This window comes from Mustela lutreola, chromosome 1 (assembly GCF_030435805.1).
Source record: "Mustela lutreola isolate mMusLut2 chromosome 1, mMusLut2.pri, whole genome shotgun sequence".
NCBI classification, from domain to species: Eukaryota; Metazoa; Chordata; class Mammalia; order Carnivora; family Mustelidae; genus Mustela; species Mustela lutreola.
The window spans coordinates 269,556,484-269,807,833 of record NC_081290.1 but is presented as its reverse complement, the minus strand read 5'-3'; the positions used below and the strand labels follow the sequence as shown (position 1 = coordinate 269,807,833).

At 42.1% G+C, this 251,350-nt stretch overlaps 3 protein-coding genes and 1 non-coding gene across 9 annotated transcripts; 1 reads left to right on the top strand and 3 right to left on the bottom strand.

Annotated features, from left to right (window-relative positions):
• Nucleotides 1-16,165: 16,165 nt before the first annotated feature.
• On the bottom strand, nt 16,166-23,442 carry C1H11orf96 (chromosome 1 C11orf96 homolog). The gene is made up of 2 exons (XM_059187042.1): nt 23,281-23,442; nt 16,166-17,729 (listed from the first exon to the last, which is right to left on the bottom strand). The coding sequence occupies exons 1-2, from the start codon at nt 23,440-23,442 to the stop codon at nt 16,749-16,751; spliced, it is 1,143 nt and encodes a 380-aa protein (XP_059043025.1). The 3' UTR covers nt 16,166-16,748.
• Nucleotides 23,443-37,100: 13,658 nt separating this feature from the next.
• ALKBH3 (alkB homolog 3, alpha-ketoglutarate dependent dioxygenase) lies at nt 37,101-73,867 on the bottom strand. 6 transcript variants are annotated; one of them, XM_059140318.1, is made up of 10 exons: nt 73,474-73,867; nt 72,664-72,735; nt 70,368-70,471; nt 69,294-69,328; nt 65,665-65,712; nt 63,335-63,438; nt 61,514-61,602; nt 55,850-56,059; nt 38,221-38,319; nt 37,101-37,458 (listed from the first exon to the last, which is right to left on the bottom strand). In XM_059140318.1, exons 2-10 carry the CDS (start codon nt 72,701-72,703, stop codon nt 37,366-37,368), a joined length of 822 nt encoding a protein of 273 aa, XP_058996301.1. In that variant the 5' UTR covers nt 72,704-72,735; nt 73,474-73,867; the 3' UTR covers nt 37,101-37,365. The 6 variants fall into 6 exon arrangements, 4 of the variants coding, with proteins under 4 accessions (XP_058996301.1, XP_058996308.1, XP_058996294.1 ...); XR_009346032.1 differs by lacking the exons at nt 72,664-72,735; nt 73,474-73,867 and adding exons at nt 43,522-43,662; nt 70,958-71,386 and having other exon boundaries at nt 37,440-37,458; XM_059140325.1 differs by lacking the exons at nt 72,664-72,735; nt 73,474-73,867 and adding an exon at nt 70,958-71,374 and having other exon boundaries at nt 37,101-37,480.
• An 11,092-nt stretch (nt 73,868-84,959) lies between these two features.
• Nucleotides 84,960-246,069, bottom strand: HSD17B12 (hydroxysteroid 17-beta dehydrogenase 12). The gene is made up of 11 exons (XM_059140306.1): nt 245,765-246,069; nt 189,002-189,048; nt 187,621-187,696; nt 144,649-144,756; nt 128,563-128,627; nt 127,676-127,720; nt 109,843-109,877; nt 102,181-102,262; nt 100,045-100,110; nt 86,714-86,863; nt 84,960-86,459 (listed from the first exon to the last, which is right to left on the bottom strand). Exons 1-11 carry the CDS (start codon nt 245,922-245,924, stop codon nt 86,355-86,357), a joined length of 939 nt encoding a protein of 312 aa, XP_058996289.1. The 5' UTR covers nt 245,925-246,069; the 3' UTR covers nt 84,960-86,354.
• LOC131822856 (U6 spliceosomal RNA) lies at nt 228,094-228,199 on the top strand. The gene has a single exon (XR_009350343.1). It is a non-coding gene; the product is annotated as a U6 spliceosomal RNA (small nuclear RNA).
• Nucleotides 246,070-251,350: the final 5,281 nt, after the last annotated feature.

The following is a 251,350-nucleotide window of genomic DNA, read 5'->3' as shown; positions in this document are numbered from 1 at the left end:
ATTACATAAATTTCAAAACCAAGTATTAGGAATATAAATAACTCCATTTTCCTGAGAACTAATTATTACCCAGAGTCCCTCTGCATGAGTTTCCAGAAGCCCAGAGCTACTTCCATGGGGCTGGGAATCTGGACACTGGGACATAAGTCACAAAGTTGCAGTGGGCCTGGGTTCCAGCTCTGCTCCTTGCCTGGTGTGGGCTTTGGGAAACAGGCCCTTTCTTTCTCGGGGCCGTCAAGGGTACCTTCCTTCTTTATAGCTGAGGAGGATCTCCTGCAGGACTTGGGGGACGGCAGGGAGAGAGGAGAGGAGAGGGTGAAGAATTGCAGTCATTCACACCTTCCACGCGTATTTACAGGGCGCCTCCTATCTGGCAGGTTGGCTGGGGAGGTATAATGACAACCAAAGGAGACATGATGTCTGTTTTCAGGGAGCTTAGAGTTCACCGGGGTAGGCAGACATGAACTGACTAGTCAAATAAATGACTGAAGCTGAGACAGGGGTCGGCGCTAAGAAGCAGAGGTCAGCGGTCAAAGCCACAGGCCCGCAGGCAGGGAGCTCACTGTCAAGGAACACCGAGAGGGCTATGACCCAGAGCTGCTTCCCCCGAACCACTGCCTGGCTCAGGGAAGGCGGCAGCAGCAGGACAGGTGGACGCAGGCGGAAGGGAGCCCGGAAGGGTGAAGCTGGAGGAGGGCAGCTCGGTTCAACGAGACGACGACCAGGGAGCCAGGTGGGAAGGGCTCCTTGGGGTGCGGACCTTCACACCTTGCGCCCTGCCGTGGGTGTGACAGCCCTCACGCGGTGCCCTCTGGATGTCGTTTCATCCCCCAACCCATTGTGTACTCGTCAGAGTATCGTCTCGCTGTCGTGGCAGGTGTACGCGGGCAATACGGCGCGGTGGTCAGAACACGGGCTGTGCAGCAGACAGACTCGGTGTTCCGCTCGGAGCCACCGCACACCGCTGGGCGACCTCGGGCAGGACGTGGCATCTCTCTCAGCCCGGAACCAGGAAACGCTACCACTTTCCTCACAAGACCGGTATAATGAACTAATATGTGTCGAAGTTTGTCGAACAGGACCTGACACATAGGAAGTGGGGGATAAATACGAGGTCTCCGCATTAATAGGGCTCTAAGCCCTTGGTATGTCATAGCTCGAGTCACTTCTTGCAAAAACCCTATGACAGTCACTATTCTTACTGATACTTTATAGATAAGAGTTTGATCATTCATTAAAAATATGTTCGGCTTAGAGAACAGATAGATGGTTATGGGGCAGAGGACGGGGGAACAGGGGAAGGTACGTAGAGTCCGCTTATCACGAGGAGCACGGAGTGATCTGCACAAAGGCGGAGTCACTGTATTGTACACCTAAAACGAAGATAACACCGTATGTTAATTGTACTTGAATTTAAAAAAAGAAAAATGAGAGAAAAAAAATACGTTTGGTGCTGTGCTAGGAGCTAGGATTGGCAATGAGCAGCAGAAACGCAGGCCCTTTCCTTCCATGCTGGAAGAGCAGTTAAAATGCCCCTGGGCCCCCACTGACCAAGCCTGGGACGATTGGAGCCTCCACATAGACAATGATGGTAAAAATGATAAGGCGTTGAATAAAACAGAAATGCATGAGTCCATTCTGATATAAGTAAGTGAACACACAGAGGTGTGGGGGAAGATTCTTTGTCCTGTTAGAATGCCAGTTAATGAATGCAGAGGAAATGGTGGAGTTTTTGAAAAATTGCCCATTGACAGACATCATAGTAGAAACTGATTCAGGCAAGAATTATCATGAAGACACCTGTGTGGCGCAGTCAGTCAAGTGGCCGACTCGTGATTTCCCCTAAGGTCGTGATTGAGATGGAGCCTTGCATCAGGCTCTGCGCTCAGAGTGGAATCTGCTTGAGTTTCTCTCTCTCTCACTCTGTTCCTTCCCACTGTGCTCTCTCTCTCTCTTCTAAATAAGTAAGTACATCTTTAAAAAAAGAAAAAAAAAAGGTATTGTTAGCGGATGCTAAAACCACAGAGTGAAGTTTGATGAGGAATAGGATATTTACCTGCTTAGCGGATGCTAAAACCACAGAGTGAAGTTTGATGAGGAATAGGATATTTACCTGCTTAGCGGATGCTAAAACCACAGAGTGAAGTTTGATGAGGAATAGGATATTTACCTGCTTAGCGGATGCTAAAACCACAGAGTGAAGTTTGATGAGGAATAGGATATTTACCTGCTCTCAAAATACTTCTTAACTCCAAGAGGAAAATCCTATCTTTTTTTTTTTCTAAGTTAACCGCAACTCTCTTTTTTAGAGCTTTAGTTTAAGTTCAGCACTTCCACACAGCACCCAGAGCTCACTATGACACGGGCACTCCTTAACCCCCATCACTGTATCACCCATCCCCGCCCTCACCTCCACTCTGGTAACCATCAGTTTGTTCTCTGTAGTTAAGAGCCTGTTTCTTCGTTTGCCTCTCTCTCTCTCTTTTTTTTCCTCCTTATGCTCAGTTATTTTAAAATCCTGACTCTATAGTAGAAAATCCTGGCAGACACCACCCTAACCGAGTGATGAAAGTGAACATCCCCACTGAGGGACAAACAGACTCCGTGCGCCTCCTGATCTGACGGGCTGTGGTATTCATGTCAAATATGCATGACCGTGAATTTAATCATGAAGAAATTGCAGACAAATGCAGATTTAGGGACTTTCTACAAAAGAACGGGTTTATAGTCTTCAAAAATGTTCAGATCATGAAAGACAAGGGCAGACTGGGAGTCAATTCCAGATAAGAAACTTGACAACCGGGGTGCCTGGGTGGCTCAGTGGGTTAAGCCGCTGCCTTCGGCTCAGGTCATGATCTCAGGGTCCTGGGATCGAGTCCCGCATCGGGCTCTCTGCTCTGCAGGGAGCCTGCTTCCTTCTCTCTCTCTCTCTCTGCCTGCCTGTCTGCCTGCTTGTGATCTCTGTCTGTCAAATAAATAAATAAAATCTTAAAAAAAAAAAAAAAGAAAGAAAGAAACTTGACAACCGAGTGTAACGTGTGATTTGGATCCGGGACAAGAAAAACAGGGCTTTTCTTTTTTGCTATAAAGGACATTACTGGGACACCTGGAAAAATATGAATGTCTGTAGATTACATCATAATATTACATTTATATTAATTTCCTGAATTTGAGAACAGCACTGTAGGTAGGAAAGATAATGTCCTTGTTTTTAGGAACACACACTCAGAGGTACCAAAAGATAAGGGAACTTCATATCTGCATCTCTCACATGGTTCAGGAAAAAAAAATAAATAATAATAATAATGTATGTGTATATATAGACCAATAAACCAATAGATAAAATGATAGAGCAAATGACATAAAATGTGAATGCTTGGGGAGTCTGGGTTAAGGACATACAAAAGTTCTTTCTACTATTTTTGCACCTTCTTTCCCTAAATATGAGATTATTAAAATTTAAAAGCTGTCAAAAAATCAAGGACACCTCACCCCTGCCCCCATGCCTCTTTGGGGGAGCCGTGCGGTGCAGAGGGGAGGAGAGGGAGCTGTGACCCCAGGGCTACAGACCGGGCAAACCTGCCCAGGTGGCTGAACCTCTCTGCAGACGGAGCCGTTTCCGGCGGGCTGGGGAAGGGTGCTGACAGCGAGAAACATTATTCCTGGCCCTTGGCCAGTGTGGGAGGAAACAGTGAGAGGAAACAGTGAAAGCTCCGTAGGGCTGAGATGCTGGCACCAGAAGCTGAGGCGTGGGCAGGACGTGGGGTCCCCCTGGGACATGTAGCCAGCAGGGCTTGCTGGGGACCAGGGATCTGCTGTCCAGGGGGGCTCTCTCCCACTGCAGGGAAAGGGGAAGGAGGGACCAGAAAAAAGAGAAAGGGAACGACTAATGTTCACGAGGCACCCCCCATCTGCCAAGCACCGTTCTGGTTGGTTTACGTTTATTACCTCACTAATCCTCACAGGAGGCTTGGAGACAATCTCTGCTATGACTCTCATTTTAGAAAGGAGGAAGTAGAGGCTCAGAGGGGTAAGGACAGAACCTCTGTGTGGGGGCAGGACGGTGGACCAGAGATGCTCACTGATTTGTATGCTGAAAGCCACAACAACAGAAAAGCCAGTTAAAATAAGAATTTAAAAAAAATTAATCAAGGATCTGGCATGAAAATATAAAACATTCTGAAGTCAAAATCCAGGTGAAATCAGGAGCCCAGAGAGGTGGGCAGGGCAAAGGGCTGCCTTTCACCTTGAGGGCATTTGTCAGATTATGTGACCTTGGCTTTGGTTCTGATGGACCAATAAAGATGAGAAACAAGGGTCAAGCCAAAGTGGGAAACTAACGGAAGACACTAGCCCTGCACAAAGCTGACCTCCATCAGATTAGGGAGGAACTAGAAGCACAACCCTCCACCACCACCACCACCTGCCCCACTCATCATCCCCACTAACCCCTACAAACAGATCTTAGCACTGAGTTGAGGAGGCAAGCATTTTCCCTGAGAATTCATAACCTCAAGTGCGCGGCCGGTGGTTTTGAAACCTGAATTCACATTCCCTGGTTCGACAAAAACATCTAAGCCGAAGTTGTAGACTGAAGTAACCCCGCAGAGATCTGGGTACGAGTGTCGAAGCAGGAAGAAACAAATTCCCTCTTCTTTCCTGGACGTTCAGAAAGTGAAAAGATAAATGGAAAAAAATAACACGGACTCCATTACATAAACTACAGATTCAAAAATATGTAAAGACTGGCGAAAACAAAGATTTCACACAAAAGCCATGAAGGTGGAGAGGTGAAGAGCAAGCCAGCCCAGGAGTGGCCAACTTCAAAGAACTCGGGCCAAAATACTTCACCTTTAACCAAGGGCCCACTGCAGAGATGAGTGCCTCAACCTCAGGCACGTAATTCATTGTTGTAGGGGCTGACCCACTGTAGGATGTTCAGCAACATCCCCGGGTTCTACCCGCCAGATGCTGGGAGCATCAATCTCCAGTCTGGACTGTGGCAACCAAAAATGTCTCCAGATGTTGCTAAATATCCCTTAAGGGGTAGACTGCCCCTGGTTGAGAACCACCAACCTAAACTGATGAACATAGATGATGATAATAATGAACACAGGCCACAGATCTGAGAAGCCAGAGTAGGGATGGGAAGGCTTATTGTAGGTGGTGGGAGGTAGCGTTATTGTAGGTGGTGGGAGGTAGCGTGAAGCAACTAAGGTCCAGAGAAAATAGTACAATGACCCACTGGCAGCAAATCTCAGAAAGAGCCTGCAAAGCTATACTCCCTGAAAGAACCTTCTACAAATATCCGGGGCATGAAAATCCAACTCATTTCATGGCACATAATTTTTTTCTAATCGACTTAGCACAAAATCAATACAAGGACGCTTTAAAAAAAAAAAAAAAAAGTGGGGTGGGAAAATCGGCAAAGCCTGCCACATAAAGAACAATGACCAGGAAAAAAATGTTCCCACAGAATAGATGAAAAAATCTGACTAAACATTGATCTGCGATGGAACAAATCTTACTAAAACAAGTGCCTCCGGGAGGGAAGCCCCCAAAGCAGAAATGGAACGACTCTGGGAAGAGACAGCAAGGCAATGGGAGGAGAAGAAGGGAGAACTGGAAGAACGGAGGGATAAGAAAATACAAAATAATTTCAGAAATGAGGATGCGCTTGGGTGGAGGACTCAGGCAAAACACAATAAAAATGGAGGACAGACACAGGAAAGTGACCAAATAAGACAAAATGGGGAAAAAAAGTTTTTTTTTAATTAGAGAGAAAATGATAGGTATCTCAAAAAGACAAGAGAGCCAACATATTCATAATTGGAGTCTCTAGATGTGAAACACAAAACGATGAAATACAATGAATACTTGAGAATAGCATTGAGGGAAACGTGCTTGAAATAAAATATGTGAATCTATGAAGAACATCACGTGTGCCAGAGATCGCAGGCCTACAACAGTCCTTTCCAAGTCTCTCCTAATAGAATTACCAGACTTCAGAGATACAGAAGATACCCTGTGAGCAGCCAGGCCAACCAAACAAACAAATAAACAAAAACCAAAAAGCAAATATGATCACTCGTACAGGGACAAAATTGAGCTGCCCCCAGCATTATTCAATGCCAAACAGTGGCACAACCCTCATAGGTTATGTAAGGATTTATGTGCCATCAAGTTGTTCCTCAAGCATAAAAGTTACAAACAAACATTCTTAGACTTGTGGGAACTCAGGGAGTATCGTGTGCGTGGACCTTCTTGAGCGAACTACCTGAGAACAAATTGAGACCACCAGGAGATGACCAGGGAAGCCATGGCAAAAGGAGGAGCTGGAGCAAGCACATATAAAAACAAGTTTTATATGTTTAAAAGTAGAATGAAGATAAAAGGAAGCCTGGGCATCTGCTTGTGTAAATGTATATGGGCTGCCATAATATAGGAATGACGTATCTAATGAGAAGTGAGAGGAGAAAGTAGAAAGAAGATGAGAATAGAGAACATTTCCTCATGGCCCAGTCTGTGATAGCTAGGAGTTAAAGAACACCATCAAGAATTGAGAAATCAAATAGTAGAAGCATATTTAATATGGCATATTAATAATACAAAGTTACAAATGTATAGAGATCGTTTTGCATTGCATTGAGGGAAGGGATAGGAGGAATGTGCCAATTTTTCATTGCTCATTCTAGGAGATTAATAGATACTGCCTGATATACAGGGAACAAAGGTTGCTCTACAGTATTATAATTATGAAGGCAAACACTAGGAAAAATACAAAGAAGCCTTCCTCAATAAGAATTTTCATAGCTCTGGCTAGGACCTCCAATGCGATGCTGAATGGCAGTGACAGGAGTGGGCACACTTACCTTGTTCCTGATCTCTGGGAAAGCTTTTGGTCCTTTACTGTTGGGTATGATGTTAGCTGTGGGTTCTTCATAAGTGTCTCATTTCATGTTGAGGAAGTTGCCTTTTCTTCCTAGTTGCTAAATGTTTTTATGATGGAAAATGATGGGTTTGTTGAACCATCCTTGCATTCCTGAGATAAATCCCATTTGGTCCTGGTGTACAATCCTTTTTAATATGCTGCTGGGTTCTGTCTGCTAGCATTTTGTTGAGGATTTTTGCATCTATATTCATAAGGGATATTGGCATGTAATTTTCTCATAACTTCTTTTCTTTTTTTTTTCCCCAAGAATTTATTTCTTTTAGAGGGGGGGAGAGAGAGAGAGAGAGAACCAGTGGGAGGGGCACATGGAAAGGGAGAGAGAGAATCTTAAGCAGACTCCAAGCTGAGCAGGGAGCCCATCGGGCTCAGTCTCACAACTAAGATCATAATCTGAGCCAAAACCAAGAGTCAGATGCTTAAGTGACTTTGCCACCCAGACAAAGAACATTTCCTTGTCTGGCTTTGGTAGCAAAGGAATACTGGCCTCATCAAATGAGCTGGGAAGTGTTCCTTTGTCTTCTGATTTTTGGAAGATTTTGAGAAGTATTGGTTTTAACTCTTTAAATATTTGGTAGAAATCACCCGTGAAGCCATCGGGCCCAAAAGTTTGTGAGAAGGTTTTTGATTAGCCATTCAACCTCTTTATTTGTTATAGGTCTGTATTTAACTAATTTTTAAAATATACTTTTTTTTCAGATTAAATCTCAAGATAAAATCCAACTCTCCACTGTACATAAGAGACACACCGAAGAGGTTGAAACTAAATGACAAACAAAGCCATACCAGGCAAAGAAAAAAAAAATAATGATTAGCAGACGTCATGATTTAAGTATCAAACAAAGTGCAGTTTGGTCCAAAGAGAATTAAGCACAATGGAAAGGATCGTGTATCAGCTGCCACTCAAATGCTGATACAACCGTGAACACCTGTGCAGCAGATGTCCCAGATTTTCCAGATTAACCACAGCAGTGCAAGGACACTCAGAGCATGTGAGCAGGGGACTGGAGCTCATCTCTCATTATCCAAGTAGTATGGTCACTAAGGCAGCCCTGCTATAACGTGAGGGGGTTACAGCACCATGCCAGCGAGAAGAAAGAACTTTATTTTTCTCTCCTGTGACAATCCAAGATGGCAGATGGCTCTGTTCATTCAGTGGGTCAGAGGTCTAAGTTCCTTTCAAGGTTGGGGCGCTGTCATCCCCTAAGACCATGCCATCCTTTGCTTGGTGGAAGCCAAATGACCACCATATGCCCACTTTGATCCCAGCAGGAGGGAGGTGAGATCACAGAGCTGGCAAGCCCACAATCGCAGACCTGGATTCACAAGTGGCAGATACAACCCACCCTCACATTTGATGAGAGAAAACTTGCCATTTGTCACTGGGTAAAACTAAATCCAAGGCGTGGGGTGAGCTGAGAGTGGCTGAGTCTCGTGCCTGGGATAAAGGACAGAACAGATCTTAGGGGATCACTACTGATCAGTAGCCACTAAACACCTGAGTGTGCTCATTCCCCCTTGAGTCAGACACACTCAACCCTCCTCCCCAAAAGACACCAAAGTTACCGTATTCCAGATTTTTGAGTGAGGCACAGACCCCTCTACCAGGTTCAGATGTGGTTGCTTGTGGTCTGAGGACCTGTAGGCTACAAGACAATTCATTTGTCCCACCCGCCTGACCAATGGGCAATGGTGAAGCCAAGAGAACAAGACTGTGATAGGTACTAATTACAGAAGACGAGCATGGGCAATGCCACCCAGTCCTGGGCAGGAACTGTGAGGACCCCTGACCAGGGTGGGGATGTTCAGTCCTCTGGAAGATCCTCCCTTGTCTTCTGTCCCTATCTGAAGGGGATGTCAGCAAATATGTCTTCCTTTAGGGCTGTTGTGGGGCCTAAACACTTATGGGCTTTTGTGGTTTCTTTAGAAAAACAATTCCCTGGGTGATTTATTAGGGATCACAGTTTGTTTGCTTCCTGTCCCGGTCCTGAGCCCCTGTCGTCCTCCCCCACTCCCGCTGCAGGAGCCCATTTGGGGTGGGAAACTGCTGCCCCCATACCAGTCAGGAGAATGGGACATTTTTCTGGTGTGGGAAAATCTGCTCTGGGTCAGAATGGTGGGGAACAGCGTCTGGCCCTGCTGCAGATGGAGGGGAAGGCCCGGCTGATGCGGAGAGATCCAGTGGGAATGCAACGGTTTGGGGGAGGACAGGAGCTCGTTTCAGCCAATGGCCCGTCTTGAGTCCCCATCCCACCTCCACAGGCAGCTCAGTGTCATGAGGTCCCCCAGGCCTCGCTTTCATGCTGGGTCAAAGGCAGACTGCAGGGAGGCCTACATTCTTCTGGGAAGAACAAGAGGGACATGCCCACGGTCTCAAAGCCTCAGCCCAGCATGGCTTGCCCTGCTTGCTTGCTTATTCCAGGAAACTCTGGCACGTGGCCATGCTCACGGCAAAGGGGGCTTGAGAGATTCGGTCTAGCCGCGTACAGAGAAAGATGCAGAAAATGGATTTCAGTGTTCATGAGCAGTCTCAACTGTGGTCTGTCCAACTGGCTACCGGAGACAGTTTATCAGGAAAAAGGAAGGCCTCTCTAGAGCCACATATAGCTCTTCCTGGCCCAGGAACGTGTAAACTTCAAGACAGCTCCTCCGTCCACACCATTCCACTCCCTCCCCAAAGACCCTCTCCCTGCACACCCAAATACATTGGTGGACAGGAATGGGGAAACCACAGATTCTCATGTGGAAAAGGAAAGAAGAGAAACAGTGAAAAGTCACCAGTGCATACATGCAAAGGTGTTCAACGTCACTTACCATCAGGGAGAGGCAAGTCAAAATCACAATGAGATACCACCTCACACCTGTCAGAACGGCTAAAATAAATAAACAAAAACAAAACAAACAAACAAAAAACACAAGAAACAAGTGTTGGCAAGGATGTGGGAAAAAAAGAACCCTCGTGCACTGTTGGGGCAATGCAAACTGGTGCAGCCACTGTGGAAGACAGTATGGAGGTTCCTCAAAAAGTTAAAAATAGAGCTGCCCTATGATCCAGTAATTGCGCTACTGGGTATTTACTCAAAAAACACAAAAACATTAATTCAAAGGGATACATGCGCCCCTGTTTATAACAGCATTATTTACAAGAGCCAAGATATGGAAGCAGCCCCTGTGCCCATAGACTGATGAATGGATAAAGAAGTGATAGATATATACAATGGAATATTACTCAGCCAGCAAAAAGAAATCTTGCCATTTGCAATGACATGAAAGGAGCTAGAGAATACCATGCTAAGTCAGCAGTCAGAGAAAGACAAATACAATTTGATTTCACTCATATGTGGAATTTAAGAGACAAAACAAATGAGCCAAGGGGGAAAAAGAAAGAGGGGGAAAAAAAACCAAACAAACAGACTCTGAACTATAGAGAACAAAACAATGGTTACCAGAGGGAAGGGGTCTGGGGATGGGTATATTTGGAGAGGGGTTAAATTTTTTTAGATTGCTAAATGACTGTATTGCACGAATAAAGCCAAGATAACTGTATGTGAACTATATTGGAATTAAAATTAAAAAAAAAAAAAAAGAAGTCACTGGTACATGACGAATTGTAGTAGCAACTGGTGAGGACTCGCTCTGGCATATGAGGCTAATCTGGCCAACCCAGTTCTGGAAAATTCTCCTTTCCCCATCATCCTCTGCGACCACTTCTGAAGTAGGTGTTAAAAGTTCTGACCTCCTTGGGGCTCACACAATTGTAATCACCGGTCAATTCCTACTTTTCTTGGCAATGCCTTCAAAAGGCTTCTGGTCTAGGTGCTTCTAGTTAGTTCCAGGTGCCAATAACCACACCCAAAGATGTTTTCTCAGCAGAGTTTGAGGCCTGTTTTATTACTTTGTTTCCTGCTCTGGCCCAGCTAACTTTGATTCGGGCTACTCGGGGGAATTCTATAACAATAAGTCTGAGTGGGAAGACAATACCCTTAACCTAACCTCGTTCTAGGGCTGGATCCTGTATGGGGCCTCCTGGGTGGTCTTCCAGAAAGGCTGAGCCTCAACAACGGATTTCCTTCTATGTGGATGACAAAGGGCTTTCACCTCTCGGGTACCATGTCTCTAGATACTCTCTATTCCTTTCCATCTCTCGTGTCTTTCTTTAATAATCTATTGAAAGTCATAAAGAACAGCAACCAGTATACACTTATATTCCAGCTCTTTCTAACCGCTTCTCCTAGAGCTGTGAGCTCAGCCAGTATATGACCAGCCTTCCCAAGTGTCATAAAAATGGTTTTATTGCTGTTTTTCCAAGGTATAACAAGATTAGCCAACTTCCCAGCCTGCAATGCCTGTACCCTTCCCACCTGCAACAAAACCACTAAGCCAATGCCTCATCTTATAGGGGTTTTGCTAAAACAGCAGTAATAAACTGCCAGTATACCTGTATTGTTCTTTGTTTATTTAGGGTCAGGGAAGGCGGCTATAAGAATGAGAGTCTATAATGATTTAGTGGCTCAACGAAGATGGAAACGTGTTTCACATGTAATAGTCTATGGTGACCATTCCAGATTGGCAGGCTGTTGGGTTCCACAAGGTCATCCAGGAGCCTGGGGGCCTTCCGTCCGGTCGCCCTGCCATCCTCTAGGCCATTGGCCTCGGCAGTTTGATCACTGCTGGGTTGCAGACGCATGCACGTTCCCACTTGTGGGAAGGGGAAAGAGGGCATGGGGGGTGGGGTGGTAGCAGGGTTTGATTTAAGGCTAAAGCCTGGGAGGAACCCAGTTCCCTTGCTAGTATACGCCACTGGCAAGAATGTAATCACATTGAGAGACCTACGTGCAGGAGGGACCTAGAGGCTGGCTGTGTGCCCTGGATGAAGCAGGAAATCAGTGTTGGTGGGCAACTGGCAGGCTGTTCCCTGCGGCTGGGAGTTGAATGGGCAGGTTGTCCTCATGGCTCACATGGCCTTGAGCATAAGTCGAGAGGAGGTTGGTCTCTGTGGGAGGCCCTGGCCCTCTCACCCCAGGCACGCACTTATTGCCCATTTAGAACGCTGGGCCAGCAGACCACAATGACACACGTTTGCTTGGCCAGCTTGGCCATATCCAGAATGTACTCTACGGCACCCTCTAAAATGATGCCCAGCCTGTACCGGTGGGTGCCTGAGAGAGACGCATGGCAGCCCCAGGAAGCTGCAGGGGGACAGAAGGGTGTGCTAGCCTCGAGTCTCCAAGAAGCAGAGGCCCAGAGAGGATTACGTGTGCAAGGATGTCATTAGGAGACATGCACGTGGGAAATGAACAAGAAGGAGCCAGTGAAGGTCTGAGGGAGTCAGCAGGGCAGGCCTCCATGCAAGAGCGACCCCGAGAGAAGGGGACAGGGAGAGAGGACTGTGGCAATCTAAGAAAGCTTCAACAGAGCCACTGGGAAATCCTCAAACCAAAGTCGACCAAGAAACAAATCGGTGTCTCCTAGAACGGTTCTGTCCTAGTGTCCCCAGCTGTGCACATGGTCATTGGTGGGAAGCAGCTCGTCGGGGGAGGGGAGGGGATGGATGTCAGAGCTAGGGCTACTCTGATCAATATCGCGCCTGTCCCAAGAAGTCTGCAAGGCCATTTCTCATGGCTGCCACGGGAGGTTATGGTTAGATCTGGGATTCATACTCTAGACAGAGCACAGGATTTTAAAATTCTGAAATTAAAAAAAAAAACAATTGCAATGGGTTGCCCCCCTGCTCACCACCGACAAGTTGTGTGGCATTGGATGAGAAATGGAACCTCTCTGATCCTTGTTAGTTTCCTCATATGTGAAATGCCGGAGAAATGTTATCAGGAGGAAAGTCGAGTTTCAGCAGGAGGTACCCACTAAACGGTGGCCTTTCTTTAACCCCTCGCCATTTTGCCAGAGCTCAGTGGGTCTAGAGGTACTCCACACGTGCTCCCTGAGGAAGGAATCCCAAGTCCACAGCAGACCCCAATTCCCTGGGACAGCAGATAGGCCTTCCCTCTCCGCCCTGCAGCAAGTGGGCCTCAGAGGCCGAGCTGGCTGGCAAACCAGTCCGAGAGGCACCCTGATAAATATCTCCCCCAGGGCCGAAGGGAAATATTTAGAAGAGACTGCCGGCCAGGCCTGGGACGGCCACTTGTTAGCTCCCCTGGGCTCCAGCTTGTTTGAAAACTCATCACCCAGGCTAGGACTGTGGGCTGAGGCCCAGGTGGGGAAGGGAAGGAAGGAGGCGGCTCCTTGGACGAGCCTGTAAATCCCGGCGGCAGACGGCAGACGGCTGGGCAGGCTTCCACCCACCCCAGGCACACGCCGGCTCTACAGCTCCTGAGAGGCGCTGTCTCTGGCTTCTCTCTCCCCCAGTGCCCGTTCTCCAGAGCACGTTTTCAGCCTCCTTCCCTCCCTCCTACTCTCTGGGGGCCCCTCCCCGCTCCCACCCTCCTTTCTTCTCTCTCTCCAATGGTCGCCCCGAATCTTCTCCATCTCTTGACACCTTCCGGTACTCCTGAGTCTTGAGTGTGTAGCTCTCTGCACTTCCCCATCTCTGGAGGTCCCCGAGTCTCCCCATCTCCCCGAGCAGCCTTATTCCTCCCTGCCTTGCTGGTTCTCATGCTCTCTTGCTCCCTCGGCCCATCTCTCTCCCTCTGGTTCCTCCTCTTCCACCATTTGACCTCCGAGCCCAGCTGCCTCCTTGGAGCTGTGTGCTGCCTTGGAACGCCTTCAAGCCACAAGGAGCAGCTGAGTCCTGCAAGTTCCATAGGGACCCTGGAGCAGCACCCCGATCCCCCATCTGCCCTCTTCCTCTGTGTGTGGTGGACATGCTCAGAACCAGAGGGCCCCAGCACCCCCGCCCCAGCCTGCTCGCTCTGATAATAGAGCATTCCAACCTCCTCTTCCTCCCCCAGGCCCTCTCGGGGTCACTGCCTCTTCTAAACATCTTTCTGTATCCAACCCTTAGAGCTCACTGCTAGTTACGGGTGATATGAAGAAACTGGGACAAATAGGACATCATTTTTATACCAAAGGGAGGGAAATTGGCTTAATTAAGTGTTCGGTATCTATTCAGGAGAATTTTATAAAAATTACGAAGTAGAGCCATACATATCGGTGTAAAACACAAACCCAGGTAAGTCAAACGCGGATTAAAAGTAGTATTTAGAGCATAAACCTGTCTTGTAAAAGAAAAGAAATATGCATAATGTCCAAAATCACACATTTATTTCAGGGTGGTGGGAGTATGAGGAACTTTTTATTGCGATGAACAAATAAAGCCCACCAGGACATAGCCAAGATAGGCATCAATCTTCTTTGCTGCCCCTTTATTGATTTTAACCCAACAAACATTTCGGAAGCCCCAACTGGGTGCTGGCCCCTGCCAGAGGCAAACAGGAACTAGAGTGATCAAATACGTGACAGATCCCATGACAATCCCCGGAGACTGGCCAGGGTGACCCAAGAAGACCCTTCAGGTAGGTCTTCAGCTGGGGCCAGTGCTGAAGGTGAACAGAAGAGGCTCTCAGGGGCAAAGGGGTAGGGGAGCGGCACCCAGAGGGGAGCCGCCCAGCCAGGATCTCGAACGTTAAGGGTGTGGAACCACCCTCCCAAGAAGGCTTGGGGCACCCACCACTTAAACAGCAGAAACAGGACTTACTGCTAAAGATGGAAGATAAGACAGGGGAGGAGGAGGAGGGACTAGAACAGGGTTGGGGTGCGGGTACAGTTCCAAGTCTCAGCCACACCCCTCTCCCCAAGGAGCTCAAACCAGCCTAGCCATGCTGCTGGAATCAAAGTCTGAACTCGTGGCTGCCTGGCCGGGCTGTGGCTGCTGAAGTTAAGGGCTTTCTGTCAGGAACCCCAAGCACAAAGAAGCTGTGGCCTGGGACTGCAGTGGCCAGTGTGTTCCCATGGGCTAGGCAGCGCCAAAGACCCCCAAGGCCCTGGGCTGGCCTCCTAGATGGGAGAACATTCTTTCAGGCCCTACGGGTTCTATTTTTGTTTCTTTGTTTCACTTCCTCGGCTCCCCTCTTCTGCAGAGTCCAGGGCTAGGAGAGGCCTGGTGTCAAGAGGCAGTACAGACGCCCTGCGGGCAGAGCTGAGCTCCAGCACCAGCACCAGCCCCACCACCAGAGGGCACCCGAGAACAGAAACTGTAATCTCCAGAGAAGGGGCAGGCGGAGTAGGGAAAGCTCCCAAACTCTGCACGGATCTCTGAATTCCTCCGTCCAGGGCCTGGCCACGGTGGGTCAGATCTGCAGCAATCCTGGAGGGCTTGGCTGGGTGGGGGCCCCAAGTGTGTGGACCTGCCCTCTTCCACCGGATGTTGTTTATTACATAGATCGCCACCTACTGCCAGGTGATAGTGTTACACTGCCAACTCAGGGTTTAGGGTGTAGGCAGGGGTGCGGGGCAGCTGCTGGAGACACTGGAAAGGGGCTGGCATGATGGAGAGAGCTCTGGACGCGAGTCAGGACAGCTGACTGCGCAGCCACTACTTTCTGTGTGACCTCTCCCTCTCCCCTAAGTTTGTTTTCTCATCTGTAAACAGAGGGGGTGGGAAGATTCAGTGGTACCCAAGCGCCCTGCAGGCTCTGACCAAAGACATGCCCCAGTCTCCTTGAACAGCCCTGAAGAGGGCCAAGGAGGCTGAAGAAAGGGGACGAAGAACCAAAACGGCCGCTGTCTGCTTGGGGGCAGTGCAGGGGCGCCCGGCACGGGGCTGAGTCAGCGCAGGGGACACGCAGCACTCTGTCGGATCCCACCACCCAAATATCCCCTCCCAGGTCTCCCACTGCTGACTGAGGCAGCGCCCCACCCGCCGCCTGGAAGGGGCGCCGAGGGAGTGGGGTGTTCTGCGGTGAAGGCGGGACGATGACCCTGACCCGGCCTCCCTGAGAAGTCAGCCTCACCAAGGAACGTTCTCTCCGTCCTCGCCGCGCCGACCTTCGCCTCGCGGGCGTCTCCCTCCATCCCGGACGCCGGCGATGGGGAACGGAGTAGGGAGGCAAGAGCGCTCGGAGCCGGGAATGGATCCACCTGGGGAGGCGAGTAACGGCCCCGGGGAACCCCGGGCGCGACCTCGTTCCGGTGATTGAAGTTTGTGGAGTTACCTCTACCCGGGGATCCCACCTCCCATTCCAACCACAACCTTTTCCCACCTCCCCCAGTCTCAGGAGCCTGAGCCCCGAAGGTTCAAGAAGTCAAGAGCCTGGAGAAATGCACTGTGCAAATATATTGACTTTATTTGTCTCCGTTCGGGAGCCTCACAGACATATCCAAGTAAAAAGATCGTTAAATAAACGCCGTCAGCCATCGCAATGAAAAAATAAATATCAGTCCTCCGGCCGCAGCAGCAGCTGCGCCCCAAGTCCCATCAGCCGCGCCTAACAATTATAAAAGTGTTCAGCGAGAGTGTGTTGGCGTGAGTGTGAACGGGTGAGCGCTGGGGAGGGGGGCACGGCGGAGCGGTGAGCGGAATCGGAGTTGCAGACCCTCAGACAAGGGCGTGGAGCGGCTCTCCGGGAAGCCCCGGCGACCCAGCGCCGACTCAGTGCGGGCGCGCCTCCCGCACACACTCACGGCAGAGTCCGTACTGGGAAAGAGTTAAAAAATAAACATTTACAAGGGCAAAGAAAGCGGCCCCCCTCCCCGGCAGCCCCGCGCGCTCCGGCCCGGGAGCAGCGCAGCGCGGGGCGCACCGAGCAGTTCGCAGCCCTGCGAGAGGTCCCCGTCCTCGCGGGCCTCCGGGGCGCGGGGCGCGGGCCCTCTGGGGCCGGGTTCGCGGGTCCCCGGGCAGCGCCCCTCACAGGGCCGAGTCGGAGTCGCTCGAGTCCAGGCTGTTCCTCAGTTTGCAGCTGCTGAGCTGCTCCCTCTGCAGCGACAGGCTCTGCGTGCTGCGGCGCAGGCACTCCAGGCTCTGCAGGAACGACTTCTTGGCCTTCTCCTCCTCCATGGGGGACACCCCTTCCTCCTCCACCTCCTGGATCTCGTCGAAGGTCACCGGCTGCGTCTTGAAGCGGGACTGGCGCGGCCGCCGCAGCCGGCCCTTGCCCTTGGACAGCTTGGCGGGCCGCACGGGCTGCGGGAACTCGTCGGCCAGGCACACGAAGTGCGGCATCACCGCCTGGTAGCTGGAGCAGATGCCCATCAGCTCGCCGGGCTTGGCGGCCGCCATGGCGCTGCCGGCGTCTTCGGGGCCGGGCGGCGGGGCGCCGGGGCTCTCGGGGGGCGGCCGCTGCGCCGGGGCCCCCCGGGAGGCAGCAGCCTGGGGCTCGCCGGGCGGGGGATCCAAATCTGCTGCGGGGTGGCGGCGGCCCTCGCGGGCCCGGGTCGGCGTTTTCTTGGGAGGGCGGGCGGGAGAGCCCGTCGGGGGGCGCGGGGCTCGGCGCGCGCTGCTGGGCTGCGCTCCCGGGCGCTCGCCGCCGCGGCAGTCACCGTCTGCCCCGCGGCGGCCCGGCCCGCCGCTTATATAGCCCGCTCCTGCCCACACGGCCGCGAGCTCGGATGACAGCGAATGCCATTTAAAGCGTGCGCGCCCCGCGCCCTTCCGCCTGACGTCGCCCCGCCGCTCTGGGAAAGTAACGGCCCTTTCCCCAGCGCCGCCCGCCCGCCCCCAGCCAACCCGGCTCCGGAAGGCAGGCCCCGCCCGCGGGGTTCCGGGAGCATCCGAGGCCCCGGGAGCACGCGGCGGGGCGGGGTGGCCGGAGACCCGGGGGATGGGGGGCGGGGGGCTCGGATCGGCGGACTCTGGGCTGCCGCTGTCCGTCCTGGGATCCCCAAGTTGCTACCGACCGTGGCGGCCGCGGCGGCGCAGTCCCCTTCCCCCTCCCAGATCCCAAATGCACACACTCAAGACGCTGGTGATTCCGCCGCGGGTTCTGCGTTGGGCGCGTGTTGGAGGCAGCTCCCAGCCCTCCTCGCAGCGGGGAGAGCCGGGCGCCGGTCAGCGGGGCGCCTAGCTCCCCAGAACTGAGTTCGGAAAAAAGGTTGGGTTTCTTCTCTGGATCCTCGTCACCCCTCCCCAGACAAACGCAAATACATAGACACACACAAACCTGCACAGAGCCGTGGACGAATAAAAACACAGCCCGATTATTCCATTCCGGTTCTCCCCTTCCCTAGCCATCTTCGCTCTGTCTCCCCACAACCCCGCCCCCGGGTCCCCCGCCACCAGCCCCCTATTCAAGCTCAGAAGAATGACACTTGGATAGGCACTAATAACAATGATAATAACTACAATCTGGAGAGCTTCACTCCAAACCACCCAGGGAGCTTCGTTTTACATATATTACCCTACTTAATCTTCATAACAGCCCTGTGAGGTAATTGGTCTCCCAAATTTACATACGACATAGTGGAGGCACCGAGAGGATAAGTAGTTAGTCCTTTAGTAATGGATGGAACCAGCCGGTGCTATTACTGCCTTGTGCTGAGGGCTGGTACCCACCAGTGCCCCTGGGGCTTCTGAGAGCAGGTCCCCTGGTTTCCCTGACTCCCAAGAAGGAACTGTGAGCATCCCCCACCCCAGACCACATGGGTCTCAAGGGTGGCAGGCACAGAGCCCAGCTCACCCTTTTCCCCCACTCCCTTCTTCCACAGGCACCCAGCCAGGCTCACAGGGCCACGGGGAAAGGAAGGAATCAGTGGGGTTTGGCCTCCATTCCTTCCACAGCCTTTCAACAGATTCATTAAGGACCTCCTGGGTCCCAGCTCAGGGGTTACATTCCAGTGCGCCGGGCAGACAATAAATCTCAAAACAAGACCCTGATCCTGGGTGATGTGGGAGAGATGCAGATGGAGAAATGTGCAGAAGGCGGGGCTAGGAAAAGCTTCTCAGAGTGGTTGATGTGAGGGACAATAATGTTACTGCTACGAGCTTACTACAGGCCATGCTCTAAGTACTTTTTATGTGTTAGCTCAACAGCTCTGGGAAACAAATACTTTTATTATTGTCCTTTACAGATAGAAAAACCAAGGCACAGAACAGGTAAGCAACCTACCCAAGGTCACACAGCTAGTAAGCAGCAGAGCTGACATTCAAACCCGGGTGACTCCTCTCCTGAGCCCTCACTCTTAACTTACACTGAAGCCCCTTGTCCTATGGAGTACAAAGAAGGAACCAGAGTGTGACCAAGTGAGAGCGTAAGGAGAGTGTTTCAAAGGGAATCCTAGGGCAAATGCACCAAGGAGGGGAAGAGCCAGTGAGAAAGAAAAGCCATGTGGCTAAAGCAGAGTGGGAAGGGGGTAACGAGAAGCAGAGACAGTCAAAGAAGGCCTTGACGGCCATGTTAAGGACATAGCATTTTATTCTAAGGGCAGTGGTAAGGCACTGGGGAGTCTGGGGCAGGCGACATGCTTCAATTCATGTTTTAAGAGCTCACTCCAGCTGCCATGGGAGGCACAGACTGGAGAGGGGTGGGGATGAAGAAAGATGGAGACCATCACCCAGATTCAAGACACTGAAGATGCAGACTGGGTGAAGAGAGGGCGGGAAAAGGCCATATTTGGGATGTGTCTGAAGATAGGAGAAGAGGACTTGCTGATAGGGTTGGGGGAGGAACCAAGGTTGACTTTTATGGATTTGGCCTGCGCAAGTGGTAGACGGGGAAGTGGTAGTGGGGGGTGAGAAGGTTGGAGATGGGTAGGCCATTGTGGAGTCTGCTGGCTAGCCATTAAAGTCCTCTACCTATGCAGGCAAGGCCTGGATACTCATATCAGAACTATGTTACGTGAGAGAAAAATTAGTTTATGGACATTGTATTTGGGATTTTCTTTTAACAGCGGCTTAGCAATACTCTGATACAGAAATTGGTACCAGGAATGCAAAGCTGCCACGTATAAAAACCTAAAATCTATGGCACTGGCTTTGGCAACAGGTGGTAAGGAGTACAGAAACCGGGAGTGGAGGATGGAAAGCTGGTGACCCTTGTTATGCTGTGACAAAACATTTATGAAAAACATTACCTGTGATAATTGAGAAGATGGGCCACATGCCCGCTGAGCCTGTAATTCCCAAAAAATAGCTGCAAAGAGCTAAAAACATTTGCACATGTTGGCTGCTCAATGATGCTTTTAGCCTGAGACTCCAGCAAAGAGACTGGCTGGTCTGCAAGCAGAGATGAGCAGAAGGGGAGCTAATACAGAGAAGAGCTATTGTCAGGGCTGCAAAGCCCAGCTGGTTTTGTCCAAAGAGCAGAAGATCAGACTGTCGTGGTTTGCAGCCTCTCTCCAAGCTTGTCTGTGACACCAGGCAGAGGGATCACTCCTGCAGCGAAGTATTGTATTAGCACTGTTGCCTTGTCATTCAAGTCCATTATTTTAGATGCCTTGAGGATAGCTTTCATTACAATGAAAGAGAGAGGAGTTGGGCAAGGCAGACAGACTTAATAACTCAGACAGGAAAGGAGCTCTGGGTGTAGCTGCTGGCACATGGATCTGACTAGAGGCAGACCAAGTTTCTGAAGGAATTATTATTATCAACAAAATTGCAAGGCTGGACTTCAAAAGCCCATGATCCTTCCAGTCCAAATATGTGCTAGAAGAAGACAGACCTTCAATATCCCATACGGCGGTAGTGGAGAGTAATAAGCAAGAAGGAATTTGCCAAGGGCAAAGTCAAGGGCCAGGGAGACAAACAAAGGGCAAGAACTTCCTCCACCACCAGGGCAGGGAAGTCCTCATGGTTCCAGAAGGGGGGCTGTGGCAGAGACTGCCAGCTGTCCATCAGCTGGGTCACCTTTCCCAGCTTCCCTTGCAGCTAAGGTTGGGCCGTGTGTCAAAAGAGTCATCTGTGCAATGTCAGCAGAAGTCAATGGTTCGAATTCTGTCCCACTTGCATGAGAGGAAAATCCCACCCTAAGCTCCCATATTTTCCCCCCATACCGACTGGAAGAGTGATTACCAGACAGACCCCAGATCCTTCCTGTTACTCTGGATCCCTACATGACCCTGTGGGGCAGAGCTATCTACCAACTTGAAACACTTCCCTTGGAGCTCTTACATGAGAAAACAGTCAACTGAATTTTTTTTTTAAAGATTTTATTTATTTATTTGTAAGAGAGGGAGAGAGAACAAGCGAGCACAGGCAGACAAAGAGGCAGGCAGAGGCAGAGGGAGAAGCAGGCTCCCCGCCGAGCAAGGAGCCCGATGTGGGACTCGATCCCAGGACCCTGGGATCATGACCTGAGCCGAAGGCAGCTGCTTAACCAACTGAGCCACCCAGGCGTCCCAGTCAACTGAATATTTTTAAACTACTCTAATTTCAGGTCTCTATTATATCAACTCATTGTCCTAACCAAGAGAGCCGTAGACATCCAAGGTCAAGCAGGACACTGGAAGAACTCCAGGAGAGGTGAAGGACAGAGTAGCAGTTTGGGAGTCTTCGGGGTGCAGAAGGGATAGTGAGTGAAAGGCCACCTTCCAGAGAAAGAAGGGGTGGGAGCAGCCAACACGGGGGTGGGGCTCAGATGAGCCAGTCCTCAGAGAAGCAATGTCCAACAGGGTTAAGACGGAAACCAGAAGAACATGTCAGAATGCAACAGAAGGATGTTTCTAAAAGGAGGATGATTAGAATGGCTGTCAAGAGACAGGTCCTAACCCAGCTCTACCTGAATTTCATGTGTGCCCTGGGGCAAGTCACTAATCTCTCTGCACCACTGAGGTCTCCGCTCAAATGCTTTCCTATCAGAGCAACCTTTCCTGGCCACCCTATTCTAAGTGGTCCCTCAGGCACTCTATACCACTAACCAAACAGCCTTCTCACATGTTTGTTCCCCTCGACAGTGTTGTCTACCTTCCCCACCGGCCTGCCAGCCTCCAGCTCCCCAGTACCCCAGCCAGTGCTGGCCACAGCAGGAGCTCCAGGTTCCTTGCAAGTGGACTGCCACCCTCTCCTCGTCTCCCCGTGACCTGTGCTTCCCATAGCTCCTGGTGACACCATCTCCACCGGGGCTTCCTTCCCAACATGCACAGCTCCTCCGGACCCCAAGTCCGCAGGCCAGGGACTGGGGTACCCTAGGTCACTCCTCTCGGCTTTCCTTGATAGAAGATTCCCCATCCTCAGCCCCAGGGAGGTGAAAGTAGGAAAAAAGAGGCCGTTGCTTCACATCAACGGGCCCAGGTTAGCAACCAGCCTGGCCCCTGTCACTTCTGCTCCGCAGCAAGTCTGGCTTTGCTCACAGGGGCCTTCTGGGAAGAGAAGGGAGTGTAGAGAGATGGTCTTTGCCTCAAGGGTGGCATCTGAACTCCCACATGACCTAGCTTCCTCTGTTCCACCACTGACCTCCCCCACCCCCATCCACAGCTCTACCTCTCAGGCTGCCTCCAGGACCAACCCTAGCCCTAGGTGACCCTTTTAAATGTGCTGTGCCCTCCAGATCCACAGAAATCAGTCAGGGACCACCGTCCGGTCAGGAGAACACGAAGCTAGAGTCCAACCCCACTCTGCCCTGAGCTCTTTCTGTGACCTTGAGCAGGTCCTACTCTCTGAGATTCCCTTTTGCCCCTCAGCACAGAAGTAATGCTGGGCGTCCACGATGAGTGTAGGGAAAGCACCTGGACGAGTGGCCGGCATGGCAGAAACATGAGAATCCAGTTCTTTTTCGTGTTCATTATCTCATGCTCAAACCTCCCCCGCCCCCCAGCATGGTTGAGGAGATGGACAGGGACCAAGAAGCTCCTGCTGGGAGGGAGGGCTGTTTAGGGTTTGGGTGACTTATCCTCTGCCTGACTCACAAGGTAGAGGAGGAAGCCAGACCCAGCAAGGTCAAGCTCTCAGAGCAACTAAGTAATGTCTTCATTGTCTGGCGTTACTACCAGTGCCCAAAGGTGGTCCTGGGGGGGCAGCACGGGATATTAGCCTTCTTGGACAGCACCCCCAGCCCCTATCTACCTTCCTCCAAAGATGTGGGATGGGGCATGGGGTGCGAGCCAGTGAGAGCTGCATGTGTCAAGGAGCGGTGGGCAGATCTGGGGGCTCTGGAGGGGTCTGCCCGGGGGTCAGGGCCTGGGCTCTGTTGCCCTCCGGGCATTGCTGAGTTTGCTGGGTCCATGTGGGCTTTGCCGGAACAGGTTAAGTTGCCTCCCGGGCCCAGTGGGGCAGAGGAGAGCCATTAAAGGGAGTGAAGAATGGTTCCTTTTCTTGCTAGGCCCGTAGCCCTGGGCTTACAGAGGAGGGACACAGAAATGTCATCTGTTGAAGACGCACTACGTGCCTGGCATTCTGCCAATGGTGCTTTGCTCGAACCTCCCCTAAAATCATCCTCACGGTGTCCTTTGAGGGGGAGCCTAGCCATCACCTCCATTCTGCCGATAGCCTCGGGTGCTTTGTAGCTCACCGGGGTAACTCTCAGTGCTCCGTGCAGCGCCAGGAGCCGGGTGAATGTGCCTGGCCCAGAAAGCCCTGCTCCTCGCCCGCACCACCCCGTCTCCCTGCCCCTCCGACGGGACGGGAACCGCACCGGCAGAGTCAGGCGCGCGCGATGCCCTATGTGCTCCATCGCCCGTGTACTCTGTGGCCTTGAACCCGTTGCTTCCCACCTCTGAGGCTCAGTTTCCCTATCTGTGACGTGAGGAGGCCAGACTCACGAAATGGGGCCCACCGGGCTCTAACATTTTCAAATCCTCAGGAGGATCAGGGATGAGGTGACCTGTTTGCAAGCAGGAGATGCTTCCTCTTGAGCCTGAGAGTGGCAAAGAGCCCAGGTTAAGGCTGCGGGGGGGGGGGGGGGGGGGGCTCGCTTCCACGGAGGAGGGAGCTGGGGGAGCAGATGGGGCAGGAAGGTGGAAGCAGCCCGGGGAGGGGCTTGTGCCACCACCTCCTCCACCGTCCCCACCCACACTTTGGCTTTTGGGCAGAGCCTAGGATTAAAAAAAGCAATCACCAGTTCTTCAGCTATTAACAGGGCTTTGTTTCCAAGGGAGCCTGCAGTACTCTAGCCCCGGTCGGATGGGAGCAGGGAGGCCAAGTCTGTCCTGGGAGGCAGAGAGGCAGTGAGCTGGGGAGGACACACAGTAAAGCAGAAAGAACTAGATTGGGACAGTTCTGCCCAGATGCTCCTCTGCTTCCTTGAGGGGGGCAGTGTGGGGGTGGGGGAGGCAGGAGGGTCAGGCCCCTTCCGGTGACTGCTTTGCCTTCCTGGCATATGGACCTTCCCAGGTCGGCTAGAAGCCTTAGTCAGCTGGCTTCCCCCCTACACTCACCCAGAAGTCTCCCCAGAGTCAATCTCATGCCTCCAAGGGCTGAATGAGGTGATGGTTATTCCAGAAGTTGCCGTTTGGGTCAGTCTGCACTATGGGTGTATTTGGTCTAGCCACTGTGTGTGTGTATATGTGTGTACGCACACGTGTGTGCATGTCTCTGGGTTTGTGGAGGTGGAATGCAAACGTGAATGTGGCATAAGGGGTGGGGAGGGGTCAGCCACAAACACACCTTCTGTGGCGGGGCCTTTCTTGCCTCCGGACCCCACCCTCACCTCCTGCTGGGGCCACTCTGCCCCCGCCAGCACCAGCGAGCCATCCGGACCAAGCCTGGGACTCCAGCATTTTACCAACTGCTTCTGCCTCACTCGGAATTAGCACTTCGTCTGGTACGAGTGTGAGCATAAAAGTGTTTTGATAATTTTGCTGGAGGGTTGCCATGACAATCCCCAGCAAGTTCCAAGAGGGGGTGTCGGTGTGCACGAGTGAGAGAGAGAGAGAGAGAGAGAGAGAGAGAGAGGAAGAGGGCCCGAGAGACACAAAGAGGGAGAGACAAAGAGAGGCAGGGAGAGGAGCCAGGGAGACCCCCACGATCTCCCCAAGTCAGACCTTCAGCCTGAATTCAGCACCCGCACCCCAGTGGCCCCATTCATGCAGCAGTGAGCTCCCTGTCTCACCAGGGTCTCACTGGAGACAGTGCGGTGGGACAGCAGCTACTGGCTGGCAGGCTCCCAGGGGTGGCAGGGCAGAGCTGGTCCCACTGGGGGAGGCACCTGCCACCCTCCCTCCACTCTCAGGATGAGCCCCAGGGAGTACCAGACTGGAGGGGAGGCAGGGAGATTTTCAGGAACTCAGACTGAGCCAGAACCCCAGGAAGACTCCTAAACATCATGTCCAGCCTCCAGGCCTGACTCTGCTAATGCGGCTGATGGCGGCGCATTTCCCTGCCAGGGGCCTGCTTCCTGGCATGGCTTGGGCTGTCCAGAGGCTGGGCTTCTGGTTTTCTTACATGCTTTCTTGCAGGTCTGAGTGTCCCTCTCCAGGGACCACTGGTGTGACAATCCCTATATGGATCAGGAGGAAACCCCACATCATCTGAGGCCCGTGAGCTTTGCAGAGTGGGTTCTCTCCCCTCTCTGGCCAAAGAGGGGATATCTCTGCCATCTTCTGAGATGAGGTCACAGAGGCCCAGAAAGGGGCGGGAAACAGAACGAGTTCCCACACCAAGTAGCAGTGCGGAGGCAGAGTTGGGATGGAACCCAGCCCTGGACCCTACCCCAGCCTCATTGTCCTCACGGAAGACAGGTTCTCTGGAATGGGTCCATCTGGCACTACCCACTTCACATATGGACAGGGAAACTGAGGCCCACAGACATTCCCCGGCTAATGAGCATAAAGCTAGAAGTTGTCACTGCCTTTACCGAGCCATCAGCCAGCCCCAGGTGGCCCCTTAAAGCAAGCTCAGGGACTTAAATTTCTGTTCCTGGGTTAAAGTGCCAGTCTTGGAAGGACGGTCTTCGGGTTATTGCCAAAACAGAGCAGAGGGCAGCTGGAGCCGGCCGGGGACCCAGAGGCAAGGAGATAAGCAGGTTGCTGGGGCGCTGCCGAGTCCCAGCTGCATAAGGACGTCTTGCTCGGGGCCTCCCAGCTTCTGCTGTGGGAGCCATGTGGCCCTGGGCTGTGGGAGCCCCTGTTTCTGCAGCTGTGGAGAGCCAGCGTGCCTGGGAGCCCTCCGAGGAACTACTTCCCAAGCTCTGGGCAACAGCTACCCTGGAACTGCAGTCTCAGAGGACAGAGGCAGCGTCACGCCTGTCTCCAGCTCGGCTTACATCTACCTTTCAATTATTCACCAGCATGGCAGGAGGGGGTGGGCACCAACAGGAAAGTGCTGTGGACTCTGGAGACAGCCTGCAGGGATGACTTTCCCGCAGCCGTAGTAAGAGGCAACAGCGCGAGAATAAGCAAACAGCAGCTCAAGACTGCCTGTTTGGATACACTGGTTCTGGTGTTTGCTAGAAAGTTCTTTTCACTACTCTGTGATTATGGAAGCCTCATGACTGCCCCATCCTTCTCCCGAACCAAACTAGCTGATTTATTAAAAACATACTGAGGCCAAACTAGCCCCGTAGGAGGGTGAATTTTTAAACAGATTCCAAGAAACCAGTGTCAAAATGATGCCCTTTCACGTAATGTGTTCTGAGCCTGGCCTTTAGACAGGGTACATTGTCAGTCTTGTGAATAGCTACTGGCCCACTTTGGGGGCCCAGAAAGTCTGTCCTCTTCAGGCCCCATCTTCCTCCTCAGACACGGCCTCGGGTTGCCTAGTGGACATGAGATGCTTGCTGTGCCCCAGTTTCTTTGCATGATATGGACATGGCAAGGGGCAGTCACTCCTGAGGTACCCAAAGTCAGGAAGCCTCTCTCTGACATTGCCCTGCCTGTCACTGGTCATGGAAGGCATCTCCTCGGTCTTTCTTCATGCTGGTCACAAACAAAGCATCCTGAACCTATCACTGCACCCTTAAGCTTAGCCTCTGAGATAGGTGTTACTATCTCCAAGCTTTAGTTAAAGCAACAGGCTCAGAGATGTTCGGGAACTTTCCCAAGGCCACACAGCCCAGCAGAGACAGAGCTGAGATTTGCTCCTAGGTCCTCTGGTTGCCAAAACTCTTCCCATCTGTCAGTCATCCCCATGACAGTGGCTCCTGAACCTGACCAGGGAGCGGTTCAGTGGGAGGAAGGACTAGATGAAGAGGGCTGGGTCCGGGGAAGAGTCTGGAACTCTAACTGGGAGCCAGGCTCCACTGCCCAACAGCTCTACCAGAAGGAAGACTGGTGTCCTGTGGGCCAAGTAGTAGAGCCTGTAGTACAGCAGTAGAGGGAGGGGAGTGTGGATGACATCCAAGCCCACTCGTTTCATGTGGAGGTGCAGGAGAAGGCCTGGGCGCCCCTCCCAACTCACGAAGCCCAGGGATGCAAGACAGAGTGGGTAGCGCGTGGCCAGACAGATGCGCCGGGGCCCCTCACCGTGAGCCTGGGCGGGAGGCCACTCAGAGCAGCGCACTCCAGCACCTTCGGGCCAAGAGTCTCCACACCTGAGACTGGAAACCACTGTTTGCAGATACTGAGAAGAAAAGCACAAAGGCTTGGCTGATAGAGGCCATGAGGCCGGAGTAAATGGAACAGAACAGCGAGCTGCCAGAAGAGAAAGGAATCTTCCAGATGAGCTGGGGCAGTGTTTTCAGACCAAGAGGCGTGATTCATTAGTGGGCTATACCAATGGATAGAGGGCCACGGCCAGCATTTTTTAATGATGCACAACAGTACAGAAAACAGGAGAGTAAACACATGTAATAAAGCTTTAGTTTTAAACAGTGTGTGTGTGTATGTGTGTAAACTTTTTTTTTTTTTTTTTTTTTAAACCATGGGTTCTGGTCCAAAAAGCTCCAAAAAACACTAAGTTGGTTCAACCCCTGTATTCTGCAGATGGAGATCTGGGGCCAAGGGCAGGACAAGGCTCGGCCCACAGTCCAGACACAGGACAAGAACCGTCTCCTGGCGCTTGGACACTACTTCCCCAGCGCCACAGGATGCTTTCAGAGACACTCTCAGCCTTGGCCACTCGTACCCTATGTTGTTCCCAGGCTAGAAGCAGGAAGAATTCGGGCCTTCGCATGGAGGTGTTTGTGACAGAATGTCCTTGGGCCCTTTCTTCTCTAGACTGGTCCTACTCAGGCTCTTTCCCTGCCTCCTTTCCTCCCCCGACTCCCTCTCTATGGGAACATCCCAGAACCAGGGTCCTTTCACACTCCCCCCTGCTGCCACGAATGCCTCTGTGCAGCCACTTCCCAGGTCCCTCCTGGCCATGCTGGGCCCTCTCTCTCCTGAGGCCTTGTCCTAGACCCCTCTACAAAGTGACTCCAGCTCCACCGGCTGTGAGATCTGCCTGAGGCCCTGTGTGAGCCTCACCCCACCCTGTTTCCAGGGCCCAGGACTTTCCTTCACATCTACACACTATCTGATAACAGCTGCCCCAGATACACACATCACGCTCAATTCTTACGGCAGCCCTGTTTTATAGGTGGAAACACTCAGGGGAAGGAACTTGCCAAAAAGACCAGGCAGCCGTCAGCGAAGCAACTCGCTCTAGAAGCAGCTCTACACGGCCCCCACGTGTATACCTGGGCACTGCCCTGCCGGGCTGATTCCTGGCACACCTTCCCCCAAAGCATCCTGGGCTGGGCGGGAGGACGACACCAAGGGGATGGGAGCGAGGATGTCTCACTTGACTCTGCAATGAGGAAACGACTGCCCCACTCTCAGGAGGGCAGAACGCCGGAAAGGCAGCACCCGCCCTTCTCCTGCACCCCTTCTTTCTCCAGGAGGGCAGCACAGACTTCCCCGAGAGGCAGGCTTGGGAGGAGGAACCGGGTTCGGGGAATCTCTCTCCTTGCAGGCTCAGGGGGGTTGGCAGCTGGTAGGGACAGGGCTTGCTGTGCTGGTTCCCGAACAGGGTGCCCCATGTGCCCCATGTGCCCCTAGACTCTGGGAAGGAGTAGCGAGAAGTCTGACTGTGATCGTGGCTATAAGCCAAGGTCTCCCATCCAGGGTTATCGGTAAGAACACGGGTGTTTTGATCTTGTAGCTGAGTCCTGGGTCTGTTTTACTCATGCTTCAGCATTTACGGCAAGAAAGGGTGTTATTAGCACCAAAAAACCCAACATCTTTTCTCCTCAGCTGTCCTGGGGATCCCCATCTCTCTGCGTGGGCTCCTGCCCCGTGGGTCCTCCCACCTGCAGCCCCTCCCCTCACCCCTCCTGAAAACTGTTCCCAGCCCCCCGTGGCCCCCAGGCCTGATCTGGGCCCCTCTCCCTCCCTCCCTGTCTGTGCTCCAGCTCACCGCCGCCCCCCACCCCCAGCCCCGCCGCCTCAACACAAACCACCTAGGACCCCCACCATCATTTCCCAGTCCTCCCCGTTCTCCCAGGTCCTCCTCCACCAGGCAGCCCCTCCTGACCACCACCCCAAATTATATCTCCTGCTCCTCCCAGCCCTGCAGCTCTCGCTGTGAGGGCCCCTTGCCTCCCAGTCACCTTGTCACGAAGGTGTTTCAAGTGTTTGAATTGTCTTGTTTTCTCAACAAACGACACAACATCTGACCTCAATGATACTACTCCCCAGGACGTCCCGAGTGCTTGCTTGCTTCTCCTTCCCCCTAGAGAAGCTCTGGAGAATGCTGAGTGCAGGGCCTGGCTTGTTGCTGGTTCTTAAAGCACAGCATGAATTTCCAGACACCACTGGGAGGAGAAGTTGGTGCCAACTTTTTGGAAAGCCATTTACATGATCAATTCAAGGCCTTAGAAATAGGCACAGCCTTCCAAATCCAGGCGAGGACCCCACTTTTAGGAATGTATTCTAAGAAAAAAATAATAGATGTGCATGAAGGTTTAGCCACAAGGACGGTCACGTTAAGTGACAGGATGGTGCTTCTGTTTCCTGAATAGTAACATGGGGCTAAAAATAGCTCCCAGTCCCTGGGCTGCTATGAGGGTTAATAAATCATGAGTTAATATACATAAAGCACTTAACACAGTGCCTGGCACCGGATCCAGGCTCTATGGAAACGTTACCTGTTCTTTTTATTAGAACTGAAGTCTGAATGAGGCCAAATCCTGGGCTCCTTGCTATGATACCACCCTGCCTCCCACCATCCCTTCTCCCGTGTTCCCAAACCAACAGAACAGTTACTAATAAGAGCAAACACCACCCCAGCGATGACAACAGCAAAGATCTAAACACACAGCACAATGGGAGTGGTTACCGACGCCACAACTACACACAATACTATGCAGCCATTCAGAGCCATGTTATAGGACAGGGGTTAATGTCGCCCACTCAGGTTCTTGATAAATGGGAAAAGGCTACAAAATGATGAGTTCAGTGTGAAGCTGCACCCCCCCCCCCTTTTTTAAGGATACAAATATGTAGAAAAAGTATACTACAAAATGTGAAGTACTGTTGCTTCTGGTTGTGAAGTTACAAGGGATTTTCCTTTTTATCTTTCTTTTTAATTTCTTGCAAAAAACACTCCTTTTGTAGTCCGGAATAAAAACTAATATTGAGAGTAAGTCAGTCCCCGCTGGCTTTCTCCTCTCTGCACTAGAAGGGGCTGTGTCCTCCTCTTACGTGTTCCCGCCACATCTGATACACAATCTGCGGGCATAAAAGCCCCAGTCTCAAACAGAATTCCAGTCTGACAGTCTGGTTAAATCTTCCAGGCCAAGGCGTTCTGTACAGAATCTAGAAACTGCCAGCAAGGACGAGAAAACAATGTGACCGGCAGGGGTGCGCCTGCGCCTGGTTGGTGGCCTGTTCCCCCAGGCTGGGGAGGCTTGAACACTGTCCCGAGGGGGCAGGGGCAGTGGAATGAGGCCAGGGACAAGGCATAGAGAGACCTGTCACCTGGGGAGCATGTGGCAGGGCTGCTGAGAGGGAGCCGAGCCTTGCCGCGAGGCCACTTTGGCATCTGGGGGCTCTCGTCAGCTTGGTCTGAACAACTTCCCAGGAGACACTTAAGTGCAGCCAGATCTTAATGTGATCAGCCTCGCTCAGGGACAATTTCGTTTTGTCCCTATCCGTGCCGCCGCCCCGCCCCTGCCAACCACCCCGCAAGCTTCTGGGCCTCCCCTCGCAGCCCCGCTGGCAACAGAGGTGTGGGCACCCCGGGGGGCTTGCCAAGAGGCAAGGTGGGGTCACAGGGCCATCGTCAGGGGTCAGCTGCGGAGGGATCACTCAGCCAGGGGGTGGATCTGGGCAGGGGTCAGTAGGGCACGTGGGACGCCCGCCTATGACAGACGTTAGCAAGCGCGCTACCATCAGGAGTGGTCCTTTTGCAATCTCGGCCCTCAAGAGAGCTCGGAGAGGTGGCTGCTTCTGCGTCCACTGCGCTGCTGAGGAAACAGGCTCGGGAGCTGTGTGGCCCGAGGGGCCTCGGCTGGAAAGGGCCGAGTGAGACTCTAGCCCCGGTCTGCCGGCCTCAAGTGGGGGCTTCTCCCACAAGGCCGTGGCAGATGTGGAGGCTGGGGCAGGTGTGGCGTGTCACGGCTGCTCCCTAATTCCCCCTGTGCCTGCGGCACTGGAAGAGGGGGGCTCGCCCCAGTCACAAGGCTGACTCAGGCCCGTCTTGCCCCAAACTGTCCAGCTCCCTGCCCTCCTCGGCTGCTGCGGGGCTTGGCCTGCACTATTTGTGGCGGGAGGCGGCCACCTCCAGCTGCAGCAGGGACTCTGGCCACGCATCGAGCCCCCTGACCGGTGCAGTGCAGACAGCCAAGACCTCTCCTTGGAGGGCGGCCCCGCAGGCAGTATGACCTTCCGGGCTGTCTGTGTCTGTGTTCCTGCTTGTCCCCAAGTGCTGCCTTTGGCCAGAAATCTCAAAGGAGGTCACAGATCTGAGTGGTGGAAAGAACAATGGCCTGGGCACTCGATACCGGTCTTTCTGCTGGTTCTGCCTTACAGGCCAGGTGCCCCCACAGGAGCACCTCTGGACCTCGGCTTCCTCATCTGTCCAATGGGGAGAGCTGTTCCTAACCTTCACCCTCACGGTACTTGGGGAGATAAAGGCACGCGTGAGAGTGCACTGCGCTCCTTTCGGGCCCACCTCCTCCCAGCACGAGGCAGGAGGCTGCTGGAGAAGGTAGACTGGGGGACAGGGGGACAGTGAGAGAGGAGCCAGACATTAAGACTCTCCCTGGATTTCTTACCTCTGGACGAGCTGTCTTCCCTTCCCCTTCACTGCAGGTGAGTGGAGACAAAAAGTTACTATGTGAGACAGCATGCTGGGAAGAAATGAGTAGCTAATCCCTTAGACATTTTCAGGGGAAGCATTCCAGAAAACTTTTCTCTAACCAACAAGGGCAGAGGAAGACACTTCTCCTGAGACCTGCCTGGGTGGTCTAAAGCCTGAACACACTTGGGCCAGAGTCTGGGAAGCGGCCCCAGGCCTGTGGCATCCTTATCCACCCATCCCACATTCTTCAGGCAGGGAGGATAGAGCCCTCAGACCAGCATTGTTTTGGGAGGTGTGGTTTCGGCTCCCGGAGAGCCTCACTCAGGCCTATTCTCCAAGTACAGACCGGGAAGGGCAGGGTGGGAGCCAGTGGCATAGGGACATCACAGCACCTGGAGAAGGGCCTGGAGGGTGGCTTCCTGCCCCAGCCTCTTGGACAGGGGAGGCAGCCCTTTGCAGCCACCGGAAACGTTTCAGCCACATCAAGCCAGGAGGGTGTATGTGTTCTGATGGGGCATCCAGGGGCATCTGGATTATCACGTGTGCTGCTCGGCAGGCCCTTCCTGCAGGAGGCCGCTCACTGTAACCCGATCACACGGCCCCTCCAGAGCCCACTTCTTTTTGGTTCCTGTCCCAGGGGAAAAGCTTGGTGTCTCTATGCTGCTTCTGGTGAAGGGACCAAGACTGCAGCTGTCCCCTCTGCCTGGGGCCAGGGCTGGGGAAAACCCAAAGACAACACAGAAGGCCTGCTGACAAGCAGCCCATGGGACTCTTCCAGCCCACCCCAGGACACCAGATCTCAGGATCTGATCGTCCTCAGGTACATGCTCCTCCAGCTGATTAAATAATGAGAAAATAACTTCATTAGGGTCACTTTTAGGAAGAATCCAGATTAGGGATGTTACAGGTCCAACACAGCTGTTTTTGTTTTGTTCAGAGAGAGAATGCTCACATGCATACCCAAGTGCAAGAGTGGGGGCAGGGGCAGAGGGAGAGGGAGAGGAACCCAAGCCAGCTCTGCACGGAGTGCCAAGCCCCATGCGGGGATTGATCTCATGACATGAGATCGTGACCTGAGCGGAAACCAAGAGTTGGATGTTTAACCAATGGAGCCACCCAGGCACACCAGACCCAACACAGTATACTCTGGAAACTCCCTTCTGGCTTTCATCTTTCTTTCCCCATCCAGAAACCTACAATTTGTGTCCAGAGTTAAAAGCTAGTGGGGTCAGAGGCCAGGATCTTGCCTGAACATGCCCACACTTCTGGAGGTCCCCTGAGAAAAGGGACTGTCCCTGGTGTTCGGGGAGTGTGGGTGGGGGTGCGTGTGTGACAGCACAGGTGTAACTGTAATGACAACATTGTCACATATACCTTGGTCAGCATGGCACTGGCTCACCTGAGAAGCAAATTTTTCTGTAACGCTGGATACAAGTGTCCTGCCTCGCTTACCCTGTCCTGTACTGCTCTCTGACACCATGCCCCTTGGCCAGCTTTAGCCCTAAAAGATAGTCCAGCCCAAGAAGGGGCTCTGTTCACAGGCTGGGAAAGGCACTTGTAAATCAGCGCAGCAGTACTAAGCCAGCGGGAAAAGGCACCGTCAGTCTGTGTTCCGCTCTAATAAACAAACATCAACGTCATTCCCTGTTGACCCTCAGACTCAGGAATCGCCATATCTGAGACTGGATTCCAGCAGCACAAAACTGACCGGGCTCTCCCACGACGGTTCCTTCCAAGGAGAAGATGGGGTGGTGGGAAGGGGACAGTTGTAGACCAGGTCCTTCTGAGGAGAGCGAATGGGTGGAACCACGCAGAAGTAAAGATTTAAACAAACAGAATGCACCGCTGTGGAAACATTCAGCTTTTTCAAAAGCATCGTTCAGAAAAATAAAGCAATCAAGACTTCAGATTCAACACTTTACAAGTGTTTATGACCAGAAAAGGCAAAGTGGGTCTTGGATATTCTGCAGCCAAGTAAAAGCTGCCAGAATTCAAGGAAGAAGTATTCCCAGCAGGGCAGGGACCCGTCACGTGTCGAGGATTTCTCTACAGTTCTCCGATGGGAGTGTTCTGCTCAGCACAGGACCCGCTTCCCTCTAGTGGGGCTGCCATGACACGATTCAGGAGACCTGGCCACTTGTGGTCCAGGTAGACCTACCAGGCACTAGGGCAAGGTCATTATCAGCCACAGAGGCCGCAGAGATGGAGTGCCACAGGCGATGTCAGGTTTATGAGCTTGCATAACTCCAAATTTAACATGAACTGTCCAAGCCACCAGAGTGAGTGGTTTAGTCAACAACGTGAATTGGGATTTCAGTATGGAGGATACAATCGGATACCGGCTGCGCATTGTCCTGAGGCAAGCCGCCTGTCGTCAAGACCCCTTTAGGGTACAAGCGGACCTGTGTTCTTTGGGCTGTGTGCTGACTGCAACAGTGCTGTCGTTAAGTGTCACGAAGAAGCTTGATGCTGAGTTTGGGTGTCACTCAGAGCCCCCAGAGGGACTCACAGATGAGCATCGAGAGGAAGGGATCGCGCAACCACCCTGAGAGTTAGCTGGGATACGATCAGAAACATTGTTCTGGGTCACAGGAAGGTTGGATGAGAATTTGTCTAACTTGCCTGAAACTGCATTCTCTCCCCACAAAATAAGCTTCCTTAGTTAAGTGGCTGACTAGGAGTCCAGTTGGCAGTCTGGTTTCTGACTAGGAGCTGCTAACGCTGATCGGGAAGAGAGGAGATGCAGATGCCTGAGGACAAAGAAAAGCCAGAGGACAAACAAGGTGGCCGGGTGGTCCGCTCTGCCAATGGGGTCCAGGGGTGAGCTGGGCAGGGACGCCCAGTCAACCATTCTGCCTAAATTCATCAAGGCAGAGGAAGAAGCACGCAGTTTAAGGATTCACCTGTGGTTTGAGTTCTGGTTCTGCTGCCTGGAAGTCCTATTAAATCATTCGGCCCTTCTTGTGGGGGCCTCAGCTGCCTGGTCTCTACAATGGGAAGAACACCTCTTTCCTGCCGAGCTTTGGGGAAGATAAGGGATTACATAGAAAAAGCTCCCAGGACAGTTCCTGGTAGGTTATTAAAGCTCAAAAAAAGCAAAAACTAAATCTGTTTTTCTTCATGCTACATTGTTATATTTGCTTCCTCTGCTTTACAAGTAATGTTGGCAAAGCAGCTCAGCCCCTAATTCCTAGGGAGGATCTAAGGCCAGTAAAACACAGCAACAGGTCAGTGCGGCCCCGGGGCATCCTTTGCTAGGTTCTGAAAATCCCTGTGCAGTCCTAAACCCTGTACTTTAACTCTATGACAAGTACCTACTAGTCATTTCAAAAGGGACATTATCTTCGTGGTTTAAAAAAAAAAAAGGTGTGTGTGTATAAGGGGTAGATCTAGCATTGGGCAGCAAGGAACAAAAGCCAAGACCGCTGCTCTCAGCTAAAGAAGCCCGGCATGGCTCAGGCTGTCGGCTGTCAAGTAGGAACTCATTTCCCCGACAGCCATGGCAGTGATGACTGAAGAGATCAAATGTGCAGCTGACACCAGGGGAGGCCGTGACCCTACATTAGGAGGGATGCCGGGACACTGGGAACCATCTGCCAGTTCTTTCGTCTATGGGAGCGGAAGAAGAATTTCCCAATGTCGTGCATCAAACTCACAACTGAAGCCGGCTGTACCACCCTGGCCAGGTTTTGTTTAACAGGAAAACAGCTAGGAATTAGAGGTTTTATTTGGCTTTTATGGTGATTTGCATTGCCCTCACTGAAAGGCTTGGTATGACGCTCAGATTTTTTTTTTTTTTTTTTTTAAAAGATTTATTTATTTATTTGACAGAGAGAGATCACAAGCAGGCAGAGAGGCAGGCAGAGAGAGAGAGGAGGAAGCAGGCTCCCCGCCGAGCAGAGAGCCCGATGCGGGACTCGATCCCAGGACCCCGAGATCATGACCCGAGCCGAAGGCAGCGGCTTAACCCACTGAGCCACCCAGGCGCCCTGACGCTCAGATTTTATAAAGCATTTCATATTTCTTACAGAAAGGAGCCATCCACATGTAAAACATTAAAAAAAAAAAAGTGGCAGGGGGAGGGGGGAACCCCAATGCAAAAAGCCAGGAAGTTTGTCAGAAAGCAGGGCCTTCCAGGCCTGGTGTTACATCTGACTTCCGGGGAAGAGCCTGGCCAGTTTTTGGCACTCTACCACCATCGCCAAAGCCAATCTGTCTTCCAGAACAGAATGGAAACAAGATCGGAAGCAAGAAGGCTCTGTAGGTTTTCCCAGCAGGCAGCTATGGAAACTCTAACTCTCTTGTCCTGTTTTCATCCATTTGATTCCATTTTCTTTCTCTCGAGTTTTCCCTATGTCGGTTTGGAATCAATCCAGCCCAGCACTCCTAAGTCAAGAGGTCAAGACGACACGTGATTTTTATGAGGCAAGAAAGGGCAGCCACTCTGTTCTGTTTTGGGAACCTTGGTGACATCATGGACTGCTGAATCTCAGGAGCTCATGTCTAAGAGAGCACTGAGTCAGAAGAAAGCTTTTGTCACACGGCTCCCGGAACTTAAGGTAAAGACAACTATTAGGTAACCGAGTCTAACCCCAGAGGGCTGCTCTCTCTTCTCACTGGCTTGGGTTTAAATGACTCAAGTCACTCTCTAGGGGAAACTCATCTATGTGGGACAGCTGTCACTAGCAGGGCATTTGCTGCTCTTCAGCCTAAATTTCTCATGACATCACTTGATTACTTCTGTCTCAGAGGGGACGGTTTCCTCTCGTATTACAAGTATCCAAACTGCTGCCTAAAGATGGCTGGGTTACAAGACACGGCTTCCACTCTTTGTTCAGAGGCCTGTAACCTGTCTGGGTCTGTCCCAGGAAGGAGACTCGGTTAAATAAAGTGCTCCTAGAATATGCAGCTTTCCATTACGAAAGCACTGAAGCCAAGATGTTGAGCAGTCAAGGCAGACTTCCACAAGGCTCTGTGAGGCCCCCTCTGTTTGGGTTTCGGCAGCTGTCTGCCTGCGGAGGCCTCCAGGGTCACTGACACATGTTTATATCCTACTTCACAAAGGCACAAGGAACAAACACGTGCGCCTTTACCACGGAGGCAAAGCCCATTCACAGTGCCTTAAATGAAGCAAGAGGGGCAGGAGAGAAACAGCTTACGGACAAACCTACTGAGAGTACAGCCACAGCAGTTTTTAATTTGCCTAAAGAAGCTCTGTGATTTTCAGATGTGATTAGGGGTACTGTTCCCACAGTAAACACAGTATAAATGTGACCCGCTGGCTCTCATTTAATAGGACTCCGAAGCCAGGAAGCAAATCCCACCCTTGTCTTCTGAACAGCCTCCCTGCGAGATCAGCTGGACCAGCCTCTGGAAGTTTCTTCACGGCGGAGGATTTGTTCGGTCTCAGCACAGTTTCTCTCTCAAAGCTCTCATATCACCAGTGCGCCCCTCCAGGGTCTGGATAAACTGTCCGAAAGGTCAGGTTTATTCTCGGTTCTCTAGAGTGGTACTCTTTGGGCACTCGATGCTAAACGGAAATATAAATAATTCTGACATAAACACATTTATGAGGACATGGGACATATTTTGACTTCATCCCCCCTGCACCCCCCACAAGCATCAGCAAGCTCTCTGAAGTCTTGTGGAGAAAGGTTTTCTTCTCTGAAGCAAATCCTCCCCCACCCCCATCACTCCAATAAGCCAGCGCCCTCACACTGAGGTATTGTTTTTATCTTTTCTAATTGCTGTTCTTCCTCGCAGCTTCCTGCCATGTTCCCAAATCTCGCAAGGCAACACATAAATTACTGAGACCAAAGACAGACATGCGATTCTGCTCCCAAGCTAAGTGTTCTTTCATGAACTTGCACACCTTAAAGATGACCCGGTTTTAAGAGAGCCCGGCCTAAGGTGAGAAGCTGTGCCGCCCGGTAGCCACCTACTGGCCACCCGAAGCTATTGTAATGAACTTAAATTATATTAAAAATTCAGTCCTTCGACACACTAGCCACATTTCAGAAGACCAATAATAGCTGTGTGTGTCCAGTGGCTACAACATGGAGCCTCAGAACATGCAGAATGTTTCCGCTATCACAGAAAGTTCTACTGGATGCCACTGCTGCAGAGGTCCATTTTGACTGTCAGAATCAAAACTCTTGGAAAATGGTGTCACTGTACCACCTCTTGCTCATGATAAAAGCAACTTACTTTTCACATTTACTAGAGAAATAAATAAACAGAAGCCGTCAGGGCACCGCCTCCACGTGAATCCAAGTTCCATACATGTTCTCACCTGCCAGTCAGCTTGTGTCGCTCCTTCCATGATTAACAAGGTCCCATGACCCAAGGGTATCTTCACTCTTTCCACATACGTGTAGTCTCCGTTCTCTTCCTAGAAAACAGCATTCATTGCACTATGTTTTTTGCTTGTGTGATCAAGATGCAATGGCACCTGGCAGTGGTCTAGAAGTGCAAACCTCTCCTCAGCAACATAGTCGGGGCTCATCTACTGGCTCCGTCCGCGGCAGCCATCTGGCAAGTTGTATCACCACTCTGTACCTTAGTTTGGGGATGGCAACAGGACCTGCCACACAGGGCTGCTGTGAGCCTCCACTGATGCAGTCTGCGTTGGTCACCTGGGGACCGGCGCACACTAAGTGCAGCGTTAAGTGCCAGATACTGTCATCCGCATCTAAACTGCAGAAGAGCTCATTCTGGCCTGTGAAGGAATTAAGTTATTTATACAAGAACTCTTCACACCTGCTTTATGCTGTGCTCTGTGTTTTGCCACGGTCTGTGTGGAAAAAACGGGCTTTTAAATAAGACACGGTGTAATGAGTTCTCATTGCCTTTTTACAATTTCTGCTAATTCACTAACCGGAGCCTATGTTAAAACTGGTTACAACTCTTCCTATAGCTCCTCTGGTGTCTAGGAGATATAACCTTGTTTCTTTCAGAACAGTCAACAGCAAGACTTTCTTGAAGAAGGAAGTTCTGGCTTGCCCAGAACAATGCTGGCTGAGACTGGCCATTGAAGCCTAGGAGCACAGACCACAACTCCTGACCACTTCACACAGAAATGCCTTGTATTTACATCACCCCCTCTTCCAGAGAGCTCCAAGTTCATTCATGTCCAGTGCTCTAAGGAAGCTTCAGGCCTGGCCTGCAAAACAGCCAGTACGTGAGGGTCGTTCCTCCTTTGCAGCCGACAAAGGGGTGAGTTCAAAGAGCCTGTCAAGAGTCGAGGCCCAAGCTTCCTGATCTTTCCACTTCCATTCTGGGCAGATCCACGCATCCGTCTACTTCACTTCTGATGCAAGGGACTGCATCTGGGTTACTGCAGGATTGATTTCCCTGCAATACTGTGTTTATATTTATTATTGTAGGGGTGCTTCTGAGAACATAATTATTTACAATTATTTCCCTCAGGAAAAACAAAATCAGCACAATAATGAACTTGCATAAACAGTTTAAGTTCCAGGTCCCAGCCCTTGGCAGGGACTTCGTGGAGCAGTCATAACTTTAACAGGCAGAAGATAAAAGCAATGTTTGAAACAACTTTTGGTTTCCTTGACTGATTTTTTTTTTTAAAAGATTTTATTTATTTGACAGACAGAGATCACAAGTAGGCAGAGAGGCAGGCAGAGAGAGGAGGAAGCAGGCTCCCTGCCAAGCAGAGAGCCTGATGCAGGGCTTGATCCCAGGACCCTGAGATCATGACCTGAGCGGAAGGCAGAGGCTTAACCCACTGAGCCACCCAGGCGCCCCTCCTTGACTGATTTCAATTGTGCCTGCCACCTTTTCTTTTCCAGTAGCAAGTAAGCACTGCAGCATTAACCAATGACCCCTCAGCCAACCAGAGAGTGGTGGGAAGCTGACCCTGTCCTTGGGTGGCCCTGCTGCATCCAGAGAAGCAAGAGGAGGCTCTATGAAAGAAAGGATTCCAACCAGAGGAGATGCACGTCCTACTGGAGAAAAGAGACAGAAGGGAGTGCATCGTCCATGAGACTTAGAGGGCTCAAGGGTCCCTGATTTAAGCTGTAAAGTCAGCTACCAGATCAAGGTTCAACATAGGGAGAAGCAGATGGTTCTCCTGCCCTCTGCACACTGCATACTCTGGGAGTGCAGTGGGACCTGCTCAAGCACAGACATGAGGGCAGGGACACCAAAGAAAGTAGAGAGGAAACGCGCTACCCAGACATGAAGCCAAGCCTGCGACGAAGATCTCTTTGAACAGTAAAAGCATTCCTGGGAAGGAGGGGGCGCCAACGCCAATGGAAGAGAAGGGGTAAGCACTGTAGTTCTGTCTGGAAACATGAAGCAGGAACGGAGCCAGCAAGTGAGAGAGAGTTCCACATGCAAAGGGGAAATACCAGCCCCAATGGAAAATGACGTTCCACAGCGCCATGCCCCACTTTACGTTCCTAAGATCTGCATTTTCCAATGACAGAAAGCCTCGGGTTGCTTTTATACATACTACATCCAGTATAACGTTTAGTTGTACCTAAAAGCAAAAGAGGGAGACCCTTCACTTGGGAGAGAGCTACTCCTGATCAGTCCCTGAAAGAGTCGCCGATGCCCAGGGCACCCACTGCACGAGGTGATGTCATCACTCTGCTGCTTGCTATCTGTCCCTTCCAACACCCTGGGCTCAGAGAGCACATTCTAATCTGCAGAAGGAGACAGAAAAGAGGGCAAGGGGTTCTACTGAGGCAACACAGAGCTCACAAATGCTTCCTTCTGGTCTTGAGGCCAGAGTGCCAACAGAGCCCAGAGCTACCCTTCAACTTAACCACGACACAGGGAGACTTTTTCCACTCAGGAAGCAGATAAAAGGCCGACAGAGCTCACGTGGCTGTGCATAAAGGCTCAAATTGATAAATGGATAAGCCACGCTGGAAGCAAGGGTCAGACTGTTTAGAGGAGTGCATTCACAGCCATTAAGCATGGTTAAGTTATCAAAACAGGGCTCTGTGACCCTTCTGATTTACTCAGGTCTTTCTTCAAAACAAAACAGAACACACCCCTAAAAAAAACATTGCTTGGGATAAAATTTTCCATCCATGATCCCAGTTAAGAGAGGCTTTTCAGGGGCGCCTGCCTGGCTCAGTCAGTAGAGTATGTGACTCTTTGTCTCAGAGCTATGAGTTCAAGCCCCACGCTGGGCATAGAGCTTACTTTAAAAAAACAAAAAAGGCTTTTCAGGATCACAGTCAGTCTGTAGGGTGGGTTTTGTTATTGATGATTTGGTGTTCCACACAAAATTTCACAAGCAGATGAAAAAATGCAAAAAATACATACTTTATATTAATGCTGACCAACACACTCTCCCCCCCTCCCCAAGCACAGCCAGTTCATTTGAACACACAATTATGATTCCCAAGCAGCTCTGGGCCTTCCTGAATTCTATACTCCCGCCTCAGCCTATTTGGTTTCCGTTAGGAAAATGGTATTTAGGGGAAAAGTCTGGGTGTATTTGTCGTCCTGTCATTACTAACCACTCAAAAGACAGGAAACCTAAACATGTTTCTTTTCACTGGAAAAGTAACTTAATGCTTCACAAGCTCTACGTAGGTTCTTCATGTAATTGCTCCTTTCCTGTCCCAAGAACGTGCCTTAGGAATTACAACCAACAATTGATACTTGAAAATCAGTAGCAGCAGAGTTTTTCTCTCTACAGAATAAAAGTGACACAACCTCACTAAAGTAAATGACACATGGAAATTACCGGCTTGCTGCCTGCCTTCCTCCTCTCTGATAAAAACTCCGTGAAGAGAGTGTTGTCTTACCCTTTCAAAACATGCTCAGCACCTATTACACATATCAGTATGTATGTGCTGAATGAGGAAGAGCATCGAGAAAATATAATCCTATCATCCAGAATTCATGCAATGCATGTAGAGGAAACGTTCTATATACACAATCATGTACTTTACATTTTGAACATTATATTGTGAGTATGTTTTTATGCCTCAAATGTATGGTATTTCAGAAATGGAGTTACATAATATTCCTTTATATATCTTTCCTTCTTTACACTCGCAAATATTTTTCGACCACTGTATATGTCAGTCACTGTGCTAATGTTAAGAATATGGCAACAAGGTACTCACTCTTGGACACTGAGATTTTAATACACCGGTACTGCCAAAAAAAAAAAAAAAAAAAAAGAAGAAGAAGAAAAGAAAGGAAGAGAGAGAAAGAAAGAAAGAAAGGCTACTGCAAGTAGATCCCAGGCAAAACATTTCTGAGTATTTTTCTAAGGATAAATTTTCAAAAATGGAATGATGGGATCCAAGGATATAAACTTTAAAGCAATCTGACTTACACTAGCAAACTGCTTTCCTAAGAAGGTTATAGCAATTTATTATTCCATCAGGAAAATACTACAGTACCTACCTTCTGGTCACATCACTGATACTGAACATTACCAACTAACAATGATGAAAAAAAAAAATTGAGGGAAAACTCACAATCCATTATTCAAACGGAGTTCTTTACTAACCCCATTCAACATTTTTTCACATGCCTATTTGCTATTTGCATTAATTCTGTTGTGAACTCTCTCTTCACATTCTTTGTCCATTGTTCTACAGGATGTTAGCATTTTTTCTTATTGACCTATAACCACAGACCCTAAGATACTTGCCCTTTGTCGTACTTTGTGCAAATACTTTTTTCTCATTTGCTATTTGTCCTTTAACTATGTTGATGTTTAATACAGAGAAGCCCAAAAACTTTGAGTCAACTCTAACCTTTCTTTGGTTCTCTTTCATGGTTTTTATGCTTAGCAAGTCTTTTCTCATCCTGGGGGAAGTTAAATATACAACTGCATTTCCAAATTTTTGGTTAACAAAAAAAAGTATACGCTTTTTTAGACTTAACTCTTTCATCTACCTGGTATTTGGCTTCCTCCTCACACCAAGGCTTCTTTTTGTAACATTTTCCAAATACTTAAACCAAGGCACCCTGCCAGACTTTTTGGACAGGATCAACTAATGTATGCTGCCCAGGTGCCAAGCATGTTAGGAACTACATGTACATCACCGCTAATGCTCACCACAACCCCGGAAGGGCAGTGCTATTTTCCATTTTATCACAAGCAAAGGGAGCTGCAGGGAAAGCATATCTCTAAGGCAGAAGGCTGGCAGGAGGAAGGCAGGGCTAGTATTTGGACTAGATCTATCTAGCACTAAAGCTTATATTCTTTCCAGTCCACTGTGCTCTCCAAGTGATCTCCATTCCTTCTGAAATCCCATCACATTTCCTGTCCAAATCCCATGGTACCCTGACTGATCCGTTAAGGGTCACAAACACCAGCAAGCAGCATAAATGAAGAGTGAGGGCAGGATTCAGTGCAGTAGGGAGTGAAGACCATGGGGAACCAGAGAGCATGGGGTGTGCAGACAGGTGTAGCTCTGGCTCATTGCTCCCTCAGGGCTGTCTGATTTTCAAGGTTTTCCAGGGAAGCTGATAAATGGGATTTTTATGTGAAATCTCCTGAGTTAATAAATTTTGCCAAATAATCAAATTTTGTTAAAAATGCTAAGCAGTATAAACAAGTCTGAGGACCAAATTCACAAGAGCTGCCCACCTGTGCTGCTGATGGACCCAGCATAGGACTCCTTGTATGCCCACATCTCGTCATCCTATCTGGCCTGGAAGCTCCCAGTCAAGGCCAGTTGTAATCTGCCTGGCTCCTCTGATCCTGCTTTGCCATTCCAAATAGTAGTGCCTGATAGAAAGTTCAGAAAAGCTCATGCAATTTCAAGTATATATTCTTAATCTCTGACCCAACTCAAGCAAAAAAGGCTGTTCGAAGCAAAATATACTTCCAAATTAATGATCTCAATTTACAGTGAGACATCTGATTCTCCAAGTCATCTCTGATCCTCTGAAAAGTAGATGAGCTACTTATTTTTAAAAATTCCATCATTTTACTAAGAAGATGTTGATGAAAACAAAACACAAATGAGCAGAAAGAACAAAGTAGGAGCATGCTATGTATTTCTCATTTTCTGAGCTCTCCAGAAGCACTTGACATGCAGTAACTGTGATTAGTTTCTGCACTGGAGGCATGAGGGAAGGCTTCAAGACTACAGTGAGTCCCTGAATCCTGGAGAGGACTTACGTGAACACGAAGGTGGCGAGCGAGCGGAAGGGAGAGGAGAGCAGAGATGATCTCATGGAATGGTGCAAGCACACAGGGAACAGCAAGACACTAAAGGAGGTTGGGCATAGATTATGTAAAGATTTGACAGTCTGACTAAGGAACTGACATTTTATTTTATCTTTTGTTCCAGGAGAAGCAAATAAAGGCTTCTGAGTTGGAAAACAAAGTGATGAAAGCAGTGAGCTCAATCTTGGCTCTCTGCTCCTCTTTAGCTCTTCTTTCTTTTAAAAAAGATTTTATTTATTTATTTATTTGTCAGAGAGAGAGAGAGAGAGAGAAACACAGGCAGAGGGAAAAGCAGGCTGCCTGCTGAGCAAAGAGCCCGACGTGGGGCTCGATCCCTGGAGCCTGGGATCATGACCTGAGCTGAAGGCAGATGCATGACTGACTGAGCCACGCAGGCGCCCCAAGCTACGCTCCTGCTCTGAGTGATGATGTGCGACCGCAGAGCTTCCCGTATCACCTCCATGATGAGTTCCAACTCGGCTCAGCGAGCAGTTACTGGGGACACGCTACCCAAGTGGTTTAACAGGGTGCTTCGGCCACCTCCTCTGTACAACAGGGGTAATGGCTGTACAGACGTTGCGGGATTACTGGAGGGCGGAACGTAATGCTCTCAGAACAGGGCCAGGCACAGAGTCCGCACATTTGTTATTTATCATCATCACTTTACTGTTGTTATTCTGACAATTCCCCAAATGATGTTTCTAGCACAAGCTGGTCATCTGACCCACAGACCTCAACAGCCAGCGGCCTACTTCCCCCACAGAAGTCTCCGGCATCTCCAATCTAGCATGTGGAAAGAACTCTTGATTCCATCTACAAATCCTCTGTAAACACGGCCACAGTTGAAAGCAAAAATCCCGGCTCCTCCCCCATATGAGTGAATAACACGTCTACCCAACCGCTACTCGGCCAGAAACCTGGGAGTCATTCTTGATTCTTACCCTTGTATCTAAGATGTTAGTGGCAACTTCTACGGCCGCACCCTCAAAAACACACCTCAAGTTCATCCACTTCTCTTCATCCCACTGCCACCACCTTAGTCCAAACCGGCAGCCCAGCACCGGCTCTCCCCCCTCTACTTAGTCTTCTGCTCTTGCCGCTCCTCAGACTATTCCCCACACAGCAGCCTGAGCGATCCTTCCAGATACAAACCAGATCATGTCATAACCTCATTTATTCCTGCTGGACTCAGAATAAAAGCCAAACTCAGAGCTCTAACTACAAGTTATAATTCTTTCTCTGTTCACTGGATTACTGTCTAGCTCCTAAGACCTCCATGCCGGTGGGCCCCCCGTTTGCCACTTTCACTGGTGTCTGCTCAGAGTTGAGCACAGCACCTGACATACAGTAAGTGGGCAGTTAGTATTTGCGGGACAGAGACAGAGAAGAGAGGAGAGGGAGAGAGATCTACCTCTTCCTGAAAATATCTGGCATCTGGGTCTCAGAGAGAAATGAGAGAGAAAAGATGGGAGTTAAAGACATGCTAGTATTTTAGACATGTGGCAAATAGAGCCTGGGATAAAGATGGTCACTAGTTGTGGGATGAATTCTTCAGCCATTTCAAGAACAAATTAAGAAGATTTGGAAATTGAAATAATTAAGAGAACAGGGAAGAACTAAAAAAAAACTTACATGTGCAGCACCTGGGTGGCTCAGTCAGCTGGATGTATGACTCTTGACTTTGGCTCAGGTCATTATCTCAGGGTCATGAAATCAAGTCCTGCACTGGGCTCTATGTTCGGCGGGGAGTCTGCCTGGACTTCCCTCTGCCCCTCCCCAACTGAAATAAATAAATAAATCTTAAATAATAATAATAATAATAAAATAACTTATGTGTGAACCTGACCAAGAACAGTGATATCATGAACATAAAAGGACTTACCAGCAGGTGGAATTGTGGAGTTTTTTGAGAGAACAATAATAAAGCTGATTTTATACTTTCAGGTCAGAAGTCACATGTGCTGTTATAAGTGGAAGTGTCCCCCTGCCACAAATAAATAAATAAGTGGAAATGTCCCCTGAACACATACGACTGATGACTTGAACTTGAGATAAAAGTTAAGGCTGGAGATAAGAGATTCAGAAGTCACTCCACCTTAAGAAGGAACAGCTGAAGCCATGGTTATTAACTTATTCAACCAAAATACACATACACACACACACACATAGTGCTAAATGATGGGGACACAGTAAGACAAAAATGGACCTTGCCCATATGGCACTTACAATCTATAGCCACTTTATAATCTCCTAAGAACTAATTTAAACAAAGATAACAGAATCAAAAGTAATCTTGAATATCCACGTTGTAGGGGTGAATGTAAAGGAAAAATCCTAAAAGGAGGGAGGGCAATAGCAGTGAGAAAAGTCTGAGAGTAGCTAAAGTAACACAGTATCCCAGCCAACAGGACAAAGAGAAGAAAGAGATGGTTGAGTTTCAAGCAGAGAGGAGATGGATACGGAGACCAATACTGGGGACCAATATTACAAGGAAGAACGGAATGATGATCAAGGAAAGGTTCTTCTATACAATGGCATCTGGATATTAGCAAAGCGGTGGGGATGGACCTACGGGGCAGGGGCTTCAAGAGTTCAGTTGTAAGGAAAGGGAAACTGCAGACAGAGAAAACTTACTCCAGAATTTGTGCCTCAAAAGCAAGCAAGCAAAGAAAAAAACACCCCAGATATTAGTAAGAGTCCAGGAAAAGATTTTCTCAAGATGGTAACAGATATAAAGGGATTTCCCTAGCTCTCCGGTCCAAGGACCAGATTCATGGTGGAGCGCTTGGCAAGTACAGTCATGGCTTTTTGCAGACTGAAATGATCACTGAAAATTGAATGTTAGCCCAGGGCACCACTACGTAACCTGCTGAGGGCCACCTGTCCCTCTAGTTGCCCTACCTTCCAACTTATGATTATGCCAATAATGTCTCCCTCTCTGCCTTTTTTTTTTTTTAAAGGATTTATTTGAGAGGGAGACAGCGAGAGAGCGCACATGCATGTGCATGGGGGGTGGGGATTGTGGGGGAGAAGCACAGAGAGAGAATCTTTAAGCAACCTCCCCAATAAGTGTGGAGCCTGACACAATGCTCAATCTCACAACCCTGAAATCAGGACCTGAGTCGATATCAAGTCAGACACTTAACGGAATGAGCCATCCAGGCGCCCCGCCCAACCTGCTTTTTTTTTTTTTTTTTAATTTTTTTCAGCTTGCTTTCACAATCAGAATGTGGGGTTCCCTTGCCCTTGAGAACTGGCTGGCTGGCTTCTGGAGGGCTTCATGGATCATGTATGCTTGTGGCTATATGTGGACTGCAACGTTGTTCCTACAGCACCAAGGAAGAGCACAGCTGGACTTACTCTTCATAGTGCTAACATGTTTTTTTTTTTTTTTAAATCTGACATAAACAAAATACATTACTTATGGAAATTACAAAAAGAGAATAAAGCTAGGACCCCACAATGTCATCTCTACTTATTATTCTGCTGACTCAATCCACACTTTAAATGACTGTATCCTCAATATCGATCTGAAATACATTACTTTAAAAAGAGAAGCAGCTGTTTCTGAAATGAGATCTGCTAAAGAAAAAGGCTGGCTGGAAAAATACAGATTTGAAATCACTGAGGTTATCTGTCCAAAACAGGTGTAAGCTCATTTGCCACAACAAATCTTTGCATTTTTATCCAACTCTTTCCTGATGTTTGGCATGGAAGGTTCTGGTGAGATGAGTGAGGACACTAAGGAGGCATGAGGACTGGCCCTGGTGATTGGTCATCCTATACCAGGGATGCCCGGTGACCTCCATAGTTCAGTAAGTCAGAACCTCACCAAGGTCTTGCCTGGGAGGTCTGGCAGTTGTTCAGTGCAACAGAGGCTCTCTCTGTAGGCAGCGAAAACTTGGCACTAGGGACCAGACTAGCATGAGAACTCCTGCCTTTCCTTCTGGATGGAAACACGTGGAAAGGCAAACAGAGCGAAATACTGCTGACAGTGTCTATTGTTCAGACTTGTTAACATAGTGCCAGGGGCAGTGTGGGAGTAAGAAGTTACTGAATTTCAGCAAAAATAAACATGGCTTTACCCTCACTGTTACAGTCCTTCTAGCAACATTGAATACACATTTGAAACCAGAAGGCTTCATGTAATAATGATTCCATTTTTGGCAATATATTTCTAAGAAATGCAACTTAAAGGAACTGCTATCTTGAAAGAGCTCGCCAGCAACACTGCAGCACCAGAAACAAAGGTCAGCCATGTCTGACATCCAGATGACCCCAGCCCCCAGCAGAAGTGCAGGGTTCTCCAGTCATCCATCAAACGCACAAAATTCATTCCCAAACTGTTCCCAGACGTGACCTGATCAGACCTGATCTCCCCTCCTATACCCTTCCTCTGTGTCCTCTGGAATTCCAATTCAGTGATGAGCGAGCACCCCTAGTTCCCCAACCTCATGTGCTCTGAAGGTTCCCTAGACTTGCATACCCTAATTGAAGCCTTGCTATCTCCAGGATTCCAAATGCCTAAAGCCCTCTCACATGGAAAGTGATCATGTCTCTCACATCCAGCCAGCCAGGAGATACTCCGTATTAACACTTTCAGACCATTATTCCCAGGCCTCTCTTACAAATCCCTGCTCCTCTGAGCTCATGTCATTGAATCTGTTCACCTCTGTCCTTCTTGGCCTTGGTACGCACGAGGTATAACAAGCTCTTAATTGGTCCCTTGGCTTCCGCTCTTGCTCCTCTCTAGTCCAGGTTCCACACGGCAGCAAATGACTTTGTAAAATTATCCATCAGATCATGTCACTCTTCTGCCTCACACATTTCAGTGCTTCTTATTGGGCTTAAAATCTGCTCCTTCCTGAGGCTCATGAAGCCTCTGCATGATCTGGCCCCTGCCCACTCTCCCCACCTCATCACCTGCTCTGGGGCTCCACTGCGCACTCTACTCTGGTGTGGGGTCTGCTTCTCCTTCCTCAAACTCACTTAGCCCTCTTCTGCCCCAGCCAAGCAGTCATCTACCATGAAAGCAGCGCTTGGGAAAGAGGAGACCATCACCACAAGGCTTAGGAATAGTTCTTATGGGTATGGCAAGGGGAGAAAAAATTTCTACCACTGGGATACAATTTTAAAAAGTCAAGTTTTACAGGCAGCAACCTCTTCGACCTCAGCCACAGCAACTTCTTCCTAGAAACATCGCCAAAGGCAAGGGAAGCAAGGGCAAAAATGAACTACTGCGACTCCATCAAGATCAAAAGCTTTTGCACAGCAAACAGTCAACAAAATCAAAAGACAACTGACAGACTGGGAGAAGATATTCACAAATGATGTATCAGATAAAGAGCTAGTATCCAAAATCCATAAAGAACTTATCAAACTCAACATCCAAAGAACAATCAAGAAATGGGCAGAGGACATGAACAGACATTCCTGCAAAGAAGACATCCAGGGGCGCCTGAGTGGCTCAGTGGCTTGGAGGCTCTGCCTTTGGCTCAGGTTGTGATCTCAGGGTCCTGGTATCGAGCCCCGCATCGGGCTCTCTGCTCAGTGGGGAGCCTGCTTCCCATTCCCACCCCAGCCTGCCTCTCTGCCTACTTGTGGTCTCTGTCAAATAAATGAATAGAAATCTTTCAAAAAAAAAAAGACATCCAACAGACACATGATAAAGTACTCAACATCACTCAACATCAGGGAAATACAAATCAAAACCACAGTGAGATACAACCTCACACCAGTCAGAATGGCTAAAATTAACAAGTCAGGAAACAACAGATGTTGGCGAGGATGCAGAGAAAGGGGAACCCTCCTACACTGTTGGTGGGAATGCAAGCTGGTGCAACCACTCTGGAAAACAGCATGGAGGTTCCTCAAAAAGTTGAAAGTAGAGCTACCATACAACCCAGCAATCACGCTACTGGGTATTTACCCTAAAGATACAAATATAGGGATCCGAAGGGGCACGTGCACCCAAATGTTTACAGCAGCCACCACATCCACAACAGCCAAACTATGGAAAGAACCTAGATGTCCATCAACAGATGAAGAGATAAAGATGAGGTATATACACACAATGGAATACTATGCAGCCATTAAAAGAAACAAAATCTAGCCATTTGCAACAACATGGATGGAACTAGAGGTTATTATGCTAAGCAAATTAAGTCAGAGAAAGACAATTATCATATGATCTCTCTGATGTGAGGAGTTTGAGAGGCAGGGTGGGGGGTCATGGGGGGCAGGAAGGGAAAAAATGAAACAAGATGGGATTGGGAGGGAGACAAAGCATAAGAGACTCTTTACCTCATGAAACAAACTGAGGGTTGCCGGGGGACGGCAGGGTAGGGAGACGGTGGTGGGGTTATGGACGTTGCAGGGGGCATGTACTGTGCAATGTGTAAGCATGATGATTCACAGATCTGTACCCCTGGGGCAAATAATACATTATATGTTTTTTTTTTTTTTAAAAAAAGTCAAGTTTGGAAGCCGACCCCATTCCTAATCACGGCATTCCCAATCACGGCACATGCAAATACGATGAATCACTTTGGAAAAGGTTGTTCTTCCAAGATTAGAAGGACTGCCAGAGCACTACAAAACTGGGCCATCCGTGGCAAAAATTAATTCTTCCCAGTGGCAGTCAGGGCATGGATTCCGGCTTAGACAAGGCCCCAAGGCAGCAAAGGATGATTCCAGCTCCCACAGGATTTCACGTCTGAGGATAATTCAAGTCCTCCCAGAACTACTCAGCTTTATGGGCTCAAACATGTGCATTTTCATTTACCCATCCACTGCCTCACGTTCTCCAAACCATTAAATGGCCCTAGAGATAGGAGCTCAAAGATTCCTGGTCCACAGGCCACGTGTCACCCTCCCCAAGTCTCCCTTCTACTCCCTCAATGAATGCCATTTCAGAGGCCAAAGGAATCTTGGGGTTTTGGCTTCACTGCCTTTCACGTCCTTTTCCAATTTCCAAATCTGAAAAGTCACTGTGGCATCTAGCATTTTTAACAGCTTAAAAATTCACGGATTATTCCAGTACCTCTGCTCTCATAAAGTAGCTACCAATTATTACCCCATGTACAAACAAAGAAGAAAATGTAAATGAGGTGGATAGGTGCTTTTTGCCAATATCAGTAACAGAAACAGGAAATGAAAATGATTTTCTAGACTTCATTTAGGGATGTATTAAAAATATGATGGTCATCAACAATTTTTTTCTGGTATTTCCTGTAACTTCTCAGAACAGATGCTGTAATCAGAAGCGGGGCTGATTAAGAGATTTGGATGACCAACCAGCAGCAGTGGGGTGCTGGCTGAGGCGGAGGGTCAGTCACTACTCCATGAAATATTGCCCCATGTAGCTTAACCAGCTTTCAAATTTAAGCTAGTCAGTATTACAGCATTTTGGATTCTGATACCCTCATTTCTTCTAAGTCCTGAAAAAATACCAGTATTTATGATCAAACTGACCTTTTCATACTCCACTCTTTCCAAAGCAGACAAAAAAACCAGTGAGCAAAAGAGGTACTAGGAACTCCAAGTCACTGGGAGCTCTCAGAGCTTCCACCATTGGAAGTGGTTTTACAACCACCTCTTCTGGTCCTATGAACAGCGTTCACGTTCTTCAGAAGGTGCTAGAGAGAGAAGCGGCTTGAGAAATGCTGAACTTGCCTCAACTCACTAGCCTGAGGTGGACAGAAGCCCTTCACATTTTCAGGATTCAGCTGATGATGAAGGACAGAGCTTATCCATGGGTAATGTGCTAGAAGAACAAGGCTTCTGGCATCTAAACCTCCAGCACATCACAAACTTCCTGCTATTATCTAATATCCCCCCAACTCAGCCATCACTGTTTCCATGGTAACCGACAGAGAAATAGCAGCCTGCCAAATGGCTTTTGTAGTTCCTTTTCCAGCTTGTTTTTCAGTATAGAATTAAAGCTAGCTGGGAAAAGAACCAGACTAATCTTTACAGCAGGGACACGACGCATTTTGGAAAGTACAACTGGGTCTGGGACAAGGAGTATAGACAAACTTTAATGAGCTCAGCTTGAAGGAATAAAAAAAGGGTCTTGGTTTCTAAAAAAGTGTCCACCGAAGTATATTTGGTAAGCTTTACTTTTGTCTTGAGAGAGTATATCCTGACACTGGCCAGTAGACAGATATGGTGCTATTCACTCCGTCTTTAACTGAATTAACAAAAGAAGGAACGGGGTGAACGGAACGGCAAGATCGGGCAAGTTTCCTCGGCCACCGAGTACCTTGTTATCATTAAAGGAAATGGTAATTTACTCTAAAATCAAAATGAATGGGCAGGAGTAGACTGGGTTGGACTAGAGGACACTGAAGCAAGATTCGCAGCTTGGAGGGGTGAAACGTTTACCCCAGGGACGAGGCCTGCACGAGGCCCACTGAGCCAACTGCATGAATCAGAGGGCACTTGGACTTCGGAAACAAAGACCTCCTTGCCCTCTCAGCGCAGGGAGAACAGTGAGGAATGCCGTGTGTATAACTGGGGCAGCTTTCAGAAGATCAGCAGCTACAGAGAGCAGCCGAAGGTGCCAGACGGCACAATAAACACCTGCTGCACACTGGAGGGGATGGCAGGAAGCAACAACAACAACAAAGTGGCCCCAAACAGATGCTTTTCGGTCTCAAAACTGCATACCTGAATAAAGTACACAGAAATCTCAGGACTCTTCTATGTCACTTTCAGATGAGAAACTTTGACTCAAGTCAAACAGGTATTTAGCTTCTCTTCTGATAGGTAAAAACGAACCAGATTTTGAAAGAGATTCCCTCCTACAACCTCTAACATACTCTGAATGTCTTGGTGACAGACATGAAAATTACAGCCTATGGTGGCATACTAAGTTCGGTTCCTAAGAGTTTCCTGACAGAAAGTCAGACTCCTACAAATTCTGCACAGAAGACTAACGTAATTTATACTTTTTAAATTTATGCTTTTACCTTGAGTTGTATGAATCATGAGTCATGTTCTCAGAGCCCTCACTGGAGTTTAGAAAGAAAAGTAGACACAGATTTGCAAAAACCACTTCCTTTCAATCCTTCAGAAAAGGGATCATTATAATAAGACAGAGCTGATGTACTCTTAACACACATGCCTAATGCTGTCAACTCTAAGAAAGGCTTCTGTGCTTCTGCTTTAGCTACATTTGTGCAGCCCTAGATTTTGGAATCTGTTAAAGAAACCTAAATGAATCCTTCCAAAAGTTTAAACTTGGGTCTTGTTTACCCAAGAATGGAATTACATTTTTAAACTGTATTCAGTAATGCATGATGATAATTTCCAATATATTAACCTTCAATTTTCCCATCTTAAACAAAACCCAGAACTGAAGAGATATACAATTATATCAAACTCAGTCATAGTTTAGATTATGCAGGAAGCCAAGACTTACTGGAGTCAATAGCCGGAGGTACAGTACTGACACCTTCATACTTCCTTCCAAATCTGGGTCCTCAGCCAACTTTGTTTCAAGATCTCAGGTGAATTTTCTTACTTAGGAGATCTGTATTTTTATTAAATCAGCCATCATAGGTATATTACAGATTCCCCGGCTACTGGCAGATAATTAAAGGGACAGTACCACATTTTTTAGTTTTTCATGGCCTGTGTGTTCACTATACTCATCAAAATAAACTATAAGAAGCCTTGAGAAGATAAAGCTTCAGTATGGGCAGTCTCCCTCTTAAACTGAGATTTTCCTCCAAATGGTTGCCTTCAAGGCTGTGTGGTAGTTGTATTATCCATCCACTTATTAACCTATAACAGACATCAGGTATAACCAAGAAAGAGCTCTTGGTCACCATGACTAATGTTTTTATATGAGAAAATGAAGACCTTCGGCTGCCTAGAGAGGAAATGGAATGGGGTGTATGCTGGGCATCAGAACACTGCTAATGCTTAATGGCTGGAAACTGCTTCTACAGCAAAACTAATTATCCAGAAAGCATGCTTTGGGAATCCTTAGGCTTCAAATCTATAAATAGGCCAAAATGTTTTTAAAAGGGGCGTGGTGGTGGTGAATGGATATGTGTAACGAAACAGTAACTGAGCACTTAAAATACCTGGCAACAAAGAAAAAAACACCAAGAACGAGAGGCTAGGATTACAGCAAACATTATACTGCATCTAGCACAGCTTACAGCAGAACTCCCATAGGAAGGCACAGCACGAGCATATGCTAGATCATAATAAGCTCCAGGAGGGAAAGGGGGACTTTATCTCACTCAATCGCTGCTACTGCCCTGGCTCCCAAGACCATGCCTGACAAAAAGTCGGTGTTCCTTAGGCCCGGCTTGAGAAGAGGACCTGAAGTTAAAATGAGACACACAGTGTTCCTCTGCTGTTCACACAACACGAATCTTCCCAAGGGCAGGATGAATTATTCACATAATTTAACTGGGTTTTAACTGAGTGGAAGGCTACATATAAAGCACAGCCATACCCGAAGAGAATATGGCAAAGGTAGGGTTGTCTGCTTCTCAAGTGGTACTCCTGGTTTGTGAGAAGGCTAATCACCCAAGGAACTGTGAAGTCTATTCCAAGCCCTGAGGAGCCAGTTCACCCTGTAACTCACTGGCAACTGTCGAGCCCCCTGCTGACTCAGACCAAAGGAAACCTAATCGATGGAAATTACACCAACAAAAGCTGCTTAATGGCGTAAATGCAAATAACACAATATGCTTCAAAATACCATGCTTGGAAACTGAAATACATGCCAGGAAAATAGCCCGGCCCATTAACTATGTTCTTAGAAGCAGCATATCTGATGAAGAACAGACATGAGCCCTGACACACTAACTACTTGGTCTGGATTAGGTCATATTCTAAACACAGCCTTATAAGCCCTTCTGCACGGACTGGGTCTGCTTTAATGTGATAAGCTAAATGATCGGGAAGTCTGGTAAGAAAAAGACACAAAGATAGTAAGATAATCTGGTAGAGGTAAGATAGTAAGATAATCTGGTAGAGGTTTGCTCTTTTGAGTTCCTACTATTCTTCTATCTATCTTAGTTCTAAGGTCCTATAATTTTTGGATTTAAGAAAAAATTAACGGTCTTCATGTCCCTCAAATGTCATGGTCATTAGGTAAAAGCGGGGACGGAAAACAAGTCATTACACAGTTTAGTCCCTGCTTCTCCAAACTTGGACAGACCACCACCTCTGATAATTTGGCTTGAGTATCTATTTTCTGAAAGAATTACAGGTTCATCTGTATGTTAGAAGATGGCTAAGGCGGCAAGGAGGATGCTTTCAATGTTCCCTCACAGAAAAGAGGCAACACGGCTATGCAGAGGACTTCCGTACGACAAGGTCCCGGGGGCATCTTCCTCACACCGTCTTCCTTTCCCGTCTCGCATCTACTAGCTTGAGCCTCCCCTTTATAAGCTCTCCTTCACAGCATTTATCATAATTCTAATTATTTCAATAATTATTTCAATATCCCCTATGTCCATGAGGACAGGGATTGTGTATGGTCCTTTCCACCCAGTGGAAACGGAACCCTGGCAAGCAGTTTCTGCTGGGTAAGATGACGAATGAATGAAGGGAGGGAGGGAGTCTAATGTTAACCATGGGGTAGGCGACCAGTTGAAAACATTTCAACAATGAAACACATACTCCCATTCTCTAAATCTGTACCCGGGAGCTTTACAGAGCGTTACGTTTTTCACAAAGTATTAGAAGGCAGGAAAAACCTAAAGCGAATACTCACTGGCGGGGGTTTCCTTCTCATCTCAAAAGTGCGTGTGGCGCCGAAGCTCAGTGAAGCGATGACGGGGCATCTCCCTAGCGAAGGTTCATCGTCACTGTGCCAGTCGACACTGTCCTTCTCGTTTCGGTACAGATTGCAGAGCAAGGAGTTGAAGGTGTGGCCAGTGTTTTCTTCGATTTGGTCCTTCAGTGTGCGCAGCACAGGATGCCACTGCAATCGGGAGGCCAAGAGAAAGGGCAGAGATGGCTCCCGTCAGACACAAGGTGGCAGCCCCAGGTAAAATGGAAGGCAGGGTAAAACTGGTCATGCTTCGAACAGGGGCATGGAGTAAGCAAAACGCAGGGAATGCGACATCCACAGGCAAGAGGAGTCGATTCCCGACTGTTATTTCTACTTCGATGCAAGCTGACCTCCACGATTTTATTAAGGTACTAAACTTGGTATAGTAACGTCATGAGGACCAACCCTCTCTTCCCATCTCATCCTTTCTGTCCATGCGAAATTCATGACCGTCACAAAGCAGCAACTGTCATCATGGTCAGTCAGTAAGGAGGTAAGTGGAGCGCGGAGCCCGACCTGCCGCTGCAGCCGACGGGCTGCCGGGATATTGGCAGATACAGACTGAAGTCTGAGGAGGGAAACAACTTTCCTGCTGGGTGGCCCTCTTCATTCGACTCCTATTTTATCACGAATGACAGAATTGCTTTTAAAAAAAGATATTCAGTATTTCCAGAGTGGCTAACTTCCTAAAAATAGAACCTAAGGGAAAAAAACATTCTACAGAATAGAATTATGACAGGGCCTTATAAACACCTGGGCCGTGAGCTATAGACAGTTTACACAGATGCCACAGCCCTGCCTCCTGAGCACCCAGGCCACTCGTGTGGTTTGTCTCTCAGACTCATGTCTTGCCACATGTACTACAGGAAACTATGACCCCCGACCTTAGGCTGTAGCTGGGAGCTACAATCAGCATAGCTTGTATTAATTCTTGTTAGAATTCTGTCTTCCTGCCACAAAGCCTCAAGTACTTTATAGAACTTGCTTTTTTTTTTTAAAAAAAAATAAAACTTCCTTTTACAACAGTTGTTCTCACACCCCTATCAAAAATTGAGGACCTCAAAGAACTTCTGTTCATATGAGTTACAGCTATGATGTTTATCACATTAAAAACTAAAACCTAAAAAAGTTAAACTATTGATTAATTCATTTAAAAAAACACAAACCCATGACATGTTAACATGAACGTTATATTACAAAAAATAACTCTATTTTCCAATACAAAAACTGGCACAAAGAGAGTGGCACTGTTTTGCAAATTTCTTTACTGTTTGGCTTCACCGAAGAGAGGTGATTCTCACATCTACTTCTGCATTCAGTCTGTTACAATATGTTGCTTTTGCTAAGTATGTGAAGAAAACTGGCTTCACATGAACATGTAACCAGAAAAGGGCAGAAGTATTTTCCAGCCTTTCCAAATAATTGTGGATATTCTTTGCTATTACACAAAAACTCAACATATACTGATTTCCTAAAGGTCAGCTGCAGTGTGGAACTGGAAACCACACCAACAATTACATTTAAATCTACTGGTCCAGCTTGCACTTCAAATGAGTCTTTTAATCTTTCATGATTCTATAACATCAAGCATTGGTCATGTGGAAAATAATGATCCAATGAGTAATACAGACAGACATTACTGTTGACACATTTCATTGTACAGTCTTAAAAAATCATATCCATTAATATCAGCACTGATCTCATCAGAAAAGACTAAGTAATAGAAAGAGGTCAGGATCAAAGTGGCGGTTATGACTTTTTCCAAAACTCTGATTCTCTTGAAAATTCAACTTTTATAAGTAACAAAACCTATCCATTGTTTTCCCTCAAGGGACACTCACTTCACTCATTTATGAGAAAATGGCAACCAAATACTCAAGCCGGAATAACTGCAGTTTATTAACTAGTCTGCTAGTTGCTCTTCCAAACAAAAATGGTCCACGATAGAAGTGGGCAGTTCAGCTATAGCGTGAAGAATCACACAAGTGTTCTGCGCCTAGACAGCCATCACACTTGGCTTGTAGCAGGACTGCTATATGCATACTTTCCATTTCATCAAACTATTAGAGAGACATGAACCCAAACACTGAGATTTAATAAAACTAATAATGTTTATTGCTTTGAGGAATGTTCCTAAATGAAACCAGCCTTTTTTTTTTAAAACCGGAAGTGAATGGTGGTGAAGAATACCATGATTACTAATAAAGTTTGATGACAAAGACCTGATCGATGCTCAAGCACCAGAAGTTTTACCCACGATTACTTTCGCATAATCAGTGAAAATTCAACAGAGTGAAAACGTCACCCTCACCAAGTATGATATAAATAGTTTTGACCTGTGCACTTCCCAAAACGACTTCATGGACCCCTCCAGGTATCCACTGATTCTATTTTAAAAACCCCACCTGACAGAACACCTTCAAAATCAGGTTCTATGTATGCTAGTGAAGGAATAGATGTTCAGCAAAGGAAAACATAATATTTTCAGTATATCCCACAGCTACTGTCAGGTAAAACTGCCAAGAAAGCATATGTGGGAATCACTCAGCTTTGCTGTGATGTAGCAATCGTGGTAAGCTGGGATTCCTTATTACGGATACTAGCATTACATTCTAAGCAGAGAATTTTTTAAAAATAAACAATGACAAAAACAAACCAAACTTAGATCAGTAAAACAGAAATGTTATTAAAGTAACCTATGTTCTAGAGAATAAATTTCAAAGGGAACTTTCCTAATAATGTTAGCAAGCTGTATTTCCTATTTATTTTATGGCTTTAAGCTTATCTTCATGGAGATAAAGATCAGATGCTAGAATTATACACTTAGCAAGAAAAACAAGAATGTAAAAGAGGAAGATAGCTTTTTTGCAATATGACTGAAAAACTAATTAGCACTTCCCTGACTTGCTTAAGGACTGAGTACTGTGATAACTCCAAGTTTGCTTTATGTTTCTAAGTGGGTATATATTTTTACTGGTTATTTTTGGTGGTGAAGTAAGGAGAAAAAAAGGGGATAATGAACTAGAGGATTAATTTAGACTCTCCAACCAATACTCTATATACAGATCCCTCAGAACTGAATGTCTAAATTAAAATTCAGCATCATCTCACTGTTCAGTGAAGACATTCTATCCTTAAAAGACATTTGAGGAAAAGAGTATGAGAAAATATGAATCACAAAAGTAAAAGGACCTATTCAGTGGATTTCAAAAAGTGTTTTGTAGAGTCTTAGGTACCACAAAGGTATCTCTGGAAATTCAGTAGGAGAAAGGAGTGGTCAAGCTGGTGGGACTCCCAGCCAGTCAAGGCACTTCTTTATTTTCATACACTGGGTTCATATAAGATTTAGTTCAAAAAAGACTAAAAGAAGTTTAATAACCTCTGACTGAATTTGCTCCTGTGCTTTGGGTTATTAAGCTTGAGGTAATAATATCAAAATTAAACAAGTTAAAATTAAGCAAGAACCCCAACACACATATATACCTTTAAAAAGTCTAAGAGGCATCTCTTTTGATTTTGTTCACAGTGCCATAAAAACAAACTAAATCTTTAACCGAGGAATACAAAGTTATGAGCCAGCCAAATTCAAATAAAAGAATTCTGACAACCTTCATATCCAACAAAAAAGCTTGTTTGAATAAATTATGCTCTGTACATACAGGTTATGGACTACTACACAGCTATTAGATATGATTTAAAAGAATACTTAATGATACTAAGACATGGTAATGATACAGTCAAATGAAATGTAGTATACATAATTGGTATTTTTATAGACAAGTTCTCTGTTTATTTCCTTAAAATGAAAAAAAGGGGGGGAAGGGAGGTGCGCCTGGCTGGATCAGTTGGTAGAGCATGTGACTCTGGATCTCAGAGTCATGAGTTCAAACCCCATGTAGGGCATGGAGTCTGCTTTAAAAAATAAAAAGACTAGGGGCACCTGGGTGGCTCAGTCGTTAAGCATCTGCCCTCAGCTCAGGTCATGATCCCAACGTTCTGGGATTGAGCCCCGCATAAGGCTCTCTGCTCAGTGGGAAGCCTGCTTCTCCCTCTCCCACTTCCCCTGCTTGTGCTCCCTCTCTCACTTTGTCTCTGTCAAATAAATAAAACCTTTAAAAAAATAAATAAATAAAAATAAAAAGACTAGACCCAAACATTAGGTGGAAGAATTACCCAAAATTTTAATATTCTTCAGGCTTATCTGTAGTTTCTAAAATTTTAAAAAATAAATTCATATTACATACATTATAAGAAAAAGATTGTCATTAAAAAATTCTATTGAAGAGTTGTCAATATGTCCTCAAAGCATAAGAGGCCCTACTACTCAGCATATCTGATGTGCCTTACATTTATTATAAAGCAGTGGTTTTTAGCCAAGGGCAGTTCTGCTCCCTAGCAAATGTCTGGCATCTATTGGGTACAAGTCATGGATACTGTTAAACATCCTAAAATATACAGGACAGACCCAACAACAAGGAATTGCCCAGCCCAAAAACCACTAATATCAAGGTTGAGAAATCCCGTTCTAAAAGATTAACTAAAATGATGGGAAAGAACTTCTTCCCTAGAGCCTGTTTAATCCTCAACTTCTCTGTTATGACTGTTGACAAGAAGGTAAATTAATTCTGACAGAAACATGGCCAGCCATCTGTTGGATTGGTCTAATTCAATTCTCTTCATGTTTCCAAATCAACCTCAGCTATAAAGGGTCTCAGCACTTCCCTGGGTCACATTCTAAACGCAGCCCAACAAACAAAAGCATGCAGCTATCTTTTCATGTGAAAAAGCCATGTCCCCATTCCCACTCCCATCAATGTTTTGGTCCTGAACATTTTAGTCAAGTGGGAGTTTATTATTACAAATTACTAGAAGCTCTAAAATGTGTCATACTTCTGTTTATCCCAATGTCATAAGCAAAACTCCATTTTCTTCAAAGCCTCGTTCAGTAAAGCATAAGATTATTTGCCAAAGGCAAGATTCCAGGAACTAAACAGGGAGCTATTTCTTGGATCTTAACTCTATCCTTTGGACAATCTTAATTTATATACTAGAATCTCCTTGTCTACTGTCATGGAAATTTTTAAAAACAAAAGAAACAGTAGAAATAAGCCAAACCCACGATAAGATTTCCAAAGTCTAAGAACTGCAGCCACAGAATGAATACAAAGTCAACAAGAAAAACACCAGCTTTTTTTCACAAGTGGCAAAAGAGCCTGAGAAATGGAAAGAGATGTTCTGACCTCACTGGCCAGTCCTAAGAATCTGGTTCCAGAGCAAACGTGTACCAGGGTGTACACAGAAGGTTATGGCCAGAAAAGCAGGCGAAAGGGGAAGATTTGAAGAAATGGCTCATTTTTCTGAAATCCTAAAGCCCAGTTCCTGTTTATTCTAGCTCCAATTTTTTTCTCATTGTCAGAGTAGATCTCTAGATCAAAAAACACAGGAAGAATGATAAGCACAAAGACGCAGTGTTTGAACCCAGAGGATTTTTGGTACTAGGAACCATCATGCAACTCTGCAAAATAATGTACTATTATTTTACAGTACTCTACATTTATAGCACATAGTCTATAAAACCATACCAACAGCAATATTCCAACATACGTGAGGATTTGGTTCCATAGTGATTCTTGAATAAGTGTAAGGAAGTTCTCCATACCATGCTGTAAGTCTTGGTTGCTTGTAAGTTACATCTAAGAAAGAAAATACAGGGCCTTTGAAATGGTTTAATGCTATTTAAGGTGTGCCTCCTGAGTGCCATGCAATGTGCAAGAAACTACGAGAAATACAAAGGCAGAGTAAAGATGAGCTGTGACTCAGGGTTCCACACATTTAGAAGACAGGAGAATTCAGGAGTAGAGAGACTCATGAGATCAAAGAAAGAAGACAAGAGAAGGTATGCTGGCACAAACCATAGCAGCAAAGCTCTGAGGTGAGAGTATACATGACTTGTTTGTGTCAGTGAGGACGCAAGTAAGAGTGGAGTCAGGGGCGCCTGGGTGGCTCAGCTGGTTAAGCAACAGCCTTTGGCCCAGGTCATGATCTGGGAGCCCCAGGATTGAGTTCCACATTGGGCTCCCTGCACAAGGAGTCTCCTTCTCCCTCTGACCCTCTCCCTTCTCATGATCTCTCTTTCTCTCGCTAATAAATAAAGAAAATTAAAAAAAAAAAAAAAAAGAGTGGAGTCACACTGCAGAACAATTCAGATTAGAGAGGGTCTAAAAAATGCAGGTTATGGAGTCTGAACCCTAGTAGGCAGGAATCTGTGGCACCAACATCCACACAAAACACGACATGTGCTACCTTTTGATTTTAAGAAAAAAGGGCTCTGACCAACCACAGCACAAAGCTGATAGTAGTCAGAAGTTTCTGATGTCTAATTTATTGAGAAGGGAATTATTCATAGATCTGCTGTTTTTCCCCACAAATGAAATCAACTGCTATAATAAGAACAATAATGATAAAGGTAGCTAACATTCACCAAAGGCTTACTATGTACCAGTCATTCTGCTAAGCACTTATCATGCTGTATCTCATTTAATTATCACACCACCCTTAACGAGATAGGTATTATTATTAGACCATTTTACAGATCAGAAAACTACTTAACTAGAACTTGCTTAAAATCAACAATTACTTTGCATGGCAAGGCCAGCAATCAACGCCAAGCTGGCCACCAAAGCCCTCCTGTGGAAACTCTGGGAGTCAGGAGAAAAAGTGGATTCCTATTCTGATGTCTGAGTCACAAAAATGAAGTCTGTATACTTTGCCTCTTTCTTTACAGAAAATTTGAATTCGTTCAATGTGCCAGAAAGGAAATTTTATGTTAGAGCACAGACGTCCTCCAGTGGCCACCTCTGGTACAGCAGATACTGTTGGCTTGTGGATGCATAAAGGAGCAGGTTCCAAGCCAGGCAATCTTTACAAACTCCCAGAGCACAAATGCTGAAACTAAAGGACACTGGACTCCTCTAATGAAATGAAAATGAGAATAAAAAGCCGGTAATAAGGATCATAAAAGAACATATGCCAAATGGAATTAGAAAAAGAGAAGCTCTGGAAGTTTCTATGAAGAAAGAGGAAAACTGTCACTATTTAAAGTAATAGAGGTAATGAACAAACTCAAAAAGAGAGATGTCAACCACGGTTCAGCCAAACCAAACATCCTTTGGTTGCTTGAATCCCACCTCCATGCCCCTGCCCTGTTCACTCTGATCTCTGAGCCTGCTGTCTGCTGTTTCTTCTGCCTAGAATACTCTTCCTTGTCCCTTTTGATTGACAAATCCCTACTCATCTTTAGGACCTCTGTTAGGTTTTAAATCTGTTTACGTAAGACTGGGAATAGTGAAAAAGGCAACGGCATCAGAAAACATTCTAGAAAGGGAGACCAGGCAGCAACAAGTACGATCTCAGACATCTACTTACCGTCTCTGATGCCAGTCCTCTGTTTCCAGGGAACGACCTCACAAAGCTGTTCCAATACCCAGTCAGCTTCTTTTAAGTTAATAAAGCCAGGATACAAACACACCCTTGATGCAGAAAGAACCATTATTAACTAAGTCATTATTATGACTAAATATAACTAAAATATAACTAAATACATATAAATATTTATATAAATATATAAATAATTACAATTGAATATAACTAAATAACTAAAGCATTATTAACTGAAGAATACAGAAAAGAGGGGAGCCTGGGTGCCTCAGTCAGTTAAGCATCCGATTCTTGATTTCGGCTCAGGTCATGACCTCGGGGTTCTGGGATCCAGCCCCTCCATCAGGGGCTCAGTGCTCAGTGTGGAGTCTGCCTGAGATTCCCTCTCACCCTCTGCTTCTCCCCCTGCTCATGCACACTCTCTCACTCAAAATAAATAAAAATCTTTTTTTTTTTTTTTAAATAAATAAAAACCTTAAAAAAAACACACAGAGAAGATGAGCTAGTCTCTAACCATTAGTGAAGGAAGTTAATCTGGATGTTTCCTCATGGGTAGGTGAAATCATCTTACATCTCTCATGGAAGAACCTAATTATCACCAGGTCATGATGTTCCAATTGTGAAATAAACGTTCACGTTAGGACAAATAAAAGAGGCAATAAAGGAAAAATAATGCATGAGGGCTTTTAGAGACATGATTCAAATACTGCTCTACCACCACCTGCTGTGAAACCTTGGGCAAATTACTTAACCTCTCTGAACTTTGGTTTCTCTTATCTGTAACACAAAAATGATATCCACCTCATAGGCTCACTCTGGAACGCAGAGTAATTAATAAAATGCCTGACCCTGTGTTATTTTAACACAGGGTTATTTGGTTGTCTTCTGAGACTAAGCCAAGTAGGGAAAAGGATCATTTATGACTCTATCAAAATAAACATTTCCAAATGAGGGTTCTTTCTCTCACTGAATATACACTTATTTCAATAATGCCAAGTCAGCTCAAAATCATTTTGGATATCCTTCTTAAGAAATGTTCTCGGGGTGCCTGAGTGGCTCAGTGGATTAAAGCCTATGCCTTCCACTCAGGTCATGATCCCAGAGTCCTGAGATCAAGCCCCGCATCGGGCTCTCTGCTCAGCAGGGAGCCTGCTTCCTCCTCTCTCTCTGCCTGCCTCTCTGCCTACTTGTGATCTCTGTCAAATAAATAAATAAAATCTTGAAAGAAAGAAAGAAAGAAAGAAAGAAAGAAAGATAGATAGATTGATTCTCAAAGCCCTTGGAACATTCTGCTGAACTTCACTCTCTGAGGGTGTGTCTGATTTTTTGAAAGAGCCAAAGCTCACCTGAAGCCACCTCTGGTTAACAATGAGATATGACCAAAATAATGCAACTGGGTTTCTCGTGTGACTGTTAAACTGGCTTTGAAACGGAGGTTCTGAAGCTCTTCCTAAGTAATGCATTCAGTGCTCGCTTCGGCAGCACATATACTAAGTAATGCATTCAGATATGCAAGTTCAGATACATTTATTTGAAATGCTTCATTATTTTATAGTGACAGTAAGTATATTCTTGAATTAAGGGAACGTTTAATAAAAAATTTTTTTAAGATTATATCTATTTATTTGAGAGAGACAAAGAGAGAGCATGTGCAAGCAGAGGAAAGAGCAGAGGGGGAGGGAGAAAAAAGCTCAAGCCGACTACATGCTGAACCTGACCCAGCAACCCTGAGATCACCATCTGAGCCAAAACCAAGAGGTGGACACTTAACCAACTGAGCCACCCAGGTACATCTCAAAATGCTTTTAATAATGATTAATGCCATCTATACCCTAAGTTGTATATGCTTTACCTTTACTGAAACTTATCTTAATGTAGACTGAAATACTGATCCACTCATGTAGATTAAGGGTTAACATAACCTAATATGTTGCATATAGATATATGCAGTACTATGATTAATACGATAATGAATGTAGTAATACATATAATGTAACATAATAAAATGTAGCACCCAGAGCACAGAAGTGAAGGCTAGATCAACGGGAGTTTTAAGTTACTATGTGGCACTAGGAAAAAGTCCTCAATTTCCTTGGCCTGCATTTCCTCATCTAAAAAGTTACAGAAGTAATAGTTACCATACCTGACAGACAGACTTTGAAAATGTTCTGAAGTTAGAAGTGCTATATAAAAAGAGATATTACACACCAAAGAATTTCAGAGGCAGAAGTTACCTATTTCAAGTCAGGGAACAGAATATTTTAAGAGACTATAACTCAACTGAAATTATAGTCACTTTCTAGGGAGAATGCACTTACCTAGATATGCCTGTGGGTGACATGCTGATTTCATACACACCCTCTTTGCTACAGAAATTAAGAAAACAGACTCGTTAGTACCAGGCAAATACTACACTCCTTCCAGTGGGAGAGCTGTGCTTTGCAGCTCTCCAAACTTGCAGTCACCTACACCACTTCAGAATGAACATGCACTGTGAGGGACGCACATCCCCACCTCCTCCACTACTGAGATGAAGGGCAAGACGGTGGCAGATTACCGATGTCACTGGGAACTGAATCCTGAGGGGATCAGGCCATGGAGACAAAGACAGGGATAAAATGAATCCCGATTCTACCCCTTTATATTTCACCCATAATTTAGGCTGCTAGGGTCCAGAGATCTATCATAAAGGGGTACCAAACAGAGCATCTCTTTGGAGACTCTGGAATAGGTGCATTTACATATGGCAAATACATCTCAGAGCTCTGAGCTTCTGCTGCTTTCAGATACATGCCTAATGAGGTTCCCGCTCTGATTAATTAACATCCTTCAAAGGCTCCCCACCAACTTTTCAGCATTGTATTCAAGGTCCCCATGATGTAGCTCCACTTCCTGACCGCTCCCACTCACTCATGATCCTCCACTGCTGTCTGCAATCTCCTGAATACACCACAGTATTGTTTTTAACTTTATTTTATTTTATTTTATTTATTCGAGAGCAAGCAAGCACTAGCAGGGGGAGGGACAAAGGGAGAAGCAGACTCCCTCTGAGCTGGGAGCCCAACGTGGGGCTTGATCCCAGGACTCCAGGATCATGACCTGAACCAAAGAAAGACACTTAACTGAATGAGCCCACCCTGACCCTCCACACCACAATATTTCTTTTTTCTTTTTTTTCAAGATTTTATTTATTTATTTGACAGAGAGAGAGATCACAAGTAGGCAGAGAGGCAGGCAGAGAGAGAGGAGCAAGCAAGCTCCCTGCTGAGCAGAGAGCCAGATGCGGGGCTTGATCCCAGGACCCTGGGACCATGACCTGAGCCGAAGACAGAGGCTTTAACCCACTGAGCCACCCCGGTGCCCCACCACGGTATTTCTAATCCTGCTTTCCTACAAGCTGAAATGCTTCCCTGCCATCCAGCACCCCCAATCCCACCCACCTGAGCTTTAGTCTGGGGGAAAATTCTAATTCATTCCTCAACATCGCAGTTCCGCCTTGCCTTCTGTAATGCTTTCCTGACCTCTAATCCACCCAAATAATGTTAACTATCTCATCCTCTGTGCTACCACTAGACCTTACTATAATTCTACTGTTTCTACAACATACATGACTGCAATTTCTTATTACATGTCTATTTCATTTACTAAACTGTGGGCTACTAAGGGGCAAGGAATAGGTTACTGTTGTGTTTCCCAGTGCCTTGCACATTGTAGATGGGAATTTAATCAAATGTGAAAAAGTACAAAACTGTTCCAGAAGTGCAGCATGGCCAGGTCCACAGTGAGAAAACTGATCCAGACTGCACAGGTTCCTGTACCAGGCTAACAGTCAGACCCTTCTTGGACAGAGCTCAGTTACAGAGAACATAAAGGGACAGTTTTCACATCACCCTCTGCCATGAGAGTTAGTAGTTTGTGATCTGTGAGCTGGGCTCTTGGGCAAATGTGAGAGTGCCTCCGAGCAAAAATGTGGGCAGTGTTATTGTCATATACATTTATCACATCTCTAGATGGTCTCCCCCAGAGTGTAAATTACAATGTTTAACTGCAACTGTAAATTATAATTACAATGTTTCAGTGTGATATGTTTGGGGCCATGTTTAGAAATTGGCTCACTTTAAACATGGGTGACATTTTTGGCTATTAAATAAAAATCTAAGGAGCTAACTTTAGATAACCAGAATTAACAAACCTTGGGGTCAAACCAGAAGTTCTATCATTTTGCTCTGACCTGAATATTCACAACTGCCCATTTTTTCAGCCTGAATGTCCCATCTGTACCTAGTAATAAGTTTCATGTTTTTTTAATTCTCTTTATCACCAATGGAGGTAATGTCACATGGTGTTCACAAACGAATTCAAGACTGTTAGAGCCACTAGACTCTACTTAAATGATCCTATAGTACAAACCTTTAATGTTACAGACAAAGAAACTAAAGTTCAGAGAGATGGCCTTAATGTACCTAAGGACTAATTACATAGCTAAATAGTGGCCAGGCCACAACTATATACCCTTTTTGAAAGTATGATGACACTCCTGGGGCACCTGGGTGGCTCAGTGGGTTAAAGCCTCTGCCTTCGGCTCAGGTCATGATCCCAGGGTCCTGGGATTGAGCCCCGCATTGGGCTCTCTGCTGAGCAGGGGAGCCTGCTTCCTCCTCTCTCTCTCTGCCTGCCTCTGCCTATTTGTGATCTCTGTCTGTCAAATAAATAAATTAAAAAATTAAAATAAAAATTAAAAAGTACGATGACATTCCTGTTTCAAATTTTTCCTGGGCTTACAAGTCAACCTGGAAACAGCCAAGCAGCCTAATAGACTATTCCTAGGCAGGAAGAAAGGGAGAAAATCTCGTAGGCTCCAACTCCCCACTGAGCACAGAGCCTGATGTGGGGCTCGATCTCACCACCCTAAGATCATGACCTGAGCGGAAATACAAAGTTGGCCACTTCACTGACTGAGCCACTCAGGCACCCCACAAAGCATCTTTCATTAATTTTGGAAAAGAGTATTATATATACAGATCAATGTAAGAGGAATTATAAATTAAAGATGACATTTTATATATAGATCAACATAAGAGGAAATGAAATTGCTCTGGAACAATTATATGAGAATTTAAGGCCCTCTAGATTTCCAGCAGCTTTCGTTAAGTGTTGCTAGTAAAACAGTACCTGATGAAAGTCCTCTCAAAAGGCCAGTTTCAGGGGCGCCTGAGTGGCTCAGTGGGTTAAGCTGCTGCCTTCAGCTCAGGTCATGATCTCAGAGTCCTGGGATCAAGCCCCGCAATCAGGCGCTCTGCTCAGCTGAGAGCTGCCTGCTTCCCCCTCTCTCTCTGCCTACTTGTGATCTCTATGTCAAATAAATAAATAAAATCTATTTTAAAAAAAAGGCCAGTTTCAGGGCACTAGGTGGCAAAGTCAGCTGAATATCTGACTCTTAGTTTTAGCTCAGATCATGAGCTCAGGGTCTTGAGATCAAGCTTGGTGTGGAACTCTAAGCTCAGTGAGGAGTCTGCTAAAGTTTCTCTCTCCTTCTCCCTCTGCCCCTCCCTGTGCATGCTCTCTAAAATAAATAAATAAATCTTAAAAAAACAAAAACAAAAAACGCCGTATTTCAATGACTCAGGAAAAATCCCACTCTGTCTTTACCTAGGAGATATTTTAGCTTACTGTCTGCAGATATTTTAATGATCAGGGTCAAGAAATCCACACCAGAATCACAGTTTAAGATACAAGTATCTTCTTGCATTTTCCACACCATCAGCAAATTGAGCAAGGCTTCCCAAAAGACCAAGTTTAAAGACATCTAAGAGACAACTATCCCAGCCTAAAATTAATACAGTAACTGGGCCCTTATCTCTTTCAGATGGAAAACCCCGTGAGGGAAAGATCTGGGCTCTCCATTTTCCTGTGGGCAACAAATACAGAAAGGCAACAAATTACTTACTCAATTACTCGTGGCTCTGGAGCTCTGCGTACTACCTGCAAGGAAACAGGCAGATTTTACTTCTGGTGTGATCCCTAATCCTCAGAAACGCTTATGTGGAGGACTACCACATCTTCTCATTTCTGATAAAAGTAAGTCAAGTTTAAAAACTATCCCTTTTTTTTTTACTTTAAGCTTTTACAATCCTACCAGTTACTAGCGGGCAAGAAAAAATAATAATAAAAAATAATAAAAGTGGAATTAATCCACTTTCAGAGCAGCCAGTAATTCTGGAAAAACCTTCTTTCCAGGCAACTATTTATTTATTTAATTATTTTTCCAGGAGACTTTTTAAAATAGAAGACATACTGGGGTGCCTAGGTGGCACAGTTGGTTGAGCATCAGACTCTTGGTTTTGGCTTAGGTCATGATCTCAGGGTTGTTAAGACTGAGCCCTGCTTGGGCTCCGTGCTCAGCACAGAGTCGGCCTCAAAGATTCTCCCTCTCCCTCTGCTGAGTCATGCACATGCATGCTCTCTCTCTCAAATTAATTAATTAAATTAAGCCTTTTAAAAAATAAAATACAAGATAAACTAAGAAGTAAGTTTTAATCATTATTTACACAATCACTATTACAGCAAGATGACTAATTTTTAGCTTTTTCCATGTTATTAACAACAGTGAATCTTCACTGTTTCTTACAATTTTTCCCCACGGGAGGAAAAAAAGGCTAAAATATCAGGCATTGTAGTAGCTGAAAATTTCAACCCAATCCGGAGACATCTGCTACACTAGCACTTAAGACAGCATGGTTTGTTAGAACCATGTTAGAAATCAGAAAGCGAATGCAAGTGCTAATCACGATATAACCTCCTTCCCCCCAAAATGGGAATTATACTTGCCCATCAGCTGGGAGCAGACTATAAAGAATCTTCAGACATACTAAGGAATTGATATGCCACATTCCATTATAAGTAAAGGCCTTTCACATTCCTTTTATTAGTGAATTTATTCAGTCACTATTGGAGTGTCTACTATGTGAATATAGCTCTTACAAGCAAATCTGTTAGTACTGTAGGAGAACTAAGAACTTACTTGCTGGGGTTCTTTGAACACAAACTGTCTGTCTGCAAGATGATGCTCCTTGTTCATCCATGTCTGACCAGGTCTCTGGTGGAGATGGCTCTTAGCAGCAGTGGCTGAAACGAGCAAGAAGAGACGTGAACCAGACTCAAAAAGTCTGCTCTAGGGAGCAAGGGCAATAAAATCTAGTTGAAGATAACCGATAAGACACCTAGAAATTAATTAGTAAAGTCTGTCGGAGATCCTGCTACACACACTGAAAGGTGTGAGAGCTGTGATAAAATACGAGGAACACTATACCTCAACCGCCAATAAAAGATGACCACCAGTGGGGCACCTGGGGCTCCTACAGTTAGCGTCTGCCTTTGGCCCAGGTCATGATCGAGCTGGGATCAACCTGGGATCAAGCCCTGCAGGGAGCCTGCTTCCCCCCACTCTGCCTGCCTCTGCCTACTGGTGATCTTTCTCTCTAATAAATAAATAAAATCTTAAAAAAAAAAGATGATCATCAAGAAAATCAAGGCATCAGCTACACTTTAAATAACTTCTTAACATCAACTGAAATGCAAGTACATTCACACAAGATCCCCACGAGTTCTTGCCTGGCTGAGCAGGGGCCTGGCTCTTAGGGGGACCAGCCCAGGCTCCCTGCACTCGGGCTCGGCGTCTTTTGTCCTCCATATTGACCAAAAACGCTTCTGTTCTTAGCTTTCAGATTTCATTCCTGATTAAAACCACACGAGGGTTATCTGTTTGGGGGGGAAAAAAAAAAGTGCTTTTAGTTAGGATTGTGAGTGTGAACCACCTAAGGAAGTCCTTATAATCCTTTCAAGCTCAATGCAATCGGAGATTCTATACAAAATTAATTTCTGTCATCACAACATCTCAATCAAGGAGCCTACTAAGTCACTTAGAACTGCAGGTTTTAACGTTCATTTTTGCAATCTTATAGAACTTTTTTTTTCCCCAAGAGAGAATGAGCGTGCATTGGCAGTGGGGTAGAAAAGAAATTCTTTTTTTTTCCTTCACCATAGCACATACCCTCCCCAATGTCCATCACCCAGCCACCCCATCCCTCACCCTCTGCCCCTCCAGCAGCCCTCAGTTTGTTTCCTGAGATTAAGTCTCTTAGGTTTGTCTCCTTCTCTGGTTTCATCATCATTCTTCCCACCCCTTCCCCTATGATCCTCTGTCTTGTTTCTCAAATTCTTCCTATCAGTGAGATCATATGATAACTGTCTTTCCCTGATTGACTTATTTTGCTTAGCATAATACCCTCTAGTTCCATCCACATTGTTGCAAATATTAAGATTCTGAGGGTTTTGATGGCTGCATAGTATTCCATTGTATATATATACACCACATCTTCTTTATCCATTCATCTCTTGATGGACATCTAGGTTCTTTCCATAGTTTGGTTATTGTGGACATTGCTGCTATAAACATTTGGGTGCCTGGGCCCTTTCAGATCACTACGCTTGTGTCTTTAGGGTAAATACCCAGTAGTGCGATTGCTGGATCAGACGGTAGTTCTATTTTCAACTTTTTGAGAAATTTCCATACTGTTTTCCTGAGTGGCTGCACCAGCTTGCCTTCCCACCAACAGTGTAGGAGGGTTTGCCGTGGAAAGAGAAAATCTTAAACAGATTTCACGCCTGGTGCAGAGCCCATGCAGGGCTCGATCTCACCACCCTGAGATCATGACCTGAGCCAAGATCGAGGGTCAGACTGAGTCACCCAGGCGTCCCAATGACCTAACAGGACATTTGCTTCTTTCCCAAGAAAGTACACGTTAAGAAACTCTAAGATCTATCATAAACGACATTAGTCTTAGTAGTGTCAAAGAAACCGTAATATTCTCTCACCTATACGGATACTGAGAAATAGCTCAGACTCCGTTTCCAAGGGCACTTCCATATTCTGTTGTAACCGGCTATATCAAACTTCCCTGGAAGCGTATTAAAAGATACCCATGGATGGGGCACCTGGGTGGCTCAGTGGGTTAAGCCTCTGCCTTTGGCTCAGGTCATGATCTCAGGGTCCTGGGATGGAGCCCCACATCCAGCTCTCTGCTCGGCAGGGAGCCTGCCTCCCCCCTCTTTCTCTGCCCACCTGTCTACTTGTGATCTCTCTCTCCTTGTCGAATAAATAAATAAATAAATAAATCTGAAAAACAAAAAAAACACCCACGGTCTGTCTCAGAATGGATCCATCTCAGAATGGATCCAAGTGTTCCTCTTTGCGACAAGCATCGTGGGAGATGTTGCGAAGGGAGCACAGATGATGACTACAAGGTTAAGCGGCTCACCCAGAGTCACTTGGGACGTCAACAGGAGGTAGATTAACATTCAAACTTCATTAACTTCCAGTTTTCAGTCAACTGAAAAAACAAAACAAAACCACCTCCTAATACTCAGTATACTAATTTGGCATTTCTGCCATTAAATTTTGAGCTCACAGCAAATACAGGAGCACAGCTACTAAAGAGACCAACCCAGGGAGGTCCAAGCCACATGTTCTGAACCTATGATTCCTTTCTTTATTGCTCTAAGAAAGCGTCACATTTCGAGTCCTCGCAGGTGAGGAGCTCGTTTTATGGCTTATTTGGCACTCCAATTTCCAGACCTTCCCCAGACCTTCTGAGCTGGGGTGAGCCCAGGAATCTGTGCACTGAACACATTTCCCCAGGCGAGCAGCATAGAATTCCTTCTCCTTGAACAGGCAGGGAGATGACGGAGACTGCCATCTGCCCCCAAAAGAGCTAACGGCAGAGTCCAATGCCACCCCTCGACACCCACAAGATGTGTCGCGACAGCTTGCATTTATTTCCTCTCAACGGGAGGGTCAAAAGCTCTGAACACCCTGCGCTGTAGTTCTCGCTCTGTTCCCAGGGGAGCAGGACGCTGTTACCGGCCAGGGCACAGCTGCTGGGAAGAGAGATTTCGGAGCCCCCACCCCAGACCTAACCGATTCTGTGGCCCAGAAACGGCCCACCAGGCCCACCTCCCACCCCGAGAACCCCGCACAAGGCAAACGCCGGCAGCTCGGGCGCCAGCCGGACTCGCTCCGAATCTCAATCCGGCAGCTCCCGGCCGCACCGCCTGTCCGCGGACTTCACCTTTCCCGGCCCGAGTTTCGTCCTCCGTAAAGCGCGGAACCAAGGCCTCTCTCGCGGCTGGAGCGCAGATCGGGAGACCCTCGCGGTGAAAAAGCCTGGTCCTCAAGCAGCGCGAGCGACCGGCCCTATTTTCGAGTCTTCTCTTCCACGAGCCTCGGGACGCGCGGTCCTGGAGGTTCGACGCGGGACGGCCCTCAGGGGACGGTCCCCAAAGCCCCAGCCACCCAGCGGGGAGCCGGGGCCCCACAGCAGCCGGCGGAGCCCGCCGCGCGGGTACAAACCCGCCCGGTCCTGGAACGAACCCTGGCCCAGGCCCAGACCCGCGCCGCCACCGGCTGTCGGGGAACCTTAAGAGTGAAACACCGATTCCGACAACTCGCAACCACAGGCCGCGGCGTCAGGAATTTCCTCTGACGTCACGCGCCGCCGCCACTACTTCCGGCGCCGTTAGCTGGAGTCCGGGCAGCTACCTGTTCCCTGAGGCGAGAGGTCCGGCTTGCTGAAGGTGCCGATAAGGGCCGGGATAGGTGCGGAGCGCGGACTGAAGGTGCGGTGGGAGCCGGGTCGGGAGCCGGGACATGGCGAAGGTGGGAATGAAGACGCGTTAGGTAGGCCGAGGTCCTTCGGGCCGTAATCCACCCCCCACCCCCCGGCCTCGCTCCCAAACCAAGCCGGAGACGTCTAAGTGCCGGCAACCTTGGTCTCTGCGGAAAGAGTGACTGGGTCCCAGCGGGGCTGGGGGAAGGGCGAGGGGGGTGGGAAACCGGGTCGTGATGTGCGAAGTAAAAGGGTCTGAATTTTACCCTGGAAGCCCTGGAGGGGGTCACAGGCGCTTCCTTTGCGTTCCCACCGCAGCCCGTGCGTCTTTCCATCAGCAACACGGCGGGGCACGGGACCACGCCTTCTGCTCCGCGCTCTCCGGTGCTGAACCACGTGTGGCTTGAGCCGGACGACGCCACTTACTGGGTGTGTGACCTAGGGCAGGTACTCCGCTGCTTCTTCTTCTTTCTCTCTCTCTCTCTCTCTCTCTCTTTTTTTTTTTTTTTTAGATTTTATGTATTTGTCAGAAAGCCAAAGAGAGATCACAAGCAGGGCATTCGGAGGGAGAAGCAGGCTTCCTGCTGAGCAGAGAGCCCGATGTGGGGCTCGATCCTAGGATTCTGGGATCATGACCTGAGCTGCAGGCAGCCGCTGAACTGACTGAGCCCACCCAGGTGTCCCGGTACTCCCCTTCTTTAGGAAAAGGGCATAGCTCTTGTTGGGAGAGTTACATGTGGTAATGCATGTGAAGAATGTAGCAGGGTCCTTGGAACACAACAGAAATCCAGTTAATATTAAGAGTGTCTTGAAACGAGCGCCTGGGTGGCTCAGTGGGTTAAAGCTTCTGCCTTCTGCTCAGGTCATGATCACAGGGTGCTGGGATCGAGCCCCGCATCGGGCTCTCTGCTCAGCAGGGAGCCTGCTTTTCCCTCTCTCTCTCTCTGCCTACTTGTGATCTCTGTCAAATAAAAAATAAACAAAACCTTTAAAAAAAAAAAAAAAAGAGTGTCTTGAAAAATAAAAAATAAAATAAATTGGGGCACCTGGGTGATCAGACAGGTAAGCGTCTCCCTTGGGCTCAGGTCATGATCCCAGAATCCTGGGATGGAGCCCCACACATTAGGCTCCCTGCTCAGTGGGGAGTCTACTTCTCCCTCTCCCTCTGCTGCTCCCCCTGCTTGTGCTGTCTGTCTGTCTCTCTCTCTTTCTCTCTTTGTCAAATAAATAAAATATTTTTTAAACATAAAATTAAAAATAAATAAATTTGACCAGTGGGTCAAAGAGTGTCTTCTTTTCACCGCCTCCGAGTTTCTGAGAAGCATCTTTAATATGGCCGTCTTCAACCATGTATCTTACAGTGTGAAAATAGAAAAAGTAGCACTGAATAGATTGTTTTGTGCAGCTTATTCTCTAAGATCTACCAAACAACAGTCACTGTCGGAGTCCTTAAAATAAGTCTTGCATTATATACTGCTTACCTGCAAAAGCTCAGTGTACCCCACAAATCTAATTTTCACAGCATTCATCATTCTTTTGTTATCCTTTGTGACACTGAAGGAAAATTACTTATCCTAGAACTGAAAGGAGAGAAAAGTGGTAAGGGCAGACTATAATTTTTATCCTTTTTTTTTGTCCCCATCAACTAGTCATTTGTCAGTGTCTGTTTCTGGTTCAGGAACCTTGGCTGTGTCTTCCAAAGGATGTTATTTCTTTCTTTTCAGTGATTATGGTTTTGGAACAAGGACAAAGAAGTTTGGATTGAGGAGTCCCTAAAAGTAGTGATTAACACCTTTTCGGCCTCCACGTAGAACATTTCTCAAAAATCCATCCATGGCTTGCTTGCATCCAAAATAACTGCATTTTTAACAAAAATCACTTGCATTCTTACCAAGTGTTCGGGGTAATTTGGATGCAGAGAAAGTTTAGAAACCTTCAGGATGCCTGTAGGGTTACAAATCATTCCCATTTGTCTGGTACTGAGAGGTCTTGCAGGACATTGGACTTCAAATGCTAAAGGCAAAAAAGAACTGGGCAACTGACATGGTTGGTTATGCTAGCTACATGTTAGTACGTAGTATTAGAAAGATGTTCTTTGTGAGTCTTATATCATGGGTTTCTCCATTTCTAGAGGCAGTGTTTGTGTTTTTATCAGGGAGTGGTGGTGGAGACTGTGGGAGAGGGAATGAAAGTGAGGCGTCTTGTCTGTTATCAGCCCAAATCTTGCCAGATTCTCAGCTCCAAACCCATCCTCCACTGCCCTGCTTGCAATACTGGAACATTTTTCCCTTGCCATTTGGTCCAATGTGAAACGTCATCAGTAGAGGGTGCTGGAGGGACATTGGAGGAGGAAAGGGTTCTTCCTGATTCAAGTGCTCCTTTCAGCTGTCTGTGCTATGCCAAGCAGCCTGCAGTGGTTGGCATCTATCTGTGGGCTGAATTGCAATGTTAGTGACACTGACAGCCTTGTTAAGTTCCTATTGTGAAGTTAAGGCATTGATTGGGAAGGAATGGGATCCCAAATTTTGAAATAGTGACATCTGCTTGGACCCAGAGGAAACTGACATCTCTTGGACACCCAAGTCACCCTGAACTTCTCGTGGCAATGGAAGTAGCTTGCTCTCCTGTGTCTGAAGACATGAGCAGCCCTTTGCTTGAAAACTCTGTGAAACCCTCACCTGGAGCAGATTACTTGAAATGCACAGCATAGTTCTGAACTTCCTAACAGATGGGAGAGCACCCCCAGATTTGTTCCTTCCTTGGTGGTGGTGGTGGTGGTGTGTGTGTGAATGTGTGCACGCCTCTGCCTGGACCTAGATGCTGGTAGTGGCTCTTCCCTCTGTCTGCTGTTTCTGTATTCTTAGAATTTACTTTTCCCTTGTAGGTGATACCCTATTATGGTTATTGATTATTTCCCCTGAAATTAATTTTGGTCTACTCTGATTCCTAACTCTTACAGTGTGATTGTGATATCAGGGGTCGGAAGCGATAGCTAGCAAGTGGCTGGCCCCAGAGTTGCCCTTAAACTGTGAGCAATCGGTTTGGCTCTGATTTGGACACTGTCAACCCTGGCCCTTTGCTCTCGTGTTGCTCTCTTGTTTTCCTTCACCCAAGACAGCCTTCTTAAAGTTGTGCTGAGCTGGTTGCCTTGCCTCTACTCTGAAACCAGCATTTCTCAGCTTATGGTTGGAAGACTATCTGCATTGGGAATCCCTAGGGCATTGCTTGTAAAAAATGAACATTCCAGGCCACCCATCGAGAGTCTGGGTTAGTGGGTCTGGGGCAGGGCCAAGCAACTTGGATATTTGACCGTGCCTTGTTTCTCTTTCAAGAACCTGCCAGACTTCTACCTTTTCTAGCTGCCTGCTTTCTGCAGGTGACTACTTCCCACTCAACAGATACCCCATCCCTTGGATGGCAAAACTGATAGATGCTTTCGAAGTGCTGGTAGCTTTTACCAAAAGGATTCTGAATGAGCTACACACTGCTGCTTATTTTCAGTTGCTGATTTTCACACCAGACTCTTGCCAAACCTTGCCTGTTTTGATCATATGCTGCTTGTGGAGTGCCCGCTGAGAATTCTGGAGAAAATCCAATTCAGGGAAAATAACGGCACGTCTTGCTAATAGCTTTCAGTGAAGGTACTATACAGAGAAATTCCCAGCCCGTGTCTCACTGCCAGAGGCTTAGCGGTTCCCAGCTTGAAGTGGGGAGGAGAATAGGGCAGGAAACCGCCAACTCTGCAGCGGGTGGGCAAGGATGCTTTCATGTCTCCACCAACTCTAAGCGACATCGAGGAAGACAGGATGCTTCCCCAGACTCCAGACAGGAACTCCTCCCATTCAACACCCAGCACAATTACAGATGCTGCTCAAGATAAAATATGCCAGTAAGCCATAGCACCAACTGTGAGGAACAATGAAAGAACGGCATAATCGGATGTGAAATGGTGGAGAGCGGACAAATACCAAGGACAAGAGAGGGGACTAGAGGTTACCTATGCGAAGGCATACGGCAAACAGGAAGTTATGTCAGAGTTTTAAACAGTATGGAGCATTCGGTGGCTAAGATATTGATAGTCACGTCACCCCTAAAAAGAGCAGGCACCATTTACGCATCTGATTTCTAAATAATAGCACATGATATTAACATTTCCTGAGAGCATGCCGAGTAATGCTATAGTTATATGCATACACCGATCCAATTTTCTTAATCCCAATTACAAAGGAAAAAACTAAACCATGCCCTCCTCTGCAAATATGTGGCACATGCAAAGCCAAATTAGGAAAGATAGGACTATTCGTGGAATGATAGATGGCGCCATTTCCTGGGGCCTAATAGCTGGGTTCTTTCAGAGACTTTGAAAGTGAAGGATTGGGCAGACCCTAGGTTATAAATCCTTCCTGATGGCTTTATCTAGATGGTTTAGCACATTCTTCTCTGGAGTCACCAAGTCCTCAAGGCCACGTGAACCACATTATTTCGAGTATATGAACTGGGATGTCAGGCAAGTCTTGATTCAAATGTCACAAGTACTGACTGTAGACAGCACTGTGCTGGATACTAAGGACAAAGTAGTGATCAAAGACAGATCCGGCTTCCGCCCTCATGGAAGTTGCAGTCTAGCAGGAGAGGTAGACATTTTTTAAAATACATAAATATTACAGTTGTTGTATTTGGTATGAGACTCATGGGGGAACCTAACCTAGTGGAGTAGTATCCACAATGTATGTGGAGTCTTGTGTTGGTTGGGAGTTCTGATTTGTATTTGATTCAGCTGGTGCATCAGCAGCTGGGGGCTGGCTGATGTAGACTAACCTTGACTCCATGTGCCGTCTTGTCCTTGAACGAGCTCACTAGTGGTGTCCGGGGAGGCATGTACAAATACATCTCTGGAGACCTAGGCTTAGAAGTAGCACAAAGCACTTCATTTATTGGCCAGAGCAAGCTAAACCAAGTTCAAGGAGTGGGGAAATAGACTTCACCTCTTGACTGGACTTGTTGCAAAGTCACAGCGCAAAGGGTCTGGATACTGGGAGGAGTAGAGTACGGGAGCTGTTTTTGCAATCATTCAACCACACTGAATGAAGAGGTGTATTGGAAAGACTGAAAGAGGGTTCCTGTAGGAATAGAGAGGCAGTTAAGGGGGTTCTTCGAGATGGGGTAGAGAGGAGTCAGACCATGCAGGCTTTGAGAGGCATAGTAAGTAGTCAGTGTTTATATATGGTATGAACCCTATGATTAACATTAGACACTCTTTCTAGGGCTACAGAAGGGAGAGGGCTGGACTGGGAAGACAAGGTGAAAGCTTTTATAGTCTTACAGTGCTTAAAAAAAAAAAAAGGTTCTGAGAAAGAAGAGTCCACAAGAAACATGACAGCTTTCATTCTGCTGACATTTGAAACTATAGGGCACCAAGTCTAAAAAAGTGGCAACTTGGAGCACCTGGGTGGCGCAGTCAGTTAAGCATCTGCCTTCAGCTCAGGCTCCCAGACTCCTGGGATCAAACACTACATCAGGCTCCCTGCTCTGTGGGGAGCCTGCTTCTCCCTCTCCTTCTGCCTGCCACTCCTCCTGCTCATGCCCTCTCAAATAAATAAACAAAATCTTTAAAAACAAGAAAAAGAAAAAGTGGCTACCCAGCCCTAACTCAGCTGAACACCTGTTTAGACTGGAGTGATTAGTCCTTACTCTATCCAACAGGGAAGAGGCACGTCCTCTCTGGAGAATAAAAACATTGACTTTAGACTTTTTTTGTTTTTTAAAGATCTATTTATTTATTTAACACAGAGAGAGAGATCCCAAGTAGGCAAATTGGCAGGCAGAGAGAGCGGGGGAAGCAGGATCCTGCTGAGCAGAGCCTAATACGGGCCTCAATCCTAGGACCCTGAGATCATGACCTGAGCCAAAGGCAGAGGCTTAACCCACTGAGCCACCCAGGTGCCCTGACTTTAGTCTTTATGTTTCTTTTATATAGAATTTCTGGCATACAATTAAAGAAAATTATGGGACATGCAAGGAGTTAGAAAAATATGACCAAGCATCAAGAGAAAAAAAAAACCCAAATAAGTAGATCTACAGATGATCCAAATGTAGGATTAAGCAGAGAAGAACTTTAAAACAACTCATAAATATTTATTAAAACTGAGGAAAAGAAGAAAACGTGAAAAAGGTAGATTTTTCAATAAACAATTGGAATTTACAGTAAAGAATAACATAAATACATAGAAAAATAGATAGTAAAACAATTGAAAAATATATACTACTATATGCTAACCAAAATAAAGCAGAGATAGCTAGTTTGGAATAGCAGAAAACAGATTTTAAGGCAAAAAGCATTAGCAATAAGGCTGTCACTGCATGACCAAAAAAAGAGTTCAACCCACCAGGAAGGCATAATTCTAAACTTTATTAGCCTAACAAGATAGTCTCCAAATATATAAAGCAAAAACGGATAAAACAGGGAATCTGAATCCATCATTATAGTGAGAGATTTCAAAATACTTCTCTCAATTATTGACAGGTCAGGCAAACAAACATTAGTAAAGACAGGGGAGATTTGAAGAACTAATAAGCTTAATGTACATATATAGAAGATAACAATTGGAAAATAAACATTCTTCTTAAGCACATATGGTACATTTTAAAAAACAGGGAGGCAAATCATAAGAGACTCAATCATAGGAAACAAACTGAGGGTTGATGGGGTAAGTGGGTGATGGGTATTAAGGAGGGCACAGGATGAATGAGGCCTGAGTGTTGTATGCAACTGATGAATCACTGATTTATACCTCGGAAACTAATATACAGTATATGTTAATTAAATTGAATTTAAGTAAAAACTTTTTAAAAAGTTGGCCATATCTAGACATAAAATACATCTTAAAAACTTTCTAAGAACTGGTGAAAGTAAAGGGTTTACATTTGTATTAGTTTCCTATGGCTGCTGTAACATTACCATAAACTCAGTGGCTTAAAACAAGATCACAGGCCAGAAGTCCAAAATCAAGGTGTCAGTTGGGTCCTCAATCCTCCGGAAACTCTGGGAAATAATCCAGTTGCTGGCCTCTAACAGTGCCCAGTAGCCACCTGCATTCCTTGACTTGTGGCTGCGTCCCTCCAATCTCTGCCTCCGAGGTCCCCCTGCTTTCTCCTTTTCTGTGTGTAATTGTCCTTTTATTAAGGATATTTGTGATTCCATTTAGGGCCCACTTAGGTAATCTCATCTGAAGATCTTCTAACTTAATCACACCTGCAAAGACCTTTTTCCACCTAAGGTAGTGTTTACAGGCTCCAGGGATCTGGATCTGGTATCTTTGGGGGCCACTATTCAGGCTACTACAACATTTTTATATATATTTACTTTATGCCAGGCTAGATCCTAAGTACTTAAAAAATGTGAAATTTTGCTCACCAACAGTTTACAAGTCAGGTGTTGTTATTCTCATTTTTCAGAAGGCAAAACTGAGGCAGAGAAAGGTTATAACTTGCCCAAGCTGGGCCACACCCACATGTTCTCGTCTAATTATTTAGAAATCAATAACAAAAGATTTCACTTTTTATTCCAAATAAATTTCAGATTTATGGGAATTCTACAGTGCAGCACACAGAGTTCTCATATATCAACTTTTACCTAGATTCTTCCAATGTTAACATTTTAACACGTTTGCTTTATCTTTTTCTGTATAAATAATTTTTTTCTGAAGCTTTTGAGATTAAGTTGCATAGATAATGTCCCATTATCCCTAAATACTCTAGTGTGTATTTCCTAAAATTCAAGAGCTTTTTCTTAAATAACCACAGTACAATGATCAAACTCAGGAAATTAACATGGATATGATGCTATTATCTAACCTACAGACCTTACTCAAATCTTACCCATTGTCTCAAAAATCCCATTTTTTAATCAAGATTCAATCTGAGATTATGTAACATTTACTTGTCACATTTCTTTAGTTTTCTTTAATCTGAAACTTTTGACAAATTTAAGTTGGTTATCTTGTAGGGTGTCTTTCAATTTAGATTTTTCTGATATTTCTTTTTGATTAGGTTCATATTATTGCTTCTTGGCCTTTTGGCAAAGATCAAGTGTGATTAGGTTCAGATTATACATTTTTGGGAGGAATACTACATAATTGATATTGTATCTTCAGTCCACGATAACACAATATACAAAATATAAAATTGCCTCATTAATGGTGATACCAACACAAGCATTTTATTTTATTTTTTAAGATTTTATTTATTTATTTGACACAGAAAGAGATTACAAGTAGGCAGAGAGGTAGGCAGAAGGGGGCAGGAAACAGGCTCCCCGCTGAGCAGACAGCCTGATGTGGGGCTCGATCCCAAGACGCTGAGATCATGACCTGAGCTGAAGGCACAGGCTTAACCCACTGAGCCACCCAGTTGCCCCAACACAAGCATTTTTAAAAGGAAATAGCATTTATTAAAATTTGAATGTGTCCTTTAAAAAAATATTTTTAAACAGGTCAGAGGTCAAAGTCATAAATGTTTAAATATTAGCACTGAAAAAGAATGTGTGTATGCACGTTTATGTACACACACACACACACACTCCTGAATTGTGGGATGTAGTGAAAGATAATTAAACTTAGAGCAATAAATGTTTATGTCAGAATAGAAAAAATGTTAAAACATGGATGAAATGTTCAGTTTGTGAAATAAGAAAAATAACAGAATAAACTGCCAGAAATCAGGAGAACATATAATGAGAAGGGCCAAAAGGATCGAATTGCTTTTTTTTTTAACTTAAGGATTTTCTTTCTTTATTTGACAGAGAGAGAAAGATCACAAGTAGGCAGAAAGGCAGACAGAGAGAGAGGGGGGAAGCAGGCTCCCTGCTGAGCAGAGAGCCTGATGTGGGGCTCGATCCCAGGACCCTGAGATCATGACCCGAGCTGAAGGCAGAGGCTTAACCCACCGAGCCACCCAGGCACCCCAATTCCCAGCTCTTTTAATGAAGTTATAATATTAATATGAAAGCCAGACAAATATGAAAAAGATTGCAAACCAATTTCCTAAATATAGATGCAAAAATTCCAAATAAAATACCAGCAAATTGAATTCGGCAGTACAAAGATAGTGAAATATGACCAACAACGTAAGGTGATTTCATTCTAAAAAGTCATAACTAAACTAAACAAGATCTCTGAAATCTTTAGACTTCATGCAGTATGTACTTCAATATGTATGTACTCATAGCCATTTTGGAATATACCAGGCATGCAGTCTCCTTGGGTTCTTTGCTCAGGCTAGTCTGCCTTCTCCCACAAAGCCGAAAGGCTTCCCCAAGACAATTCAAAACCTCTCTCCACACCCACTATGAGTATACAAGCCTACACACATTGATTCCCCATCCTCCTTACCTAGCTTCGTCCCGCACCCCTCACTGCATATCATAAAGCACTTATGCTATGTTACTCTTTCTTTCTTCTTTTTTAACCTGTCTCCCTCCTTTGCTTGCCTCACCTTTCCCCAGCTCAAATGTAAGCTCTACGGAGGCAAAATCTTTGGTCCCTTTTTCACTGTAGTCTCTTCTTCTTTCCCAGAAGAGTAAACAGCATGTGGTTAGCACTCAATAAATGTACACAATGCTATATCTAGAAACTTTTGTAGTAAGGAAAACAAGTTTGCCTTATATCCTTTTAGGATTATCATTTGTAGTACCCATTTCGCTGGCTTTTCAGATACAGGTAAAAGGAGAGGGCAAAGTTGTAATATGCCATCATCACGTTAACATGGATTCATTTAATATGTTTGTGTTCGTGCTGGACACAATGTTTCATTTCTAGATATCTCTACATAAACCTCTACAGAAAGAATTACATTCCAAGAGGGAATTTAAATTCTGTCCACATGTATAGTTTTCATCATGAGGTGCGTATCAAAGTACAAAGTAGTGAGCCCTTTAACATTTTTTAATTGGAATAGTTTCCAACATATTCAATAAAGAGCTTTGACAATTTCCTCTGACACTGTAACTACAGATCAAAGCAGCAGAATCCAGGACCATCTAAATCTCAGATAACTTGGTATCAACAGAGTTTAAAAAATTAGAGTACAACCTAAGTTTATTGCATTCTCATAAGGTATTACAATAAATCTCTTCTACATGGCATCAGCACCATTTGTCTGGTGTCACCACTGATGTTCACCCCATATAAAGTTCAGTTCTGTCGTATTTCAATGCAATAAATGATCCAATGAGAGGAAGTCATCTATTTAGGGCAGGACCACATTTGAGGAAATTGAGAAACAGTCATAACATCTGTATTTACTCCCAGTGCATGGGGGACCGGCACAAAGACAACTCAGAATGGCAATGTCATTACGTGTGTTCCCCCCATGCTACTGCCGGAAACCATGAAAGAACAAGAAATTAAAATCTAGCTCACTGTGTTGTGAAATGAGCTGATTCTACATGAATCAGTCTCTCTTTTACTCTACTCTCTTGGGTTCCAACCTTATCTAGCACACATAGGACTAGAACATCAAGTTGATATAAAGTGAAGTCTAAAAACTGTGCTCCACTATTTTGAAAGTTTGGAGTACGCTGGGTTTTTGTTTTTGTTTTTGTTTTTTTTCAATGAATTTTTCCCTGTGCCTAGAAACAGAGTTTCATTCCATTATCTTCAGTCTTAGGTGTCAAATATAAGAGGACACAACCCAAGTTGAAGTAGTAAAAGCTAGAGCTCAGAAGTTTGGAGATTGCTACAGGATTTGGTCAGAATACAACTGCTTTCTAACTTGGGTGGAAGGGAACATACTGTGTATGCTTGCACATCGATCCCTCCCCATGCTACCAACCCACTGAAAACGACCACCCACAATAATCAACGAGCCCACGTGTGAAAGCAAACAAAGTATCGCTCAGGTCACTGTGGTTTCACCATTTCAACAACAAAATGAGAAAGAAAAAGGCAATGTGTTTTTCATAAAACTAAGTTTATTTTCATTTCAAAATCATAATTCAAAAGTCATTTTAAATGATTCTGAGATTATGTTCTTACTTTTTGGGTGCTAAATTGTCTTTTCTCCTATGTAATGATGCTAAGAGCAGACCGTACTTTGGCTCTTCCTATTTTTGTTTTACATCCTTAGCTAGCAAAACTAAAGGGTAGAAACACCTCAACACCTAAACACGGCAATTACTTCTTTTTTTTTAAAACAAATCTCCTGGTGCTTAAAACTCAGAGCTTAGGAACCACAGCTTTCATAAAGACCTACCTTCTGTGTTACATGTTTCACAATACTGAATTATCTCTTGGTGATTTCCCTCAAGTTATGGAGCAGGATAAAAGTAAGTCTTAATTTATAGTAAGCCGGTGTAAAAACAGCCTTAATTTCAAGCACCAAAGAAATACATTTACAATCATCACTGTGGTTATATCATCTTTTATTAAAACTAGTCAGACTGCTATCTACAGGGTATCGATTTCAAAGTCTAAGGTCACTTCTCTGTTACCATTACTCTTTTAGGAATAGCTTGTGGTCACACATGGGAACAGGACTGGTGCAGTGCAGAGACAAAAGAGGCTGGGGTCCAAGCAGGCCACTCTCCTGGGTCAGGGTTTTAGCGGCACAATAGGTGACTGCTCATCTCAATGTATTTTTTGGCCCATTTACCTTTATAAATCATACCATATAGCTTTCGGTATTTACGTGCATTTAAACTGAGAAGAAATATGTATTAGAGGAAAGCATGTATTAGTGGGCTCCATGTGTCAAAAGGAACTTTCATGTTTCCTGTATTATTTTTACATCATTAGCTACCTTTGAGAACAAAAAGTTCCACAGAAATATACACATTGGGACATACTTTTAGAAAACCTCACAGCAATGCTTATTACAATGTGTCCTCCTATAAGTGAATCAATTAATCTCCGCTCCCTCCAAGTGTTTACAAAAAAAAAAAAAATGGAGCTCGCCATTACTTTTTAAGTTATAATTCAGAGAAAATACAAGAACCATCACCATCCGGGCCAGAGCAAACCACTGAAGTGTTATATCTGACTCTGTCATTCCGTGATTTGCCAAAATCACGTTTCTTCCCATGACACTGTTCTTGTTAGTATTATTAGTTCTATGTCCATTGGATAGGAGCATTTACATTAAATTTCAAAATAACTCCTGGCAGTATTCAAAATGTATGTCCAGAACTGCTGAACACAATTTCTGCTTTCGTCCCAATTATGACAACATTTAGCCTTATTAGTAACTGATCAAACGACAACCGCAGACTTTGGAGACGGGTGGGTGCTTTGCCGTAAACACACGTAGGCTGGCACACTGGGCCAAGCTACTCAGCGAGTTACCAGTGCTTAGTTCTTCTTGTTTTTCTTCATATAGCGAGCCCGTGTGGACTTGCCCAAATTCATGGTGATTTTAAAATATAGCCAGGTAGGCATGATTGAAATTACTGAGTCCTAGGGAGAGAAATGGGGAGATATGTCATGACAGCCTACAATTTGGGCTAACTGAGAGCATCCGATCTTATGTTTTACTCTATTGTTTCGTTGGTCAAGTTTAAAGTTCTTGGGTGTTTAAAATAAAACACAGATGCCTCATTAGTAAGTCTAGACAACATATAGATGCTAACACACCACATGCTATTTTGCGACCTAACAGGAAAGAAAACTCCAAACCAAAGAGCTGATTGGAGACTTGCAAGTCTACATACCATAAGAGAATGGACCAGGTATCCGGTGGTTCGGGACTGCAAGCCCACAGTTTTCAGTGCAGACTTCACATATGTCTCCGCAGACGGTTTATCCAGAGTTGGCTTTCGGATTTTCGACAGCTTTGTAGCTACGTAGTACGGCAGAACACTCTAGAAGGGCAACAGCCCATCACCACCACCACAAGAACAAAAACAAAAAATATGCTCTTGATTAGTTAGACCACAAACTGAGAATTGCTTGATTGCTCTTAGTGGCAGAAGCATAGAAACATTTTGGTGAGATCTAAAGTCAGCTTGAGAGAGTACATGATGGCATAAAATCAACTGTAATACAGCAATCTATCAATGAAACAATTTGAGACTTAGAAAGTATTAAACATAAGCAGAAACAGACCTTTTTGTACCTTTTAAAAAGAAGGCACTTAAACAAACCTGGAGAGCGGTGGTTCTGGAAAGGATACTCTTTCCATTCTTGACTAAACTGAATATTGTTACAAAACCACCAGGAAGGTTTTTGACATTTTATCCTCCCAAAGAGATAATGCTCATTTTCCTTCTAATTTGTGGTTCCTTAAGATAGTTCTAACAGCTTTGATGCCTCTAAAAAATAAGCATTTCCCCTCTCAGAGTCTAGCTACTACTCTTCCTTTCCTAGTTTCTTACCATTGTGTCTGAGTCTTATAAACTTTGCTGCTGATAGGATAGGATCTTCCCCCAGCACACCATTTTTTTTTTTCTTTCTTCGTTGTGGGGAGAGACCCTAAAACCACATGGAAACAGCCTGGGTAACCAAGAGACCCTTGAGGGGAGTGGCGTGGGAGGACAGATTTGAACATGACCTGTCAGAAGGACTTAACTAGTGTCAAGTTCTTTAGTGCTCAGGCTTGACACATTTGGATAGGATTCAACATAGAACATGAGGAGACCCTACTCCAACGGGTCCTGACTCATGACATAAGAGGTTCCTTCTGCAGTTTGAAGTAGGTTGGGCGATCATTCATCAAAGAGTGAATGTATTCCGTTTCCCACATGTGCAGGAAAGGAAAGGGTATTGAGGACAGTGATGTTTCTGTTAAAGAGGAGGATCTAATACCTGGTGGTCAAAATAAAAAATTTCACTAGAGGTAGAAATAAAATTGAGATATGTCCCAGAGGAGGTGTTTCCTTCCTGCTGAGAGCTGGAAGGAATGTTCCCATGTCTCTTTGGGGTTTTTGCTTTTAGGTTTTTGAATTTTTCCCACTCCAAGTATGAGTCAAGGAATATATTCCACCCTCATTAACATGGGGGCTGAAAGTCCAGCCTGCCTGGTAAGAACCAAGAGCCCAAGGGCCTAAACACGGTCCTTCTCCATCTTTCTATTATGTGCCGGCAGCCACAAACCCACACTAAGTTAATTAATGTCCCCCAAGTACCTCAATACCTGGGCTACCTTTGATTAGGTGATTCTTGGTTTTTGAGAATTTACCCCTATCCATGCAACCCCCACTTAACTGAGCAAAAATACTTTGTCAAAAAGGTATTTAATTTTAAAGCCATGTGGCCAGGATACAGTATGACATGAAGAGTTCCCTGAGACTCTAACAATGGGTGAGGAATGAAAACCGTTTGCCAAGCTGAGTGGCAAACAAAACAAAAGAAAGCATATGCCTATGCACCATCTTAAATAATGAAGGAAAACAAGCAAGCCGTGTCACATCTCTGTTTCAGATTTCCCGGTTAATAAGAAAAGTGAAGATTTAAAACCCCATTTCCATCTATGGATCACGAGCCACTGAGGGTTCTGTAAAGTTCTGAGTGTCTCAGGATGAAGATGGTCTGATAATTATACCTTCCAATTACATCTTGATATTATCACCCTCCCTCTCTCTGTAGATACATGGCATAAGTTGGACTATTAGCATCCTGCAGAAGAATTAAGTGGCACTGCCCGGATGAACCACTTGATGGTGCAATAAGTTCACTCACCATTCAGCTAAACCATCCAGAGAGCCTGGGGAACCTCCTAGCTCCGGGAAGTGGAGGCAAGAGACACACGCCTAGGAATCCCAAGTCGAGCTATGTTTTTCCAATGAAGAAACTTAAATTCTGTTCTGGAAAGGTTTTTTATTTCCACCAATGGCTTAAAATCAAGGCAGTTAATGTGGTCTAGCAGAGGATGCAAAGGATTCAAAGATGAAATACTTTAGAGTGAAGTGTTAAAGTGGAGGACTTTGCCAGGTAAACAAACAAAGGAAGAACATTTTGGGTAATGAGAACAGTGGGGACAAAGAAAAAGAGAGAGAGCACAAGGTCCTCGGGCAACTGCAAAGCTGTTCAGTATGGTTCAGGAGTCAGAAATGTGTGAAGCACGGGGCGCCTGGGTGGCTCAGTGGGTTCAGCATCTGCCTGCAGCTCAGGTCATGATCTCAGAGTCCTGGTATCAAGCCCTGCATCCGACTCTCTGCTCAGTGGGGAGCCTGCTTCCTCCTCTCTCTCTCTCTGCCTGCCTCTCTGCCTACTTGTGATCTCTGTCAAACAAATAAAATCTTAAAAAGCAAAAAAAGAAATGTATGGAGCAGTGGCAGGACAAAAGCTAAATGGAACAGAAAACTAAACCCAATCACGGGACAGTAGTGATTTCTAGAGTATCAGCTCTATGCAGCCATGGTCTTATTCACCATCATATGGCCAAAGCTCAGAGCAGCCCCTAGCACATAGGAGGGACGCACAGATCTGCTGCGTGACTTGGTAACAGAACTCCTCAGTGTGCACGGCACTGAAGGAATTGCATCGGGACCCCCTTCCACTGCTGCAGTACAGATAATTAATGATGCCAGGAAGTTCACAATATAATATGGTGTAAAATTTTAGATATTATTCTGAAGCTTAAGCAAGATCACCTATCTAAACTAAGACAAACGTACAGGTCTAGCTACTTTCCAAGAATTTAAAAAGGAGTATTTTAAGGTATGTGTCAAAGTAAAGAAATACCCCAAAGTGTCATCTAGATACATCCTTAAAGAAGTCACCAAAAACACAGTAAACAATAACTAAATTAATCCATTTTCCTCCCTACTCATGGAAATATTACAGTGAACAGGTTGGGAATATAGTCACCCTTCTACAGGAAGTATTTTGTGGCAGAACAAATTTTACAAGTTGCTTAAGCTCAAAACTTTGCCATTATAAAGATTCCTGCCTGGAAACAACCTGGACCTTCACAACCACAGGTGTAGGCAAGTGCTCTGGTCTTCCAGTTTGGAATCCCAATGTGAAAATAATTAGGCCAGAAAGCAAAGCTGTTGTTTTGTCCTTGTTCAGCTTGCTTTTTAAATTTTATTTATTTATTTTTTAATATTTTATTTATTTGAGAGAGAGTGAGCACCTAGGCAGAGGGAGCTGCAGAGGGAGAGGGAGAAGCAGGGAGCTTGATTGGCGGGTGGGCGAAGGTGGGGAGTTTGCAGGGGGAGCCTTGATCCCAGAACCCTGGGATCACTACGTGAGCTGCAGGCAGACATCTAACCGACTGAGCCACCCAGGTGCACCCCAGTGTGTTTTTTAAACAACAATCCCTGGAAACAACGTGCATCTTTTTTTCCTCCCCTACTGGAGTAGCTTGCTTAGGTAATCTGGTCCTTACAAAACAATTTAGGGGCCTGACTCAGAGTAGGAAGGCTACTTAATAATAGCATCACTGTATACTGGAAAGATGGACACCACAGGGCACCTGGGTGGCTCAGTGGGTCAAAGCTTCTGCCTGCGGCTCAGGTCATGATCCCAGAGTCCTGGGATCGAGCCCCTGCTCACAAGGGAGTCTGCTCCCCCCTCCCCCTGCCTGCCTCTCTGCCCACTTGTGATCTCTGTCTATCAAATGAATAAATAAAATCTTAAAAAAAAAAAAAAAAAGATGGACACGAAATACTGCGTGGCAGGCATTCAAGAATCAGATACTGAACATCATAATTTCAGGTGGTAAAGCATCTCTCATGTTGGTACCTGTACTAAACATGCCTTCTTGAATTTAAAAATGACCAGAACAACTCACAACCAGGCTTTGGAAAACGTGGATCCAAAGGACACCGGACTCCAGGCATTTGCACAATACAGAATTCTGGACACGATGTCTGATCTGCCTTTTGTGAGCATCAGTTCACCAGTGTGACCAGCACACATTCTTCATGCAGAACTGTGGCTCTGCGGAGGCATCATTTAGAATACCTTTTCTCCTTATGTGTGTCTGTTCATCTTTCAGGATCTCAGGATCTGAGATCCTCCAGAAGACCCATAACTATGTACACAGAATGCAGTTTGGGGAGCTGGTGTTCCTTTACTTGCAGGCCATGAGATGAGCATTTCCACAAAAGGGCTCTTCCTTATCTCATCACTCTGATGGGGCAGAGATCCCTGGTTACATGGCATTGAGCAAACAGCCCCACAGTAACATTACATATAAACCTTAACGCCTAAGCCCCAAATGAAGGAGTTAAAATGTACTATGTTCTGTACAAAGAAAATCCTTGATAAAGACTGGCTGGGTGGTAATCTCACAAATGGCCTACCTCCAAATACGTGGAATTTATTTGTTAACATTCACATAACAAAAGGAAAAACTGTGTACAGCACGAAAAAAAACAGTTACTTAACAAACATTTCCTGAGCACCTACTAGGACACTGTTGTCAGCAGTGGACTACATTTGTGAACAAAAGCAAAGTCCCTAATCTCATACAGCTTAAATCTGGGGCGGGGGGTGGGACACAAAGACTATAAACAAGTAGTAAAACATGATACTACATTGGGAGGTGATGATAAAAAGGAAAAAAGAAAAATAAGGACAGAGTAAGGACGGGGTGACAGACGCTGTTCCTGCAGGTGACTAAGAAAGGCTTCTCTGATGTGGTGACATATAAGCAAAGATTTCAGTGAGGGGAGAGAGCTAGCAAAAAGTCTATCTTGGTAAAGATCCTTTTCAATGAAAGAACAGAAGTGCAAAGGTCCTGAGGCAGACATGCGTTTGAAATGTTTGAGGAACTGCAAGGAGGCCAGAAAAATAGCAAGGGATGAGAAAATGTGGGATGTGTGACATCAGAACATAGTAGGTCATAAGAGCTCATGATTTAACTCTGAAAGAAATTAAAGGGCACAGGAGAATTTTTGAGAAGAAAAGTGAAATGACCTGGATTTAGCTTTAAAGAGATCACTCCGACTGTTGGGAGCAGACTGTGTGGACTATAGGCAAGGATGGGAGGAGGGGAGGCTGGGTAGGAAGGTACTGCTGGGTAGGAAGGTACTGCAAAATATTCAGAGCACACAATCACAATGGCTTAAATTAGCGGTAGCAGTGGTGGTCCCAGGAAGTGGTCAGATAGTGGATTATGTTTAAAGGATACTGAAGTCAACAGGATTTCCCAATGCACTGAATTTGGGGTATGGGAGAAAGAGGTAGTAGGGTATGAGGTGGGGGAATGTCAGTTTTGAAATCACGTGGACTTGACCACTTACTAGTTGTCTGATCTTGACCAAAATACTGAGCTTTAAGTTTTTTACTTTGCAGCTGGGGGATATAGCATCCTTCTTACTTTACTATTATGAGGATTAAATAAAATACTGTCAGTGAAAGTGTGTGGGGTTTGAATTCTGGTATTTTCTAAGGTGTATAATGTTTATATTTTCTGGAATAAATTTAGAAAGAAAAACTTGGCTGAATTTTTATATCTTGTAAAAAGTGGAAGAACGCCGTATTTATAGAGTGACTCCTGAGGTAACCACCTGTTAGTTCTTTCTGGACTTACTCCGACACCTTATAATTATTACCTCTTAAGGTTTTATTTCTTGTGATTTACCACTGTTGTAAAGAGTCAAGTAAAGTGGATGTTACCAATGACAAACATGGAGATTCACGTGGCTGGAAGGGATCAGAGTCTGATGACCTCCAACAGGACTAAAGTTAAAATTCTTAAGCCAGTTCTCAAAGTTGGAGCAGTTATGGTGCAGATACGATTATTTCTCGGGAGAATTATATTGCTTTATAGTTCTACTTAGATTCCATCTGCACTAGCAGAGAAAGACACAGTCCATTGCCTTCTTTTATTGGCTTTGGCAATTAACAAGAAGAATGGATGAAGAATTTGGTTTTCAATCCTGATAGCCGCTTCTCAGTATTTAGCTTCCTAGGTCTTTGAAGCCCCAAAGATCTCCATGATTATTCAAAGCTATAAAATATTTAACAAAATATAAAAGAGAACTATCTTCTTTCATTTAAAAAAAATTGAATTTTATTTTTCCCTCATCTCAATGTGTCCTATTTATTTTCTAAATTTATTCTGATTAAAAACTACATTTAGATGAATTAACGAAACCACCAACTCTCATCACCCAAGAGTTTACCAAAGCACTGGAAGGCGGTAACTTAAGAGAAGGGGGCCCAGTGAATGTCCCCATTACAGTAAGTTCACATCTAAACAGAGTATTCTTCTGCAATCTCATGCTAAAAATGAGAAAACCCATTTCAGTTTCAGGTCAGGTGAAACCACAACCACCTTCTCTGGGTTTCGTGGTCTCGACCTGTGTCCTCGTCTGTCCTCTGGTAAAGAGTCAGACAAACTAAACCCTAAGGGATGGTTTCAGTTAGCAAATGGTCTCCTTGTTGATAGCATTTCCAGAGACTTGGTTTCCCAGCTCCAAGGAAGAAAACTATATGGTGCAGAGAAACACCCCCATGAGAAACAGAAAGAACACAGACTTTGGAGTTATTCAAACCCAGGTTAAAATCCAGAGATGGGCAAGTTCCCCACACTTCCCCACATTCGTGAACACATCACCCCCCTCTAATTTCTCCATAGCGCTCTCACTGGATACTGTCGTGAATGAGAATTCTTGTATCTGTTTACCTGTTTACTGTCGGTCTCCCAACTAAACATAAGTTTCTACCACATCCATCTCTCTCCGTCTTTTTGCCATTGTATCCCCAGGTACAGACTACCAGGTACCCTCTAAATTTGTCTACATCGAAGAAATGCGGCTCACAATATATACCTCTAGTTTTGGACTTACTATCTTTCTAATGTGTTTAAATACCTGTCTTTTCTTTCTTTGTGTGCCTTGAGGACAAGGATGGTGTCTTATTCACTTCGTTACCTCCCTGCCTGCCCAAGGACCTGGCAAGTAGCAGGCATTTGTGGTCTGACACACTAGACGGACTTTACACAAGTGACACAACTCCTATTGCTTCTTTGTTTCCTAGCTGTAAAATGGAACTAGGTTGAGGTCTATCTATCTCAAGAAATATAACAAAATAGTGGAAAACATGGAGCATATTGTACATACTCAATAAATGTAAGTTTCTTTCCTCTCTTCTTCACACTTGGATATCAATTCCATTTCTGGCATTCTTACACCTGCCCCATTATTTGTCCCCACTTGCCAAAAGGGGAGACTAGGGCTCAAAGTAAGGAAGCGGCTTTCTGTCGGTCAGATGATGATCACCGACTGGTGATATCAGAAGTAAAACCTGGGTTTGCTGATGCCAAGCCCAGTGTCCCTTCCTCACTGCCCCCAAGCATACCAGTGATAAATGCGGTCTGCATAAAACCATGGTCTGGATTGAGGAAGCCGAGACTTCTTGCACAGAACTGACCAACTACCCACTCATGAAGCAGGGCTTCATGAATTCTTTATCATCAAAAACCTCTTCCTAAGACAGGTTGGTGAGGAATCATCAGAGGATGCTAAACCTAGGGAACACTAAACTGACAGGGAGACAGGATATCTGCTTGGTCTCATAGTGCTTTCCCACGGACTGCTTAGCAGTGCAAGAAGAAAAGACAGTAACTCTACAGCAGAAAAACTGGGGGGAACCTTGAGTGAAGCAACCAAATCAACAGCAGCAACGAAGGGCAGAGGGCTATCGTGTGTCTCCGGATACGATGTCCCGAGAAAGATATAAAACCACGCGTGCCATTTTGGCCAGAAAAGCATAACGTGATATCAACTATGAGGAAGCATCAGATAAACCCCAAATAAGCAGTGTTCAATCAAAAGGAGCAGGACGCGTACTCTGCTCTTTAAAAATGTCAATGTCATAAAAACAATAAAAAGCTGCGGATTTATTCCAGATTAAAGTAAACTAAAGGGACGGGACAACTATGGAGTACCCGATCCTAGGCTGAATTCTTAACTGGAGGATAAAAAATGCCATAAGAAATATTATGGAGTCAAAAACTAGAACACAGATGGTAAATTAGATAAAAATATGATGTCAATGTTAACTCTGAAGTTGATAAGTGTGTTGTGGTTATATAAGAGAATATCCTTATTCTTTGGCAGTGCGCACCGAAGTATTTAGAGGTAAAGAACCATGATGTATGCAACTTACCTTTCAGTAATAGAGCAAATGGAGTAAGTTATGTAACATTAAGTGAATCCGGGTAGAGGGGTCTAGAATGTTCTTTGTATTATTCTTATTCTTACAGCTTTTCTATAGATTTGAAATTATTTCCAAATAAGACATTTTTAAAAAACAAGGCAGCTTGTGAAGGTTTCACAGAGTAAGCGTTCAAGAAGTATGACTCAGGAAGTTGGCTTAGTCTTAGCTCCTTATACATTCATTCATGGCTAGTTGGTACCTGGCAGACAGAAGGAGCCAGGACGGAGGCCACCCACTAGCCAATCGGATCACTTATGATTTTGTCCTTTGAAAGTGTTAAGCGTAATTCTGACTAGGCTTTAATTATAAGGCAGTAATGAGAACAGAGAGTCCTCACCAACATACCAACAGCACACTTTTGATAAGGCTTACTCAAGAAAGAACTTCTTACTCTCAATTCAAACATAATGGACAGAATTTATCAGGTCCAAAATTCACCTTTTTTTCATTTGCTATCTCCACTGTTCATTTACATTTCCACAAAATGCTTATTTCATGACAAATCTGAATCTATGAAGGAAAATTTAAATATCCTCACAAAATTATGGAAAAGAAGTTGAGGGAAAGATGGAAAGGGAAAAGCAAAGGAAAAATATTAAGAAGAAATTAATACAAAACAACCTAAATTCAAAAAAACATACTCTCTTTCTCTCCCCAAAGAGCAATCTGATATACCTTCACATGGAGGAAGACCTAAAAATGATAGCTTTCCTTCCAAGGATTAGAAGAAACTGAAATATGGCAACACAGCATTAGCCTGGAAGCCCTCTAGATACAGAGGTTGAAAATTCAAGACCAGAGCCTATGGGAGCAAGAGAAGAAGCTCAAAGGGCCTTTAAAATGAATGTCTGTGTACCGAGAAGCACGGCCATGCATAACCAGAGTCTTCCCTGATACCAAGCAATAAGCAGGTCCCTAGTGTGCCCCAAATTACATGTGCCACTAGCAACCACAGACACAAACAAGATTAAAAAATAAAAAAAAGAAAAAATCCAGATCTCAAGGATATATTGAAGTGGGCGAAGGCAGGGGAGCCAGAGAGTATCGGGCCGAGGTCGTAAGCAGAACGAGGAGAGCAGAAGGAAAATCATATCGTGTAGCTGAGATTTGGTTTCCCAGGGCAGGTGAAATGTGGCCTGAGCCTTGAAAGACGGACAGGGGTCATCGGCTCCAGCGTGAACCGAGTGGGGAGACGGGGAGCGGGGAGAAGAGGAGAAAGGCGCAACGGCCAAGGAGCCAGTCCGCCGAGAGCGGAGTATGTGTTGGACACCCCAGGCCCACTCTGGCCGGACGCAGGGAGGGATGATGAGTGGCAAGAGAGGCGATGGCCTTCTGGAGTCAGAATTCAATCTCAAACCCGGCAGGCAGCCGCTGGAGGACTAGGCAGGAAAGCCATTTTACCTGACTTGGCTTCTAGCAAGACCATCCGGGAAACAGTATGTGGGGTGGAGTGGAAAAAAAAAAAAAATTGCCAGTAAATAACTCCCGGTCCAAAAAACAGGCAGACATAAACCATCACCAAAAAAAAAAACAATAATTTTTAACTCTGAGCTTTATTTGGACCAGCTATTTCTGTCCCTTTGGTCAGAACTAGTATGACATTCTATTCTACTTCAGCATTCTGGTACGTTCACACAGAAACGACAGCTGTACTTTCCTTCCCAAACATGTGAGCTTTTATTTCTTTTTTGCCAAATTCACGCTACATTTAAACCTCAAATGAATGCATTCTGAAGGAAGACAATGATCAATGAAATGACATAATTAAGAATTCATTATTGGGGAAAAACAAGTTTATCAAAGTTACACATTTCAAAAAACAAACTGTTACTGTTTTTGGAGTAGCTTCTAATCACGCCAGGCTAATAGGCAGAGAATATGGAGAAAAGATCTTTGAGGGAAAAAAGCTGTGGGAATGAGGGAGGAGACAGTCTCATCTATTCAGAGAATTTCAGAAATCGCTCGTCTGCGCTCACAGAGTCTAATACTCCCTTTTGTCATTCAGCCACTGGCAGCTTCTGGCCATGCTGCCTCAAGGCCACCCGCTGATGGATCGGTGAGATCCTACTGAGTCTCAGCAGGTGTTTAAAAATTATGAAATTAATAACTTGATTACAACAGATTCCTCAGAATGAGGAAATGGCACGACACTGTGTGGCACGTGATACCCTACATTCCACGTGTGCTTTATCAGCTCCTTGTCACTGAAATACACCACATTCCACACGGCAGACTTCAGCTACTTGCACTGAAATGACAGGGTCAGGGGAAGAAGGGGGAGTGTGGTAGTTCAGTGTAAAATTCAGGGTTCTCAAAAACCTGTCTTCCTCCCCGCTATGTATGCTGCGTATTAATGGGAGGCTGCAAATCAGAAGAACATCAAAGGGCTATGATACTTAAGGACCGCAGGCGCGAGACCTCAGGAAGCAGAATCTAGGTGGCCCTGGAAGATGAGGACACATTGACCCTACTCTTCCCTTACCTACCACGCCATCTCACTGTGGGTGACTTAGCTGTGGTCTCCACCCATAGAATATAATGGCTTGGAAGCTAGATCCAGACACACTTCGGGCCACCTTGACCATCCAAGGATATGAGGGAAGAAATGGAACTGAGTCCGTAACTGCCCAAGCACAGATAGATGGCTGCAATGTGTTCAACGCTGCCCTAAAGGCCTCAAGTTAGGAGCCCAGTGATTAAAAACAAAGGCTTTGGTGCCAAATGGCCTTGGATTTGAGGCCTGGTTCAACATGGACAAGTGGCTTAACCTCTCTAACCCTGATTTCCATAAATTTATAGAAGATGATAATCGCACCACCTTATGAAGTCATTACGAGATAAAAATGAAATAAATGGATACATATAAAGTACTTAGCCCTGTGCGTGGAAAGTAACACTTCAAACATTAGCTATTACGATGACTGATCATCTGGGGCTTCGGGGCACAAAAACCGAAATATGAGGCTCGCAATAATGAGAGCCATGATGAACAATGGGGTGTGTAGAGAAGTGGGGGCAGGTCGTGGGTGGGAGTACGAAAGGGATGTGCATTGCAACTTCTCCTAAGATACTATTAAAAATGTGCCTAAGCAGGGAAACACCGTGAGCCATTATTTCTTTGTGTTGAACAAGGAGAGCTGCTCTGAGACAGGTAGTCATAAAACCCCCTACCTTTGCTCCCTCTCATATTTGGTATTATACTTTCACAGCGTTGTGTCTGTTAGCTACATAATAAAAGCAAAGGTCTCTACAAAGATTAAATCAAAATGGATCAAATGCCTAAATGTAAAAGCTAAAACCAAAAAACTCTTGAAAGAAAACGGAGAGCTTCACATTCGATTAGGCAACGATTTGCTGCATAGGACACAAAAGCACAGGCAACGAAAGGAAACGGACTACATTCAAATTAAAAACTTCTGTGCATCCAAGGGCACAGCCACAGAATGAAAAGGCAACCCACAGAGCAGGAGAAAATATTTGCAAATCATATACCTGATAAAGGGTTAATATCCAGAATATATAAAGAACTCTCACAATTCAACAATAAAGAGCTAACGACCCAAGTAAAAAAGGGCAACGAATCTGAACTGACATTTCTCCAAAGAAGATACAAAATGACCAATAACCAGCTGAAAGGGCACCGAAAAGGTGTTTAGCATCACGAATGAGGGAAACGCAAATCAAAACCACAACGACAGGCCACTTCCTACCCATTAGGACAGCTAGTATTTAAAAACAAAAACACAACAAAATAATAAGTATTGGTAAGGATATGGAAAAGTTGGAATCCTGATATGTTGTGGGAATACAAAATAGGTAATCTTCTAAAGAAAAGGTAAGGCAGTTCAAAGAAAAGATACATACACACAGACACACAGACACACACACACACACACACACACACACACACGCGCGTAAATAATTGCCACCTGATCCAGCAACTCCATTTCTGGGCACCTGTCCAAAAGAACTGAAAGCAGAGTCTCAAAAAGATAGGTGTACACCTCATGTTCACAGCAACGCTATTCACAGCAGCCAAAAGGTGAAAGCAACCCAAATGTCCAACAGCTGATGAACGAAGAAGAATCACAACACGGCGTGTATATACGACGGAATTCCATTCAGCCGTCAAGCAAAAGGGAAGTGCGACACAGCCAACAACATGGGCGAATCCTGAAGATGTGACACGAAGTGCAGTGAGCCAGCCGCAGAAAGACCAAGACTGGGGATTCCACCCATGTGAGGTCCCTCGAGTAGCCAGGTTCAGAGCCACAGAAAGTAGAATGGAGCGTGTCCAGGGCTGGGAGAGGGGGAAGTGAGGAGTTACTTTAATAGATACAGTGTTTCCGTTTGGGAAGATGAGAAAGTTCTGGAGAGGGATGGTACTGATGGTAGCACAACAGTGTGAATGTCCTTAATGCCACTGAACTCAATATCGAAAAATGATTTAAGTGTTTTCTGTTAGGTATTTTTACCACAATTAAAAAAAAAAAAAAAGAAAAAGAAAAGAAAACTCGCCACCACCCCAGAGTCATAGCCTTGCTCTGGAAAGAGAGGGTTTTATGCAGCCCTCCGCCTGCCCCTGCGATGCTTACCCTGTGGCTTTGGGAATGGAGTCACAGCACACCTTTCACACCTGGCAGCTAAGAGATACTGACAGTCCCAATTTTCTCAAAATAAAACTGTTAAGAAATAAAACCATGCACTTGGTCCTACTTTAAGTATCCCTACTTCAGAATTCTAGGGGATAATTTTTTTAAATCTAGACTTAAGTGCATAAAAGAAAAAGAAATCATGTCTTTAATGGTGTGCTAACGTCACACTCACTTCTTTAGGAATGTGATTTTCTTTCGTTGCCAAGACGGCAACAGTTGCTGTGGAAACCACACAAAAACAGGGATAGGCAACTGAGACAAACCCCACTCACCTGCACAAAGATACCCTTGCTCTTATATTCCTCATGGAGGCACTGAGAGAAGAAATCCACAAAAGCCTGGGATGGGGTGGGAGTGAGAAGGAAACACATACATTGCATCAATTGGTCTGATCAGTAGTCATGGCAACACAAATAACAAACTAACCATTTAACACTGAGTTCCTAATCATTCTTCTTATTTCCAATGCAGAAGAGACCTTAAAAAAAAACAAAAAACCCTCAAAACCTCAAGTTGTTTTTATCTGCCACTAAATTAAGTATTCTCTTACCAAATATAATCTCAAGATCAAATCTTGACTTAACCAGCAAAGGGTCTTTCATTTTTTTCAGAAAATTACTTTCCAAGAAGAAATGTTTTATTATATAACAAAGGCTCCAGTTCCTCCTCCCCACTTGCCATTCGAACGGAAACACAATATGAATTCTGTTCAACTCTCCTCTATAGGGATTTTGTTGTCAGTAAAGAAAAGAGCAAGCATCCTCTTGGTCCTTGGGGATGGAAAGATCCAAGAAGTGTAGGGATGAATGTGACAGCCCATCTTCTTCTGATAGAATACTTTTAAATCTATTTGTAAAATATAATGTCCCATTTTTCAAATATGGACTCCACCTCAGGCTTAAAATAATGTATCAATAATGACTCTGCTGGGGTCCCAATTAATCATAGTCTTATGCCCACAGAGCAGAACAGGGTGAGAAGCTTGGGTCCAAAAATCACTTCAAGAAACATGGTGTTCATCTTAAACCCACCTTCTGTATATTTCAGAGATACAGAAAGCAAGAAGATGGCAGGAGGGGGCGTGGTGCCTTGCTTTTTCAAAACAGTAGTCACTGTTCACGTTTTTCCGGTGGATACGGAGCCAAGGGAAAAAGAAGGCAAACATTTTGCTCTTTTCCTTCTCTGACATATCGCAAGTTCTTACTATACTTTGCTCATTTTCCCCTAAAAGCTTGTTTAATTTCAGCATCTCAATGGTTACTTTCATCTCAGAGATGTGTCGTATGCCTCAGCAACGGGTAAGAAGACACCATGGACCTGTCGGCAGCCGGAAATGGATTCTAAATTATTTTTCCTCCTAGTAATGTGAAGAGGTGAGTGGTGATATTGTATAGAATTATGACATCTTACAGAGTTCTAGAAAATCCTTGTCTCACTCCAGAAGTGACAATAAATACCTATGAATTCTGAATAATGTAAAATACTCACACTCTGATCCGGGCTGTCTTGTACCTACTATGTATATTTATGTCCTGACTGGTGGCAAATTCTTTCACTTAGCTCTGCAGAGTTCAAACTTTTGCTGGATGAGGAAGCTGACTCATTCATGAGCCAAATCCGCCATCATCAACATGTTCTGATCAACAGAGCTGACTGGCCTAGGCCAGCTCTCCATGGAAAGCACAAAATCAGGCATACCTTGTTTCCTTGTATTTCGCCTTACTGCACATCACACAGATTGTGTTCTTTACAAAGTGGAAGGTTTGTGGCAACCCTGCATCAGGCAAGTCTACTGACACCATTTTTCCAACAGCATATGCTCATTTCTTGTCCCTGCATCATATTTTGGCAATTCTCGTAATATTTCAAGTTTTTCGTTATTATTATATTTATTATGGTGATCTGTGTTCAGTGATTACCACATGTTGAGGACTCAGAGGACAGCAAATTTTAGCAATAAAGTATTTTTTAATTAAAATAGGTACATTGCTTTTCGAGACATAATGCTATTACACACATAATGCTATTGCACACATAATACTATTGCACACTTAAAAGACTACGGTGTAGTGTAAACATAACTTTTTTTTTCCACACAGACCCTAGTGTAAACGTAACTTTTATATACACTGTGAAAACAAACCACTCATTGGCCTTGCTTTACTGTGATATTCGCGCTATTGTGAGGGTCTAGAACCAAGCCTCTGGTAACTCAGAGGTACGCCTGTATCGGTTTTAAAACCAGCTGACTGCCAGGAAAATAAAGCATCTGTGAATCTGAGCTCTTAGTGCCTCATTCCTTTCCTTCCCAGTCCATTTGAAAACAGCCAAGAAGAGAACTCCAAGAAGCCTCTATAGTTATTTCTCATCATTCTTAGCCTGACATGATTGACTAAAAAATTGTTCACCTTGGTTGCAGAGTAGATGGCCAACAGTGGAACTGGGGCTATGCCACTGGCAGAGGAGATATTCAGAATTGCCCCTTTAGATCTGAAAAGGAAAATGCACCAAGTAAACAGAATGAAATCACAGACACAATGGCTTGTAAATTACAGTTCGTGACATAGAATTACTTTAAACAGAATATAACTGTTTTTCTAACAGACATCTCTCCTTGCCTTTCATAGCACATGATATCCTTGGTCAGTGAATGAGGCATAACTCAATCAACTAAAAATAGCTCTTGTCTGCGATTAGCTCATTTCTGCTTTAGTAATCCGGGGCATGACCAGATCAGAGCGACAATCTCCTCCGGTTGATCTCTCCTGTCAGAGGTCTTCTCTGGCCACATCACCAAGAATCCTTGCTCTTAGAAACACTCTCATAATCCTGGCCTGGTAGCACAAACTACCTTGCTGTAGTATTTAATCATCGCATATGTATAAATGCTTTTCTCCCTCGACAAAACCCTAAGTTTCTACACATCATAGCCCTTACCTTACACGTTTCCTCCAACACCCCTGCACAGTCCTGAGCATGTAACAGGTGCTTAATAAAATCTCCCAGTGACAAGCGAATGGTTATGTTCTGCCCTGCTTCTTCCTCCAGGCTGTTGCTACTTGGTTACAAAACAAAGAGTTGACTATAAAATTATGCAACTCTATAGGAGATCAAACCATATTCTTTGCCCAAAGGCAAAGCTCAATTTCTACTGTAACTTCTAGAGACTACTGAAAGGTCCAAGTCAGAAAGTTATTAGGAATTACTAATTTTACTAATAAATGAACAATAATTGGAGGAAAGCAATGCTGTAAATACACTAGTGGCCAGCAAGTACATCCAGTTTGGGTAAAGTTTGGAATTAGGGCTTTAGGAATTTTCAACAGAATTAAGAGCCACTCTTCCCCCAACAAATCCATTATTCTCAGGGTAGTGGGTGGGGTGTCAGTCCCCTTCATCTACTTCAAGCAAACCCTACCCACCTCCTGTCCTCCAGGTGAGGCTCCTTTCCTTCCACTCAGCTTCCCCTTGTTCTTCCGAATTTACCTCCCCCAAGACCTATTTTTTCAGCATTTTTTTAAAAAGAACTCTATAGACCCATGCAAAATAATAAAATATGCAAAATAATAAAAGAAACATGATTAAATGGAATCTACGTTATTTTAGACATAAATCTGAAAAGAAATAATCCCCCAAAATCACTGAGTCCATCTGCCAGCCCCTAGGCAAGATGCCACTTCAACCATCAGACGGAAGTCTGGACTCTTAGCTTACTGTGTCCCTGGAAACAAGTTGTCGTCTTGTGTTTTCATTTTTGAACCCAAGTCTTTACTAGTAATACACATGTTCCTAAACAGTGAAATCCACTCATATTTTGGTCACTGAAATCAAATGTCAAATTTAAAAGTATTATATTGAGGTTTTAAAGAAAGTTGGAAATATTTAGTCTATGCACTGATATATGATTCTTGCATGTTTTGTTTGTATCTCAGAGACCAAAAAAAGTCTTTTTTTTTTTTTTAAGACTTTATTTATTTGACAGAGAGAGAGATCACAAGCAGGCAGAGAGGCAGGCAGAGAGAAAGGGGGAAGCAGGCTCCCTGCTGAGCAGAGAGCCTGATGTGGGGCTTGATCCCAGGACTCTGAGATCATGACCTGAGCTGAAAGCAGAGGCTTAACCGACTGAGCCACCCAGGTGCCCCAAAAGGCTTTTGTTTTTAAATACTAGAAAGGAGTAAGAATGCCTATCAAGAGTTAGAACCCAATCACTCTAGGGCAAAAACTAGTAATTAGGAATAAGTATTTAAGATTTTGATTTTATCTATTTGTGAGAAACTCCTCTGATCAAAGTGGACTAAAAGGCAACTTTTGTTACTGGAGACCTTTAAGAGAATAATACTAATTAACGATGTTTAAAATATCCCTATCTTCTTAGGGTGTTAAAAATGTTCTCAAATTAGATTGTGGGGATGGTTGCACAGCTTTGTGAACATGCTAGAAACCACCAAATTGTACACTTTAATGGATGGATTGTATGGTATGTGAAATGTATCTCAACAAACCTGTAAAAGACAAAGAGAGAGAGAAGCGTATTTATGATCTATTACAAGGTGTCACTTTTAAGCTCAGAGCAGACCTCAATCACAGGAAAGAGGAGAGAGCTATGGTGTCTTCCACAACACAGAATGCTTTCTGAGAAGTAACCTTAAATCCTGACAAGCTGTACCCCTGTCTAAGCCTTAAGCACTCCTGTGACTTTAGGTTAGCATTTTATTTTAACCTCTTCTGGTGTAACCAGGAATTGCCATGGCCTCAATCGTTTGGAGCAAATGAAGAAGAAAAGCTAGTTTAGAGGAGTTCTAGATGATCGTGTTCTTCATGGAAGCTGGGGTACAGCGCGGCTGGTTTTGTCAGCTGGATTGTGTGCTCCATTACACTCAGATTGGTGGGCGGTTACATGTGCCCTTGAACAAAAATCTTAATTTTGAAATGAAATGAAATTTTAATTTCATTCCTCACACATGAAATGCAATTTACAAGTCTTCCAAAATTAAAGTTTAATGTTATCAAATGCATTTTTTTAAAGATTTTATTTATTTATTTGAGAGAGAGAAGGTGAGAGAGAGCATGAGAGGGGAGAGGGTCAGAGGGAGAAGCAGACTTCCCGTGGAGCTGGGAGCCTGATGCAGGACTCGATTCGTGGTCTCCGGGATCATGACCTGAGCCAAAGGCAGTTGCTTAACCAACTGAACCACCCAGGTGCCCCTCAAATGCATTTTAAAAATGAAATTCTGATCTTACCAAAACAGAACACACTTTTAACTTCACTCACCAAAGCAATGATTTCAATACAGAAAAAATTTATTTAAAGACAATAAAAACTTCTTTCCCATTTTCAAAAATAATAGACCAATAATCAAATACGTCACAATTATGCACGTGTGCTCCTTTAATTGTTTACCCCTTGACGCAACTAAGATCTTCGTTTCTCAGATACTCTACCCCAGTTAAAATGCCTGGGAGCTAGGAGTTGGTTGTTCGTGAAAAGTCAGAATTTGAGAGAACGTTTTCAAACAAAGTATCTGTACTCTAAGACCACATTAAACAGACCCAAGACCAACGAAGTCTAAAGCAAGAACGCACTAGACCTGAGGAAATAAAAGAGCATTTATAATTGTATCATAATGACAGCAGAGAAACACCCCTTCCATGAAAACTCTGTGCCAACAAGCAGCTCACGAATTTGTCTGGCAAAAACCTTCCTTCCCCACCCACACACACAACAGCACAGAATGCTCTTTCTCTCCAAGGATGATAATATTCAACTTAGTTTTGTGTGAATCATAAACAACACACTGGTAGAGCTGTCTTAATCCTTGTACTGTATACAGTATCTATTCTCCATGCAGGGATGGGGTGAACATTTGGGACTGCGAGGCACAAAGGGCTCGTCTTTAAAATCAACTACTTTGTCTGTCTCTAATCCTCCATCCCTCCATCTAAGCAGAATTAGTGACGTCAAACCAGTTTCCATGGCAGAGCCAGACTCACGACAGCTCTGTTATATCAAGCAGGAGGACAAAATGGGCTGCGCTTAATTGCACATGAAAACAAACAGAAAACCGAACCTTAGTTAATCTCTCATTTTCTGGGGACTTGGGGAACAATTCTAAGATCGGAAGGTACATTAACAATATGTGCCCAAGTTCCATAATGAAGACGCGTGTTGCTCTTACTTCGGCACACTTCCCAGCCTGTTATGACAAATAAACAAGTCAAGTCATATTTTCTGTGATAGAACATTCTTAATTAATCACACTGCTTCCTTGCTAACAGCCACACGATGGTGTCTCAGTGGTACAAATTACCGAGGATCTACCAGAACTAAAATGCTGCAAAAACAAAACAAAAGACACCACTGCTGATAAGAAAGCGCCTTTTCGTAGAAACATACTCTCTTCAATTACTAGCCCTTTTACAAGCCAAAGGTCAAACTCATCCAACCCTATAAAATTCAGTATCTGGTATTTATAGCTTCTCATAGCTCTGCTCTCTCGTAGCATTCCCGCAGACCTGTGGAAAGAAACCCTATCCTAAGGCTCTCCTTAACTGTCACCTGGATAAAAAAATTGTCAGGCCTTTATTTTCCCATAAATGCCCCCACCATGCTATCGGACTGCTGCAGTATCCTTGCCCACAGCTCTGTAAAAATACTACTGTCACAGAGGAAGTGTTAGGTCTCCTTTGAATAAGTCGCTGATCTCCGCCTTCCTCGGGAAGGTCGGCACTGCCCTGTGATGTTGGGGAGGGAGATGGGGAGGTATAAGTGCTCCCGTGGAGGACTGGAACACAGGGTCAACTCTGATGCGGGCGGCTAACTGTATACAGAGTTTGATGGCAGGTAAGGGAGATTGTGCAGAAAAGACTCCATGATGATGCTTCCCATTTCCATTTCTTATCAAGGAGCTCAAAAGGGAGCTCCTGGAGGGTCCTTACTTTTTTATTTTTTTTTTTTTAAGCTTAAATATAACACTGAAATTGGTCCAGACAATTCTCCAGCAGACTCTCCAGAAGACTGAGAAATGTATCAAAACAGAGTTCTATGTCAGAAAAGAATTGTGGAACAGAGGGGTCAGACACATAATTAGAACCGGCAATCCAAATACATTATACGAATCGTGCTTTGCTGAAGGAAGTTTGCAAACATTTCCCACATGAAAGAGGACTGCCTGCCCTAAAACACGGTAACATGTCATAATTCCACCTTAAGCAATACAGTATGAAAGGGGCTATTTTTAGCTTTTCCATGGTTGTTATGGCAACCACCTCCTGGCTCCAGCTGTACACAATGTTTATAATTCCAGAGAAGTGGAAAGAGCAAGTTTCCTCTATAATGTAATTATGCACTTTCTACTTCTGTGGTAATAATACCTTAGTTTAATTATAGGTACTTGTTTAGTGAGAGTTGGCTTTAGGCTATCGTTCTAGAGGGTTTGGAAAATCTCATACATCAGAGGTAGAATCAGTGAAAGGGGAAAAGCAGCAACGACAACAACAACAAAGGATCTTTAGAAAGGACTCTGCTTGCCTCAATGGAAATTCGACTCCTATGGAAACCAACCATAGGAAATATGCCGTTTAAGGACAGGCTATAATAAAATCACTTATATGTACGAGGAAGAAGGCTTCCAGATGATCGGTTACCTTCGAGTTTTTCCTCTCCTCTTGGGCACACAGCTAACAACATTTCTGGCCTCGTGTGCAGTTAGTGGTAGCCTGTGACTGAGTTCTAGACAATGAATTGTTGGCAGAAGTGATGTATACCCCTTCCAGGCCTGGCCTGGCCCAATGAAACCTCCCATAAAGTCATCCTATTCGCTCTTCCCTCACCTGCTAGCTGGATGCAGAAAACGCAGCAGAGAGCTGCTAGGTCCAAGGGAAGAACAGCCCCTACACAGAAGGAGTCTGAGATCCCTGAATGGCCGGGTAGAGCACAGCCCCAACCACTGATCCATACTGGCCATGTACCCGGAGGAAGAAAGTCAGCCTTTAGAATGGTAAGCCACGGAGATCTTAGGATGGTCTCTTACAGCAGTTAGCTTACCTTAACTAATAGAACCAGTAACTCTTAATTCGAGTGGACTTCGCTGTTCCCTTTTCTGACCAAAAGTACTGATGGATAAAGTCCACTTATATTTCTTACCAGTTCTTAGCAAGAGCCACGATCACCCTCACGGTGTCAGCTTCAGTCCACAGCCTATGACGGCTTCCCACCAGATCATTTCTCAAATTTAGTTTAAAATCAACTTGATTTCCTAAAGGCAAAGATCGGCTTCGTCTTCTGTATACTCCATGATAAACTCTACTCAGTGAGTGCCTGCTGAATGAATGGCTCCATGATAAACTCTACTCAGTGAGTGCCTGCTGAATGAATGGCTCCTCTTCTTTGCATGGTTTTTATCTAGGTGCTCTAGCTATAACTGCAGTCAAGGCTGCCAGGTCTCTAAAGATAGGAGTGAAGTTCCTGGCACTCTGTGTCTGTATCATTTACTAACGAATCATGAAGCTTCATAGCGCTCAATCTCTTTGGGACTCACTTTCTATCAAATAAGGGTGGGACTGGTTTAAACTAATTACAGTACTAGAATTCCATGACTATTTAAATCCATTATGATCTGCAAGATTACTTCACAACAATCATCTCTTTTTGATATGGTTTTCACCAACACACTTAAAAATCCCTTTTCCAATGCTTCTGTGGTTTTTAAGTATTTCATTTTTAATGGATGGACTTACTGTCCTGAATTAATACCGAGTCACTGGCAGATAGCGAAACTGGATTAAGATGATGGCCATGACTTACGTCATCCCTCCAGCGTTCTACCCTGTCGGCCCCAATTCTCTGTAATCTAGGGTTCTGTCCGGTTAGACCACTGTCTGTTCACTTCCATATCTGACCATCAGAGGCACACTCTCACTGTCGACCAACACGAAGCAGTCTGAGTGTTTAGAGGGAAATTTTACTACAGGAATTGAAATATACCAAACTTCATATAAAATGGAATCACAAACAAAAACTGCAAAGAAGGAGTTTTTCCACCAATCTCTGTAGATGCCAAACAAAATGGATTCCTAACCTCGCTTCCTCCTCTGTACAATGGTGGGAGGCTATCGAAGTTAAATGAGTTAACACACATCAAGTCCTCAGTACAACACTTGGGACGTAACAGGTTCTCAACAAACATTAGCTGTCAACCTTGCCTGTAGCTGGTCACAGAGGTTTCTTCAAAGTAGGGTCTTTGGACTATGCCCTTTCCGAAGCTATGATTCTTTTGGATCTCCTCCAAACTCAAAGCTGTTTTGCAGAGGAAGGATGACTGTGAAGCCCTAAATTTAGCAAACGATCAAACTAACTCAAGATGCAAGCCCAGATCTTTTCAACAGGTTTCTTTTGAAAGCCAAGGCATCATTCAGGCTTTTCCAAGGGAGAAACAGAGCTTAATTACAATTTTACACTTTGTGCTATTTCAAGAAGAAACTCTACGACACATTTCTCAATGAAAATGAAGACATCTAACATATTCTAGGGGAACCCCTCCCAAGCCAGAACACAAAGGGGGCTCCACGGTGTGGGTTTCTGCTCCAAAGGTAGGTTTGACATCTTATAACCATTTTATAACATACCTAAGTTCCTCATATATCCATTCACCCCTTAAAAACTAAACAACCAGAAGATGGGGTCTTGCTTTGTGAAACTCCACTGATTTTAGTTCTGAGAGCATATAGCTTTAAGAAGGCATTCCCGGGAATACCCCAGGAACTCTGTCCACCCCCTCAGAATAGCAGGCAATTGAGTTGGTGATGGTGACTCAGGCAGACTTTTTAATCCTGATCTAAAGGAACCACCACAACCCTGGAGAGGGAAATAAAAAGGGAATCAAGTGGAAAAGGCCTCCGCCACCAGATGACTCATGCTCTACCGTGTGACTCGCCAGGCACATTACTCTGTTGCTAAGACATGGAGGATAGGTTCATTAGTCACTCTACTGAATTTTGCAAAGAAAGGATTCTCCCTATAAATAATCATGAGCTCTGTCTCTCTAGTGTTTGTGAGTGTGCTCGTGACTCACCTTTCCACCATACCGGGCAGCACCAATCGTGTCATCTGCAAAAGAGAAAACAAAACATTCATGATGGCTGAGGTTGCAGGCATCAGATAAACAGTGGAGAGAAGCCATTCTCAAAACAGAAGAGAACCACGAAACCACTCACCACTCTATAGACAGCAGTTTATTTTATATACTCTATAAAATTTGGCTGTGTCAAGATTGCATAAAAGGGGGCGCCTGGGTGGCTCAGTGGGTTAAAGCCTCTGCCTTCAGCTCAGGTCATGGTCCCAGGGTCCTGAGATCGAGCCCCACATCAGGCTCTCTGCTCAGCGGGGAGCCTGCTTCCTCCTCTCTCTCTGCCTGCCTCTCTGTCTACTTGTCATCTCTGTCTGTCAAATAAATAAATAAAATCTTAAAAAAAAAAAAAAAGAATGCATAAAAAGAAATCAGATGAAATCATTGGAGTTAACACTGGGAATACTTTCAGGAAACTTGGCTAAACTTGGCCTTGCCTGAAACCTAATACTGGCACAGAGATCTTCAAATAATTAAGGACTTAACAGTGAGCTCTAGTCTCCCAAAATGTACTCCTGGAAAGGGACATACGTTATCAAAGAGAGTATCTGTGAACCAAGATCCCTTAAGATTCCTAATCTTAAGTGCTCAAACAATCTTTTCCTACCAAAAAGGCCTTAGAAGAATGCCCCAAAGTGACAGGTTGGCAAATGTTAAGTGTATCCTGACATTTCATTACCCTTGTTGGTCTAGCTAGCTGTGAGTAAAACACATCCTTCAAGAAAGTTAAGGTTATCTGTAATATCTTGAAACCAACAACAAAGAAAAATGACACCTGCATTTTCAAAGGGCCTTGGAATTGTTGATTAAATACATATAATGCAGGGCACTAGGATGGCTCAGTCGGTTAAGCATCTGCCTTCAGCTCAGGTCATGATCCCAGTGTCCTGGGATTAAACCCCACGTTGGGCTCCCTACTCATGGGGAGTCTGCTTCTCTCTCTCCTTCTGCTCCCCCGTTCCTGCTTTCTCTCACTATCTCAAACAAATAAATAAAATCTTAAAAAAATACATATAATATGATGAGAGGCTACTCCTAAATTCTGTTTTAAGGTATTATTAACTAAGAACAGTTAAGACACCCACTGGCTTAATCAGGGCCATGTCTCAGTTAAGTACTGAGGTTAGAACACGAATTCTTGATTTGCAGGTATCATCAATTTTCTAAGAAGCAAATGCTGCTGCTCTGTCACAGAAAAGTTGGCACGCGTGCCAAACACAGGAATTTTAAGTGTTTTATCTTGAATACTATGTCTTAATGAAAACAGTGCTCTGATGAGAAAATAATTTTTTTTCCTAGAAATATTTTGAAGAAAGAAAATGTATTCAGCTTTACAAGGTAAAATCTGCTATGCAGTGCTCCCAAACCAGATGTCAAGCCGGGAGCTGCTGCATATACTTTTCCAGGAAAAACAAGTTCAAACTGACACTGCCGCATGAAAGACAGACTGACACACTGCCAACTTCGAAACAAAGAAGTGTCTTCAAAGCCTAGGGGAATCATGTTGACAGAAGTTTCTGGATTTGGCCGAATCTTCTGGCCCAGATTAAAAAAAAAAAAAAAAAAAAAAAAGATATCAAGAGAAAGAGTTTGGCCTAAAGCATTCCATATCTCCCTCCTTCTTACATACGGGTCTATGTTTTTCATATTAAAGTCGTCTTCACAGAACAAGGGGCACATGCTCTCTGTGTTCTATAGCAGGAGATATGATTGGAAGTTACACATGCAAGTTCTCGGTCATGGCCTGAAAGTTGAGAAAAACACGTGTCCTCCTCCTGCCACATTCCTCCACCTGACGGCTGGATACATGCGGTGGAAGGAGCTAAAACAACCCACCTGAACCGCAAGCTGAGAGCTGTGTGATAATAGGGGCAGAGCAATGAGGGAAAGAGGCAGGATCCCTAATGACTGGGGAACTACTATGTCAAACCTTGATTTCCTACCCAGCTTTTTATATGAGAGAAAAATACTATTTTATTTAAGCCACTGCTAGGTCTCTGTTACAGCAGCCAAACCACTACTCTAACTAATAAAACTGACCATTTGTGTTGACGAAAACCAAGCGATGGTAACATTTTAAGACTCAAAGATCAAATAACTCCCAAAGCACACTTAATCAGAGATTATGCTGATAACCCAAATGGCCTCAGTATTTTATAATTTTTTACAACATGCCCCTGTTTCTTCTCTTTTCTAGGTCTGCTGACCCAATTCAGGATATGCCCCCAGGGCCTCAAACCCAACTGGATGGAGCCAAGTGAGAGAAAAAGCTGATTTCAGGGCTGGTCCTTTCAACACCATAGTTACCTCCTCCCTTTTCAGATGAAATAACTCTTCAAACTTGTCTACACATTTCCTAAGATGTGCCTTTTTATGGGAACACACTGCAATTGCTCAATATATAGCCACGGTATGTTCAGGTAAATGTGGGACACAGTCAGGTCCAAGTTCAAATCCCAGCCGTTCTACTTACTAGCAGTGTGATCTCGAGTTACTTCCTTCTCTGCAACATACATATGGATTATATAAAGAAGGCATCTACACTACAGATTATTCTTTTTTTTTTTTTTAAAGATTTTATTTATTTATTTGTCAGAGAGAGAGAGCGAGAGAGAGCGAGCGAGCACAGGCAGACAGAGTGGCAGGCAGAGTCAGAGGGAGAAGCAGGCTCCCTGCGGAGCAAGGAGCCCGATGTGGGACTCGATCCCAGGACGCTGGGATCATAACATGGCTGAAGGCAGCTGCTTAACCAACTGAGCCACCCAGGCATCCCCCCCCCACTTTTTTTTTTTTTTTTAAAGATTTTCAATATAGATTATTCTATTCTGAATCTCAAACAAGGTAATGTTTGTAATGGACTCAGCACAGAGCTTGTCACACAGCAAGCCTCTGAAGAGGAATTAGTGTCCCTTATTGCCAGGAGGCACTATTGTTTCAGGATGCAGTGCCACTACGTATGTAGGCCTCCTTTAACCATGTCATGTCCGGCAGTATAGAGCCAAAAATAATGACAAAGTTTGAGGTCATCAAGTTCAAGTGACAACAAGTTTCTGGATAGTTCCACCAATACTGAAAAATACCTCAGTTGGGATGTTCTTGGGGTAATGGAATTGTTCTAAAATTGAATTTGGTGACGATTGCACAACTCTGAATTTATTTACCTATTAATTATACACAAAGTGGATGAATTTTATGGTTTATAAATTATCCTTTTTTAAATTTTATCCTTTTTATTTTTTTATATTTTTTAAAGATTTTACTTATTTATTGCAGAGAGAAAGAGAAAGAGAGAGCACGGGCAGGGGGAGAGGCAAAGGGAGACTCCCTGCTGAGCAGAGAGCCTGGTGCAGAGCTCAGTCCCAGGATCTCAGGATCATGATCTGAGCCCAAGTCAGATGCTTCACCCACTGAGCCACCCAGGTGCCCCTGAATGAAATTAAAAAAAAATCTTAACCAGGGGCGCCTGGGTGGCTCAGTGGGTTAAAGCGTCTGCCTTCGGCTCAGGTCATGATCCCAGGGTCCTGGTATTGCGCCCCACATTGGGCTCTCTGCTAAGCAGGGAGCCTGCTTCCCTTCCTCTCTCTCTGTCTGCCTCTCTGCCTACTTGTGATCTCTGTCTGTCAAATAAATAAATAAAATCTTAAAAAAAAATCTTAATCATATGAATGAGTTGAAGAGCTGGAATCACAAAACACAGAGGATGTTACTTTCTCAAACCTAGGAGAAAAAAGAGCTTTCAAAATGTTCTATGCATATCAACTATGGCCTGAGAAACACAAAACAATAAAAAGAGACATTCTTCAGTTTTGTCGAGGCCACGTTATGTACTCAAACCTGGGCTGGTGGATAGGCGCTCACTACCTAGTCAGAGAATACATGTACATATAAACAAATCATTACAAGACACACCATGAGTGGTACAACAGAGGTGAGAACAGAGGGCCCTAATGCTTTGGAGAAAAACTCGTTATGTCTGGGGAATCAGGTCTAGAGCTTCACAGATTATATTTCATTTAAGTTCTGAAAGAATAAATAGGAATTCATCAGGCGGAAAAAATATTCCAGTAGAAGGAATAGAATACAAAAAGGCAAACAGCTGCAAGAAACTACAATATATGCCATAGAAATGATGCACTGAGAAAACCCTTTGTTGAACGGAGCTTATAAAGAAATTCACGAGCATCCTGTTATCTATATGTCACGCAATTTGCGTATCGTACCACTTCACGGACAGCTTCCCATGCTAGCGCAAACAGACGTACTTCAAGCATATTAACCATCAGAGTATTTTATTGTAAGAATATATTACATGCATTCCTAGCAAAATCTGAAAACATTTTTTATTCAGCACATTTCCTCAGGGGACCATAATGGTTAGCTAATGTAGGAGGTCCCCAAGCACTCCATGGAGAGAAGTGAGCATTCAGTCCTCCAAGACCTGAGACCACCAGAAACAGGGTAAGCAGATTGATAATAAAGACATTCTCATCCAATGGCAGGGAGGTGTGCCTGCGTGTGCGTAACATGTGCATGCATCTGTGCGTATACGTACACATGTGCATGAAATGAGACTTGTTAACTGAAGAGTAGCTAACTCTTCAGTTCACTGAGGTAGCCGCCAACTGTTTGGCCCTCCTACACAAAGAGAGAAAGGATGGGATTTGTAGACAATGATCAACCTGGAAAACAGCCAGCAAAGTCTATAGTCTTAGACTTTAAAAGAATATAGCAAAGTCTATATTCTTTTATTCTGACCAGGGATCTCAGAACTATTTGACTATTAACAAGTGGTTGCACAGAGTTGTAAAGTTTAATTCAGATTTTTTTCCCAAGACATAAACTTACTCTCCTAAATATAATCCATTAAGAAATACCACACGAGGGGTACCTGGGTGGCTCAGTGGGTTAAGGCCTCTGCCTTTGGCTCGGGTCATGGTCTCGGGGTCCTGGGATCGAGCCCCGCATCGGGCTCTCTGCTCAGCAGGGAGTCTGCTTCCCCCTCCCCCCCGCCTGCCTCTCTACTTGTGATCTTTCTGTCAAATAAATAAATAAAATCTTAAAAAGAAAAAAAAAATCACATTAGCTGGGATATCGAAGAAATAGAAATGCATACATGGGAGCTATTTTTTCCCTTATACTGTGTGCATATCATACATTAAATGTTTCCTTTCTGAATGGCAAAAAATTATCCACAATCAGAGACAAAATAACATCCCATAAGATAGAATCTTACTTATAAAACTACATCAATAGCTAAACATTAAATATTTTCTGGATGGTCTTCGATGTATGGGGACATATTCAAAATATACCTTTCCCCTCTCTGTTTTAGTAAGAAATAACTGACATAAGACATTGTATTAGTTTAAGCTGTAGAGCATAACGATTTGATATTATGTATATACTGCAAAGGATTACCACAGTAAGTTAACATCAAATTTATAGAACGGTGAATGAATTTCTGGTCCTCTTTGCATATGGCCATGCTAATCTCCATATCATTCCAATTTTAGTGTATGTGCTGCTGAAACCAGCACCAAAATGTATCCTTTATACACGTAAATTAAAACTCAAGAAGTTTAGGGGCGCCTAGGTGGCACAGTCAGTTGAACGTCTAACTCTTGATTTTGGTTCAGGTCATGATCTCAGGCTCCTGGGATCAAGCCCCACACTGGGCTCCACACCCAGCACATCCCTCTCCCTTTGCTCTTCTTCCTTCTTGCACACATGTGCTTGCTCACTCTCACTCTCTCAAATAAATAAATAATATTTTTTAAAAACCCAACCCTCAAGAAGTTTAAGTGACTTATTAACACAAAGAGGAAGGAAGAAGCAGTATTTTTGATGCCTAGCTATTGAAGGGCCAGAAATACTTGTTGAATGTCCAATGACCAAATAATCCATCAAGTCCTCTCATGAAAAATTAAATTCTTTTGCATTGTTCACTGGCTTCTCCTTTTCAATTCTGGCTCTAAACTATTTCTCCTTGTCACAGAAGGGAACATCTTTTTTGATCTGCCAAATAATAACACCACCAAAAAGCCTAAGAAAAGTTAACTTGAAATCTGCATGCTTTTATAAACCTGATTAATGCCTTCATCTGTTCTTAAATTCTCTTTTCTCCTAATCAGATCCTAATTCATCATAAATTTGACTTCAAGCCTTTTTCTTATATGTGTGTACAAATAATTCTTAAAATTCTATGCATAAGCAAAAGAGAGGCTTCACTATGTTCACATTAAATTAAATTTTTTAAAAATTCTCTTTGACATCAAGTTTTACCTAGGATATTTTAACTAAGCTATTAGAAGTCTCATTTTACTTTGTATGCACCGATTGGTATCTTGATATCTGGTTATTTATACCATATACCAAGCGTTTCTGTGAAATCTCACTATCTATCTGAACTCCATTTCACAGCTCACAAGCTGTTTCTGGAGTTAACTCAATATGCTAATTTTAGGCCATCTGCAGGTGATAATTGCTGTACCAGGAAATTTTTTGTTCCTCTTAAGATACTGCTAAAGTAAGGTTACCATAACTTATAAGTTCAGTGGCTAAGAATATTAGAAAAATAGCAGTAAATATGGTTTCTAACTTGTTTTTTCCCGTGTTGAAGTTGTTTTCTTTTCTTTTCTTTTCTTTTTTAAAGATTTTATTTATTTATTTGACAGACAGAGATGACAAGTAGGCAGAGAGGCAGGCATAGAAAGAGAGGGAGAAGCAGGCTCCCCACTGAGCAGAGAGCCTGATGTGGCGCTCAATCCCAGGATCCTGGGATCATGACCTGAGCTGAAGGCAGAGACTTTAACTCACTGACCCACCCAGGTGTCCGAAGTTGTTTTCAAAAGTGTAGAGCAAACACTTTAGTTACTTCCTAAAAAGTGATAAAAGTTGTTGCAGTAGTTCCCCTCCAACAAGAGCTTCAATTCTCTCCAAAAAACCCCAGATATTTCCTAGTCTATATATATATATATATATATTTTTTTTTAGTGACCATTTCATCAATCCTCACCACAAAATATTCCAGAAGTCTAAAATAAAAGGGAGAAAGGTCAATACACATTATATTGCACCACTTTGTATGCAAGCTGGCCGTACTGTATACAAATACACAAAAATAATGAAAGTCTTTAGCAAGGACAGCTTAATTTAGAAGTCTTTCTGGGGATACACATAGTCAGTTTCAAGAGCAAAATATTTACTGGTATTTATTACCACAGTTGTATATATTTGGGCTGGGAAAATGAATAAGAGGCTGCTTTAGCTCATAAAAAAATCAGATCAGTATTATCAGATCATTTAGCTGAGATACCTGACTTAATGCATTGGCTGGCCTAAAAAAAAGATCTCTGAAAATGTTATATTAAAATGTAACCATCTTAGTATTCTTAAATATTTCTCACATTTTTTGAGCAATTATTTGCACTGTTTTCATAATTAGAAAAGCCCCTACAAAGAGTGTTATTTCTGAAAGAAATTAACATGAATAATTTTTTTCTTTCACTTCTCTGATATCAGTAATCAAGAGCTCATAGAAGGAATTTTATTTTATTCCTGGAACCCAATTTAGGGTTCTCTGCATTTTAGTTTATTATGAAAACTTGTACAAGCAAATTATACAAATTATGCAAATTGTTTTACATGCAAGTGATTTAATTTTATAAGCAAATTATTTTTGTATCATGCAACCTCTGGTGTTTGGTCAGTTTCTGTAAAGACTAGGACATAGAAAATAGTCTGTATTATGCTCAAGAAGACAACCAAAAACCCAAAAGGAAAGATTAAAATTCAAGGTAACTTGGTAAAACAAGGAAGCAAATATTGTCCCCTATATCACCATTGTATATAAATAGAATTTAAAGTGTAACAACTTAACCCTAGAATCTGGGCAAAGCCCCAAGAATCCAGGCTATTTATATAAATAATTAGGTCATCACAAATCACCACTTTGTCCACATCTGCCCTGCCTTCTTGCCCAGAGAAATCTGCTTGGAGCAAACAGGATCTGAATTCAAGCAACTGAAACATGAACTCATACAAATTAGAAGAAAGGAGATATAAATGCCTTAAACAAGTTTTCAATCGGAATCATTAACAATGATTTAAAAAATCATAGTCTGATAGTGAAAAGAATCACATAAATTATGTAACAATGATGTTACACCATGCCTGTTTGGAAGAAATTAGAGGGTGACTCATTGGAAGTCATGCTGGAATGGCACAGCACATATTTCCTTTAGAAACTGTGTAATTTGAGCTCTGTGGTCCCGAGAATACAACTTCATTAGAAATTCTTAGAATGTCACCTGTATGACTAAAGCAATATTTACTGCACAGTGGGTAAAAAGCTTAATCAGGTAAAAACTTTTGAGGGCTTTGAGATCTCCAAGTATTATTTCATTTTCCTCTTTAATAATGTTTTAAGTATAACATAAAAAAAACACAAAGTTTTTCCTTTCATAATAAGTTGTTTTGATGTATGTTAAAATAATTGAACTAAAGAAAAATAAAAGAACTTTCCAGAACAGAGAGGGCTGCATGCCAATGGATAATATTGAATCGAAAGCCATAATCTTTACCTCTAAAAAAAAATTAAAGAACATATACACCACCATTCACCGTCTTTCCAACTTTGGCATATTATGACATGCTAAGAATTTCCATTACTTAAATTTTCCCCCAAATAAGTTGACTTCTCAAAAGAGATTTTAGGAGGAGAAAATAATTTCTGAAGTTCTCAAAGAGATTCTTACATTTTCACCCATATATAAGGGTGGAGATTTTAGGAGGGGAAATAATTTCTAAAGTTTTCAAAGATATTTTTACATTTTCATCCATATATAAGGCATTATAAATTAGCTTTGCTTTGAGCTGGGAAGAACTTTAGAACCAATCTCCAAGCACTCGTTTTTCACAGATGAAAGCTATGCAAAGAGTGGTTGTCAGGCCGTCTGGCAAACCCATCATTTTGTGGTTATGCCTGAGGAAGCCCTGTTACTATGACACCCTAAGGGCTAAATGTACCCAATTATTTGGAAATTTTTAGGAGCATAATGATAGCGGCTTTCAAAAAGGATTAAAAAAGACTCTAGAGACTAACTTGGAATGTCTTCATCTAAAAAGTCCCAGGTGGGCGTGAGGGCTGATGGTCATACTCTCCTTTCCCACAATTTATTAACTTCCCAGTGCCCTTAACTTAAATTCTTGGGGCAGCGTGGAGGAATGCATTCTTAGCATAATCTCTAAATTAAATACGATCAGAGGGATGAACAGAGATTCTTCTCATGGATTTCCAGATTATTGGAGGGCTCCCTCTACTGGTACCGTGTCACATGCCAAAGGCAAAAGCCGGCAAGAAAAAGGCAACCAATGCTTCTCCTGGGCTTTTCATCCATCCAAACCTTTATTACCTACGCCACGGGTCAGGCATAGCATTCACACTTCTGGCTGAGCCACATACGATGAACACACAGCAGTGGGAGTAGGAAAAAAATAGCTTCTCGAAATCACGCAAAGCACTCCAAGTGCTTTGATTTCAGATAATAATAGGGAGAGGAGAGACTGATTGGGTTAAAACCATTCTAACCTTTCAACTCATCAAGCAGTTATGCAGTTTGAGTACATGGAAGGGCCGACATTTAATGCACAGGGGACTGCAAACCCACACGCCTGACAGGCCCGGGCAGGTGACATAAAGGAGCACAGCGTGCCAGACAGCAGGGGTTAGTGGGGACTGTGGTGAGCTGGAAAGGGAGGGCCTCACGACTCCGTGGCCCCACCTGCCCCTTCCTGGCATGTAGCAGTTCAGGTCTGCGTTCCCTCATTTTCAGATCTTCCCCAGGAGAAGTTAGACGTTGAGTGTGGGACGTCCCACTTCTGGAAACACTGCCTGAACCAACTGAGATATGTTGATAGCGTGCACGCAACCCAGACTCTGGGTTTGCAAACTCTGGCCTAGAATCAGAAAGGGAACTCACCTTTGGCCCATCCCATTTCTGGCCGATCCAAAGATTACAAAGTTCTCACAATTTCCTTGAGTGTAAATACCAACAATGGGCCTAAGCTCAGCCTTTTAGGACCACATACAATAAGTGGGTTCCTTATTCCCAAAGAAAGAGGATTCTCAGGGGTTTTTTTAATCTTTTTTTAAAAAGATTATTTATTTATTTATTTATTTATTTGACAGACAGAGATCACAAGTAGGCAGAGAGGCAGGCACAGAGAGAGAGAGGGAAGCAGGCTCCCTGCTGAGCAAAGAGCCCGATGTGGGGCTTGATCCCAGGACCCTAGGATCATGACCTGAGCCAAAGGCAGAGGCTTAACCCACTAAGCCACCCAGGCGCCCCACAGGTTTTGTTTTTTTTTTAATTCATTCATTTATTTATTCAAAAGCATTTGTTGGGGGTACCTAGGTGGCTCAGTTGGTTAAGCATCTGCCTTCAGCTCAGGTGGTGATCCTGGGGTCCTGGGATACAGCCCCGCATTGGGCTTCCTGCTCTGAGGGGAGCCTGCTCCCCCCCAACCCCCCCCCATCTCTGTTTCTTGCAAATAAATTTTAAAAATATAAAAACAAAATAAATCAAAAACAAAATCATGTGTCGTATGCCTGCCATAGGTGAGGCCCAGGGCTAGGGAATGGCAGAGAACAAAAAGAACACGGTACCAGCACTCAAGGGGCTTACAGTCTGGAGACAGGCACTAAACCGAACATGAAATGCCGAGTGAAGGAAAGCCGTGCTGTGTGTGACGAAACTCCAGGGCTGAGAGACCAGGGCGACTCTGGAAGGCTCCCCACCGGCCCCCAAGGACAGAAGACTATCAGTTGAGAACAGAAAGAGGAGTGGCATGAATGAAGTGGGAGACAAGGGAGCTTCCAGAGAGGGCACTGCCCGAGGGGGCACAAGGTTCAAGAGAGTGAAGGTGCCATGACCTGGATGCAGAGAAGTAGCGGGGCACAGAGCCAAGGGGAGATCTGGACGGGTGGGCAGCAGCCCTGTCAGGTAGCTCCTTCCTTAGAGGTCATATGAAGGAGAGAGGACTTGAGGGCAAGAAGTCCTTAAAGGATCTCCCGGGAAAGTGAGATATGACATGTAAAAGATCACTTTGGTTGGGGGACAGAGACTGCACTGGAGGGAGACAAGTTGGTGTAAAAACGCTGGTTAGGTGGGGCGCCTGGGTGGCTCAGTGGATTAAGCCGCTGCCTTCGGCTCAGGTCATGATCTCAGGGTCCTGGGATCGAGCCCCGCATCGGGCTCTCTGCTCAGGAGGGGGCCTGCTTCCTCCTCTCTTTCTCTCTCTGCCTGCCTCTCTGTCTACTTGTGATCTCTCTCTGTCAAATAAATAAATAAAATCTTTAAAAAAAAAAAAAAAAAGGCTGGTTAGGCTGTTCCAGCAGTTCCCACTGAGAAGTTTAGGTCTTCAAATTTGGAAAGAATCATGGGGGATGAAAAGAAGTGAGCTGACTTCCAAAATACTAAGGAGGTAGAACTGACTGGCCTTGATTAGGGGTGTGTGCATCTATGTGTCTGGGTGTGATGTCATGCTTCCTCTCTCCATGCTAAATACATCTAGTTTTTTCAGCCACTCCTAACAAGACATGGTTTCAAGCCCCCACTTCGGTTGCACATCTGATGAAGGAAAAACTAAATGCTGATCCCCTGTTTAAGACTCCTCCCCAGTCCCAAATAAAACAAACAAAACTCAGTGTACTTCAGTGTAATTGGAGGTTAATAAATTTTTACCTTGGGTCACAGCCCCACCTGCTTCCTTCCCTGCTCTGAGAGACGTAATGAAGAAGGCTGGAAGGCTCTCCCCATTTATCAGAACGGGAGCCTGCAGGTTTCCTGAGGAATTCAGGCACAGGCAGGGCCACTACCAAGCATCCACCTTCTCCCCCTAAGCCAGTAGCAGCTTCAGGATCCAGGACCATCAGAGGGAACAGGTTTCCCAGCCCTAGGTAAGAACTATAGGTGGTTTGGGTGGTATTGCTTGGGTAGTATTTATCTGAAAAGGAGTGAAGCGTCTATAGTATCTTGAGGTCCTAAAACAGTCATTAAAGGAATCTAAGAACCATTAGGCCTAGAGAAGGAAGGCAATTCTGAATTTGGCAGATGTTTAAACGAGCAACCTCAAATCCGAAACAAACAATGCAAGCAAGATCAGTTTTAGAACTTGTCTTTGAAGTGGTGTGGAGCTCGGTGTCCTGCCTGTTGGAAACCAGACCTGTATTTAGCTGCCTCTGGTATTGTGGGACTTCTTCCGTTGCCCACGATTTCTGCCATAGTCATCAACAGTCGTACAACAATCTCCTTTGCCAACTCTCAGTATTCTGAGACAGCAAGCCCTCCAGGCATAAAACCGCAGCTATTTTAGAAGAGTCTGGGTCAATATTTGGAGGCTTAATTATCTCTAAACGCCACCATATCTTGTCTGAAGGTCACTGTTCTTGAGGAGAAAAAGACTTACGTTAGATTTCAGTCATGGAGCATCTGAAATCATAAAGAAATAAAGCCCTGGCTAGTAGGACCTCTCTTCTAGTGTGAAGGCTGATTCCACCTCCCATATGGGTCAACTACAGAGAACTTCTACACCACCCCTCTCTCCAGCTTGGCACTTAACTGCTCAGCAGAGCACAAGAACAAGACGAAATCCACCCCTGAAGGATCTGAGAGCAAAACTGTAAGGCAAGCAACAAGGCTTTTAAATACCCCTGGGGCTACTCTGACCTGCAGCTTTATGTCTGTTAAGGGAAAGTCTCATTAAGCGGGGCTCAGACAATGGCCTGGGAGAGCCGAGCTGCACTCTATGATAACATATCAAGGTTAATTGATATGTCAAAACTATTCGGATTACTATTTCTTCCCCCATATTCTTTTGGAACACTCACCACCACTTCCTCTGGTGAGGACTCATTTCTCTGGTCAGGATATTTCACTTTGATGATTCCTCTGGAGGAATGTAGAACTTACGTGACTTTTTATAATCCTCTGACCTCCTAACACAGGAGCACATGGACCAAGCCATAACCCTGGATCTGAGGGATCCAGGTCATTCAGTGCTCATCAAATGGCACAGGACCACCAACAAGATGCTGGGGCCTTCCCCATCAACCATCTCCAGATTGGGGGAAGAAGCCCAAGGTTACAAGGGGGCACTAATCTCTCTGATCTTTCTAGGCATGCTTCTCGGCCAGCCGGCCCTACTGTATGGTTTGGTGAGGAGATAAAACTTGGGCCAGCATTGATGATGAGAAGAGGCTGTTTTCTTTCTTGTCTAAACCCATTTTCAATACTTGTGTTATGACATTAGGCAGCAGACACCCATGCCCTAGCTCTCTTGATGTCCAGTCGCCATAAAATCTTCTAAGATTCTAGAGCCAGACCAATTTTCATCTTCTTTTAAGTTACCCCAGGGTTCTCAACAGAAGTTATATCTCTATAGAAAATGGAGCCCTGGCCGCGGCAACATAACACAGTCAACTGAAGCACAATTCATCAAAATACACCAGAGGGGACATCACAGCAGCACCGAAGGACACTAAACCTGGGAGCCTTGCACAGAAAACCACATCAAGGTGAATGCCCTTTTTTCAGTACAATGAAAATAAACAGAGAGACCATAAAACACAATGCCATGTCCCTCTGCCACTAGACCCGCCTTTCTAAATGTACATCAGATCACACCTTATCTCTGCTCTAAGGCTTCCTATGGTTCTCTCCATCCTCTCGAGCCCAGCACCCAAGCTCTTACACACTTGTGTCCTCACTCACCTTTCTGACCGCTGGTTGGTTAACCACTGTACAACCCTCGCCTCCCGCTGCTTGAGTCAAACATTCTCACCCCTGAACACGCCCTAGTCAACTGTGAGGCCAAGATGCCAACCACACGGATCCTGTCTATAGCCCAACAAAGACCATGTGGCTGTCCTGCAGATGGTCTTAGCTCCACAACGAATCAAGCAAGAGTTTTGAACTGTTTTTCCACCAAAAGTACACATAACACAGGTAAAGGAATATTCGTGTTTACACTAAAGATAAAGGATGATTATCCAGCTTGACGTAGAAGTCTTTAAATAATAAACTCCCTTAGTGCTTTGTAAATGGGACTTGACTTGTAAAAATCAGGCTTCCATACAAAAATGTGAAGCCCATATATCGAGCTCCTCTGGTGGTAACACTTGCCACCCATACGGTTCACAGTTGATATGATAGGACATGTTTAATAAGTCAGCGTGCATCCCCCCAACTCATTTCATGGGAACCAATAAATACGCCAACATGAAAAGAGAAAGTGGAAGAGGAAGAATGAAGTATTGGGAGAAGCATTTTGTGATCTGCCGAGATCTTAAGACCGGTACCTCATTCTTATCTCATTATTGTCAAAAACCTGTTGGATCTGTACTGCTTTATCCGCAATGCTCCCCCCCTTACATGACTCATCTTCAAAGCAGGGACATGAGGTGATCACCAACAGCACACCCTGCTCTGTGCTCATATGCTTCCTGGAGGATGCTGTGTGCAGCTGTGGAGTACAGCAAGCTGACTGGTTCTCGTAGGTCAAGGTCAAGGCCCTGGCCTTTTATCATTAGTATTCTGTAGACTGTCAGCCAAAAACACATGTTCTGGGAGACGGAGGAGGTCAGCATTTTATATTATGAAGGAATACAAACATGTAAGTATTGACAAGCAGGACATTACAGGAGAAAATAAATTCTAACATATCGAGAGTAAAACTTTACACAGCTTACCTCACAGAGGAGTTAAATTTATCAGAGGAGATAAATGTATCAGAAGACTAAATCTGTAGCTAATATCAACAGTTCTATAAAATCAAATTTAAACACTTAAACATAGTTTTCATCATTAACTCATTAAAACATATTATGAAATACATGTACATAGTTTTAACACTCATTATTTTTAGGCATTTGGCCAGATGTACCTAGAAAAGATTATCAAAACAATAGTACACATCAGTCATTTCAAAACCATAAAACATACAAATTATAGACCAGAATGTTCATTTTGATCAAAAAACTTTGCTTGCTAAAAAATAAACTCACACTTTTACTAAAACTCTTCAATAGTAACATTCTTCAGGGCCCTTACTATGATCTGAGTCCTCTTCTAAGTGATTTGCACATACTACCTTGCTCAATTCCCAAAACACCTCTGTGAGGTAAAGAGATTAACACCCTCAATTTACAGATGAAAAACTGAAGCACAGAGGGCAAGTAATTTGTTCAAGGTCATACAACTAGTAAATTGTAGAGTTATTTAATTAACTTAAAACCTCACACAGATTATTGAGGAATGTTAACATTTATACAGGTGTGCCAAGGGAAATACCTTTTAAACTATATGTATATATTCATACAAACCCCGTTTTAAAAGCTTCCATTTTGTGTGTGGGTCTTGTTCCAAATAATCAAGGATCCGTTTGTTAGCAGTTTATCTCACTTAAACTAAATCTCATGTTAAGTAAAAAAAAACCCCAGTTAAAAACAACAGTAGTAAAGATACTGTGATTATTTCTTTTAAAAAATTATCAGTCATGTTACAAAATAATTCAGATAAGGGGCCTCTCAGTAGCAAGCTATAAAATGCCACATGGTATGCAGACAGTCACAATGAAGCTTTCGTTCCAGTGGCCGGTTTATGTGAAACAACATAGTGCTAAAACTGTACAAAACCACATAAAACTGAATGAACTAAGCACAGCCTTACCTGAAAAGTTGGACAAGGCATAAGATTTTTGGGTCCCCACACTTGAAATTAAGCATGTACTAGATATGATTTCTCAGGACTTGAAGACACAAGGAGAATTTTTCTTTAGACATTCACAATAGAGGAAATGATCAAGACCGTGCCATCAAGTGAAAATCAGTTAATTAAGTTCTTATTTCTACTTACCTGATTAATTCTAATAGTTTTGAGGTCAATATTTTTTCATTTCCTTAAATAGAGCATTTAAGAGTTACTGAAAATGGATGTGGCTTTTCTGTCAGTACAAGGGCTTCACTATCTGGGGTTTCACTTCCCAAGGTTTCAAGTTACCCACAGTCAAGAGGATCCTCCTTCAGACCTGTATCATAAGGTCAGCGGCAGCGGCACAGCACCTGTGTCCCTCTCCTTGTTTGGTCTCATCACATAGGCATTTTATCATTTCCCATCACCACAAGAACAGTGCACGAACACGAACAAGTACATACAATCAGATGTTTTGAGAAAGAGAGAGCCCACATTCCCATAAACTTTATTACAATATATTGTTGTAATTGTTCTATTTTATTATTGTTAATCTCTTACTGAGCCTAATTTATAAATTAAACTTCATCACGGGTATAGGAAAACACATAGTATGCATAGGGCTTGGTAGTATCTGTGGTTTCAGGCATCTATGGGAAATCTCAGAGCGCATCCCCTGTGGATAAGGGGGGACTCCCGTAGGTTCAAATTTGACGTATTTGACGTTGCCTATGGAAATTCTGCCTCGGGCAATATTTGCTGCTGGGCTAGGATGTATAACCAAGGTATGGTGCCTTACTCTGAGTGACTGCTAACACATAAGGAAAAGTGGTGCTCAGGTGCTCAGATTTGCTGCCTAATCTTCCTTTTAGCACGTCATTAGCTGTGGCATCTTCTGTCAGCACATACAAGCAATGTGTCTACCAACTAGAAACCAGAATTGATGAGGGAGCAGAAGGCAAGCTGAGGACAAAGCAGAAGCGGACACCCTGCAACCTTTCCCCCACCCCTCACTCCTGGGTAAAACACATGGGACACTCTTCCAGGAGTCTCCCAACTACCTTTTTTTTTTTAATTTTTTAATTTTTAATTAATTAATTTTTTAAATTTATTTGATAGAGATTACAAGTAGGCAGAGAGGCAGGCAGAGAGAGAGGGGGAAGCAGGCTCCCTGCTGAGCAGAGAGCCCGATGTGGGACTCCATCCCAGGATGCTCGGATCATGACCTGGGCTAAAGGCAGAGGCTTCAACCCACTGAGCCACCCAGGTGCCCTCTCCCAACTATCTTGAGGTTAATGCCTTACTAGAGGGAAACCCTTGACAATGCAAGGCCTCTGGTGTCCGGTATCTTATAGGTCTCTTTAGCATATAAAAGTTCTTTTGAAACCTCCCTTTTTCCTTACCTCCTCCATATAATATATATATAAAATCAGACACCCCTCACAACCTCAAGGCAGCTGCTCTTTCTGCCCACGGGCCCTGTCTCCATGTTTAAATAAACCACTATTTTGCACCAAAGACATCACCAGAATTCTTTCTTGGTCATCGGCTCCACAGTCAACCCCACTGAACCTGACTTATATTCTAAAATTGATCAGAATGATGTTTACGCGTGGCTAATAAAAACCACTCATTACTGTATAGCCCCATACTACTGCACAATGCTTTCACCACAACATTTAATTCATCCACTTACAGGGTCATGGGGGATGCGAAATGGAAATAATTTATCAGTGAAGGACCATGTGTAGAGGAAAACTTTGTAAAAATCAATCTTCGGCCTAGGTTGTTCATGTAGCCCCAGGACCTGCCACACTGTTTGTATAGGTTCAGTTGTTAAAAGGCAAAATTACACACTTATTTGGTTTTCAGTTCTCTCTACTTCCCAAAGACAAAAGGAAATAACCACCTTCATCTAGAATACATACTCATATGGAAACAGAAGCTGGCTGAAGTGCACGAACTGATCATGTGTTTTTAAACAGAACAAAACCAAAAAAGGAAGACATATTTATAAAGAAGCTACTTACCTTACAAACAGAAAGAACATTAATACTTATCAGTTTCTTGATGGTCTGAAAAAAGAAAATATTGATAATTTTATACACATATCATCATGTAAAATAACCATATTTTATATGTATATGCAAGTGATCTAGAGAACCACTGAATGTTTCCCTAGATAGAGAACTGGAAAATGACAGGAGTTGGGGTAGAAAAGCAAATTTTATTTACTTTTGATGTTATAGTACTTTTCTACCAAAAGCAGCAACTCATGTTAATAAGCAAAATTCAAGGTAGATGTAGTAAGTAAAATCTGGAAGCATAAGATACTAAATCTAAAATAAATGTGCTATTTTCCTTCTGCTAATATCAAAAGGAAAAATTATTGAATCTGAGATCCTCAACAGTTTTTTAAAATTCACATATTCTTTCAATGACTTGCTTTTCGAATTTTTATAAAGAACTATGCATGCCTCAAGAATACAGCTTTCATTTTGGTAGGTTTACTTGAATCAACCATATTGTTATATGTCATCAGATTTATGATATCTAAATTGGTGTTTAGAATCCTGATACTTAAAGCAAAGCTATATTGATATCATAAAAAATATAAATAAGAATAATATAATGAGTTATTATCAAACCTGGCATTATACTAATGAGGTTACAAACATTTTCTCATTCAGTCCTTCTAACAGCCCTATGAAGTTGCCTCCTTCATAGATATGGAAATGGACCCTAAGCATGGTTGGGATCATACCCAGGGTAAACTTCGGGAACAAGCAGAAGAGCAAGAATGTGAACCTCAGGCAGCTGGACTCCGGCGCTCACAGTGTGAATCATTATACCACACTGCCTTGCCAATTCTCGCATGCATTCTTTTTGTTATCGTACTATACAGAAACAGACTTACGTTGTCCAAGTCAGGAACATCCAAAAAGTATTCAGGATACTCATATGACATTCCCACATTGTTCACTGAAATTAAACAAGATCGTTAGCTGGCTGACATACACTTTATTTTACAGATTTATTAAAATAATGAGATTAATAATATCAAGACTAAAATGACACATACAGAGGCATGAAACACTGTGTATGGCTGGAGTGAACTTTCCCACACATTTCCATCTGAAATCTATCAGTGTATGTCTAGTTCAAATGTCTTCTCCTTCATTAAGCCTTCCTGTACCTTCCATCCATCCCCTGACAAAGGGACTTTTTATTTGCTTCAATTTCCATAACCCCTTGGAGTGTGTGTACATTCTGTTCTGTGAGTATTGTTTATTTGTAAGTATTGTTTGTATGTATTATTGTAAGTTACCTGTAAGTATTGTTTATCTCCCCTCTAGACACACATTTTTTTTTAAGATTTTATTTATTTATTTGACAGAGAGAGATCACAAGTAGACAGAGAGGCAGGCAGAGAGAGAGAGAGAGAGGAGGAAGCAGGCTCCCTGCTGAGCAAAGAGCCCGATGTGGGACTCGATCCCAGGACCCTGAGATCATGACCTGAGCCAAAGGCAGCGGCTCAACCCACTGAGCCCCCCAGGCGCCCCTAGACACACGTTCATAATGTAGTAGAAAGAGCGAAGAGCACTACAGCATAGGGGACCAGACATCCGAGTTCTACTAGAAATGGAAAGCCTGTGACTTGGGATAAGTCATATCTGAGAGGCATCTCAGTTCCTTCATCTCTAACACAAAAGCTTGTTTAATCATTCAAGAAATATTTGCCATGGGACGCCTGGGTGGCTCAGTTGGTTAAGCAGCTGCCTTCGGCTCAGGTCGTGATCCCAGCGTCCTGGGATCGAGTCCCACATCGGGCTCCTTGCTCGGCAGGCAGGGAGCCTGCTTCTCCCTCTGCCTCTGCCTGCCACTCAGTCTGCCTGAGTATTTATTTATCTCCCCACCCCGATAAATAAATAAAATCTTTAAAAAAAAAAAAAAAAAGAAATATTTGCCATACACCAGTGTACAAGACATGCACTAGGAACTAAGAAACACCAGGAAAAAAAAGGCAGTTTGTTGGTATCATGGAATATACTATGTTGTAGAAAGAGAAAGGCACTGAAGAAAAAGAATTAAACAATTATTTCATTGCAAAATACAGAGTGCCATGGGTGTCTGAACTTAATGAGGAAGTGAGGGAAGGCTTTGTCATGGAGGCCAAGAGAGTGGGCAAGGCTAAATGTCTCCAATGAAGCATCCATCCCCACCAGATCATAAACCCTGAAACACTATGTTTTAGTCTTTCTGTATCTTCCCTCCTCAGCCACCTCCCCTAAGCCTGGAACTACAAGACAATCGAGAAGCCAAGAAAAAATTTATATACTTTGTTTATCTAAATTTATTTAGAGATATGATTAATACTCAGATACTCTATGGTTTTCCATAGTTCCAGAAAGACAAACTCAAAATAAGGATCCGTTTGCAGGAATCAAGAAAATACATAAAATATCCTGGAATTTCTAATAATGAAATGGATAACCTTATCTACATTGACTCACCATAACAATCCTATTGGGTAGTTCCTATTATAATCTCCCTTCTACATAGCAGGAAACCAAAGTTCATAGCAGTTAAATAACTTGCCAAAGGTCATAGAATAAAGAAGACTAGGACTTCGAAATTTGACTTCAGAGGCTAGGTTCTTTCCACTACATTAAAGCCGCCATGTCTTCACCCAGTACTTAGTTCAGAGAAAAAAAGAAAAAGTAATAATTGGATAATAAACAGAAATCTGGTAGCGATGTTTAATAAAACTAAAGTTTTAGAAAAGAAAGATTTCAGTAACAAAAAGAAAGTGAAACTATGATCAGTCTGCAAAATTTAGAAGGAGCTGTGCCAAATAAACTTGACAATAGTAACACTAACTTTTTCAATAGACTAACAAAATTGGTAGTTCAAAAAACTCAGCAAGAGTTCTCTACTTAGCAGTAAGCCAGTCACTTGAGGTTGTGAGTCTCAGGATTTTACTTGCACAACCTAACCTGGTCATGATGGACTGAACAACATCACTGAAGCTTATTTGAAAATCTGAAAACAAAGGACAATGGCAAAGCAAACTGTACTTAATTATGATTCATGCCCCTTTGAGCAGGGATTATATCTAAACATAATTGATAACTGCAGGTCCAAATCCACTTTTATTTTATTCAGCAGGTTCTCTACCCAACAGAAGTTCAAGGAATGGATTCCATAAAAGACCTTTTGACAATTAAGGCTAAATTAGTTAAAGGTGAGGCATTATGGTCCCTTGACTTCGCTTTACCCATGGACAGAATTATAAAGGATGAATAACTCAGAGTGACTAAGAGAAACAACTAAAGTATTTGTTAAAATGTTACAAATAAACAAAATATTTGTTACAAAGTCAGTTTAAAATAACAGACTCCTCCAGGAGATGCTTTGCCAAATTGTAATATTCTTCAGGACTGAAGAAAAATTCCATCATCTGTAGCCAACCCCATCTGCCTTCCCTCTCCTGGATCTAGAAAATTTTGTCTTCAGATTTCTTTCTAGCCAATGGAAATATTAACACTCTGTTTTGAAATGCAGAAGAAAACTGGAGAGTGTAATCATAAGTCTTTTAAAATCCAGACTTGGATTTTTTTTTTTTTTTAATCTGGGAACTTTATAACCAGCACACTTGACTTTGTCATCTTAACATGCACTGCAAGTACAAAGTTGGGCCAAGAGAGCCCACTAAAACAAAGCAAGCAGGGAAATGCCACTCTGATTAAGGCTGTACTAACAATGGATCTGTTTCTAATTAAGCAAAGGAGAGCTATCAAAACTACCTACTTGCACAATGAAAATGCAGACATCTATTTAACTAAGTTCTAGGGGCTCCTGGGTGGCTCAGTGGGTTAAGCCTCTGCCTTCTGCTTGGGTTGTGATCTTAGGGTCCTGGGAACACCCCGCATCAGACTCTCTGCTCAGCGGGGAGCCTGCTTCCCGCCCCCTTCTCTCTGCCTGCCTCTCTGCCTGCGTGTGATCTCTGTCTGTCAAAAAGAAAAAAAAAATCTTAAACGTAGTTCTTTGAAGGAAAACACATTCAACACTGAGAACTTTAGCCCAAAGAAATAAACAGAATCATGTATAAGGGCTATGTTATTATATCCAAAACTACACACAGAAAGAAGAAAAAACCCAAAACATTAAAGCTGGAATAGATCTTTGAGAGCATTAAGCCCAGTTTTATGAGGGAGAAGTGCATGCCAAGGTCACACAGGCAATTTGTCCTATGCTAGGGAGAAGGCTTCTTAAATCCCTTCCTGTTTTGCTAGTGAAATATACACTACCTAGAATCTCTCCACCCTTGGCCATCACTTCAGAGTGCAGAAAAAAACAACTGTTGCTCTCAAGTAGCTATTTCCATAAATTGCTTGCTAGTGCAAATCTTTCGAAAAAGCCAATCCCATTGCAATTTTATTTTGAGACATAAGGTGGCAGCAATAACCAAATGGCAGACAGAAAGCTTTCAGGGAACTGGAAAAGGAAGAAAACAGGCTTTGGGTGGGAGTGAAGGATGGAAATATTTCTATTAAAATGTCGTCTCCTTACGAATGGGTGCATGCAATGCATCTTTATATATTACAAGATTCATTATAGAATTCACCAAACCAAATAATGTCACAAGTTGTTCCAACAATATTTAGATGGTTGAAGATCCCTTCTAAATGGCACCCATTTAAATCGGCATTAAATATCTATTTAGTAGTGAGGATTTTTTATTTTATTTTTTTAATTCTTCAAGTAAGATACCAGAGACAGATTTAAAATTTTTTATTTGGTGACCCGCAAAAACCTTTCACTTATGTGAAAGACACCGAGTCTTTCCGAAAACAAAGGATGTCTATGTAATCTCAGAATTCCAACCAGAACTCCAACAATGACTACAGGATCATGAGCAGATATAAAATGTTTCCCATCAGTTTCTCATTGGAGTTCTAAGATAAGAACAGTCCAACAGAAGAGATGAAGCAAACAGTGCAGAGGTCACGACAGACCAAGGATAAGGACAAGGTAAGTGGAAAAAGAAGGAGGCGGCGGGCAAAGCAACAATCCTAACAGAGGGGCCCTCACTGGGAAGAACTGTCAAATGCACTGAGCTCAGCAGTGCCCTCCACAGCCTCCCCCTAAACCCCCATGCAGAACTTCTGAAAATACCAACACTGATAAAGTATTGTATTCTAAAGACTCAAAATCCAGAATAATTCTGAAATGTTATATAAATATTCTGTATCGTACTACTGCTAAAAACCATTTCCACATCTCCTACTTAAAAAGAACATTCACAGGGCACCTGGGTGGCCCAGTGGGTTGAGCATCTGCCTTCGGGTCAGGTCATCATCCCAGGGTCCCACACTGGGCTCTCTGCTCAGCAGGGAGTCTGCTTCCCTTCCTCTCTCTCTGCCTGCCTCTCTGCCTACTTGTGATCTCTGTCAAATAAATAAATAAAATATTAAAAAAAAAAAAGAACATTCACAAGATTTGTTTCTTCTAAATTCACTTGCTGCTGTTTCTGACCTTATTGAACTTAGAACCCTTTACCAAAACCAGCTGTTTTTGAGACAATGATGTCATTAGAAAATCAGATATTTGGTGTCTGGGTTGGGCATGAGGGAAGGGCAAACAATAAATTACTAAAAAATAAAAATCCACTTGAACACAATACTAACCGATACAAGCAACAACCACACCACAGAACACCTCTAACCTGCTTTTTCCAGATTAACCAGAGGCTTAAGAAATTAAGGTGGCATAAAAGTACATCACTTGGGGCGCCTGGGTGGCTCAGTGGGTGAAACCCTCTGCCTTCGGCTCAGGTCATGATCCCAGGGTCCTGGGATCAGGCCCCGAATTGGGGCTCTCTGCTCAGCAGGGAGCCTGCTTCCTCCTTTCTCTGTGCCTGCCTCTCTGCCTACTTGTGATCTGTGTCTGTCAAATAAATAAATAAAATCTTTAAAAGTACATCACTTAATAGCTGGGCTTCCCAATACATGACAAATAATGCATAGTATTCTGAATTTCCGGCTCATCATATCAAAATACAAATGTTAAGATAATTTCGTCACATTTATAGTGATATATACTAACCCAGTTCTAGCACTCAAACTAAAGACTAGACAAATGGAAAACCTATTACAGTTCATTAATAAAATGGTTTAGGGGGAAAAATGCACTATGTTGTTATATTTCAAAACAGACTGAATTTTTTACATGTAGACTTCAGGAATAGTGTATATGCTAAAAGTAGGGGGGAACCTCTCCTGTCATAAACTCTTTTTTTTTTTTTTTTTAAGATTTTACTTATTTATTTGACAGAGAGAGAGGGAGAGATCACAAGTAGGCAGAAAGGCAGGCAGAAAGAGAGAGGAGGAAGCAGGCTCCCTGTTGAGCAGAGAGCCAGATGCGGGGCTTGATCCCAGGATCCTGAGATCATGACCTGAGCTGAAGGCAGATGCTTAACCCACTGAGCCACCCAGGTGTCCCTGTCATAAGCTTTTGAACTAACAAGTTCTGGATCTTGGAGTCCAACAGACCCGGGTTTCAGCCCTGACTCTCCTACAACCAGCTCCTGCAAGAGGCAAGTGATTTATCTCAATGAGCCTCAGTTTTCTCAATGTCCTTATATATAAAATAGGGCTAATAATTTAAGCAAATGAGATGCTATGTATCAAATCTTTAATCCATGCCCGGAACATATCAGTATGTCAGTAAATGGAGGAAGGAGAGTTGTTATTTTTGTGTGGTCATTTTTTCAACAGGTGGTTATTGACCTACTCTGTAGCCGACACTATCCTAGATGCTGGGATGCAGCAGGACTGGCAAGGTCCCTGCTTTCATCAGATGTGAGCAGCGGCACAGTGCAGAGACAGAAAGCCCGCTCCAGGCCACAGTTTAGCCAGAGCAACTGCTCGTACTGATTAAGGGTAGACCAGTTGTTCCTCTCTCCTTTCTTTCAAGTGGATCTAGCCTGACAGCCTAGAGAGAGTTTGCAAAGTGTTCCTTCTTTGCCTTACTTAACATATTGCTGTAGCTAGCACATGTTCATACTCTGACAGATGATATTTGGAACACCATGTAAAACATTTTGCAAACTTTACAGTTTTCATACACTTGTGAGTAGCAATTTCTAAATAAAAGAGAGTTTACAAGGCTTTAAATTTGCAGTGCCTTTAATCAGAAATTGAAAAGTTAAGACTGAGTAGAAAGCAACACAACAGAACATTTTGTTTCCACTGCTTAATTATAAATTGCTATGTGATCCTCATTACAAAACTAGGTAAGATCTGCCATCCATAAACTTGGAAGAGAGCAGGAAAGAAGAATGACAGTTTGGTAGTTAAATCTTAGTGAACAGGAGGAACATTCATCAATTTCTTGAATTACGGTTCTATTTGCATTTCTGAGATCACAGCTAATTACCCGGTTTTAAATCAAAGGTTCTGTTTTAATTAGTACCATTAGTGCTTTTCTAGTGAAAGGAGATACATTTGAACTCTATCCCTTAATCTCACTCTAGAAATCCAATTTCATCCAACACGTCTACTAACGGAACTAGAAGGCACTATGCTTAGCCTTACAATGTTCCGGATGAGTCTCCTAGTCTAAAAAAAATTTAAAAAAATAAAATCCATGTATCAATTCCATTTGCCATGTTTGGTGACACCAGGCTTCAATCTCATTCAACATGAAGGAGTGTGCAATCACCAGAGATCCAAAGGTCTACTTGAATCTCCACTTGGATTTTTCCACCACTCTCTCAAGTTTAACATATCCCAAAATGAAATCATCATATTCTTTAGGGAATTTGCTCCTGATCCAGGATTTCTTGTCTTTGGCAAACAGCATACAGTTGTTCAAGTCAGAACCTGCAAGTAGCTAATTACTACTTGCAAATCCTGGACAATGTTTTTAACCTCCCTAAGTCTGTTTCTTGTCCATAAAATGGGCACAAAAACAGAGACGCCTACCTTATGGTATTGTTGAGGATTGCATGAGATTCATTAGCATGGAGGCTGACATATAAAAGTACTTGAGGATGTTGGCAATAATGACGGGAAAAACAAGCAGAGGCTACTGTTACTACCATTATTGGTCACTCCTATCAGACAAAAGCACTGATGAGGACCCTCCCTCATCCCGGTAGACATTGGTCCTGTTTCTATTTCCTAAACATCTCTGCAGTCAATCTACTTCTAACTATTCCCATCACCCACATCCTGAAGTTACCACCATCATCTTATGTTTTGTTGCTAAAAGAAGCTCATTGATCTCCTTTTATTAATTCTTGCCAACTTTCACTTGGAAGTCAGAATAATCTCTCTAAAATTCTAGTATGATGCTAGAAGTAGGCACAAGTAGGCAGTATCTACACTGTCCTTCCATTAAGCCCGCACTTATTAGCTGATTTTCTAAGCCTCTCATGATCTGGCCCTGCTCAGTCTCCTGACTGGCCACTGTCTCCTTTTATGGTCCACACTCTAGATTTACAGGTCTTCCATCAGTTCCTCCAACCAGCCAAGCACATTTGCCTTCAGGATTTTCTTCTGCCTGGGAACCCTTCCCATATCTCTTCTCCCAGAGCTGATCAGCCTGTAGGCCTCCACTTAAATGATACTTTCCAGAAACCATCTCTGACACTCTCCACTTCCTCAGTAACAGTCTTTCGGTATTTGCAAAACATTCCCAAATGCTTCTTCAGAAGCTGTCTTCCATGAAAACAAATAGTATCAGCTTTATTTACTATTGTATCTCTGGAATTTTACTTGTTCAATGAACTGGCACAGAAATCTGTTGACAAATAGGAAACAAAAAAGGTGTGAAGTATTTGTCTTGGATCCCTGGGGTGGTTCTAAACCCTTGCAATTTCCAGGATGACAGGGGTTTCTTTGTTATTCATAGTGGGCCTCTGGACCACACTTGAGTTTATGTTAACGAGATGAATCAAGATGGGGTTTGGTCACCCAAAAGACCAACTGTGTGAATAGAAGATTAAGGCATTGAGCCAGACCAACCTGTGAAAAGGGAGGGGGACTGGAAACTAAGTTCAATCACAGTCAGTGATTCAATTAATCATGTCTACATATTGAAACCCCAATAAAAACTCTTGAGTTTCTTGGTTGGTGAACATCAATCAGTGTGCAGGGAGGGTGATGTATCCTAACTCCACCAAGCACAGAGTTCAGAACTCTTTCAGAACTTGTCCTGTGTGTCTCTATATTTAGCTAATATTAATTCCTATCCCTCATAGTTAAACTGTGAGTATAGTGCTTTCCCAAGTTCTAGAAGTTGTTCTAGCAAATTATCAAACCTGAAGGAGCCATGGGAACCCCCAAATCGGTAGCCAGCTGATCAGAAGTACAGGTGGCCTAGGGACTGCTGAACTTGCTGTAGGTGTCTAAAATAGGTAGGGGCACTCTTATTGGGGACTGTGCCCTTGAACTTGTGGAGTCCATACTAACTCTAGGTGGTTAGGGACAAAATTTGATTGTATTACAAAAGGGATGTTTCGGATGTGTCTTAAACCCCTAGAGGGCACAAGAATCATATCCTGGTATAAGAAGTTCCACCCTGTCTGCAAACTATCATCCCATCACACTCCTGCGAGCCTTTTCTGCAGACCTCACCTAACATTGAGCCTGAGCCATTTTATACCTGAGCTATATGGGCGCAGTGGTAGGAGGAAAGGTGGGTCGTATTTCTAAACACAAAAAATTTATCTTTGGTGCTCTCTCAACTAACTTTATTTTGTCCTTCTATTCTTTCTCCCTTTCTCTGCACCCCACTGACCACCAACTTACCATGACAGTTTCCTCTGCAAGTTTCTCCTTTTCCATTTCAAAATGATTTTTCCACATCTTTCACCAACTACAATAGTCATTTCCTCCACAGGACTGATTCAGCAAGTAAACCAGTAATAAACCGAATGTAATAATCCCAGTAAGATGTAAATGAAGATGTCACTGGCCCTTTCTGAGACATTTTATCTTTTTTTTTTTTTTTTTTTTTAAGATATTTTATCTATTCATTTGAGAGACAGAGAGTGAGAGCACAAGCAGGGGGGAGGACCAGAGGGAGAGAGAGAAGCAGACTCCTTGCTGAGCAGGGTGCCCAATGCAGGGCTCAATCCCAGGACCCCAGGATCATGACCTGAGCTGAAGGGAGACATTTAACCAAATGAAACACCCAGGAGCCTGCTTCACAGACATTTAAAAAGCAAACGTAAAGCTTTCTTTTTCTTTTTTTTTTTTTTTTTTAAAAAGATATATAGAGAGAAAGCATGTGAGAGCCGGGAGTGGGGGTTGTGGGGCAGAGCTAAAGAGAGAGAGAGAATCTTAAGCAGACTCTGAGGCTTGATCTCATAATCCTGAGGATCATGACCTGAGCCAGAATCAAGAGTCAGACCCTCAGTGGACTGAGCCACCCAACCAGGTGACCATGCGAGCTAATTTCTAATTAGTAAAGTTCCTGAGGAAAGCAAGGAGGTAACAAGCAGCTTTATAAATTTCTAAGTCCGCTGAAGAAGCAAGACTCTTCTACCTGTAACTTCTTCATCAGCTGGGACCAGGAAGCTGCATCACTCCTAACAATTTCCTTCCTTTCCAGAAAGCCCAGGAGAGTCTTCCTCAACCCGGTTCCTCCACCCCCTTGGCTCTGTCTCCTCAGCCTACACCTATACCTCTTCCTTTGATATGCTGGGGACTGAACTATAAGGAAGAGATCTCTGTATTCTAAATGTTAAAAAAAAAAAAAAATTGCATTTAACCAAAGAAAAAGGAAGGACACTAATAAAAAATAATCTATCAAATATGTAAGTGGAGCAAGTATTCAATTACAAAGGGTATCGGAAGAAAGAGAATAGTAAGTTCTAGTCCAGCTTTTATAATCAATCATTTTTTTACAATGAACTGACTCTTATTATCTATACTATGTTAGATCTATACTATTTTATTATCTATACTATTGTTATTATCTATACTATGTCTAAACTTTTGTTAATACTATACTATTAAAATGATGCCTCTTTGGGCACCTGGGTGGCTTAGTCAGTTAAATGTCTGCCTTGGGCTCAGGTCATGATCCTGGAATCCTTGGGATGGAGCCCCATGTCCAGCTCCCTGCTCAGCGGGGAGGTGGCTTGTCCCTCTTCCTCTGCCCTACCCCCCACCCTGCCATGCTCCCTACTTATCTCTCTCTCAAATAAATAAAAATCTTTTTAAAAAATGATGCCTCTTAATAAAATTATGGCACTGTGTTCGGATAGAAAAAAGTCACTAGGTAACAGACAGTTCTGAATACGGTAAAGGCAGCCCAGCATCACATCAGCCCGTATCAACGGATCCTCTTGATTTTGCAACAGACACAAGCACGACAGTATGCTTTATCCATTCCCTGTGGAAAATCTGGGTCTAGGATGCATGAAGAGTTTGAATAAAGCAATAATTGATTTTTTTTTTTAATGAATCACAAACTAAATAACTATTTTTTCCAAGAGGACCTTTTTATTTTTCTTCTAGAATAAAGAATGTCACTTTTTAAAGGTTAAAAAAGTCATACTAGGGGAACTTGACAAAGTACTGTTTGTGGCATACTTCAAATCCAAGGCTACTCTTTTGGCCTTGGATAAACTACGCCTCCTGCAATGTATTGTGCCAAGTCCTCCAAACGCATTTGGAGCACCCAGGAGACTCTCTCCGGAGGAATCAAGTCAACATTATAGCAATCGCATTTTGTTAACCTATTGTTTGCTTACTCAAAGCAGTATTGATGTCATTTTCTCTAAATAGTTCAAGTTTTCTAAGCTTTCTCAAATCTGTTTCTTGGCATTTGCCTGAAAGAAGACAGCAGATGCTTACTTATTTTACTAACAGAGTCAAGAATCCAACTTCTCCACCTTTAGCATTTATGGTCTTATCAAGTTCCTGTGACCTTTCTGTATAAATTCAGACAGTGCATAGCCATTTTCTCTCCATTTATCTTACTGAAAACTTGACGTTTCTTTCATGACAAAGGGCTTTAGCATTTTCCTTTGTAATTCGGACAATACTCATTTTATTAAGCACTGACTATATACTTCGGTGGTTAATGTTATTCAAATAGAGTACGGCTTGGTGACTTAGTTTTCCTTTTATCATTACTGGTTTCATTAATACTCAGTAGAAAAAAAAACTTCCTATGCCTTCATATAGATTGCAAGGTCTTACTAGGAATCAATCTACGTGTTTACTATTTTAGAAAATGTTAGAAAAGTGAGACTGGCATTAAATGGAAATATTATTTCCCCCTTACAAGACAGAGATGGAGGGATGTGGGATCTGGCTGGGGGGGGGAGGAGGTGGAGGAGCTATATACCCAGGGAATCCTAAGAAAAAGATATTAGACACACTCTCCCAGATGAGTTCTATAGTGTTATGTCCAGAATAGAGAAGGAACTGTAAGATTAGAGTTCAAATATGGCCTGGTGATAAAACAAAGCTCATAAATGTGTTTATATTTACATTTAAGGTGTCTTTAATAGATCTCTCAAAAACCTTAACAAATTAAAATTATGATGCAATATAAGTGTATCTGCTAATAATTGTCAATAATTATGTACGCCTTATGAGTAAGAAGACAGTTGTGGTAGAGTAGGAAGAGAAGTAAGCATACAGCCAGTTAATAAGGCAACGTATGTGAAAACAGAACTACAGACTCAAAAGGATCATATAAACATTAGATACAATTTTTTAAAAAAGATTTTATTTATTTATTTATTTGACATGGAGAAAGAGACAGTGAGAGAGAGAGAGAGAGAGCAAGCACAAGCAGGGGGAGCAGCAGAGGGAGCGGGAGAAACAGGCTCTCGACTGAGCAGAGAGCTCAATGTAGGGTTAGATCCCAGGGCCTTGGGATCAGGACCCAAGCCGAAGGCAGACACTTAACAACTGAGCCACCCAGGCCTCCCTACAATTATTTTTATTATTGATTTGTCACCAAACAGAAATTTAAAACAAAGTTGTGTGTGTGTGTGTGTGTGTGTGAGAGAGAGAGAGAGAGAGAGAGAGAATATCAGTATTCAATCAGAACAGTTTGATTATAGTAAAACTTGAATGCAGGGTCTCTCAACTTCACCACTATTGAGATTTCAGGCTGAGGCTTTGCTGGGGGGTGGGGTCTGCCCCATACATTGCAGGGTGTTTAACAGCACCTCTGATCTTTACCCACTCGGGGCCAACAAAACTTCTCCCACCTCCTCCCTCAATTAGTGACAGCTAGAAATGTCTCTGGACATGACCAGACAGTGCAAAACTGCTCCTGGCCGAAAACCAGGTTAAAGCATAAGAAAAATGTAGAAATTACGGTTCTCCTACACAAATTGAGAATGAGAAGACAGCCCATATGACCTAGAGCAAAGATGTCCCTCACCGGGCACATATGGCTACTAAACACTTAAAATGTGGCCAATCTTAATTGAGATATGCTGTCAGCGTACAATACACATGAGATTAGAAGACTTAGTATGAGAAAATGAATGCAAAGTATTTTAATAAATTTTTATATGCTTCTCCTTCCAGGACCTCTATAATGCAAATTTAAAAATAATAATAATTTTATATGGATTACATGCTAAAGTGATATTTTAGATACAGCAGGTTAAAATAAAATACATTATTAAAATTATGTTATTATTTATTTTGAAAAACGTGGCTACTAGAAGTTCAAATTACACACGTGGCTCATATTGTACTTCTATATTTCAATCAGACAGTGTTGAACTTGTGCAAAAAACTATCCCTCCTTCATGCTATATATTCTAGGCAGCCTTTGATGACAAGGAAGGGAACTAAAAGAGCTCTGTCCTCAGTTTTCTTTATATTCCCCTTGGATGATCTCCAGTCTCGATGCTTCAATGATACTCTCCAAACTCTCTCTCCTATTAAAAGCTCTACTAATACCTAGATCCAGGACACCTAGCTGGCTCAGTTGGTAGAGCATGTGACTCTTGCCCTTAGGGTTGTGAGTCTGAGCCCCACAGTGGCTGCAGAGATAAGTAAAAATAAATGAACTTAAAAGAGAGAGAGAGAGAGAGAGAGAGATCCCTATAATACATAAATAAAACCTAGATCCATATACCCACTACCAACTTAACAATCCCACTCGGACATTCTGGAGGAACCCCAAATTTAAATGATCCTCATTCCAAAAAAGATTGTCCCAGGAGTCCCCATTTCAGTAAATGGCCTCATTAACTAGGTTCTCAAGTCAGAAACCTCAAAGTTGCCCATGACTTCTCTCTTTTCCTTCATCCCACAATCTCTTGTGAAATTCTACTTCATTTACTTCCTAAATACTTCTGGACTCCTCCTTTCTCCTACCCCAGTGACAGGGCCAGGTCACCATCACTTACCCTGTATCAATCCCCTCTTTCCTTTACATTCTTATTACATCCTGCCCTGCCCTTCTCAGAAGTGCTGTCTTTCCTATTAGACATCATACTACATGAGGTCAGGCACCTTCCTGTTCATTGCTGTGTCTCTAGTTTTTTCACGAATGGATGAGTGAATGAATGAATGAGTAAAGAGGGTACAAACTGCTAGCCCCATGTTACAATTTACTAAGGAGCTGAATTACGAAACAATGGTTCCACTTGTATATGAGGGCTGGAAAACATCAGTCTTCAAGTCTCAATGCAGCGCGGATGTGCTGATACGAGTCCTAGGATTCTAGAAGTGGGGAAAAAGTGCTTGGGAACCATGTGCCCTGTACTCTCATCCTTGACAGACCTCTACTTTCTACACGATCTAAACTTTCTACACGTTGAGTCGGGAAAAGACCAGCTGAAGAATGCCTTTTATAATCCTCCAGCCCTCTGGGAAAAAGATGCCTGACATTTTCCATCTTCAATGTCACAGTCCCAGAGTATCCGCAGTTTCAAAGTTACCCAGTGAAAAGAAGCTAAAAGTTATGCAAAGCTTATAACAATCATGAGCTATTTCTGAAAGAAAATCATTCTCCAAGATTACAAGTTCAAGATAAGTCTCGTTTCTTCTCCTTAGGGATCCGCAATCTACCTCCATGCATAAGCCAGCCTTCATCCCCCAGTCCAGTCATCACATGACTAGTTTGAAAGGGGTGACACGGATAGACTTACAGCTGCTACTGATGAGGAAATTTTAAGAAGTCAAGAGCTTTATAGATGTTACTCTAGCCTCGCTAGAACTAGGCTAAAGAAGAAGAACTTGTAAAAGAGTCCAGGAATACATGTATTTTGAGAAGAACATGTAGATACAGAGGCAAAAATCAAGCCCGTGTCTCCATTCACCTTTTGCCATGGGCTCTCCCAGAAGCGGGAAAGTAGCAGGGTGGGTAGGAAGGGCATGGGGCTATGTGAAACAGACCAGGCAGGAGCGGAAGCAGAGAGCGTGTCAAAGCCAGGAGGAACTGCAGGTCCAAGGTTACGGAAGTAGGCTATGTGCATTTAACTCGTTTCTTTTCTTGCCTTAGGCAGAAATTACATAAAAGACCATTCTTTTATAGAATGAAGAAGGGAGGTAAGGTCTTGACTAAAGAAATGTTAGGAAACTTTAAAAAAATATATTTTCTCTTTATTTTCCTCCTTTGATAATCCCTCAAAAGAAAACAATGGCAAATTACCAGGTTAACACCAATTTAGCCAGTGGGATAAAGAGATTTAGCGAAGAAGCAACTTTTTTCCAAACTAGATGCTGTTTCTTTCTGGAAAGGACTCAAAAAATGGTGGGTAACTTTCCAAAGCCCCCATTTCCCCTTAAAATCTGGTGAATCTTTTCCATAATAATTTCCAACACTTGTCCCACCTCAGCAAAAGCACTGGTTTTTCATAATGAAAGAAAGAGAAACATGGCTGAGGTGTAACAAAAGGGAGGAGCAGACTTAGGAAAAACAAACAGAATCCCCAACTGTATCACTCAGTTCTCATGAGACCTTAGACAAGTCTCTCGGCCACGTGTTCGCAGCTTTGGTGAGCTCATTGCCAGAGTACTAAAACTGGTTCAGGGGTGGGCAGTGTGAGATCGTATGCTTTGTCTGTCAAAGCACAGAGAGAAGACATACAGTGTACCTGTGGTGTTAAAATTTCATGAGAGGGGGCGCCTGGGTGGCTCAGTCGTTAAGGCCTCTCTCTTCGGCTCAGGTCTTGAACCCAGGGTCCTGGGATCAAGCCCCGAGTCAGACTCTCTGCTCGGCGGGGAGCCTGCTTCACACAGCACCCCCCTGCCTGCCTCTCTGCCTACTTGTGATCTCTCTCTCTCTCTGTGTCAAATAAATAAATAAAATCTTAAAAATAAAAATTTCATGAGAGGGAAGATGAGAGGAAAATAATGTTGAAAAAGCCTCCTTCGATAAGAGGAGGGTAGTTAACAAACAGAAAGCTGAGAAACACTTCCCTTAGCCTTCATTTCTTCAACTATCAAAAAGGGTCAGCATCACCCACCTTAAATAATTATTATGTTATAACCATATCTAAATATACACAAAAGAGGGGCACTTGGGTGACACAGTCAGTTAAGCAGCCAGCTCTTGATTTTGGCTCAGGTCATGATCTCAGGGTCCCAGGACCGAGCCCTCCATCGTGCTCTGAGCTCTGTGGGAAGTTCTGCTTGAGATTCTCTCCCTCTACCTCGGCCCCTCTCCCACACATGCATGCACACGCTCTTCCTCTCTCTGTCTCTCAAATAAACAAATCTTTAAAAATACATACATCTATACAAAAGAGAATGAGAGACAGAAAATAAAGCAGACAGAGAAAATAACCCAAACTGTAAAAAGTCATTAAAACACAACTAAAAACAAAGACCCAAATGTATATAATGTCATCTCACAATCAATTGTAATAAAAAGACAATTTTCTTCTCAATACTCATTTTACTGACTGGATACCTAAGATCTAAAAAGAAAGCATACAGTCATAGTAAAAGTGAAATAAGAAAGTGCAAGATGAAGCTATAAATGTGGCAAAGATACAAACCTAAAACACCAATTTTAAGACCTGCCAAGCTTGTTTTAATTTTATCATAAATATCTTCTGATGCAAAGTCAACAGCAACGGTTCTTGTTTCCACCTTGAATTTTTCTCCTAGAGAAAAAAACATAAATAGAGAGAAGGAAAATTATAGCATGGCAATTAAGATTAAAGCATTTTATGACACCACCTATTCAAACTCTTCCCCCCGTCCCAGTCTGATATGAAATTTAGACCAAAATCATGTTAAGCAATCATGAGACCATCTAAGAGATGATACAGAGTCAACACAATAATCCCACAATAAAAACTCCAATGTTGTTCTGGAGCTGGCTGAATGTTCCTTAATCAGTTCTCCTTCTATAAATCAATAATAACTCCTTTTTAGACCCTTAGGTACAAATAATAAAACATGTTTCATACCATAATGTTATATACTCTTTAAATATCACTGATTTTGTGACTGATTTTGTGACAAAGTGATACTTCATAATTTCAGACAGAAGGGTTTATGTTGCAAAATGTTTTAAACAGTGATAAATAAAAATCCATCTTATTAAAATGGAAAGAAAATGAATATGATCATCATGGAATTTAACGCCTTGGTTAATAGTTAATGGTCACCACATTAAAAACACCCACAAAAAATGCACAGTGAACAGAGCTACAAAGTGACAGAAGACAGACCTCGTTGTTCTGCTGTGCTCAGGACGACGGAAGTACACACAGAGCTAATAGAAATCACACATTGAGAAACGGGACTCTGAAGAAACCAACTTATTGATGTAACGTCAAATGTTACTTTCACTCTCTTTCGTGAGCGCATTTGAGAAGGCATGAACTGTGAGGTCTTCCAGTCACGGGTACCAATTTTATTTTCATATCTATTTGCTAAATAACTGAGTAATAGTCACATATCCTCCAAGAGCCTCAGCATCCTCTGAAAATGAAAATGAAAGTAATGCTACCCAACCCATGATCCAAGGCTCAAATATTATCTGGTGGTATACAGAAGGCACTCCATAAATGTTAAGTCTCCTCTCTCCTCCACTAACCCCACACTTACTTCACCTAGTGCAGTTCAGGTGGCTAAAAATGTTTACTCTTTGGAACTTGATGAGAATTCAAAAGAATTAATTTAAAAATCCTGCTTCCAAAAAATAAATTTTTCTTCATTCAAAGTCGATGTTGGCTCATCTCAGAGTATGGAATGTTACTCCATATAGGACGCTACCGTTCTTGATCTAAAAGGAGTTCTGCCTACAACCGAGCTGGTTCACAAGAGTTCTGGTTCTTAGTCTTAGTGAGAAGAACTGACCTGAGGTAGGAATCCATGAATTAACTGGAGAGGAGAATATGTAACCTAGAAAATTCCGTATCTGGTGTTGGGGTGCCTAGGAGACTCCATGTGCCTTTGGCTCAGGTCACAATCCCAGCATCCAAAGATCAGGCCCTACGTCAGGCTGCCCCACTCAGCGGGGAGTCTGCTTCTCCCTCTCCCTCCCCATCCCGCCCTCTTTCTTCTCTCCTCTCTTACACTCACGCTCTCTCAGATAAATAAATAAAATCTTAGACACACCTACAATTCCATAATAAATGAGTTACTGTATGTGTTCATGTAATGGGGAGCCACAGACTAGGCTGTCACTTCACAATAGCTCATCCAACAGGTCTTACTATAAATGCTTCCCAGGATTTACCACCAGTAAGTAGAGAACACTGCCCTTATTAGAGCCACAGATTCTCAAGGAAAAAAAAGACCCAAATCAAAAGGCTGAAGGATACCTTTTATTAAATGTAAAACTTCATTCAGGAATGAAATGATATAAATTTATCTATATATTTTGAGATAAACAAAGTATGCTTCCACACAAGTGCTATAGATTGACATTTAAGAAAATTCTCTCTAGTAATAAAAGCCACCTCACAACTCCTGAATCAGATTTACTCTTTTAAATCTCACAGGATTTGGTGGAGGTACTTATAATGTAGAGTCTTGTATAGATAGGCTGCTAAACATATTCAGAGGCCCTTTTGGAAAGAATGTCATTTTATTTAATAAGAACCCCCAAGTAAGCTTCTCTTTGTACTCACATTTGGATAAGCAAAATGGCTACTGATGCAAGCTCTTCAAAATAAATCCAATTTTGAACTTGCTCCTGGATTGCCCTGAATCATGTCCTAGTTCAGTTAACACTGCTTTTCTACCTTTTTGCCACTGCCTCCAGCACGAGCTGCTGCTTCTGCAATGTAGGACTGTCTGATCACCTCCCCAAGCCCCTCACACACTCTCAGAGCTCCAGCTGGCTTTGGTAAGAGTCACAGTCTGTGGCAATGGCCTAATAGCACTCTGAACTGACCTCCACCTCCCTACTCTTCTCACTGTCCTGGGCTCTAGCCATACAGGCCCTGAGCATTCTCTCTCTCTTTTTTTAAGATTTTATTTATTTGAGAGAGAGGGAGCATGTGCACACGTTATGGGGGGTGTGGGGAAGGAGGAGAGGAAGAGGGATAAGTAGACTCCCCGCTGAAAGCAGAGCCCTTTGCAGAGCTCAACCCCAGGACCCTTGAGAGCATGACCCAAGCCCAAATCAAGAGTCCAATGCTTAACAACTAAGCCACCCAGATGCCCCTTGAGCAATTCTTTAAACTCAGAATAACCCCCAAACACATTCAGGGCTTTTGCACTTACTGTTCCCTCCGCCTGCAATGCTCTTCCATATCCCTTGTTTCTGTTGGGTCTTAACGCAAATGTTACCTCCTCAGGGAAGCTTTCTACTCCTCCATAGCATGCATGCCTTGCCCCCACCCCCCAGCCCCGGCTTTATTTCATTCCATGGCACTTAACCATCTTCTTAATAACACATGCGCATTTGTTATCTGCCTCCACCAGAATCAAGCTTTGTGATGACAAGAGCTTGGGTCTATTTTATTCAGTTGTTCAACAGTATCACAAAGGATCCAGGGTCTTTCCTCCCTCCTCTCTTATTCCGTTAGGCTGGCTCCCCATCCTGGTTTCATGAGGGCCACTGCCCTTCCAAGTATCCCATACAGATGGCAATGTGCAATGGCAGAAATAGGACAACCTCTTATATTTCCCTTTTATAGAGTGAGGAAAACTTCCCCCAGAGAGTCCAGCAAACTCCCCTCACATTTCCTTTCCCAGAATTAGGAGACCTGGTCCATAGCTGGGCTTCACGAATTCCGAGTACTTTCCCCACTACCATCACCAAGTTGAGTGAGACCATGTACAGAAGAACAGGACAGGACATACTTCACTCTCTGGGTCCAGGCAATTAGGAGAGAATTCTGATGAGTGTTCCAAAAAGCTGAGATGGGAGGTAACTGGCTTCTTTAGGGAACTGAGGAAATAAATCCAGGCATCTCCTCCTTCCCCATAACCACCAGCCCTCATCTGACCCTGCCAGCAGAAGCCAAAGCAGACGAACGACGAACAAACATCCTCTAATTTTAGGATGTATCAAAGCACCTGGAACACAAGGAGATACCCATAATACAGCTTTCATTGCCACCTTCCCCCTCTCCCTAAACCCTGGCTCTTCTTAAGACCACCATAAGTCCACACCACTCAGCAACAACCCACTGATGGGGAAGAATAAGAACTTGATCAAAGACTTAGAGAGGTTACTTTTGAGTACTCTGATCCTTACCCACCACAAAGGCACAAGGCATGACAGCTGTAATTAAATAAATAAAATATACTGTAAGTGTAGGATAAAGACAAACAATTTGGGTATTCCTATGGAAAGACACAGCCCCTCAAATGTCCCTTCGAAGAAATTCTGGTTGCCCCAGCTGCAAGAGAGTCATCCGCAGACAGAGTTCAGGTGCCAGGCCCTTTGGGGACTGCCTCGGTTTCAGAGAGCTGCCCAGACCCAGATCGTGCCTCTCCCATAACATCCACATCCAATGACTGACCGAGGTGGGAGTATAAAGCCATTGGACAGCTTGTACCTGCCAGTTTCTGATTCCAAATTATGGTCTATTCACTATCCTATTTTCTGTACTTTCATCATGCCCTGGTTATAATTATTCTAGCTTTAAGACAAGTTTTAATATTTCTAGTGGTGCAATTTTCTTCATTATTATTCTTTCAAAAGTTTATTGGTTATCCTTACTTGTTTAGTCTGTTTTCACTGGGGTTACATTAAACATTTCAATTAAATTTATGAAGGATGACAATGTAGCATTCCCTCCAGGCTCACCATTTACTCAGTGTCTCAGGGTAAAATCTTGTGGTTGTAAATTCTTTAAGAAATTAAAGAACTAAAGGATGCTGTTATTAGAACGTTACATACCATTTTGCAAAGATACTCAACACTGTTGATTATTCCTACCGTCAAACCGCTTGGTATTTGAAATTGAATAGGCTGGCATCCTGCTATTTACAATTGTGGCCAAATACAATTGTGCCCTCCTCCCTTTTTGCAGACTGAAGTGATTCTGAGATGGCCTTGGCCCACTGTTTCTCGACCTAGTGGCAAAGACCAAAACCTAAGAAGCAAAGAGCTGATGAGTGGTATGAGCTGTTCATGGCAGCCAACTCACCAGAAATGGAGGCAGATAATCAGCTCTGGCTTGAAGGGAACACAGCTAAGAAATAGCTGAGATGATACCATTATTCCTTTGTATCTACTAGTCCACTGAAAGCTACCCAACTACAATAGCAGAATAAGAGGAAGAAATATTATTTATAACTATAGAGCTAATAACACCGAATACCCTCCCAGCTCCAAGACACTCCACCACTTCCAAGTATGGATGTCCTGCTCCTCCAGTTACATGGCTGATTTTTACTTAGAGGATTATAAATCAGTTCAAGGTCAAATATTGAAAGGACAGAGAAGAGACTGCACTTATAAGTAGCCTCAAGATGTTGCTAACACCTCTCAGTATTAAAACTTACACACCTTTAGGTTCATGCCTACAAATATTCTGAAACATATTCAGAGTAGCCTTTTGTTTAACATACTTCTAGGTCTGGCCATCATCATTATTTTTATTTTGCTCAAAACATTGACATCTCTTAACTTTAACAGTCTTCCCCTAAGAATAATTGTTTAAGTCTTAGGAAGACTCCTCATTTTTCGTCTTGGTGCCTAGGGGAAGGGGGGGGCCTGAGAATGTTAGAGAAGAGACCTAATGTACATAAACTCATGCACCATTAATAATTTTTCTATTAATAAAACAAAAAAATATTAATTCTCCTTTGTCCCTACATCTGTTCCAAATAAACAATCTGCTTTTCCCCTTAAGTTCCAGGTGCTATCCATTATGAAATTCTTACTACATTTCACTCTTCCCCATCTTTTCCATATTATAAATTTCATCATTTAAGATTCAAGTTATGTCACCAGCCCTGTGGACTGTCTTTTCAGGATTCCCATTTCCTCCAACATAAAACTACTTACTTACTCTCTAAGCTATGTTCCTAGAGACCTTCTATATATCCTTAGTAAACTCATAATATATTATGCCAACAGTCCATTTCCTAACAAACACAGATCATTCTCTGTCATCTTTGTATATCCAGCACCCAGCACAAGGCCTGCTGAGGCCTCACTCAAATGTCTGCTGAGTGAGTAAATACATCAAGGCTGACACAGCCAATTTATTAAAATCATCTTCTCAGTAACTTCTTAAACTCTTTCTTATAGAAATAAAACTATGTGCTGGTAATAGACGTCCATTATGAGGCATAAAAACATAAAGTTCTTACTATTAGGCATTTGAAAGTATTAAGATAAACTGAGAAACATCTCAGTCCCTCGATTTGCCCTGCATGGGTTGGACTACCATTCTCATAGAGGCGGAAACATTTTAGAGTTGTAGAAAACCATCCAGTCTTGTGAATAAAGTACTCTAGGAGCTTAACACAGGACACAGAGATGAAGGTTGAAGATAATTTTAGTCAAGGACCACTCTCCCTAACCCCAGTCCTGAAAAAGATAATTAGGGGAGAGGAGCGACTCTTGGGGAAATGGCACTATACTCAACACCTACCAATTTTGGCTTTTAAAATCTAAATTCATTAAATGCAATTCAGAACCATAAAAATATATTGCATGTTTCAAAAACCCCTCTGTTTTCACATAAAATGTTTTAGAGTATTTACAAACGTAAAAAGCACAATGAGTCTTTTGTACTTTCTCTAATTTTAAGGGGAAAGCAAAGAACAAAATGTCCCCTAACTAAATTCCCTCTACTTCCCTCCTTTTGCTGTTTTCCTTTTTGGCCCTGAGATCTTACCATCTCCCTCCACCCCTACCCCTCAGGGTGAGATACCTCTCCACGGAGAAAGCCTCCCTTGTGTAGCTATGGAGAAACGGTGATTGTGCCCTAGAAGGGAATAATTCATCTGACTCCATTTTTAAAGACCCATTTAATTATAATTATCAGAGATGCTACACAAATAATGGTCCATTTCTTTTTTTCATTGCCCTTGAAAACACTCTCATGATCATTTTAATCTCATATGAAGAGACCCACTTCCAGTCAAAAAAAAAAAAAAATCCATTAATACTATCACCAAGACTCCATCCCAAACCAACTATTTCTTTATTTTAAGCCAAGGTTATTATATTTTGTTCATTACAGGCTATTTAACTAGAACAACAACTGAAATAAATAAAAACCATATACGATGTGAATTTGTTCTATTGAGAGCACATGAATAGATTCTTTTCTTTTGAAAGCCTGAGTTCAACACTGAGTTCAGGTGGGCAAGTCACTTTCGAAAAAATTTTCAAATAAGAATGTTTATTTTCTAAACTTGGGGAATAAATTATCAAAACATAACAAAAGTCTGCTAATGGAAACATCTGAATTTTATGTTCTGAGGTGAGAAAAAATGCAAAAGGTATTCCTAACATTACTAAAGATTCCAAGATGATGTCATTAATATGATGTAATAAGCAGAGTGTTTGTGTCCCTCCAAATTCATGTGTTGAAGCCCGACCCCCCCAAGCAATAATATCAGGAGGTGGAACCATGGGGAGGTAACTAGGTTCTGATGAGGTCAGGAGGATGAGGTTCTCCTAATGGAATTATTGTCCTCTTGAGAAGAAGACAGAGAGAGCTCTCTCCTCACAGGCACGCACCAACGAAAGGCCATCTTCTCATCAGTGTGAAGGCAGCCATCTAACAGGGGCCCTCACCAGGAACTGAATCTGCCAGAACCCTGATCGGGGACTTCCCAGCCTGCAGAACTGTGAGAAATAAATGTGTCTTCTTTAAGATAGGTGGACCATGACATTTTGTTACAGCAGCCTGAGCTGACCCAAACACAGTTTGTTCAAAAAAGTGTGGGATGCAATTAGACACCCTGGACGTGGCTGTCAACTCAGCCACTTGTTGGCTGAGGGCCCTTCACTCAAGCCTTTTCACCTGCAGGAATCCCCTTACTGCAAGAAATAATGCCCACCCTACAGAGTTCTTGTGAGTATGTGAGAATGTATGAAGGCAGCTGTCAAGTCTTACACAAATGTTTGCTTTCCGTAGACCTGTCAGCATCTAAAAGAGGACCACATCACATACAGTTGTTTCTGTCCTCAACAGCGCAGGCTGCCACACGAATTTTCTGCACCGTTCACTCTTTCCTCTTTGCATCAGCTGCATAAGCACATCCAACTCTACTCTAAAAAGTGACTTCTTTATTACTATATTATTCATGGAATCAATGGTCATGTTATGCTATTTTTAGAAATGCCTTTTGTGTCCAAGGATTTCTTTGACTCAATCTGCCTGTAATTAACCTTTGAATTACTCTGTTTTATTGGTTCCAAAAGGCACATTTTTACTTACTTTTTTGTCTCTGAAATCAGGATGCCATACACTTGATGCCATGCCAGTTTAACCGGTGACTTTTCTTTCTTAATGCTTACAAGCTACCTCATTGTTTCATGATCACTGATGTCTCGGATTTGATGAAAGAACCCGAGAACTCTGCTGACAACCCAGCCTTCTCCTTAATGTCACAAAACGAAGCGAGGGCAGCTTCCAAATGCAAGATTTTCTGGTTTTCCGGGTGCCTACCCCGCCAGCACCACTTTTCATGAAGGCAGATTTCCCATCCTAAACTAAGACCCGAAAGCCTCAGCGTACACTCATTCATTTACTGGGGGGCACAGGCATTTGCAAACCAAATAAAGCATCTCACTCTCTAAACTGTCAGCTACGAGAGGAGTGTCCATGTCTGGGTCTTCCTCTGCCACCACACACTCAGAGCCCATTAGGCCCTGATTCCACTTTAGGAGTTCAGTATCTATGTTTTGACTAAGTAAATTCGAAAAGTACCCCCTGAATCGTGCACGCCTATCAGATTTCAACCTGAGTGGAACAGCAGATATTCTCAAAGAGGTCATATTTTGGTGAGGGAGATCTGCATGAACCCAACTGTTGCTCATTTATATGAACGAAAAGTGCAAAGAGAAAGCAACTCACACCTGCAGAGTGGGATTTTAAATAGGAGGTGACATTTGTGTGGAGTCCTTGTGTAGGAAATTGGCCATGCCGAGAAGGGGGAGAAGTAAGCAGAGGCAGAAAGTGGGGGAAAGGAAAATCATGTTCTAAGAATTCCTGTGGATAGAGTATATAGTGCACAGGGAGGACGGGACAGAAAGTATTCTGTAGCAGGAAGCTGGCAGAGGTTTTATGGGCCAAGATAATAAATAGGACTAGAGACATAATTGGCAAGGCCTGTGCAAACAAAATAAAAAGTGGGGCCCCTGGGTGGCTCAGTGGGTTAAGCCACTGCCTTCGGCTCAGGTCATGATCTCAGGGTCCTGGGATCGAGTCCCGCATCGGGCTCTCTGCTCAGCAGGGAGCCTGCTTCCTTCTCTCACTCTCTATCTGCCTGCCTCTCTGCCTACTTGTGATCTCTGTCTGTCAAATAAATAAAATCTTTAAAAAAAAAAAAAAAAAGTGGGGCCCCTTGTTCAAAAATTATTATGAATTTCAAGATGACCACAGCAGAGCATCAAACTAAGTATGGGACCTTCTAAGTGGGAATGCAGAGGCCACACACCTATGACGGCAGCCCTATAATGAGGCCACTCCACTGGAAAGTGTAAGATCACACTTGTACGTTAGGAAAAAATGCTAGTGGCAGAAGAAAGGACACACGGCCTGTTATGAAAAATGGTGGGCAAAAAGGACAGAACCCAGCAGCTTCTGCTCTAGTGCCATGAGGAAGGAGGGCCCCAAGGAGAGAGGCAGGCAGGCTAGGAGACTCTTCTGAGTTAGGGTCTGATTAGATACACTGCGTTAGGGAAGAGGACACAATGGTTTTATCCTTTTGGTTTAGAAATCTGGTAAATAAACTATCATATCTTAGAGCCACAAGAGTCTTCACAGTTTTACGTCTGAGGCAAAGTTCGTATACTTACATCTCAGTGTTTTTTGAAATCATAAAAAATTCTTTAAAAAAAAAAGAAGAAGAAGAAAAAGGGGACTCTTGGGTGGCTCAGTCAGTTAAGCATCAGCCTTGAGCTCAGGTCATGATCCTGAGGTCCTGGGATTGAGCCCCACATCTAGCTCCCTGCTCAGTGGGGAGCCTGCTTCTCCCTCTCCCCACCCTGCTGTTTGTGGTCTCTCCCAATTTCTCTTTCTGTCTCTCAAATAAATCAATAAAATCTTTAAAAATTTTTTAAAAATAAAATCACCCAAAAAAGTTTGCTATTTTTTTTAGTAAAGTGAGTTTTTTCTTGAGGTAGCTCGCTTCCCTCTCTTTGTTGGCTTAAAAAAATGAAATTACTACCACTGAGATTTGGCCCAGAGTTGACCAGTTTTACAGACAGGATTATCATGAACTAAAAACCAAGTTGGCAAGCAAAAGATACATTTTTTTTAAAAACATCCATATATTCCTCCCTTTATCTTTCAAAACGAAAGAGAACTAAAATTAATTAGAAGTCAAATATCACATGGTACCTTCTAAAAATTCTGATTGAGCTACTTTTTTTTTTTTTTTTTAAGCAACCACTTTTTATTTTAACCTGTCACTTTGTTCTCACAAGATTCTGTTGTGGTTTTGTGAAATCCTGCCACAGGAAAAAAGTATTCTTTTCAAGATCTGGGTCTCTCATTTTGGTATTTAGAAAAAGGAAGCTTAACACTTGCTTTTATTTCTTTAAAAAAAAAAAAAAGAGGAACTTTTGAAAAAATTACCATAAAATTTAAAATATCAGCTATTGAAATGAATATTTACTTTATGGCAATTAACACTTTGAAGATAAATATAGTTTAACAACATTTTGCCAAGAGTAGAACCATCTTTCTGTTCAACACGCACAAAAAAAAAAAGCCCTCTTCATTTAAATTGTTAAAAGAGCATAGCTTTCACATATCAAACGAAAATAAAAGCAAAAGAATGCCTGATTTAGAGTCTCTTTCTCCTGCACTCTTAGAACTAAGAATAAGAACTTGATGCAAATCATCCTGACTCTAAGGTGCCCTGAAGAACCCAGAGGTACAAAGTAAAAAAACACATACAGTTGCAGCTAACATTCTACCAACTGAACAGGAGTATTATGGTCATCGATTACTGAGCATCAGCAAGACACTGAGCATCAACTAGATGCCAAGAACTCTACGAAGTGACATTACATCATTTAATCTCCATAAGAACTTACTGGTATATTGCTGAAACTTGCAAATGATTATTCCCATAAATTTTAGTTTTCAATATTTAAAAGGCCATTATTTATTCATTTGTTTTTTAATTGTGAAGTAATGTCAAGCAAAGAAAAGTTGCAAATACTCTACAAGGAACTTTCTTTCCTGAATGATGTCAGAGTCAGCTGCTAACAAGATGTCATCCATCAGCCATAAATACTTCAGTGCAAAGCGTGGTCCATGACTTTGAGAGTCGCTGAGAGTCAAAATTACTCAGATGACCATTATCTGCATGGCAGGTAAAAACCTTAACATGAATTCAAGCAGCAGCACCTAACTATATCCTTCACAGACTTGCAGTGAAAAACAAGTCATTTTGACTTAAAAATGTCCCTTGAAGAAGCAGTAAAATCATTAATTCTATTAATGATTGTACCCTTGAGGACACATCTTTTTCATGTGCTGTGTGGCAATGGGAAGTATGCATAAAGCACTTTCTCTGTGCACCTAATAGGACAGGTGTCCTGAGGAGAAACATCCGTGAAACTGAGTCATGTAAGCGGCATTAGGCCCTGTTCCCACACTGCGCCCTTTGACTTGAAAGAACAATGGGCACAAAAACCATGCTTCTTCATATTTAGCAGACATATATATATATTTTTAAAGATTTTATTTATTTATCAGAGAGAGAGGGGGGGAGAGAGCGAGCACAGGCAGACAGAATGGCAGGCAGAGGCAGAGGGAGAAGCAGGCTCCCTGCTGAGCAAGAGTCCCATGTGGGACTCGATCCCAGGATGCTGGGACCACGACCCGAGCGGAAGGCAGCCGCCCAACCAACCGAGCCACCCAGGCGTCCCTAGCAGACATATTTTTAAAAATGGAGTCTCTCATTTTAAGAAAAACAACCAACAGTATTCATTGTCCAGAAGAAAATTTGAGCTTTTAAAGCGGGGGGAGGGGGCCTGACGGGGAGCAGGCTCCCTGCGTGCGATGCGGGGCTCGATCCCGGGACCTTAAGATCATGACCTGAAAATTTGAGCTTTTAAAGTAAGTATCAGAGTTTTGGAATGCTTGCAGCTACTTTCATGTGCTTGAGAGAAAAGATTTTTCTGATAAGATTGGAGTGATATTAATAACCATGATGGCGGGGCTTGCCATTTTAACATTTGTGAGATCTGCAAAACTCAGGAAACAATACTGTCTGATGACCAAGGCACACAGTTAACAAAATCTTAACGCACAAAAAGCATGTGCAAACTGCGAGGTGGACAAATGGATTTTAATGTAACTGAGTACGAAAATCCATTGACACATTTTCCCATTCCATAGTGCAACTAACTTTTAAGAAATCTCCCCTTATGGCGTTTTGATGTAGTATCAAAGAAGAATATCCACAATTACCTGAGGAGGCCATTCAAATCAAATCACTTGCTATTTTCCAACTACACTACCATGTAAAGCCAGATTTTCTTCTACTTCAACCAAAATAACATCACAGCAGACTAAACGCAGAAGCAGATATGCAAATGTAACTGTCTTCTACCATGCCAGATATTAAATAGATTTGCAAAAATGGAAACCGCCACTCTTGTCACTGAATTTGTTTTGTTTCAGAACCTATAGTTGTTTTTCCTGCCAAAAAAATGTTATATGAACATGCGATGGGTTTACTGTTATTCTTACATGAATTAAATAAATTTTTTTAATTAGTCAGTTTGAATTTCTAAGATAATTAACATTCACAGCTGTATCACACATAAACCAAAGCTCTTTGGAGTCCTCAGTATTTTAAGAGCTGTAAAGGGGTCCTGAGACTAAAAAGTTTATGAATGTTGCTTCAGTATGTATTTCCTATAGTCTCGAAAACTCAGATAGCCTTCAAAATCAGGAAATTAACACTGATGCATTACTGCCTCTAGTCCTCGGAGGCTGATCGAGTTTCACCAAATGTCACAACAATGTCCTTTACAGAGAAAGGATCCAAATCAGAATCACCAGACACACATTTAGCTGCCATGTTTTGTTTAGCCTCTTCCAATTTGGAACCACTTTTCAGCCTTCTCTTGACCTTTATGATTTTGACACTTGAAGATTACAGGCCAATTACTTTATAGAGCATCCCTCAACTTAGGAGTTTGTGTGTGTGTGTGTGTGTTCCTGCATGATTAGACTTAAGTCATGCATCCTTGGCAGGACTATCCTAGAAGTGGTACTTCTCACTGCATCCTATCAGGTGGCACAAAGTTTCAACTGTCCCACTGCTGACTAAAGATAACTCTCATCTCCTAGTAAGGAGGTATCTGTCAGGCTCCTCCCCTGTAAAGTTACTATTTTTCCCTTTGTAATCAACAAGGATTTTGGTACTCTATAGGGGGATACTTTGCGACTATATAAAATCCCATTTTTTTCTTTTTCTTATTTAAGTCTAATTAACACACAGTGTTATATTAGTTTCAGGTGTACAATATAATGGCTCAACAATTCTATATACTTCTCACTGCTCATCAAGATAAGTATACTCTTAAGAGATATTCCAGACTCATCTTCCATTCTCCCAGCCCCAGTCCTGAACTAGCCATTTCTCCAAGGGCCCCTGGATCCTTAATTAGAAAACATACCTAAAACCAAAATGTGGGTCCTGAGTTTATTCATTGCAGTTGGGGTGGTTCCTGCTCCCAGGAAGGACTATAAGCCTTAGCAACCAATATTGGCAGTGTCAACACTGCCTCGACACAACACAAGCATATACTGGGGACTGTCCCACAGAGCAGCAACCAAGACACATCACCGAAGATGCTTTTGCAGAGAAGCCAAAGATGCAGTAGTTAGGCCTTGGGGGTCTCCTCCAGAGTTCAGAACAATGTAAATCATCTTACATGCTAAACACACAAATATTCTGATAGTACTGAGTAATAAAGGCCGATAAAATACTGTAAGTTAGGCTTTAGTTTCAGAAGAGATAGCTTTGTGGCCTTTACTTGGTGGATAAAAATGTAAATAAATATTTGAGCTTTGTAGGAGCAAAACAAGCTCTGCATGCTAAACATATATAAGCAACTCTATACTTTGCCCAGAGCATTTCCAGAAAGTATGCCAAACAGATATTGAAAAGTAAATCCCATCTGCCCACAGAAACAATTTTACAATTGGAATTTCTGTTACTAAAATCAATCATAGCTAAGCCTAATAATATACCATAAATACACAAACATACAATACCATTAGCTTCTATAATTTAAAATAGTAAAACTGTGGTCCCAAATACTGATTTTCTTGAGGACCCTATTTACCATGAAGTGTGTGTATGTATGTGTATATGTGTATATATATGTGTGTGTGTGTGTGTGAATATATATGTGTGTCTGTGTGTGTGTGTGTATATATATATATATGACCTACAATATATAAAAGTGTATATAATTTTATTTATTTAAAACACATTAGTTAGTCCCATTTATCTTAATATATAATAAAACCGCCTTCTTAGAATTTAGGGGAATGATCTGGACAGTATGGGCCTTTAAAAAAGAAGCTCAGTGAAATATAGGCTAAACTTTCTTTCATATTAATCGTATTTCTCTATAGCTGACAGGTGCAATATCATTTCCATTACCCATCTGGTTGCCTCAAAGTCCTGTAGTAGAAGCTCAACAGATATTAGAATGAAGGCAAAACTTTCCTCAGTACTTAAAAACAGATGAACCAAGATTGATGCTAGGCCATAATGGCAATATACATTAGCTGAATCACAGCAGTTATCAGAGGACTCCTCGATTCCGTAAAATTGCAGGCAAAATATTCTATGTGTAAATTGACCCTTGAACAACAAAGGCAGATGTGCCACCTACTGAGCCACCCAGTGCCCTACTTTCTGACTTTCTTAATAGCATTTTCTATTCTCTAGCTTACTTTATTGTAAGAAAGAGTATATAATAGATATAAAACACAAAATGTGTTGGGGCGCCTGGGTGGCTCAGTGGGTTAAGCCGCTGCCTTCGGCTCAGGTCATGATCTCAGGGTCCTGGGATCGAGTCCCGCATCGGGCTCTCTGCTCAGCAGGGAGCCTGCTTCCTCCTCTCTCTCTCTGCTTGCCTCTCTGCCTACTTGTAATCTCTCTGTCAAATAAATAAATAAAATCTTTAAAAAAAAACACACACAAAATGTGTTAATGGACTTTATGTTATTGGGAAGGCTTCCTGTCAATAGGTTATTAGTAGTTACTTTTTTTTAAGATCTTATTTATTTATTTGACAGACAGAGATCACAAGTAGGCAGAGAGGCAGGCAGAGAGAGAGGAGAGAGGAGTAAGCAGGCTCCCGCCAAGCAGAGAACCCGATGCGGGGCTCGATCCCAGGACTCTGGGATCATGACATGAGCAGAGGCTTTAACCCACTGAGCCACCCAGGTGCCCCAGTAGTTACGTTTTTGAAGAGACAGAAGTTACATGTGAATCTTTGACTGAATGGGGGGGTCAGCACCCCTAAGCCCCACATCGTTCATGGGCCAACTGTAAACATACATATTTTTATAGGGATACATTTTTGTATCTTTTTGATTCACAAAAAAAGCTCTAGGACCCTCAAAAGAGTAAAAATTTTTGGTCTAACTACTCCCCAGAAATAACTACTCTGAACAGTCTGGGCTACAAACTCCCAGACCTTTTTTGATACATACCTACATATGTTCTATGTTACATACATACAAAATTTGCTCATGAGTTGAGCATTTGGGGGTTTTGTTACTGCTGTTTTGCAAAAGGAACACCAGAAGTTCTCGAATTAAGCTACTTTGCAACTTGCATTTTTTTTTTTTTTTTTTTAAATACAGATGGCCTTCCGGGACGCCTGGGTGGCTCAGTTGGTTAAGCGACTGCCTTTGGCTCAGGTCAGGATCCTGGGATCAAGTCCCACATGGGGCTCCCCCGCTTGTCCTTGCTCTCTCTCTCTGTCAAATAAATTAAATCTTAAAAAAATAAAAAAGATGGCTTTACAAAGAGACTTTTAAAAATGACTGACTGATTGATTGATTTGAGACAGGGAAGAGAGAGGGGTGGAGAACACGAGCACGGGGGAGAAGCGAAAGTAGATAGAGAAGCAGCCTCCCTGCTAAACTGGGAGCCCAACATGAGGCTCGATCCCAGGACTCTGGGATCATGACCTGAGCCAAAGGCAGTCGCTTAACCAACTGAGCTACCCAGGCACCCTCATATAGATAGACCTTTTTAATTATACGGAATAGCTGGTCCATAATTTATTTAACCAATCATTCAAAACATTATGAGCAAAGATCAAAGGAAGAATTTATTATACTGGAGAAGGGGAATATATCATGGCAAGTTAAAAAAAAAAAAAAAACAGAATGCCAATGAATTCAGGAGAACTTTTATAGGTCACCAAGACCTTATTAAAAACAAAAACAGGGTTGGCTCAGTCCTTAAGCGTCTGCCTTCAGCTCAGGTAATAATCCTAGGGTTTTGGTCCTGGTCCTGGGATCAAGTCCTACACCGGGCTCCCTGCTCATCAGGAAGCCTGCTTCTCTCTCACCCACTCCCCCTGCTTGTGTTCCCTCTCTTGCTGTGTCTCTCTCTGTCAAATAAATAAAATCTAGAAAAACAATGAAAAAGACAAAATAAGGATGGAGAAACTACAGAATGTTTACACATTAACCACCAACACCAAAAGCAGTTTGACCAAAAAGAGTTTGGGGTGCAACTAAGGCTAACCTCCTCACATATGCCCCTCGCCCCTCTTCCGGGATCCCTCCCCATGCTGAAGACATGATTAAAAAAAAAAAGAGAAAAAAATCCCACATATACAAATAAAATATGCAAAATAAGTTCCAATCCAAGAGGGGGTTACATGTAATCAAGCCCACATCAAGACAAGGTCTGGGGAAGAATCTGAGAATGGCTGTACCACAGGCAACAAAGGCATAAAGTCATAGAGGAGAGAATTTGAGGAATACATTAAAGAGCCATACTGAGCCAAAGCGTTCAAGAGTATTTGTGAACACTGGTCTCTATTTTACCCCCGTAACTATGGTCAAGCAGGTGATAGATCACATGGCTGCAGTTTATTTTATTTTTTTAAAATATTTTATTGATTTGAGAAAGTGAGCGAGCAAGAGAACACAAGCAGGGGAAGGAACAGAGGGAAAAGGAGATGCCCCATCGAGCAGGGAGCCCACTGTGGGCCCCGATCCTAGGACTCTGGATCATGACTTACTGAAGACAGATGCTTAACCAACCCAGGGGGTTCCGCGGCTATAGTTTCAATCATCCATACCAAGGTCTGGAAGGAATCACTGACCAAGAAGAGGTAAAAGCTCCCGTTCTCATTGTCCTGTGTATGAGCTGATCTGGTAACACAGAGTAATCTAGCTCTTTCTATCTCCATTGAGGCTTGGGCCCTGTCTTTGCACGAAGAGGACACTGGAATATGGAGCCGCTGACACACATTCACATAACTTCTCATTTTTCACTTCCATAAGCAACATTCTGTAAGTGAATACCTGCATACAAGTCTCTGTACAGTTATCAGAGATTTTCTGTAGAATAAACGTATAGAAGTAGAATAGACCAAAAGGTGTGTGTGTGTGTGTTTATAGACCGAGAACAGGAGAAAAAGGGAACCAACTTTCACTTATTATAATTCTATACAGTTTGAATTAATTAGTTGATTAATTTCAGGAAATAAGTAATGCCTTTGTCATTTTAAAAGAATAAAAGTACCTCCTCAGGTCAAGATTGGCTCCCAGGCCTATAAGAACTATCAAAAAAGCCAGGCTAGAGAGAATAAAATAGAAAAAAGAAAGTGTTCATTAGAAGCTAGAGGAGTTGCTGGAGAGATGTGGATAGAAGAAATAGGAGAGTCATTGAGGCATGTCTTACAAATGTTCACCCAAGCACAGGCTGCAGAACTGGCCAGAGGCATCAGATGGTTAGGTCTCCCCTTAAGGCTGCTCCTCTCATGGACATAAACATGCCAGATGCTCTTCACGTGACACTCCTGACCACACACGCTTTCTGGCAATAGATGGCACACTTACGCAGGGAGCCTCTGGTTTTATGTTGGCCTCCTTTATGCATCAGTCACCAGGAAGCAGTTACACTGTAAGTATTAGAGCCTGCACAACCATTACACTTCTTTAAAAACAAACAAACAACAACAACAACAAACCCTGGGCATTCAATTTTGCTTATCATCATACTAAACTTGATTTCAGTCAAGTTTTCCCTTAAAAGGCATAGTCACTCGTGAGTCTCCCAGCAAAAGCAGGTTTCAGGGCCTGCAAATTTATATGCCAGTTCCTAAATCTTGGTTAGTTCTCCAGGAGTTCCCTTTTGAACTGAATAGTGTGGAATTTAAGTGTTCAATCTTGGAAACGGGGCACTTGGGCTCTCTCTCTGTCCCCCACCCAGGGTTTGTCAGCCAACTTCTGGTGGTCACTGAACTGGTTCCTCAGCCAACAGCCTTCTGCAGTAACATATCCTTTTACCTTTTAAAATCCTGTATGTATGTATGTATGTTTTTTTAAAAGGGCTTTTATTTTTTTTTTATTTTTAAAATTGTATTTATTTATTTGAAAAGTCACCTGGAAAAGTAAGTAAAGGCCAATGTCTTTTTCCTCCCTTTTACCCACTCCTATTCCTCATCAAATGCCACAAGCAGATAAGAATTAAGAGCTATGAAAGTACATCACATTTCATTGGGAAGTCAGGAAAAGCACTTCACTGTCGTTAGTTTTGTTTATGAAAAAAAAAGCAATGGGTGTTGTATGTAAGTGTGGAATCACTATATTGTATACCTGAGACTAATATTAGACTGTACGTTAACTAAATTGAATTTAAGTAGAAACTTGTAAGAGGGGTGCCTGGTGGCTCAGTTAGTTAAGCATCAGACCCCTGATTTCAGCTCAGGTCAGGGTTGTGAGATTGAGGCCCCCCCCTACCACCACCACCGTTGGCTCTGTGCTGAGCATGGAGCCTGCTTAAGATATTCTCTCCTCTCCTTCTGAACCTCCCCTCTTTCTCTCCCTTCTAAAAAACAAACAGACAAACTAGCAAAGACGCTTCTACATCTTCTGGAGGAAGACTAAAACAACACAAGACATGATATCCTTATGTGTGACTATGTCACTCACGTATATGACACGTAGCAATGCCACATATTTATAAGAACAGCATGTGTAGGGCACCTGGATGGCTCAGTCAGTGGAACATGCAACTCTTGATCTCAGGGTTGTAAGTTCCAGCCCATGTTGGGTGTAGGGATTACTTAAAAATGAAATCTTTTTAAAAAAGGTGGGAGGACGTATGCCTGGGTGGCTCAGATGGTTAAGCATTTGCCTTCAGCTCAGGTCATGATCTCCAGGTTCTGGGATCGAGCCCCATGTTGGGCTCCTAGCTCAGCAGGGAGTCTGCTTCTCCCTCTTCCTCTGCCTCTCCCCCTGCTTGTGCTCTCTCTGCTTCTGTATCTCTCTCAAATGAATAAATTAAAAAAAAAAATTAAGTCAAAAAAAGAAAAAAAGAACAGCATGCGTATGAGATGCTATCTTGCACAGCAGACAGTATGTGCGGAAAAATAAAACACAGAGAAAAGGGAGTAGGGAGGTGATCACCTAGATTCTGCTCCCATGAAATTAGGGACCTCAATCTCTCCCAGGAAATTAAGGAGATGCTAACCTTTATTATTCTCTCAAATATCTGAGTCAGCAAAATTATTTTGCAAATGTCAATGTATTCTAACAATTTTTGAAGGGGCAGCTAGTTAGGATCAGAAATGGGAAAAGCTGTGGCAAGTTTTCTTTATCAGTAGGTATTAGAGGCCAAGATGATGAAAAACAGAAAGATGAACAAAATTCAGTAAGTCGCCTCAAGCATCCTGCCCACAGGGAAAGCAGTAGGGGATCATGGAGAAGACATCTGGTAGACCGCCCTGGGTAAAGAGCAGTTAAATTTCTCCTTCTGCCCCAAGAAAGCAATTAACATATAAAACTGCAAGGGCAAAGACTGAAAGTTCAGCTTTCCCCTACACTCAAGAATGTCTCAAGTATATTATCTTGCTCAATCTTTACAACAATCCGCTAAGTTGTATGCAGCCGATATTATCAACGTCACAGACAGGAATATACCTGTCTTGCACAAAGTACAACAGACAACCAGGTGTCTTGGGTAACAGCGATCCTCGATGGAAGGCTCCAGATGGATCCAGGTCACCCACTGACTAATTCCTGCTCACAGCATCAAGCTCTGGTAACAATTCTCGGTATTTAAATAGTGCAATCTAGATAAAAGCAATGTCATCAGTTTATTTCATAGTTCAACATGGAACTTTTTTTTTTTTTTTAAAAAAGGTCTGGATTCCAGCTCATTGAAGGTGGATAATTCTTAATCATGCAGATCCATTAATTATTAATAAATGACAAATGCCTATTAGGTTCTCCTTAAAGTGTTTACTGCTCGCACAGATTATATATACTCCTGCTACGTTGTCTGCATGGCATTGAGTGGGTCTCTTTACCACCCACATATTTAAAAGTAGATGAAGGTAAAGTGAAAAATGATAAATTCCAGTTCATGATTCTGAAATGTAAGGTAAATTATAAATTCTGAAGGTCAAAAGTTCAAGATGAATGTCATTAATTGAACAACTGGGTTAAAATATTCCACCATCATTTTCAAATTGAATGAAGGAAAATAAACCTTCCACAATACCTAACAGATCTTTCAGCAAATAATTTACATATTCTAAAATGCTTCATCTTTACAAGTTTATACCAAAGAGATTAGAAAGAGAACATTAATATTAGTTCACAATACCAAAAATAAATCTGGCTTTTTAATAAAGCAAATTTTAATATACAATATGTAAGTAATTGTGAACCATGTATATAACTGTGTTTGTGCATGTGTGTCCCTATCAGCTTTTTAATTTAGGGGAAAAGATGAAAAGAAAACTTGAAGAAATTAATCTGAGTTGCCCATAAAAGTGGATTTATGAAGCAGATCATAGCAGAATGCACACTTGGGGTTGTGGTTATGCAGGACATAAGAGAAGCTTTCAGAAACATTTTTACACTTATTACTCAAAGAGCTGTCTGGCTAGGAGTGATCACATAAGGCAGTGTACTCTGTAGCTGGGCTGCTTGAGCCAAACCCCAGTTCTGCTACTCCTCCGCAATGTGACTCTATTAGTTTTCGATGGCTGCATCATACATTACCATGAACTTAGCTGTTTAAAATAACACATGTTCCTTACCTCGGTTTCTGCAGGTTAAGAATGCAGCCATGGTATGCCCGGGTCCTTTGCTCAGAAGGTTGTGACCTCCTCTGAGGCTCAGGCTCTACTCTCAAGCTCAGCCCTTGTTTGTTGACAGGATTCTATTCCTTGCAATTATAAAACTGGGATCCATCTCCTAGAGGTCACCTGCCATTCCCTGCCACATGGTCCTCCTCACACACAGCAGTGTGCTTCAACAAGACCAAAAGAAGAGCATTTCTGGTGCTTTAAATCTCTAACCTTAGGGAAGACTTGAGTAGGCTTTTTAAGTGGTCACCTGACTAGGTCAGGCCCACCAAAGATAATTTCCCTTTTGATTAACTCGAAGTCAACTGATGAGACCATGTATCTGCAAGCTCACTTCACCTTTGCCATATAATGTAACCTAATCACAAGAATGTCATCCACTATATCTACCAGTCCTACAGGATTTTATTCCTTGCAATTGTAAAATTGGGAATCCATCTCCTAGAGGTCACCTGCCCTTCCCTCAAAAGAGGGGGATTACACGGGGTGTATACACCATGGGGCAGGAATCTTTAAGAGTATCTTAGAATTCTGCTTACCACAGACAATTACCCCTCCATATCTTACTTGTATCCTCTCTCCAATGGGGATAACAGAAGTATCAATCTCAGAAAGCAGTTCAATGGTTCAAGGAGTGGAGTTCTACAGAGCTCTCAGAGCCCACATAATAGTTATAGAAATAATGGCTCAACAAAAAATAAATAATGAAAATAGTGGCCCATGAGTTGGTGGGTCCTCAACTTTGTCTGGCCCCAATTAAGGCTAAGGTGATATAAAATTGCAAAGTCTTTCACAAGTTATCTAGTTTCCTTTTTAAATTATTTTAATATAACTGGAAAAATGGGGCACCCAGGGCTTGCACAGCCACACGAACAATAAGGGGGAGCTGCCACCATTACATGGGGAGGGTTCTTCAGTTCTCCAGGCCTCACTACGTCTTCTTGCCGCACTCCAGCCCACCTGATTCATTTCTGTAACTGCCTGGTCTCTATAAGCATATGTATTTCTGACCAGAAATCTAAACTGATCCCTTCTAGCCTATGTCCTGTGTACAAAACAAAGACAGAAGACAGGCATATAGCAAAATGTATTTTTTGAAAATACTAAATGTTTAAAAAGTAAAAGGAAGAAAAATCAAATAGGCGCTTCCCATGCCATTTTTTTTTTAAAGTCAAAGGAGAATAAGCTAAGGAATCCAAATGCAGACATCAAAGAGAAACATTTTGGAGGCAGCATGTAAAAACAAAAGTTTGAGATTTAAATTTATTCCTTCCAAAAGCATGAAAAACTTTCACTGAACTACAGATTTTGGGGTCCTAGTGATATGTGATCATAGGTTGGTCAATTGGAATAAAGGTACTCAGGATTTTGATAGTAAGGGACGCTGTGCGTCTATGGTCAGTCTCCATACCCTCCACTCGGTTTTGCTGTGAACCTAAAACTGCTCTAAAAACTAGTTTACTTTTAAAAATAAATAAATACACTGAAATATTTTTTAAATCTAGTAAGACAAAAATTTCCCCTCAAAGTTCTCTTTTTTCAAAACATCTCCAAAATGGCTTGAAAGTATTTTCTTTCTCCCAAAATCATTCATAAGAATCTGACAACTTAAAATTCACAAACAACTTAAAAGTCACAAAAGAGATCAGTACACATTCTCACGATGTTCATTCCATTCAAGAAAAAGTAACCACTCCTATGGATTGAGTCTCCATTCATATGGGATCACAAGCTAGTACATAGGGTATTTCACTTGCTTTCAAAAAATATGTTAATATCCCTAAAAGTCTGTAGCACAATACTTGATTTCCTTCATCTACCACAAGCAGCTGCATTGTATGTAAGTCCCAGAGGCAATGCTACTATGTAAAATGATGACTGGAGTAATACTCAGCCCTTCTTGTGTAGTCATGCCAGAAGAAAAATAACGCTTTAGCACTGAGTATGAAAGGGTGATGGAAAGAGGACAAAGCCAAAGAAATCACAAAAATATTTTAATTCATGATTTGATTATGATGGTACAACTTACATAAAGACAGATCTATTCTCATGTTTTCAGGAATGAACTTCTAAGACAAAATGAATGGGTTGGGGGGAGGGAGTCTTACAACTGTTTATTTTCCATTTAATGCAATAATTTGCAGCATATTCAGCCTCCATCATCCTTAACGTGATCTTTAAAATGTACTTTACATCTCTTCACTGGTAACCACTCACCACTTGGAACCATGCCAACAGAAGGCAAACTGCCAGGAAAAATGACTTACAAAATGTTGTGGTTTTTTTTTTTAAGATTTTTATTTCTTTATTTGGCAGAGAGAAGGACAGCAAGAAAGGAAACACAAGCAGCAGGTGTAGGAGAGGGAGAAGCAGGCTTCCACCGAGCAGGGAGGCTGACACGGGGCTTGATCCCAGAACCCTGGGATCATGACCTGAGCCAAAGGCAGACACTTGATGAATGAGCCATCCAGGCACCCTGACTTTAAAAATCTTTGTAGGTTAAAAACTTTTAAAGCAGTTAAGTAAGAAGGTTAGCTATTCTGCTTTCAAACTTTGGGTATATTTAAGTTTAAAATTCATAAAGCATACCAAGAGCTAAGACATAAAAATCAGAATCTCGGTATGGATGATTAAAATGCAGCCACGTGCTCTATCACCTGTTTGACCATAGTTATGGGGGTAAAATAGTGACCAGTGTCCATAAATACTCTTGAATGCTTTGGCTCAGTATGGGTCTTTAAGATTCCTCAAATTCTCTCCTTTATGACTTTATACCTTTGTTGCCTGTGGTAGAGGCATTCTCAGATTCTTCCCCAGACCTTTCCTCAAGGTAGGCTTGACTACATGTGACCCTGCCGTGGATGGGGGCTTATTTTGCATACTTCACTGGTATATGCGGAGTTTCTCCTCTTTTATTATCATGCAATCTCCTTTGGTGTTTTTTTGTTTTGTGTGTCAGTCCACAGAAGGATTTACGGTCTAGGTACTAACTCCAAGACTGCTGTTTTACAACGTTATCTTAAGCAATGTATTTGATGGAAAAAGCAATGTTTCAGGTATGACAAAGAAATTCTCAGTATGTCTCAAGAATGTAAGTCCTCTTACAAGGACAGATCCAAAATAGTCAAAAATGGGAAACAACCCGAATGTCCATCAACAATGGAATAGATAACTAAATTGTAGTATATTCACAAGGGTTGAAAATAAATGAACTACATTTTTTTGCTATTATCAGAAACAATCCTGGGCATGTCCTTGGAATACACGTGAATGCACGTGTTGCATCTATACATTATACGCTGAACTGAAAAAGCCAAAACTCAATAGAATACATAGTGTATTATGTGATGTATATAAAAACCAAAGAAATAAAGATTAATGATAGTATTAGAAATTAATTAATATTAGATAATGTTAGAAGTTTAATTAAAATTAAGAAACTCAGGAGAGGAAAGAAGGAGTAGTAAATAATTAGGAGGAAGCATGTGATTCCCAGAATTTTGTGATCACTTCCTAACCTGTCTGTGCACAGTTTTCTTACATCCTGAGTTTATATTGTTTTTAATATTAACATTTATAGGTATGCTTCTGTTAGGAGACAAAAGCAAAATTAATGGAGAATATTTATAAAGCATAAGTATACCATACAAGAAGAATTCTATTTCACTGACAATGACACAAATGAAATAGAATTTCTCTCTAGATGCGCTTAGAAAGGGTAACAAAGGTCACAAACTGTAATGTCCTTCAGGCCAAGCATGTTACTCAAGTTCGTGAAGAAAGCCCCATAAAAGCATATGCGTAGGCACTGTGTGAGCAGGGATGGGCTGGGACAAATTTGACAGGGCAGGACCCACCTAAATGGCAACTGGTTCTCAGTGCCAACGGATTGCTGCCCTACAGGAATGCTAGGCCCAGAGTTAACAGATCATTTGGATTTTCAAAAGAAAACATAAAAAGTAAGATTTATGTGATTAAGTGAAATCTGCTGATCATTAAAACAAAAATCAGGCCCAAAAAAACCTGTCTCAGGGATATCTGTTAGAGACATCAGAGGAGAGGAATGCTGTGGGAACAAGTCCTTAAGGAACCAGTAAGAGGTTAGTAAGCAAGACACCAGCAAAAGGTTGGCTCCTAGAGAAGATATTTCTTTTTGAGAGGAAGATGAAAGGCTAGGCGTATAGAGACACATACTTGGTAAAACAGGGCCTTTGTTAGAAGGACACAATTGAAGGACTGATCAGGAAGGTGTGGGGAGTTATCTATAGCAATGGTTCTCAAACTTCGCTGCAACAGACACTTTTATCAAAAGGATGCAAAACTCAATGTATAAAACCGATCGAAGCAGAGTGGCCAACCCTGTAGCAGGAGGAAAGCTGGCGTCCACCTTCGAGGGCATCGTCTACCTTGCTGGCAGTCCAACATCCAGCCTCACAAGCCACTACTAAAAGACACACAAAGGATGAATAGAGGCTTTCCAGAGTTTTCCATCCCCCATGCAGTTCAGAAATAGGAGCCAAAAACACAATTCTGAGCAATTCAAGGCCGGAAAACAAGGCACATTTTCAAGGCACCTTGGGTTCTGGATTAATACCATAAAGGATAAACTGGGGGAGAGGAAGATGAATAGTTAGAAAGAACACAAGAAATACCACGTAGCAGTGAAAGCAGAAGTAGATGTGCACTTGACGCCTCCAATTGAAGATCAGCATTATAGCCTACTGCAGGATCTTGGGGAACCTCGCCAGCTTGTCCTCATACTTGTTCTAAGGATCGACATGGATGCTTATCTCACCACTTATTACAGGAAACCTCTCAAATATTACTGGAACACTTGTTTTTAATCAAAGCTCATTTTAGTAAAGTTAACCGTTTTATGCAGTTACGTTAGAGTGTTACTAATTCAAAAACATCCTTAAATAACCAGTTGGACACGGCTGTGTCTTAAAAAATGAAAAGGACTTTTAACCATCCTGACAGGTGTGAGATGGTATCTCAACATGCTTTTGATTTGTGTTTCCCTGATGATGAGCGATGTTGAGATTGCTTCATGTGTCTATTAGCCACCTGGACGTCTTCTTTGAAAAGTGTCTATTCAAGTCTCCTGTCCATTTCTCAATTGGGTTATTTGTTTACTTGGTGTTGAGTTTGATAAGTTCTTTGTAGATTTTGGAGACCCTTTATCAGATATGTCATTGGCAAATATTTTCTCCCATTCTGTAGGCTTCCTTTTAGTTTCGTTGACGGTTTTCTCCGCTGTGCAGAAGTTTTTTATCTTGATGAAGTCCCAATAGTTCATTTTTGCTTTTGTTTCCTTTGCCTCCAAAGACGGGCCTAGTAAGAAGCTGCTATGGCCAAGGTTGAAGAGTTGCAGCCTGTATTCTCCTCTAGGATTTTCATGATTTCCTGTCTCACATTAAGGTCTTTCATCCATTTTGAATTTATCTTTGTGTATGGTGTAAGAAAGTGGTCCAGTATCATTCTTCTGCATGTTGCTCTCCAGTTTTCCCAACACTGTTTGTTGAAAAGGCTTTTTTCAAAGTGGGTCCATTTCTGGATTCTTTTTTCTGTTCCATTGATCTTTGTGTTTGTTTTTGCCAGTACCATACTGTCTTGATGACTACAGCTTTGTAATACCTTGAAAACCAAAATTGTTATGCCTCCAGTTTTGTTTTGCTGTTTCAGAATTGCTTTGGGTATTCAGGATCTTTTGTGGTTCCATACAACTTTTAGGATCGTTTGTTCTATGAAAAATGATGGTGGTATTTTGATGGGAACTGCATTAGATGTATAAATGGCTTTCGGTAGTATAGACATTTTAACAATGTTCTTCCAATCCATGAGGATGAATGCTTTTCCATATCTTTGTGTACTCTTCAATTTCTTTAATAAGTATTCTATAGTTTTCAGAGTACAGATCTTTTACTTCTTCCATTAGATTTATTCCTTAGTATCTTATTGTTTTTGGTGCAATTGCAAATGTGATCGATTCCTTGATTTCTTTTTCTGCTGTCCTGTTATTACTGTATACAATGCAACAGGTGTTGGCGAGGATGCAGAGAAAGGGAGAACCCTCTTTCACTGTTGGTAGGAATGTAAACTGGTGCAGCCACTCTGGAGAACAGTATGGAGGTTCCTCAAAATATTAAAAATAAAACTACCCTATGACCCAGCAATTGCACTTCTAGATATTTACCCAAAGGATACAAAAATACAGATTTGAAAGGACACATGCACCATGTTTATAGCAGCATTATCAACAATAACCAAACTATGGGGAAAGCCAAAATGTCTACCCACTGATGAATGGATAAAGATGTGACATAGACACACACACACAGACACACACAGGAATATTACTCCACCATCAAAAAGAAGAAAATCTTGCCATTTGCAGTGACATGGATGGTGCTAAAGTGTATTATGCTAAGTGAAATAAGTACAAACACCACATACTCTCATTCATAGGAGGAATTTAAGAAAGAAAACAGATAAATATATAGGGAGGGGGAAAAGAAAAAAAAAGGAGAGAAACAAGCCATAAGAGCCTCTTAACAATATAGAGCAAGCTGAGGGTTGATGGAGGGATGTGGGTGGGGGATGGACTAGATAGGTGACAGGTATTATGGAGGACACTTGTTGGGATGAGCACTGTATTGGGATGTAAGTGATGAAATACTGAATTCGACTCCAGAAACCAGTAGTGCTCTGCATGTTAGCCACCTAAAATTTAAATTAAAAAAATGAGCAGAGGACCTGAATAGATATTTTTCCAAAGAAGATACACAGATGGCCAATAGGTACATGGAGAGTTGTTTGGCATCACTAATCATCAGAGAAATGCAAATCCAAACCACAATGAAATACTACCTTATACCTGTCAGAATAGCTAGAATCAAAAAGACAAGAAATAGCAAGCGTTAAAGGAACCTTTGTGCATTATTAGTGGGAACGTAAATAGTTGTAGCCACTGTAAAAAACAATATGGAGGTTCCTCAAAGAATTAAAAATAGAACTACCATACAATCTGGTAATTATATCTCTGGGTATTTACCCAAAGAATATGAAAACACTAATTCAAAGGGATACATGCATCCCTATGTTTATTGCAGCATTATTTACATTAGCCAAGAAGATATGGAAGCAACTTAAGAATTCATCAAAAGATAAAAGGAGAGGGGCACCTGGGTGGTTAAAGCCTCTGCGTTCGGCTAGGGTCATGCATGATCCCAGGGTCCTGGGATCGAGCCCCACATCGGGCTCTCTGCTCGGCAGGGAGCCTGCTTCCTCCTCTCTCTTTGCCTGCCTCTATGCCTACTTCTGATCTCTGTCTGTAAAAAAAAAAAAAAAAAAAAAAAAGGATGAATGGAGGGATACCTGGGTGGCTCAGTTGGTTAAGCACCTGTTTTCGGCTCAGGTCATGATCCTAGGGTCCTGGGATCGAGCCCCATATCTGGCTCCTTGCTCAGCAGGGAGCCTGCTTCTCCCTCAGACTGCAACGTGGATGGACCTAAGGATATTATACTATTGGGTTATGGACATTGGGGAGGGTATATGCTATGGTGAGTGCTGTGAAGTGTATAAACCCGGCGATTCACAGACCTGCACCCTGGGGCTAATAATATATTATGTGTTAATAAAAAATAAAAAATTTTTAAAATAAATAAATAAAAAGACCATTCTTGGTGGGGGGAGGATACTATACTAAATGAAATAAGTCAGACTGAGAAAGAAAAGTACTACGTGATTTAACTCATATGTGGAATCTAAAAAAAAAAAAAGCAAAGGAATAAACAAACAAAAAGTAGAATCTGCCTTATAGACAACAAACTGATGGTTGCCAGAAGGAAGGGTTGTAGGAGAATGGGCAAATGAGTAAAAGGGAGTGGGAGATACAGGCTTCTGGTTATGAGATGAATAAATCATGGGATTAAAGGTACAGCATAGGGAATACAGTCCATGATATTGTAATAGTGTTGTATGGTGACAGAAGGAAGCTACACTTGTGGTAAGCATACCGTAATGTATAGAGATATGAATCATTGTTTTACACTTGAAACTGATATAACATTGCACGTCATCTAAAAAATCATTCAAAAATTTTTTTTAAATGGAAAGGAATAAATACGTCCATTTTAATAAAAATGCTCACAATCCTAAAATTGACCCAATGATAACAACTGACTGTAATTAACTGTAATTCAACACAGTCATGATACAATTTGAGTTTAGATTGCTTTTTTAAACTCGTGATGCTATGTAACCATGACACTATGTTTGGGCAATATTTACTTCCCCCAAATTGTCACTTAGTTCCCCAGCTACAACATTTAAAGCACAAATTAAGAGCAGAGGGGTAATGGAAAATATAGCACAAGAAGCCAAAGATTCTGCCCATTTCGGTCATTAGCTAAGTAAGACTTGGTTTCTCAGACTTAGTTTCCATATTTAAAAAGGGGTTTAGTCTATCAGTAGTTCCTAAACAGGAATGACCTTTAAAATCATGCAGGGTACGTTTTCTAAAGTACACATACCTAAATGTGATTCCACTCAGTGTTCCCCCAAAATGAATATACTTACATTTTGTGGCTTAATATTTTTATCAGTTATTGAAGGATGATTACATTTAAGATTTTACACATCACTACAGCATTAAACAGAAGGGAAACACAATGAAAGCTGATAAGACATCAACATTCTTTAATACTATTAGCCTTTTGTCATTAGACATTAATTCTGTAGATTTTTCTTAACAGTGAAGGAAAAAAGAATACAAAATTTATTAAATTTCTTGTTGGTTTTAATGGATTCATCTTCCCTTTCATTTTAGTATTAGATTTAGCACTAAGTCATTTAAATTAGTACTTGGTAGTTAAAGATTTATAAAGAGTAGCATGTAACATAAACTTGGCATTTAAGTAGTAATGGTATAAAACTATTAAAATGGTGGATAATTGACAAGAAAATATATAACTTTATTGGATGGAAAAATCAAGTTAAAGTGAACCTTTTCCATCAAACTTTCAAAGTACTTTCTTTCCATGATGAAAAGAGAAGCAATCCCTACATGAAAGTCCTGAAGAACTTTATAAATACACCCAAAGAGTATGCCTTTCTACGAAATCTTTTATAGTTTAAGTCCATACCCCAAATTACAATTATCCACTTAGAATAACAACTAATAATTTTCAAGTGGGAGGAGAAACACCAATCATCTACTTAAATGGGACTCATTTCAGAACACCTTGGCCCCATATTTCCTCAACTAAAAAAAGTTTTATTTTACATAAAAGTTACCGAGCCATCAATAATCCAATTGGAAAGACCACTCGCTGTTTTAAAGAAACCATGCAAACATAAGCAAATGTCTTAATTAAGAGGTATAGTTCGCGTCTGGCCACAGCACAGTACACTCCCACGCGCTTAATGCCAGCTGTAGAACAGTGAATTTCAAGCAGCTGCCTTAATTGCAGATGCAGATCAACACATGCTCATTTGGCTGGGCCAACTAATTGGTAGGTAGGCTACATTTCTAACAAAATATCCACCCATATTACAGATGTTGTTCTCTAGCAGGGTAAACGATTGGTAACAAACAGTAATGAAGTGGCAATAAGGTACACTTGGCGAAATGATTTAGTTGGACAGTTTACAAGAGGATCCCACATTAGCTCTGAAAACCACTTGTGCCAAAATTGGAACATCAACTAAATTTCAAAAGTATCTTTCTGTGCAAGATTAAGAATACTAAAATGTTTCACAAGGGTTCTTAGGTCACCAAAATAACACTTGCAACACTTGCAAAGTGGACCCATCCCCCTTAACCATACCAAGCCCAGGGAAAACGTGCACAAACATTTAGTCCTGTTCTTTCCTTAAAGCCTAATGCAGGGACGCCTGGGTGGCTCAGTCAGTTAAGCATCTGCCTTCAGCTCAGGTCATGATTGCAGGGTCTTGGGATCGAGTCCTGCATCAGGCTCCATTTTACCCTGCTTATGCTCTCTCTCTCTCTCTCTGACAAATAAATGCACTCTTTAAAAAAAAAAAAAAAAAAAAAAAAAAAGCCTAATGCAGACCAAATATTTATAGACATGTGCAAAGATAATAATTATATTTACCAGGAAATTTATAAGGATCTGTAAGGGTAAAAGGGAGGAGGATATGAGGCTCTTCTGTTTCCAGCCACGACGGTATAACAGACTAGATTTACCCCATGACCTTAAATTGAAAAAAACTGGACAAAATATGTGAAACAATGGATTTCAGTCAGTGCAAGATAGACATTTCAGGACACTGATATCCACAAGAAGGGAAACAAATGAGGTGAGCCCTGCAGCTGCCCTAACTTACTGCCTACAGATTTTTTAGACTAGAATGCAGGGACTCATATAGAGAGCAGCAGTTCCCCCGAGTTGAGGAAAGAGCCTTAAGCATGTGGGTAAGACAGAGCCCCTAGAATTACCAGTCAGTGGACAGAGAGAGCATGAGTGAGACTAACAGCAAGAGAAAGTCAAGGATAAAATAAGAGCAAGAGCACACTATATACAGTAATCCTCCCTTATTCACAGTATTGTTTTCCAAGGTTTTAGTTAGCCACAATCAGCTACCGTCTGGAAGCAGATGTTTCCCCTTCTGATGAATCGTCAGCAGGTCAACAGTAGCCCAATGCGAGGTCACAATGCCTATGTCCTTCATCTCATCATGTAGGCATTTTGTCATCTCCAATCACCACAAGAAGGGTGAGGACAGTACAATATTTTGAGAGACTAACATTCATATAATTTTTATTACAGTATATTGTAATTATTCTATTATTTTGTTGTTAATTTCTTATTGCGTCTAATTATAAATTAAGCTTTATCCTAAGTGTAGATATGCAAAAAAAAACAATGTGCAGGGCTCAGTACTACCCACAGTTTCAGGCGTGGGGGGGTGGGTCTTGGAACACATCCCCCACATATAAGGGCTGGTGTATGTTCAAAAATGGAAAGGGCAAACATCTTTAAAAGAGATAAAGAAGATATAAAAATGACCTAAAACTTTCAGAGAAAAATAAAATATCTGAATTAAAAAAAATACACTAACAGGATTAAGAAACTAGACATTAGATTAGAAACTAGAGAAAGAAAGATTAATGAATGTAAAGGGACAGCAATAGACACTCTCTAAAATGAAACACAGAGAAAAGAGACCCCTCCCCCAAAAAGAAAAGGAAAGAAGACAACATCAGTAAGTTGAGAGTCAACTTCAATCCATTCAATATATGTATACCTAGAATCCTAAAAAGAGAGTGAAGGATAGGAAAAATATCTGATGGCCCCAATTTTCCCAAATATAATGAAAATTACAAACATACAAATTTAAGCTCAATCTTTTCCAAGTAGGAGAAACATGAAGAAAAGTACACCATAGGGCAAAATACTCAAATTCCTTAAAGCTGCTAATAAAAAGATAAATCTTAAAAGTAACCAGAGAAGAAAAAAAAAGTGAATTACACAATGTAGTTAAAAAAAAAAGAAGAAAAAAAAAGAAAAAAGAAATAACAGCAGACCTCTCAAAAACACTACAGACCAGAACACAATGAAGCAAAGTAAAGTAGTGAAAGGGGAAGAAAGAATCTGTCATCGTAAAATTTTATACCCAGAGAAAATACATTCAAAGCTAAATGTTTTTGTTCAGATTTACAAAAAAAAAAAAAAATTCATCAGTAGCAGACCAGCACTTTAAGAGATATAAAAGGAAGTTTTTCAGACCGGTAAGAAAAAAAATAAGATTCTTGACTGAATTATGTACCCATAAAAAGGAATGAATAGCATCAGAAATAATGTGTGTAAATAAAGAACACTTAAAAAAATAAAAAATAAGTTTCTCTCTAAAATATAGTTGACTATGGCAAAAATGTTATACAATTCATAACATATATAGAAATAAATAAAACAGTGGGGAATGGGAGTATACTATCATCACATTCTTGTGCTCTACATCAAGTAGTAGTAGCCTGAGACAAGGTAAACATTGTTAAATCTAAAGCAATCACTAAAAACAAAGAAAAATATGTACAGTCAATAGCCAAGGAAGGAAATAAGGAATGATTTATTTTATTTTATCTTATCTAATTTTATCTTATTTTATGTCATTTTATTTGACAGAGAAAGACACAGTGAGAGAGAGAATATAAGCAGGAGGACTGGGAGGGGGAGAAGCAGGCTTCCCGCTGAGCAGAGAGCCCCATGTGGGGCCAGATCCCAGGACCCTGCGATCATGATCTGATCTGAAGGCAAACACTTAACAACTGAACCACCCAAGTGCCCCACTAATAAAGAATGATTAAAAACATGTTATTAATCCAAACATAGGCAGAAAAAACAAACAAGGGAACAAAGAACAGATGAGATGAACAAAAAACAGAGTAAATGGGTAGATCTTAACCCAATCCTATCAACAATAACATTAAGTGTAAATGGTCTGAGAACCCCAGTTAAAAGGCAGAAGTCATTAAACTGAATTTTTTTAAAAAATGACCAAATCTATGCTGTTTAAATTTTAAGATTTAAAGATTTATTTAAAGATTATGCTTTAAATATAAAGCACAATAAAAAACAAATGATGTATTTTATGGTGACTAACATAACAAAATAAAAATTTTTTAAAATAATAAAAAATAAATAAATGAATATAAGGCACATATAGGTTAAAAGAAAAGACAGAAAAAATTTATATACCATGCTAACACCAACCAAAAGAAAGATAAACAAAGCTGATTTCAGTGCAAAGAATATTACCAAGAATAAAAAAGTTCATTTCATAATGATAAAGGAATGAATTCATCAAGAAAACATATCACCCCTAAATGTTAATGCATCTAATAACAAAAAAATAGACACAAAGAAACAGACAAATCCATAATTATAGTTGGGGATTTCAACACCCTCCCCACAGCAAGTACACAGAAAAATCAATGAAGATACAGGAGACTTGAACAATACCGTCAATCAACTATTTTGTATTTTTAAAAGCCTCTTCTGAGTGGCTTATAGAGATTAATCACTGTTCCCTTAAATCTGAGAAGAGAAAATTCAAGAATGACCAGACAAGAACAAAACTTCTAATGCTTCAAAATGTACTAGAGATTTGAGAAAAATCATCCTCACAGAAATGGCCAGCTTGAGAAAGGACAGTAAAAAATTCAAACAGATATTTGGCTAGCAACTAGTAGTTTTTTTAAATGTACTAATAAACTTTTGAAGTATTTTTATTAATTGGTATATAAACAAAGAATGACATAAGAATCTAAGATATACACGTAAGCCCTAATTAAGGTAAAACGGCCAAATTAGAACTGGTTTGACCATTTTAATTTTAAAAGCGGCTATATCTCTTCTTTCTGATCATATCACAGTCTGGAATTTAATGCCATTGCAACATTTCATTCATTCTTTGAACTTTTAAATTTTCTACATAGGTTTTCTCAGTTAGCTTTGCTATCCCAGCTTCCACAAACTATTTCAAGTTATGACCGTTGGTATCTTCATGAAAGGACAGCCTCTTCTAAAACTTTAGACAATACTGCAAATCACTGACGTTAATTACTCTTCCTATCCTCTGTGTAAAATTTGCAAATGTCATCTTTTGGACAAACTTGGTATCAATAATGACTGTATTGCTCCACACTGTCAACTTAAATATAACTTCTCTGATCCTTAACTGACCTTAAGATACTATATTAATATCACAGTGAGTTAAAGAAGGAGGCATCTTAAAGAAAGCCCCAATTCAGGTGGCAAAGTCACCGTGATAGGTGAGTTTTCTTACAAAGTAATAGCAGCACATAAAGTTAATGCATTTTAAGCTTCAGGGGAAAATGTTAACTTATCTAAATATATGTATAAGTAAGTATATAAAATACATTAAAATCCACAAAGAAAGCTTATGAATTAAATAATTTGAAACAAGTTGTTGAAAAGAAACTTGATCTTTGATAATATAGTCTTCTCTTAATGAGAAAGCTGTAAAAAAAAATTATTCTGTATCACCAGTGTCCAGCCTGGCCAACAAAGGTTCCTTATCTCCCCAAAACACTCTCACTTTCTAACAGCCTGTTAACTTTTTAAGCTTCTCTGTTGACTTTTGTCATGCCCTTGAATCATTGTTTAACAAAAGTTTCTCGATTCTAAAAAAGCTGGATTTCCTAATAATTATTGTTTCTTAAGGCTATGTTTTATTTTACTGACTGTCACTTAAACCACCACTCTAATCATTTCTTGTCTTGGGCACCTGTGATTTATGCTTATATTTTGCTATAATCACTAGTCTTCTGGCAACTCTTCATGCTACTGCCTTCACATATTTGGGCCATAAAATTAAAAATAATGAAATTGATTAAAGTGTATGTTATAGTCAAACCATCATTGGTATTTCCCAGATGGCCACTAGAGCACTACTGAGCAGAGAGGCTATTAGGAAAAAAACTAGACATGTAGTATATTTTCTGTATCTTTAATTAGCTCAACGCGAGCTGCCCTGTTTACCTACAACGTGGGAAGAGCCATGGTCTGACTAATAATGAATATCGTTCAATATGTGTATACTTTTCAGGATGGACAGAAACAGATTCATGCTCATGTGCACAGCCTGGCACACAGCTATGAACAAAACGATATCTAAGATTATGGTTAAATGGTGACAATTTTAAAACATACTTTATAGAAGTCCCTGGAGCTTTTTCAATGCCTTTAGTGTCCACCATAAGGCACATGCCCTGAGAAAAATCACTAAATCATTAATTAGCTCTCTATTATACCAGAATTGGGTATTCTCTTCTGACACTGTTAATTATTATAATAAGTAAACCAGAGACCATCAGTCTTATTAACCAGGTGGATTCCTACTTTTCCTTCAAGTTTGCCAAAAGCTAGAGGCCCATAATCTGGAGGTCAGAGAACTGAGTCTTTAGGAAGAACACCCAAAGAATAACAGCCTCGGTAGATGGAGGCCTGCTGTAGTACTCTCAACCTCCAGGGATGCTGTAAAGAGTCAACTCCTGTTTAAGACTTCCTTCCCAGCATAATCTGACACTGCCACCAAGCTCAGACTATGGGACAGATATACCAGGAAACCGAGTCAGTATCTATAGGACTCTTTAATGCTCTTGCCCCAAGATCCAATGGAATAAGAATTAATTTTGCAACTGAATGAGGTCAATGAAGAAACTTTAATAGTGGTTTTAAGAAAACATTTTTTTCTTAATTTTTTACTCCCCCGCATCCTTCCTTGGTGGCTGACTGTCCTTAGGCAAACTGGAGCAAAGCACTCTTGGAATGGTGTGTTGCTCCAACTGATCCCCCAGAAATCGAGAAAAATATAGCTTATAAACTGTGGCAGATTGTATTCTCCAGATCCAGATTTTATTTTCCAAAAATATCTCCCTTCCCACACGCTCTTTTCCAATGTTAACCAAGTCACTCCTCCATCAAGAGGTGGAGTCTATTCTTTTCACCTGGGATCTGGGCAGGCTCGTGTCTGCTTTGACCAACAGAATATGACAAAAGTAATGCTGTGTGAGTTCTGAGGGCAGGCCACAAAAAGACATCAGCGTGTGATTTGTTGTCCTGCAACATCCACTGTGAGGGATGCAGTGACCGTATGAGGAGTCCAGCTCCCCAGAACTGGCCATGCTAGGCAGGCTATGCAAAGGCACCATGGCCAACAGTTCCAGCTCTGTCCAGCTTTCCGGTCATTCGCAACCATGGCACCAGCCCTGTGAGAGAAGCCATCTTAAATCTTTTGAATCAGCCTCTCCTCTACTGAGTGTCACAGTTAGGGAACTTGGTAATGCCATGAGAAGCCAAAGAATCATTTCCCCGAGTCCTGACGAAACTCCCAATCAGCAGAATTTCTGAGCAACTAACACAGTTTTATTTCACATTGGTAAGTTTGGGGTGGTTGTTATGCAGCAATAACAACTGGAACATAAACTATTCAATTGTTTAGGCAAATCTCAAGATGGAAACTGTATAGAAAATACAAGACATATTGATTGGCCTTGTCTGCAAAACTAATCAGAATGATGGTTAGATGGCATACAGGCCCTTACAGAGTTCTTCACCTTACATGGCAATGTAATTACTCGCATAGGCTCAATAAGAATCTATCCTTCCTCCTACCGGGATATAATTAGATAAAACAAATTTGTAACCATGACCATGCCAGAAACGTTTCATTTAACGGTAAATCTCATTTAATTAGGCATGACAAGCCCACTAGTAAGGAACAATAATTCCACTCCAATATGTAGAAACAAGGCTTCAAAGAAACTGTCCTGGCACCTGTGTGGTAGCCAGGATCTTCTGGGACCTTGGTCTCATGGGTGGTACAGAATGTTACTTTCTGGAAACTTTGACAAATCTGGGGATCTTGGAGTAAGAGGATACCTCTACAATCAGAGGCACCACAGACAAAATGGGAGGCTTTTGGTTCCTGGTAGTTCATTACTTTAGCATATGGGAACTGCAAGGGCAATAAAAATGTTTCCGATAACTACAGAAGTGCCAGAAAAACATTTGAGATTCTAGGGGCTGCATGGTCAACTCTCTAACCCTGACATCATGTGGTTCTAGTTTCATTAAACATGAAAGTAAAATGGTTTACTATTACCTTGTTGTCCTTATGTAAATAAAACAGGCTAAATAAAACAAGGCATCACATTAATGATACTGAGAGTGCATCAGAAAATGGTGAAACAAACTTATTTGGTCAAATCTATACCTAACTACAAAGATTTGATCAGAGGTAAGATTTGAACAAAATGAAAGTGATTCTTTTTTAACCTAACCCTATCCCTCTATTGACTACCTGACTAGTAAGATTTACATTTCTAAAAGCATTTCTTAAGAGACCATGGAATTACAGGGTCATCCCAGAGCTTTACACCCTAAGATAATTAACAAAAAGAGAGAAACACCTTGTTTGTTTGTTTTTTAATTTTAGTAATTAAAAAAACAAACACCTTGTTTGTTTGTTTTTTAATTCAAGTAATCTCTACAACATGGGGCTTAGACTCTTGACCTGACCAGAGATCAAGAGTCAAATGCTTCTGACTAAGCCAAACACCCCTTGTTTTATTTGTTTTAATCAAAGACAGAATTTGTATTCTTTTTAATCAAAGCTGATTAAAGTGAATGCAATCAGAATTACCAACTGCCATGTACTAATATGAACTGTAAATATCACCATCTCTCTATTCTGTGAGCCAATAAGTTGTTCTAAAAGCTAGTCTTTGCATTGTGCTTTTTGCAAGTAAAAATATAGTTCAGAGTTCAAACATTATCTAGGAGGGTTTTGCTTTGACAAATCAAAATTGACCAAATACTAAATATATTAATAATCCTGGCTAACAAAGATAATAAACGAAGCTTATTATATAGGTGTTGACTCTCAGCTTGTATTAATTCAACAGGTGACAGTTATCCTCAAAAAGAAGCGAAAATTCATCAAAGCAGTTGATCCCGAGAAGGCACTTATCCATTGTTGGCAAAACATTTAGTTCCCTACTAAACTATATATAATCCTTTAAAAATTCTCCTGAAGAAATTTTGTAAGTAGGTTGTCCTCCACACTCACAAGAAATTGCTTCTAAAGAAATAGAATCCCCAAGTTTACATAATGAAGAGTCAGAAGGTGACAGGAGCCCAGAAGAGTCCTGGTTTTTCTCAGTTGGCATGTGGTTTCTTTTTCAATCCCCTCCTTTCCTCTTTTCTTCTTTCTGTCACGTCACGTAGGAAAGGAGGGAGGAGTTTAACCTCCTGGAGTGAATGTGAGGGCTGGACTAGAAAAGACAAGTTAGCCTAGTTAAACTAACTTGCCTGACTTCTGTTTCTGGACTCAAGTCTGACTGATACAGAAACTGGTATCAGGAGTGGGATCCCCAAAAACAGACCTCAAAGGATTTTCTGGTATTGGTCTGATTTGATCCATAATGCAGTCGCATCGCCACTAATCAAATGAATGCTGGCTGCCGATTATAATACCGTATCCTCTGAAGAAGCGCCTTAAGGGACCAAGTGGCCGTCATATTTGAGTTGGCAGAAGTGATGAACACAGAGATTGTAGTATGGCACAGCTTCATCTCAAATGACCAGCTTGGGCCTTTAAGCTTTCAGTCCCATTGCTGAGCAGAGAAGCAGAGGCCTTCTATGGCAGCCCTAGGAAAAACTCTCATGTTTTACAGCCACAGGCTTCCCCTTGCTAACATCGGCTTTAACTGAGTCAGGGGCAGAATTACAGTGTGTAAGCTGCGCTCCCAGACTCACCACGTCTCATGTATGGAAGTGAGAACACTGAAGAAGACTCGGGATGGGATATCTGTGTGGGCTCAACTGAAGCCAAGGAGCTTGAACCCCTAAGCCATTCTGAGCCTCCCTTGCCAATGCAAAGAGAAACACCCTTCTCTCCTGTGTTGGAAGAGATTCGTTTTCCCTGGACAGAAGAACCTGCAGTACCTCACGATAACTTTAAGGCAGTTTCCTTGCAAGAAAATTCTTCTTCTCCTCACGACCCAACCAGACGATCCCCCTACTGCTACTCGTAACAGGGTAAGATCACAAGCATTCTTTGAGGAACAAGGATAAAGTCAGATCCATAAAGTAGTGGTTGACACACAAAAATAACTGCACAAGTGTGCTCATTTGTACTGGGAGATGGCTAGGAAATCTGGGTGAGAATGATTTGAAGAGTGTTAGGCCAAGGAAAACATAATCCAATACCAGACTGGGATATTTTTTTTAAGACAGGAATCACCAGAGATTTAGGACTTAACTGTTAGCTCGTACAACTGGAAGGCGCTCCAAGAGTTGACTTGGGTGGCTGACTGCAACTTGGGACCCCATGACGGCCTTCCGTCTAGTAAGACTGAGAGGCTACAACTTTCTTGGCATAATGTAGAGGCAGGGATTCAAAGGCTTAACAAAAGAGGAACGCTGGAGCGGATTTATCGTGTGCAGCTTGCACATACAACCCCTCCGCACTATACCCCCTAAGAGGGCCCAGTGCATATTCTTGGCACCTAAGGCTCCAGCTGCATAACCAGAGTGGCACTATATGGGCAAGAGGCTATTAGTCTGGCCTTTAACACCCGGTCAGTCATAAAATTCACAATGCTACAAAATGAGAACCTCTCCATGTTCTCTCCTTGTTTGTTTCTTTCATGGCACTATTACAAACTGCAATTATTTATTTGTCTGATTTGCTTTGCTTTGTTTTTTTGTTTTTTTGTTTTTGCTTTTTTACCTATTTTCCTCTGTCTCCTCCACCAGCATAGAAGTTCCATGAAAGCAAGAAAAGCTTCTGCCACACTCACCACTGTACACTGACCAGCTAGCACAGAGCCTGGTACACAGGCATTCAATAAAGATGTGCTAAAGGCATAAACAGAGTTATTCTGTCTTCGTCGACATTAAATTGTGCTCCCTCCTTCTCCTGGAATAGAGATGTGCATGAAAAAACTATCCTGACAAAGAGATGATTTACATCTGAGCTGAAAACCTGTACAGGTATACATAAACTCCTCTTTGTATTTCTTCAGCTTAGAACTGACGACCTGGTCTGCTGATACTACCTTTCTCATTTAATTTATACGACACCCAGGAAAACAAAGTAAAGGTCAATTCAGTGCATCACCATCTGTCCCTTCATGAAAATGTTTGAACAGGATCCTGTCTTTATCCAGAACTGTACCTCTCTGCCCATAGTCGCATGTCACCTCATATCACAAGCTAATAAATTCTCAAATATCATTAAAGTATACTTCTGGCCTGCTGAGCAATTTTTTGTACAGGCTGGAGCACTTTCTCAAAGCCTGTCATGAGGGAGTTTTTACTTGTCTTGGGATCAAGTAGACGGTGGATTCGTTCAGATCACAGCATTTCAAAAATTCAACATTCCATTTCATCAAAGGTTCTATTTTTCACCTATAAACCTTAACTTCCAGCCATGAGCAAATGCTTTCATTAACAGTCAGTTGGTCATCTACACATGCACCAACACATTTTTATCACTGTAAGAGTTAATTATACACATGAGCACAAGTAACTAAGAAAGAAACAGTGTTAAGATCCAGGCACTATGTAAAGTTCAACTACCTAAGCTAACTGCACGGGGCTCATCAGTGCCATGGCTTAAGTCAAATTCACACCTTAGACAAACTGCCAAATACTATATGTCTTGAACCTTCAGAGCTGTGTTTACATAATTCAAAACTTGAAAGTTAAAATCCTTAAATGCTAAAGATATAAAAATCTGTGACCATAACAGGGTTAAAAAAAAAATTTTTTTAAGAAAAAAAACAAGACTTAGCATACTTAATATCGGTATTTGTAAAGATCTTTTTTTACATAAAGATAAAGTGCATTGGGCGCCTGGGTGGCTCAGTGGGTTAAGCCGCTGCCTTCGGCTCAGGTCATGATCTCAGGGTCCTGGGATCGAGTCCCGCATCGGGCTCTCTTCTCAGCAGGGAGCCTGCTTCCTCCTCCCTCTCTCTCTCTCTCTACCTTCCTCTCTGCCTGCTTGTAATCTCTCTCTGTCAAATAAATAAATAAAATCTTTAAAAAAAAAAAAAAAGATAAAGTGCATTTATATATAATCTATCCAGCAGGACCAGTTATGATTTGGAAAGAAACAATAACAAAAATATTCACCTCACAAGGATGTTTGAAAGCTTAAAAAGGATAATACATGTGAGGGAATAAATAAATAATAAAGCACCATATGAATGCTAATGGTAGGTAGTAATGTTAATAATAAAATACAGTATGTGGTACACCTTAAACTTACACAATGTTCTACATCAATTATATCTCAATAACACTGAAAAAAAATACAGAAGAAATCTCTCATCTGAAAGAATTGGAGCAGTTTGTTAGTTGGCTACTCACACAAGTTAAAGCGGGAATCCTAGAAAACGATAAATACATGTTGTAACCATTTTATTTAATTTAAATCTTGCATAAATGTAATTCATTCACCAATCGTCCAGGTAGGACCCCTGCCTTCCATAAGAGTTTAGGTCTGCTGACTCCTGTCTCGCCCACGCTCATAATGCATCCTTTATGATTGCAGTTTCAGTTCTTGTAAAGTGCAGCAAAAATCTCAACACATATGAAACGAGAGCAAATTTCTTATTTTTAATCATTTTTTCCAATTAGTTTACATTTGTCTTGTTCACCCCTAATTTGACAGCCGATTTCTGAAGGAACTCGCTTTTCTCACCCTTTTCAGAGCACTCAAATTAGTTTTCATAGAAACAACTCCCCCTTTTTAAACAAATATTGCATCTGTGTGGAATATTAAATAATAAATGCATTCAGCCTAAGTTTGGGAACACACAGCGCTGACTCTTAAAGCAAGTAACTTAACTCGTGGGGGGAAATGTGCCAAAGCCTCACACTCAGAAGCCGACCGGCCACAAACGGTCAGCACCCTGGGAACAGTGGTGTGCTCTACCAAGGAATGGACAGGACTACTTTACCCATCGGGTTGGTTAATTAGACATGAGTTAAGAATCTTTGCTACATAGCAATTCAGGTCTCCAGCACAGCTGACTAAAAAGAAAGCTCAAAAGATATATATATATATATATATATATATATATATATAGGCTGCCTTCTCTATTTTTCTTCAATTACATATAAAAAAAAATTTAGAGGCAATGATGTCAAAGAGTAAAAAAAAATGCAAGAATACTGAAATAAAGCAACAGAAAAGGAATTCAGGTGTTTAAGTAGAACATGAAAAAATAATCAGAGAAGCTGACTCCTAAAAACAACTTAAATGAGTCAGGAAAAGACATTTTAAGGAAATTTTAACAGTCCCATATTAATTTGAAAAAAGTTGATGACCCATTTTAAAGCACACCTTTTAACAACATAAGAAAGAAGCGTTCTCAACTATAAATACGTCAGTGCTAGATACCTACTTGAAAACATTCAACTTAGATTAGCTGTGTTCCTTTTGTAAATATGAAAGAAGAGGGTGAAAAACTTACTTATTTCACTGGAAACTTGATTCAGTTTATCCTGTGATCTGCTGATAAGGACAACCTTCATTCCATGTTTTGCTAACTGAAACAATAAAAAACACCAAGCAGTTGAATCACACCTGTACATATCATTAAAAAACAGAAATCAGATAAACTCTCATTTTAAGATAATCTGATAAAATGATAAACCCAACAAAAAAATAAATAAATAAACTTAAGTAGTAATGAATGGTCAATTCAAAATGAAGACTTTATAAAGGAGTCTTCCAAAGGGCTGTCTTTTTGAATCAAGCTAGTATACAAATGTCAAAGGATTTCAGAAAGAATAAAACTTTTACTTTTCACTTTACACCCATCTACACTGCTTTAGTTTTTAAAATCATAAGTACTGGGGCATCTGGGTGGTGTGGCGGGTTAAATGCCTCTCAGTTTGGGCTCAAGTCATGATCTTAGGGTCATGAGCTCAAGCCCTACATGCAGAGTCGGCTTGAGAGTCTCTCTTCTTCTCTCTCCGCCCCTCCCACTCATGCTCACAATCTCCCTCTAAAATAAATAATTTTTCAAAAATAAATAAATAAATAGTACCCACTACTTCTATAATTTAAAAGTCAGGTTTACTTTTTTTAATTTGTTTATTTATTTGAGAGAGAGAGCACAAGGAGAGGGAGAACCAGACTCCCCACTGAGCAGGGAGCCTGATGCGGGGCAAGATCCTAGGACCTTGGGATCATGACCTGAGCTGAAGGCAGTGGCTTAACAGACTGAGCCACCCAGGCACCCATAAAAGCTTTAAAAAAGATCTGCCAAGACTGTCATCAGAATTGGGCGATATCATAAGCTGTGATGCCTCTGCAGAACCAGAGGGCAGGGAAGCTTGCCTTCAAAGAGTACTACCAACACTACTGCTTTGTACAATGGCCCTCAAATTACCACGGTCCCTATCCTTTCATGACATTACAGAGACCTTGAACCCTTTGTCCATGTCTGTCAATATCTTTTCATCAATCTTAGTCTTCCTTATATAGAAACGATGCCATGGACTAGCCTGGAAATATAACTATTGCCTAATAACATAACCTCCTTTTGGAAAAGAGTTCAAAACAACTGACGAAGGACTGTCCATAATTACACAATATAAAATAAAACTATGCTACATTTTCCCCAATTCCAACTTACTGGAACAGAAAGTTTTATACTCATTTTTGCACAAAAATTTATTAAAATTGTCTTTGAGCAAGTGTGGGGTTTCTGATGAGAAATAAAGCATACCTATTGTACTATAAAGCAGTGTATTTGTTTTTAACTTCAAAAATCAAAGCAACTGTAAGAGATCATCCTGTATTTGTTGTTTTATTTTTATACCAAGAAGGTCTTGAAAATTACCTACCTCTTCTGCATATGATTTTCCAATTCCATCAGTACTACCTGTGACAACTGAGAAAAGAAAAAAACAGCTTAGTTTAAGAACTATAATGAAGAACCAATCATAGGATAGGACCCACCAATTATACACCAGAGGACCTGTGTAATACTTGAACGTAAAAGATGAAGGAACACTAGTGATTCAAATTTAAGACAGAATACCCACCAAAGGAACTAAAATTTAAAGGGCTGTAACACCATGTCTTGACAAGGTTGTGGAGGAACTGGAACTTTCATACATTGCTGGTGGCACAGTAAATTTGATACAATCACTTTGAAAAAAAGCTATTTGGCATTAGGTCCAGAACTAAACAGGGCATACCCTGTGACCTAGCAATTTCCAAGAAGTATGAACGGATCATGTCTACCAAAAGAATGTCCATGGTAGCTTTATTTATGCATAATAGGTAAACAGGCCCAAACATTGATCTACAAGAGAATAAGTAAATGGAGGTATATTCCTATAACGGAATACTATATAGCAATAAAAAAGAACTACTGATATATTCAAAACATGCACTAATCTCCCAGATATTATGCCAAGTGAAAAAAGCCTGACATAAAAGCATGCAAACTGTTATGATTCCATTTATGAAGGTCTCCCCCGCCCCCAAAAAAGGTGAAACTAATCTACAATGACGGAAATCAGAATATTGATTACCTCTGGGTGAGGGGGTAGATGACAAGGAAGGGACATTAAGGGATCTCTGGGGTAGAGGATGTATATCCTTTATCTTGATTTGGGTATAAAAGTCTGAAAGAATTCACTTTAAAAATGCATATTTATGTATATACCTGTTATACTTCAATAAACTTAATTTTTTGAAATTATGGGCAATAAAAAGAAATAGAGTATGATTTATTCTATAGGAAAGTATATTTATCTTACAAGCTCAAAAACCTTTTTTCTTTTTTTTAAAGATTTTATTTATCGAGAGAGAGAGAGAAAGTAAGAAGAGCACAGAGGGAGAGGAAGAAGCAGACATGCCACTGAGCAGAGAGCCTGATGTGGGGCTCCATCCCAGGACCCTGGGATCAGGACCCAAGCCAAAGGCATATGCTTAACCAACTGAACCACCCAGGTGCCCCTCAAAAATCTTATGTAGCAGAAACATTTGAAAATATAATGGGTCAGGCTTCATTATGGTACCTTATCTCTGAAATACTGGAATGACTCTTGTTACAAATTCAGAGCATAGCTATCCCCTCCAAATTGTTAGGGATGTGCCTCAAACTTCTCTGAGATTTTCCAAGCCATTTACAAATTATGGAAAACAAGTTATGGAGTAAAGTAGGATTTTCTTGTATTTGTACTAAAAACACTTTTTCCAAATTACACACGGGCAAACATATCAAAAAATAAAAACAGTATAACAAACTCCTATGTACCCATAACCCAGCTTCAAAGACTATCAACTTGATTTTAAATAATGTTGCTTCAACTATATACCCCCACCCACTTCCTTCCACCTCAGATTAAGTAAATCACTAACATCATATGACTTCATAAGAACTTCATTATATGTTATTTTAAATAGCCACAATACCATTATCACATTCCTAAACTGTAAATAATAAGTCCTAATTAAATTATCTAATCTCAAATCAAACATCAGTTATCTAATCAGTATGTAAATTCCCCCAAGTGTTCCAGAAAACTTCTAATAATTTGGTCAAATCAGGATTAAATAACTTCCATACTTAAAATTGGTTAATGTCTACTTTTAGACTATAGGTCTATCTATCCATCTACCTTTCTGTATCTATTTATTCAATCTCCATCTCTTTCTCCTCTGCTTCTACTCCCTCCCTCTCCCCTTCCTCCCCCAAGCCCCAACTTCCCTACTACTTGTCGAAGATACTGGGTCCTATTACTTTCCCAGCATGGCATTTACTGATTACATTCCCCTGATGTCATATAACATGTTCTTCTGTGCCCTAGTGGTTACCTATCAATACTTGATCAAATTCAAGTTTGATGTTTTTGGTAAGAATACTTCACAAGCAATGACACATATTTACATCAGGAGGCACAGGTCTGGTTATCTGTCTTTGTTGTTTTATTAGCAGCCACTGTTAACCACTGAGATACAGAAGTTCATTAGATGTTGCAGAACAGTGATATTTGTGCTTTTAGGGTTGGGGGGGCGAGAGAGCGTGCTCTGTCAATACTCAGTGTGTACGTTATTTTAATAATGTAACTCAATTCTAACACTAGCCTTAGGACATGGGCCCTTGCAACTGTCCATGTACCAGGCATTAGTTGTAAATTCAGAGGTCCTGACAGGCATCTACGCTGACTGACTGCAAAATTCAGGGTTCCTGCAACTCCTCGGGTTCAGCAATTCACTAAATAAGTCACAGGACTCAGGACTTAAAAATTTGTGATTACAGGGGACGCCTGGGTGGCTCAGTTGGTTAAGCAGCTGCCTTCGGCTCGGGTCGTGATCCCAGGGTCCTGGGATTGAGTCCCACATCGGGCTCCTTCCTCGGCAGGGAGCCTGCTTCTCCCTCTGCCTCTGCCTGCCTGTGCTCACTCACTCTCTCTCTCTCTGTCTCTGACAAATAAATAAATAAAATCTTAAAAAAAAAATTTTGTGATTACAGTTTTTCAAAAAAAAAAAAAAAAAATACAAATCAGGACCAACCAAGTGAACAGCCACAAGGAGCAAGGTCTAAGAAGATCCTAAATGCACAGCTTCTGTGCCCTCTCTGAATCAGGGCACTTCACCCTCACAGAACACCAGTATGTTCACCAACTAGGAAGCCACATCAAGCTTCAATATTCAGCATTTTTAATGAGCTCCATTACAAAGGCATGGTTGACTGTATCACTGACCTCAACCCCCAACCCCCCCTTCCCTCCCAGAGATTGAAAGATTGAACTGATGTCACATGGCTCAGACCTCCAATCTTCTAATCACATGGTTGGTTTTTATGGCATGACCAGCCCCCATCTTGAAGCTATCCAGGATCCCACTATGAGTCCTGTCAAAGTATCGGGGCCCACCATGAATAATAAAGACAATCCTGTCACTCAGGAAATTCCAAGGATTTAGATTCTCCCCACCAGGACCAGGGATGAAGGCCAGTCAAATTCCTTATCATACAACAATTATTGTGGCTAGATAAATATATTACTCACTAGTGAATCAAATAATATAGTATAATTACATTTCCTTTCTTGGTCAACATTTTTATTTTCCTATAGTCAAATTGCCTTTTCTTCCATTTGCAAAGGTTTCTTTTTAAATCTCCCATTCCCTACCAGCCTCTCAGTACAATTTTCCACAGAGTCAATCCCATGATTTGTTTTTTCTTTTTTTTTCTCCCCCATAGAGATTACTTCCCGGTTCCCTCCAGCTTTTATCCTGCTCCTCCCTGGAATGGCTACTGTGCTGCACAGCTGTTGTTCTAGAACATAACCATGGGAATTCCTTTGGCCTCCCTCTTCTGTTGAATATCTTATTTCTAGATCTTATTCTACTCCCTCATTAGGGATCACATCCACCAATAGCTTCCCAAGGACAGATGCACAAAGACACAGTTTTGTAAACAGTTTTTCAAAATAAACTTTTTATTTTAGAATAGTTTTTTAGACTTAACCAAAAAATGTGAATATAATACAGGGGGATCTCTATATTTCGAGTCGGGTTTTCCTATTACTAACATCTAATATTTGTCACAATTCATGAACGAATATTGGTATATTATAGTAGTCCCCTCTTTTCCATGGGGGATACATTCCAAGACCGCTTGTGATGCTTGAAACTATGTAGAGCACCACGCCTTATATACACTATGGTTTTTCCTAGACATACATACCTATGATAAAGTTCAATTTATGTTAGGCATTGTAAGAGATTAACAATGTTAATAATAAAATAGAACAATTCTAATGTACTATAATAAAAGTTATGTGAATATGGTCTCTCTCACAAAACCCTATTGTACTATATTCAGCCTTCTTGGGATGATGTTAGATAAAATGTCCACACGATGAAATGAACTGAGGTGAATGATGTAGGCATCATGATGTAGTGTTAGGCTACTAGTGACCTTCTAACAAGATGTCAGAAGGAGGATCATCTGCTTCTGGACCACAGCTGACTGCAGCTAAATGAAACTACAGAGAGCACAACCTCAGATAAAAGAGGGAACTACTGTATTTTCAACAAAAGATTTTTTCAGATTTTCTTGTTACTGAATGTCCTTCTATTCTAATATAACATCCATCCAAAATATCCTATTAAATTCATGTGACAGCTTAAGAGAAACTTTTTTTTTTGATAGTTTAAGAGATACTTTTTTGATTGTGTATACCTTTTTTTTTTTTTAGAAAGTCTATATGCTAACCTCATACATAATAGTTTAACTAGGTTAAAATTCTAAGTAGGAAATAATTTTTAACAACAACAACAAAAAATTGAAGACAACTCTCTACTGTCTTCTAGCACCAGTACTGTTCAAAAAGTGTTTCACCATTCTGAGTTCAGACCATTTATAAGTGACCTGCTTTTTTGTCACCGGAGCTTTTAGGATTATCATTCAATCTTTAACAATCTGTCACAATAATATACTTTTCAGTGGTTTTCTTCTATTCATTGGTGCTAGGCACTGACGGGCCTTAAAATCCATGATCTTTGATTCTGGCAGTTTCCTTATATTGATTCTTTGACAATTTCTTCCCCATACTTTTCTCTCTAATTCTTATCAATCAGAATTTAGATATAACAGTTTCTCTATTAATCATATTTTTCTTTTTGTTCTACTTTCCTGGAAGTTTCTTCAACTTTACCTTCCAAACTTTCTATTGACTTTTAAATTTTAGGCTGTCAAATTTTTAAGTTTGAAGAGCTCTCCTTTATTCTGATTGCTCTTGCCCTCTTTCTTTCTTTCTTTCTTTTTTTTTTTAAGGAGTATCTTGTTCTTATTATACACCTATTATCTTCTCTTATCTCTGAGGATATTAACTAGACGTTATTTATATACAGTTGACCCTTGAACAAAAGGGACTTGAACTGCATGGGTCCACCTATACACAGATTTTTATAAATACAGTACAGTACTATAACTGTATTTTGTTTTCCTTATGATTTTCTAAATAACCTTTTCTTTTCTCTAGCACAGTGTAAGAATACAGGCAGCTAATCCATAAAATATAAAATATATGTTATCAACTGTTGGTATCAGTAGGGCTTCCAATCAGCAATAGCCATTTGTAGTTAAGTTTCTGGGGAGCCAAAATGCAGGCTTTCCACTGCACTGCGTGGATTTCCCTAATCCCCATGTTGTTCAAGGGTCAACTGTATTAACATTTTCTTCTCCTTACATTCTCTTTCCTCTATATTCCTTTTGACTGATTTGGTCCATATCATCTTGGAAGCATCAATATGGCAATTCGTGTGCATACGTGGGGTGACTGCAATGTGAACCTCACTCTAGGGTAACCAGTGAGCAAACCAGCTTTTTTATTAGAGATTCCACAAAAGTCAGTATCTTTTCTCTGAGACCCTTCACTATCTCTTAAGAAGCATTTCCCCATTTCAATCTTTTGGCTGCTGGGTAGGTAAGCAGCTGTTAGTCTGCAGACTTTTTCCTCAACCCCTGCTCTCAGTCAGGTGTCTCACCTCTGCCTTCTCCCGTGCCCGATTTCCCCGAGTCTCAAGCACATCTGGTCTTCCCCACTCCTGTCCATTGAAGTACCTGACACTTCCAGTTGTGCTTTTCTGAGATCCAAAAGCAAAGCTGTGTGCTTCCCAATGGTGGACAGTCTGTGAGCACTCTGGTGTCTGCTCTCTGAAGTGAGGGACCACTCTTCCACCTACATTTGCTCTTATTGGGAAATAAGGGATTTCAGAAGTCCCCTAGTCTCATCAAACTGGAGCTTCCTGTTTCTCACTGTTCTAATTTTAGAGAGGATTTCCAAAATATAAGAGGCTAGAAATACAGTTATTTGATCATTTTAAAACTGGGAAGTTCCCCAAGTTTCCTCTGAAACACATTATACTAAAGTAGACTAACTTTAGTTGAGAATGAGATACTAAACACACTACTCAAAAAAAAACTGATTTTATACTCCCAGCAAGAACACTTCTTCCTATCATCTCCTGCTATCAACTATCAAATCTAAATCAAATGAACAGTTTTTAGAAACTATTATGTGCACAACTTTAGAGACTACAATGACGTATGAGATCCATTCTGGATATCAGGTATTCTATAAATCACCTATCCTCTGGTTAGGACTTTAAATATTAAGCATAAACAATCTGACTTTTAAACAGATATAAATATTAAAAATTTAGCCTGATCTTTTTAGATAGATAAAAATATCATTTTTCTAGGGGCTCCTGGGTGGCTCAGCTGAGCACCCAGCTCTTGATTTCAGCTCAGGTCACAGTCTCAGGGTCCTGGGATCAAGCCCAGTGTAGGGTTCTACACTCAACGGGGCGTCTGCTTCTTTCCCCTCGCCCTCTGCCCTGCACGTGCTCTCGTGCACTCTTTCTCTCTCAAATGAATGTCTTTAAAAAAATATATCATTTTCCTATATTCTAAGTCTCAAAATCAAATCCAGCATTGCATAGTTATAGATGAGCCAAATATTACCTCACAAGTACATTTTTTCCCTAAGAAAACAGAAAAGTATAAAAATTATTTTTATGGACACAAAGTATTTCTTTGTGTATTTTTTATTTAAAAATAAAACTGGAAACTCAGAGGCTTCCTTAGTCATCTCTGTAAGCACCACTGTAGTTCTACAATAATCAGTCACCTACACAATGGCCACGCAATGGGGGATCAACTACCCCTTCTCCATCAAAGGAAGTGACAAATTCTTTAGTTCTCTATGTCATACTGTAGGTAAGTGTTTGCAATAATGTAAAAACATGACCAAGTGATCGGTCAAACTTCAGTCAATCAGAAAAGTCTCATTTGATGTAAAAAAAGAATTTTAATTTATTTATTTAAGACATAGACAATGGAGACAAGGATTGTCCTACTGCTTTTGCTTTACAAGATCCATTCTCTGCTTTAAAGCCACAAATATTCCTAAAGTGGTAGCAGATATAGCAGCTGGTAGTTGGATAGAAAAATCTCCTAATCGAGTTCATTAATTTTTTATTTTCATAAAATAATAGTGTGATTCTCTCTATTAAGATGATGCCATATTGTCTGGGGAGTCAACTACCATTATTAATTTTAGGAAGCTAATCAAACCATACCATATCTTAAATCAAAAGTCTTTTAATGTTGCTTCTGGGACATTGGGAAAAGACATGAAATAGATTACTATTTTTTATCCTTCCTACTCTTGATATTTTTTACCCATGTGCGTATTCTGCCTTTCTAACAAAGAAGTCCTTTCCTACCACGAATAGAAAGATGGTACAAACTGAGCCGGTAGACTCTTTTATCTATTCCACTTTCCCAAAAATCAGTGTAGCACTGCTTAATCCCCTGTTTCTCAAGGTCACTTAACATTTTCTTAAAACAGAGTTCTTAAAAATAAAATTTAACAGAAAACTTACTTGACTACTATTTACTGAATTATTTGATTATTGTAAAAGACCACCAGTTTTAATTACCATTAAATAGAATATTAGTGTAAAATGTGTATGTATATATGTAACCATTAAAATTTTTAAAATTCGGGACGCCTGGGTGGCTTAGTAGGTTAAGCGTCTGCCTCCAGCTCAGGTCATGATCCTAAGGTCCTAAGATGGAGTCCTCCATCAGGCTCCTTGCTCAGTGGGGAGCCTGTTTCTCCCTCTGCCTCTGCCTGCTTGTGCTCTCTCTCTCACAAATAAATAAATGAAACCTTAAAGGGAAAAAAGTTTTAAATTTTTAAAATTCGTCAATGCAGTACCTAAGATCATCTTCTGCTCTGGGAAATACTTGATCTAACTCTGAAATGCCTACCACCTTGCAATGGGAACCAATGAAGCAAAGACCAGCAGCTCCCACATCATTCATACTAGAAGTACTGCTTGTTTTTCTGTTGGTTTCTTAAAATGAAAAAATTAAGCAGTCAGCCAAAATGAAATAAGGTGCCAAGTACTGAAATACCCCCGGGGACGACTCCTTCTCATGTTCTATGCACATCTGGGCCAGAGCCCAGTTGGCAACTGTCTTCCCTTCCTTCTTTCCAGCAACTGTGGCCTGGAATATAGACTCTATTTCCCAAACTCCTCAGCAGCCAGGTGTGGCTGGTATTCGATTCTGGAAATAAGATCCAAGCGGTAATATAAGCCCCTCAAATTACAGTGAATGGCTGCTCACAGCCAGGAAGCTGACTGAGCAGGGAGAGGCCCCTTTTTGACCTTCATCTAGCCAATTCAAAAGTGATGGCAGAAGTCTGGCGGTCTTGAACCACAAGTAACCTTGAGGGTAGAAGCCACAGGCTAAAGGGAAGGTGCATACTCACAGGAATCAAGGTTCCTGAGGACTCCATGGAATTACCATGTTTTTTTAATTAATCGTTCCCTTTTTTACTGCTTACCACAGAGAATCAAACATATTCTAGTTTTCTTTAAGCTGGGTGAAAAGTAAACTTCTCTCTTTTTAAAGTCATGACTATAGGCCCAGAAAAGCAAGAGTAAGCTGTCAATAAAGTCGATTATTAAAACAAAATATTTACAACTCACATGACTACAAGAATATTTGCTCAAGGTACCTCATTCATATCATCCAGTTAATTCTCATAATAGCTATCACCCCAACCTAAGCTATCATCCCAACATACACAGGCTTGTCCTTTCTCACTTAGTTCATGGGCTACATAGTTAAGAATTATCTTTCTCAAACACCATTTTTATGATCTCATTCTTCTGTCAAGATGTGACAGTGTTTCTCTCTTGCCAGTTACATAAAACCTGAAACACAAATCCATTCACTTCTCCCGGCTGCACCACCCGGGGCTACCATCATTCATCTCCCACAATAACTACCCCAGCAGCCACTCAGTCATTTGCCTGCTCCCACACCTGTTCCTCTCCAATTCACTGCAGCTGAAATGATCCCTCCAAAAGGCAAATCTGACATCACTTCCCTGCCTAAAACTAGTCAATGGCTTCCCACTACCCTTACTCTTCACGAAGTCTTCCATGAGCTTACCTTACACCCATCACAGTTCCACCTACCACTCACTTCCCCGGACACGCTGAAATTACCAACAAGGTAACAAGTTCTCTCTTCACAAAAGTCTTGTTCTAGTCCCAGTTTCACTCCAACCAGTGTCTCTGTCTCATCCTTGAGGTCTTCACTTGAACATCTCCTCTCCCATTAAGGCTTCCTTGAGCTCTGACAAACAGAATCTCCTAGCTCTCTGCCCCCACAGTGCTCCATACTCCCCCTCCCTTCATGACATTAATCACAAAGGTTTATATAAGGGTCTGCCGGGGTCACCACAGTCTAACTGCTAGCACAGTGCCTTGCAAAAAGTAGATGATTAATGAGTGGATGAATGAATGAGTAAATGAATGAAAAAAGATTATGAATGGAAAACTAGCCTCTTAGGATACTATCCACTATTTTGTCAGCTTTTTTTTTTTTTCCTTGTAATAATGTCCAGTCACCTACTATACAGAACCCCATATATCCCTCGGCCTCTCTCAACATCAAGTAGTGATCTAAAATGAAATTTAAGAAATTTAACAGAGAGAAGTTTAACTTTATGATGAATCTGCAGAGACACATTTTCTGTAGATGAATCTGAGGCTATCTTTGAAAAGAGACTGTTTTCAGTGTTAGGGAGCTACTTCATTCATAATGTGCCAGTGTGGCTATGAAGTGAACAAATCCAAAGCAGAATTAAGGGGAAGGGGAGATGAACCATTCTGGTTCAGGAAAGCATGGCAAATTACCAATGTAGTGACAGTTCATTGTTCTTGTCATTAAGATTTGCTTCTTCCATTGACACTGAGTATTCTCAGATTTCATTTTGTTATGGAGTAAACAGGTAAGTAAGGTAGTTTTCAACAATACACAGAAAGAAGCTACAGGCACCACCCCTATCCCTACTGGCTTTGAGGGTAGGTAAGATGGCCAGGGGCAGAACTGAGGTAGAGGAAGTGAATAAAGGGAGGGGGAAAAGGGAGGTTAAAAAAAAAAAAAAAAAGGGCCTCTGTCTTCCTGTATAAATATAACAGCAGAACCCGAATTTGCAAGCCTTTGTGAAGATGAAAACTGACAACTATAAAGAATATCCCAACTTGGCATCCAGAAGTGTCTAGCTTGTTACAGATTATATAAAATACTGGCAACTGACCAGGGCTTAGCTTCCAGATCTTATACAGTCAACAAAAATACTTTAGTTTGTGTAGGTTAAAAATATTCTACTCTTTTTGTCCTCAACTTGCTAAGAACAGATATTTTTAGTAAGCACCCAATCAACCTTATCAAAATCAAACATCAAAAATAGACTAGAGAAACACTGGAAGCAAATATGCTATTTTTAGCTCTTCTGACTCTTTCCTGCCACTACCCACCAAATTCTGACTGCAGAGCCCATGCATAAGAGCTTAGTTATTCTAGGCAGGTTCCGTCTTCTGACCCTTTTTTTTTCCCTCCCTGAACACCTGAATGCAGAAAACACTCGATTGATTAAAGATTAATACTGCCGCAAACCATGACAGCTGCCTTTCCTCTGAGTGCTTTTGGGGGATGGGGAGAATAGAAAATGACAGAGAGCTTGCATCAGTATTCCTCCTGGGGATCTATTACATGAAAAAAAAATTGCTATTTCAATTCCCTTTTGTTGCTAAAAATAGCAGCCTCAATTGATTCAAGCAAACAGGGAAGCGGCTTAGCAGTGCTGAATTTAGAAACCACTGAAGTCCCAAAGAGCAAATGCTAACATAGTCTTAACACATGCCAGCTCATATTTAACAAAGAACAAAGAGAAGCATGCAGGCTGCAAGTTAATAAAACAGCAGCAACTTCCTGCATTTTTATCTGAGAAAGGCAGTGAAAAGGATACAAAATAAGACAACTATCACTTATTCTCCTAATCATATTTTGATAAAAAAGTAATTTTACAGGGAAAATTAAATCAGATTATGCATAAGCCCAGACAGTGTGGGCATTTCCCACAACCCCATGGTTTGGAAAAATACACGCCTTTTTTCAAGCACGGTACATTACTAGAGAGAAAGAAAACGCCCAGCTTCCAAATGTGCTGTCCCAACAGCGAGGTCCCTTTTCCCACTCAAGTTTGCCCATGAGGTTTCCCCACCCAGCGGGCCCTCTCTCACCTCCCCCTTCCTCTTCTCTGGACCCAACCAGACACTGCAGACAGGTAGAGTTTATCACTTCAAAAACTAACCAACCGAAAAATCAAACCAAAACACCATTCAAAGCACCTAGGTTCAGGACAGGGGGAGGAGGAACTGCAAGCAGCACCCTCTTGAGGCAGCCAATCCTGGGGACAGTCTTCCCAGCAAGGCCTTTCATCTTCTGCTGGCACCACACCCCAAAAAGACCTTCTGCTTGACTTTGTCACTTTGCTTGGCTAACTGAAAACTTTTCCAGCTAAGGATTCATTTCAGTGACTGCCACATCCTCTGCAAAAATTCAAACCCTTGTAAAAGAATTGAAAGGCTATCAAGCCCTGCGCCTTGGTGATTTGGTGGATTCAGACTGCTTTGTGGTCTCCTTTGGGGATAGCCAAAACCAGGGGGAAATTTGGAATGCGTGTAGGAATTCTGACCGAAACAAAGAAGTTACTACTCTGCATCACAAACCTAGGAATACACCACAGTAGTTTAGAGGCCAAGAGCAGCCTACCCCAAAATGTGCCACTCTGGCATACTGATTGTTTTGAAAGAAGTTACCTAATTCCAAGGGCACTCAGACCCTCCTCTATCCCTCTGAGAGCAAGAAATAAATCTCTCACATGAAAGGTACCCTCCCTATGCTAAGAAATAAAAAGACATCCTTATCACGGGAGACAGGAACTTTAGAAAGGCTTCTTTCTAAAGACAGGAACCAAGAAAGCTGTAGAAACAAACCTGTTACTTTTTAACTATCTGTTAAAAGGTAACTTTTTAACTATCTCAGCCCGAATTCTGCTTAGAATTCCTTACTCCTCAAAGCTCCCAAACATGTTCTCTTCATCCCATCAATTCCTCAAAAATGTACTGTATCTTGGCCAAAAAGTATAAAAACTGTCTGCCTTGGTCTTTTCCTTGGGTCTCAATTTCAATATTGGGCCTCCAGGTGCACATAAAATGTTGGGTTTTTTCCCTCCTGTTAACCTGTCTCATGTAAATGTAATTGTTAGCTCAGCTGGAAGACCTTGAAGGGTAGAAGAAAAATTTTTCCTTCCCTACAGTGCAAGGACTTTGGGCTTCTGCTATTTTGGTACAAAAATCAGTATGTGAAGTGGTTAAGAATATGGGTGGAGGGGCACCTGTGTGGCTCAGTGGGTTAAAGCCTCTGCTTTCAGCTCAGGTCATGATCCCAGGGTCCTGGGATGGAGCCCCGCATTGGGCTCTCTGGTCAGCAGGGAGTGCACTTCCCTTCCTCTCTCTCTTTGCCTGACTCTCTGCCTCTTTATGATCTCTGCCTGTCAAATAAATAAATAAAAATCTTAAAAAAAAAAAAAAAAAAAGAATATGGGTGGAAAAATCAGACCAGCAAAGTTCAAGTCCAGGTTCAAATTCCAACTCTGCCATCTATCAGAGGCTAGTTAACCGCTAGTATCTTGATTTATCTGCAAAGTGAAGATAATACTATGCATCCCACAGTCATTGTAAAAATTCCATAAGATAATGTTAATAACAATATTCAGCATTCAGGATTACTTGAGAATTAAACGGGACAATGTATATAATACAATGTACTTAGCACACAACTTGACAAGTAGTAAATTTCCAATAAATGTTAGCAATAGACAACACTAGAAAGTGACAGGGATATAGAAAGAAAAATAAAAGAGCTACTAAGATTAGATATGATACCAAAAGTACAAACAACAAAAGAAAAAATAGGCAAGTTGGAGTTAATCAAAACTAAAACTTCTTGCAAGTGCCCAGCTGGCTCAGTCAGTGGAGCATACGACTCGATCTCGGGGTCATGAGTTGGAGCCCCACATTGGGGGTAGAGATTACCTAAAAATAAAATCCTAAAAACAAAAAAGGAAAAACCTGAACCTTCTTGAACATCAAGAGACTGAAAAGACAAACCAAAGGATAGCAGAAAATATTTGTAAATCATAGTTTTAATAAGAGTCCAGATTCAGAATATATAAAAGACTCCTAATACCTCAAAAATAAAAAGACAACTCAATATTAAAATAGACAAAGGACTTCCAGAGATATTTATCCAGAGAAAGTAAACAAATGGCCAAAAAGCACAGGAAAAAATGTTCAGTATCATTAAAGAAATGCAAACCAAAAGTACAATGACAAACTAGTTTGGCCACAATTTTTTAAGCAAGAAAATGGAAAATAACAAGTGTTGGTAAGGATGTGGAGAGAATGGAGCCCTAGTACACTGCTGGTAGGAATGTAAAATGGTGCAGTTGCTGATGTAAACAGTTCAGCTGTTCTTCACAAGGATAAACACAGAATTACGATGTGACGCATTAATTCTACTCCTACCTATATACTCAAAAGAACAGAAAACAAGTATCCAAACAGAAAATAGTCCATGAATGTTTGTTAGCAGGACTATTCACAACAGCCAGATGGTGGAAATGACCAAATGCCTATCAACTGATGAATGGATAAATAAAATGTGGTTTATCCATACAGTGGAATATTACTCAGCCATGATAAGGAATGAAGTACTGACACGTTTCAAAATACAAATGAACAATCGGTATGAAATTATGCTAACTGAAAGATGCCAGATACAAAGATCACAAGCTGTATGATTCCATTTATACAGCATCCAGAATAGGAAAATCCACAGAGAAAGAAAAGATTAGTGATTGCCAGGAGCTGGGGAGAAAGGGATGAGGAGTGACTGCTTCAATGGATATGCTGTTTCCTTCTGATGTGATAAGAATGTGCTGGAACTGGACAGAAGTGATGGTTGCACAACACTGTGAAGCTACTAAATCTCACTGAATTGTACACTTTAAAATGGTTTATGGTTCATTTTATGTTATAAGAATTTTACCTCAATTAAAAAAAAAAAAAACTCTTTCAAAAGTTAGTAAAGATTAGCTTTTTACCAAGGGCTAGAGCAAAAAAGGAAAAGAAATTGCTATTTCTCTTGCTGCATCATCCATTGAATTTTGCTGCATTGTCCCTTGAATTTAGGAAGCAAAAATCCAATCAATACATCATTCAATTTACACAACAGAATACAGAGGAACCTAAGTTTGGACTGCCCCTATGGGCAGAACGGTCTCTTTTCATCTATCTAATATTGAGAACTTATTTTGTGCCAAACACAGGATGGCAAGTACTTTACAGACACTGTCTTAACTGTCTTAACTGTCCCCACACTCTATTAGGCATGATTAGTAGCTGCCCCAAAACTAAATGAGGGTCCCAGAAAATAAAAGGCTATAGCATCTAGATTTACAAATAAAGAAACCATCTCAAGAGAGGTTAAGTGACTTGCCAATGGTCATATCAACCTAAATGTCAGAACATTAATCCTCCACACAACAGAACACGAGCTACAAACTTAGAACAATCTACAATACTCATTAGCAATAATGCATGTTGCATACACAAATATTCGAGTCCCTTCCTCATTAGTCCCATAATGCAGAATCTGACTTTTTCACTATTCCTTAACCAGCCTCTTAGCCCAAGGCAGTCTGTCCGGTGTTTCCCAAATATAACATATTAGGCAATCGGCTCCATTGTGTGCCCAACTCAATCCTTATATTAAAAGTGGCATTTCTCTTCACTCCCCAAGGTGGCCATCAGCCACCTTGCAATCAGCAAGCTAAAGAATGTGTACAAGTTCAAGATAACTGGAAGCAAAGAAACAAAACCATTCCTGACTTTTTGTCTGGCTCTTAATCCTAATGATTAATTAGGTCATGAAACATAGTAAGGAAAAAGAGTTGGCGCTAGAGTTATGAGATGCTTATCTCCAATGTTCTATAATCCTGGCTTTTTCTTTTTTGAAGAATTTATTTATTTATTTATTTATTTATTTATGAGAGAAAGTGTGGGTATGAAAGAGAAAGAGAGCACGAGTGGGGAAGAGCAAAGGGAGAGGAACAAGTAGATTCCGTGCTGAAGCACAGAGCCCAAGGCAGCGCTTGATCCCATGACCCATGAGATCATGCCATGAAACTAAACCAAGATCCAGATGCTTAACTGACTGAGCCACCTAGATGCCCTGTGGCTTTTTTTTTTTTTTTTTTTTTTAATGTAGACAGAGTGGTTAACATTCAAATGATAACTGTCCCATCTATGCAACTGTTTTACGTTCAACATAAATTATCACATTTCTTTTACTTCTATGTAAGATATCTATATCTCATAAATGCCTACAGGCTTGAATTCACTTAAACAGGTCCAAATTGGAACAGTCCTGTAGCTCAAAATAAGAAATATGAGCTTTTGGGTGGCTCAGTCAGTTGAGCCTCCATCTCTTGGTTTCAGCTCAAATCATGATCTCAGGGTTTTGGGATCAAAACCCAGGTTGGGTTCAACGCTCAGTGTGGAGTCTGTTTGAGATCCTCCATCCCTCTCCCTCTGCCCCTCCTGCTCATTCTCTCTCTCTCTCTCTTTCATTAAAATAAATAAAATCTTCTTTAAAAAAAAAATAGCAGCTTTTGACATATCTTATGGTTGTACACATTTAACCGGCAGAGTAATAACTAAATCAAACATTTCCTTAACTTATAAACATTAGGCAAACACACTAATTAGTCCATAGTGCTTACTACTTGAGTTTCCTTAAAATATACAATTCAGGCCTGATAAAATTGAGAGTTGTAAGGAGATCTACTTGGTAATTCCAATAATTAACTTTTACTGAATGGCCCAAATTCATGTACACCAAGGTAGATAAATATCCAGACAGAGTTTAGTATAAATTATGTGGCTTGTTCCAACTTAACTCATCCAGTTTAAGCTTTTAACAATATTCTTCAGCTAAGTGGGTAAAATCCTCCAAAACAAAGAGACCTTGGATTTCCGTCACTCTGAGAAGTAAATCCCTCCCTCTGCACTAAGACGCCAATCTGCTTTTAAACCACTAGGTTTACCACAGTAACACTACAATAAAGTCATAGTTAGAGCCAGAGTATCCTAGTGAACAATTTCTTCCTCAAGGAATAGAGAGTTCCCTGAAAAGTCAAATGTTAATGATTTAGTCGAAGAGACCTCACCATATCCCTAGGTACTTTTTACCTAGGAGAAAGCAACTTCATCTGCTGTCCTGCCGGACTCATGTCTGATCAAGAACTTTAAAAATCCTCCCCAAAAGATAGTCTGATAAACAATTTATGATATATACCTTGAAGACTGAGATAAATAATGTATCAACAACAAAAATCTTTTAAAGAGGTTTTAAATTAATTTATTTATTTTTTAATTTTAGTCAGCTCTTTGCTCAAGGTGGGGCTTTAACTCACAATTTCAAGATCAAAAGTCACATGCTCTATCAACTGAGCCAGCTAGGCTCCCCTCAACAACAAATGTGAGGTAGGAAATAAAGAAATCTAATCTATTCTCTCCAAGTTTTTTTCCCCCTCATCCCTGAAGAGCCAAAACCAAGGAAGCACAATTCCCGCCTGTCAGACAACATCTGGCTAGATCCTCATTCTACTTTTTAGGAAAACCCAGCACTGCCAATGCAATTATGCTAAGCAACTCAACAACTATCACACTTTTCAAAATGAGCACTCAACGAGATATATTTCCAACAGAATCTTTTAAAGGAACTTCATGTAATCCAACACTATTTTTCTGAGTTCCAGAGACTGTATTGTACAAAAAATAGCTGTGAGTTGACCAGAAGTCGGGGGAAACCTATGATCTAGTCCTGGCTCTGCTAAGTGTCCCTGGCCCAGTAATTAACATTTTTAAATTTAAATTCAATTAATTAACATATAATGCATTACTGATTTCAGAGGTAGAAGTCAGTGATTCATCAGTCTTAGATAACACCCAGCGCTCATTACATCACATGCCCTCCTTAACGTCCATTATCCATCTATCCCAACCCTTAAACCCCCTCTCCTCCAGCAATACTGTTTCCTATGATTAAGAGTCTCTTATGGTTTGTCTCCCTCTCTGATTTCATCTTATTTTTTTCCTCAATTCCTCTAAGATCCTGTTTTGTTTCTTACATTCCATATATGAGTGACATGATGCGATAATTGTCTTTCTCTGGTTGACTTATTTTGCTTAGCATAATAACCTCTAGTTCCATCCATGTCACTGCAATGGCAAGATTTCGTTTTTTTGATGGCTGAGGAGTATCCTACTGCGTGTGTGTGTGTGTGTGTGTGTGTGTGTGTATAACTTCTTCTTTATCCATTCATCTGTTGATGAACATCTGGGTTCTTCCCATAATTTGGTTATTGTGGACACTTCTGCTAGACACCCTGGGGTGCAGGTGGATCACTACATTTCTTCTTTGGGGTAAATCCCCAGCAGTACAATTATGGGGTTGTAGGGTAGCTCTATCTGCAACTATCTGAGGAACCACCATGTTTTGTTTTCCTGAGTGGCTGCATCAGCCTGCATCCCCACTGTAAGAGGGTTCCCCTTTCTCTGTATCTTCACTAACATCTATCATTTCCTGACTGGTTAATTTTAGCCATTCTGACTGGTATGAGGCGGTTTCCCATTGTGATTTTGATTTGTATTTCCCTAATGCCAAGAGATATTGAGCATTTTTTCATGTGTCTTTTGGCTATTTGTAGGTTTTCTCTGGAGAAATGTCTGTTCATATCTTCTGCCCATTTCTTGACTGGATTATTTGGTTTTGGGGTGGTGAGTTTGATAAGTTCTTTATAGATTTTGGATACCAGCCCTTTATCTGATAAGACATTTTCAAATATCTCCCATTCCGTGGCTTGCCTTTTAATTTTGCTACCTGTTTCCTTTGTTGTGCAGGAGCTTTTTATCTGGATGAAGCCCCAATAGTTCATTTTTACCTTTGTTTCCCTTGCCTTTGGAGACGTGTCTAGCAAGAAATTGCTGCAGCAGAGGTCAAGGAGGTTGCTGCCTGTGCTCTACGCTAGGATTTTGATAGATTCCGGTCTCACATTGAAGTCTTTCATCCGTTTTGAGTCTATTTTTGTGTGTGGAGTAAGGAAGTGGTCCAGTTTCATTCTTCTGCATGTGGCTGTCCAATTTTTCCAACACCATTTGTTGAAGAGACTGTCCTTTTTCCATTGGATATTCTTTCCTGCTTTGTTGAAGATTAGTTGACCATAGAGTTGAGGATCCATTTCTGGGTTCTCTATTGTGTTCCATTGATCTATGTGTCTGCCTTTGTGGAAGTACCATACTGTCTTGATGATTACAGCTTTGTAGTAGAGCTTGAAGTCCAGAATTGTGATGCCACCAGCTTTGGTTTTCTTTTTCAACATTCCTTTGGCTATTTATGACCTTTTCTGATTCTGTACAAATTTTAGGTTTATTTGTTCCAGCTTTGTGAAAAAAGTTGATGGATTTGGATAGAGGTTGGATTCAATGTGTAGACTGCTCTAGGTAGCATAGGCATTTTCACATATTTGTTCTTCCAATCCATGAGCATGGAACCTTTTCCATTTCTTTGTGTCTTCCTCAAGTTTGTTTCGTGTTCTGTAGTTTTCAAGTACAGATCCCTTTGTCACTTTGGTTAGGTTTATTCCTACGTGTCTTATGGTATTAGGTGCAATTATAAATGGGATTGACTCTTTAATTTCTCTTTCTTCTGTCTCATTTATTTTATATCCTGCCACTTTGCTGAATTCCTCTAAGAGTTCTAGCAATGTTGGGGTGGAGTCTTTTAAGTTTTCCACATAGACTAGCATGTCATCTGTGAAGAGTAAGAGTTTGACTTCTTCTTTGTTAATTTAGATGTCTTTTGTTTCTTTTTGTTGTCCAGTTGCTGAGGTTAGGACGTCTAGTACTATGCTGAACCACAGCGGTGAGAGTGGACATCCCTGCTGTGTTCCTGACCTTAGGAGAAAAGCTCTCAGTTTTTCCCCATTGAGATTGATATTCACTGATATTCACTGTGGGCTTTTTGCAGATGGCCTTAATGATATTGAAGTATGTACCCTCTATCCCTACCCTGGGAAGTTTTAGTCAAGAAAGGATGCTGTACTCTGTCCAATGTTTTTTCTACAACTATTGAGAGAATCATATGGTTCTTGTCCTTACTTTTATTTATGTCGTGTATCACAATGATTGATTTGCAGATGTGGAATCACCCTTGCAGCCCAGGAATATATCCCACTTGGTCGTGGTGAATAATCCTTTTAATGTACTGTTGGAACCTAAAGGTGAGAATTTTTGCATCCATGTTCATCAGGGATATTGGTCTGTAATTCTCCCTTTTGGTGGGGTCTTTATCTGGTCTGGGGATCAAGGTAATGCTTGTGTGTGGAGTAAGGAAGTGGTCCAGTTTCACTGGACCTTTTAATTTTGCTACCTGCTTGGAAGTTTGGAAGTTTACCTTCCATTGTGATTTCTGAAACAGTTTCAGAGGAATAGGTATTAATTCTTCTTTAAATGTTTGGTAGAATTCCTCTGGGAAGCCATCTCTGGGCTCTTGTTTGTTGCCAGATTTTTGATTACTGCTTCCATTTCCTTGCTGGTTATGGGTCTGTTCAGGTTTTCTATTTCTTCCTGTTTCAGTTTTGGTAGTTTACATGTCTCTAGGAATACACCCATTTCTTCCAGATTGCTTAATTTCTTGGCATATAGTTGCTTATAATATGTTCTTATAATTGTTTGGATTTATTTGATGTTGGTTGTGATCTTTCTTTTTCCATTCATGTTCTTGCCAATCTTATTAATTCGTTCAAAGAACCAGCTCCCAGTTTGGTTGATCTGTTCTACTGTTCTTTCAGTTTCTATTTCACTGATTTCTGACCTAATCTTTAGTAACTCTCCTCTCCTCCTGGATGTAGGCTTTACTGGCTGTTCTATCTCCATCTGCTTTAGGTGTAAGGTTAGGCTGCGTATTTGAGACTTTTCTTATTTCTTGAGAAAGGCTTGTACTGCTATATACTACCCCCCACCCCAGAACTGCCTTTGCTGCATCCTAAAGGTTTTGAAAGTTGTGTTTTCATTTTCATTTTTTAATGAGCTTTTAAAATTTTTCCTTCATTTCCCAGTTGATTCATTCTTTAGTAGGATGCTCTTTAGCCTCCATGTATTTTAGTTCTTTCCAAATTTCCTCTTCTGATTGAGTTCCAGTTTCAAAGCATTGTGGTCTGAAAATGTGCAGGGAATGACCCCAATGTTTTGGTACCAGTTGAGCCCTGATTTGTGACCCAGTATGTGATCTATTCTGGAGAATGTTCCATGTGCACTCGAGAAAATGTGTATTCTGTTGTTTTAGGATGGAATGCTCTGAATATATCTGTGAAGTCCATCTGGTCCAGTGTGTCATTCAAAGTTTTTGTTTCCTTGTTGATTTTCTACTTAGATGATCTGTCCATTGCTGGGAGTGGGGTGTTAAAAGTCTCCTACTATAATTGTATTATTTTCTTTTTTTTTTTTTAAGAATTTTTTTTTAAGGTTTTATTTATTCATTTAACAGGAAGGGAGAATACAAGCAGGGAGAGCAGCAGGCAGAGTGGGAGGGAGAAGCAAGCTCTCTGTTGAGCCAGAAGCCAGATAGGGGACTCGATCCGAGGACCCTGGGATCATGACCTGAGCCGAAGGCAGCCGCTTAACGAAATGAGCCACCCAGGCGTCCCTAATTGTATTATTTTCGATGTGTTTCTTTAATTTTATTATTAGTTGGTTTATATAATTGGCTGTTCCCATGTTAGGGGCAAAAATATTTATAATTATTAGATCTTCTTGTTGAATGCACCCTTTAATTATAATATAGTGTCCTTCCTCATCTCTTATTACAGTCTTTGGTTTAAATTCTAATTTGTCTGCTACAAGGATTGCCCCCTACCCTGCCCAGCTTTCTTTTGATGTCCATTAGCATGATAAATTGTTTTCCAACCCCTCACTTTAAATCTGTCATTGGGTCTAAAATGAGTCTCTTGCAGACAGCATATCAACGGGTCTTGCTTTTTTATCCAATCTGATACCCGGTGTCCTGTGACTGGGGCGTTTAGTCCATTTACATTTAAAGTAATTATTGAAAGATACGAATTTAGTGCCATTGTACTACCTGTAAAGTGACTGTTACTGTATATTGTCTCTGTTCCTTTCTGGTCTGTTACTTTCAGGCTCTCTCTTTTTCAAATGCAAATGATTTAACAGAGTTTCATTACTGGAACCAGACTAACTTAAAGAGAAAGATCTCTGATGCCTTAAGTTAAAAGTTGTCTTGTTTACTGATCTACTCCTCTACCTTGAAGGTATGATGGAAGGATAACATTACCTCTTATTTAATGTTTTAAAAACACCTTCGATTCCTCATAAGATTAAGACAGTGCTAAATTTATAAATTCAATGTTCTACTGGATTCTATCAGACGTAAAATGTCCCATGTTCTTCTTAATTGGTCGTTGATCCTTAAGATACAAGAGCATCTGAAGCAATTCTTTAAATGTCACACACCTTTCCATGCCATCTGCTGGTCCTTACTAACTTAATGCTCCACTGCCTTTCCTTTTCAGTTTTTCAGAATGAACATGACCTTTAAGATGCTGATACATTGCAGCAATGTTTGCAATAGTAAAATTTAGACCATTTAATGCTAAAGAACCACTAAATAAATTATAATATATAATTTAAAAATACATATAGTGTATATACACAATGTATATATAGTTTATATATAGTGAATATGGTATAATATTATGGCATATATAGTAATGTAGAATATACTCATATCTATATTATATATAGGATATCAATACAATGGAAACACAGTGCATCTATCAAAAATTATAGCCCCAAAGAATAGTAATTGGCAGTAAAAGGTGTCTATAATAACTATTCAGTGAGGACAAATTAGAGCAAAATTGTGTAGAGCAAAACTGACCATCTTTGTTTTAACAATATTTCTCCTGAAGACCCTTAGTTGGAATTTGTTTCACTTTTTTTTTTTTTCAAAAGATTTTATGAAAATTCTAGTTAGTTAATATATAGTGTAGCATTAATTGCAGGGGTAGAATTTAGTGATTCATCAGTTGCATGTAACACCCACTGCTCATCACCCATTTACCCTCATCCCCCCATCCCCTTAGCTGGAATTTCTAATGACCACTATCTAATGATGATCCAAAAGAAGTTTACCAATGATCTTGCTTATAAATAAGCCAATTCCCAGGTGCAACAGAAGTAGCAAGTCCAGTTACCATCTTTTATATAAAAAAAGATTTACATGCACACAAGCATGTATGTTTGTGTGTACACTGGAGAAGGTCTAACCAAATCTAAAAGGTCATACATAGACCAAGGAGTTGATGGGAATTACCTCAGAGGACTGTTAAGTACTTTTTCTTTTAATTTATTTAGCAGCACTTCCTATTTTTCTAAATAATAACTAAAGGCATTTCTTGGATAATTTTTTTTAAAGTATAAAATTATATTCTGTAAATGCTAACTTAAGCAGAATTACACTGTGGAAGCCCCTATATGGTTATTGCCACAGTGAGATGGTCTGTTTAATTAACATTTAAAGCCTAGGACAGAATAGCACTTAATAAACTCAGGCTTTCCAGAAATGAAACCAATAAAAGGCACTGGACCTATTCTGCCACTTCTGGAAAAGTGGGCAGCCACTGCCCACTATGCACCAACTGCCTGCTTCAAGTCCACCTCTCCTGGCCTGAGACCAAGAGGTACAACAGGCAAGAGAGAAACAGGACTGATCAGAGAGGGGGATTTTTGTGGGTTTCTATGGCTTTACCCTAATAGCAAGTACTTGAAGAAAGAATTGTAAAACAGCATTAGGAGATGGGGGTATGTTCTCTGGGGGTAATTTATACCACAAAGTGTCTTATAATCATGAGCTACTCCTCTAGCATACTGAAGATTCAAATAATCTCAAAGTTCATATAAAGTTCTTTCTAAACTGGGTCTTCATAGACCCTTCTACTCAGGTTTTATTTAAATATGACAGGGCTATTCTGAGCAAGTGAGCAGATACTACATAAGAACACTCAGGAAGAGCCACATGGGTGGCTTAGTTGGCTAAGCCTCCGACTCTTGATATCAGTTTAGGTCTTGATCTTGGGGTTTGGGTTTAGGCCCCACATTGAACTCCACACTGGACATGGAGTCTACTTAAAAAAAAAAAAAAAAAAGAATACTCAGGGAAATAGCTACTGAAAATAATGAGAGCTGCTGTAATATTTTACATTGAATTTGTTGTCTGATAAAGTCTACTTATTCCTTCTAACATTACTCAATCTAAGAGAACCAACAAGGCTACCCTCAGCTTCAGCCGACCTCTTGGCCTGTAAGAGGCCACAGTCCACTCTGTCATATACGATCTGTCCCCATCAATGAGAATGAGCTTATTATATACTGACAAGTCCTTAATATAAAGTATATTTAATAAGTTTACCCTTCAATAGCTGTAGCTTTGCATTTATAAACTATATAAATGAAATCTATTCTTGAATCATTATGCAAAGCAACTCTCCCCAATTAACTTAATAGAAGTCTTAAGAATCTTTTGGGAATGCACACACCCCACACTTTAGCTATTTTTGTAAATTTATATTTTCTTATACCAGGTTTTCTTAAGAGTGGACCACACCTGTATCCTGACAGGCTGGCAGCTTCTAATTTGGGACAGAATGTGTACAAGAAACCAGATGGAAATTTTAATAGGCCATGTCAGAACGTTTGTTATTATAAGAGTTTTTCAGATACTACCTGAAGGTATTTAATTTTGGAAGCTCAGTCCATTAGAAGGCCAATAATGAAGTTGGGAAATTCCTTTCATTCAATTCAAGTGGAGAATCAAACAAACAAAAAGACACTCTTTCCATGAGCGAAAGATTCTAAAGGTAACTGTTGAGTAAAGGTATAGTCCTGGGGCTTGACTCTAGGAAGCATGTCTCTGAAGTAGGACAGAGCTCTGGACCAAATCATAACCAAAGGTAGGTCTCAGGCAGAGCTACAGAAATTGGGGTAACTGTTTATATGAGCCATCTCAGCCCGACACACATCCTCAATTTCTCCTTTCTTCCTCTGCTCAGGCTCCTGGGAGTCCACCTACTTACACTTCGTCAGCATTACTCTCACCTACCCCACCCCTTCTACTTGTCCTCACAAATAACTCTGGTCTGAGGTACTTAACTAGCTCAGTTCACTCATCCATAAAATGGCCACAGTAGAAGTACTTAACTCAGAGACTGGGGTAGGAGTATGGATAGCAAATCTTGTAACAGTTCCTGACACACAATTAGCCTGACGTGAAGCGTCAGCCCATATATATATATAAAATTCATTAGGAGACCTAATATATATATATATATATATATATATATATATATATATATTGGACTATATATATATATAATTTCTGCTGTTTAGAGCAATGTTTGATATAACAGCACCATATATTAGTGTCATTACTTGTTTTAAGTATCTGGTTGCTCGTCGTCATAGACAGTGAGAACAGTAATAAGAACATGTGAAATTTTTTAAATTTAGAAATCTTGGGATGCCTGGGTGGCTCAGTTGGTTAAGCGGCTGCCTTCGGCTCAGGTCATGATCTCAGCGTTCTGGGATCAAGTCCCACATCAGGCTCCTTGCTCGGCAGGGAGCCTGCTTCTCCCTCTGCTTCTAGCCTGCCAACTCTGTCTGCCTGTGCCTGTGCTCTGTCTCTCTCTCTCTAACAAATAAATAAAATCTTTAAAAAAAAAAAAAAGAAATCTTACACAAATCTTATATTCATGGTTCCCGACTACTTGCTGACTAACAGCACTCTCATCCAAAAGTCCATTTTGAGGGTGACACCTCCAACCTTTCTCACATCTCTACCTCTGCTGTGCCTTTCTCTTATTAAGCCTTTGTTTACTGAAACTCAGTCGTTCTCTTGTGGGCTAATTTAAATGGCCCCTCCTTTCTGAGGCCCACCATCTAATATATTAATAACTTGTACTTTCCTTTTGTTTATTTGCCTCACTCCCCAATTAGAATATAAGATTCATGAGGATAGAGCTTGTTATACTTTATTTATGGATGAATCCTTGTGCCTAGAATAGTACCTGGCAAATACATTTTCAATAAATATTGTTGAATGCTGACTGCGCACTCTGGCCTACCCCAGGCTTATTAGATAAATCTCTGTTTGAACCGCCACACTGAGGTGTTCTGTTGCTTACAGCTGAATACATTCCCGACTATTAAAGTACCATAGAATACTGGTAAAATATTTGTTATTATCCCTGCTAGAGTTATTACTGTTATTATCATGAATTAACTAGTATTTGTATGTGCTTACTATGTTCTGGATATGACATTCCATATTTTTAGCATATTGCTACATAATAGTAACTTGTGAGGTACACACCAATTTTACAGATGAAGAAACTGAGGCTCAGGGAAGCTAAAACAGCTTACCCAAGGTAACACATTGGGTGTCCTAGGAAATAACTAGGACAAGTTGTAAACCCAAGTTCCTGGCTCCAGTGCGTACACTTTGACCTAATGTACAACACTGCCAAGTCTGTAAAATATATATAAAGAAGTCTTCTCTCCTTAAAATAATTAAGCTCTAAAGCTTTGAAATCCTATTATCCAAGCCATGGTATCCACCAAAGCAATGATTGTATTAGCCCCTTAAATATCTACTCTGTAAACATTCATTAGAAAGACGGAAAAGTGAATACCAAGCCTGCTTTGGAAATTAAAGCTTTTTAAAAATGAGACAAGAATATACATTGTTTAAAAATCATTTACTATATGTATGACTTTCCCTTTGTTTTCTCATTATTGTAGGAATCTTCCTGTTTGGACTGTATTTGCCACTCAAGGGTCTATAAGAAAAAAAAAAGGTCCCCTAATGAATTAAATGATTAGTGTTGTACACATTTAGAGATAATGATGGATTTGATGGCTTTATTTTCAGTGCAAACCAGTAGGCTGTATGCCACATATGGTAACCCCCAGGCCTTTAGGCAGCCATTGCTCACACAAAATAATGTCAGTCCCTAGCGGGGTGAGACAAGGAAACACACACGCACACACATATAAAACAACTTATTTGGAGAAGATAGAGCCAAAAACTGAATGGACCCATAAAGAGAGCCTGCAACGCACACATTTCTCTTTTCCCCCCATTCAACTCAGTGATCTGTAGCAGTTTCCCATGAAAGACAATAAGGAGAGAGGTGTAAGCAGCTGCAGACAGATGAATGAATTGTGTGACGCTGAAAATCTGTGAATTGAAGTATCTAATACATGAACCAAAATAAAAAACGTTTTCCTCCTCCAAAGAGTCGTGAGAACAAATCAAAAGGAAAAGACAAAAGTTGGAAAGAGAATGAGACAAAGAACAAAATCTGGTCTGTGTGACACATTTATAAAAACTGATGGCCTGTCAGCAAGGCACTGATGAATATTTTTGCAGGATAAAAATGGCAACCCAGTGTCTAAAAATAACCCACTGTGCCGCAGACCTGTCTGGCTCAGCTACACCACCGGAATACAAACACTCACTCCCTAGTACATCTTGACTCAAGGTTTCACAAAGAAAGAAAAACTGAACGTTTTGCTAGCAAGAGAAGATATTTTACATGGTTTCAAATCAGTTATGTTCTCTATACAATATATATTTGTATATATTTACTAAAAAAGATAAAATAAATGGTAATAGCAATAAACTGTTAACTCATCTTAAGAGATCTTTTTCCCAAGCCAATTACAGTAAAACAGAGTAGTATTATGACCATCTCGTAATATCCTAAAATTGCGATCTAAAAAGAAAATTATAAATTATTTCTAAGCCATGCTGATTTGAATGGCAGATCTAGTCAAAATGATATGTCCAAATGACTCTGGAGATGGGGTGAAAACCTATTGCCTCATTTTGCAGCTAAACTCTACAATAAAAAGCTGTTAGCTAAAATGCAAAAGTGAATTTCTATCCTTTACAGGGAGCACTTTAATTCATCAAATCCATTCACCTTATTCAATCCTGCCTTACGCATTAAGATTCTGGTCTTAACTAAATGGTAATTTCAACTCTAAGAGTTATAAACCTCCAGGAAGCTCTCCCAGAACATTTTGATTACTACCATGCCACCATTTTTAATAGTAAAGATGAATTAATTCTTCCTAATAATATAACACGAATAATATCCACACTCGATTCTTTATGACCACACACACCCAGTTGGAATAAATAGAAAGTTAAAGAAAACAGATCAACATTTCAGGGACCAATGACATTTTCACAACACAATACCAGTACCACCAAATTCTTAATGGTATTCAGTTGTGCTACTCATTGCACAGTAAATACACATTAAATAACTATATCCTTCCATGCTCATCCGTATACTCCTTCCACTGCAGCTCACATCTCAATCTAAACAACAGCAAAGTTTCTTAATGAAAAAAATACATGTATAAAGAACCGTAAGATAAAAGCAATTTCAACTTTAGGAGTTTTGATGATCACTGATCTATCTTCAGAGTTGGCATCACAAACTTAATAATGGTCAAAATAAAACTCTTAATTCTGACTTCAAGCCTGTTCCTCTGTCAGAATTCCCCATGGGACCATCCGTTCATTCCACTAACTAACCCAAAAGCCTACTAGTCAGCTTTGAGTCCTTTCTTCCCCACATTCTGTGTCTAATCATCCACAAGACCTGGCTATTCTCTCCCAAATACATATCATATAAGCACTTCTCATTCCCTAAAGCACCATTCCCTAGGTTCAAGGTTCCATCATTTGTATCTAACCTACATGACTGAGGCTCATTAATGTCCATCCGACTTTCATCATTGGCCACTATTCACCGCACAGCAGCCAAAGTCATCTTTATAAAAAGCAAATGACATTACATCATTACCCCTCTTGAATTCCTCCAGTGACTTTCCATTACTCAGAATAAAGTCAAAAGTGCTTCCCAAATCCTACAGGATCTTTCATGATTTCATCCATGCTCACCTCCTCTACTACCATCTTTCCCTTGTATACTCTCTTCCTATTTATGTAGCTCAGCCAAAGGCCTTTCCTTTTTCTCAAACACATCAAGCCCAGTCCTACCATGGCTTTTTACTTGCTTTTCCCCGTCTAAAACACTCTTGCGACCAGTGCTTCAGAAAACTGGCTCCTTCTCATCAATAAGGTCTCCACTCAATATGTCTTCAAAAAGGTCTCCCTAACTACTCTAACTCATACAACAGCTATTCTCTATCCTCTTTACCTTGCTTTATTCCATTAGAGCACATATCACCATCAGTGATTATATTCTTTATGGGCCTAGTTGATTATTGTCAATCTCTCCCTACTTAAAGTTCTCTGTCTTACACATCACTGTATCCCCTAAAAACACTAATGTATAAATCAATCACCTACAGCAACAGAGAATACAAAGTCAAATACCTATAGAATCAAGACAGGTGGTGTGAGTGAAGAGGTAATTTCCAGCTAATGTGAAAAGGCAAGCCTAATACTATTGCTTACTATTTCTCAACAGAGGTCAGATATACAACTTTCTAAATGAAATCATCTAATTGTCTAATGTTGACAACTTATTGTGCTTTTTCTAAAAATTAAAACTCTGTATCAAATACTGCCAAATAAACCATATCTGTAAACTAGATATATACACAGGCCACCACTTGTTAATTTCTCCCCTATAGTAAAATTAGACTAAATTTAGACTTAGTAGGTATGAAATATTATGCTAAAGATGACTACAACAGCCCCTCGCATTCTGCATGCCCTTTGACAATATTCAACTCTCATTCCTCTTCTCAGGAGAGGGAATTTATTTTCCCCTCCCCTTGGATATATGACTTAGTTTGATTGCCTTGCTTTGTGTCTTCTGACCTAGGCCTTTGGGAGGCTCTACAGTCATGTAAGGGAGTCCAGCTATAACCACTGAATGATGAGAGGGCCTGTGGAGATCCAAGACCCCAAAGATGGAGGGAGGCCATCTGAGATCCTCTGGGTTCCCATCAATACTCCAAAACCAGCACTAGGCATCCAGACATGTGAGGATGTAATCTTGAACCTGCCCCAGCAAAGTCATCTTCGCTGACTCCACATGGTACCAAAGTGAGCCATCCCAGCCAGACCTGCCCAAATTTCTGACCCACAGAATAGTGAGGAATGAAATGACTATTGTTTTAAGCAATTATATTTTTGTGGTAGCATGTTTCTCAGTAATAGAGAATTGAGATTGAAACTGATACCCAAAAGTGAGATGCCAAAAACAAAAACCTAAAACGTGGCATTTGCTTGGGACTGAGGGGAAGGTAGGGGCTGGAAAGTGACAAGCAAAATGTTAGCAAAGGCCAGAGGTGCCATTAGAAAATTGCTATTAGAGGCTGGAGAAAAAGCAAGCCAGGTTATATAGTGGTGGGATGTCTGGCAAGGATGTTGCCCACAATAATGTAAAAGCTAGACTATTTATCTAATAAACTGTTGGCTCTGGATAAAGATATTTCCAGGTAGAACATTAAAAGTGCCAACTGGCTTCTTTCAACTGCCTGTGATAAGATATAGGAAGAGAGAAATAAAGACCTGTTTAATTTTCAAGCAAAACTTAAAGACACAGAATTTAAAGGTACAGAATTTAAAGGCACAGGACAGTCTTGCCAACCAACATAAGATTCTCAAATTAAGAAATGGCCTCAGGCTAAATAGCAAATTAAGAGTTTGTCCTCAAAATCTTTTGTTGAGACCTTGGAAAGGTTTAAGTATTGCCTAACAAAACCTTCTCACCTATACAAAGGTACTTCTAAGAATCTTGAAAATTTTATCTTATATATATAGTCTAATCACTCCAAAGCATAGAGAAGTCTACGTTGGAAAGGACTTATGGATGTGGCTTTTGGGGCTTAGAACCAATAAAATTCATAGAAAACTCTCAAGGTTTTTAATAAAACTAAAGTACTAAAACTCCCACCAGGTTGGATTAAAAGAGACAGAAACTATTAAAAAAGAAAAGAAAAGAAAAAAAGACTCTGAGGGTTCACAACTTCACACAGAGGAGAAGTGGGTTGAAAAGCAAATAGAATTCATTTCTTATGGGGAAAAAAAAAGCAGCAGAGAAGAAAGCCAAGAGCAGAGGGTACAACTAATAGCCTCAAAAACAAATATATTAGTAAATAAATGAAAGGAGCAGTACTCTCATGATCCTCAGTGTGTGTAGTAAGAGAGCTGGCAACATGTGCACAGATTGATTTCAAAATTGCTATGGACCAGTGATGGCTAGGTTCTTCACTTTCTTCCTCTTTTTGAATGGGAGTATTTACTGCAGTTTTCCTGTCCCCATCTCACCACAGTATGCTGGGTATGGGAAGGTAAGGTAGAAGGGTAGGTAACTTTGTCTTTTTAGCTCACAGACTTCCAGATCAGAAGAAGCCACACCAAAGCAGCTGTGCCTGAGAAACTTAAATGATAAGATCCTGGACTTTAAGTTGATGCCATAATAAGAGAAAACTTCTGGGATTTAGAAGTGTATTCTGCGGGTGGAAGAGATGTGACTTGTTATGCTCAGAGGGCTGGCTGTAGTGGAGCGTTTCCAAAAATGGCTGCAACACCACCTCCCATCTTATGCCACTGTGCAATGGGAATAGGCCATTCTTCCATCACAAGGTGGAATTTTTTCTCCTCTGCCTGATTCTGGATGGGTTCTGTGACTTGTTTTGGCCACGGGAATGTCACTATATGACTTCCAGGTCAAAGCTTTAAGATATCGTGCAATTTCTGTTTTTACTTTCTTGGAACAATCTCAGTGTCTGTAAGAATAGCTGAGTGTAGTAAATGATGACAGACCCTATGGAGAAGCCACATGGAGAACTAAGGTTCCCCAGTCAGTAACCAGTACCAAGGCCCCACACAGGGAGTTGAGGTCATCTTGATTTCTCCAGCCCTAGTGTATCTGTCTCAGCCAACACCTTGCAAAATAGAGAAAAGCTGTCTCCACTGAGCCCTGCCCAAATGTCTGATTCACAAATCATTAGCAGTAGTATGTTTGGTTGTTCTTCTAAGCCACTGAGTTTAGGACAGCTTGTTACATAGCAATAAGTAACTGAAACAATGAAGGAAAGGCCAGTCTGAATATGGAAATGTCTAAATGTTTTAATTTCAAAAAAACACATTTTTTAATGCTTTTAAACATTCACAGTGACTTTTAAAATAAAAATGTAGGACTCATTTCTTCATTCACCAAATATTTACTGAGCATCTAATATGTGCCAGGTACTGTTTGAGGCCCTGGAAAAATAGCCATGAATTAAAGCCCTGTAAAGCTTAGTAAGAACAAGGGGAAGCCTTCGGGGATCTGCTTTAATAAATAAAGTGATTTTTAATTAGCCCATCAATATTTTAAGTAAGTGTTTGCCAAATAACTAAATCTAGTTTTAACTTTCTCCTTGAAATTGTTACTTGGATGTTTTATCACTGTACCAGAAGCTATTTTTAGCCCAGTCCTTCTTCCGACTGAACTAGAAGAAAAACAAGGTCAAGATGATATAAGAACATGAATAAATTTTGTGCACCTGAATTTTCAGATATCTTTAATGTACTAAATTTATTCCCTGATTTAGAACATTAGCACTTTCACACCTTTGCCCCTGCTGTCTCCTCTTCCTGAAGTGCCCTTCCCCTCCCTTCTTCACCTGGAGGACTCCTGCCTCCCTCATCAATCACCTCCCACTCCAGGTGCCTCTGCTCTCCCACTGCCTCCTGTGAGTACATGTAGGAGTCCCCCAACACACACACACTAGAGCCCCAGCAGATGCCTGAAACCACACACAGTACCAGACCTTACACATACTACGTTTTTTTTCTATACATACATACCTATGATAAAGTTTAATTTGTAAATTGGGCACATTGGGAGATTAACAACAATAATTAATATGAAGATGGAACAATTATAACAATGTACTATGACAAGTTATGTGAACGTAGTCTCTCAAAATAGCTGACTGTACTATACTCATCCGTCTTCTGATAATATTGGATGATAAAATGCCTACACAATGAGATGAAGTGAATAACAATTATATCAAAAGGAGAATCATCCGCTTCCAGAACCAAGGCTAATCACAGGTAACTGAAACCACAGAAACATTACACTATCATATCACACAGTATTGGGCATACCTTATTACAATTTCTTGGTCTTCTGTTTAATTGCCTGCTACAGATTCCCTGTTCCTCGAGGGAAGTGATTTTTCTTCCATTCTCAACCTCGAAACTTATATGTAATAGTTAGTGACAAATATCTGTTGAATGAATGAATGTTACAACTTTCATGAAATCATGGTTCTCACCTTTATAAAAAGGGGCAAGTAGGGGCGCCTGGGTAGCTCAGTTAACCCAGTTGCCTTCGGCTCAGGTCATGATCTCAGGGTCCTGGGATTAAGCCCCACATCAGGCTCCCTGCTCAGCAAGGAGTCTGCTTCTCCCTCTCCCTTTGCCTCATGCTCCCCCTGCTCTCTGTGTCAAAGAAAGAAAGAAAATCCTTAAAAAAAATAAAAATTTAAAAGGGCGGGGGGTCAAGTAATTCAAGCAGAAGATGAAACTACAAATACCTAGGAAACTATAAAGCATTAATCAAACTTTTTATCATTATTTGCCAGACATGAGCACAAATTTCCTCATTCTAATACTTAAGTTTGCTCTCAAAATAGGAAGACTTGTTAACTTGAGGACATTCAGAAAAGCATATCAACTCCCAAATAAAGTTCCTACACAGGTACATATAATTCTGGTTTATTGTTTCTCTCTCTCTCTCTCTTTTTTTAAATCAAGTCACTCCATTTTGCGGCCACCTATTCTCTCCTGTATATCTGTATTTTAATCCAAAAGCACCAAAGAAAACCCTCAGGGCTTGAGACACACCAAACAGGCAAAAACACCAAACAGGTCAGTTTTAAGAATCAAAGGATTTTAGACCTACTTAGGTCCATTTAGACTTAGTAACTTAGTTTTCAGGACACAATTCCTCTTCTTTTCACTAAATGTTGATATTTGAAAATAAGGCATGGACACCTGGGTGGCTCAGTAGGTTAAGCCTCTGCCTTTGGCTCAGGTCAGGATCTCAGGGTCGTGGGATCGAGCCCCACATCGGGCTCTCTGTTAAATGGGGTACCTGCTTCCCCATCTCTCTCTGCCTTCCTCTCTGCCTACTTGTGATCTCTCTCTCTATGGCAAATAAATAAAATCTAGAAAAAAGAAAAAAGAAAGAAAATAAGGTGCTTACATATTATAGTGTTTCAGAAAATATTATTAAAAATGCATAAAAAGTTATACTGGGGGCGCCTGAGTGGCTCAGTGGATTAAGTGTCTGCCTTGGGCTCAGGTCATGTTCCCAGGGTCCTGGGATCAAGTTCAGCATCTGGTTCCCTGCTAGGCAGGGAACCCACTTCCCCCCTCCCTTTGACACTTCTCCCTGCTCATGCTCTCTCTGTGTCAAATAAAGAAATAAAATCTTAAAAAAAAAAAAGAAAGAAAGTTCTACTGGACGACAGCCTTAAATGAAAAAAACAGTTTAAAATCAGATTGCTGAGAGAAGTCTTCCAATATGATTTTCAGCCAGCAGCAATGAAAACAGTGCATTATTTCAAAAGAAATGTTAAACAGGGGGGCACTGTCTGAGGAAAAGGAAATACATCATTTTTTCATAGGTTGATAGGATGCAAAAAGTTTACATTAAAATTCATCTTTTGACATGACTAATATTCTAATTAGAGACAATTCATTTTGTTTAGCGTATCAACTCTCCTTGTAATGCAGACCTTTCTCTTCACCTACATCAACATCACCACCTCTAGAATTTGAAAAAAGGGAGCGATTATCTTAGAGCTTTCTCATCCTAAAACTCTGATAATTTTCTACAAAATGGTGTATCACACTATGGTTTTAAAGTAGTAGGCCTGCTAAGACATACAAGGCATATGTTATTTGGGACTCTAAGAGCTAAATGTTAATTCTCTAAAACATAACTTTAGTGTACACTTTAAAATGGCTCCTTTCTAAAGATAAAATAAACATCTCTTCAAACTTACCTGAACTTGAATTTAAATCTTTTTAAGATTGTATTTATTTATTTATTTATTTGAGACACAGAGAGAGCACAAGCAGGGGGAGGGGCAGAGGCAGAGGGAGAGAAGCAGACTCCCTGATGAGCAGGGAGCCCAGACATAGGGCTCAATCCCAGGACCCTGAGATTATGACCGAAGTCAGATGCTAAACCAACTGAGCTACCCAAATGTCCCCAAACTTACCTGAATTTAAAAGAGACAAACTGGGACACTTGTTTAAGTGTCTGACTCTTGGTTTCAGCTCAGATCATGATCTCAGGGTCATGAGATCGAGCCCCGCATGGGGCTCCAAGCTGGGCATGGAGAATGCTTAAGATTCTCTCTGCCTTCTCCCCGGTCTCTCTCGGTCTCTCTCTCTCTCTCTCTCTCTCCCTTCCTTTCTAAAGAACATACAAACAAAAAAAGGACAAATTTATCCAGTACTAAGACTTACATTTTAGAGCCATGAATTAGGTCTCTTCTTTTTGAAATATTAAACAAAAGTGGGATCCAAAGATGGTTTAGAGAAAGTGCACAAATTCAACGGAATTTTCAAAGAATTTCAAAGTGCAATGGTAAGTTATTTACCCAATTAAAAACAACAACAACAAAGTATCTTTGCTTTGGCATCTGCTGGGAGGCAAGCTGTGTGTTTACACTCAAGAACTATATGAAAACCCAGAGGAAGCTTCACTAATAAAAATCACCTTCAATACAAACTTGCAGAAAGCGTCTGGTGCTCATCAGCGCCCTCTAGAGTTCAGTTATTGAAGTGACTGCAGATCTTTAAACATATTAATTCATTATTTAAAATAAAAGTGATAAAGGTAAAGAATTCTTTTTTTTTTTTAAAGATTTTATTTATTTATTTGACAGAGAGAAATCACAAGTAGGCAGAGAGGCAGGCAGAGAGAGAGAGAGAGAGAGGAGGAAGCAGGCTCCCTGCTGAGCAGAGAGCCCGATGCGGGACTCGATCCCAGGACCCTGGGATCATGACCTGAGCCGAAGGCAGCAGCTTAACCACTGAGCCACCCAGGCGCCCCAAGGTAAAGAATTCTTAAGAAACATAAATCACACTCATATTATCACTTTCCTTCAAAAATTTCAAAATCCCCCTCTAAAAGTCCACATACCATGCTTTTTTAATGAGTTCAGTTTGGCAGGATCTCTTTAAGAAAATTTATGTTGTGGGGACGCCTGGGTGGCTCAGTTGGTTAAGCAGCTGCCTTCGGCTCGGGTCGTGATCCCAGCGTTCTGGGATCGAGTCCCACATCGGGCTCCTTGCTCAGCAGGGAGCCTGCTTCTCCCTCTGCCTCTGCCTGCCATTCTGTCTGCCTGTGCTCGCTCTCTCTCCCTCTCTCTGACAAATAAAAAAATCTTTAAAAAAAAGAAAGAAAGAAAGAAAGAAATTTATGTTGTGGGCCGCCTGGGTGGTTCAGTTGGTTGGACGACTGCCTTTGGCTCAGGTCATGATCCCGGAGTCCCGGAATCGAGTCCCGCATTGGGCTCCAAGCTCCATGGGGAGTCTGCTTCTCCCTCTGACCTTGTCCTCGCTCATGCTCTCTCTCACTGTCTCTCTCTCAGATAATTTTTTATCTCTCAGATAAACTTAAAAAAAAAATGTATGTTGTGCTGGAAGACAGTTCAAATGAAAGATACTATGCTGTTTAAACTTTATTATACAAAGATCCTTGCTTAAACACTTACAAATTCAAGGTTTTTATTCAGGTATTTTTATTTCTAATTGTCCTCCACATGCCTAAATTTTAAGAATCACTCTAAATGTAAAAAGGTCTATTTAATACATAGTCACTTAAAATAAGATTAAGAAGGAAGCTTCTATTTCTTGGACATATAAAAAAAAATCAAATGACAATTCATTGAAAGGACAAATGGCCCAAGTTTTGTAAGAGTCAAGAAGAAGAAAGCCTGTGTTTACCATTTCTCAGATATTACTCACTAAATTATTTCAGTGAAGCATACCTCCAGTTTGTACCGAACACCAAACTATCAAATCTTTTCTGTTTCTGCTTCAACTAAGTTATCTGGTTCTCCCTCCTTCCCCCTAGCAGAGACGGAGGAAGTCTGCAGGCACAATGAGCACATCATCATGCAGCAAAATTCAGCCCCCCCGCTGGGTCTGGTTCAGGTGCCCAGTCTGGCCCTGCTCCTGTACCAGCCGGTGTTGCAAGCATGAGCCACTGCAGGGCTCTTGGGGGCTCAGGCATGGGCAGTCATCATTCCCACAGAAACCAAGTGACCAAAATTCAGGCCAGGAGTCACGGCGCAAGAGAGCAGCCCTTTCTAGTTAGAAAAGAGGACAGTGGTGGTCAATTCACTATTTTCTGAGTGCTGTGGTCATACACAGGTGCTGCAGCAAAATGTTTCTTGTTTATACTCACTAAATTAATTGGGGGTATTTTTTTGTCTTCAAAAATTAAAAAAAAATAAAAAGTCATCAACTGAGTTCGTTGAGAGGGAGGGGAGGGTTGGGGCAGGGGCAGCGAATCCAATACTTCCTACCCTCAACTCTTACTAGACTTGCCGAATACGTCATCACTGAGGGGACAAAACACAGCAACGCACCGAATCAGCTACTCGGTGAAAGGCGATTATGTCAAAACACCGCTAATAAATCCTTCTTTGAATCTTCAGCAAACTCAGAGTACTCATGCATAATATTCTTGCTTGCAATGGGTGAAAACAACCTCTTTTTGTAGAAAATACTTATGCAGCTCGGATCTTACCTGGATACATTATGTCCTCTCCTCTCTGCTACTTTTACACTTGGGCTACTCGACCGCCCTGTGTTTTCTCCACTGGAGGGCACAGTTAGCTAAAAGAAAATTTGGTGAAACCTAATTTGGTCCTACAGTTCCAGAAAAAGTGTTGTATGGTGAGAAGAGGTTAAGCTGCTATCAGAAAGGATCTTTCAGTAATGTATCTGAATTTCATCCCTGCTCTTGAAAACCATTATAAAAGAGAACCACTAATTAGCTAACAGCTAAGACCAAACAAACAAAACCCGACAACAACAAAAACCTTTGTTCTAAACACCCATACCTATAAAAAAAAAGAAGATGGAAAGCAAAGAATCGTTTTTTTAAAAAGTGCAAATGAATGAATGACTCTAGGTCCAGAATAACCTGAAGAATAAATGCAAACGGAAATTGTCCTCGTCAACAAGAGTATACACAGCTACTAGTCTCGACAGCTCCATGAAAATGCAAGGCATCTCCATGAAAATGTGGTGTTAAACCACTTTTGCTATGACATAAATCATACACTTGGCAAAAATACTTGTTTTTATTTTCTATTTTTGCATTATTCTTTTAGAGATAAGCCAACAGGAGATGCTAGTTGGCAATCCATTCGCAGTTCCCTTTTCTTTATAAACCTAAGCGATCCTAAGGGTGCAGTGCAAAATAGTTTCAATATATTTAGAAAAAAAGATTAGTAAAGAGATATGTAAACACCGCACTTCTAGATAAAGTCAATAAATGTACAGTTTTCAGAGGAACTTATAAAACTTCGGTCTTTTGTTGTTTTAAAAATTATTTTTGAGGGGCACCTGGGTGGCTCAGTTGGTTAAGCATCTGACTCTTCATTTCCACTGGGGTCATAATCCTAGGGTTAGTTAGGCTCCTCGCTCAGCAGGGGGTCTGCTGGAGATTCTCTCTCTCTCCCTCTGCCCTCCCTCCACACCCACACATGTGCAATCTCTCTCTCAAATAAATAAATCTTTAAAAGAAACGAAAAAGACCATCTAAATATCATGGATTTTTAAACAACTTATTTCTGTTATTTTCTGTTAAAAGAAATAAGAAATTATTTCTGTTCACTCCCTTTGAACAGGTGAGATGAGCTAAGATGTCCAAGCTTTCTTGCCCTCTTCAAGCTCCCTTTCAGAGACCCTCAACTGTCCTCCTGTCTTACCTCTTCCATATCTCACAGGATAGTCCGAGGACACCCATGGGCCACTGTATAGTACTGGGGCCTGGATGCTCTAGATGATGTGGACCTCTTGCGAGTCCTTTACTTTTCCTCACTCCTGGTATTGTCTATAACTGGGACTGCCTGGTCCCATCCAGCTGAGAAATTTTTTTTGTATGTTCAACTCTACTGACAGTAAAACCACTTTCATGGTGAAAAATATATAAACAAACAAATAAATAAATAAATAAAAGTGATTCACTTAAAAAAAAAAAAAAGTCCCAGCTAGGATCTTCAACATAATCCAGTAGCAGACAGACCCACCTCTGCCATTCTAAGAGAAGGAATTCCAAATGCCTGATAACACAATTGATCATTCCCAATCCTTCTTCCTATTTTTTTAAATCATCACTACCTGTAAGAGTATTCTAGGCAGAAGGATAAGTTAGTACAAAGTCTGTGCTGTAGATGCACAAGGAACAACACAGAGGCCAGTACGGTTGAAGTGAAGACAGAAAATTCCATTCAGATCTGAGTTCAAACGTCAACTAATGGGAAAATCTTGCCCAATGGTCTTATGCAACTTTGCAGAATACAATCTTCCCTCCAACCTCCTCAGTTATCGTCTATTATCTACCTTGCTTCATTTTTCTTCTTGGTGCATCTCATCACCAGACTTACCAAATATTCATTTGTTTGCTTATTGTTCCTCTTTCCCTACTCATATGCAAGCTTCAGGAGAGCCAAGACTCTGCCCATGTTGTTCACTGCTGTACCTCCAGCACATTGCCAAGTCTCTGACACAAAAAAGGGGATCAAAAATCCATACATGGTGCTCGCTTCAGTAGCACATATACTAAAATTGGAACGATACAGAGAAGATTAGCATGGCCCCACGCAAGGATGACACGCAAATTCGTGAAGCGTTCCATATTTTTGACAAACCATAAGTGACTCTTAATCTCAAAAAACAAACTGAGGGTTGCTGGGGGGAGGGTGGTTGGGAGAAGGGGGGTGGGATTATGGACATTGGGGAGCGTATGTGCTTTGGTGAGTGCTGTGAAGTGTGTAAACCTGGCGATTCACAGACTTGTACCCCTGGGGATAAAAATATATTATATGTTTATAAAAAATTAAAATTAAAAAAAATCCATACATGAAGGGATAATTATGGGAGTATTGAAAAAGCTCAAGAATAGAGGATACAATCTCATTGATGATATCTTATCCTTGATGATATATCCACAATATAGGTCACATGCCCAGTATGACGTACCAGTTAATAAAAGGGAGAGAAGTGATAGTAATATAAGAACATAACAAAAGAGCTGTCTGTTATCAAAGAATCACGTTCTTTTATTAATCAACAGTACCTTACCTTAATTAAGACTTGTTCCTTAAATACAAGAACAGTCATCTCTCCAAGGCCAATGAGTGTTTCGTATGTAAAAGAGGAAGGCAGGAAAAGAACGCACAAAAAATGCACATACACACACTTGCACACCTTCATTCACAGGGCAAATCTTTCTTATCAGAAGGGACAGTACCACACAAAGAAGTACAGCTTCCTTCGATAGTACATGGCCAAGTACACAGCCAGTCCATCCTGACAGACCTGAAAAGCTTGATTTCTTATTGCACTATAGTCCTTTAAAACTTGGGCATTGTATTACTGGTATTCAAGATAAACAATCTCTACATTCTCTTTAAAACAATATTGTTTTATTATACATTATTTTTATATATAATAAATATGTATATTTATTATATATATCATATATTATAAACACACATCAGGCTCTCCTGGTTCTTGTAACAAACTCAGCATCAGTAAGGCCATATCCCCACATGGTACACAAAGCAGAATACATGTCCCCAAGTTCCATATATCTTGGCTCCAGCTTTCAAGTGACCCATATGGCACATTTCCCCCATCATTTGGATTTTAAAACTAAGGGAATTTAAGTAACACTAAATCTCTAATTTTACACTTGATTATCTTCCCAAACCAGGAATCATTGAAACAGATTCCATAAGTTTTTATTTAATAATATATTTATATGGGGAAATGGTGGAGCTAAAAATTTAACAAGATAATGAACACTACTGACTTCTTATTGGCTTTGGAATGTACTGGAGAGAAATACGCACTCAGGATTGTACCAGACACAGACCCACACATATACATGCCCACACCACCTTCAACCTCTTCATACATAGTCCTCACCTTTTTCTAATTCCATCAAACTATACAGGGCCAAGGTCCCTGGATTACCAGGTACTCCCTAAAAATAAAGAGTTACTTAAACTAACTTAAAGTAGACCATACTGAGAAATTTACTTCAAGCTAAATGAATGCCCAATATTCCTAAATCCTTTGGTAACAGTTCTCAAAAATGACAATAAGACAATCCTTATACACATATTCTCTTGGGATTTATAAACTGTAGACCTAGGCACTAAATAATTTAAAAGCCCAACACTCAAGGGTGACTGGCTGGCTCAGTTGGTTAAGTGTCCAACTCTTGGTTTTGGCTCAGGTCATGATCTCGGCGTCTAGGATGGAGCCCCTCATCAGGCTCCACGCTCAGCAGGGAGACTGCCTGAGGATTCTCTCTCTCACCCTCTGCTCCTCCCCCAGCTTTTGCGCATACTCTCTCAAATAAATAAATCTTTGCAACAAATAAATAAATAAAAATAAAAGCCCAATATTCAACAACCAGCATAATCAGAAATGAAATTTTATTTAATGAGATCTGCAATCAGATCGCATACCAAAGCTGGCCTCCTTTCATTCATTTCAGTTTTCAAATGAACAGCAACAGTGTCAACCATATTCAAAAGAAAATGAACAGCAACAAATTACATTCACCCAAATCTACAGGATTTTAATTATAAATCGTTATTCAGAACAAGAAATTTCCCCCCTTTTCTAATGAAGCTATAGACTGGGATGCTTTCTGCTGCAAGTAACAGAAATAGCTTAAAGAAAAAATGGATTTATTCAAAATCACAGTGAGATACCACCTCATACCAGGCAGAATGGCTAAAATTAACCAGTTAGGAAATGACAGGTGTTGGTGAAGATGCAGAAAAAGGGGAACCCTCCTCCCACCTTGCATTGGTGGGAATGCAAGCTGGTGCAGCCATTCTGGAAAACAGTGTGGAGGGTCCTCAAAAAGTTGAAAATAGAGCTACCCTATGACCCAGCGATCACACTACTGGGTTTTTACCCCAAAGATACAGATGTAGTGATCCAAAGGGGCACGTGCACCCGAATGTTTAGCAGCAATGTCCACAATAGCCAATAGATGAATGGATAAAGAAGATATGGTGTGTGTGGGTGTGTTGTGTATATGTATACACAACACACCCACACACACACACACACACACACAATATGGAATACTATGCAGCCATCAAAACCCCGAAATCTTGCCATTTGCAATGACGTAGATGAAACTAGAGGGTATTATGCTGGGCAAAATAAGTCAATCAGAGAAAGACAATTATCATATGATCTCTCTAATATGAGGAATCTGAGAGGCAGGGTAGGGGTACATGGGGGGAAGGGAGGGGAAAATGAAACAAGATAGGACCAGGGAGGGAGATAAACCATAAGAGACTCTTAATCATGGGGGGCACCTGGGTGGCTCAGTGGGTTAAAGCCTCTGCCTTCGACCCAGGTCATGATCCCAGGGTCCTGGTATCAAGCCCCACCTTGGGCTCCCTGCTCAGCAGGCTCCCTGCTGAGCAGGGAGCCTGCTTCCCTTCCCCTCTCTCTGCCTGCCTCTTTGCCTACTTGTGATCTCTGACTGTCAAATAAATAAATAAAATCTTTAAAAAAAGAGAGAGAGAGACTCTTAATCACGCGAAACAAAACTAAGGGACGCCGGAGGGGAGGGGGGTGGGAGGGATTTGGGAGGGGATATGCTATGATGAGTGCTGTAAATTGTGTAAGAATGATGATTCTCAGACCTGTTCCCCTGAAACAAATAATACATTATATGTTAATTTAAAAAAGAGGGGGATTTATTAATATTAATATATTAATAACAGGAAGTATAAGGCACCTCCAATGTAAGTACATTCCGAAGTATGTGACAGCATCAAGTCCCAGGTGCTTTCCATCTCTCTGTTCTGCAGTCCTCAGCGTATTGGTTCTTCCCCCAGTTTGTACCCTCCAGTCCCAAGGATGGCTGCAGGCCATCACATTGTCACCTAACACTTTTCCTTCTCTCTTTTTACTGAGGAGAAAAGGCTCCTCAGAAGCCCTCCCTCTGGGGCACCTGGGTGGCTCAGTGGGTTAAGCCTCTGTCTTCAGCTCAGGTCATGATCTCAGGGTCCTGGGATCGAGCCCCACATCAGGATCTCTGCTCAGCAGAGAGCCTGCTTCCTCCTCTCTCTCTCTCTACCTGCTTCTCTGCCTACTTGTGATCTCTGTCTGTCAAATAAATAAATAAAATCTTTAAAAAAAAAAAGAAGAAGAAGAAGAAGAAGCCCTTCCTCTGGCAGATCACCTCTCCCGTCTCATGGCCAGGAACTGTGATACATGCCCATTCCTAAACCAACCTCCAGCAAGGGAAAAAGAATCACCAAGATAAGCTTAAACTACCCAAGACTGGGCCCCTGGGACTGAGGAGTGAGCCAACCTCCCCTGAGGTACATGGTCATCAGTACTCACACAAAATTGGGATTCCATCAACAAGCAACCAACCACATTTGCCAGCTTCCCCAAATGCTGTACTCACTGTCTACTGATCATGGAAATCACCTCCCATTTGGTAGATCAGAAGTAAATTATGAAGAGGAAGAGATTAACTCACAGTATGACACAAACAAACTCATAAGGTTTCATTATTTATTATTTATTTATATAATTATTATTTAATTATTTAATCATTCAATATTGAATCAGTCACCTGTATTTTTCTAATGTTAAAATACTGAATATAGGTCAATACATCAACCCTGAGATGTGGTAGAACCTCTACCACCACCCTCCCAACTGCCTCAAATCTACTAGATTTCTTTACTTTTTGCCAGAACTTAGTTCCATTTTTTTTTCCCCCGTGGGCTTATTTTGTTTTGTTGAAAGAAAAAGAGACCGTGCACAAGTACTGAGACTGGAAATACAGCTAAGCTGGTGCCCCACCCTCCGCTCTGGCAATACCACTGGAGCGCACATTTCAAATGCATGGCTTTCCCCAAGGATTTTGGTGGCTAAAGCCAGCAACACCCAAGTGCATGGCAGACAGAAATTCTATCAAATTAATGTTCCTTCCCACCAACAGCCCTCACCAATGCCTAATGGCTCTTGGTATATAATTATCTGAGCTTCCCGGACCTGCAGGTTAGATAACTCTGCAATGTGTGCCCTGCACTAGCTCTAGAGTTCTGCAGTGGGATCAAGTTTTAGTTGACCAATGTGCTTGATAATGCCCCCTGTACTGGCTGTGTTCCCTTCCCTGCTTCACTCCCTCCTGGTGTTTCTTAGGATCACCTTCCAAATAAACTGACAGCCCCTGAGTCCGTGTCCTTTAATATTTGCTTCTGGGACAACCCAAATACAGGAATGCAAAAGGAGAGAAAAACACGTTTCCAGTTGCAGTAATAGTAACAAATAAATTGCCCCCCCCCCAGAAAAAAAAATTAACTCGTGAATTCCAAAGAAGTAATGTACTTTGAAGCAAATATTATTAAAAGATTTGGGTTTTACATATAGTCCTCAACTTTGCTAAATTTTAAAAAATTAGATTTCAAGTACATTCTAAAAAATATCCCCTCATTTCCAAGATAATACCTTTGCTATAGAGATCTAAAAGGTACTGCTTTGTCATCAACCTTATAAATCATAAGAATCTAGCTGAAACCAAGATGAGAACAATAGAAAATCTTTCACTAAAGAAAGAACTCTAAATATCTTTAAGCCTGAGACAGGAACAGTGAGGTACTGAATAAGAAATGATGGGAACTTATAATCACCTTTTATAATAATGCTTGTAATACAATAATGGGACTTCAAACAGTTATGTCAAGTTTGAAAGTCATCCAATTATATTACAGTTGAAATAACATTTTGCTGCCAATATTTTAACGATATCGTTAATCCATTATACCTAACCATAGCTTTGGTATATATTAAGAATAAAGTTGAAGTTTAAGGCACTTCTTTAAAACTAACACAATTTGTGGTTAAATTAGCTTCACTTTTAATACAGAAACCCAGGTTACATTCACAAAGTTGTAAAAAAAATTTTTATTATTTTAGGTACATTCTAAAATTGACATATATTAGATAATCACATCAGAGAAGACTCAGGTGTTGATCACGACAAAGTTATAACAGATCTCAAAATAAATCTCTGAAGCAAATTAAACCTCACATAAACAATTTAATCAACTCCTGGGGCAATTCTATTTCTAGATTTCTAACTGAAAATGGAAAGGGAAAAAAAGGCCCAATGTCTAATGAGTGTAAAATGCTTTGTATTTTACAAAGAGGATTCAGTCTCTTACATCTCTGAAGATGAAATGGGTATCTTTAGACATATTTGAAAGATGAAATAAACAGTGTGGCTGACCAAAGACTTCACAGCTAATAAGTGTCAAAGTGAGAACATGGAATATGAACTCAGGTCTTCTGGTAAGTTCTTTACTTTCCACCATACTTCCCTGCTTTTCTGCCTAAAAGGAAACAGCAAAGAGTGACTGAACTAAGGCACAAAGTGCTACATGGGATACACTCCATTCAAGCCATTCAAAAATACTACTGTCCCTTTCCTAAAATATTACATGCTGAGGCTCCAAACTTTCCTATAACATATACTTTATGACAACTATAAACGACTGCTGAACCAAAGGCCTTTGGTAAAGAACTTGGAACAGTAGACTCAGTCTGGTGCTAATCTCTTGAAAGGCTGACTGACATCCACACAGAACCTATCGGAGATCAACCTCATTATTTCCCTCCCCGAGCCTGCTCCTTCCCTTTGTGTTTCCAACGGCCGTGACAAGTGTCATCATCTGCCCAGAGTCCAGACAATCCACCGTCCTTCTTGACTTTGTGATCTCTTTCATCCCCATGACCTATTTATGACAAAGGTTTGCAACTTGAACCTCTTCTCTCTCCTCTGACTCCCTTCCTCAGTGCCTGCCCTCATGATCTTGACCCAAGCCACCATCTTCCAATGCCTGGCTTCCCACGGCAGCCACCGCCACCACCCTCCTCTGATCTCCTTTCTCCTGAGTTGCTCTCTTCACATCCATTCTCCAATGTCTTGGTTGTCCAAAATATAAATTTGATCATGACCCTCAACTGCTTAAAATCTTTCAGTGACTTCCCATTGCCCTTAGGATAAATAAACCTCTCATCAGAGCCTCAAGGCCCTTTATGACCACCCGCCCACACTCCCTCACCCCTACTTCTCTGCCTTAACATCTTGCTTCTCTCCTCCAGGACTCTCAGCCCAAAGTTCCTGAATGTTCAGTCCCTCTACTCAAAGTACTCCCCTGTCCTCCAACTCCCCTTATCTGCGCATCTTTAACTCATCAGTGTAATTTGCAGTGGTTAGCAGGAAGCTCAGGAGACAGAGTTCAAATCCGAGGTCCTCCTCCACTTACTAGCTATATGACTTTGATCAAACCATTTGCCTTCTCTATTAACTCAGCTTTCTTTGAGTAAAAAGGGGAAATTAATAAGACCTACCTTATTGGATTATGTGAGAATTAAGTAAATTCACTGAGGTATTTAGAAAAGTATCTGGTACATGGTTAGCTTTTTTATAAATATTACAGCTTATTACCATTATTAACATTATCATCTTCTTCCCTCTCCTCCTTTTCTTCCATACTTTGGATTAAATGTTATTTCTTCTAGAAAACTTTCTCTAAGCCCCTGAACCAGGTCAGTGTCCCCAAAGCTGGTCATATTACACTTTCCAGAGCTGCTTATATAAAGATCTGTGTCCTCTGCTAGAACAATGGAGACAGAGACTATGGCTTTCTTACTCACTACTATATTCCTATACTCAGTACTGAGTATGGCATACAGCCAACTAAAAGGAAAATTTCTTCTGATTAAACCTAGGACCATTTTCTTTCTTCATCATTTGGAAGACTTAACATTTTTTAAAAAACAAAAAAATAATTAGAACATTTTCTCTAGTTTCTTGGCCTGTAAGAATCATCAGTACAGGGGCACCTGGGTGGCTCCATCCATTAAACATTTGCTTTTCGCTCACGTCATAAGCCCAGAGTCCTGGTTTCAGGATGGAAGGAGCCCGCACTGGGCTCCCTGATTGGCGGAGAGTCTGCTTCTCTCTCCTTCTGCCCCTCCCCTGCTCATGCTCACATACTCTCTCTCTTTCAAATAAATAAATAAAATCTCCCCCCAAAAAAGAATCACCAGTATGTATCACTTACATTAATTTCACAAAAAAAATAATTTTTTAAAATCCACCTATAAAGAAGGGAATCAGATTTAAAGCTTCCTTTCTGCTAAATGTAATAAACTAAACTAAAAAAAAAAAAAAAAAAAAAGCCACCAAAAAAATAGTATCACAAACAGAAAATAAGAAAATATTCAATTCTTCTTACTTAAGCTTCCAAAGTCTTCAGCATTCCTTCTATGGTCTTACTTAAAGTAAAGCTTCTATTATTTGCATCTACTAAAATATCACTCTTATTGAGACCCCTACTGTCACCCCAATCTCCAATTAGTAAAGCCTGGGAAATACTGGATGTGCTGCCTACAGTTCTTATTCTACAGCAACACACTTAAGTTCCAAGTGGTTGGGGTTTTCTTTCCCCCAATCTATTTCAAATATGGAAACACAGAACTAGCCTAAAATAGAATCTCTATTTCACTGTCAAAATTATAATATTTAGTACAGAAATCACTGGGAGTTTTAACACTATTATAAATCAAGCCCTGCAACCAAGAAAAGACACCCAGCTAGAAAGTCTGCACATGTTAGTCCCCTGTCTTCTTCTAGGGCTATCTTGACCATAGTCCGGTGTTTCCCAAAAAGTGTGATCTTAAGAATCATCTTATTTGCTAAAAATACACTTGCCCACATTCTTTTCTTAGAGATTTTGATTTAGTAGGTCTATGGCGAAGCCTTAGACTCTGTGTTTTTAACAAGCACATCCAGTTATTTTTATGAACCATGTGAGTTTGGATATTGCCACAGCATAAATAGACCTTTTAGTTCCAGGCAACATTTGAGGAAACCTCCAGTTTAGAAGCTCTTGTATGGGTATTCCAAACGGCCTTAAAAATCATTACCAGGAACTTTGGCAGGAAAGTAGAAAGAACGTGGAGCTTGGAGTCCAAAAACCTGGATTCGATTTCTTCTGGCACTGGCTGTAACCCTTCCGCCAGCCACTGTCTCCCTCTGGTGCAGGCATGTTACATAGAAAGAACAAACCCGAGATGCCTGGGTGGCTCAGTTAGTTAAGCAGCTGCCTTCGGCTCAGGTCATGATCCCAGGGTCCTGGGATCGAGTCCCACATCAGGTTCCTCGGCAGAGAGCCTGCTTCTCCCTCTGCCTCTGCCTGCCTCTCTGCCTGCCTGTGCTTGCTCACTCTCTCTCCCTCTGTCTCTGAGAAATAAATAAAAAAATCTTTAAAAAAAAAAAAAAAAAGAAAGAACAAACCCAACCCTAACCTGCTTCACAGGTCGTTGTGGAAATCATTTGAGAATGCTTGCAAAATCACTTTGCATATTAATATGTCATCATTACAGTAAAACTTCATTAATTCAGCCTCCTCTAATTCAGAGTGTGTGAACACCATTGTCTAACCAACTGTGGTTTGTTTGCTTGTTTTTTTTTCACATTATCTATAAAGAGATCATCACCTCCTTTCACATGACAGGCAATGAGAGGTATTGGAAAACACAGATAAGCAGCAGCTCCCTGTTCCCTGGCAAAATTATTAGACTGAATGTGCAAGATTAGGAAAGCTTGTTTACTGTATCAGCTCTGTTTATGTGACAAGTCGGGAGGTTCAGCTATCATTAAAGCAAGCTTGGCAATATTTCTACTGGAGTTAGCTTGGTCGTGCGCAGTTAATGCTAGTCATTACAGTAAAACCAATCTGGAAAATGAGTTTTCTACATACTAGAAATGTTAAGGGAGCACTAAAACTGGCATTTAAACTTCTAAAAGATACTGTAGCCTTTCCTGGCCACCTTGAGGAGCACATACTAAAACAATACACTATTTCCCTGGCAATTCAGTGTCATCAACATAATCCATAGTTGGGGGGGATAAGCACAGCTGAGACAGTAGGTAAGAGATACTAGATCAACTCACTTAGTTCATACCACTGTATACAATGAAAAAGGTCCCTGTATACAATGAAAAAATTCACTGTATACAATGAAAAAGTCTTAATGTCTGCGAAGGGGTGTACCGAGAACATGGCATTAACGGTACCCTCCATGGCTAGAAGTGCATGTCAGTTCTTCTAGAAGGGAGGACTGTTTTTATCCCATACCAGCTGCAGTGGTACATAACCACGTCCAGTTCTGCCGGCATCCTCAGTGTTACCACTGATCGCCCTGACATGTCTCTTCTCCTTTACGTCAGAACCTGATGCTCAACACTCCCACCACTGCTTTTACTCAGTCTACCACAGAGGCATCCACCATTTTCTGGCTTTCCCACTGACCCGCCTTACCTGGCCATTCTCTAACTGGATGCATGATCTTGCAGCGTATTTCCCAAATAGTTCAACTGAAGAGGTCACCCAAAGCTCTTCTGGTTTCATTACTCCATCACTGTTCTTTTCTGCTTCCTAATGACATTACAATTTTCTTCTTCTTCTTCTTCTTTTTTTTTTTTTTTTGAAGATTTTATTTATTTATTTGACAGAGGGAGAGAGATACATCAAGAGAGGGAATACAAGCAGGGGGAGTGGAGAGGGAGAAGCAGGCTTCCCACTGACAGGGAGCCCAATGTGGGGCTCGATCCCAGGGTTCTGGGATCATGACCTGAGCCAAAGGCAGACAGACTATTAACCGACTGAGCCACCCAGGCACCCCGACATTTCAATTTTCTTAAGTTTCTCACAAAAATGACTGACTAAAGTTTTGTAAAAATCATCAACCAACTGTTGTATTCATTTCTTTCCATGAGGCAAATAAACTACATATCCAGCGCTCTACAGTTAACTTTCTAGAAGTTATTGGCTACATACATTTACCAGTCAATGGCTTTCCCACCCAAGAGATTTTCCAGGAAATTTGGTTCAATGTCTCCAACAATTCAAAAAGTCTAAAGGTTTAGAAGGCGTGGGCATATTTTATCAGGCTTTCAAAATAACCAAACTATATTTTGGTCAACAGATCCTAGAATTTTTTTTTCATTCATTCACTCAACCTTACCAATTAGCAAGGTTTTGCTGAAACTTTAATCTTGCCATTATATCAAGCCAAGAGATTTCAGTGGCTTACACCAGTGCAGAAGGGACTGGATTCTGAATATTCTGAAGTTAGAGACAATGGGATTTCCTAATAGACTGTATAGAGGGTGAGAGAAGAGTCAAAGATAATTCCAAGGTTTTTACAAATTTAATTGAAAAGTTACACATAACCAAATTTTCCTAAACCTTCATATCTTAGGTTCACTAAGGGGAGCCATATTTCAGGGAAGCATTTCATCAATCTTCTCACAAAAGCAAGAAATCTTCAAGTAACACTAATTACCTCTTACTTGATATGTTCATAACTTCAAATTTCTAATAGTTTATCAGCTGAGTGACGTACATTATTCTTAGTTTCAACAATTCCTCTTCATCAAATAAGAGTAATGTATACAAACAAAAAAAGTCCTTAAATATTTACTCAGTACCCATAAAACACACAAAAGACTACACTAGAGCCTTATTTACACCTCTTTTCGTTGCCACAATGCTCCTGAAAAGTATAAGCCCCATTTGATAGAGGAAGAAAGTTATTCTCAGAGGTTAACTATCTTTGCCCAACGACAAACATTTTCTCCAATAGCAAAGCTCACCCTTGTGGCTGACTCCAAAGCCAAAGCCATTATCACTATTGTTAACTGATGTAATTCAACACTCTTGAGAAAAGGTAATTGTTCTAAATCTTAAATTTGGTAGCCTTTCTTCCTTTACCCCACTGGCTTCATCATTTAAATAGAAAATAACTTCACTTAAAGGTGCTAAAGATAACTTTACAGGAACTGGATAGTCTCCCTGGAACTGCCCCTCTGAGACGGGGCAAACCCCTTGTTTTGCTAGACAAAGTGTGTAAATAAAACAAAGTGTTCCCTCTGATCCGGGCTTTGGGGCAGGCTTCTCAACTACCACACCATGGTTTCATGCAGTAACCCAGTTTCAGGGTTCATGCAACAACCCTATCACCCAGTCCCTGGTAAGAGTACAACCTCCCACATCGCAGGGATTAGATTTTTCCCCCCCAGGGAGAAATGGTCTCTGAAAGACAATAACACAAAAGTGGCCTCCCATACTCTACAGTATGAATTTGCATTTGGGGTTGTTTGGCGTTTTTAAAGGCAATTTTGATTGAGATTATCTGAATAACTTGCACTGGTCCGTCTCTGAGGTCATGCAACGACCTGGGGAAGATCAGAGAAACAAAGAATTCTATTTAAAGTTGCAACTCAATTGCATCACCCTTCTGATTAAAATCCCTTCTATTGTCTTCCCTGTTCTTGGGGCAGATTAAACAGCCCTGCTTCCTGGCTCCTTCCCCCCACTCCACTCTCAGTTTACATCATGCCCACCCCTTCCTGGCTCTAGTCACTCAGGCCCTATTTCCAGAGAGCCCTCCCATGTCCAGCCTCCGCCTTTCCCTTCAGTCACTGCTCCCGCAGGGCGGCTCTCTCAGACCAATCCCGAGCTACTAGATTCAAACATGTGCTACCAATCCACGATGCTTCTGGAAGCATCAAGCATGCGCAAATTTGAAAGTGTGCCTTCGATTAAAAAGCTGAATGTTCCAGGGGTACCTGGCTGGCTTGTCTGGTAGAGCACATGACTCTTGATCTCAGGGTTTTGAGTTCAAGCTCCATGTTGGGGGTAGAGGTTACAGAAAAATAAAAGCTTAAACATCTGACTTGGCTCAGGTCATGATCTCAGGGTCCTGGGATGGGCCTGGTAGGGCTCCCTGCTCAGTGGGAAGCCTACTTCTCCCTCTCCCTCTGCCCCTCCCCTGGCTTGTGCTCTCTCTCTCTGATGCTCTCTCTCTCTCAAGTAAATAAATTTTTTAAAAAATAATTTAAAGGGATGCCTGGGTGTCTCAGTGCGTTAAGCCTCTGCCTTCAGCTCAGGTCATGATCCGAGATTCTGGAATCGAGCCCCGCATTCAGCTCTCTGCTCAGCAGGGAGCCTGCTTCCCTCTCTCTCTGCGTTCCTCTCTGCCTACTTGTGATCTCTGCTGGTCAAATAAATAAATAAAATCGTTTTTTTTTTAATTTAAAAATTAAAAAAATAAAAGCTTAAAAAATAAAAAATAAAATAAAGCAGTATGTTCCTAAGATATAAAGGAATCCGCCCCCAAGTACCCATGCAGTCTATAAACCAATCACCAACATATAAGACATGCATATTGCAAAATGGACAACTTGGCTTCAAATCCTCATCTTTCAACTCACTAGCTGAGAAACCACAGACAAAGGAAGTCATTTACCCTAAGCCTCTATTTCTTCTTCTACACAATGGGGATAATAAGTCAGCGCTCAAAGACTGATTAAAGATAATATCTGTCAAGTGCCTAGAATACTTCAAGCATTCAATAAACGGCAGTTCTTCATATGACTTCTGGGCTTGCCAATTTAAATTATTAACATTTCATAAATAATTCCTCAAATCATGTGATTCCTCAAAGCCCAGTGAAAGAAAGGGACCTATTGCCAATGGCCCCTGGTTACTCAAGCAGCCCTTAGCCACTGGAGACCTAGACCAATCTTGTGGAGTTATCCGAAGTAAAAACAGAAATGATGCGCCACACTCGATTCTGAGAATCCTTTGATTCTTGGAGCTTGGCTAAGCAAAGCCATTTTGATGGATGGCTTTTCTACAAAAGAACCCCACCACCATCCTATGACCTTTCTAAGTGTTCATTGTCTTGGAATACTACAGGGCCAAATGAGTTCCATCAGCATCCAAAGCTGAAAAATCTCAGGGAGCTGCAAATACAGATGTGCAGAGAGCAAAATGCAGAGGTAAAGACCCTTTACAAAATCTACACTCACTCCACAGAATGGAATACTATTCAGCAATAAAGAGAAATGAAGCACTAAAACATGTTACAACGTGGGGAAACCTTGGGAACATTGTGCTCAATGAAAGCCAGTCATAAAATACTTCACATTATAAGATCCCATATATAGGAAATACTCAGAATAGGCATATATATAATGTATACATATAGACCAAAAGTAGATTAGTGGTTGACTAGGGATTGAGGGTGTGGGGGTTGGGGAGTGACAGCTAATGGGTACAGGGCTTGTTTTAAGAAAGATGAAAATGTTCCAAAATTAGACTACAATGGTTGCACAACCCTGTGAGTATAATAAAAATCTTGGAACTGTACAATTTTTTTTTTTTTAAGATTTTACTTATTCACGTGAGAGAGAGACAGAGAGAGTCAGAGAGAGCACAGCAGGGGAAGAAGAGAGAGGAAGAGGGAGAAGCCGACTCTCTGCTGAGCTGGGAGCAGAACATGGGGCTCCATCCCAGAACCTGGAGATCATGACCTGAGCTGAAGGAAGTCACTTAACCATCTGAGCCACCCAGGTACCCCGTAAACTGTATATTTTAAATGGGTAAATTATATGGTGTATACATTCTATCTCAACAAGGCTATTTTTTAAATCCAACTGCTTCGTGGATCCTTTATTCTTTGCCACCTGGAGCAATATCCCCTCCTTTAAAATCTAAAAATAAGAGCTCAGAGTGCTGTCCTGGCTTTAAAGTTATAAAATATCTTGGCTTTAGAAGTCTACTTACCTTGCCTTTCCATCTGTCACCTCCACAGTAGTTCAGTATCAATCATTTTGGATGAATTGCAATGATGGAAACTGCTCAAATAAATGCAAAATTTATCTATGCTCAAATCAAAGCCTACAGATTACATTCTTTATTGTTCCACAGTAATGACTGTTCTCCCCTTTATTGAGTACAAACTGACCACTTTTGTTAGCACTCTTCTTCTGATTACTTGCTACAGTGACCTTCAAGCAAGTAAAGCTCCAGTTCCATAGGAGCTCTTTGTTCGTTAGGGGAAGTATCCCCTAACGATGACAGGATGTCAGGCAAAACTGGCAAAACCCATCTGCTAGGGACCTGATGAAATCGGTGTAACTCACTTGAGTGGGAATGGTACTGGAGAGAATTAGGGAAGAGATGACTTAACTCTGGATTACAAGAAGGAGATAAACTAGAGTATGCGTCAAGTAATTTATGGTCTTAAAACCCTAACTAGATTAAGGAATATGTGGTCTGAAATATTTTTATTGACTACAAAGCATACCTGTTTTCATGTTTTGACAAGCTTTGAGGGTTTTGTTTGTTGAGATAATAATGACATACAACATTATACTAGTTTCAGGTGTACAACATAACGATTTGATAGTTGTATATATTGTGAAATGATCACCAAAGTAACTCTAAGTAATACCCATCACCATATATATTTACAGAATTTTTTTCTTGTGAATTTTTTCCTGCCCAGTGTGGGGCCTGAACTCATGACCCCAAGATCAAGGGTCACATGCTCCATCAACCAAGCCAGCCAGACACCCCTTGTGATGAGAATTTTTAAGATTTCATCTCTTGGCAACTTGCAAATTTGCAGTAAAGTATTATCAACTACAGTTGCCATATTGTACATTATGTCCCATAACTTATTTATTTTTCCAAGCTTTTGTTTTTAAATTTAGAAGCACTTAAATCTGATCAATACACTAGTTACTGTGGGAATAGGAAAAAAATGGGGAATCACACTCCCTCCCTTTCAGATTCTAAAATCTGAGGAGAAATTAAACATACTCACATGAAGAGACTTAAGAATAACAATAAAAATATTATCAATTCAATGCACATTACTATATTATACTTAAAACATTTAATTGGTTATGGAGAGGAAGATGTTAAATGTTAGTAGTAGAGAGTAAAAAATGTCTCCCTAAAACTGCCGGCTACCACCATTTATTCAAAGAAGACTGCACAGAATGAAGATACCAATTTTATGGGGCAGAAAACTTACTAGTGCTATTTATACACAAAAATTAATTCTAATAATCCTAACTTCGATTGAACAAATCATTTACCTAATTTTAATCACATTTAGCCCTAATTATTCAAGTATCATCGCTGCTGCTTTGTCAAATTATTTCAGTTCATCCCTCCAACAAAGAAGCTGTTTAAGATGAAGTACTCTTAATTTTGTTTTTCAAAGATTCCCTGAATTTGGAAAAGTAAAGGAAATATTTTAAGATTCAGGCTACCACATATATGTCATGTTACAAATAACAACTTGATCATTACTTCTGCTTAAGTACTTAAAAAAGAGATTTTTCTAACAATCCAGGGTAGACGGAACTCAACAATCACAATGTCACTTTATGACTTCCCAGTGTTCGTGGATCCTTTATTCTTTGCCGCCTGGAAATCTGGTTCAAATTTCATTTCTAAATCTTTTAAACATTTCTTTCAATTTAGCAAGGATCCCTCCTCTGGGACAAATCTTTTCAATAGTGATTTGGACCATTTGAGTTATTAGTCTACAGTCTATTTCAGTTTTCTAAAAGTTACTAACATGACTCTTTGCTTACAAATCACAATACTTCATCTTGCTAAAGGATTTCGTAATGCACCAGAATCTTGTGCAACTATCTCAAAAGTTCATTAGCAAGTTTTCCAGATGTGACAATCAAGAATTTGGGCAAGTCAGTTGTGAAATCATAAACTTTATTACAATCAAGTTGAGCACTTCACTTGTTTTTTAAGTAATATCAGAAAACACCAAGTGATTTTTAAAAATAAGTATTGGGCGCACCTGGGTGGCTCAGTTGGTTAAAGCCTCTGCCTTTGGCTTGGATCATGTTCCCCCGATCCTGGGATCAGCCCCACATCAGACTCTCTGCTGGGGTGGGGGGCTGCTTCCTCCTCTCTCTCTCTCTCTGCCTGCCTCTTTGCCTACTTGTGATCTCTATCTGTCAAATAAATAAATAAAATCTTTTAAAAAATAAAAATAAAAACAAGCATTATAATGTGAACAGTTGCTTCACATCACAGAGTTCTTACATATCCCTTCCTACTTGAGATGTGCTCTCTTCACACTGCTGTCCCCAAAAGTTAATTTCTTGTGTTTTTCCTACTAAGTTCTTTAAATGATTTTGAGTGAATAAAGAATACAGAGTCCCATTATTTATGTACCTTAGTTGAACCTAGTCTGAAAGCAACCCCTAACCATCCCAAAATTCACTGAAATGCTTGGTGAAGTGTACATTCAATCATGAAATAGCAGAATAAATAATCACAGAGAACGATCACAGCACACCCCTTGGTTAAAAAAAAAAAAAAAAAGAGAGAGAAAGAAAGAAAAGAAAAAGAAACGAAAAGTAAAGAAAAGCAACAAAAAAGAAAAAAAGCAAGCACAAAACTTCCCTGCAGGTAATTCTCCCAACTTCTCCAAACTGACCTTTCTCAAATCCTCCAACAAAATGAAACAAGATCCACAGGCTTAGCTCACTCTTTGGGGGAATACTTTTTCCTATAAGCGTCCTTCTGCCAAAAGTATTTCTGATTGCTACGCGGAGAGTTACCGTTCTGCAGAAGCAATAATTACGTTACCCATCAGGCCTCCAGAAAAGTTTAAGGAGAATTTAAAAACAAACCAAAACAAAGACCTTGTATATCTTGAAATGAACTCGGCCGAATCCAAGTAACAGGAGAGAGCCAAGTTTCTAAAAAGCAGAAAGACTTCGGAAATTCTATGTCCTCTCCCATCATCCTCGCCCTCCCCCCCAAAAGTCAACAGAATGCCTTTCATCCTTAGCAGGGGACCACTATTCCAATCAAGCGAAAACCTTTATTTTAAAAACACTCAATACGGGGCGAACCTAGGTTAAGGCAGAGTGTGACTGAGGAGGCTGCAAGGTGACTGACTCCCGGCCAAGCACCCGAAATGGCTTAAAGGACACCAGCCCCTGCGGGTTCAAGCAAATTGTCCCCGCACCCACCAAGTGGCATGTGAGATTCGCGGAGTTGGGCCAACAACGTCTTTCCTATTTAAAAACTCGCAAGTCCAGGCAAGCCAGGGCTTGGGGCCCCAAGGCTAGGGGCCAGGCGGGTCCAAGGGACGCAGGAGCCTCAGGAGGGAGAGGGGACCTGGAAAGCGGAAGGCCAGGCGCTGGGCCCGGACTTGGGCAGCACCGGCCAGACCCCGGCCGGAAGCCGCGCGAGCCGCCGCAGGAGCGAGGAGACCGGCGGCGCTGGACTGCACTCACCTGCCCATTCTCCGAGCCTCGGTCCGACCCCTGCCTGGTGACTCAAACCCCAGACCCGAAGGGCCGTGAAGAGCGAGTACGAGATGCGCAGGGCCACGTAGGCCACGGTGCCTGCGCCGACCCAGTACAAGAAGCCGGCGGCAGGAAGAGCGCTCTCCATGGCTTTCAACTAGGCCTTACTACCTTCGTGAATGGAAAAACCAATGAATGAATCCAGGAAGAGACGCCCGCCGTGACGGTGAGGACGACACTAACAGGCGCCGCTCCTGCGCCTCTTTTGGCCTAAACCCCGCCCACGGCGCCATATCCGTGCCGCCATTGGTGATCTAGCGGTCCCTCTGTGAGTAGTGCGTCAGCTATTGGCTGACTCCAGTTTCGCTACCCCGCCCATGTCCTCCCCCTCGCGCACACCGGGCCTGGTCTCTGTTCGGAGCCGGCAGATCTCTCCCCTGCCAATCAAACCTCAGTCCCGCCCAAACGCGTCACCACGCCCCCAGGGTTCCACCAGAGGGCGGCTTGTCTCACCCCACCAAATCGCCCACGTCTCTCATTGGCTGCAGCGGTCCTCACGACTGCGGAAGAGTGCACTCCGATTGGCCAGGGAGACCCAGCCTCGTTAGAGCTCTGCATTTAGGAGGGAATGGGGTCTGAGAAGCCGGTTGTGAATGGGAAGATGGTATAGTAAAAGGTGGGCGCGGAGTCGTAGTTTTATTTTCCCCTCTGTATTAGACACATCTATATCATTGTTAAATATGCTGTCACTGTTCCCATAAACTTTTCCGAATAAAAGCTTGCATCTCCCCTTTCCCCTTTCTATGTCTCCTTCCCGGAGCATCTTCTCCCGTTTACATGCACTTATTATGGAGCTTCTAAACCCTCCCTCTCGTTCTGAGCATTGCTCCCAAGGTTTTGGAGTTCAAGGCGAATAACTTCATGGACTCAAAAAACTATAATACACAGCGGCATAAGAGCTGTAAGACGAATGCAAAATAGAGGGAACCCAGCTTGATGAATAAGCAGTTTAAGGAAGGGACTCCATGTTTAACTGGACCTTAAAGGACAGTAGAGACTTTTTGTTTTACTCTTTTTTTAATTTACATTTTCGGAGGCGGGGGGTAGAGGTGGGGTGTGAAGGAACACAAAAGTATGTGATCCTGGTAAAGATAAGAAAACTACCTCCGCAGAGTTCCCCAAGGTAAGCATGAGAAACTGTGTAATGCAAAAGAGTGCTTCACACTTACTCTTCCATCCACCAAGAGTTTTGGTTTCCTTTTCTGGCATGGACTTGTATAAAACACCTGAAATTTTTCTTAGCCAGTAGGGACTCCTGATTTGAAACTTGAGACCTTTTTAAAAGGCAGGAATTTAAAGGTAATAATTTTAAGGATCAACAACAGATCTTGAAGATAATGTAGTAATTTTCTAATATGTAGCTCGAGAACCTTATCTCTCCCTGCCCAACCCCCTACTCTTTTTCCACCATCTTATCAGATTGAGTATAACCCCTAAGGCTGATACTGTTTTTTATAAACTGTCAGCTGTCTAGCAGAATTCAGTCATGTAAGTTGAGCAGGCACATTTTGTTTTAATTGAATTTGATCCCCTTAACTGAGGCTGTCTGTCCAATTCAATGAAATCCCACCACTCCTCTCTCTCTCTCAACATCTCCCTCTAGCCAAAGTCTTCACCTGCAGTGGAGCTCCAAATGCATATATCCCGGTTCAACATTGCTCACCAACTAAGGGCCCTCAAGATATCCATGCTCCTTAGAATAGGCAAGAAGGAGAAGAGAGCTATTATAAACCAATAATACAAGGATGCCTGTTGGCTTGGTCAGTGGAACGGGTGACTCTTGAGGGGTGTAAATTTGAGCCCCACATTGGATGTAGAGATTACTTCCAAATAAAATCTTAGGGATGCCTATATGACTCTGTCCGTTAAGTGGGAGGCTCTTGATTTCAGCTTAGGTCATGATGTTGGGTGGTGGGATGCGCCCTGTGAAAACAACGACTCCACGCTTAGCAGGGAGTCTGCTTAAGGATTCTCTCTCTCCCTCTGTCCTTCCCCCACTGGCTCTCTCTAATAAATAAATAAGTCTTTAAAAAATGAATAGAATCTTTAAAAGTAACTAAACAAATAATATGTGTTCGTGTTGCCTTTGTATGTATGTCTATGACCCACACTAGAACTTACGGTTATTGGGAACACTACGCTGTGAATCTGTAGGACCTAGAACAGTGCCTGGAACCGTAAGACACTCAATAAACATCTGAGAAAGAAATGGGAGTGAAGATTCATTCATTTAACAAATACTACTGTGCTGTAAGTATGTACCAGAAACTGAGCTAGGTAGGTACTGGATATAATAACAATAGTGAGCAAAATGGTCAATTCTTCGTCCTCATCCTATTCTACCATTCAATAAGGAGTGGCCTCTGTTTTCCTTACCAATTCCTTCCCAGAGTCCTTCAGGGCCCCTCACTAATGCTGGCCTCTACATGATCCTATGCCTTTGGGCTCAGACCTCTGTTCTTTGTACTTCTCTATACAATCTCCCTACGTGATTTTATGTAATCCCTTGATTTTAAATATCAACTGTAAGTTAATGAAGTCGAAATATCTCTGGCCAGGCTGAACATCTGCTCAGAGGTATGCATAAACACATAATCTCTATGCCTACTCAACATCTCCATTAAGACGTAAAATAAAAATAAACATCTCAACTGAAAGGTGTTCAAAACAGACTCAACACACACACAGAGACACTTCTTTTCTTCCAATCTGTTAACGATATCATTATTTACCGGCATTCTAAGGTTTAAAACCTAGCTGTCAGACTTGATTTGTTTCTTCCTATTACATTCCCATATTCAGTACTTCAGCAGTCTTGTTCACACTACCTCCAATATAGATCTTGACTGGCCACTTCTCCTCACTTATGCTACTACCAACCTAATCCAAATCACAAGCATTTCTTGCCTGGAATATGGCAACAGCGTCCTCCCTGGTGTCCCTGAAACTGTCTTGGGGTTTGTTCTCCACGAAGCAACTGCAGTGTTGTGTTCATTTTTGTTTTTGTTTTTAAGTAAATTAGATATCATTTCTTCTGCTCAAATCCCTTCAAGGACTTTACAAATCAGATTAAGAACAAAATCCTCCAAGACTAGTTATTTCTTCCCTGACCTCTCCAACAGCATCAGTGATGCTCTCCTGGGCTCACCTGATTCCAGCCACATGTCTTGCAGTTTCTAAAATAAGTCAAGTTCCTTCCAGTCTCAGAGCAGTTCTATTTCCTGTTTCCTTTCCAGAACCTCTCGCCCTCGGTCTCCCAAGGCTCACCGCTTTATATTATTTGGGCTTCTGTGCACACATTCTTCCCCTTAGAGTGGTTTTCTCTGATGGACCAACATAAATAGACCAAATCACCTCCTCTCCTTTGCCCTGTCACCACTTATACTTTCACCGTACTTTACGTTCCTTATAACACTTAATGCCTTCAGATTGTCTGATTATTTTGTTTTTTGTCCATCTTCCCAATAGAATGTAAGTTCATGAGGACAGTGACCTTTTCTTGCTCACCATGGTGTCTTCACCTAAGATGTACACCGAAGAATAACTGACACTTAGTAGGTCTGCAAAAAATACCCATTGAATGAATGAATGATGACTACATGGAAATGGTCTAGCTAGAGAGGCAGACCTTAAGGACATCGAACTAGTGATATGATAAAAATTGTCATGAGTACAAAGAAATGGGAAGACCTAATTTAGATGAGAAGAGGGGACTGCCCTGAAAGGCTTTTCTAAGGGAGTGACATTTGAGCTGGGATCTAAGGCAAAGTAGAAATTAATCTGGTGGCGTAGGATGGGGTAGAGGAAAGGAGAGCACAACAGATACCCACTGAGGGTTTTGTTGTGATTCTGAAGAATACACACGCATACACACACATGTGCCTCTAGCACCTACGACAGCATCTGACATAAAAATAAACAGGCAGGGACGCCTGGGTGGCTCAGTGGGTTAAAGCCTCTGCCTTCGGCTCAGGTCATGATCGCAGGGTCCTGGGTTAGAGCCCCACATCGGGCTCTCTGCTCAGCAGGGAGGCTGCTTCCCTTCCTCTCTCTCTCTGCCTGCCTCTCTGCCTACTTGTGATCTCTGTCTGTCAAATAAATGAATAAAATCTTAAAAAAATAATAAACAGGCAACAAAAAATAATTGATGATTTGGGTTTTTTTTTTAATGAATAAGGACAGACACCATGGAAATGCAATTTCTACTGTTCTTAGAATTCGTATTGAGCATGGTATTTTTACTCAAGGAATGTTGATTGAATCCACCTCAGTTGGGTGCCCGTTTTTTCCTATAAGGTATGAGCAGTACTCTTGCAATTAACAGGAATAATCTTTATTAAGAGTGCACACATATATTTACTAAAAGAAAAAAAAAGTGGCATCACAGAGTGAAGTGATCTGTGTCAAAGAAATTCCTTTGAGGTCCAGAGGGCTATATACTTTTGGAATTGAATAGGAATCTTTGTCTACAGATAAATTTTATGAACCACTTAAAAACTCTAATGCAGGGACACCTGGGTGGCTCAGTGGGTTAAGCCTCTGCCTTTGGCTCAGGTCGTGATCTCAGCATCCTGGAATCAAACCCTGAATCGGGTTCTCTGCTCAGTGGGGAGCCTGCTTCTCCCTCTCTCTCCCTCTCTCTCTGCCTGCTTGTGATCTCTCTCTCTGTGTGTCAAATAAATAAATAAAACCTTTAAAAAAAATCCTCTAATGCAGGGGTGCCTGGATTAAGTTGGTTAAGTGTCTGGCTTCAGAGGGCCCTGCTCATACCTTAGCTTTGGAGTTCAAGGCCCACATCACTTAAGTGTCTGACTTCATCTCAGGGTCCTGGGACCGAGACCCACATCAGGCTCCCTGCTCAGTGGGGAGTCTGCTTCTATCTTTCCCTCTTCTCATGCCCCTACCCCAACTTGAGCTTCTCAAAAAAAAAAAAAAAAAGTCTTTCTAAAAAATTTTTTAAAGGGACATCTGGGTGGCTCAGTCATTGGGCTCAGGTCATGATCCCAGGGTCCTGGGATTGAGCCCTACATTGGGCTCCCTGCTCAGCGGGGAGTCTGCTTGTCCCTCCCCCACTCCCCCTGCTTATGTTCCCTCTCTCACTGTGTCTGTCTCTGTCAAATAAATAAAATCTTTTTTAAAAATAATTTTTAAACAATTTTTTTTAAAAACTTCTAATGCATACAGGAACCTACAATGATGGTCTACTCCTATTCAGCACTATTCTATGCTAAAATTTAACATACAGACCTGGGTTCCCAAAGATGGGCAGGTATTCTACCAAACATATGAAAACATTAACTCTCCAAAGAGGAAGCAATACTCTAAAACTTTGGGCTTTGGTATCAGGTAAATCTGGAACCAGACTTCAACTCTACCTCTTATTAGCTGTATGACTGTGTATGACTTTAGCTACTAAGCATTCAAATTTTACAACAGTAAAATTGGACAATACTATATAAGCATTTATCAGTGATTGGCAGAAAAGCATTACGTATTCAGTGAGAAAAACGAAGC

Excerpts from the sequence above, each read along its gene's own strand:
- C1H11orf96 (XM_059187042.1), bottom strand. The coding sequence starts at position 23,442 with ATGGAGCACATAGGGCATCGCGCGCGCCTGACTCTGCCGGTGCGGTTC. Across the intron at positions 17,730-23,280 it reads GAGCACTGAGAGTTACCCCG|CAACTTGGGGATCCCAGGAC; the intron begins GTGAGCTACAAA and ends CACGGTCGGTAG.
- ALKBH3 (XM_059140311.1), bottom strand. The coding sequence starts at position 71,036 with ATGGAGGACAAAAGACGCCGAGCCCGAGTGCAGGGAGCCTGGGCTGGT. Across the intron at positions 69,329-70,367 it reads TGTTCAAAGAACCCCAGCAA|GTAGTACGCAGAGCTCCAGA; the intron begins GTAAGTTCTTAG and ends GTTTCCTTGCAG. Across the intron at positions 56,060-61,513 it reads CTATGGAACCAAATCCTCAC|TGGCATCCTGTGCTGCGCAC; the intron begins GTATGTTGGAAT and ends TCCCGATTGCAG.
- HSD17B12 (XM_059140306.1), bottom strand. The coding sequence starts at position 245,924 with ATGGAGAGCGCTCTTCCTGCCGCCGGCTTCTTGTACTGGGTCGGCGCA. Across the intron at positions 189,049-245,764 it reads GAGGCTCGGAGAATGGGCAG|TTGTCACAGGTAGTACTGAT; the intron begins GTGAGTGCAGTC and ends TTCTTTTCTCAG. Across the intron at positions 187,697-189,001 it reads GAAAATCATATGCAGAAGAG|TTAGCAAAACATGGAATGAA; the intron begins GTAGGTAATTTT and ends TTATTGTTTCAG.